Source organism: Myzus persicae, unplaced genomic scaffold, assembly GCF_001856785.1.
Source record: "Myzus persicae strain clone G006 unplaced genomic scaffold, MPER_G0061.0, whole genome shotgun sequence".
NCBI lineage: Eukaryota > Metazoa > Arthropoda > Insecta > Hemiptera > Aphididae > Myzus > Myzus persicae.
In genome coordinates, this window is record NW_019100969.1 from 179,106 (window position 1) to 467,463 (window position 288,358).

The 288,358-nt window shown below is 29.1% G+C and overlaps 1 protein-coding gene across 1 annotated transcript; it reads right to left on the reverse strand.

Moving 5' to 3' along the window:
• Window positions 1–42,340: 42,340 nt before the first annotated feature.
• Window positions 42,341–219,451, reverse strand: LOC111027081 (octopamine receptor beta-2R-like). Its single transcript, XM_022305298.1, has 7 exons — window positions 218,921–219,451; window positions 207,692–207,716; window positions 138,061–138,128; window positions 73,053–73,480; window positions 64,893–65,414; window positions 58,434–58,795; window positions 42,341–46,146 (listed from the first exon to the last, which is right to left on the reverse strand). The coding sequence occupies exons 4-7, from the start codon at window positions 73,173–73,175 to the stop codon at window positions 45,825–45,827; spliced, it is 1,329 nt and encodes a 442-aa protein (XP_022160990.1). The 5' UTR covers window positions 73,176–73,480; window positions 138,061–138,128; window positions 207,692–207,716; window positions 218,921–219,451; the 3' UTR covers window positions 42,341–45,824.
• Window positions 219,452–288,358: the final 68,907 nt, after the last annotated feature.

The following is a 288,358-nucleotide window of genomic DNA, read 5'->3' on the forward strand; positions in this document are numbered from 1 at the left end:
CAAAAATGAAACCCTGATATCACAATATTTCATTATACGTAAGTTATATAACCATAATACCAACTTAATTTTAAGCTGACGACTACTCGTTGTTCGAAACGAGGCACTCTCTCCTGAACCAAACTTTATTACTAAAAAAAAATTATCTACTCTATCTATGCCTAAATCTAATCTACAAGAGCATGACCATTTCGAATTTTTAACTTACAAAAAAATTCATTGGAATCCACCCTTTCAAGGGGATGTGCTTTTATTTTATAACTTTGAGATTGGTTAAATGTCCACGGTCCACCTACATGTGTATTAAACATAGTTTGACTGACTCAAATTATTGTAGGATGTTAATAGTTGTTTTACTTATTGTTTAGCTGTATTTCAGAGTAGAATATCATAATATCATTATATTATATAACCAATCGAATAAAAGATTAAAATTTTGGTTCAATCTATTTGAGTGTACGACGAATTATGATATTGAGTAATTTTAGTTTAATTTTAATATCTCAAGTCAATTAATATTTTTTTTATCAGATGGTTACTTTTATGTTTATAAAAATTATCTTGGTTAAGGATTACACACTATTTACTGATTTTGATATAATGACAAATGTAAAATGTCTCTTTGTTAGTTTTTATTTTTCAGAGTTAGGAATATGTTTGGTTTTCTGTTGGACCGATGTTGAGAATACTTGAGGTATGGTTAACGACTGGATAGGAGGAAACTATAACAGTAAGGAGTAACGTCTGAAAATTTATCAAGGTAAGTGTCATTCGAGTGCAGTATGTCAGGGAGAAAAATTGTGTAGACAGTTGGGACAAGGGGATGATAAAATGTATCCTTGAGGTAGTAATAGAATGAGCTATCGATAGATCATCCACACAGTGTACCTAAAAAGAACATTATTTTTTACCTGCACTTGAAAATAAAATCAACAAGGCGAGTATCATTTAATTCTAACAAAGTAACCAGAGTAGGTACCCAATACATTTGTAGCGAATTGAAGAAGCAAAAAAAAAAAAAATAGAAAATATAATAAAAACAATTTGTGCTCTTAATGTATAATTATGACAAATTAAATTATTTCCGGAAAATATTTATCGTACGTTGTAAAGAATCCAATAGAAATATTGAAATATATTTTCAGCATTAATAGGTCTAAAGCGTGTTATTTACTTCCGAAGTCATAACGTTTTGTTTTCCGATCTCTATGTGTTATGAACATATTATAAAGGAACTAAAATACGCATAATCACATCCAGAGAAAATCTCGTTATAACTTTTAACGTTTAAAGTTTTGTTTAGTTAACATGTGACCGTCGGTTCGTATCAAAAAGTTTAATTGTAGTTTGCTTGAGTTAATATAACTGTACAAAGGTATAATATATACACCATGGATGAAATAATAAAGTATATTATACCGCAATATTATTATAACGCGCGGGGAAGAATAATAGTATACAATCATTTTAACTTGAAGTGAAATATCATTGTGAAAATAGTGTTTGATAAACACTGCCAAAATATACCAGCATATTATACTTAGCATATCAAAAACCAGACCGTGTGTTTTGGTTAAATATCGCATATCATCTCATAAATCCAGTGTAAAATTTAAAAAATCTTAATGACAAGAAATGAATAAAAATATGATTTATGATAAATTTGAATTCATTTAATTCCAAAAGTATCGTCAAAATATTTATTATTTAAACAAGAGGTATGACAACAAAAAAAAAACTAATGATTCGTTTACGATATTTCAATAAATATTACTATTTTTCAATTATACTCACACGAGTCAATGAAGTAATATTAAGAAAGAAAATGTTTGAACCTTTCAATGAAGAGGTATTTACAGTTGTATATAACTTACAATTTGTACTAATGGGTAAAAGTAAAATCTATAGATTACAATTTACAAATTGTCGTACAGGCAGCAATGGGTATACACATACAGCAGATATACTGAGACAAAACCAAAATAATTTCAATCTATAAAAAATTAGATTTCTGTAAGATTAAGTACCATAAATTACTTGTTTCGTAATAACTTCCAACTACGATAAAGAAAAATAAACAAGCTAATATTATATACATTATACCATTCCCGCGTGCACAGTTTGCATGAATTCTAAACAAGCTTATGATTGTTATTTTTAACGCCAAAGGGTAATAACAACACTATTTTTATGGACTTAAATTTTGTATTATTACGTAATATGTATTTTATATATTATGTAATATAAATAATACATACAGCAAATACTATTATAATATATTATTACGTGAAATGTGTCTCTTACCAAATAAGACGAGTGGAAAACTTTGAAAATAAAATTACAATCTAACTAGAACATCAAAAAAGGATAATATTTTCATTTTTTATCAGAAACAGGAATATTTAAAATTATGAAAATTATTTACTATCCACCAAGGCATTGCAGAATTTTGGATCGAGGATTGTAACAAAACTTAAAACTGGAAACTCGTAAATAAAATCCCTGCGTCAATTAAATCCGTCACCATACTATACTATATACAACTATATACCATTGTATATACTTTCACAAAGACTTAAATAAAGGAAATACCTACCCTCAATCAACTATAGGTATGACACAATATTCTTCATCGCCCAGTAAATTAATCTCTAGTAGCAGGTAACCATTTGATAAAACAATTTATTATACTCTAACTAACCTCCTGGAAAAGTCGTCTGCAGAAGACTCAAAATTAATTAGCCCAGAGATCTAAACAAATAATAAATAGTAATTCCCTAGTCGGGGGATGCTAATGAGTAGTGACATCCCGTCGACGTGAATATAAAATAACTCATACACTCAGTTATTTATTGATAATTCAATAAAATATGTATTACTTATCAATTTCCCATATACATTTGTATAAATTGTATATAAAAAAAAACTGTATTCAGAAAAAAAATCTAGATTTGTGAACAATTTGTTAAAATACTTAAATTTTCTCTATTACAAGAAACAGGTAATTTTCCGAAAACTAAAAAGTTTTGTTTTAAAGTGAAACCTGAAACACATAAGCCTATGGATTTCCTAAGTAACAAATCACTAGGGATAGATAATTCATTAAATTGACGACTAAAAAAAATATTCAATGTGGTATGACTAAACAAAAAATAATATATTTTTATTACATAATATTTATAAATATAAACTTAAAGTTCTATCATTATTGTGATTCAATGCAAATAAGTTTAATACAATTCTACAGGAATAATCGAAATTATGAGGACATTTTAGTAAAAAAACAAAGTTGATAATTTTCATAAAGTTCTGATTATAAAATAAACTATGCACTGACGCACATGTAACGTGAATTTTAATAATACTTTACAGTCTCCATAGAAAAAGAACTCAACGAAAGTATCGAAAATAAAAAACCAACAAAAAGTATCTAATTTTTCAGTATTGGACAAAAATAAAAAGAAAAGGAAAAAATTTTGCTGTGAATAGATTTTTGTTCAATATTAAAATATTTTGTTAAAGAACGGTTATTATTTCAGAAACTATTAATGCTTTTGAAAATAATTTTCTTACTTTACTTTGGGTCATTACCATACAACAGTTTTGAAAAAACTGATTTTAAGCATATTATAATTTTCTTTTATTAAATTTTAATGTAATATCATTTTATATTTTATTCTTGGAAGTAGGATATGTTGTGCAGTATGCTGATATTAAAAATCAAAATTTAGACTAGTGCAAGTAATAACTATTCAAAGTTTTTATAAGTGGTGAGGCAGGGATACATTGTAAAATGTTGGTCCGCTTCTTTGCTAATCTAAACCTTCAAAGCTTATAAGTTATAACTAATTAATTGTAGCTCGCTAAAAATTCGATTTGAATTTATAAATTGTTATATATGTATATAGACTATTTATGACTAAGTAATATATATATATTTATTTTACATAATATTCTAACTAAAAAAAATTAATTTTTTTTTCTCAAAACCATCGAAAAAATATATTAGTATATTATTATAGCGTGGGTCCAAAAACTGCATATTTATTTATAAATTCTATTTTTTATAAATTATGTTACAAATTAAATGTTTACAAGCGCACTGCAATTTGACAAGTTTTTTTAATCAGCAATAGGTCAATCAATTTAATAACATACTCTATAACATACACTTAAGGCATGCGATAGTATGTTAATTTCAAAATATAATTTATTAGTATATTATTATGTTTTTTGGCCCCGAAAATAAGGTTAGTATTTTAATTTATATTGTAGTATTCTACTCTGCACTTTGTAACATTATTGTCAGCGTTACTTAAATATTATATTTAAAAGTTACCCAGTCATCATCCAACCTAAATATTATGTTTAAGAATCCAACAAACGATTCATTTTACAGATGATCATCTCTACAAATAGTTTACTGTTAAAGCTCTGATGGACTTCATACACACACAGATTTTGCCAAGGGCAAGGCTAAAGTAAATAACACCACTTTAATCAAAATACTTTATTATTCAAGACTCTGTGATCCCCTGGTTACCTTCTGGTAGTCTCCTAAAATTTCATGTCGATTTAAACGGAATCTTCTCCGAGATTAGTTTCGGAATTCCCACCCGTTCAACTAGTAGATTTGCCTAATTTTTACTCCTAATTGTCTTCACGCACGTATGGTTGTAGCACGTTTTAAAACCAATAATAATTACTTCGAAGTTTGCAAAATACGCTATTAATTACAAGTAACTCAGAACGATTTCAAAAATAATTATGTATAGAAAAATCAGATTTAAGGATATTGGTACAAAATATGGTACGATATAACATATTATTTTAAGCTAACAGTTTAACTAATAAAGTAAGTTATAATAGAATATAATTATACAATAAAATGCATTATTCTGCTAGGTTAAAAACTATGAAAAATATGAAAAGTATTTTTATTAATATATATTTATTTTGAATCTTATTTTAACTTATTTAGGCATTTTAAATGTTAGAATCTTTTTTAGATTCTGAGCGTAGCGATGAATGTATTATTTTTACGATGATGTGTGTCTTGTTTTTCTGTACTCTGTCATCAACGTTTATTGTAGTTAAAATGTTTTGGTTTTCGACATCAGCATATTTTCTGATATCAAAATTAATCTAGTTGGTCAGAGTTGGCTAGAATGACAAAACGTCTCTGCTTAGAATTGTTTTTCGTACGCGATGATTTATCATTGAATTAAACTTTAACACATTCATTATAATGGCATACTCTACAAATACTGTACATCAGAGCAGTATTCACTTGCAAACATTTTTTTTATTAATATTATGTTGATTAACATTTTTTTTTTTTTGGTAAAAATATTGAACATTTAGAGGTTCCTCACGAATGTTTTTAGACTTTTAGAGCAGTGAAAAATCTTATTTAAAATACATTGTCAGAACTTGTTTTTATACTCGTTCAACAGAAGTTTAAATGTTGACAAAATTATTCAAACGTAAAATAACGAAATTTTATTTAAAGTTTTAGTTATTTTGATTTAGTTCAAAAAATACTTCAAACTATTTTTTACTGTATAGATGTTATCCAAATGGAATCGTTAACGAGCACGATGACATAACATTGAATTATATTTTAAACTTTGGCAACCAGCTCAATAGTGAGGTAATAAGTATCAGGTACACTCAAAATCTACTATACAGTAATGGACAATTTCTGGTTTGATTTTTTTTTCATAATCGTTACTTTAGTTATTGTTAAACATTTTTATAAGGATATTTTTTTTTTGTTTACGACAAATAACTTTATCATAAACTCAATGTATGTTAAAAAATTCTCAACAATAATATGTCAGGATTATTTTCAGTTCAGTGGTTGTTTGAATTATTACAAAATTCAATGTAATTTTACTAAGCTCGACAACTTTATTTTTATAATATTATTATAAGTTATTACCTTTTAATACAAAACCTCTCGATTTCAATGATTCAACTAAACTAATTAAAAATATTTTTTTATGTTTCAACTAAATTGTTGATCAAAATAGTTATTTACATAGCATTACTTGTAACGGGTTTACAATTACAACTCTTTTTATTAGTTTATTGTAAAATCGTACTTTTTATTTTTTATATTCACATATATTTACATAATTTAGTTAATACAATATTTTCTTTTATTGGTTCTGGTTGCTCTTCGAGCTATAATAAAATTATTCAATGGTTTACAGAAATGCACAGGCGTTAATACTGGTTAATACAGTATTCCAAATGCAACACAAACATACATAGATCCAACAAAGTAGTAGTGTATCGGCGTTAATACTGGTTAATACAGTATTCCAAATACACTAACTAACTAAGTATAGTTTTGTTAACTCACGGCTCGGTGGCTGGATTGTAGGTGATAGGGACAGTGACTCCTCTGCACGGCGGCTCCTCGGCTCGGCGGCTGGACTGTAGATGATGGGCTGCTGGTGTTGTCGACGACTTCAGTGGTACGGCGACTGTGGCAACCGTAGCGGCGCGGCGGCTCGATTGACTGTTGAGGTTACTCGCCCAGCGTCAGTAATACTTGTCTATGGCGTTAACACTGATCACAGTGTTCCAAGACAGCGGTATTACTGTACGTTGAAGATTTCGACTCAACAGTCGATCGGAAGGTGTCTGGTCTGGCTGCGGCCGGTGGTATTTCTGTAGTTTGCCACTAGCGGCGGCAGCGTGGTTTTCGTGATTCTTGATAGAAGTTTCAACGGTTTTGATTATAATAGATTACTATATTCTTGTAATATAATACGTAATGGTTGTTTTATTGTAAATTTAAGTTATTGTATTATATTTATGATTTATTGTTAACTTTAAATAGTAAAGTTGATGAAATACGTGACACGTATAAACAGTGCTCGGATGCAGCGCACTCTATGATCATTTTATTGAAGCTCGAGAGAGCTGTTCACGATTTTGTTATGGATGACTCCGCCAGGAGCGGCGTATGTTATTAGCGTCGAACTAGTATTTCTCGTTACATAGTCCCCTTTTTTATTTTATTTATTTTGCCCTGCGGGAACTAAAGGGAAAAATAATAAAATGAAACAATTTTAGTGATGTAGTGTTGATGATTATGCCGAAAATGACTTGATATTATGGTTGAGATGAATTTTGCTTAGAGAGCGCACGTTGACGTTTCCGCGCTAGATTCCGATTGTATGCCCATAGTTGTCTTTTGCGTTTCTTGTTACTTACAGATAAATTTGAAATAGCATGTGTAACTTCTAAACCTGTCTCGATCTCTTCCTTTTCTACTGCATTTATTTTCACTTGTAAGATGTCTTCTGTGGTTTCTTTATTGATGTTGGTTACGACAAATGAAGGCTCCAATTGATCTGTATTTCCATAGTTGGTCCTCATTCCCTTTTCTTGGCACTTTACAGTTGATGGGATTAATATTTCTTTCTCCAAACTGTACTTCGTGACTTCGGCTTCTTTGCTACGTTTATATTCGGCCATAGCTTTACGGTATATTAAATCGGATTGTATAATATCTGACTGTAATAGGTTGATTTTTTCTTCTTGTATTTGTTGTCTTAAGGTGAGGGTATCCTCTTGCAAATACTCTTCTCCAAATAACTCTACATATTTTTTGTTGATGACTGCTTCTAATGCTATCGGGTTTGGGTTGTTGGTTGGTGGTATGTTGTGTGGTGTGTTGGGGTTTGTCATAATGATCTAAAATTCATATTGTTTAAGTATTAATTGTGAATTAATTTTATTTACCCCTCACCAAAACACAAACACATAAAATTGTTAGTTAAGTTTTGTTTGTCCTCCTAGTTTCCCGGGGTCAGGAGGGACATACAGTTTTATGTTTTTGTAATTGACGGTGGTAGTTTTATTTTTTTCTTCTTCGATCACCACGGTATTATTCTCGTTTACTTTTAATATGGTATATGGGCCTCGGTACAATAAAAAGAATTTATGTATTTCTCCTTCGGCAGCGGAAGATAATCTATGTTCTTTTATCAAGACTTGTTGTCCTTCGGTATATGATGGAAATCGTCTTCCCTGATCCTTGACTTTATTTCTTTTGATTGCAGATGTGTGTAATTTCTTATGTGCAAGTTGTATTATTACTTCTGTTCCTAAGTGGTTTTCTTTTTCTGGTGTCTTAATTAATAGATCAATTGGCAAGTGAGATTTTTTTCCCGTTATTATATGGTTTGGTGTGAAACCTGTGGAATGATGAGTGGTGTTATTCAACCAGTATTCTACAGTATCCAACCATTGTGTCCATCTTGAATGCTTCTCATGACAATACGCTCGGAGTAGTCGGCCAATCTCTCGGTTGGTTCTCTCGACAGGATTGCTCTCCGGGTGATAGGTTGTCGTAAAGGATGCTTTTATTCCCATCTGTTGTAGTCGTTCAACCCACTTCTTGCTGTTGAACTGTGTTCCGTTGTCTGTTAATATCTGTTTTATCGGTCCGTGTTTTGGTAAATAATCATTGATTATTTTCTTTAAAATGATATCCGTGGTGGCCCTTCGAATGGCGTATAGTCTGACGTGTTTCGAGAATATATCTATGAGTGCAAGCAAATACTTTACTCCTAATGGTCCCTTTGGTAGTGGTCCCATTAAATCCAATGATATGATTTGTTGGGGGGCGTTCGGTACTATTGATATGGTTGGTCCCCTTGACGCCTGCGTGTTTATTTTACTTTTTTGACATAGGTATTTTTTGATTTTCCCTGGATTATTTGAAAATATATTTTGATATTGATCCAACAACTGCGCGAGTTCCTGAGCTTGTTGATTGTCGATATGTTGATCGTTCCTTTCATCACTGTCAATCATTTGTATTTTCTGTAAGTGTTGATCTTCAGTGAGTACCTTAGGTTCTATATTCGCAAATGACGTTGTGTGTGTTTTTTTTTTAATGTCCCATATGACCGTTTGATTCTTGAAATTTATTCGTGCACTGTACTGTTGTAGAATATCAGCTCCGATAATTCCTTTCTCATTTAAATTCTCAACCTGTACGAAGTTGGCGAATATGACTGCTGAACCAATTTTGCATTCACAGAATATCTGTTTAGATATTTTGCAAATCTTTTTTCCCACAGCGTTACTAATTTGTATCCCATTGATTGGTAGGACTGGTATTTTGCTGTTGTTTTGTATAATTTTGTCGACAATTTCTTTAGTTAGTACACTAATAGTTGCACCTGTGTCTATCAATAATTGTGCGGATACACCTTCTATCTCACACTGTATATATGGACTAATGGTTCGATGATTCGTGGGCATACTGTTGACTGCATGTGTTATTTGATTACTATCGTTGTTTCCATTTGCTTCTTTTTCTTCAACTAGTTCCACACTTACTTGGTTGATTTGCTGTCTGTTTCCTCCCTCGTTGAATGATTGACTTTGATTGTTAGGTGGTTGGTAATTCTCTCGATTACTTGACCATCTATTGTTTTGTGATTGCTGGTTATTCCTCCAATTTGTTGTTGGCTGATGCTGTTGGTTATTGTTTTCTCGTTGCGGTCCCCTTAGGTTCCACTTGTTTTCTTTTGATGGAGGACGTTGGTCATTTGTGTTTGTATGTTTTTCCACGTCCTTGGGTTGCTTGCGACTATCTTCTTTACTTAAAAGCCTTAGTGCTGTTACAATGTTACTATTTGGTAGTGATATTAATATAGCTCGTAAATAGCCTGGATAATGATTTGCTATACTTTCCACTATTTCGCTTTCCGTGAGTCTTGGGGTTTCTAAATGCCTGAGTTTGGTAGCCCAATGTGAAAAATGCTCCCTGTAATTCGTATTTGCTGGTATTTCATTTACACCGAGACATTGTGCCCATACTTGCATTTGAATTGATCTGGACCAAAATTCTTCGATGAATAATGTCCTGAAATCTTCGTAGTCCCTTAATTGGAATCTGATTGTTGCAAACCATTGACTCGCTGTTGCTTTTAAGCAGTCTCCTATAACTATTAGTTTTTCTGTTCCAAATATTTGCTTTATTGTAAAATATTCTTCTAACCTAGTAAGAAATTCTTTGGGGTGTTGGTCACGATTGTTCCCAAAAAATGTTGGTTTGGACATTTCCGTTATTTGATTCCGATATAAATTTTCTTTTTGTTGGTAGTTTATGTCCTCTGTGCTTCGTAAGCTTTTTTTGATTTCCTCTATTTCTTTCTTGTATTTTTCTTCAACTTCGTCCATTTTTCGTCGGTGTTTTTCTTCGATTTCGTTAATTTTCTCTCTGTGTTTTTCTTCGATGTCGTTAATCTTCTCTCTGTGTCTTTCTTCAATGTCGTTAATTTTCTTATTTTGTTGATTTTCATTTTCCTGAATTTTATTTAATAGTTGGTTGTATAAATATTGACTATTTAGTTCAACTTCCCTTCTAAATTCATTCATTTCGTCTTCGCTGATAGCTTTTTTCTTTGGTGGCATTTTTGTTTTTAAAGATGTAGTATTTTTCTTTTTAATCACGATGTATCATAATATTTCTGGGTTCGAAGTAGAATTCTTCCTTTCGAGCTCCTTATGTTGGGCGCCAATTGTAACGGGTTTACAATTACAACTCTTTTTATTAGTTTATTGTAAAATCGTACTTTTTATTTTTTATATTCACATATATTTACATAATTTTGTTAATACAATATTTTCTTTTATTGGTTCTGGTTGCTCTTCGAGCTATAATAAAATTATTCAATGGTTTACAGAAATGCACAGGCGTTAATACTGGTTAATACAGTATTCCAAATGCAACACAAACATACATAGATCCAACAAAGTAGTAGTGTATCGGCGTTAATACTGGTTAATACAGTATTCCAAATACACTAACTAACTAAGTATAGTTTTGTTAACTCACGGCTCGGTGGCTGGATTGTAGGTGATAGGGACAGTGACTCCTCTGCACGGCGGCTCCTCGGCTCGGCGGCTGGACTGTAGATGATGGGCTGCTGGTGTTGTCGACGACTTCAGTGGTACGGCGACTGTGGCAACCGTATCGGCGCGGGGGCTCGATTGACTGTTGAGGTTACTCGCCCAGCGTCAGTAATACTTGTCTATGGCGTTAACACTGATCACAGTGTTCCAAGACAGCGGTATTACTGTACGTTGAAGATTTCGACTCAACAGTCGATCGGAAGGTGTCTGGTCTGGCTGCGGCCGGTGGTATTTCTGTAGTTTGCCACTAGCGGCGGCAGCGTGGTTTTCGTGATTCTTGATAGAAGTTTCAACGGTTTTGATTATAATAGATTACTATATTCTTGTAATATAATACGTAATGGTTGTTTTATTGTAAATTTAAGTTATTGTATTATATTTATGATTTATTGTTAACTTTAAATAGTAAAGTTGATGAAATACGTGACACGTATAAACAGTGCTCGGATGCAGCGCACTCTATGATCATTTTATTGAAGCTCGAGAGAGCTGTTCACGATTTTGTTATGGATGACTCCGCCAGGAGCGGCGTATGTTATTAGCGTCGAACTAGTATTTCTCGTTACATACTTTAAAAAATGACCATTACAGAAGCTGTCAGGGAAATCTGAAACATATACCTATTGAGTAAACTCTATTATAGAGTTGATCAGTAGTGTATAGTATTCAATTTCCCTTAGATACAAATTATTTAAAGTATTAAGGAACAGAAGAAAAAAACTAATTTCATTTTTCAAATATTTTTTTGAAACGTTTCAACATTGTGGGCCATTAGTAGTATATTATATTTAAATTATTCACTGGTGCATACAAAATATATACTTTTTATGATAATGTTTATATTTTCCCATTTCCAATGGCTTCGAGGAAGATTATATCATGTCACTTATTGAATTTTCCGTACTGAAACTAATTTGTATTAAATATTCAAGCTTAACATTTTAGTTTTAATATCGTGTGTTTAATTTTTGAGATTCTATCAATTCTTTATAATATCTAAGATAGCCTTTTTTTTCAAATTAAGTTTTATTTTTATGCCGTTCCAACGTATATTCTATTTTACTGTGTATATTATTTTAATTCTTTAAATGGTTGTACCAATGTACTTAAATATATTTTATAAATATTACGATTTTGTCATTTTTTCAAAAAAAAAGGCTCTATAAAAGATAATATGTTGTTATTTGTAGAGATGTATCTGTAAAATGGTAGGTAAGTACAATATAACAATATTGTGCAGAGTACGGTTTTATATAATATTATTGCACTATGCACATTATGTCGTAGATATAGTACAACGACAAACTCAAATGCAAATGTTTCGAGTGGAAAAAAACAACAATAAAAATAATCGAGTAATAACGTGACGATACTAGGGGTTAGTTCGGGACACAAATACGTTTATGTTGAATTTTTCTTTTTAGTTGAATTATATTTAGTTTGAATTCGTGATATTTATGTTATATCTTTAAAGAACACCATTGTTTTATTTTGTAAAAAAAAAACTATGTAAGTGGCTAAACTAAACTTATAGTGAACCTAAAACTTTTGGTTGTTATTACTTTGTTTTCCATCATGAAGACTTTCCTAAATAATATTACATCACATATTATGATTTTATTGAAAAAGGGCCTCATGGTTTAAGATATCAACTGTAAATCTAACTAAAATGTATCGTTTTGCCCAACGAATGAACCATGTAATTAAATACATCCGTCCAATTCTACTATTTTTTTTTTTTGCTCTAATTGGGTTCTACATAAATTGTATAGGTAAAAATAAATAAATAAATTGAACAAGCCATATTTTCTTTCACTAGTAAAGAAGACATTTTATTAAACTACCAATTTGAAATTTATTTTTAGTACGAAGTTTATTCCATTGGGGTATATAATCTTATATACATTATACTTTAGAAGAGTACTTGCAATGGATATAAATATACATTTTTGTCATCAACCAACCAATGAAATACGAATAAAATTCATAAGTTTATGGCCTCTTGGGTAATTTTAATAATTAAGCACTAATTATAATAAGTAATATTTTTTTAGGACTCTTTTCAAAAGTCAGATGTAACCTACTTGAAACGTTGCAACGTTTATTATAAAAGTTACTTATAGAGTATGAATTAATTAGGGCCTAGTATTGAATATTTTTATAGTCGACAGTCATATTTATAATATCCTATACTTTCTTATTGAATAAATAAAATAACCATCATGGCTAATGACTTGGGAAGTCTCTTGCACCATAATACACAATGTTTGAGATGAACAACATTTGTAAAATAGTAATTTATATTGATATATTTTGTAATACATAAGAGTATTCGTGCAAATTCCGGTAATTTAAACAGTATAATATTATTCCTTATTTGAGCTAACTATAGGAAAACAGTTACTACCTAGACCAATGTTACCTATGGAGTATACCGCAGCATTGGTTCACCGTGCTCATGATGAAAACATGTGTAGTGAACATATTTTGAACATAACAATAACAATAACAATAATATGTAAAAAAAAAAAATACGATTTTGCATTTCAATATTTTTTTTTTTTCGTCATTAGGTATTTCCTAGACCAAAAGTACTTCTTATGCCATTAAGGGTACATACACAGTTTGAATTTTAGTCACTAGTACAATATAATAACTTAAACTGTGAAGAAAATTTGGTTAATATCATTTGGTGGTCGTCTCCGCTTAATGAGATGAACTGATAAGTAATATTTAAGACATGAAATCAGTGGAAACAATAAGATATTGAATATTTGTATTACATGTGCATAACTATTAAAACTTCCAAGCAAAATTACTTAGGGTCAGTTGTACCGTCAACGGTTACACTTCGATTACGCTTAATTCGCTGATAACAGATTTTATAACCGACCAAATTCGGCGGATCAAACTTCGGTTAACCTTAATCGGAGATGGCACAATTGGCCCTTATAGAGCTTATTTGACCACTTGATTTTTTTTTCGTATATTAGTCAGTGTCATATTTATACCGATGGTATATTATAATGAACCCATATAAAATATCATTTGACTTAATATCGTTCAATTGTATAGTGGTTGGGAAGTTACATAAATAACAACGTAGAAACTTGTCACATTTAAAGTAATACCCAACTACCAATAACGCTAACCACAGGCTACTGAAAATACCAAACAGACGACAGCCAATATGTATAAACATGTTTTCACCTACAAGTATACAACTGATATAGGTAGATTGGTTTTGTCGGTTTGATTAAATAAAAATATTGTGAAATACTGCGTAAATGGCAGTAAATTGAAACGCTTGATTTATCACAGTACCAATAAATAGGGTGATTCACGAACCAAGCCTCCATTTTCCCTTTAATGAATTTATCAATTTTTTCAATTTTTTCAAATTCTTAAATTTGTTTTGTGTCTTGTTACAATGACAACCACCAATCTGAACAACGGGCTCAACACTATGCCAGTAGTGGATATTACTAGAGCGCAACTGGCCTCCTTTTTTAGTGTAAATATTTTATTGGATGATTTTTTTTCAAAATTTTGATAATTCATTTTAATATTCAACAATTTGTTGTGAAGTGTTTGGTTACCAATTTGAATTTGAATATTTTAAATGAGCTGTTATAAATTGATTAAAAATTAATAATATTAAAATATTAAATTGGCAGTGTTATACTATTATTATAATGTCTAGTTTAAAATTTTGTTTCTTTCAGTTATATTGGTTATATAAAATCAATAATATTTAGATTTGAAAGGTTAACATACAAACACGTGTGGTTTTTTTTATTGTTGTACAAAGTTTTAAGTTATTCAAGTTCAAAATCAAGTCAAAATATAGGTAATACATAATTTCTGTAGTTTATGATTGATCGGCGTGAATTTGATTTTGATATAGGTACCATTCACTATTATAAGTGTAAAATAAAAGTTTAACAATAAGACTTCATAATCTGATATCCTTCAATCCTTAAAGTGTAAAAACTTTGTTTCAAAACGAAAAAACAAAAGTTGGCTTTCTTACTTTCTGTAATACGTGCTGTTCCATTAAATGTATTGATACTTCCGAAGTGTTTCGTATATAATATATTTTTAGACTGATTTTTAGACATATAGAAATTGTAATACAGTATCTTATCTACGTCATAATAATATTATCATTTGTCAATATTAGGCTTTAGCATTTATTCCGATACCGAAGATGAGTCGTAGAAAAATTTGACTTTAGTTAATATCCCAAACATTTTTTTTTCAGAAAATGAAAAACTGTTGCTCTCATTTATTACAATGAAGAAACATGGATCGGTGGACCAAATAGACATAAAACTCGACGCCTACCTACTTTTAGTTTAGCACTATGAAATCAATACGACGCTACTCACGCAGATCTGCCAAAAACAAACAACACTGAAGGTTGGCACAGAGCATTTTCGTCATTGTTATGTGCATCTCATCGAACTGTATGGCGATTAATGAACATCATTAATAAAGGACGAGTTTTAACGAAAGTAACAATTAATCAGTTGATAACCGGTAAAGAACAGCCACCTAAAATGGAAATATATATGAAAACAACTACACTAATTTAAAAAAAATATTAAGTTCTTGCCATGATCATAATCTTGAAGAATATTTAATTGGTATTGTTCATAATTAACAAAAGTGTAAAGTATGTATTTTTTATAAATATTATTATTGAACAACATTATGCAAACATTTTTAATATTAAGACATTTACTTTTTTTATTTTAAATATTTTTTTTATCCAAAAAATAAGTACCTGTGAATTTATAAAATAATTGTTTTATGTTATAACTTTTATTTAATTTGTTTGAAAAATTTGAAAATTTGAAATTAAATTTCACTAATTTTGAAATGTTTTCTAAAATGCATACGGCAATGTGTCCTGTAACTAATATTATAGTTTAAGTATTAACATCATTTTAAATATAATTTAAGTTAGACTGATGAAAGTAATTATTTGAATTGAATCATTAAATGGTTTCATTGGAATCGTTTTTACAAATTGTTATAAAATAGTATTGGTATTATAATACATTCACTAGCATATGCTAAGACGATAAATATTATAATGTAAAGTGTCAATTTAGGTACAATGAATCAATTAAACTCACACCAAGTAACAGTACCTATAATTATTACGAAAATTAAACATAATAATAATTTGTTGAAACAGAGTAAAATAATTTCGATACAAGAATGCTGACATGCGGCCAGTAACAGTACTAGTAGTATAGCGTAGTCTTACATAGATGCCACTGCATGAATAACGCACGAATATCAACATTTGTATAAATATAAGTGTTGATGTTTAATTTAATATTTGATCGGCTAATGATTATTATTAACGTAAATCAAATTATAATTAATTTAATCATTTTTTTATTATATTTAGGGTAGTATTTGATGATCATTGTAGTATGCGGTTTTCCATCCGATTGAAATCATTTTCCAAAAGTTAAGATCAAATTTTCAAAAGAATAATTTTAAATCTAGGGTACCTTCAGAATAACAAAATTGTTGTCTGCAAACAACTAATTAATTCTATATGTAGGAAATATAACTAAAATAAAAATACCTATTTTTCAAACTAAAAATTAGTACCAATTTCAGCTGTGTAATTTTATAAGACAAAACACAATCAAATATAAAATTATGATACAATCCTTTGAGAACTTTTATAGTTTTTAACTGTAAAATGAATATGTATTTATCACGCATAACATAACCAACTAACTACGTTTTGGGCCCCGTTTCATCATGCGAATATTAGCCATTCGCTCATTCCACGCAACGATTTTTGTAATTTAAAAAGTAATTTGGACATGGTTCCAAATTATACTAAAATATTTTAATATTTTAGATTAATTCATCGTCACCCCAACATCACCTCAAGGAGGAGAAACTCGTAGTTCTCTAAAAGTATTTCTTGTTACAATTTGTACTTGTAGCCAAAATAAAAAAAATAATTTAACAGTTGTTGTATAATTCAAAACTTATGAATATGACATTGAACTCAATTCAAATTTATATTTTACTACAATAATAACAGGATTATGATTCATATTGTTTATTTTTTATCATTAAAATTTAAAATTTGTTTAAAAAGTCATGATACAATCATTTTAATTCTACGTTGCTACATAACAAAGTTATCATAGTTATATAATTGTTTTTTTTTTGAAATTACCGAGCATATTTTTATTCTTGCGTCTCATTGTATGCTCTATGCTCATATATAGTTTATTTCAATTCTATATTGAATTATACGTTTTTCATTGTCCTGCTGTAGTTTCTTAACTTTTTTGTAAAGTTTGTAAGTTTCAGTTTGAAAGCCATTTCATACAATATTTAAGTAATTCAATATTTATTGAGAATCCGAATAAAAGTTTTAATTTATCGATTGTATGCGTTATGTGATTACAAATATGATCTTTAAAAAAAAATTACATTTGGAAATATTTTAACTATAATATTATTATTATGTTGAAAATAAGTTTTTCATCGGAAATGACAAGCGAAAACGATATTTTATAGTTTTATTACGTACATGTGGTCCGTACGAATTTTTCAAAATAAAAAATTTCTTCCTTCCTAAATATATTGATATTTCCTCTGACCAAAAATATTATTTTGTTTTAAACAATAGTATACACGTTGAAAAGATTATATAATGAACCAGATTTGGAATAAATCTACATCAAGCAAACAGATCAACTTGCTCAAACGCGTTAAAGCTGTTGGGTAAATTAGGTGTTTTATATCAATATTAGGAGAAGTTGCAGCCGTTAACCAAATATGCTCTTATTTTATTCAACTAGAAAAGGTTGATATAATTATGGTAACGTAAAATTAAAAATATATATTTTCCATTATTTTATTTCTTTAGTAACCTGTGAATTATTAGCGATTAGGAATCCCGTCGCAGTCGTATAATTAATTAGGTTAACGCATTCGTAAAACGTATATTTAATTAATTATTTACATTATTACGATTATAGCATTGACTTTGAATCGTTGAACTAACGAAATCTCACGATGATAGTGGAGGGTACAAAACACTAATTTCATTAAAATCATATTCTAATTATTAATGAAAGTTATGACAATCTGTCCAACATTTGTTACCGATTACTTATTAATAGTTAAAGTATTAAATAAATAAATATTTAAGTTAATTTAATTATGGCGAATAATGTCATGTTGAAATAATTAAGCAAATACAATGTAATACCACAAGTCTCACTAGTGGTTGTCTTATTCTTTAAAAAATTAAATGAAAACACTAAACTAAAAAAAATGCATGGTCTATTTTCCTCCGCTGCACTATATTATGTAAATCATGTGCATTAAGAATAAAAAAAAATGGATGAATGTAACACCATAACAAAAAGTGTAAAATTTCGAGTCCAACTAGTTAAAATGTGGGTACACAATAAATTCAATTTACCCAAAAAAGTGAATAAATTTCAACTACAAAGTCTGTGGAAATTTACACACAAAGCACACGTGAACTTAATTTACAAACACAAAGATAGGTGAATATAATTTTCTTGTAAAAGTATATAAATTGTAATTCAGCCCGTAGGATAAAAGTGTATTGCCAAACATTTTGCGTAGGTTTCAGCTGTTTGTTTTTGAGAATATAGAACTATTTGCAATATACTGGACCTTTTGATCTTTATATTTAACGAGTATCCCTCCATAATAAATAATAATTACTGTCAACATAATTTTTTTTTTAATTCAAATAACTTATAAATGTATAATATTATGTGTTATGGACAACGTTGCAACATAATAATAATATTTCATGGATTTTCACCGGGAATTTTCTAAGGAATTGACTTTGCTGATTATTTTTTAATCATATTTTATGAGCAAAACAATAAAGACTGTGATATTGTTAAATGTGGTTAGACTTTAGACAGTGAATGACAAGTGATTATACCGAAAACGAGATTGTACTAAAACACAATGCTTAAAACAATTTTGAATATTTAATTCCATATAAGTAAATAATATTTATAAACATAATAATATAGATTTGTCAATCAAATCCTTACGTTTATTTTTATGATCGATTATTTTAAATTTATAATTACATGTTGTTTTTTATATTATTAAGATGAGCCTCAGTATCACGGCCATTGATGTAAAATTAATTATCAGCACATATGAATATTTGTTGTTTTATAGTGTATTAATTATTTTTATTTCGAACAATACAAATAAAGTTATTGTATGCATTTAGGCTAAAATAATAATATAATATGTACTATAATATTACAATAGGTTATCTGTACTAATTCATTGTATGAACTTTAGAGACTGTTTTTCGGCCGTCTCATCTTGTCCAAGTGACTGATGGAGGAACTCAGGAATATATTTTTTTCATTCCTGGAAGTTTCTGTTGGTCGATATTTGACGTGGAAAATACTACCCACCACTTGATGGTTAATTAATAATTATGACTACTTAGCATACACAGGATATTGGATTGAGTCTCCTTTGTCCAAGGGGTTGTAGTTCGGGTATATCATAATTGCATTAGTTCTATTGCATGTCGTATTTCAAGCCGAGCAATTTCCCAAGTATCAATCCAATATCGCAATGATTTTAATAAAATAGTACATACTAATTGTGTACATATTTTTTTGTCCCTATCAAAATATAGCGTATATTTATAAGCCAACGACAGATAGATTTAATAATAGTATAATATTTTATTCGCGTAAATGAACACCGTCACACCGATAAGACAAAACATAATAATATGATATAAAATGTATAGAATATGGTATAGTATGGTAAGATGTGTGTAACTATTATAATAAAATTGTACACGGCTATAATAGTTATTGGTAGTTTTTACGTCCGATATTTGCTTGATACTAATATAGGTGATGCTTTGAAACATTTTAGTTAAGACTATCTTTGGACGAATATTATATGTATTCTATACGCCCACTACAGATTGTAAAATGTTGATGATTTTAACCCTGATTTTCATTTTCATTCAGAGCAGAGATTAATATTATTAATAATAATTACCGTCATCGTAATGAGGATAATATGTGTCAATACATCGTGTATAATTTATGGTTGATAACCTTATCGCATCACGCACCAAAATATCTCAAGTAAAAATATCTGTCACAATATCTCCAGTAAAAAATATCTCCGGTGAAAAAATCTTAGTAAAAAAAATATCCCCGTAAAATGTCATGATAAAAATGTTAGAAATAGATGGTGATTGACAGAGACAATGTTAGAGACGGATGATAGTGATTGTACTTTGTACTTCCGTCCGTCACGGCCCGCTTGCCAATCGCAAGCAATGTACCAATATGTTTTTAGAACAGGAAAAAGCTCTACAAAAGGCATACTTAAATATTCATAAATATTAAAAATATTGAATGAACAAAATTAGGTAGGCACAATAAAAAATATGTATATTTAAAGGTGACGTTAGAAAAATTAATTTCTGAGGAGCCTAGTCACAATAAGAAAAAAAAAAATTATAAAATTAGATTTATTTTTTAACTTCCTAACTTCCTGAAATTACGTAGTTTCCATTTAATCTTATGTTGTACTCTGTGCATTTTTCCTGCTGAATCTTTTATCATGTCAACTGTTTTCGTTTTATCCGAGTCAGACAAATGATTGTCGTCTTTCAATCGTAATGTTATTATTGTATTGGGTTACCTCTGTGGCTCTGCATTACATCGTTTTGTAAAACCTTTTATTTTTTTTTCTATAATTTTTTAATAAATTATGGACTAGGTTAACAATAGAGTTATTTGCTCTAAGAGTTGGCATTTATGCTATATTATAATATGTAAATGTCCGGGTTACTTACGTAACAATGTGATGTTTGTATTTTGTAACATCGATGATTTTTTATGATAATATTATGATAGAACAGTTGAATTATGTTAACCACATCACAAAATGTGCATTATACTTTTGTAATTCGATAATTAATTAGGTATTATGAAATGACATTTTCGATGTACCACATCCAAGATAAATTGACGTCATTATGAATTGACGACGATAAAATTGATACGATTAATTGACAAAACACCACATAATATAACCATCGTATTTTAGTATAGAAAATGTAATGAGCGGCTGTCGCAAAAGTACTGAAATGTTTATCGAGTACCTATACATTATTCATTGCAATCTATAACGATTGAATTCAATCGATCTCGTTTAGAGTAAATACTTTCTTTTCAACGTTTTCATGCAATCAAGACATAACCAGCTAACCCCCATCATGATTTGCGTTCAAAACAACTTTATTAATATACCTATTATGTAATAATATCACGATTTTCGAAAATTGTATTTAATTAAATTTCACATTACCCACCGGGTTATCAATATTGTAACTATTAAATTAATATAATATATATCCATGTCTATATCTGTAAGCTAAATCATAATAATATGACCAATGTGATAATTTAGTATCGAACACTGGTCATTTGAGTATTTGACCCATTTGTCCGACGTTCAGTAGGTATCTACACTCTGTTTTTATTTAATGGATTACCATTCCTGGTACAATAATATATTATTGTACGTATTACACGCATGACTGATGTACTCTTTATGTAGTCAAAAATCCACGTTCGACCAAAATTAAAACTAATTTCTTTGTTTGGACAATATATTAGTATAATAATACGATATACGCCCATCTCTAATCGTCAACAATATAATCAACGATAAACAATGTCGAATCTAGGCGGCTATAACAATGGTATGTAGTTTGCTTACTGGAGAACATTTACGATTTTTATACTTTTATGATTTTGATTTCAGCTATCTTTGTATGTTAATCAAACACGTTACATTATGAGAAAATATAGTTTTGTCCTGTGCGCTTATTTTGATTGTATATTATGTTCACATTTCTTTGAAGTATTGACCATAACAATTAAGTTACATGTTGCCAATTACCAGTCTTAAGTGTTTTAATCAATGGATTCATGAACGGTTATTGGAATTAAATAATGAACAGTTGATTACAATTTTTTCAACAACTGCTCAAATCAATTTTTTATAGAATAAAGCTTTTCTTAATTTTTCCTAGCTCGTATACCATAACGGAAACTCACTTGTTACCCTGATCGTTTCCTAAATTGGTGAATCAAAAGCTGCTAGTTTTTCCATCGAGTGTATTTCGTCACGTGTGATACTAATTGACTACCACTTTGGTCTCAAACTAGATGCACATATATTATCAATATTTCCAACACAAAAAAGTCGACACTTATCGATGGGTACTAATTTTATCATGTATCGACTTTTATCTAAATTTGGATAATCTCGGATTGGTATACGTTCAGAGCGTATCGATACACTCCAATTTTTTCCTTGAGAATCTTGTACGTGTATAGTGTTATTGACTTATATTATAATTTACAATCGAATGTATGTTTCTAGTAGCTGGGTAATAGAGGGTCCACATTTCTTGCTGTAATCAATGATAACAATCAATTTTTAACGAATTGATGGTTTATGAGATTTTCAAATATACGTTTATATTCTTCTCAAATGTCGTAGTTTTTAACGGCTCTCATTGAAAACTCATTTTTCCCTGTCCCGAACCCCCGTGTATAATTACATAAATTGAGTTCATAATGAATGACAATAACCTTGATTTATACTGAATAGTAAATAACCCTTTCGGCGGTTATTGGTTTTAATGCAATTCGACTACCTAGTAGTTATATCCTTAACCGAAAACGGCGGTAGTCTCAACGTTGTCACAAATGGCAATGCAGTTAATAAAAGTAAATCGGTATCAACATTTATTTCAGTGTATCACCTAAGTACTATTTATAATTAAAGGTTCACTCCCAGAATTCGCCACAGTTGTGAGCTGGTAGAGTGACGAGTTGGGAAAAAGGTTGAAAACGATGACATATTATATAATTAATTAAATTTGTATTTATATTTGTTTTTAGTGAAATAGTTATAACAAATCAATGGACAAGAGACTGAAATCCTGTGAAGTTACAATAATTATTTTATCAGCAGCGTTTTAGATACATATGTGTTATTTTTGGTTTCGCACCGTTCGTTTATTTATTTATTTTGAACTATTGCACTATCACTGCCAATATTATAACTTCGCGTTTTAATTATCGTGCACATGACGTATATTGGTACAATATTTATATACATTACGAATCCCACTGCCACTTGTATCCAAAAACGTCTGATATTTACACTACATACAGTTGTTATTAAACAAACACGTGGCTGCAGGATATGTTTGGTCAGTGGTAAATTCTACATTGCGACCCAATTACGTAGTATTTCTTTTAGACTGTATATGGTCATTTATCTTCACATACTATGCTGGATAAAAGTATATAATTATAGAAGTTTATAATTTATCAAAAATTCTAGGTGAAAAATATTAAATATGGATATTTTTTCTGAAATTATATTTTCTCTGCATCTGATTGAGTGTTGAAACTAAAATTTAGGACAAATTGCATCCGTGATAAGGTGTTATGTGAGATCAGAGCCAAAAGTTATTAGGTATATAAGAATATATAAAATTGTTCGAGTGAGCAATTGTAAACCCTAAATTTAAATATCTTATTTCATAAAAAAAATGGTTTTCAAATTTTAATGATTTTTAAATCTACGAATTATCAAAGTTCTACCATTAAGTATTAAAATTTGTTTTGGTTCTAAGCCTTATTAACGAGAAGAAACAACAACATAATGTAAACAATGTAAACAATGTCCGACAAGAACAAAAAAGTTTTATGATAGAACCTTTTGGTTGTTAATATTTTTATTTTCACTAATTTAAAACTTTTTCGCTCCGAATGTATGTTTTTTCTATGATTTTATCAACTTCCAAATAACACATAATGTGAAACAGATACTTAGCTTATTATAATATTTATAAACTGTAAGCCAAGTAAAGCGTTGTTGCCTGTGTGGGTAGCAAACCAGTTGAGGGTGGTGGGTATGTAGAAACGCGGCGATCTCCCCTCAAGCCTTGGTCTTTATTTTAAATTGTTACTGAATCGGAATATGATGGCATCATAATTATACCAATGTTGATTTATTAAATGATTTTAATTATTTATCTACATAGACTAGTACTACATTTCGTAACTGGGAACTTGACATGTTCAACACTAATTGCACACCGGACAATTGTTACTATCTGCCATTAGAAAATACACTTTGGTATTCATAATAATTATATCAACGTTATATAACTCATGCAAATATCCATATAATCTATTATAAAACGGACCATGTCTGGCAAATATCCAACTCGTCGCATCGTCAATTTGCACTAATTGAGGTTTGTAATAATGTGCATCCAATAAAGCAAACAAAGATATAGTTTTAGTTTTCTGAAAATCCAAACAAATTGAAAATTAAATTTCGACTGCGATACAATTCAATTAAGTAAATTAAAATCGTTACGGCCTAATCCCATAACAACATGCCACAAGGAAAAGCGCAAAGTTAATGTGGTACCCGCTGCTTAAAATTTTATGACCCACATTATTTTTTATTGCACATTAACGGGTGAATTATTACGAAGTTAAAGACGACGTGAGCACGATATTATCTTAATTATCTCGTTATAATTATTTCTCGGATTATAATATTATTGCGCAAAACCACATGTGGCATTATACGAAGTTTCTCGCGGGGCATAGGGTTTTGTATCCATTGACTAAACTACAGTCAAAATTATACTGATCAGCCATATTGTGGATTACCACCGCCCTTATGGGCACCTATTACTTATAAAGACACATTTTTTAACTAAAAAAAAAAAAATTTTATTAAGCGTTAGAAGTACAAATTTTATCAATATATCTAAAATTTGAAAATTTGTTTTGCCTTGACAATTTAATGTAGAGTTTCTCGCAAGTGTTCTTATAGAAGTTTAAAAATAACAACAATACACAAACAACATTTTTTTCCCAAGACATTTGAAGTTGAATTATGACGAAATTGGATTTTTAAACGAAATTTACGAATTTTCCTCAAGAGATTTTTGTTATTTTGCCATACTTTATTCTAAAAATGGTTTTAAAATACAATTAACAATATATTAAGACGAATTTCAACTATAATTCTTATATATTACACTGTTTTATTGTGTTATAGAATTGACAATTAAATTATGATACAATATAATATATTAAATAAAACAAACATACTAATTTGATATATGACCATATTTCCTTACTGTTATACCTTAGAGTTTGTATTATTCTAGTAAGTAGTTGTATTAAATATTGTAAATAACCAAATTGTAACTGATGGCCATAGACGCCGGGTTTATTTTAAGATCAATAAAAAAAAAAAAACATACTAATTAAAAATGAGTAATTATTATATTTTAATATAACATAAAATGTTTTAATCAAAGAAGCAAAGAATATAAGTAATACCTACAATCTTCTTCAAGGGCTTCTAAGAAAAATAGTAAAGGGATAAAGGCGATGTCCTTCCTTTTTTATCTTAGCAAATACATTGAAACTAGTAACTACCCATCACCACTAACCACTAGCGACCACTATCTACCTAGCTTATTATACCTTTTTTCATTTTTCCATTTTTTTGTGTTAGTATAATACCAAGTGTTACTACAAATATTTCTTTTTAGTTTCCTTTCATTTGATTTGTGTAAGTGTTGTTAATTTTCTTTACGTGTTACTAAATACGATGTAAGGTATTTTCATCGGTAATTAATAACTATTTTATCCTCTAAAATTATTTATGTTACTATTGATATTATTTGTTATGTGCTTACTTAATTTGTATTCACTACATAGTGTGTCTATGTAGATGCACGTCTATTAATGTAATATTTTATAATATTAGTTTATGTGAATATGACTGATTGGTGACAAAATATGTACAAATAAATTATGATTTTATTAAATTCAATAGTTTTATGCAACACGCCTCTATATATTATTTAAAAATAAATTCTCTATTTTTATAAATTGCTTATTAAAATTAATTATTCTATTTCTCAGTATTTTACTGTGTTTTTTACTTTAGTTCGAGAAGTAAGACAGAGACGTTCTTTTAGAAATTAAAAACCTTACAAACATATTATAATTGCGTCAAAACATTTATAACAATTCTTAACATATTTTTCTATTTTAATCCTTATAAAGTTATAACTATCTCAACAATCGCAAGATAGATTGGTTTTTGTATGAAACATTATTTACATATAGATCAAATAACGGGAAGTATGAAGCTAATACTAATACATAGATATTATTTTTTAATATTATTTTCGGTCATTATTAGTTAGTTTTTTCTTTCTAATAATTAGTTGACTGGCCGTCAACATTTTCAAGTTTCAATTGTATTGTGATATATATTCATTAGGAGAAAATATATTATGTTGAACATCTGAACAATTATCAACAAAATATAATAATCAATTTTAAGAACAAAATCTTTTTAAAAACAAATAATAAATAATACACCAATACATAAGAAAACTGAACTGTTTAACATTAATAATATAATATGATATTATATATTTTTAAATATTCATCATTAAATGGCTAAATCATTCACGGAAACACTAAAGATAAAATGTAGTTATAATTGTATCGAATTTCGAATGTTTTACACTAGAACCACTTATTTGAGTCACAAAATATATTGAGTGAATTGTGTTATCAAATGGTAGATGAGTGAAAATTTGCAAAGAAAATTTAATTTATTTAATTTAATTTTACCACTGTAAATAATCAGTATGAAAGAGGAATAATCATGTATCACTGGTAGCCTAAAAACGTTTTTTTCTTGATTTCTCCTTGAATTACCTTTTATTGACATACTTCAAATAGGTTCACTTAATTTTGAAAGAGAACGGACGTGATATTTTTAATCAACTAAAATGTTTTGAACGAACTCGATTTTATGGACAAACCAATTCAATATTATCTAAATTATAAAGTATGGAAAATAATATTTCAATATTTGTGTTATCGTTTCGAAATGTATGAAACAATTATAAATGCATTTATGATTGGAAAATTTACTTATCATCATAATACATGGGTTGAGTAATAATTATTCAAAATTGAAATAGTATGGTTTTCAAAAGTGTTTAACCTTTTAGCCGATTAAAAATTACCATTGCGCCCACTAGTTAGGAAGATACTGTTAATACAATACGTTATGAATAAATCATAATTGTTCCTGGATTTTTATTTTTGTAAGGCTTCATCAAATATTATCAAATGAAACAACATTCATCACAATACGCGTTACATGCAACGACATATTAGTCAAACCGAATCTTACTTATAAAATATGGCGCAAATCACTGAAGAAATGTAAGAGTTATTTATTTTTTTTAAGAATCCTGACTTGGAACTACGTTATTGAATTAGTGATTAAAATTACAATTGTATAAAAACAAAATATAAGGATTAAGTGGCACAGTGCCTTCAAAACTCTACAACACATCAGTCATTGGTCTTGACGACGTTTGAAAAACGAGGATAGAATCAATCGTAAGCCCACAGTTCTAACAATGTATAGTTTTTGTACACAATATACAGCGTTTGACAAATAACAATAATGTGTTGAGCAAATAAGACGCACTATAAACAAGATGTTAAGATGTGTAAAACAAAATTTTAGACCATTTCATAACAAATTGTTCTGTTAAAAGTAATAGAAACACAAGCTGCACTGTTTCATTCTGATCATTATCTCTTTTTCTTTTTCTCTCTCCCCCCATATTCTTCTCTCTTTCTTTCTCTCTCTTTTAGTAAAATTAATTTCCACACTATTTCTGTATGATATATTATAGGCACAAGGTGAATAATACAGTGTCCAACCTTTAAACCCGTGTAATCACCATTCAGCTCAACCCGAATTCCTGACAACTATATGTATGCACCAAATTCGACCTTAAGTCAAACAATTTTGTAACACAAACCCCAAAATTAAATCCATTCGTGTATACTAAAAAATGTGAGAAATGTTTGTTTATTGCCTAGGATACTGACACAGGGAGTATAATATATAGTAAATTAGAGATACATTTAGTGTGTTTGTTATCAATCTATATTATATAAGTACTTTTTTCATAATTATAATTGTATATGTTAAAGTATAACGAGTTATCACAATAATCAGGAATTTATATAATAACTCTGGACTTGGTGATTAAAATGATTTTGATGTACTTTTAGTTTTTAAACATTTGTTCCGTTGTTCCGTGATTGATATATTTTAAGTAAAATAATATTCATTAATATTAATATCACTTAATGTATATATAACAGGGTATTTATATTTGTCTATATTATACCTATAATTGTTGTATGGGTCGAAATCACTCAATAAACGACTCATCCAATTTGTTAAAAATTTTGCAGATTCAGAAAAACTATTTGAGTGAACTATTGGAATACAGAAACTATGTCCAGTGAAGAACAGACGTATTTAATTTTTTTATAATATAGAATTAAAAGTTGTGCATCAAATTGTATCAAAGTTATATTACTATAAAAGTTTTTGTAGTAAAATATGAAAGTTCTTCGGGGAAACTGTTTCATAGATTTTATTAATTTATAGGAAAATTATTATTAATTATAGTGGAAGTAAATAAACGGTATTTTTTAATTTGCTTAAAACTGGTATCAAAGTTATTATTGCCTTTAAAAGTTTTTTGATCGATAAAAATGGTGTCATTCATTTGCTCAACAAAATCAATGTTATGCCAGTATTCTTCCTTGCACTCAATGTAAGCAATTAAATGAAATAAAATAAAATAAAATATAAACCTAGGTACATTATGTACCTAACAGTACCTACCTACAATTTATTGTTTTTGAAAATAACTTTAGAATTGAAAATAATTGAAGTTGACATATTTTACATCAACAAAAAGTATGACAAGGTTTTACTTTAAAAATGTAATAATAATTTAGGTTTTATTTTGTTGAAGCATGTTTTTCAGTGTCGATACAGTAGTGTTTCACAATTTAGAAAAAATCACACTTGCAAATTATTATTGTTATTGTCATTTATATTATTATTAATATTGTTTATTTATTAACTCTTAAATAAACAATGTTTGCATGTTATGAATGTGTATAATATACAAAAGGCTTACAGATAACTTAAACATGATAATATAATATACAATACAATAAAATAAAATATACAAAACAGCGGTAAATTATGTAATCAACAAGTATGTAAACCAATTATTATGCCATATTAAATTGGATGGGTATCCTGAGGACAAAACTAAACTTAAATACCTAGCTATAGTGCACATCTTTTTAAAACTTCCTTGGTTTCGTTTGTTTTATAAAATGTATTTTCTAGAGTCGATAATTAATATTTGGCAGGACCGTTAAATTCCTATTAGAGGAACTTCTCATCAGAAATCTACAGGTTCAAAACTAGTTGAAGTTAATTCACTTTTTCAATTGATTGTAATCAAATTACTCGGGAATTCGAACATATTAACCACCAAAATGCACACGAACACTACAGTGGCCATATTCTGGGAAAATGTTATTCGCGACTTATGTACCTAAGTGGGAGCCGAATTTACTCACTCGCTTACGTGCAAATCAAACTCGGTCGTATAGAGCACATCGCACATGTGTAAATTTCCACCAACTCTCAAACGTTTTTCAAGTTAATTCCAACATAAAATGATGCCGTTCGAAAATAAAGACATAGGTATAATTATAAAACGGAAACTTCACCGATTATAAAACTGCTTGACATTTGGATCAAACACGTTCCATTGTATAACTATTTTAAATAACTTTCTCAAAATGTTCTACTGTGTACTGATGGAATATTTTGTTCACATTTTATTTTTTAAAAACGAAACATTTAAATTACGTTTATCAATAGAACACATTGATTCCATATTAATTAATTGCACCTAAAAATATTTTCAGTGTAGCTAACCTTAATAATAAAAATAAATCATACTTAGGTATCCATCTAGAATATTGTAAATATACCTAAATGGATATATATTTACTAATATTACAACCATTGATTTATTAACTATTTCTCTAGCTCGCTGTAAAGGACGGCGTACCACAAGTGAAGTGCACTAAAAATAACAACTATACAAGACTATAATTATGATCACTTTTTGTTTCAACTATAAATTTAAAAAAAAACAAGACTTACTCAACACAGTGTTTTTTTATGGGTCATGTGGAACCTTTTGTTTCGGCTATCATCTTAAATATGTGATAGAATAAAATATGAATTGATTACAAGATAAAAAATTCAAGCAAATACTCTTCAACCAAACCGGTAAAAAAATACCTTTTTTTAATTCTTCATTAGAACTCATTGATTCAAAGCCCACGGTGGGCCAAATATTTTTAATTGTGATGTGGTGCTTTAAAGTCAATAATCAATGACGATAAATATATTGTATTTGTATTGTATATTATTTGCTCGCAATTTTCTAGTAAAAATAATACATTTTTTATAATTTAACTAGACTGTAATATTAATTTTAAAAGTGTTATCATTTAAACCAATCAGGTTTTCGGTGAAGATAAAATAAAATATTTGAAAATGTTAAAAAAATAATACGAATAAAACACAATAATCTTAACATCTTACATTTAACAATTTTTTTAATTTTTCGTTTGACACTATTATCAGTTTTCAGACTTATACTTATTTAATAAGTATTCAACATAATAATCTTAAAATGTTTCAGCTATTTAAAATTATGACTATCATTTTTCATTATTTTAATATCCATTTTACCCTTAGGATCATATTTACAATCGCTTTTAAGTTATTATAATACAATTTAAATTGCCTTTTAAATTATCATGGTAGGTTTAGATTACAAGTTAACCTAATTATGTAATTGATATAAATTTTAAGTTTAAAGTTTATAAAATGCATAATAAATGTACAATTCATTGTATAATTTGTAACCTTGTATGTCGCTAACGCGACATTATGTTTTTATTTGTATGTTTATTACAAAATTATATGTTGCAATTTGATACATTCAAATGTATTAAGCAATAATATTTGTATTATTATATTAATCATTATTAAAGAATAAAGCTCAAACAATAAATTCTATTAATTATTTTATCTGCATTTTTTGGTTTAGAAAATTAATTTATACGCGTTGTATGATATCAAGTTTCACCTACATTGTTTTCTCAGAGTTTTAGCTTCGAAAACGTAACCGAAGACCGTAATTTTCTTGCCGAGAACCACGTTTGAAGTTAAACAGAAAAACATAGCGGCGATGGTCTTTTGAAATGTCATTTAATAGGACTCGAGAATCAAAAAAAGAACTCACAGCAGCTGACACGAAATCAGACTTCTGTTGCCATCGTATCTGATGCGTATAAAGTTTTGCCAGATGCATGCGACGTTATTGACATCTCTGTCATCAGTATTTGTTAGAAATGCACAACTTTCACGTTATACTGGCTTACAATATTTAGTAAATATTTTGATAAGATTATAACTTATTGTAAACATTTGCATATTATTACCTTGATCTTTAAGCGTCTAACCTTTGTATTTAATATTCATAGAATATGTATTTTGTTTTATCTATTTTTATTAATTAAGTTTTTATTTAGACTGCAAAAAGAATTTGAAAATTTTTTAAACCATTTTCATTAAGTAAAATGTGTACCATAATATTGTAGTTTTATCCTCCCACGATTTTATCTGTTATTTATGTACAGAGGCTATAAGATCAGTTTCTTCGATGAAATAATAATATAAATAAAGTGGTTACTGAGCTAGCCGATGCAGTAAACAATCACATATAAATCTCATTTTTTTACATATTATATATAATTAAATATTATTTCGACAACTAAGGAGGTGTGTCCTGTTTTTGCAAATGACTGCACAAAATATAACACAATATACTATACTATGGTATCAAGAGAAATTTCCAAAAATTACAATAGGTATATTTGAATCCAGTAATGAATCACCGCACACAAAAAAATAGTTATAATCGGAAAAAGTGTGTTTGCCTATAATTGTAAGAATATTTTATTATTTATTTATAGTTATATTGTTCTTAGTAATACTTTTAACAAACTGTATATTATGTTTGGAGTACGTAAAATTAAACTTTGTTATACGATTTTGATTGGCATACCTTAATTTTAGTTATTTATTTTATTATTTAAATATCCTAACCATACAATATTTGCTTTCAATTAAAATCATAAAAATAAAATTAGCTATAATTTTTAATTCCTATAATATGGAAGGCACATGGCGTAGTAATGATAAACATTTTAGAATATAATTAATTTTGACTGTGTTTTGTTTAGCATATAAATAATACATTTTTTATCATGACATTTGTCTTATCATGTAATGTCAATGATTAGTTTAAACTCGTTTAATACGAGACATTAGTGCATGGTAATCATAATCATAACCCTCCCCCACTATAATGTATTATTGTAATTAATTATCTAAAGCTTCTGCAAATGCGTACTATTTCTGATTCATCTGATAGCAATAACTCGATATATCATCATTAATATCATGTCCGTGTATGGTCCATTTATAATCCGTGAATTTTACAAATTATACTATCTACTAAAAAAAAAAAAAAATTTGAAATATTTAATAACTATAAGCATGTACGATATAATATCAACCATTCGGAATGTTTGTGATAATATTATGGCAAGGTATATAAAATAAAGTGATTCAAAGTTCAAACCTACTATGATTAACTTTACATGATATAGATAAGTTTGAAAAACTCAAATATAATGCATTTTTAAACAATAAGAACTTTTACTAAGGTATTTGAGATATCGAAAACTAAAAACAACGTTGCACAGTCAATGTTCTCTAGACCGTGACAATTTGGTTGCTTGGACACTTTGGACTACTTCTTATCCGTGAAAAACAGTTTTTGCAATGTCTTGCATTTGTAGGACGGAGCAACACATGCGAATGTAGCATCCTCTTAACAAATCCACAATCCTTGTAATCAAAATTTAAAAATGTATTACGATATAATATTATTATCTTATTGTATACTATATTATAGTAATGACCGTAATGAGACATTGGAAAAAATACTATTATTACTCACTTACTGTGGTGTAGCTAAATTGCCTACTCAAGGCGCCGTGTTACTCAGTATTATGAAGCATATTATTTTAGTATTATTATTAAAAATACTACTACTTATATGTGTCTCACTTAAGTGATTTTCGTATATTCAAATATGATCAAAGTTAAAATGGGCGAGCGCGATGTTTGTACTATCGAATTAGATGATTTGAAATCAGACGTATAGCGACTATAATTATATATAATAATGTAACTGCAATAAAACTTAATATTAATACATCGATTGTCTAGTTATTATATCTATACAATACGTCATAATATATAATTATATAAAAAAAGGTATTTTTTTCAATTCGATATTCCTGTAATCGTCTTACCCACAGTATTTTCATATTTATTCAGTGCTTTTTCCGTGATTTGTGACTTGCGGTATTGTGCCCGTAGTTGTTACTAATAATTGTGACATATGATGGCAGTTTTAGGCGAATCGAACACAAGTGGTCGATACGTTCATTATAGTTAAACTAAGCAGATACAAACACACCCACGTAACATTCATCATGTAAAAACACTGATATTGCTGGAAAAAACGATGTGTGTGATGATATAAAAATGTGTACACAAAGATAAACAACTTTAATAACTGTAATTCGTGAAAATGTTTTAAGTTGAGATCAAACAAACTCACGATTGCCGATGTTTCTTCGAGACTCAACTTATATGCATGAGTATTTAAAAAAAAAAGAACTATGTGACACAAGTGCACAAGACTACCAAGACTACCAGGGGAAAAAAATCAATACGTTCAATACGTAGTTATTTAATCATGGTATCTTATTTTTTTACTATTATTTTTTTTCTTGAAAACAGCTAGTTAAAAAAAAGGAAAATGAAACTATATTTTAAATCTTTGAATATAATACTATTCTGTAGACTTCTGTCAAATGTGTAATGCATTGACAATAGTATTTCCAATTTATATTATTATCACTGAGAACTTGATTTTTAATTTAATTTTAAGAAGAGGAAAACATAATGATATAAGTATGTGTATACAACTGTACTATTAGGTATGATTCCGCAGGTGTCTGTAATCATTTGTCAAAATACACAATCGCTTTAAAATGTATTATATAATTTTGTACTCCAAGTTAAAATATTCAAAATAAATTCATCGAGCCCGGATGCCGTCAGTATCAAGTACACAGCAATACGTTAACACATAGGTACTTATGTTTACTTATTTTGGAATATTATTATGGACGATAGGAAAACATAAGTATAAATGTTTAAAATAGATTTTCACCCACTACAGATCGAATACACTTTCCGCTGTGAGACTAAACGTTTTTGTATATAATAATATGCTTAAACCTATCTTATTCGTTCTGTATACGCGCTGGATGTACCTTTTAAACTTTTAAACAAATTGGCAGTTCCGGCGGTTGACTATGTGTAACAGATAAGTAGGAATCCATTTATCTTGTCAGTTTCAGAGTTTTTTTTTTTATTTTTATTTTTCCCGCGCCACCGAATACTTTTGTGTTTCATTTTAACCGAACAATTTCGATTCCACGTGAAAATCAACGGATTAAAGGGTAAAGTTGGTGTAGCACAACTTACTGTGACGTAGATGCCTATTTAACTTAACATATCGGTGGTGAAATATGCGAATCTTAGACTTACACTGTCCGGTGGTCAGAAACATTTTAAATACTGTGTCTTATAATAAATTTGATTTTTGTAACATAATAATATATAAGTTACGTGATAATATTAAATAATATCATATTTGTATCAATACTTCGATGATCAACCGTAAAACGATAAATTGAACCATATTGCTCTAAAAGTTACGTGATATCACTTATTTTATGAATAATTTTTTAATATTCTTTGAATTAAAAATTTAATGAAACGAAAAAAAATGTCTTAATAGTCTTGATTTATATCGTGTTACGATACAACTTTGATTATAGTTTCCCCGAAATGTCTTAGTGGGAGTGTTAAATTGAAATGAACCCAAACGGTTTGTATCGGTTTGTTGTTTTGGTTGTATGCGCGAACAACAACTTTTTTTAATTTATGGAAATTTTGATGAAATAGGCAACAGCGGCTCGTGCTAATAGCGTTTTGAATTTCGTTATAGCAACACAGTAACGTAAACTTTATAATTTGTTTATTTTTTATTTCTGTAATTTTCAAATTTCATCGACCTATTATACAGCTGTGCATCATTAAAAAAAAAATCAACTTTGCATACTCCCCGACATGACAAAAATATGTAGTCATAGTACATACCCGTAATATAGTTATCAGGTTAGATTAATTAATAAATAATACAACTCAACTGTAGCTGAACCTGTAAACTGACTTCAACCGGGAAAAATATGAGAAAATATATAAAAGACGGTGCTATGTAGCCATTGTACCTATCTATCTCGATGTTCATATATATATATACCTACCTCAGTTCATGGGAAAATCGGAACTGGTGTACCTTGCTTTGCTAACTAATTAGAACCGAGAAGGGCAATCCGCCTGTGGCAGATTGGATATGTACTCGGTATAATTTTGAACGTGATTCAAATTACTCTGGAAACTTTCTGGATATCTCTAAAAACAATCTCGAAAACTTTTGTCAAAATTGGTGTAGAGCTTAGTTTTTGAGCACACAAACATACGCTAATATTTTATATACCTCTATATGATGTATAATATAAATAGATTATATAAAAGCATTTTTTTATGCGTGTAATCAATGACAACCAATGTATCAAAACCAAAATATTATTCGATTTTCTTTTTAACGAAAACGAAAGTCATTTGTAAGCTGCTCTACAACAGCAGTCATCAAACTACACGAGTCGAAAAACGAAGCCCCGAGTCTAGTGCAATTGGAGTTCAAAGTTTGGTGCTAATTGGTTCAATAGTTTCTAAGCCTGTAAGCCCCATCGAAACGTACGCTCATTTTTATATTTATATAGATTAAGTTGTAATCCAACCACGTTCAATCCATTGTTGGCGATCTCGCGTTATAATAGTAACAAAAACGTGTGTGCTTATTTCGTTCAAAATTATATGCAATTTTATTCGATTTCCAATCACGAAGGATGTGTTTGTATCTGTTTTCCACTGGCGAACGGCATGTGTGGGTGTGTGTGTGTGTGTGTGTGTGTGCGTGTTTATTATTTGTAATGTTTCATGTGCACAATAAACATAACTAATTAGTCTGCGCTCAGGTTTACACAAAATTGTATATGTATATTACACAATACGTGAGTTTGTATTTGTTTGTGTATGCAATAAAATCCTTTACACACATGAACGTTTGACAATACGGTTTTGTCGAGTAAATATTTAATTTTAATTACAATACATGTAGTTCGATCGACTAACAAAAAATCATGGTCAGTATATTCATAATGCGAAACAATAACGAAAATAACGAACCAAATCAATTCTCCGTCTTTGCCGCACCTTTGATAAATAAATATATAACGAATTCGGAAGAATGGAGGATTAGCCCATTTAATAATTATCAGCATCTAGGACCTAATTCAATGTATATTAGGAAATTGAAATATTAGTATGTTAGTATTGTATTGATTTTTAAGTGACTACAATCGTTTGGAGAATAAAAGATAAAGCAATTATTTTAATTTTTTGTTGATTCTGATTGTGTGTATACATTTCTAAGTAACATCGTTTCAGCTGTGTGATTTAGAATATTTTAATACGTTTGACACTATTAAATAATAATTTAGCCATAAAAACATGGTTGGTTCCTACATGGTGATTGAAAATTAATTGAATTTTGTATTTTAAAAATTTTAATAAGATGTTTAGAATGGATAAATTTCTAATAAATTAACATTTATACGAGAATCATGTTGTTATTTTTTGGAAACCACTATCATTTACAATCTGTTTCTTAGCCTCACTAAAATGTTCTATCATGTTGAGCGAAGTAAAAAAATAAGTTAACTTGTGAGCACATTCATGGACGCACCTATAATATTATGAAAATGTTATTAAATAATTATATATTAATATATACCATTTCATTGCATTGAGGGAGAAAAATGTCAGATTAAAATAAAGAACTGGGCTGTTAGCTTTACACCCTCATATCAAATTTTATAACTTATAGGTATGTACTTGTATAATATTGTATTTAAAAAGGGATTGTTTATATATATATATTTGTTTTGAAATTTTTGAATAAGTTGTCGAGATATGCATTATAAATGGAAAATAAAACCATTCAAAAGAGTATAAAATATGTACAAAATGTCAAAACTATGTTTGTGTGGAGTACTACTTGAACAATTTAGATAACTAGTTTTATGAATACTATAATAGGTAGGTCTCTCACATCCACAAAATAATATAAGCATTTGACGTTATGAAACCAATTTATTTAACCCACGTCTCGCACAAATCCAAAGCGTTCTTTTATTTGTTCAGACATATTTTTCTATAGAATATAATGTGCACCGTATCAAATTCAAAATATTACACAATATAGACAATATAGTATACGCGTGTGGTATGGATAACAATTTATATTTAAAAACATAAATAAATCTTTTTGTGTAGGTTTTTGAAAATTCACTTGGAACACATCATTTGAGATTACTGCTACAAACCCATATAATGGCTCGTTACTCACAAAGGAAAAACAATATATTTAAATTCGAACATTTGAATATCAAAGAGCGTCGAAGTGCATATACATTATTATTATCACTTTGAAAAAAAGTGAAGTTTAGGAGTCGCAAAACAAACTGTATCAGTATCATATAAATGACCTGTATTTTCATTGGTAGTATTTCCGACAAATATTCAACAATTTTCTAATATCCAACGAATAAAAAATGTAAACATTTTCATTGTATTATTGAGATTAGACTTGATATTTAGCCTGCATATGACATAATTGTACTGTTGTGGTTGTTATGATTCGTGCGATAATTTATGGATAGAAACAATTAGGATATTCAACGATAATCTTATTCTATTATGCTTGAGGTACCAGTGCACCTGTATGAGTTTTTTTTTATATTGCATGATAATTATTAAGTTAAAATACAAAAATAGAAAAGTACAGACAATATTGCACAATATCTATGAATTTTTTTTTTTTAATTTGTTGATTTACAATAACAGTTTACATTAGGTATTTACATTTCAAAATAATGTCAACTTGTCGCTAAATCAAAACGAAACAAAAAACATTTTCAAAGTAGTGAAAATATTTTCTGCAATTATTATAGTTGTTGTTTTTACATATGAGTATATAACTATTGGTATGTGCATTATGCGGGTTTGACGTTAATCTTCTAGACTGATAATAAAAATAAAAAAACACTTCTTATTGTTGTCTAAATTGAATAATGCAAATATGTATTCATGTGATTTTATTTTTTGATTACTATAATCGCGCATATTATTATGTTTTTTTAAATATATAGTTACGATAATGTTATATTCATTTGCATGATTTGAGTATCAAACAATCAAGTTATAACAATGAAAAGTATTGGATTTGAAAGGTTTGGTTTATTGTTATATGCGATTTACACTGTATGAGATGACATCATATATTTTCATTCTTATTACTTGACATAGGTAATTAATTCAACTTTAAGAGTATTAGTGATTGCTTTAAAAGAGTAAACGTAGAAAATAAGAAAATTTATGAATTAAAGGAAACCAAAGTGTCGTTATACATCAGTACATGTGTGAACATTGGTTTTCTCAATGATTTAACACATTGACATTTTTTTTTTGTTGAAATATAGATAAATCAAATGATAAAAGTAGGTCCTAGTTCTTAACAAGCCGCATCCTTTATTAGCTATGTGTTTATATAAAGTAGCGTTCCGACGCAGGACTAGTATTGTTCACGAATATAAAATCAATTGATAAATAGAAGGGCTTATTAAAAACGAGACCAAAGTTATTACGGTATTTTACTAAACTGCCAGATGGCAGATGGAAAAATCGATTTTACTTTTGGGATGTGAATTAACTGTTTATCAGAGCACATATGCTACCACCATGCTGTCATACACATCGATAGAGAAATTTGACGTCTAAATTGGACAGTCATTAATCCTTAATGCATATTATATTACAAGATCACATCAGCGGCTTTTAACTATTTCTTAGTCTTGTTCCTCTTTAACATCAGAAGCATCGCATGTCCTTGGACGTGGGATCCATCTTCAGAAAATATCGATTTTGATTATTATTTAATATTTAAATTAAATTTAGTTTTATTGCAACCAATGACCAATATACACGCAGAGTGTAGAGTGGAATCACAAATTGAACAGCCTAGTAAACAACTATTGTGACTGTCAGAGTACTTACACCAAAAGTCAAATAAATTGAATTTGATCAAAATACCCGGTATACATGGCATGATACTGTTTTGATCTTAAATGAATGATCTGTATCACCTTTTAAACAGGTATAAATCATTAGTTGTGGTTGAGTTCACAAGAGAAGGATGACATGTGAAATGCCTGTCCATGTTTCTACTCGTATAACTAATGTACTAAATATTTAAATGGGTTAAATTTTAATCAAAACAATTTATACATTAACCAGTAACTTGAGTCATCTAATATCTATTGATTGTTTCAAAAATTCAAGTTTGGGTTGTTTGATAAAAAAAAAAAACGGAGCTTATTGTAGACAGTTTGAGTGTTAATATTCTAACATACAACGTTTCGTGGTTGAAAAGGTTTTTAACGTTGACAGTAATCGGATAATTTAACAGATTACGTTGAATATAAATATTATAATTTCTACCGGATTCACCTAGAGACTTTTATAAAATATTATTATTGAGATACAATCATGGATGTTTGTGATTTCAGGTAGTTGCAAATACCGATGACAGATACAGCATTACCGTCGTAGTTGTCAATAATAATTACGACCAACTTTGAATACGTTTTATTCACCGTTATTATTACGCGTGCATATAATCTTAATGAATAATAAAACATCATAAATAATTTTATTAATCTTAATGCTTCTTCCACAAAAATAAAATTATTTTTAATTTCTATTTGACATTATTACAAATCAGTAATTGTCGAAAATATTGTTGTATACATTTTGTTCGGATTTAAATTAATTTGTTATAATTACTTATTTTATAGCTTATCTTAATCATCATATGCTTACCTTTTGTATTATTTAGATAAATAAAGGTCCCAATATATATTTGAATTTTATTTTTCAATATTTATTTTCAGACTAAAAGTTGAATTATTATTATTTAATTAAAATGTAATACCTACTGGAATTTTCGATTCTAAATATTGAAACTAAATATACTTATTACATCATATACAATATAACATAATTAAAAAATGGATTTGTTTGTTTTTTAATAGAACAAAGTATTTGTATGTGCTTGAAAATTGGTATAAGTATGTTTATGTACATTTTTGAATCACAACAATTAGATAAGTTTGCACTGTAAGTCATATTGTGATATTGATATATTTCCATACTGTAGATAAAAGACAATGTATGTCTCTACAATTGACTGGTACGTGTTGAACTTTGAGGTTTTTTTTGTTACCTTATTTCTAATACATTTGATGAGTTTACAAAATTAATTGCTGTTCATAACTCACGATTTTGTTTTCCTTGAAAATTGACGAAACTAAACGAATAACACATAATAAGGAAGCTGAAAAAATTGGTAATAAAACTATGTATACGTACAGTGTACACATATAAATAATTTGCACGCGCGTGTGTATGTGTGTGTTTGCAATGTGCATAAACAATATTTAAGAAAAGTTTTTCTCTCAAAAGAAAATATGAAAAACTGTCTTTTTGATGACAAAAAGTTGTTAAAACATTTCTTTTTAAATCTTGTGGAATATTCTTTCAGGGATTTACAAAAAAAAAAAAAGAACTATGTGACACAAGTGCACAAGACTACCAAGACTACCGGGGAAAAAAAATCAATACGTTCAATACGTAGTTATTTAATCATTATATTATATTATACAATAGTTCAAAATTTCAAGCAAGACTTAACACATAACAAATCTGTTAGAATCACTCTAGTTCATTTTTGTCATAAATGGGCTATAATTAATAATAAATAATATAGTAGTTAAAGTATACACATAATACATTATAATATAATATACTTATTGTTATTAATTTTTTTTTTTTTTAAGATATAATGTATAGGCTTTTTGATATAATTTTGTACATGTATGTAACTATATATTTATTGTATATATAGGTAGTAAAAATGTATATATAAATAAATAATTAATAATCAATGCTACTTTTACAATTTTGTTTAGGACTTTCAGGTACAAAATGTGTCTGCATCTAATATTAAATATATTATATAATATAATAATTATTACTATATCGTAGTACATAAACAATATACATATATTAAATTATATAGCATAATAATAGTATTACATGATCGTTTCGCTAGTAATTATTATTAATATAATGGTAATGACAAAACAATACATAAATTATCAAAATAAACATAAACATTGTGTACATGTACATATTAGTATTATAACGTACTGCATACCTATTTGTATGTTATAATATTATATCATTATTATTATGTTACAAGAAGGAACAGTAATTTCACTAGGTATATAAACGGTCCTTGAAAACGATTAATATATGAATGTAAAATCTGTTTAAAAGCGTCGTCCATGAATAATAATTAATTTTGCCGATTGAAATACATTAAAATATATTCTATTTCGTGATTTCGATAAATACTTAAGCTTTTGGGATTTTTTTGTTTTGTGGGAGGCATGAAGGTTGCGTTAACACAAGGTTGGCATATATAGATTAAATTATAATAGACAATTGATCGTGTATACAATATATAATATTTTGGTCCAAGTTCGCGTACAGCATAATATAGAAACGATAATAACGACCGTTATAATTTAGCAACAACATTGCTGCAATGTTGGGAACGAGACGGAAAAAAAATGTTTGACTGTTTTGGATTCGTGAGTACGGGTAAAACGTTAAAAGTTTATATATATTACAAACGTCATAATAATAGGTACCCACCCGCTATATTGCCATAATGGTGTTAACGTGTACCTTTGTATATTATATGATCTCTATATATTGTAAATTGTGTTATATTTTCTTCGTGCAGAGAAACGAATCGATTTCATTGAAGTGGTTACAAAATATTACATAAAAGTAAAATTATTTTTTTTTTTTGGTTTTTATTTTAGCTTTACAAGCGAGTGTCTCGAAGAAAGGACAGGTCAAATACAAACGAATCAGTGTCATACAGTACCTATATTTTTACTCAGAAAAAAGAGCTCAGCTCCAAATATTTCATACTGTCCATTTTTTTTCTCTTCGTCATCGCGATATTATTATTGACGTAGGTATCTCCTGCAGTGAGGATTTCTTCGTAATTTGTGTCCACTAAGTGATTTATTTTTGCCGCCTCAATGTTATATACTTTATATTTAGTAAGCTGTAACACCGAAATATTGCTACTTGTAATGTTATGTAGGTAGGTATTTATAATATTTATTTATACATAATTGTTATATCATTTATTTAAAAAAAAATTGATTATCAAAAACAAACTCAATTATTTACAACAGGTACAGTTCATAGAACGAATCCAAAAGTAAAAAAAAAAAATAATAACAATAACAAATTACAATATTTAATATATTTGACAAACAGTCGAACGACGAACGGCCTAACCTACAATACGCTGGAAAGAAATTGATGATTTTAATTTCCACTACTGCATAATAACATAAATATATTTTAATAGAAAATCAGCAACAACAAATAACCAATTAATTATGTTATTAAATTGCACCGCCGAGACCTCGCATTCTACCTATACTCGTTTGTTGTAATTTTTTATTATTATTATAATTTTTTGTGCACATTGATTTACCAAAACATACTGTAAATTGACCACTCAAAACAATATTATACACCGTGGAAACGATACTAAATTAAAATTAATTAAACTAGGCCTTGGCGTGCAGTGGACAACAGTGAAACAATATACTGCTAATCGTCGAGTTAATTGTTAACATAGTATTGTATAATACACGTATGCAGTTAGAACAATAATAATTGGTATGTTGTACACATTACAATAGGTACACTGTGTATAGTTCGGCGTAGTCATCTAAAGTGTAGTTCATCAGCTAATCATGAAGTGCCATGAAAGTGTATCACAGACCACAGTGATTGTATTGATAAATTATAATATTATAATCGTCATTATGACAAAATGGATTGGTATAATAATTACGGTCTGACCATGACTCTAGGAGAACTTATCAGATGAATATTGCTGGATTTACACGTTATCCGATACGAGATGTTAATATATTTGAACTAAGAAGATTTTCACATTTTCATCAATTTTTCGGAGTCTGTTCCATATAAATTATTCATAAACGTTTCATTACATTAACTGGATTTATTTACTATTATTATTGTTATTATTATTATTATTATTATTTATTTTTTTATTTATTTTTTCATTCGAAGAGACTCAAAAAACGTCGAAACTTGAAAAATTAAACTGCAGTACAATTCTTACCATGCAACTGAGTACTGACTCATTGGCAACCACTGTTCCAAAATAGGTAATATTATAATGTCAACGACAGTATACCAGTTTTGGCGAATCTATGTTTTAATAATAGTTATCGATCTCGAAATAAAATAAAACAAGCGGTAAAAAGTTAGCGATCTTTACATTATTACTAATTTGTTTTAATATTGTACATCTTACTGTTAAATTATAATATAATGATAACAATATAATTATATTGTTTTTATCACTAAGGCTATTTGGTAACAAAGACGAAATAGAAATTATACAGTCTTGTTGGTTATTGTTCTTAACCGGGTTCGGTAGTATATTATTATATGGATTCAATGTTAAGAAATTATTTATTTTGAATTGACAAAATTCCAGGAGGAAGGTAAAATTCATTTTAAAAACACATTATCCTAGTACATTATTCGTAATTTTCTACGGTTCGCTGTACGGTACACTGTGGAATTTATTTTGTTAAGAATAACTGTCATTAAATGTTTTCGTTTAAAACTCTGTATCCCGAGGTATCCGTCCCATGATATTACAGGTGTTTATAATGTGAGTGTACACCCTGGCGATTACTGTTGCTTTCGTCGTATAGAAAATTATATCGCTGTATATTAATACTATCATCTTTGAGATAAAAGCGAATATAAATTTATAACACTAAACTCTGCAGGTCGTATTGACATCGACGAGTACTCTATTTTAATCAAATTATTATTATTTTCTAATTCAATTAAAATGTAGAAAAACTTATAAAATCAGAATATGAGATTATGTTGTACTTTATATTATTATTAGGTAGTTAAAATGCGCACGGTCGACACGTGACTTGCAGTCGTTGCCGTGATGCGCGTCCACAATATATTATTCATAATATTATTGCATTATTATAGCGAACCGGCAGCTGAAACGCTTGTCGGTGACTATATTAATATTGGTTAATATTATAATCGTAATAAAATGCAAAACGCCTAGTCCGAAAACGAAAACGATCACGATAATTATAATTTTAGTCCACGTCAGAACAAGTCTCTCGAACAATATATTAGTTGTATTGTTGTATTTTAATAATAATACGATATCCTTCATTCGTTTGAGTGGTTGTGGCAAGCCAACGCGGAGGTCCATGATGGGGCTCAGTAATTACAGATCAACGCCAAACCACCTGCAGGTTCGACGAGCACACGGCACTGTGATAATGATATTATCACGACGACCGTCGGACGAGCGTTTCTCCTCAACTACAGTTTACGATCGGATTGTAGTGATTATTATTATTATATTATAGCACTCTGTCGTGAGGTAGTTGCAACGGAGGAGGACGATTATGATGAGGAAGAGGGGATCGTCTATGTATAATCGTACTCGAATCATGATAAGTCTGCATCTATATTATTATTATTATTATTATTATTATTATCGTCGTACGAGTGCCGATGACGAGCAAATTTTGAACGCTTCTCACTCGAGTCGCATTATAATATATTATAATATTATAGACGATGATTATTAATTTATCGCTCTGAACTGGGCGTAATATTACGTCTCGGAATATGCAAGGAATTTAATTTTAAGAACGAATACTGCTGATAGTCACATAGAAAAATGTAAAATACTTAATATGTTTTTAGGCATTATAAAAAACAAAAAACAAATTCCTCGTATCTTCTGAAAAGTTGCCAAGTCGACGATAGACAAAATAACATGGCATATTATAATATTATTATTACCTATTATTATTATTACTGTCGCGCTGTTATTATCGTCAGGTCTAATAGGTATCAATACCATTATAATACCATCATCAATAAAACAACAACGACGTTCTAGGTATTATCATACGATGATGGCGCCGAAGCGGGTGCGATAAAACTAATAATAATCGTGGCGGCCGATTTTTGATCTCTTCTTTTTCGTTTCCCTCGGGGATGGCGGGTTTTTTTTCAGCGATTACGGGGGGGGGGGGGCGTGGGCGTCGGTGCAGGTTGCGGCGGCGGCGGCGGCGCCGAGGGATGTGCGGAAAAAAGCTCTAAATTCGGGGCCGGGGTGTTGGCGGCGCGGTGGATCATAAGCTGCTGCCGAATTGGCTGGACCGGCGCCTGTCGCAGTGGTTCAGGTACGTTTCGGAGTACACGCTGCGCGTGCGGTCATCGTACCGTAGCGACGGCCTCCGTGCGTCCAGCGCCTCCAAGTCTGACGGCGGGCTCCGGCACAGGTTGCAGAAAGCGCACTGCAGCGTGTTCTTGAAAGCTTCCCGGAAGTCCCGGTTGAAGTACGCGTAGATAAGAGGGTTCAGCGTCGAGTTGAAGTAACCGATCCAGAAGAGCACGGCCACCACCGACGACGAAATGTTGCACGCCTCGCCGCACAGCGTCGTGATGACGTACCTGCAAAACACGTGCGTTTTAAAAAAATTTTTTAAAGATATAACGTAGAAATGTAAAAAAAACAATTTTAAAGATATAACGTATTCGACCTGTGTAGAAATAGATACTTGAAATAATCGCGAGATACACATTCAGTAACAATATTATTAGTTATTGGTTATTCGTTTTACGACGATTGACTACATTTTGCAGAAAATTGTTTTTGAAATTCGATAGTACAGCTATTTCGGTACTGACATTATTTCATGTCGATGATACTCGTCATCACGCATAACTTGTATGTGATGACTCACTACAACATAAAAAACAGTTATCACCTACGTGACTCAATCCCACACTAATAAGACAAATATTTGTCTTTTGAAAATTGTTCATTGCTTTCTGCAGTTGTTACTCGCTCTGTATAGTCAATGAATTTAAGTCATACTATATAATAATACAGATAACATTAAGAATCAGTCAAAATCATATGGTCAGAAAAAAATAATTTTTTTTTTGTCCATACTTTTTAAATTTCGAGCGGAAAATGTAGCAATATCTTAATGTTAGTTTCATACAGAAATTCTTCGACATTTTCGTGAGAGAAATCATGATATTAATACACGCATGTCATTAAAACGTAAGCGATAGGAAAGTTTTTTAATAATAATAGACACACTTGTAGACAACAGGGCAGAACGAAAAAAATAGAGTCATCATCAGAAAAAGATTTGAGTCTTGCCGGGATCTGTTAAATCGACCGTTTACATTTTCCATTCGCACAAAATAAACTTTTATAGGTACTCGAAAATCACATTATCCCTCGCCGACACTTGAAATTTCAAGAGCGACGTTAGGTGCCTAAATAAAGAAGCGGAACGCAACGGTAAATATTTATTATTATTGTTGTGCGCAGCACAATAATGTACATAGATGTGAACGAGCAGGTAACATTTACGACCGTGCAGAGCATAGATGCGATTCGTTTTAAAAAATAAATTAGAATAGGCACCTCAAACGTGGCCATTCCACGCAACATATATGGTACCGGCTAGCCGTGTGTTGAGTTAAACCTGTAATTTTGAGCGAAGAAAAAGAAACCCAATTAGAGGCTAGCAGACGTACGGGACGGCAGACGGAAATAAAAACCCGTGTCTTTGATAGAATCATTTAGTTTCCGCTATCACGATGCATGTGTAACACACGAATAAAATATGTTCAGGAGATTCGATTAATATATATTAAATTCTGTACGTTGGTCGTTAGGTTTATGTTCGCTTACAGTTATTATTATTGTCGTTTGTTTACGGTTTACTACCGAAAACATTTTATTACATTTAAATTGTACCATTTACTCTACAGGGGTCTTCAGTGATGATGAGGTTGGTTTTTGAATTGTATAAGCATCATATTCTGTTCAGACCGTTTTATTTTGACTAATATGACCTACAGAATTATCATAGCTCGGTTTAATTTTAACAATATTTAAATTAATTAATTTACGAGTAATTATATAAATCATTGCACGATTTTATCCAAACAAAACACAAACTATAAAGTGTTTCAATAAATTACAACTCCACATCGATAATATTTAAAAAAAACACTCATTGTAAAGTCCATTTCAATTTGTATAAATACCGGTTTGTTTTTATTAATATCGACTATCATTTTATACGACACGAGAGTCGAAGTATTATTGAAAATAAACAATACACACGTATTTATTAATATATGTCCGAATACGAGATACGAATTACAAAATCTAAAACAGAACTGTAAAATAAACTAATTCGATAACATTCCCAATAAAATTCTCGTCACCGAGATTCGTAATTTTGAGTATTAACATTTTTAGTATTATTATTATATGTAGTTTGCTATCGACAGTGCATACTATTTTAAGAGTGTGACATTTTAATCGGCATATTTTAGTTTATAAGTTATGATATAACTTTACGTGACTTTCTACGAGCACGATGTGCAGGCCGTACTGCACTCTTAAAAAAGAAAAGGCCTGCTTGTAACCCGACTAATTATTAAGATGCGATGGTGTTAAAATGTCCTCGGGAATCTTTGAAACGTTCAATTAGTCCTAAGCGTAGGTATACGTTCATATGAAAAAAAAAAAACAATAGGTACCTATCTTTATGATTAAAACCATCTACGATGTACGGCGAAAATGTCTAATACGAAAAGAAAAATTAAAGACAACTGCAGCGAGTCTATAATAATAATAGTAATAATAATATAGTTTAACCGTATAATAGTCGTCGTTTTAGTTTTGAAATTATTTCGAGCAAGTGCCTGGCGCAAAGTGTTACACAGTACAACAACATTATGTTCTTTCACCCACCCCTGCAAAATAATAATAATACGATGTACTTAATTTGTACTAGTTAGGCGGCAGCGTGCTACAATAATGTTGTTAATTTTCATTGTTACGGTTATGCACACACACACACACACACACACACACACACACACACAAGTCGGCGCGTGCGCAGAAAGCTGACGAGCAAGTACGTTTGGGTTAATTTCAACTAAATCAGCGACCCCGTCGTCGGAATGACTACGTTATATTATAATGGGTACCAATATAATACAAGTTTAACCACGTAAATGACTATCTTATTAATTATAACGCGAGTGGTGACTACACTGTGCACACGATCAAATCGCCCTACCTCAGTCATCTAATATAACGTAATAATAAGTGTGCACCTAGGTGGCGAAATAAATAGTAATCATAATCCCCTGACTGTTTGGTATATATAAATATTATGAAATCACGACAAGCACACGATACACCGCGTCGCTACTGCAAAATAAACGAGAATACTGTAAAGGTAATATAAAGTAATAGATTTTTTTTTTTTTTATTGATATCATTGAGGTGGAAAATCAAAAATACACAGTAGTCGACGCGAAACGTCAGTCTCGCAAAAAAAAAAAAGGTTACAGTATTTTTTTATACTTGTGTTTAACGTCGTAGAGGATATTATACTACTTAAAGCTTTTCAATCGAAACTCGCCCACTGGTATTATGACATTTTTTTTTCAAAAGTCTTTCAATCATACGTTACCTAACCGATCACACTCGCTGAGGTACTCGATACCAATAATTATTCTTATTATTTATGAATAATTAATAGGTTACATCAACCGTTGTTGGTCTATGTCATATCTGGCTATACTGGACGAATGCGTTGATGATGTTTTTGACAATTGGTTTTTATTAACTGGCAATTAAAGGTAGTTATATAGCTATCTCATTTTGTGACTAAATGCGTTTGATTTTATCATGATATGATATCATTTGAACGTAAAGCGCAGCGGCCAATTCCAGAGAAATCACCCACACGTTTCCTATTGATGTTGGCCAACGATTTATTATCGAATTACATTAATCACGTGCTGCACTGACCGTGCGTTAAAATATAATAATTACAATCACAATTAAATACCACACGTGCACGGTATAACGGTCCCTACTCCAAAACTTCGAAATCGTTTCTCTTTTTGGAACAGAATACTATACTGTTTGAACTCAAATCCAGCACAACCACCTATCGAGAAACGTTATTGAATGTAATACCCGTCCATAGTTTAGGTACGATTTAAATATCTCTGCTGTGTAGGTTATATAGGTACCAGCTATATAACAGCAGTGGGTCATTTCAGATAAACAGATCAGATTTTTATGCGGCAAGAGCTGCGCTCAATGTTGATCTATGATCATTTTGAAAATGTTGACGGGTAGTTTTTAAAAACAAACTATTTTGATTTACAGTACTAAATAGATAATTTATAAATCATTATAATATTATGTCATCGGTCAGTGGCACTTAATGATATCGTCACAATCATGTCATAACGATGGCGTTATAGTTTAGAATACGATATAAAACGACGACGACCGCATGCCCAATGACGATAATATTTTGTGCGAATAGCCATATAAAATTATGATAAACCTCTCGTACACAAGGGGCGTGTGGGTCGTCGCCAACAATTAAAACGGGAAAGCCGATTATTTCTTAGCATGCGTGTCGGAGTATTTTTTTTTTATTCCCGTAACTATATCGATCTCTCGATCCTCCCGCCGCCGATCCCGCCTACGTAATTGAAATGGAAGCGGGCCAACGAACGCGCATGTTATAATATTATAGGGCCACCTACCCACCCGCCCATCCACCCTCCACCGGCTGAGGGCTCAAGGCCAGTCGTGGTCCACACGCTTCAAGCACATTGAAATAATAAACAAAAAACCGTACAAATGTACATCTAACGATCTAAAAAGGGGTCGAGAAAAAAATAGATTATAGGTACGTTTATATAATATTAATATAAAATATTAATCTCAAAGAATATTAAAATAGGTTAGGTTGTTGCTTTTCCAATTTACATACTATATTAAATTGTTCGCACTTTTGTACCAATGTATCTACTATTTAATTTTAATACATTTTTTTTACAATGTATCAATGATTAAAAATTATATTACAATCTAACAAATTACATTATTTGCATCTTTTGCATCTTTTTCTTACATATTTTGACTTTTTTAGTGCATGTTTGCATTGCATATTTTAAAATTTTAAATGCATACAAATCCGGTGTTTACTTATCAATGTCCATTCTGATTCTGTGGCCGTACGATGCCCATCGACATGGTCGGAAAACGGCTGTATACAGTTGTCGCTATAAACGTATAATGGCGCGTCTGAGGAGGAGGAGGCTGTGATATGAAAAAATAACCCTTGTACTTAACAATATTATCATCATGCTATTGATTATTTGAACGACTTAAATTATTATCGACAGTATAATAACGACCAATGAAACTCGAGAAATGGACGCGCAAAGTTCGCCAATAGAAAACCGTTCAGAAATGTCACCTATTGTCCGTCACGCGTGTGTGTTAGAGTGATCTAAGACCGTGGAGTAAACCATGGTATAATATACAGTAATAATTAATATATTATATTTTATTTGTTCAAGCGGCGCTGGTAGACAACCGTGGAGTGTATCTATCTCGGTCTGTGGCAGTATGGCGTCAACATAAATAATACGGATAAAAGAAAATGGCCGCTATTCGCAGCAGTGGTTTCTATATATAGGCCAAGATAAGAGAAAAATCGCGGGTCAGCTATTACCGAATTGAAAGCAGCGAGAACTCTCGACCCTCGCAAGTTTTTCATTTTTATTCAATGATTAACTTTTGACGCTATTTTCAAGAATTCATAAAATATGACTTCTTTTTACGAAAGTGGAGTAGCTATTATCCGCGTTGATGTTTAAAAATTTACGCTGGACTTAAATATTGAATACGAAATATCATTGTTCGTGTTTTTCTCGTTAGACAATTCATTATTTAATTAAAACTCTATCCTGAGACCTACGCAATGAAAAATTATATAACTATAAATACTATTTTTTCTATAATACACGACTTAGAGACTGAAATACACCTAAACATCAAGTGTAAAGTACTCCTTTAACGGCCAATTTAACTATAACATCATCGAACGGCCAATTCTTATAGTCAATTAAAGTGACTTATTAACGTGTTAATTTTTTTTTCAATTTTGTCGCTTACTATGTGATTAATTGAGTTTTATCTTTCAATTATTTATGGTTTTGTATCTTGTAGTAAAAGTTAATAAAGTAAAATACACTCACTATAATCGTATGTGATAGTTTTATAAACAAACATAATATAGTTAAATATCACCTCACGATATTAATTACGTTTTCTAAAAAAATAAAATTTAAATAAATTTAAAACCTACGATTTTATTCATCTTGCTCGTCTTTACAATATTCTTTTTTTGTAATTGGCACTTATTTTTTTTTCTTCACTTTTAAGTTTGAATTATGCACTGGCCACATATTTTGGGCCCTGTTCTAAATATTTTTATTTCAGGATTTTTATAGAATTCACTTTAGTTTATCTGTAGATTGTATTGTTTGTAATTAAGTTAAATGATTTGAGTTGATGATAACTATTCTTAATATAGTTCAATTCATAGTCATTATATTCAATATTTCCTTTTAAAAGTCTTCTGTATATTAAATTTTCAATTCTATTAGGTTTACGGTAAATTATCACCTCCAAAATAATTTACATATTAATGCGAGTAAAAATTAAGCACTTATAAAAAATAATAGTCACAGCATTTTCAATAATTTTTAATTACGATAAGGAATATTTTTGAGAAATAAAATTTTTAAATAGGAACAACATTCGAAGTTGAATATTAAAGCAATTTTTCTACTTTATAGTAGAAAAATTGCTTTAAACGTGTAAACAAAAAAAAAATCATTGTACAACATGTATACAATGATTATAATCTAAAAAATAAAAAAAAATTTAACAAAAATGCAATTTAAATATCTTGGGAACAGTTATATTATTTATATATTTCGCTTCAGTATAAAAATTGGCTACGGTTCACTTTTAAGTTGTAATGCGTTGGTGAGCCACATGTGTCAGCTTGACACGGGTCAGACGTCACTGCAGTAACCAATGAGCAAACTTATACTTAAACTTATTGTACAATCTAACAGTCGTTTGAAAATTAAGTTCAATATTGAATCAAGTATTGAGTAACTATGCCATTTATTGTAATGATTTTTTTATACTTACATAGTATTATTATTATTTATGTTGTTGTGTAAAATACATTTTACTAAATTAAAAGTTATTTTAAGTAAATAAAATAATTAAAATAATAAATAATAATTTACATAGATAGTATATTATAATATGAGTGATAGTTATGACAAATTACAGTTAAGCAAAGTGGAAAAAATTTACCAAAAAAAAGAGATAAACATTAAAAAAAACTTTAAAGAAAGATAAAAAAGTTGTGTAAAATACTCATGATATTAATTATTTTGTTTAATCGTATTTTTAGTGTATTTAAAAAAGAAACAATTTCAGTTTAATCCTAAGAAACATCTAGAGTTCTATATTTAAATATTAGCTAGTTGATTAATTCCACAAAAAAAAAAAAGAAAGATAAAACACGAAAGTATAATATTATTCAAAGCTTAGTTTAAATTGTATAGGCTTACAGTCAATATGAAAATCAAATGTTTTCACAAATGCTTAACTACCTACCCACCTAAAAAGATTAATAACATACTTTATTTATGAGAATTTATGAACTTATGATATATTTTCATACGTTTTTTTCAGCGATCGTTTAAATATTATGTTAATAATGCACGTAGTATTAAAAAAAAAGATTTTTTTGTTAATTATCATCAATATTAAATACATATTTATTATTATTTGAACATTTCTTACGGTTGTAAGAGATATACGAATCAATTAAATATTGTGATGCGATGGTCAAATTCACAGTACATTTAATTGTGTTTAATGATTAAATATTTACGATTATATTTCAATTATTTGTGATAAGTTGGTCCAATAGTTGTGTGTAAGATAATATTTTATTTATATATATTGTACTTCAACTATCTAAATGCGCTAATAATATACTATGATAAAATAAATTGAAAAACTTAAATAAAGCATACTTAAAAAAAATATAAATAATGTACTATTTAATATATATTGAAATTTGAATTTTGAACATTGAGGTAGGTAAACAACTTCAAATTAACAAATGATGCTCACTAATATTAATATTTATTCTTCATATAAATAAAAGACCTAATTAAATCGACGAAATTTCGGTTTCCTATTGCTGCATTAAAAGTAATAGTTATCATTGGAAGCTTTAAATAATTATGTTTACCTGTAGATCGAGTCTCGGGATCCGTGGATAAATTTAAATATTTTAAAAATAACGTTTGAGAATTTCCCGAACTGTTGTATAATAATGAGAGGAAAAGGTCTCGCTTTTGTTACATTTGACAGACCAATTCAAGCGAAAGCCTTGACATTTCTTTTGTACAACAACTGTTTAGATGTTCCAATAACAATAATAATAAAAAACACTAATAATAATAATAAGGAGAAGAATAATTAAAATCATTTAGACATTTAGAGGACATGTCGTAATTGTTTCTTGCGCAATGTAGTGTACCTATGTACATTAAAACAAACAAATACTTCCTTATTATTCTTAGTTTTATGTCTTAATTTTATTTTTATATACTACGATAGTGGTGATTTTAAAAACACATGCTCAGGATAAAAAACGTATTTTCTTCTCATTTTGTTTTAATCATTGTTAAATGTCATCATAATTTTACTAATATAAAATAAATAAACGTTGATTATAAAATCTGTAAATACTATCAAATAATAAATAATATAATACTCATTTTATAACTTCTCGTTCATATTTACTTCTATGTGATAGTCTATAGCTATTGAAACATTGAAGTCAATGATAGTATTTACTGATAAACTTAATTTAGTCGCTCACCCATATTAAGATAATGCCGTATTTATGTGTATCCCATGCCATTTGTATATATTACATATATTTGAGAATCGTTAGATGATTATAATAATTTAGGTTATTTGAATTTTGTCGAAGATCGATTTTTACCAAAGACCCGAATGCATTTGTCCAAATTGGTTTGAACAGGTGTTTGTAAATATCTGAGTGTTAGTTCAGATGTTAAGTGGGTAATTCCCCTAAGCCAGTATAATTGGTAATTTAATTTAACTCATCTTCAGATGTTCGTCTATATTACTAATAACTATATTATGTTAGTTTTTTGTCAATATATAGAAATATATATATTTTTTTTTTTGAGGTAGGAATTCATGTTTGAGATTGAACTTGATTTAGAATGATTTATTTTCATTAGATTTTGCTTTCCACTTTCAGTAATACGATTCTAGATCGGTCATTGTATTTTAAGATGAAAGGAATTATTCAGTGAATTTCATGGATGGAGAGAATGGTTTTGTCGTTGGCATATTCAGAGACTGTTGTGTTGGGAGATATAGACTGATTCGATAACAATACATATACATAATTGATATTAAAAATGAGCTGAGAAACTTAGTATGGCATTACATAATATGTAAATAAGAAGTATTAAAGTTTTTCTCGTTGTGAGCTAGGTATTAGATTATTTTATTGATGACAGGGAATTTTTTTTAGGGGGGGGGGGTGGTGTATATATGCAATTTTCAAATTCAGCTGGGAAAAATGCTTTTATAGATTATGTAGTTTTGAAATTAAGACATAAGGAAGTCTACTTCGTCTGATAATGCTACTAAATCATCTATGTCATTATGTAGTTTGAAAACGATGATGAATTATTTTGAAAAAGTCTCAAATTGTATCTGAAAGAACGATTATGGAATAAAGTAGTTAATGGTTAACCGAGGAAGATGATATTTTATGCAGCAATTAATTAAATTTAAATCTAGTTTACAATCATAAAAAAAAAAATGTCTTTGAAAGCATTAAAGTGCATATTGAATTATTTTGTAAATACATTATTTATTTTAGTGAATATGTAATTCACTTGTATATGAAAAATAAATACAACAAACTCGTCTGCTTTAATTATTAATAGATTCAAATGTATACTCCGGACTATTGGATGAACATAATAAAATATACGATTGAAAAATAACTATTGAATGTTAAACATAAAAAATAAGTTAGATCCTCACTAGCTTAAGTCGATTTGACTAATAATTAAATTTATAAAAAAAATCATAAAAATAAAAATACGGAATAAAACTTTTAGTTCTATGATGTAAATCTTGATTATAAAAATAATCTGGACACTCAAATTCATAAATTATTATCCAAATTCGAATCTGAACAGAACATAATAGTAGGCAATGGTACCTATATTGTGGTGTGTATCATTATTTTTAAAATTGATTTTTTCTGATAAAATTAAAATGTATGCATACGTTTGAAGCATACCTATAAACAAATTATAGAACAATGTACAAATAATGAACACCGTATTTTAAAAATAATCAAAAAATAAGTATAGATAATATTATATTTTATTTACAATATTAAACATATTTACGATATTATTATCTTATTCAATTTTAAACCATTGATGTAAAATAAATAAATACTAAAACCTAAATGTTTACAATAAATTACATTATACCTACTTTAGTGTTATAATAACCCATCAAATATACAATTTCAAACTAATAGAAAAAACAAAAACGGAAATAACTACTACCCGTTAGACCTAGGTTATGCTAATAGCTATGTTAAACGGGAAGAAATGAACATTAGAAAACGTATATGTTAGCATAAAACAATAATAAAACAAATTTAATATGAGACGGTAGTGTTACACTAGACAGGTGTGGACTATGAGATACTATTATGATATTTTTTAGTATTTAATTCACTATTTTTCTTTAAATATTTGGTCGCTTACTATCAGAACAGATAAATAAAAAAATAAACAAAGAAAATAAATGTATATTTTAAAGCGAGTATTTTATAGATTATAAACATTTTTTTATGAAGATTGCATCTTTGCAAAAATACCGGATAAATGAAAAAAAATTCGTTTTAGAATATTCATAGTTTAATTTTAGTTATAAACAAACAAAAAATGTACACTCAAGAAATGGACTAACCTTTGAACAAAAAATTTATTTGCATATAAACAGAAATAATTACGTTTAATCAAAATATTAATTAATGAATAAAAAAAAATCAAGTAGGTATCTAGTTTTCTTTTTTGTTGTTATATTCAATAAAAGAAAACTGTTCCTTCTGAGTTCACAGCGTGGTTAATTTTTAATTGAGTTTCGTTTATATATTTCGTCATTACAATCGGACGAAATTCTTTAAAATAAATGAAGATAAATGAAGAAATGCTTTTGCTCGTCAATTAAAAATCTTCATTTAATCGAGTAGTGTGATAAAATAGGAGGAAAATGTATATTCTCGGAAAATAATTATGCACTAAATCATTAATATAAATATTAACATTTTATAAGAAATGACAATGCCTGTGAAAAATGTCTACGCTCTCTAGAAATACGAAATTACTAGATAGTATGACCCACAGTTGAATACAAACTACATATTAATGACTACTACAAATACTTGAAGTTAAAAATCGAATTCCTTTGATAAAATTACTAATTTAAATGCAATTTCGGTATCATATTTTAATCTCATTGGTATAATAATATAATAGTATCATATTGTTGTGAATTCCCATAAATTGCTTTTATAGTAGCTGCAATAGCTTTGAAACATATACTTGGGGGAGGGGGGAAAGGTCAACATAGTAGACATTTTAGTACGAGATTTAATATTGTAGTTTTCGTAGACGTCATAGAAAACTTAGTGAACAATAACAACAAACTGTTAAATTGAGAATTTAAGCTGACATTATAATTTTGATACACGAATAAAGTAATCTGCGGTGTAAACAATACTAATTTTATTGTTAAAAGATTAAAAGTTTCAGAGACGTTATTTTTAGCGATAAGAAAGGATGTCAATCTTTCAAGGATATTAATATTTCCAGAGGATACGTCTAAGGGTGGTGACTTCAAATGTATAAGTCGGTGCCATAAAACCCCACGAATGAACACACTACGATAACAAAATTGGAAAACTAATCAGTATAGTAGCTACACGATGTATTCTAATGCATTCTAATGCAAAGTCGCAAAGCTGGCTTAAATGATAAAATCGAAATGAAAAATATACTTTCAAAGTAATGGAATTCTAAATTGTATCCATAATCTTTGATCGTTAGACAATATTATCATATCTTTATGAATGATCGTAGTTCTCATATTTAGTAACAATATTAACATCATTACATATTAAAACAAAAAATGTATCAAAAGCGAACAAAAGTATAAATAGTATGTAGGTAGAAAAGTACCATAAATACATATTGACGAATACTTAAACAAAATAAGTTGAGTAATGGTGACGTGTTATGGGTTGTGAGAAATTATAAGGTAAAAATGTAATACGTTGTAAATGGTGATATTAAAGAAAGATGAGGTAAGTAGTTCAAAATATGAGGTCAAATCCTATAAAAATAGTTATTTTAAAATTTAAGTCAATAATTTAAAGTTCTGATTTGGTAGGTAGGTACAATCATTTTTGATATTTGTTTTTGATTATATGCATATTACAAGTTTATTTAACTTGATAATATTAATTACCTATAATCTTATTTGGAGTTTGCATCTTATTGTAAATCATAATATGTACTCAGAGCACAAGGGGTGAGTCTTTAAAATCGAACCCTTCTTTTCCACGACAATAAACGTCATTTACAGATGGACAACACTATCATTATACCTATATAAGTACTTCACCTACACAAAGCGGAACACTCACCACAAGAAGAAGGGCAGCCAGCAGACGATAAACGTGCCCATGATGATGCCCAGCGTCCTGGCCGCCTTGTGCTCCCGCTTCATCTTGATGATGTTCCTGTTGTCCCGGGAAGGGGTCGAGTGGTGATCGTTGGGTGCCAGTGTGGTCCTGGACGACGACCCGTTGGCAGCACCGTTCGATCGCAGCTGGTTCTCCGCAAGCTCCCGGTTGTAGTTTATCTGCTGGCCGCAACTGATCCTCGCGTGTATCTGCTTCTCCTGCCGGTTTGCCTCTTTGAATATCGCGTGGTACGTGAACAGCATGATCGTGCAGGGTATCCAAAATGATATCGAAGACGACACGATCACGTAGACTTTGTTCACCTGAAAAACGAAACACGAACGAATGGTTTTAAAACGAACACACCCAAAACTTCGGTGCCAATCGATTATCATGATATTATGATACAGGTAGCCGAAATCCAAGTTATGGAGCAAATGGATTAAACGATGACTGTGCTTGCTGTTGTGCACGTCTTCGATAAAAGAAAATGTGTTCAGTAACGTCGTCTGGAGTAGTGCGTAAAAGTTAATACCTGCAGCGAGTCGTTAGCGTTTAAAATATTCTAGACGACCTGCAGGGACAGGACCAGACTCGACAATTTTCCAAATGTCTGTGACGATATTGTTTTTTTTTTCTGTCAACGTTCTAAAGAAAAACAAAAATTGCACTATACTCGCAAAATATCATCATCATTGATCAATGAACGACTGGAATGGACTGTTCGATAATAACGAGTTCTGCAGTGTACGAAAATATCAGTAAATAACAAGTACTGAAAGTACTACTGGAATAATTCAAGTAATATTTACGAGTATTTTGTGAACCCGAAAAAGTCGTTATTCTTATATACCCTTTAGCACAGTTCAATTATTTTACATTTTGTGTAAGACATAAATAATACTATATTTCTTAGAAACGGTACAGCAATCGCAGATGAAATAAGAACATTTCGTAACATTATTGTGTGACACGAGTACAATAAGTCTGGATGTAACAAAAGAACCAATCGCTGATTCAATGTGGGTAAACGTGATGCGATCGATCAGACCCACGAATAGTTAACAGCGATTTTTTTTTTTTTTTGAACATTTTAATTCATAAACAAACTTACTGGACTGATTTATGTACTGCGGCGATTGCTTGTAGTAAAAACTGTACTTGCAAAAATTTAAAAAATACTTATTCAACGATGAAAAAAATTCTATATACTGAATAAAATAATGAAGAATGTATTTATTTTACAATATCTTTATTTCATTTTACATGTTTCGGACAGAAGTATTCAAAAAAGTTCCTGTTATTTATATTTACCGAATGGAAACTCTAGTGTGGGTGGTCCCTTGGATAAAGACGTATTTATTAATATTCTCAGTTATTGTCCATACAGTAAATTGATTATTTTGCATAAACTATGAAGTAATAATTATAGTGGTAAGTTAGTAAAAGTCCATTGTTTAACATAAAATATTAATTAATAAGCACATGATTAACTAAATTAACTATTTATTAATATTACTTATTAGTTATTAGCAACAAATAGATAAATTATTATAATATTTTCAATGCATAGTATTATGTATAATATGACTACATTGTGTTCTTGTATTGAATTAAATATTATGAAAATGTAGAATATATATATATAGTGATTTACCCAACTTACTCACTCATTTTATTTTTTAATAATGCAGTTGTTCAAAGTCTAATTTATTAATTTTTAAAAAATACTTAAAAAAAATACATTTTCAAAATCTTGATATTATTATTTGTATTATTAAATGATAAGTCACCTGTTGAGATTTATACTTGTTTTTCAGATGAGTTTCATTCTATTCTACATTTTTTAATGGATAATTTTTAACAATAGTTTGATGTATCAAAATTCAAACGAGTAGATTTTTAGTTTTTAAATTTGTGTACCAAGGATATTAGGTTTATCAGATTTGAAAGGTGTTGTTATTTGAAAATTGTAGTAATTAATATTAATCTATCAACGTTTGTTAATTATTGTAAAAATAATGAGTAAAAAAAAATTTAATCTAATATTACATAATATTTAAATGTTTTACATTCCTGTAAAATCTTTTTTGAATACTATTAATATACTTTTAAAAGCAGAGAAACTAATTATTTGAATTATTAACTAGTTAATATTTACTTAATAGTACTATGTAAGGAGGAGGTTCTAATTTGAAAAACATTGTTTTGTATCGTTACAGTCACGACTTAAAAAGGTGGTTCAAAAAAATATCGATTATTTGAAAATATGGTCTTGAAGTATATTTAAAAATTCCAAAAATTATAATTTAAATACATTTATTATTTTAAAAAAAAATGGTGGTGAGCATACTTGGTGAATAACCCTGAATATATATTATATATTATATCATACTATTATAGAAACTTAAAAATAATCAGAAATGCATATTGTGATGAGATGTGAAATATAAATCAATCATACCTCAAGTTTTATCAAAATTTAATATTATTCAAACTCTCTTGACAAACTTTGTCATCAGCGTCGACATCCCAATTAAATCACTTTATTTAAAACAAATTAATTGTTATGAATTCTGAGACACTTAAAATAAAATAAATACATTTTTCTTCTGAAATATAAAAAAAAATCGAAGCAAATATAGTGTTTATACGTTAAAAGAAAAATTATTTTTTTATCCGACCCATCGCTAAAATATGTCAGTTTATAATTTATATTATAATATAATCTACAAATAATTTATTAATTTATTTTAACGGTAAATACTATACTCAATAAAATGTGAACGTCTACGAGTAACTATTGAAACATAGTTGTAAGATTTTTAATTTTTCAGTTTCACTTAAACAATTAATATATTTTTTTCATTTTTACGTAAAACCACGTGATTAAAATACACAATAGAACAAAACAAACTGAAATTGCATGGAATTCAAAACGTCACAAAGCTATTTCACGAGACATTGTTTCCTATGCATTTATTTTAGCACAGTTCTATAGTGACACGAGTCTTTTGTCTGTTTTGTTTTCAGTTTTACTAATAACACTGTCTACGCGTAGATATCAGTTTTGAACATTGCGGTGTGTTTATTTTGTTCTCCGCTATATACGGAACTTTGAATTTATCAAATATGTTATTATACAAGCACTATCCCCGCGTTATTCATTGGCATCGAAGGGGTTGACACGTGTGCCATTAATTTATTTAAGCTCCCTCTAATTTCGAAGAGTTTCAAAGAATGTCATGCATTGTTTGTGTATTGATTATCGAATCAGATTGTTTTAATCTCAAAACTGTGTTACAAGTATTAAGAAGTATTTACAGTAATTAATTTTAATAAGCAATAACGCATGAAGTACATATTTGTGCTTATAATATTAATGTAGTTTGTTTTTTATTTGTTACAATCTTTGAAAATATTAAAGCGACAGAAATATGGATATTTAAGGATTATTTTAGTAATTAATTGTTCGTACGGTATAACTTATTACAAGAGTTAATAAGTTGCTGAAGGCACTACCTACGTGTAAAAAAAAAAAAAAAAACGTATGTATTTATTTTTTGGTAAATTGCATAAAAATGATTGTTATTTAAATAGATGGTATTAATATGGAACTATCTGGAAATTTTACGTTTAGTGTGAATTTAATGCGAGTTTGCAAAGGCAATGTAGAACAATAAATGTCTGTCTGAGATATTGAGAGCAAAATTATGTATTTTAAGTTATAACGGACTGACGACTTTGAATAGGATTCTGCGGTGACGAAGACAAAACATCTTATATTGATTGTTCAATAGATTGTCTTCTTAAAATATACACACCGACAAACAACTCATATATTATAAGTTAGTCAGTGGCTAAATTCACAAGAAACCAAAATCCATTAGACTTTTGGTGCATTATATATTTATTGTTACTTTATACTAATAGTAAACTATAAAAAATGAATTTCTTTCTCATTTTTAGGTAGAACCAAAAAAATAATGAAAAGTTACAAATTTTATTTTTACGTTATATCTAAGTATTTTTATAATATTATCAGTATAGGTACCTAGTTGGACTTTGTGCCGTTTTTTATTAAAATGTTTAAGTCTTGGGAATTGGTAGAAGTCTTGCAAAACTAATGACAGTCACACACGTATGGTAAAATTGTTTCCACCCAAAAAATATCGTTTTAGATGTGAAATTGATGACGATAGAGTATATAATACCTACAGTGTTACCTACGAAATTGTTATTGTATTACTAAACACTTTACCGTGGCTGACGAAACATATCGATCAAAATTAATAAATTTGGTTTTTCAGAAAATTCAACCATATGTAGAATATGTATAATAATTTATTTTTTTAATTCCACGAGTTGTATAAGTGAAAAAAAAATATTTATTTGTCGATAACACAAATTCAATAAAACGTTTATTTATAAATAATATTTTTAAAATTGACTTAAATAAATAATTAATAGCTTGGATTTTTAAAAGCACTGTTGTTCAAATGATTGCCATTAATACATTAAATTAATCACCTACCGTCAGGTATTTGGTATGTGAAATAATTTCCCATTATTATTTTAGATAATAACCAATTTATAAATTAATAATTATGTTTTATCATATTAATTATACTATAACAGCAATAAAGTTAAAGTGTGTGAATGTGAAGTGTTAAATCGTCAGTTAAAGTCATGAAATGTATTTATCATACAAACGACCCCGCCACAAAAAAATTGCAAGGGACACAATGAGTAGTTTAGTAGTATATAGCGTACTAATAATATATAACAATATAATGTAAAATGTCATATGCAGTGGAAAACACTTATAATAGAAACAATTTGGCTATAATTATTTTCAACTGCTGTAGGTCTCAGAAAATAAATAATTATCTTATAAATATTTTTCTACAGTTAGGCATGGTTGAAACTGACATGGAGGACAAAATATTAAATTATGGTTATAATATTAATCAATAATCACGTTTAAAACATTTTCTATAAGCCATATGATGCATAATACCAGTGAGGTTAGGAAAATGTACTAATAGACACACTTTGTATACACTTTAGTTAGTAACTAATTGTCAGTTACATAGCTCAGACAGGACCAAAACATTTTATTGTATCTTGATATTATATTCTAACACCACTGTTCAACTGCAGAAACGGTTTAAAACCAGTCGTTCAAACTCCTAAATCACACTACACCAAAAGTGTTTTTACATTTTATCAAATAGTAATTTTTTTTTTTATTTAATTGATTCTTGTAGTATCTATCGTTAGCTCAACTGAAAAAAACAATATACGTATATTGGGCTCTATTCAATTGGTCGTATGGAATTGGGGTTCAAATAAAATAAAATAAAAACAAAATTAATACAATTTACACTTCTATATGAATGTTTTAAAATGAGCGAAAATGAAACATACAAACTATTATGATAAAATACATTTTGTTTGTAAGAAAATAATAAATATATATTTATAATTATAGATAGTTATAATTATAATTATTGTACATGTTTTAAAATTATTATAAATAATGTAAAAAAAAGAGAAAAATGATATAACTTGGTAAATTTGTATTCATTTTTCATGAAAATTTGCTGTCCCGAACAAATATTCAAATGTTTTATAATTATTTCACAATATTAGATATCGCGTTGTTTATTGCACATTTGTATATACTGTTCTCAAACTAGTTATCGCGTCGAAAAAGGCTGCAACTTATATCGAAATAAATTGTATTCGACAAATTTTAGCTAATACCAACTAATCAAACAACCAGTTGACGATTCGACCAAAAAAATACGATTTTAATTATTAATTTGTACGACATGAACATTTCATACGACCACTCGACTAATGCACGCCGTACATTGTGTAATACACAAAGTATGGGACAAGTTAATGAAAATAATCAACTTAAGTTAAGTTGAGATTAGTAAACACAAGATTGTCAAGTTGGAAGTTACCAGTCAACAAATAATACATTTAACACACTAAGTTTAAAGTTTGTATGGAAATAAAATATTTGCTAAACTCAGTTTGGAGAAATTAACCTACTTTTTAAATTAGTTTGTAGATCACATAACGAGTGGCTCGTAGTTAGTTATTTATCCAAAATTATTTTATCGAGAAACATCACAACAGGCACACTATTACTATTATTATAGTATTAGACTATATTTTTATCTAAAACCGTGTATGCATATTAGACATTGTGCAGTGAATGTATAAAATATAAACGAAAACTTTCAAAAGCATCATGGTTTTATTAATTTGATGGATTCATTTTGAATCAGCCGACTAAGTCGACAACGCATCGCGTCTCCGGCGAATGATGAAATCGACCGGTCGACGCCCTCGCCCTCCCCACGTTGGATTACGAACGAAAAGCGAACAGACAACAATACTCACAACCCAATCGCAGTCGTCCGGGTGCGCCATCCGGTAGGCCAGATACTCGTCGGTGGTGTACCAGCCGTAGAAGATGGGCACGAACGCGATGATGCCCGGCGCCACCCACGTGACGAGCAGCAGGAACGCCACCAGACGCTTGGTGACCAGCACCGGGTACTTGAGCGGCTTGACGATGGCGTAGTACCTGTCCACGCTGATGCAGCACAGGTGCAGAATGGACGCGGTGGAGAAGTACACGTCGCTCGAGTTCCACACGTCGCACATGAAGTACCCGAAGATCCACTTGCCGCTGATCAGCTTGCTGGCGTTGAACGTCATCGCCACGATGGCCACCAACATGTCGGCGAACGCCAGCGACACGACGAAGTAGTTGGTGATCACCCGCAGCCGGGGGTGCCGGGCGACGGACACGATCACCAGCAGGTTGCCGCCGATCGACGTCAGTATGATGATGGCCATGATCGACGTTTTCAGGGCCACCGACACGTAATCGGACCAGTCCATCATGTCGCCGGTCACCTGCGCACGGTCAATTGGTCATCGTTATGAAAATAATAATTATTAAATAAACATTATGGTGGGTACACTGACGCCAGAGTGGATGTGGTCAAGTGACCGGGGGAGGGGGGGGGGTTGTAAATGATAAGTCTTTTCAATCGTCACACGTAAAAAAGGTAACACGTTCTCAGTCGTTCGATAAACCAAAAAATAACCTAATCGAGCCTATAACAACATTTGTAATTATTTTTTTCTAAAATTTTTACCGACTCAGAACTTTTAAAGTACATTACAATATGTTCAAATGTTATGATTTGAGTATTAAATGCTAAAAATGAATATACATTTAATTAAATATATACACGTCACGTTGTTTTTTATTGCAATTTAATATGACTTATTCATTATATCCATTAATGTTAAAATCCGGTCCCGAGCTCGAACGACGACCAATATCCCACTGATTTCTTTTTTTATGAAAATAACTATCTCATTCTACGCTGAACTTATTTTATATTGTTAGTATAATAGATGCTACAGATAAGAATGTAACAACAGGGAAATGCAATATCAAATAGCTGTTTTATCGGACTCATTTAGTCGTATTATCGGACAACATTCATCCATTTATATAATTACTAGTTGCTTGTGAAACTCGCTGTCCTGAAACTCGGGAGCTTGTGAGAGTCGGCGATGCAGACCGCAGACGTCAATGTCGTTGAAATTACTTTTAGAAGTCACTCCTGTTGACGTCATGGGTAGTTAAAAAACAAAAATTTAGGAGGTGATAACGATTTTTGATAAGTCTTAGAGATCTCGTTTCGAGCGCGGGAATGTTTGAAATTTCACTTCACCCACGAAAATCGGCAATTGAATAACACGGTTCCCCGTCGCATGTCCTTTGCTTTTTCGTATGTAATAAAAATGTAAATTTGAAAGCTGAGTTGGAATGTCTAGCAAGTCCGTCACCTCAAGTGAAAATCGTTTAACATTCAAGTTAGCCAGCTACGTAGGCAATCCGACTTCGTCGGATCGCAGACCCTCCGTTCAGAGTCTATCCAGAGCTTTTTCGTATGTAAAGAAATGAAAATTCAAAATCCGCGCTTGAGTGTATATGAAGTGGTCACCTCAATTGAAAATCGTTTACCAATCAAGCTTATGAAACTCGGGGGCTTGTGAGAATCGGCGATGCAGACGTCAATGTCGTTGAAATTACTTTTAGAAGTCACTCCTGTTGACGTCATGGGTAGTTAAAAAACAAAAATTTAGGAGGTGATAACGATTTTTGATAAGTCTTAGAGATCTCGTTTCGAGCGCGGGAATGTTTGAAATTTCACTTTACCCACGAAAATCGGCAATTGAATAACACGGTTCCCCGTCGCATGTCCTTTGCTTTTTCGTATGTAATAAAAATGTAAATTCGAAAACTGAGTTGGAATGTCTAGCAAGTCCGTCACCTCAAGTGAAAATCGTTTAACATTCAAGTTAGCCAGCTACGTAGGCAATCCGACTTCGTCGGATCGCAGACCCTCCGTTCAGCGTCTATGAGTGAAACTCAACTAATTGGTTGTATTTACCTACATTATACACACATAATGTATAGAAAATGAAGATCGCAAGTAGGTAATGATATTCGGCATGATAAACCAAAGATATTCTAATCATACGGATAGACGGTAGTAGGTATAAGTATTTTTGAAATTATTTCATAATGTAAGCACCACGAAGATTATGTTTACAATAATAATGGAGATAACAATGAAATAATCATTGGAACTTGGAAAAATCATGTAAAAAAAACCGGAAAAAAAATGCAAAAAATCCGGGCGGCCATGCTACAGCATAGGGCTGCCGTAGTAACGACGGCGTCGATATATCCGCCGCCGGGGTTCGAACTCGCCTACCCTACGACTTTAACCTAACGCCTAAACCTACGGGACACCTACTCAGATGCTGACAGACGGAAAAATTTGAGCATTTAAGCCGTTTGTATTCATAAGCGAATACTGCAATAAGCAATGTTTAACCGATGAAATCCGTAGGATATGGCCATTATTTTTATTGCATATAGTTAACAAAATAGATGTAAATACATAGCAATTTCTGTTGTTGTAAAAAAACTAAAATATTTGTATTGCTATTATTATGCGTAATAGTACACATGTATACGGTTCTGCATCAAATAAATAGTTAATTTATTTAATATATAAGCAATATACAATTGAACGTACTCATTCAACTCAGAGTGTATTAATTGTGAAATCCGATATTATATCACAGCATCGAGCACTAAAATATTGTCTTTTATTTATTACATATTACATATTTTGGGTTTTCGAGTAGATTTCTTGAAATCCAACCACAGGATTGTGTGTTGATCTCATCGAAATCGCCCAATAATTTTTAATTTAATATATCGCAACCGGACGTTCCACAGTCACAGAATTATACGATCGATATGGACCTGACCGTCGAAGAACAGTCCTGTTTCATTCGATATATTTAACCGAGAGAAGGACAAAACAGTAAGTGTAAGGCTCCGTTCGACGACTTTGGTTCTGTCTGTAAAAGCGATTTCGAAGTGTGAGAATGGGGCACGAAGAAAGGCGAACGGAGCTCGAAAAGCAAAAGTTTTGAAACAATCCCGGCGATGAGGCGAAGACGATAATATCTCAAAATGACGAAGCCGCGATATTTTTTCGCGCTCCCATTGGCCCGGAAGCGAACGCTCGTAGAAGAAAAGAAATAGTGGTCTTTCGTTCCGGGAGGAAAAGACTCCGGGACCTTACCATTTTATATATTAAGATAAATCTGGGACTGAACTGTATGTGACTCTCCGTGGAAGTATGGCGTGATGAAGGACGGAAGTACTCAGCAAGTGCAACAAAAATACCGAAAATATTGGTGGTATCAATACGTTTAATCAAAATTGTTTCGTGTTTACAAGTCTATACGTTTTTAATTAACCCCCAAACCCAAACGTTTAAAGCCGATTAGCCACTGTAATGGATTAACATTTAAAAAAAAAATTCGATCAAAAAATTTAAAATTAAAACATTACACATAACTATTATACGGTTCATATTTTTATGATAGTATTATAATGCACACGACAACAATATTATACTGTAGAATGCGAAATACAATAAAATAAAACATAATATCGTTTACGAATATATGCCATAATAACGTACATAAAAATACATTTTTGGAACCGATTTTTTAATATTATATCTCCTATCTACTTGTGATTTACGAGATGATAAATCTAAAAAAATCTCATAATCGTTTCATAGAAATTCAGTGCCGAAAGACTTACCGAGGGATCATAGGGTGTGGGTGGCTCAAATGCTTATGGTATAACGTGAACGGCACTAGCTCGAGCTCATGTTATTCAATTTGTCAAGCTTTATGAAAATATACTATACTGAATTAATATAAGATGATGTATTATTACATGTGTAATTTTTGTAAGTCCTAAGAAAAGCAATTTCATACAAATGATATAACGTATGTAATATGCATACTATTGTCTTTTGAATAATAATACAATGATATGATTATTATCATTATCACGAGTAGTCTAGTATCCCCGAATTTTTCGCAAAGTCCCTGACAATTCAAAAGTTAGCACTTAGTATTAAGCATGTATAGTTTTTATAAAAATAAAAGGAGGGATGGCTTGGTCTATTTCCATTTAGCAACTATGAAATATTATGTTTAACTTTATGTTAAGTGCGATTAAATAAATCGAGTTAAATATATTTAAAATATTTGTGTTTAACAATAGTGATCACGATTTAATATTGTTTTCACTTGCATACATTCAAGCCGGGGCATTGCAATCAAAACAACTCCCAATCATTCAAATTCCCTAGACGTTCAATATTCAAACTTCAAACAAGACACTGCATACACCACATATACGGAGTAATTCATTCAACTCAAGATACTCATTATTTCGGAAAACACTAACGGTTTTGGAGATATTTCTTTTACATAATCTATTAAATCGTTATACAAAATAACATTTTTGAAGACAAATTATTGTTTTTATTTCTCTTTTATCGTTGCAATTTTTTTTTTTTTGAAGTTTTTTAATTAACTTTTGAATCACTGCATACATTTTTATTTTCATATTTCAAAGTAGAATATTATTTGGAATATTTCGATTTAAAAAATATGTTTTCGGGTCAAGTAGTTAATATATTTAGTTACCCATAATACGTATTAATGTAATGTTTTTATGAGCAAAGTAATGGATCAACTTATTGCGGGCACCCCTGTTGTAATACTCCACTCCGCTCAACTTAATTTTAAATACTTTAATCACTTCATCGGTAATGTAATGAATTACATTATATAAACAGGTTATTGTTATATAATGTTATAAATAAGTTCAATTTTATTCAATACAAATATGTAAGTGTTTTGTCAAATTGAACACCGAAATCCTTTCAAGTTCCCCCTTTTGGTATTTATCTATCACTGATACACCACATTCGAGATAATATATTCAACGTTATATAGTCGCGACCCGGTAATATGAAATTTAAACACAACCACGGTTAACCGTATATACTTTTCCCACGCATAAAACACAAGATTTCAATAATAATATTGTAAAAATACCTTTTAACAATGATAGAGATTCCTCGAAGCCGCTCTCATATGTATACTTTGATATAAACTGTCCTCCCCCTCAGGTAAAATAGGTTTGGTTTAGTCAGAAATATTATTATATTACGTTATTCTTCACACAAATACCTATTTTTATTTTTTAGATTACGCATGGTGGAGATAAAAATATCAGAAACGTTTAAATATGTTCCGTTTGTAATACCATGTGTATATCCGTATAAATAAAAATATATTACAATTCTAAACACTACACAGAAAACATGTTAAGTATACCAATGTACAAAAAATATTTAATTGATAATTGAATAAATTAAATTATTAAATTCGTTGTACGTAATAATACAAGACGACATCGGACAATTTTCACGAGTGGCAATTGCGAAAAGTTAAAAACGTTTGGAAGCTAATTAATAATATATTTTAATGCAAATACAGGTAGTTATGACATTTTACTATTGGTTTTTGGCATTCAAACGCTGTCTTTGATGAAGGTTAAAGAGAGAGTATACAATTTATCAAAATGTATTCGTTGCACTGTAAATTAAAATACAATTTCAAAAGCTTAAATATATATTTTATAATAATTACAAATAGCCAATTGGTAACAGAAGGATATTATACGTACACATCATTATTTTAGGCAGTTTGGATAACAGTAAATTAAAATATATATTATATTTTATTTCCTTCTATTTGGACAAAATCGGAACGTTTTTTTATTTTTAGTTTTCAAGTCGATCTAAATAAGGGAAGTTAAGTTATGTACACATTGAAAATTCGTGTACACGCAAATAATATTATTCTCTCTCTCAAAGCGATATTACGTTTTTGGATAAACTCAAAATGTCATTATATTCAGATGGAACGTTCAAAACGTACTCAGCAGCTATATACTGCAGGGTTTTCTCTGTGTAGGTTAATCGAAAATCTTTCGTACTAATCGCAAACGCCACTCGAGCCAATTAAGTTTTCGAGCGTGATCCATTTGAAAAGTCACAATAAAATACAATATAAATATAGGTAGTGTATAATAATATTTTATCAATTAAGTTTAATGTGTTATAACGGTTTATTATACATTAAATCATAATATAATAGTATACGACTTATACCTAACATGGTAGGGGGGGGGGTCGTCAATAATTCTATACCGAACTGTTAAAAACCATATATACCAGCAACGCGTGACACGTTATCTAACCCTGCTGTAGTTACCTTCGAGACATTACCCGGTATCGTGTCGAACAGGGAATCGGAGAGCCAATGGCTGACGTTTATATAACACACACGCGTGCCTTATCGCTTAACTTCCGGACAAGTGAGCTCACACGTCGCATAGAAGAGATAATCACGATCGCTGTAACATTATAATATGCGGCGCAGTAATGGGTTTCATTTATTCATTTTTTTAGGCGCAACGCGAACTCCGTAGGTTTCGATTTTTTTCGCCTAACAATGTCAGCGAATTTTCCCTCGATAATTCGTAGCGGTCGCTTAAGATAGATGAATCAACCGCGGATACGATAATTATTATATCGTAACAGTCTACCTATATGTATACACGAGAGGGTTTTATGTTTAAATCGCTGCGTGGCCGACGGCGCTAAGTTATTATGTAATACCCGTGGGAGGTTTATTACGGTCGGGCTGGGCAACCACCACCGTGGAAAGGATAAAATGACCGGAAAATATGGTTATTACGCGGACGACGACGACGACGACGCGATATTAAATTATAAGCCCTTGAAACCACCCGGCGTTGCCGTTACAGCATTTTCACCCGATCCAAGTATTCTTTTTTACTTCGGAAAAAGGTTAAGTAGTTGCAGTGAATGGCGTCCAGAAATATGTTTAGCGGTTCAACCTCCTAATGGTATGTTATTATCGTAAAATTGAGTAAAGTCAACATATGTATTTTCAGTACCTCGTGTCTTGCAATATATAAAATAACCTAATGTTTAACAATAATATCGACATCTGCCAAAGAGTCACTACAAAGGACCACCATTCATGTAACCACCAACTAATATTTACCTACAACATCAGATATGCTTTACAGTTCACACATTAGGTGATTATATTATAATACATGTGAGTGCCACTAACTGTATAACTATATTTGGTACATAGATGATGACATATATATTTTACTGTGTAAATTTATCCAACTTTTATCATTCCAAAAATATTTATATACTGTTATGTGCATTTGAGACAAGAAAAACGTAGTAGTGGCCCATGTAATCATGAAGAAAAGTTGTTATTTCTGTTATCGAACTAAACTCAATGTAGACATGACTTAATTTGGGGATATTTATTTAATATTATTATTATGATTGAATTACTAAGAAATTATTATATAGTTACATTATGTTCATCAATACACTTATAGTTTCACTCAGCTTCATACATAAATATATATTTAATACGCATATCCACAATACATATTCACACACACACACACACACACACCATTTGTTCACTTTTACAACTCTACTGCTATAATAATACACACCATATACATTATATAAAATTATTACCCTGATAAATATAATTACGGCTTTTCAACCAACGGACAATATAAAATGAAACTATCAGACTCATCCCAATCAAATAACGAAAGTCATGTCAGACGCGACGTCTAAAATGTTCCTCACATACCTCCCCATATTCTACACATATAATCATTAAAATTAAGAAAAATATTATTTATATTCCAGCTATACTATCAATGTTTTGAATTTTCACCATCATATTTATCTTACTTTATTTTTATCTTACTTTATTTTTATTCCATTTTGACATAATAATATACTGCACAAACTAAAATATTTGGACATCTATGTCGTATAAAATAGGGATATAAATTCAAAAGCTATTTTGCTATCAACCCTCCTCAATCCTCAAATATCAGGTACCAAGACCTACAAATATATACTATAATTAAGATTGTTTGGTGTTGAATATTATGAATTTGAAATGCACCCACAATAATTTTATATCATCTGATGTAAATACCTGTTGGACCGTAGGGTCGGTGCCGTTGTCCATGACACTTAACCGGTAGAGTGAGTCCCGGGGATCGAGTGACGGGACGACGGACGTGGGGGTGTGGTTGAACATGTTGTCACCATGTTCCATGACCGCTGTTGCGGTATAGAAGGCGCCTGTGAAGTAACCGGAGTATTGTACTCGGTCACCGGTTGTTTAACCATACCGACGAACAGTCGCAGATATCACGTACGGTACAGGACGTCACCGTGGCCGTCCGCTGGCATACCGGACGCCACCGTTAAGTTACACAGCGGTATATGATTATACTGTACCGTGGTTATAAGCGTTGAAGTTATACACCAGCCGTGAGGTTTTTGTTATAATTTATTCGGTAAGGTGTTACCACTGATTTCAGCGTCACAAATTAATCAGACTAGGTACAATGCCAAATTCTGAAACAAAAGAAAACAATACATTTAAAATATATTTTACTGTACTTATTCATATGTTTATGGGGACTGCAGTATTTTGAAAGACCTGTTAATAATATTAATAGTTAAACGATTCATCATTGACTAAAAATCTTTACCTATACTACTTTTTCCGGGTTCGTATCTTCATCGACAATTTTTGATAAAACCGTTTCATGAGAAAATAAAATATGAAACATACCCAGCTATTTTTAACACATCGTGCATACTGATTTTCTAGACTATTTTAAAACGTTTAAAATATGCAGAATATCAGCTAACGAATTGTTATTGCACAGTGAAGTTGTTAGTGTTATCAGTCCATAATAATTAGGAAACAAAAAACAAAATATTATGCATTTATGTATTATTTATTATAAGAGTTTTGAACGGGTTTAAATAAGATAAATGTGAGTTCAACGTGGGTTTAGATTAGATAATATATGCGAAGTCTTACGAGGGTTTAGATGAGAAGTATATTTAGGTTTCATGTTGAGTATAAAAGTGAGATGCATAAGTTTCTACATGTAATGTATATGGATATACGCGTCCCGTCACTAACTCGCTGCGATTCTTCATAACAAGTCTAGAGATATTTCTGGTTTGTAAAGCCCTCCGTCCATATTATGTATAGTACTAGAAAGTTGAATAATTTTCTCCTGTTTTATACGGGCGCAATAGCAATTTTACATCGCACTGAAGTACATGCACGTGCTTCGTTTTTGCTCAAAATTATTTCCTTTATATTTCGTATTATTTAATTTAACAGAACTGTTGTCGTTCAATCCTTTATTGCTTATATATGTTATTAAAAATAAAAATGTTTATACGACCTACCGTAATTGTATACAGCTAGACAATCGCAGTTGGTGATCAATTTTTATTCTGTGTATTACATAATGCAGGCATTTTTTGTTTGCAACAGAATAATATTTTATGAAAAACATTTAAATAAAGTTATTTTTAAGCGTCACTAAAAAACACGCAGTTGTTGAGGTTTAGAATTGTGTATTTTGATTCAATTGTGTGACGGCCGAATTACTCAATGATTTAAGACATGCGTTATTGAGATACATATATGGACCACACAGTCGTGGAACCAATGCGTGTATATTGAAAGTTGGCTGAGTCGTTTTAAATTTACAATGAAATGTTCGAAAAAATTACAATTTACCACCTTAGGTTTGTGCAAGCAATTCAACAAAGTAACCGGTTAGAAACAAAAAGCCACTTAAAGAAAATAGTTGAAAATTAATTCTATGACGAATCTTACTGCAAAATATTCCCAAAGTTGCAATCGATAAAATAATGAGGAAATTCAATATCGGGCACTAATTGTAGAAAATATTAACATTATTTTTGTAAGTCAGTGGCACATTGTGGTAACTGATAACTTAAACTAAACAATGTTGAATATAATATCATGTGACAAAAAATATATCCAATATAATATAATATAATACATGAAAACAAAAAAAACTAATGACTGGACCAATATATTATTTGCTCATTGCGTTATTTTTTCTCCATGATCATGGACCAATTCACTACACAATTAACAAGTGTTATGTAATCGTTAATTTATATATTACAATGTTTTTTTTCTTATAATCCCTAGTAATAGCAGATTACTTTTGCTGTCAGTTGACTTTTACAGTTATAGTCAGATTTGGCGAAGCTTGTAATTAAGTTTCTTGAGAATTTAAATTATTTTTACATTTTCAATTAGACCATGTCGATAAGATTTCTGCCCTACACAAGAAAATTGTAACCCCAATCCACTAAAGACTATTAGAATGTTTAATTAAACGAGAATCGTATATTTTGTTAAAAAATTACCCTCCGACGTTAAATATCTGCGTGGAATTCCGACAGTCGCCGTGGTCGTTTTTTTTTTTTGCTATTGATATTGGAAATAACATTTTGAACAAAAAATCATTGAGTATTTTTAGAATTTTATCAGGAACGACGACAGAAATATTGGTTTTACTGTAGTATGTGTTATTGTTTGGTTTTTTTCCGCTGAAAACGCTTTTGACACACGTAAACCGATTGAACATTTCTTGTACATACCTACTTAAGTATAAATGTACAAATATTTTCCCAACAGAGTTTCACGAAATAAAAAAATGTCCATTATTTTTCAACAAAGACTTGGGCAAAAAACAAACATTTTAAACAGTAAAAAAAATATGAGATTATTAAAATATTTAAAGACATTTGTAGATTTGAATTTTTACTTTGTATACGTATGTTTTATGAATACTGTGTATATGTGAATTTTAGTCGTGTAAAAGATATGAAGCACAAAGCCGAAAATTGTTGTCTTTTAAATTTTCATATTTTATACATATGGTAAAATTTACTGATGTGTACTTACCTACTATACATTATGACGCGAGGTAAAGCTAAGAATTAAGAAATAAGATATATTTAAGTATACTTAGATATAAAAAATTTAATATTAATCATTGCGTATGATTAAAAAAGTAAAATTTTACATTTACATATCAAATCATTCCCTCCACAATAAGGGTCTTAAAATTAAAAGAACCTTAGAGTTACACATATACCTACAATTTTTTTTAATTCCGCTTTGCGAAGATTCCCACGAAATCTACCAAGAAGACCAAAGTTCAGGTTTATACACTCACTTCAGGGGTAGTGGTAGGTGGCAGTAGTTAGCGATTATTGCAAAATGAAGCCGGACATAATTTGAACGCCACCGTGGAGGCACCGTCAAGACAAAATAATTCGATCACCACCACTGCAGTGTGGGGCGAAATAAAGAGGAATAGGTGTAGAACTAATGGCATGATTAAATAAAAAAATAGTACAAATAATAAAATTAACGGATAAACAAAACATAGAATAAATAAATATACTTATATATTTTAATATCATGTCTAACGTGTTATATACGGCTGATTGCTGCGTTATTCTTTCAATAATAGTATAATCATTCATATGTCTAAGTACCTATATCAAATATAATACGGTTATTGCAAAACAATTGTTATGCATTGTATATTTCAAATAAACGTTAAGAAAATGTATATTATTTTATATCGCCACTGTGATAAATTTGCAGTCGACATATTGAAAAAAAAAATTGGGTTACTGAGTGGTCGAGTTGACTAATACATCGGTTGCAACTTGCACCGTCGCTGGTTCGAACCTCGATCACGGGCGGCACTTTTCTCCGGACAGACACCTGTGTGGAGAGAGAGGTTGCAATCCCCCAACATGGCAGAAACCTACGGGTGCCCAATCAAAATTCTGCCAAACAAAAACACATGCACACTTGTTAAAACCTACTGTTCCACCGCCCTACAAACAGCTAAACAAACTGACCATAGTAGCCGGGCTCATATGATCAATTAAAAAAAAAATTTATTTATTTATCTTACACAATCTCGTTCATACAGCAAACAATCGGAGCATTATACTTTGCTATGATATTTAATGTTAAATATAATCTGTTTGAACGACACGCCATCGCTGGATCACGTCGGATACAGTATATGATAATTAATTCGATTGCATTTCACGATAAATTACAATGACAAGTGGTCATATTGTCACGCGATCAAACATCCTTTTCGGTCACCGCGGAAAAACGCGACCCCTCCCCCGACTCTTGTCGTTTTGCCGTCCTATTACCGTTGACAGCGATGTGCAATGAACCGGAGAGATCAATTTCGACAATTCCGAACAGTGACAGTACAAAACGCGATGTTGTTATAAAAATATATATAAATCATACTTTTCGGAAACACTTTTTTCCCCCTCTGATTTACACATGACAACGTCGTATCAGTGTGTAGTGAACTACACTCGAACGGCGATTAATTGCGTGTTTGTGCGATGCGATTGAAACGTTAAATGGTTATATAATTAATAATAATCACATGACCAGTATTATGGGTTTTACCTTAAAAAATATTTAAACATCAGCCTAACATTTTTTTTTTTTAGTCTTTATCCAATTACTTTAAATATTGATCATTTTCAACGCTGGTTTTCTGGAACATTTTCGGGGCCAGAGCTTTCATTCGTTGTAGTTTGTAAAGTTTAACAAAACAAACAAGACAAATATTTTTGCTGTATTAACGTCTTACACAATTATGTGAAATTTTATTCGTGTGATAGTAAATAATAATATTGTATATTATTTCATCCAACCATGACGTAACAAATAACGAATATAATTTATGGATTTTCATACTTTTATAAGTAGGTACATGCTATGGTGTGAATGAATTTTATTAAAGTTCACTAACCGTCACAGTACCAACAAAAATGACCAAATGAAAACTTATGAAAACAATGTCTACATCAGAGTAGAGAAAAACATTTTGTAAAAAGTTGTATTTTCGGACTAAGACTATGATGTCAAATAAATACCACAAATATTACTTTCATTTTTAAAATAAAATTACCATCATGAAAAAAAACAGTTCTGGTGTAATACGTACCTACCAGATATTCGTGTTTGTGCAGTATAGTTTTTAATGTTTTAATTCATGCAAACAAATCCTATTCAGTTGTATAATGTTAAAAACGATCGTGGTCGCATGGCTCCCGATTTAAAGAAGGAAACGGTCGGGAATTATAGTACCAGTCAAAGTTAGATCAATATGAAATACCGAGATAGAAATTTAAACATCGTCCATCAGTTGGATCAGCTTATTTGCACGTATTTTGAGGTCACCGATAACTATAGAACACAATATTATTATAATAATTACAATAATATTGTTATAAATGTAAGACGGCGTGTCGAATAGGCAATTTAAGGACATATTTTTAGCCAATAAAATATAATAATAATATAGTATTCTTCTCTCATTCTCTAATAAAAATAACAATATGATCTGTTGCCGTATATTTCTATAAGTATATTTCAAAGAACAATCTACTTTGTATTTTTTTTTTTTTTTTAAGGAAATCTAGGTTGAATATACTATTCCATTTGTCTACACAATATACCTACTCTCTAACCTAGAGTACGGAACATCGCGTCTGATCAATAAGCAACGCCACACCGTTTCGCGTGTGTTATGCATGACTATTAAATGTTGCACGACGTCTTATCTAAGAAGATCAGAAAGATCAACCACACACCCAATTAACTTTGTTTCATAAAACTCGGAAAACTCGGTCTGCGCAGGACACGAGTTCGTTTGCGGAATAAATAAACCAATCGATTCGGCGGGGTACGACAAGTACGTAATGTCGTTAAGTCGAACTGCATCGCGGAGTTACTCAAAAAATAATATTCCAGTGTCGCGACCTACATTACTTTTTTTTAATACAAGTTTATGACATCGCGATATGTATTGCAATAAAACAAACGGCTCGTCTTGTACTCTTCGTGATGACGTGATCGCATGGGCTACGATTTCTCCCCGGATCCGTGCACACTCAACCACCTGCAATCGACACGGATGTCTGATGTCGCCGAATGTGCCCGGCGTCCCTGGCTCCCGGATGGGTTGATGAACTGGCGATGAGTCATGTTTTCCCACGCAAATACACGTGCAGTTCCTCGACTAACCGTAATCCCTCGCGAAAATATATAATAACGAGCAAACGGCCATACTTGTCTGACCTCAGAAAAAAAAAAATATATATAACAAACTCCGATTCTCGCGCTTATGCAATAATATTTTCGTGTTGTAAATCATAACAAAAAAATTTCTTTATGGCGAAATCTCTATAATATACGCAATATGGTTATGTTTGTCTTAATTTACATGCGTTTTATTCGCGCGCGCATAATATTATATACTCTGTGCGTCAGTTCCCCGCTGCGCCTCAAATCGTTTTAACCAAAAACACAATGTTTTAACACAACTTTACAACACGGTCTGTCGATTATCCTCACACTGATGATGTGTTGCGAGGCCCGGCCACGTCGATATTGCGTACATTTATTATATTATTGTATATTACGCGTAGCATTATTGTTTCACAGCGAATTGCAATTTGACGCATTGCGTAGCCGACGATAATATTATAAAACCGTCTGCGACGGGGTAAACGCTGCAGATACGACGATATTAATTCGTTTCACCGTATAATAATGACGGAGATAATAATAATAATAATACGATGGCATTATACGCGGCGTGTTTGACCCCGACAACGGAGCAATGAATGAGATCCCGCTGCGGTGACTAAAATACTACCCCGCGTTGTACAGTTACATGTTATTATTATATTATTATAATATGTGTACCGTTGGCGCATATATGACGTTATTTAGGTATAATGTATATATTATGTAAAGGTTCCTGTTATATAGCCGGATTACGTGACGTGATAATATTCACAAGCGTGTCGTGCGGGTGCGATAATCGTGTGACATAGAACGGATATCATTTTTTTTTTTTTTTTCGTTTTTATATCATAATATATAAAAAGGAGTTTTGTGAAATAAAAAATGTGTGATACACATATTATTCTTTTTTTTTTTTTTTTTGCTGCTCGCGGTATTGGACCGCGACGGTGGTGGAGTGGATTTCTCGGGTATTCGTAAAACGATCGTTAGCCCCTAAGTCCTATACGTTATGCAGCTTATAATTATATATGTATACGCGTAGTTTCATCCGAAATCGGTCGAGGTTGCAGTTTCAGTATTTACGGCAGGCGAACGTTTGCCAATAATTAACATTTTTAAACCTTTTTTTTTTGTATCCAAAAACGCTAGGGAATTTGTTAAAACATAATAAGTAGATATTACTGGCTCTAATACAATCCGTTTTCGGTCGGCACATTTTTCTTGAACTTAACTTAACCGGAAAAAAATGATGTCACAGTAAAACGTAATTTTATGAACTTTGAGTCTTAAATTATTATACTTTTCAATAATTTAGATAATTTAAATATATTACATTATGATTTTACGTTTGCTGTGCATTACAGCCTACCGATAAGCACACGAAACGAGTAATCGATTGTCAAACTCACAAGGAGCTAAGATAAATTAAAAACTTCTTTTACAATGAATGGGGATCAAGGCCTCCTTAAAGGCGTGTTATAGTTTTAATTGAACACGCATACATTGAACAAATCTGGTATTCCCGGGCGATTTGCTCGACTGGAAGTTATCCACCGTATAGTTGGTTTGTTTTAAATTATTCGTATTGCATCTCAGGAGTTACATCCACCAATAACATTTATATAAACAAGCAACAAAAATACTGACCAATTTTTACGCTTTTAATGTTGGTTGAATTTTAGAAAAGATATTATAAATATATATTGCATTGTTTGTGAAATGGTTAGTCTTTACAATAATTATAAATATAAAATTATATATAATATGTATAGTTGAATATAAATATAGTACCGCAAACAACTTTTAATAATGTGTTTTCAACCATAGAATTTAAAAACAAATGATTAAATAAAAGTTATTATCTATGAAAAAAATGTTATATTATTATTTGATGATACAGCTATTGCTTGCGTAATAAATGATTACTTAAAGTTTAGCAAAAAAAATTCTTCAATTTATACTACAAGCCGTTATACGTCAATATCTATGGTATTTTTTTTTTTATCGAATACAGCTTGTAATTCAAATCCGCAATAACGACGAGAAACCATAACTTACAATATGATGGTTCTATTGAAAGTATATTTATTTTGCATTTTTCTCACACTGACACATAATATCATAAAAGTTTAAAGTGAAGTTTTTAATTTTATTACAGCAGAACATATATATATATAACAGAAATAATACTAATAAAATAAACTTTTATGTTTTTTAATGCCATTAGACACTTCGTTGCGTTTAGAAACCATAATAACAATGAAAACATTTAAAATATCAAGAACACACGTATATACGAGTTAAACGTTTCGTGAAAGGTTTCCTTCCCTTAAGTTTTATATTTACGACTTTTAACAGGGAATTTGAGTTTTAATAAAAACATGTGATTGATGCATTAAATGAATTTCCCTTCGAAATCGTAATATTACAATATTATTGTATTTAACGTTGCATCGACAGCGGCATCAGCAAAACGCAAAACAATTTACCAATAGCTAACTACAATCAGAGCCGCATTCGCTGAGAATATAATATACTCTGTTTAGAGAGAGGACTCGACAAGACCTGACAAAAATTAGTTCTTCCGCGACACCCAACCTCACCTTAGAGGGAACCGGTATGGCTGTCAGGTAGTCATGTGAGGATGTGCAGAATTAAAGTGTTCTCTCGCCGAACAGGTACTCTGAGATGTTAAAAATCATTATTAAACTTTAGAATATTTAAATAATTTTTACTTTTTTTTCATTAATGCGGACGGAAACGAATAGGTACATGCATAATGCGAGACGCTAATTAATATTTTTTCAATTGAAAATGATTAATTAAAAGGAAATGATGTAGATGAGTCAAGATAATTAATATTAAAGTACTTATAATGTTCAACGAATATGTTGTCTAGCTAAGGAGGACGTTCAATAAAGAAATGATCAATTTTATCACAACAAATTTTAATCTATTCAAATTGTATAATTAACATTAAAACACTCAGTTTAATATTTCAATAACAAATCTGTAAACTATGAAAAACATCTATGGTATTCAAATACGTATATCCATGCTTTGAATAATTTTATTTGGATATTGTCAAATAATCTGAGTATTATTTCTAAGATACAATAGCTAATATATAATAAATATGTAATCATCTTATTGTTCTGTTTAAAAAACCTCATTTTGGTAAAGCATAATATTATAATTTCCATTGCGAGAAAAGTTTTTTTTTAATTTGAGAAAATGAAAAACTTAACATTAAAGTAGAGTAAATATAAAAGCAATGTGTTTTTATTTTAGAGGCGCAAAATATTTTACGCTTTAGAATAATGCATGTAATATATTATATATATATATATAGTATATACCTACTGATAAAATGAAAAATTGTTAAAATATGATTTCTTAGACAATATATTATGTATATCGTATTGGTCTGTTGGGTACGGTGACTAAGTTGAATTTTATCGGTTTGAAATATTAATTGTTTATTTTATTTCCAAATATTCTTTTCCTCCGTTTCCATTTATTATATTTCTTTTGGTTGAGCTCCAAAACTTCGAACGTGTATCGTGTTATGTATCTGCTTTTAGTTTCTGTCAGTTACGAAAATTGTGTAGCAAAAAACTTATATTGGATCACGAACATTTTGAGCCATAATTTCTATACAACTTTTCTGAAACGTCACCAATAAAAATTGTATATACGATACAAAAAAAAAACCTATTAAATATATAAATTATATATTATATTGTTATACGGAAACTTCTATGACAAATTGAAATTAATGCGCACCAACATAGTACATATATAATATTATATTTTTAGGTCAAGCGTTAGAATGTATACGGAGTAAACCATTAGTTTTTTGGTTTCCATCAGCCGCAGTGTTAGTAACGGTGACAATGACTCATGGGGCACTATAATATATTATTATTATATATATATAATATGATGCATTAATTGAGATGACCTCAGCTGCTAGACTTTAAAATTACTAGCAAGATGAGAAATGTAATGAATATGTGTGTGCGTGCGTGGTACAATATACACCCATAACAAATTACTTGTCACTTGGGTGGAAAAAAAACCGTCTTGGAATATTCCTCTCGGTTGTTTGCTCGTTAGCTTAACTTTGGCGTTTGTCTAGTTAAAAGGAGCCAGTAGTTATTTAATTTGATAAAATTAGACGTCAGAAGAGAACACCGGGAGATTAACGATACGACACATCTTTTAATGTATACGGACCGGTGGATGCCCGCATGTTCGAAAGTTCATGTTAAATTTCGAAGACACGGTTGACTTAACATATTATTACATATTTGAAATTATAAAATATAAGTATAAAGTTTGATACGAAATTTAATGACTCGCGTTCCCAGTATTTAAACAGGAATATTTCTCATCGGCGACTTCGTAAATTTTAATTAATTGTAATAATTTACAAAACAAATATTATTACTAATACGATTTTGATATTCAAAACTGTTCAACATAATATTATGATGGATGATATGGCACAAAATTAATGTACCGATCTTACTAAAAACAAATCCATTTGTTGTATTCAAATCCTCGAAAAATGTATTTCAACGTTCGCCTTATTTCATGAATAACATAGGTATCGCAATAAATGGTAGTAGTGTACAAAACATGTTACATTTTGCAATAAAAGTGCGAAATACAACTCTTACAATTTTCTAAAATAAAACAACCGAATATAATACAAATGGTAAGATAAATGCGACCTGACTGTTTTTTTTTTTGTTTTACTAAATTAAATTAGCTACTTAGAATAAAAGTTTTTAAATTTATTTCAAAAATAAAAATAACGAGGAACTAATGAAAAAAAAAAAACAATCGAGAGAATTAAAACATAATAAAACGACAGTCTCATTGAAATGTATGACGCTATTTAAATTATTTTCGTACTTTTAAATTGGTTTAGGATTTAATTTACGACTTGAGACTTTTAAATATATTTCGTCCAACGAGTGTTTTCCGTTTTCTAAGACGTGTAAAGAAATATTCGTAAGCTACTTTTACAATAAATTCAACAATTGTGCGGAAAATGAATACGATATTGTGCATTAGTTGCATACACAGTTATTATATATGTTTATGTCGAATATTATTATTCGCCGGCTGGTGCAGCATCATATAATAACCGTCAGCGTGCATTCAGTGTTAATAAATTATTATAAAACATACACCGCGGTGGGTACCCGCTGGGTTACCAAATGATATTACGATTTGTGATTCGAGTCACGCGAAATTGTGAGCGTAATTACCAAGAAACGGTTAAACACAAATTCAACTAGTCGAATATTACCCAGTCGATGGTTGCAATTACAGAGAATAAAACTCTCCATTTTAAACTCGTTGTTGTCGGCTGTTAGTCGTGCTTTTGCCGATCATCACAGTGTGAGTTATCAGCCACGGCGTGATAAGTGGCTTAGCCTGCACAGGAGGGTGTTTTGATCACTGGACGGAATATGTCTAGGGTGGCGGACTAAATTCGAATCCGAAAAAGGCGATTCGTCTCAACAGTCTTTCGTTGACCTAAACAATCGTAAAAATGGGGCTAAGGCTAGGATATGTTATTGTACCGTTCGAATTCATATAATGTTTGATATGATTAACTAGGGGTGCATAGCTGATGACTACTGCAATGGAGTGTGTATAACGCCCTCCACAAGGTATATATTAAAATATAAAATCATCCTTCCCCCCAAAAAAAAGTTCTACCCACGCGTCTGAGCGTGCTCGTCGTTATCAGAGAATAGGTTACACCATTTTTTTCGAAATAAACGCAGGGCCGCCTACACGCAGTTATGGCATGACGTGTGAATCGTTTTATTTTTCTTCAAAGTTTTGAATGCGTTTTTGAGTTTTGTTAAATGATGTGGCCCGTTAAATCTAACAACGCAAAATAGTGGAAAAGCGTCATGTTCAATGGACCAGTAGCGCAGTGCGTTATATCATCATGTATTCCTACAATTGCATACGATATTAATATACATTTACGTGTGCGATACTCACGCCGCCGTGCAGAAGCCATTTTACGGGGAGGGGGGTGTTAGGTTTTTGTAAAAAAGGTAAAAGTGAAAGCAGAATGCAGTACAGTTGCAAAACGTAAAAGTACCAGCCAATAAGAGCATAATCACTGAGCACTTTATTATAATCGTTGCGCTGCAATAGTTTTATACTCGAAGCTAATAAATAAAAAAAAGGCACATGACCATACGCTACCGAATACGGAACGGTCATAAATCCAGCAAAAATTGTTGTGATTTTTTTTTTTTTTCTTTGTGTGTACTGACGTATTGGAAACAATAACACCTAGGGTTATATTATTATATTATAACTGCTTATCCTCGTATATTGTTTAAATCAATTTAAGCATAAAATGTGTGTGTGTGTGTGTGTTTGTGTGTGTGTGTGAGAGAGAGAGAAAGCTCACCAGGGGAGAGGATTGTAAAAACTATAAGAATCATGTAAATATTTTTTATTTATACATACTCATAAAATCCAAACACATTTTAGAGCATGACGTGTATAATATAATATAATGTTAAATAGCCGAGTCGCGGATAATTTTGCCAATAATATATATTTGTTTTGCGTTTCGGTAATATGTCATCGATGATAATAATTCATATCTTCATAATACGCACTGAACGCTAGCACACCGCAAAAGTGAAACGCACATCCATTGAACGAAATATCGAAGAAAATATAGAACCAGTAAACCTATAAAATAACTCTAATTTATCAAACGTCAATGGACCATAAATCATTGAACTATAATATATTATACGAGAGTAACTTTAACCGTCGCCAATTTTAGATATGTATAAGAGCTACCGTACATATTATTATACACCATACACATGTAATATCTTATTGGCACACCCCTGCGAGTTACCCAACTCGGTTTCATCGTCCGAAATACCGTCAATATGCATCGTATTCGAGATATTATTAGTATTATTATTATTATTATTATTATTATTATTATTATTATTATGCTATTATGCGGCATGGCAATAATAACTTTAATCAATAGAGGTCAAGTGTGCTGTAGAAAAAACGCACGCAGGAAAAACAATTCAAATGTCTTTACGAAAATTACTAAAAAAAAAAACCCCCCCCAAGCACAGACTTAATGATTCGATTTTTCGGTATAAATTATAAACAATAACTGTAGGCGATACCAATGATTATAAATACTAGTATTTTATATTTACGATTACACATTATATTTAAGTATAATATTATACGTATTTTTATTATTGTTTGACACTGCAAATTAATCGAGTGGTTATTATGTACGTACAATGAACATCATATAATAATGTCTCATTATAGTGTTAATATATTGTATGCATTGTAATTTATCGGAAAACGATTTTCATAGTAAATATTATTATTACCATTATAATCTTACCAGCTCAAAAACATCGAATAAAGGGATGATAATATTATTAACTCTGTAAACGGCGCGAAACGCTACGCATATTCCGTAGGATTATTAAATACGATAAATATCACACGCCACTCACACGTTTATCATTTCACGTGTTCAATTTAAGTGGGTACACGTAGTTTTTTTTCCATACCGTGCATTTATAGTTTTTGCAAATGTACATTCGCATACCTAAGGTGTCTCTCGAGGATTTACTAATTCACGCACATGGATACTGCGTCTATATAATTAGTAAATCCTCCGGGGACGTCTGTACGTACCATTCGTTCGTACATTTAAATATACATGAACTGCAGTGGTGTTTACGCAGACATATATATTAATGTATACCACGAGAAAACCCGTTCAGCCCGGTACATGCAGACGCGGTCTAGTGTACCGGGAACACGGTATTTTATTTTCAAATTTATCGATTTTAATCTATGGGTAAGAATTCTCCATTGATAACCTTAGAATCGATGATTCTAGACAATTTCAAATCTTAAAAAATACATATATATATATTTATTTAGTTAAAACTAAATTGGAGATCTATACAAAAAAATGTTCGGCCATAACAGTGTATTTTTGTATATTTGTTTTGATTGGAGTGAGTAGGGAAACCGAGTACTCTTAGGGTATTTAAGGGGGTCAGCAAAATTTTACACATGTGTTGTAAGTTTTTTTTTAAAACTGTTGGGAGACGAGAAGAAGACATTAAAAAAAAAAAAAACGAGTACTCGGGGCAGCAAAACCCTGACTACGCCACTCTGGGGAAACCATTCATCGACAGCATTTCTTTACACGTGCTTACCTGTTCTTAGTGAATTCTCTTCTTTTTTTATGTATATATTTGTATATTAATGAAATAGCTATTTTCGCACGAGTCTTTTCGGTAGATTGAAGGGTATGGTAATAGATTATATGCAGTATATTTGTATTTAAAACTATAATTGGGTATTAATTAAAGTTATAATATAATTAAAATACATTAGCAGATGAAACTACAGTATTTTATTCGTAATATCATAATTGGGCTTAACTAATTAATGATTATTATTTAAACCGAACGAAAAAGACGACGTATTCTCATAAAAAATTGTACTCACAATTACTTTTTATGTTTAGTGTTTTCACAATCATTAATATAACCACAATAATATTTAACGCTGATAACTATATTATTATCGAATGGATTAGACTTTTAGAGGTAATGAAATTGGGTTTGTACATCTTATAACGGATCGTTTCTGTACAAATTTACGTTACAGCTTACTCTAAAATGCATTTTTAAGCACAGCTGGATTAATATAAGGTTTAGAGTTTTATTGAGTTGTTGCAATTTATTTATTAACTCGATAAAAACAAAGAACGAGACACACAAAATGGGAGGGACCGAAAGTAAAAAAGAAGCTTTTTAACTACCTATATAAACGATATAACAGTGATACTATTACATAATAATAGGTACGGAACTAAACCGACACTACAATACACAGCGAGTAAACAAAAGTAAAAACTACAAAAATATTATACTTAAACGTTAGTACAACAATCTTGACAAGATTGCTTTATTTTAATTCACGGTATTTGTATTGTACTCTACGATACCGTATTAATAAAACCCGATAATTGTGTAAAAAAAACAATAAAAATACATGGGATTTAATACAATAATACAAAGTTGTTTTTTTTTTCATCAATATTAATAATTATAAATATATATAAATATATTAAAATGTTAAATTGGATTTATTTTAAATATTGAAAACAGTTAAATGTATATGTACATTTCAATGTAATTAAAAATTTACCGAGTAAGAATAGTGATTAAATTTACATAAACTTGTTGTTATTGGCGAGCTCTGTTTGAATGTATTCAATGCCCATGTTTTACCAGTCACTAGTCTGGCATAGAAATCTTTTTAATTTATGTTATATAATATTTAATCGACCATTAAAACTTAAAATTTTTATATGATATAACAAATCGTATACAATCATACTAAACAGTGCATAAAAATTCAAATTGTATTGATATTCTGATGAGTATTTTCTTTTAAAATTTTTTTTTTTTTTTAAACACTTAATCATTCAAGAATACATTTTTAGTGTTAGAGGGTTTCTAGTGGAACATTGGTTATGGACTGTATTTCGGTAGAAAAAAATAAAAAAAATAGAAAAGTAAAGTAATCGAGAATAACAAAATAATATTATAATATAGTGCCTACATGAAAACATGGACAAAATAGGGTATTTACGAAAAACTCATTTTTGATAAAATCTTTCTTTTGTTGTAATAATAAAAATAATAAAAATCGGAAACTATTATAAATAAGTTGATTCTAAGAAAGTTATAATTTTAAAACTATTTTGAATATTTTTAAGTTATTCTTATCATCATAAATATTTGATTTTTTATTACAGTTGCTACTTTTGTTTTGTACATTTCAAAAACTTCAACAATTTGATACAAAGTACCTCAAATTTGTACCTACAAAATTAAAAATATCGTACAATTTATGTTTCTACAATTTTTTTATTAAAACCTTTTGAAGTAAAATTAATTGTAGTCTGTAGTCTATACTAATATCGTCTAGAATTATTTGCAAATTATTTTGTAGTTCAAATTCATAACATGTTTAATATGAATACCTAAGACTTGAAAATGTAATATGTACAAGATTTATGAGTTATTTTTACTGTTATCGAAACACAGTTTAGTGTAACGCTATTTAATGAGAATTTGAAGTTTAAATTTTCACAAAATTGGATATTCAGACGTATTACGCTGATTTCTTCTAAAGCAATAGAAATTTGTTGTAATTCAAAAAATACTACAAGTATTGTAGAATTTTTATTGCTACACTATGAATTGGAACTATTTAAATTATTTTAAAAACAATTGAATTGTTCATATTTTATTCTGACTAATTTTAAGTTATTCACAAGCGGTTAAGATTTTGATATTTTTTTTTTCTTTTTTCTTTTTATAAATGTTGATGAAAAAAGGTTTTTTGGACAAAAAATATGAAAAGATTAATCAGAAGTTTTTCTAACAGAAAATGAAAAAAATCAAAAATAGACAAGCACAGTTTATTTTATGAGCATTTTAATTTCATATATAAATTTGAATATTTAAACAAAAACATTCGACTAACTGAAATTTATTATTTTAATTAAGCTAATTTTAACATATTTTTATTACTATCTTATTCACGCTATTTTAGGTATTGACTTGGTATCGATTTATATTTATACTATTTAATAAATATATAATAATATAATACGATTTTTAAACATTTTAATATACCTGTGCAATGTTTTTATTAAAAATGAATTCAACATACCGTATAACTATCATACAAATACATTATTATATCCTTAGAAATATAAGCTCAGTGTTGACACACATTTTCCACTCAGAATCGTTTTTCGAATGCAATTATTTATCATTAAATTCAAATGTAACACATCCATTATAGGCACCAGTCCCTGAATGGCCATATGGGTATACTCGAAACTTATTGAAGATCAGATGATTGACTTGAAATTAATTCAACAATAATATGGGAGATGATTATTTTTATTAAAAAAAAATTGAATATGTATAGCATTGAATCCTATGATATTATCATAAACGGGGATTTGGATAATCACATACCGATGAAATTTTAACGATTCAATTATTATAATATTACTTTACCATATTTACCGGGATTTGAAATGTACAAGAACTATTGTAGTGGGGAGTGGACACTTGACCAAGATTTGGCTCAGTGGATGATGTGTTGGTTGAAGACGAACAACGCGTAAATATAGTATAGTATTTATTTAATATTATCTGCTGGGCAGTATACCATGTATGACAAGATTAGTAATGGATAAGCTTTTGTCTATTTATATGGTCTATCTGCCTGTGAACTGACTATAGAACATTTTTTTTTTTTTTGAGGTCAGCTTATCTTATAGATTACAAAGTATTTTCTAAAAACGTGCAGTCATTTTCAAAGCTGATTGAAAAAATTGATTGTAACTTTGTGTTTTGTATTATGTTTACGAATTAATAACACAAAATAATAATTACTCTAGGGAAACCCATACACAAGCTTAAAACATATTTATTTTTAATATTAAAGAGCGAATTCTCATATTATACGGATTTACACATATCTTAAGCAACATTTAAGCACACTTTCAAACACGAAAATTGAGTAAGAACAAGTAAATAACTGGTTTTTCGCTAAAATAATTATTTCTTTATCATTACATTTTCATTTTTTTCGTCCAATTGATGATATTTAATAAGATGTAAAATAATCATAAAATATATAATTTACATTTGAACCCTCTACAAAATAAAATAAATTCTTCTGTTATTTTTGTGAAATTCCGTTAAGACTTCATCAATCGTTAAATTATTTCAATACCTGTGGCTAAAAAATATTTCTAAACTATTAATTCCATTCTAAAATTGGTTAAAAATATTTTTACAACATAAAAAATGTCTTATACACTTATAGTTTATTTTGTAGGTGATATTCATTGATTTTAAACATCATTGTGATGACTGGTTCACAATATAAAACTGTTTTCACTTTCTCTGGAAACGAGAACAACGAAATAAAATGAAATTCGGTTTTTTTAATATCTTTTTTTGAAATTCATTTTATAAATACGAAAATTCATGAATCCATGTATTAATAACTGGTACTTCTGGTCTGCAGCAGTTTTCTTAGTTTATTTCGCTTCTATATTAAATCCACAGTCGTACAGGTCTAGACATTAATTATGTTTCAGCTTTGAACTTTCTATCACATAAAAAGTTCAACTGCTACAAAGATATTTGATAGTTTCATCTAAAAGAGATTCTATTTGTTAACAATTTCTATGGGTAACGTAATGGAAATATAATAACAATTATATATCATCGTGTTTTAAAAATAATATTTTATAAAAATTAAAAATATTCATTTTATATCAGGTTATATTGTATGGAACCAGACCAAAAGTTAGAAAATACTTTATTTGAAATTAATTTAGTAAAATATTTATTAATAAAATCGCAGTGTGCATTATATTTAGAGTCAGAAATTCCAATTTAAAAAAAAAAAATGATAATTTTCAAAAGTTATTAGATCTAGCCGCCTAAGTTGCATAGGTACTTATTAAAATGGACATATTGTTCTAACTCGTGTTTATTTCTTTTATTAGTGGGTCGTGGAGTTGGAACTCAAAAAAAAACTTATCAAAAAGCAATTTCAATAAATTTTAAATTATTCATTTATTCCTCTTTTTTACCTTGACATTTGATAATTAATATTTTTAACGAACTTGGTAAATATCGCAAATTTCTTTGTCTTCGTATAAAATTAATTAGTTTTTAATAATAATGATTAATTATAATTAAAACTTAGAATGCTCTTGATGAACTGTATGTTGAAAAAAAATTATGCAAAACTTTTTATCTTAATCACTCGAAATGTTAATCCGCATGATCTCTGCACACTACATTCTTACTCAAGTTATTCACATGTATATATAAATATAATATTAAAAATATATATTATAATAATTTAATATATTAATATGCATATGTTTATTAATGCAAGCACGTTGTGCTGAAAAAATGTGTATCTACTCGAGTACGACCAAGTAGTTTGAATATTTAATATATAAAATATATGAATGTTATAGTAGGTATGCAAAAAATTATGAAACTCGAGTAAAATAGCAACAACTATGGCAGTAGGTTAATGGCATTCTTTTTTTGTTTGAGTTGTTGTTTTAAATATAATATTATAACGTTTGACTAATTACTCGAATTTTATGTCGGCATACATAATGATATGAATATGTTGGCTATACAGTATACATATTATTATACTGTACGACGATTGTTTTGTATATAATTTGAACGGTTCAACAAAAAAGTAAGAACTTTATATTGGATATTATTCAATGTTAAAATATCAAATAAATTATTTACAAAACGGGGAAGCTACATAATATTGTCCCTTATTTATCTATATCTGTAACTTGTTAGTAATTTATACGTTGATTTATTATTAAGACCCCATAATCGTGTAGGAGTTTACAACTGTTCGCATACTATAAAGCTAAAAAAAAAAAAAACAACAACAACAGCAACAAAATAGCAACTTTGTGAAATTCTAAGCACACAGATGAACAAAAACTATTTAGTTTATGGTAAATAGGGGTAAACACTATATTTTAAAATATATGGTGAAACCATTTTTAACGTGCACTTTTTTTTTTATGCTCGTCGCAAAGTTAGACACATTATTACGGAACAGTTACCACAACTACTATATACAACGACTCGTGTGATTGGAATACGTGCGAAGATGGATGGGAAAGACTGAACGACATGCATATTGCGTACAAGGGACAATAAATCCCACTCACACACGCGTGTCATTCTTTGTCAGCATACTGTGGCCAATCACAGCCGAAACCAGGAATAATGTACCGCAGACGAACAAATAACTTTTCTAACATTATGTGGACTTAAACTTGTGAATAGAATCAAACCTAACCTAACCGGATCAAGCACTCCGGGTCAATCGTTTCCAACAAGAGACCGTTCTGGTGCAGACGATTCTTCAACCACCGTCCAAGTGATTCCGTCCTTTGGTGAAGCCGCTCCCGTCCGAAACAACCGCCAACTCGGTTTATACCTAACCGTTAACTACTGATGAGTATGCCTATATTTATTTTGTAGTAGGGTTGACAAAGTACGATATAACACCGATTGACCTATATATAGTTTTCACTTATTACACATTGTACACGAAATTCACGTCGAATTTCAATACCTAGTTAAAAAGTTTACTGTGAATTATAAGTGTAACATCTAAGTAATTCGAAAGTCATTGCACGCGGTCTCAATATTGCGATCATTTCTAGAGAAAATTGGGTATTTTTTAGTGCGTTAAGAAATTTGGACGTCTGGCGTTATTATTTTTTACAATCCTATGAGAGAAATCAAAAAAAAAAAAAAATATAAATAATGCCAACCGCATCGTATGCATTCGAGTCTTGCGGTAGATCAGTATCGCATGATTTAATTGGCATTAATACTACATCGGTATTAATATAATATATTAACCGCCTATTATAGTAGTAGGACACCTGGTACACGAATATGCCAAAACGCTATGGATTTATCTAGCTGGCAAAAATAAAAAATAATGCACTGCAGCAGTGCGTGTTATCACACTGTGTATAGAGGTAAGTGAAGTATAAGTATTTCTCGGCTGTGGTGGCTGTGCACCTTAAGGTATACGTGGCGGCGGCGGCGGCGGCGGCGGCGGCGGCGGCGGAGGGATAGGCGGTCATATATGTAGTCCATATTAATGGCGTGTCGTTTATCCAGTCGGTGCGACGAGCAAAGCCTCCATTTTTCCCGGCCGGCATAAATTATCCCTCTATACGTTGCCCCGCGTACATCTGTTACATTGGTGTGTGTGTGTGTGTGTGTGTGTGAGTGTATGAATATATATCACGAGGCGAGGGATCTATACATAAAGAACGCTGTGGAAAATTTCCCTAGAAGCTTTTCTACATTAACAATTCTAATCCACGGCGATGATTTCTCATTTTGAACGCGCGGGTTGCACACACCGCGTAATGAGGAGTGGGGGCATGTGTGTGTGTGTGTGCGTGTGTGAGGGAGAGGGGATTCAGAAACGAATCGCGTTCTTACGGTACAGATTTTATTTATTTTTTAGTAATTCGTTTACTTCCGGTCACCGCTCGTGGTGGTCTGACAAGTACTACAGTGAACGGATGTATCTATTCTGTGTAATTATAAGATACAGCATTTGATATATTGTTTAAACTCTTATCGTCTCCAACTCGGTGTTTTGTGAATTAGGTAGGTATTAAAATCATACTTATATAATATGGACAATATCTAGAAGGCTTTTGCAGTACTGCACCGAATAATATTTGCGTCCCAAACAATATTCGGACAGTGAAAACGAGTATCTATATTATAAATAGGTGCACAAAAGAATTTTTTTAAATGTTCCCTCAGTTATTCATTCAATTCACAAGACCAGAGTATTTCACAGAACAATTTAACGCACTCCGTCAATAATTGCGTAAAGTTACAATTATTCATAAGCATTGAATGTTTATACAAGCTTTAGCCTGTAAGGAAGTCAAAAGCATATCTACGCCCGGAATTTGTACTTAACTGTGAATGTTTATAATAATATATTATTATTTCTACAATATGTATCTGTATTTGTTATACGCGTTGTAGGAGGTGAGTTTAATTATTACTTACATAAAATAAAATTACAAATATTTATTTTAATCGACATCATGGTAACACAATACACTATAGGTATATATACATTAATTATTGATATTGGTAATTGAATTAATACTCTTTTGGTTTCTCATAACTCGTAAATTGTCTCATGAATTCGAGAAGAGGAGACAGCAAGGGAGTAAGTGTAAATCGAGTTTGTCTTTTAATTTATAATTCGTTTATCGTCGCCGTGTTGTACGCGTAGTGCGTTGTCAGAATTCTATACCAATGTCATCCAATAAAATACAAAAAAAGCTGATACGATTGCGTTTGAAGTTAATTGGGTTATAGTATAGCACGTGTATTATTGCACATATTACAATGCGTATTGAATTGTGATAAAACGACGTTAAAATCTTAAAATCAATGGGACGTCGTCATAGTAAGCGACACCCATCAATACGTCCCTCGTAATATTTTCCCGGTTGTGATTTTTTTTTCTCGGTCCCCTCCCATACCCGCCGTCGGCTGTCGCTACTTTCAAAGACATGTTTTGCCCGTCGAAAAGTGTATATTCCCATGATTTATGATGCAAACCATCAATATACCGTCTAAGATATTTCCTTTCACGTTCACTTTGGCCACCCTTTGAAAATTGTTCGCTAAATTTAATGTATTATATATTTTAGCTTGAATATAACCGAGTATTATCAATTAAAACGACATTCGAAAATGTGGTCAAACTGTCAAAGTTCACAGTATTGTATCTAATACTAGAGCACAAAAACGTTTATCCAGAATTATATAGGTAGTGTAGAGTATTAATATACTATTGTATAATACCGGTTATGTTGCAGTGGTTAATAACCTGAAACTATAAACAATATAAACAATATTTTTAGTTTTTTGATATCCTAATATGATATTGGCACATTACATGTTTGAATATTATACAATACAATATAAAATTATAATACGGTATGACGGTAAACAAATAACAGTAAATAGGTGTTTATGGATATTTATTTATTCTTTTCGTATGGAAAATGATATACGCATTTGGTTTTGGATAAAAATCGTAGTAAAAAAAAAGTACCATTACTTTTATTTACTCTCGAGTATTGTGTGTGTAGCTTCTAAAACACTATTAACAACAACATATTATATTCGATTGGAATTGGATTATATTGAATAATTTAAATTGCGCAGTAAATAAAAAAAAAAAAAAAAAAAACTGAAATTGGCACATTTAAATATTTAACACCCATATAATAATATGTGAACTGTACAAAATCCAGATTTACGCATCGCAGGACTCCCGAGGAAAACGTATTATTGCGCCTGCTGTGTCAGGAGGTCTGTCTAGATTTTCGTGATGACGTTTCATCGTCGATAAAATAGGATTGAAATACTTAGGGATCCCGAGAACAACGGATGTATATACATACATATATATACTTAGGTGTATAAATGTACATTCGTTCCATCACGTTGCGTTCTAACGCGCAGTAAAATACACCATAGGCATATTATGTGAATCGGAAAATAACACGTGGGTAGTTTTATGTTATAACACATATACCGTTAAATTGCAGGTACCTATACAAACCGGAATCGATCGCGTTACCATAGTCGTGATGGACAAGATGGATAGTTATTATATATAGGCACACCAACCCATATTGTGTGTGGTTACCTACGCGAATTTGTATTAACGAAAATAATAAGTTGCATGGTATATACGCGAGCGAAAACTGTCCGAATGATTTGGTATCGAACTTGATGTTCGATTTTATAATAACGACAGCTTATTGTTTGTCTGAGGTCTATTTAGATGTTCGTGATAACATTTTATCGTCGATGAAATGTAATTTAAATAGTCACATGCCCCAAGACAAGCGATGAAATACATACATTTTGTTCTAATCAATATTTAAACTTTTTTTTCTCATAATTTGCAGACGATCGCGCTACACTTGTAGCAAGACATTTTTATTTTCATTTTTTCAATACTGATATATGTATATATTTTTTTAAATGTTGATTGTAAAAATAATTTGTTTAAGTCGTGTAATTTATGTTTTTATAATCATGAATTTTGTTAAGTTAAGGTTTGATTTGACTTGATTTTTGATTTTACGATAACAATAGATTATTGTTTCGTCACTAATGAAACATAAACATCTATACATTATTTTATTCTTTCGTACGCTATAAAAACGAATCGATATTAATATGCTTCGGAGCATTATAATTATACGCAATACATTTATCCTTCGACGAGAACCACGTCGGAACTTACTATACATCGGTGCCTTCATCACTTCCTACACAATTTGTCATCGTTTAATAATTATTTAGGTATGCCGCGAAAAGATGGAAAAATTAATTAAATTATGAATGATTTATATCCATCCCGATAAGTAGATAGTTTTTTTACTCACAGCGATGAAAAAAAAACATTTTTCGAAGAAATTGTATGATTTATGACTACTGCTTTTAAGTGGCATCTTTCATATCATAATATTATTTTCGTCTATAATAATTAATGATTTGTTGTGATCATAAAAGTAGTAGAGTACCTATAATTATTCACTAACAACAATTGTATACTACGGCCGGGGGTACTATTCTTATAATTATTTGAAATTAATTTTTACTATAAACCTTTATTGAAAACGTAATTATTTCTAAACTTTCTAAACTACATAATATTCATTGCTACTCCTTACTTAAATTTAGTAAACAACAGTAAAATCTATTCCATTACATTTACTTTCCAAATTTAGTTACATGTGTATACAATTTGTATAATAGATTCAACTGCGGTTACTGATGCAGGTATGTGTTTTTATATTTTTAAGTACGGACCTTATCGAGCGTACGGTATCATGCTCATTTTGAGGTGAAGATTGCGTGAGTTTTTAACCCGAGATTCGTGTGCCATTATATCGCCAGATTTTCATAACATTACAAATTAAAATGTTTGAATTTATTTTTTAATTTTTTAACTTATAGGATTTTCCGCTGTATAATGAAATATCTGTTAGTACTACTGAAACTTGTGTCATATGTTTATTGGCACTGACGAATTATTTCCATAATAGTGCTGGCTCGTGTAAAGGGGCTCTGTTTTGAAAAGAGAGTGACTTGAACCAGGTCAATGCAACTTTGTCCGACTAGACAAGATGCAGATGGACGATGGCAAATATATAATATCGATTATTGGTCCAACGAATCGCGTGGCCTACATTTGCAGTTACGCTAGGGTTGCAAATCAAGGGCGGTGCATCAAAACGAGACCCATCAGTATATTATCCTATATTGAACGTTATTCACTAGTTTCTCATACCTACTGGAAAGCAACTATTTGGGCGACCTCTGTTTACAATCGTCAGTAGTCGCACGTATTTATGATTTACGAATAATATGTAAGCCTTAGTAGTTTAGGTATTAAGCGATGACTTAGATAGTCATTCGATTTGATTTTAAATATATATTTAAAACGATTATGAGAGGTCGACATAGAATACATATGCGCTCTGTCCACGTAGCGCATTTAATTAATGAACTGTGACTATACGTGTCATATGAATTAAAACGTTTGATCACAACGGTTTTTGGAGTATCAATAATTAATAGGCACACGCACAAACTCATATTTCACAATTAGAAACTGCACTCCGAGCATCAACGTATTTAAGAGTGTGCGCATTACAACCAACTCCGTACGTAATTATTAATTTATTCTGTCGACCAGACAAGGGTTTACAACATGGGTACAACAGTAGGTATATGCAGTGTAAATACATTATAATATTATGCGTTTAACGGACACTTAAAATATTGTTATCCTCCGTAAGATTGCATAATATCGGTATTAGCTCGTAATAATATTATATCGTTATACGTAGTTTTAATGAAAGTGGGTAGCATGAAAAAATAAATATGTACCATTTTTGTTTTATTATTTCAACTGTTGATATCTATATTTATTTGTTTTGTATTTGTTGAGCTTATAATGTATTTAAGCAGTAGACAATGTTAACATCAAAAATAAAAATAAACCCTCAGGCAAAAGGGGGTAGTGGCTGAAAAAAACATCGTAAATGCAGGATAAAAACCAAACAAAAAACCAACACAGTAAATCGATTAAAAAATATCACTGCGTAGAAGCATATTTCTATACTCCTGCGTGTGTGTGTGTGTGTGTGTGTGTGTGGGAGTTAAGAGATTATTTAGCAGACGTATTTACAGAGACGGTAATTTATAGTAAATATTTGAATGATAAAAAAATGTAATTAAACTAATAAAACAAATACGTATTATATGACCCGTGTTATTCGGTTACATTCATGTATAATGTACATACATCATAATATACGAGTTAATTTTTTTCCCCCAAAGACCTTAAAATCCCTTCGGTTAGTTTTTTACGGTTCGCACTGAGCACGGCCACAACCTATGCGCAACTGCGTAATTCAATGTTTGACGTGCGCGTGCAAGTGTACATGTTATAGGTACGTACATATATACATATATACCGACTCCACGCCTCCTTTGGTACAATACGTACGCAGTGGGTGGTACACGTACGGTACTACAACTACAGCAGCAGTCGAGGCTTAATTGAGTTTGTACGAAAAACACGTCTCCTGTTCTCGCCCGCTTGACCGCCGCCGCCACCACCACCACCACCACCGCGTTGATGTTGAGAGCCGGTGCGGGGAGGTTGAAGGGGTTGGAAAACGGTCGGACGTAACGGGATTGAAACCCGCCGGACTTGCGAGGAAAACCATTTTTCTGTTTTATATGCCACCGCGCACGCAGGTCAGCCGGAGAAAATAGCACTCGGGGGGCTTTCCACGGACAGTGAAAAGGTCACATCTCGAGGCCGTACTGAACAGTTGTGATTGTATACAACTGATTGCCGTTTTGGTACTTTTGAGCTCAAGAATTATAGATCCTTGGTGCCGCGTACAGATCAGAACCTGGGTACCAGTAACCGGCTAAAAACTAGCCGACCGACGAAGTGCATCGCTCCAAGTCCCGGCATAAATTCCCTGGATTTGGAATACCAAGTGCGTGCAATAGCGAGACATAATGAATAACAATGTGAATCGAGCGAGGTTTCTACGGTTCTCGTAGGAGATTAAAGTCCCAAGTCAATTCATCGCGTAATATGTCATCGGGTCAAGCGACCCGACGGTAGAGTGATCAGCGGTGATACGACGTCACCCCGTGACATTTACGTAGGTACCTATTAATATTCAATAAGACGTAAGACGTAACAATTATTAGAGTCTTGTAAATAAATTATAAATCTCTGGACTACCTCGTGGTACCGACACTTTGAAAAGCAGCTGTTCAACACCTGCAGCTGTAGGTAAACACGTATTATTGTCCACAGGTCCATGAAATTTGGCCAATCCTCGGCGACGTCGATAAGTCGGATAAATAGGTGACTATGTCGTCGCGGTGCCTTTTTCGATTATACCGACTTTGATGTGGAGCTGTATATCGGAAATTTGGCGTGCTACCCACTATCCCTGGCAAGTAAGGCACTCATCTGCACCGACGGTTACCGTCGGATGACAAGTTTATCCAAAGGGCCGAGTGCCCGGTAATTTAGAAAATTGAGATGATCAAGTAAAAGATGGATGTATAAATACATTTTTTTCTACACTCTAAAACTCAACAATATTTAAAACGTAGGTACCAAGTCTTTGTCTGGACACATCACCCAGCGATGAATTCGATTATAACATTTATATTAATTCAAAATAAAAAATATATTGTTTACCTACCCATTTTCTTTTTTTTAAGTCGAAACAACAGTGTATCCAAAGGTTTATGGGGAATCTTAATTATTATTTATTTTTATGTTCGATTAACGACGGTGCAATAACTGATACGTAACGTTAATTATTGTTTACTGTCTTGAATCTGTTTTACCTCCACCGAGAGTAATTATAACTAACCACGGTTTTCGAAACGATGAGGATTTTATGGCAGATTTTCTGATGACAGTAAACAACTAAAAAATATACCTATAATCTATATATTATATAGTAATCACTGATTTAACTCAGCAAACTCAGGTCTTCCGTTATTTTCCCTTTATTAATACTCTAAATGAAAATCTGATTTTTTAATTTTTTAGGATGCTTAAGGACCATAATATTTTCAAATGCTCAAGACTATTATTTTTATTTTATTTTAAAATATAATAGATTATACCGGACTGAGCCCTTTTGTCAAACGCCACTTACTTAAGTGAGTTAAAGTTAAGTTAAGCGGACCTGTGGATGACAGACTCCTACAGTCTACACCCCATCGTTGTAAATAGGGAGGTAGGACATTAATTATATATATATATATTTAATATAAATTGTATCCTACCTTCATGGCGTCGACTAACCTGAAAAGCCGACCAATCTGTGTAGCCACAGCCAGATAGATTAGGTCCCTTTCTCCTGAAGTGAATTATGTATAGTTTAAACATATGTATATCCAAAGTTCAAGATAAAAAAATAAAAAATTTCGAACTCAGGTGATTTGAGAGTAGGTGACGGACTTGAAAAGTAGATACGCACGGTTTCAATATTAATTAATTAATATTGCATAGTCTTGGAAAAATTGTCCAAGTATAATAATCACTATTACATAATATATTTTATAATTTTGAAAACAATTTTTAAGGACTATTATCCTTAGTATGTACATCATAATAATGTACTATAATATGTATAAACTTAGAAATTACTCGCTCGAATTTCGATTTAGATAACAACGTCATTTTCAAAAAAATCACCTGCTTAACTATACAAAATGGAAAAGGTTGGTTCTCATTTGAAAACAAAGAAGTTTCTATCGCCACGGGACACAATAAATGTCATACAATTTAAATAATTTAAAATATAGCCTTTATAAGTTATACTTAAAAATGCCAATTATAATCAGAATTTGAATAAATTTGTTATTATTGTAAAAAAAAAAATATGAGTGAGCATGCTCAGTGAATCGCTGTGTATTATATATATAATAGTTTTATGCGAAGGTATCCTCTCAATTATTGGAGTTGATCAATTCGATTGGATTATTCAAATACGGGGAGTCGAAGGTATAGATAGGTACACGGCCGAACTGTAAACCAATGAAACACACGATCGCCCGACAAACGATCGGTACTTAAAGCTCATACCTTCGATTATATACCTTCATTCGATATTTGTCACAGTAATAATTATCTATATTTTATTGCGCATAGTAAATACAGATGTTATAATGATATGATAATCTAATACCTAATGCACCGTTGTAATGCAGGTGGTTCTTATAATTCTGAAGAAATCCAACGTCAGCAATAATATATATTTCCAGAGTCTATATTTTGCACCGTAATTCCGCGGGAAGTTGAATAAATTTTAATTTCCTCCCGCTGAAGTCGTATATTATTTCACGCAACAAACAAACCCACGAGTTTTCCAAATACCCTCAACGTTCCGGATGTAACTACACCACAATAATTGCCGTGGGTTTTATTGTTATTGTTGTTATTATTGTTTTTTTTTAAATTATTATTCTTATTTTCCTCTTGCGAAGACAAATTGTAAATAGACCGGGTTGGTGGGGAGAGGGCGAGTGTGCTAGGTTACGTTTCGATTTGAAAGGTGTATTTTATGTGTTGCGCATTATAATTAATATTAAAGGAAAAACGGAAATAGAACCGTTGTTGTATTGAATAATAAATTCATGTTTTATTAAAAATGTATACTTTATCGTTTATTATTTTTATTTATCTTTAGACGCATTATTAACACAAAAGCGAGACGTTTGCCTACGTCGGATTAACGGGTTATATGACTAAGAGTTGATACTCCTTTTAAACACACGTCTTGTGTTCGTAAACTAAAACAGAAATTCGAATATACAAATTCTTGAGGATACAGTAGACGCAAATAATATTGTTTAAGACTTTTGAAGTAACACTTTTAAAAAAGATAAAGTATAATGTTCCTTATATACTATTTAAGCTATTTTTTTCCATGGGTCCGAACTCCAGTAGAGAACTCGTGAACAGTTTAAATCTAAACGTATACCACACACCTACCTCATTCTTATATAATTATAAATAGTTATTAATTGTATTATACATTTGTAAAGTAAACCAATCAGGTACGTTTTACTGTGGTAATTAATTTATTTACAATGGGATTTTTCATAAATATTAAAAAACAGTCTAATCACATTTATCGATTACAAGACGTATACCTTTAGTGGTACATATTATTTAATATACATAATTTCCGATAGTTTTTGACTGTACAAACATTTAGCTGTTCTACCTACACGTTAACGTAAAAAGCGTTAATAAATTGAATACTTAATACACTTTGATTCGTCATTGTTTTATCGACCAAACAATGATAGCTACCAGCACAAAAGTTCAGCAATCAAAATACTGCATATTATAAATCAGACACGTCTTATAAAAATACAAATATGAAAAAGATTCGGTTTTTTTTTATTTTTACCGAAAAAATAATATCGATTGAAATTGTTTTAGTGATATGTATCTCTTAGATTAAACTCTGACTGTCGACTAATTATTTGGTGTACCTGCAGACTACTTACAGTGGATGACGACAGACGACGACACGATATTACCAACAGTTAACATTGTATATCTGCTCAGACGACTTTTAATCTCGAATTCATCGTGTATGATGCAAAAAAATGTACGATCAACACACTGAAATATATAGATGATGCGGTTTAATGCGATTTTCAACTGGCAGGCGTATCAAGGCGAGCTGCCACGATTTCAGACTTTGAGGCGACGTCGCATATTTACCTACTTGCGATTCTCGTAAATATTTACAGCCGGGGGACGGACAGTGGTTTCGACTTTCGACTGATGGCAGTGTCACGTATGACGAGCAACAACAAACAAACGATTTCATCTCGTTTTGCGTCGACGTCGACCGCACGAAAGCGATAATTGTATTATCTTCTCTGTTCTGCCGACGGGTGTAATTAGATTTCATTTTTTTTAACGGATCAACTAAGTCATGTAATATGCATATAATACGTGTAACATTCGTGGGCAAAGTTCGTAAATTTGCATAGCTTTGGGAGAAAAAATATGATAGGTACTCACATTTTTTTTTTTATGTGTCGACCTTTTATTTCACTGATCTTAACACGAAAAAATACTCTGACGCGATGTCTGTCATCCGTACAGCACGACCCCACAACATTTGCTTGGTGATTCGATTGCCAAAGAAAATACCAATCGTATCCAATCAAGTTTCGTCGAAGTGCGAGCGAACTTTTTTATTATTATTACACACGCCTCGTTAAAATAATATAAATGTTTACCTCACATGTCCTAATGGATGATTTCGTTTGTTCTACAAAATATAATTTTTTAAATACTTTAGATTTAGTCAAGACGTTTGTGTTTCAACCATAATATCAATAAATATGCATTAACAGTAATATCATCATTTATTTGAACACCTAACCTCTTACATAGTTTAAAAATTCAAATTTAACTAAACACTGGGAAAATCAAACATCCAATAAAAAAATATAAACTTGAAATAGGTATAGTAGTATGTTGATTTATGATGTACAATTTTTGTACAATAATTTATGGGCAATTAATTAAAAAAATATTGAAAATATTATTTCAATCTATTTTAATAAATGTTCGCAATGCATGCTTAATGTATTATGTTGGTGTATATGAAAAAAAAACATTGATATAATTTAAACTTTATAAAAAAACCCAATTGAAGGTTCTCTTATACATTAATGCAATTCCATTTTTCTGGAATAAATTCATAATTAATATGCGTATAAGTAATAAGTAGTAGACATTACAAAATATTAGGAATCAATACGAAATTTAAGACATTAAAAAATTAATATGACGAATTAATAGGATCATCAAATCATAATTTATTAAGATATGTATTGAATACCGAGAAAATATTAATGTCTTATGTTTTAACTTTAAAGCGTTTCAGTCAATGCCAATTACTCATTTTCAAAATGTTGAGTAATCATTTAATTTATTTATTAGACTTTGTAGTTAATTAACTATTAGGTATCGAATACCAAATCAATAGGTCTTATTTAGTCATTTAATTAATCAATTCTATGTAAATATTTTATAAATACGTACATCAAAGATGTATATTAAGTATATTCCATTTGTAAATATTGTCCTAATTTTAAATAAACTTTTATATTTTATACACACTGCAGTACACGAGTTATATTGATCGACATAAATAATTTCTTAGGTATTAGAAGATACAGTATTTAATCAAAAACAAAGATTGCTAATACTATGCAATAATAATAATAATTAGAAATTAGAACATACTTATAGTGAATAATTATTGAATTGTGTATTTAATGTTTTATCTCTGCAATTGCGTTATAATGTATTTAATATCTATTATATAGTAAAATAATAGATGAGCTTATGTGCCAGCAAAAAATGATATCAATCAATACTGTTTATTGCAGAACTGTTTTTTTCAAAACCAAAAGTTGTGGGTACACATAGGTTATAATTTATTTCTAATTTGTGTATTATCGTGTATATTCCGTTTGAAGCTAATGAGGATTTAGCATGTTTTCTTTTTAACTACCCACCGGGTTTTAGTTGACAAAAGCTACGCAGTGTTTGTCCCACATGTATATCTGAAATTCTCGAATAATATGTTTATAATATTAAATGAGTACTTATGTATTTATGTAGCTATATAGACAATACAAATAAACAAACGATTGATACAGTGCCAAACTGACTCCATGCCACAGCCGTCAGCTGTGTGTCCATTCCGATTTATAACAGTACCGTATTATTGACTATGAAGGTGATGGTATGTAAAATTGTAAATGGATATAATATATAGTTTTTTTAATACAGTTCTATTATTTCTGATTTTTAGTTTTTCGAAGACAAGTCTCGTTCCGGTGGACTTTTTGTCACTATAGCAATCTCGACTTAGCGCTTTATTTTTTTGCTTATTTTTTCTTTAGTCCTCGGCTGGACGTTGTGCATATACATTCCACTGTATCGTTAAATATGTGCCGCCTGAATGCTCGACTGTGTCTAACGAATTTCGAACATATTATTATCGATGCACCTACAGCGAAATACTGTATCTGAGTCTACATAATATTAAGCCCAGAGAGAGAAGAAATGGCTTAAAATTCTATCAAACGCTTTACAAGATTATTCAAATATTCAAACTTCCCCATCAACCGTAACAATTGTCTAGTGTGTTTAAAGTATTGTTTTATTTTACAATAATACTTCAATGTTCAATGTAGAAATAATATACTACGGATTCTGGTAGAAAATCGTATCTAGTTTTGATTTGTTTAAATTAACTTGTCCAATACTTTTTAAAACAATCAGGAAAGAAAATTTTACAAATATTTACAAAACAACAGTTGTATGTATTTGAAAAATTGATTTTCTGAATAAAAAAGAAGAATAATCACAAACTCGAAATTTTAATTAAACATTTATAATAATATTTTTTAGGCTTGATATAATTTTAAAATGTTTGACTATTTCCGAGGTATTTATAAATAATAATTGATAATGTTGACCATTTTTTTTCCCCATTCAATGCGTTTTAAGTACTTATCAATGGATTAAAATTTATCACATCCATTTTATTGATCGTCTCAATGACAAAGTACACAAAAAAAAACTTTTATACATCAGAGAGGTAGTACATTAATAGTTTTTTATCATTCTCTGTAATACGTCTACTTCATGGGTTGAGGTCAAACATTAACTAAATGATTCAATTATTTAATTTAAAAATGTTTCCCATATGACCTAGATATTTTTACCTCCTGCTTAATTTATATTAGGTTAAGTTTACCTACGCCATAAAATAGCGTAGATTATTGATAAGATTCATAAAAACTAGATTAATTTCACCACCCCGTGGGTAAAAACATTTGAGAGGAATAGATTTTCGTTTCATTTGCATGCTGCAGTCCATCGTGCGAGTATTATAGCATGTATGTTACATACAGTATGTATATATATTTCACTTACACGTTTTATTCAATAAGGTATTACTGATCCTTTTCAGCTCAGAATAGTTTTCTGGAACAAGATTATGATCATATGTATACATTACATGATAATACCGAACATGCAGACAACTCGAATACGAAATATAAAATGGCGTTGTCAAGCAGACTAGTGTATGTATATCATCATATAATATTTACTAGGATTTTGAGTATACTTTTTATTCGGGTTAATCTTGTAAATTTGAATAAAATAGATTTATCGATAAGACAGGTGAGACTCGAGGTGCATTAATTTTTTTGGGGGAGTAAAAAGCCAATTATAAATCAGTTTCAGCTGGGTGGAGCTTACATGTCGTAACTAACATTGTAATGTTATTATTTAGTGATAAGAGTGATGGGATATTTTACAACATGTTTTTTTGTCAGCACTTCTGCTCCATCTCTGTTTCATTTTGCATACAAGTTTGTTACTGACGGTTCTCGTGTAAGACGTTTTAGCCATAAATTGCATACCCGTACACAGTACACACATATATATATAGATATTGTACCTTAATACTCGTCAACTAAAGGTACACATTTTCCAAGTTATATTAAACATATATCATTACAATTATTACACTGCAGCTTCTTTACGTTACTTGTTTAATAAAACGTACAATTATTTAAACGTTTGTCTCAAAGCAAATATTTTTTTCGCTTTTTAATAATATTCACGAACTTGTGTTGTTTTATTTCACTACATCACGGACATTTTTTTAGGGCACAATTTTCGACCGTGTTTAAAAATAGAATATTCTCGTACGTTGGCATTAGCACAAATTGTAGACAAATCCATGAGAAAATTTAGTCTATAGAAATTATCGGAGCGATTCATCAAGTCGCTTAAGTGTTTTCGGCAAGTTTCAGCTACCTACATTTTTAACATCCATCCATCCATCTATCTGTCATCCCGTGGTAAATACTTTTTGTGAAATATTATTATAATACATTATTTTAAGTTTGAAACTATTTTTTATGAAATTAAAATTATGTGTACAAACGATTCGGGAGTTGATAATATAGTACTTTGCATGTAAATTAAGGTCACTGTTTAAGTAGGCCAATGCCTTAAGTGGGCGTGTTATTATATTTAACTTAGTAGCGATAGTATGACAAAGCTTGGTGTACCATAATAAAATAGAATAATGTGTTTAACAATTTAAAATTTCAGAAAATATGGAGAGAAAATGATATGAAAATTAACTGGATTGAGTTGAAATTTGTATGAGACATTCATGTAATACAACATGTTGTAATGTTATGAAAGAACGAAGAAGTATGTTAAGATAAACAAAAATTAAATGGTTTCAAAAAAAAAAAAACGTAAGCCAAATAATTTGTAAAGAAAAACAAAAACTGTTAGGCACTATTGATGAACTTAATGCGGAGCGCGTGTTTAAATGTTTATTTATCTTTGCCATACAATTACAATTAAATAACAATGATAAATTAAAATAATAACTGATGCGTACACCAACTGAGCTCGTATCTGGTATAATGAATGTTTGATATGGGAATTTTCAAAATGTACAGACGTTGACGTAGAGTTGTCGAGACTTTGCGATAATATGTGCACCAATACAAAATATTATATGTATATACTATATACACTATTATGCTGCGGAACAGCGAAGGACGATTTCTATTGGAAACGGAGTTTTTCAAAAGAAATAAAAGTTTTTATTTTTTACAAGGCTGCAAAACAAGTTTTTCCCGAGCTGAAAATTAAAACCACTACCTCATCATATTATTATATTCTGTCTGTTACCGTGAAAACTTTACCCGTTCACTGACGTTTTCGGGAAATTACACCCTGATCGATGCCCATTATATCATAACTGTTGAAATATTGTACAACATCGTGTTTTCGTATATTATAACACTCCGTCGCATTTTAATAATGATACTGTGTAGCGTTTATACATAGCGTGGGTATCGTACAATGCGAAAGAGCAGAGATCTCCGGGTTTTGTTGAGTCTTCGGCAGTTTCTCGAGATCGTATGGATTTTTATATCTACAATATTCGGTTACAACTACGGACTATCGTAGATAGCACGGACTTGGTGTATTGTGACGAACGAGTTATGTGCGCACATAGATCACAGAACAATGTGCGAAAGGTAATTTACACAGAAATCGGATATCGTTAGGTTTCAGTTGAAATATTATAACAGTATATCAAAACATTAAAAGTTAATTTTTTTACGGCGACTCTGATATTTCTCGCGTTGAAATATGTATAAAAAAAAAAATACAATCTAGAAAAACGGAAGGTAACGCTAAAAATAACAGATACTCTCCATTTGAATATGTGAACTCTGTTGTGTCAATTGCAGGAGGGAATACGGTTGGAAGAATCAATATCCTTTATTATCGATGTAAAAAAGTACTTTTGTTTCCAGCAAAAAAAAAAAAATCAAATATACTAACAAACCTACAATCACTGGACAAAATATTGTATCGACAATAAGGGGCGATTTGCTTTAGCATGCTCACACACATTTTTTTTTCTATAATAACGTTATTATCATTTAAAATCTTATTTTTGGAATTTTTCGTTTTACTTCTCGAACACTTTGAAATTTCTTTTGTAATGTTTAAAGGAGTGTCCTGTGGTAGAAAAAAGTCTGCTTTTTCAAATACGAAGAACCCTTGTAAATTTATTCAGTAGATGATTTTTTTGAAAAATGTTAATGTATCTAAATCAAAATATTAACAAGTTGTTTCTGAAAATTATATGCGTACTCAGTATTATTTATATAAATGCTTATACACATAACATACAATATACTATTGTGACTTATTTTGTATTTATTTGTTTAATTGTATGAACAACTTGGATAAGAAATTCAAAAAAAAAAGAGGGAAAATGTCAATAATTTGCTATTTTATTAATTGAAAAATCATAGTAGGTTAACTACATTAATCTTGTTAGCACTATACCTACTATTTTCAACGATTGTTTGAATAATAACTAATAAGAGCATGACAAAATAAAAATTGAATTTATATACTACATTTTAATTGTTTGTGCAACCATCATAGCCCGGGCTAGAATCATATACTACTATTCTTAGTGCTCATAAAGTTTAATAAATCCGAAACTACTCGCTCGGTTTTTATTTATATATATCAGCTTAAAAAAACATATATATTTGCTGAATATAAGTTTGTCTGAGCACAGGATACGTCTCCTTGAATGGTTCAAAAAAATCTCAAGTATTTGAAATAATATGGTCTTTGAGTTTACATATATTTAAAAATTAAAAAAAATCATTCTATTTGAATAACTGAATTATTAAATTTAAAAAAGGGGTAAGTATGCTTGGAAATCTCCCTCTATACAAAAATTAATTTGAATGTAGATTTGCATTCCTGCAGAAGAAGCCAGTCGGGTAAAGTGTCTCCGAATGAGAAACTGAAAGAGCGATGCTTAAAACGATAACTTTACACTAAAATACTATACATCTGGCTTCCATCAGATTGTTGACAAGAAACTTTCTCGTAAATCACTTGTGTTGTATTACAGTGTCCGTTCGATAGGAGATAGTGTTATAGAGATAGACACTTGAAAGTTACATCAAATCGGCACGCACTTGCGTTCGTCAGATGTCCTCGTCCCGATTCGTTTACTCCTGGAAACGACGGTGACGTAGGGCAGAATAATAAAATTACAATAATAATTAATATTATTATTATTGATCTAAAATCCAGCAGACATGACCGTTCGTTTCCTATTATTACCGTGATTATATTGTGAGCGCGGTAAAACGACATTTATTATTACTATAATTTCATAATAAATCAATATAATATATTCAAATCCGGGATTGAATCGTATCTAACCGAATGCAGGTACCTAAAATATAATAATATTGGTTTATTATAATATTTTCATACTGCCACATACTCGACGTATTGAGCAGGATATTTTTTCCCCACAACGGAGTTAGGTTACGAGAAATTTCATTACCTTTAAATAACATAATAATATTGTACCATAATTCTGAATATTTGTCATCCTGTCCAGCAACAGTAGCTCCAGGCTGCTCTAGGTACATCTCGAAAGTCATACCGCATATTACAGAAATCTATGCATTTTATTATTGTTGCATTAAAACTATCACCGTTTAGGAGAATATTTGATGCTGTTGTTAGAAAGGAATGATCTGATATTCTGATGTAATTTTAATTTTTCTCAAAACCAATGTGGTCGAATGGTCTTCTCGATTCTAGCCAAACATAATACCGTAAATATATTATAAATACATTGTTAATAATATAATAGATAGTATACCATCAATATACCATGACATTATTATTTTACGACGTCCGTAATAATTATGAGCCTTAGAGATCGCTCGTCCAATTATATCTGTTTTTTTAAATGGAATTTGCTCAAACGATACGTTTACACTAATTCTGTACTTTCAAAGGTCCAGCAGATGAAAGTTATTTATTTACTGATCGGTAGTAGCCAGTGGGATGCATTATCACATTATCTAATTATATTACGATGTGATATTCCGCATAATAAGTATCTGGTATGTACCAATAATTATGCATTTTATTATTATTTGCTTCTTCGACATATTATATTCTCTTATTTTGTGTACAAAGTAATTAATTGATTTTTCGTTATACAATTAAATAAATGCCAATTTTTACTCCTCAAAAAAGTGCCTACAGCTTTTAACTTTAAACTACAATTTTAAGCATAAATTTGGCTTGATTTAAACAATAATTTATTTTATATTCTTTTAAACTGAATTAAGTACTCCAAAAGCATTATTTTTCACAAACATTTTTCAAGTTCATAGATAATCTCATCTCTCTAAAACAAGATAATTTTGTTTCACTCAACGTTAAAGAAATTTTGTTTGAAACAAAATATTTAATGTAAGCATTCGTTTTAAACAATGTAAAGCATTAAAAAAAAAAAATTAAATTATCAGTTCATTTTTAAACTTCTTTTAGGTCGTAAGAATTTATTTTGGCGTATTTTTCGGTTGTCTGGAACTGTAAAACTTCAAAGATTGTGAGTGTTGACAAACGACAGCAGCTGTATTTTTTTTAAACTGTTAATCGAATCTTTGAATAACTTTAATAATTATAAAAAAAATCTAAAAAGAGATACGATTCAAGATAACACAAATGTTGTGTGGATCTGTACTTTCTTAGTGTTATACAATGTGTTACAGGTAAAAAAAAAATGACTTCATTTATACCAGAATTAAATGAAACAGAAATTAACAATGTTGCTTGTCTATACTGTAAAAAAAATTAAATTCCCATACTTGGTGCTATCAAATGGTATTTATAGATGCCTAAATATGAACATAGTATTGTATTTAAACAAAATTTTAAAATCGTTTTCATATAACCGTATAAACAAAAATATATGACTGCTTTCCTATGTCATCTGCAAGAGGCGTGCTAAGGCAGTTAAAAAAATAATGTTTTAAAAATTGTTTCGTCTTTGGAGGTTGTATAGCGTTTTCAAAAATAGCTTCTACAAATAAATACATTTATTTTTTTATTATCTATATATAAAATGAGGTATTTTTCAAATGTTTAATGCAAAATCGATAAAATAATCATGAAATGAATAACGTTAACGAAGTAATAATATGTTTTAGGTGAAAACGAAAATGGTAACGTGATGTCTGCTTGAAAACTCTAAAGTATTTGACGTCAAGCACACATAATATTGTTATATTATTATTGCTAACGACTAACAAGGCATCGTCAACAGAAAGCGATAAAATATAATATAATATCTAATATCTAAAAAAAATGATATACGTGACACGTGACGATGATAATTTTATTTTGACACGCCATTTAGATCCCGCCGTCACAATATGATTATTACAAATTATATATTTATGTTATATTAATAATATTATTATTGACACCAACAAAAAAAAGAAAAAAGTTCCTATTATTCATTATTGTGTGGTGTCGATACGTTCGTATACTCTAGTCTCTAATAACCATACACGATAACGATCATGTTATGTCCACGAAGTATTATAACGGTTTATTACGCTTGTATTTTAGTGCGCCATTATTATTACGATTATATATTTTATAACGGTCGACGTGTCATTCGCATATTTTGCACATAATATCGTAGTCCGTCTCGGGACGTTTCGCGCCGATATCGAGCGGAGGCGTCGCTGCTCCGAATATAATATCGGACCAATATAATAATGCCTTTGTTATCTGTTGGCGCCTTCGTATTATACCGATTAATAGTACGGTAATAATTGTACATTTTAATAGCTACGGAATTCACTGCTGTACTATGCCAGAATCACATAGTATGGTGGGTGGGGCGAGTGTTTTTGAGTTAATATTATGTTGACTATTGTACATGATGTCTCTTAAATGGCTAAATTTTAATACAAACGTATTATCTATTTGATTTTTTTATAAATGAAAATCAATTTTGCAGTAGTGCAAAAACTAACTCGTTTAATATTATTTCTATTAAAATTGAATATTATGATATTAAAATAATTTATTAAACTATAATTATATATGATCACAGTAGCAAGAATTCATTAGGTGACTTTTGGTCAGTGGGACTACGTTTGCACACAATCGTATGCTATCAGTGGATTGTGCTCAGACTAGCAGACTACGAGAGAAAGAAAGTGGAAAAACTTCCGACCAGTGATAACACTACCTATATCATTTCGGCCGAATTCTTTTCACCTTGTGCTCAGTAGAATCTCTTTCTTTATCTCTTTCTTTATTTTTCTCTCTTCGCGTCACCTATTCCGGACGATATGCGTCCCCAAGAGAGTACCTTAATATATAGTACATTTGTATGCATATATAATATTATGATATACCTATTTCTGGACAGGCATGCATTTCCAATCGAGGTGCTCATTCCTTATATATAATTTACTTTGTGATTACCACCAATTTGGGGCGTCACAATTTCTGCGCCGCGGCACCTCAGTTTCGCTGATAATATTCCGTTTTGTCCAGACCGTATTTAATATCGCAGCCACCGAATGGTATTTCTTCGTGGCATGCCGGAATTCCCATTACTATTGCATCGTCAACGGGTATCGTATGCGTGCATCCCTCCACTATCCATCATCCAGACCAGGCCACAAGTCGCACCACCACTCCCCATCCTTTACCAGGACTTGGTGAACACACACACACACACACACACACACACACACACACAACCATAATATATAATATAATAGGTATATATTGGATATCACGTAGACATATATTATGCAAGAGCCACCCAAACGTTGACTGTGTGATTACAACGATACAGCATTATAGTATTTGTGTATTTTTTTTCATAGATTTGAGACGGTAATAATATTATTATAACAAACAAAATAATAATGATTAAAATCATGCTGTATTAGATTCTGAAAAAAATGGGACAAGCACAAAACAAGTGTAGCTAGATTGCCTATTCAAGACGCCGTGTGAAAGTGTATAATAATATTTTAATATGTTATTCAAGTAATTTAATAATAATTTTTAAATATTTTAATAAAGACATGACGGACAAGATTCCAGAATATGATACACCGATACGAAAAAAAGTTCACATCAAAAGCCTACAGTGAGTATACCAGCTATGACAGAAATAATATTATGACCATTATGAAATTAAATTAGTTAGTGTAAGATTATTAGACTATTTAAATCATAGAATTAAATAATAATGCTAGTTGATTTAAAACAATATGATGTTATAAACGCGTTATTATTTTTTATTATATTCAACTCAATTTAAAAAGCAAATAAAATAAAATTCCAGTTCCATATTGTATAATATTATTATACATGTGTATGCGAGAGAATGTGTGATGAAGTTCGTGTACATCGGAGAGATAAATATAATATTATTATATTGGAGACTGTCTTTGAATATAAGTATGTTTTAATATTGTACTAATATAATTTTAAATTTAGTATATAAAAGTAAGTATTCAATTATTCTGAATTTTTTTTCGAAATTTTTATTCATGTGGAATATAAATTATTTCCCAACATTAATAGTTGTTAAAATAAATATCAAACACTGTTAAAACCATTTATTTTGAATAATATAAGAAACAAATAATATTTACAAAATACACAAGAGTAGAACGGAGCTAATATGGTGCAATAGTGGCTAGCTCCAGTACAGCTCCTTCATTAACCTCCCTTTACCCACTTTAATATAATAACTGATTTTACTATGTTTAAAAATACATTAAATTTCTAAGTACGTGCACATAACTCAATGGTTCCGAAACTTGTTGTCAGATTACCCTATTTTAACTAAGGTTTAAATATGACACACTTCTCTAAATCATAGCAGCCACAGTCATATTTTGAGGTTTGAATAATTATTTATATATGCATTTATGAACAACTAGACTAGTATTTAAATCACATGACAAATACAAATACTTGGGTTCGAAAATAAATGATAATTGCCAGTAAATTATTATAATTTATAATTTTTTATTTTAACAAAAATATTTTATTTAGGTATTATTTATATGATTAGATTAGGTATTTAGTTTTAAAAAAAATATCATTTAATTTCCGCTTTGCGTGAATGAATATACCGATAAAATACATTCAAAAAGAAATATTTTATTTCATGACCGCCTTAATGCTCTATTCAAACAATATAATTGGACAAAAGTCATGATAAAATACGAATAAAATAAATAAATAAAGGTTTTGATGTAGATATCATAAATTTAAAAAGTACCTGCTGCTTCTTATATTTGTTTATAGTAAAGAACAGTCGTAAAACATATAATTCCAAAAATATAAGACCAAGCTTTATATTTTATACTTACAATTTTTTTTTTTTTTATCACGATAAAATAGCGAATAATATAATATGTAAATGTCACAAAGGTTTAATATTTGTTATGGTTATGAAGTAATATAATTTTTATTATTTCACCGCAGAAGTTGTCCATACGTATACCTCCTAATATATTATATATTTAATAAAACAAGAACATGTGTGTTTTATACGTTTTACTTTAATATAGAATAAAAGAAATATACGGCCAGCACTATATTATTATACTGTAGAGTCTTGGTAATCTGGTTTCGCGATATAAATCCCACACGTCCGGTAAACCGTCAATATTCAGTAAAAAAAAAAAAAAATATACTGATTAAGTCATCCGACATTTTTTAATTACCAAACATATCATGGTTTTCTAATAAGAGGTAGGTACGAGGGTTAACATCAGGTAATAATTACTTAATGTTCACAAATAAAATTAGTAGCTTAAAGTTCTTATAATTTATCAATAACTAATTAAAATAATAAAAATAACTGACAAGTAGTTGCAAACAATACAAACGGGACATTTCAAAAGATGTTTAAATTTTGATTTTATGAGGAGTTACGTGTAACTTGTTCAACTTTTTTCTGTCCCGGCAAAATAATTCCGAAAGAAAAAAACCATTATATACAATAATTGTATTTTGGTAGATATACCCATTTTATTATGATAAACTATGAGATTCGTTTTATTTTTGACCATTATATCAACTACAATGACCAATATTATATAGAAATGAAGGAAGAGAATTTAAATATTTTTATAAAGATTTTGAAAATGTGTATAATGAGTATACTAGGGAATTTAATATTGATATTATAAAAATATTATGATGTTACATATTGGTGACACTTGCAGTAATGGTATTTTTTCGTATCGCAACCATTTACTTTATCTTGTGAATACAATTAATTCACATTTTAAGAAATTGCAAAAAAAAATATTAACTACATGTGTTTGATTTGAAGTCGAAATGAATGATGTTGTTTCTAACCAATATGTATTGACCCAATATTAATAGTCGGTGGGCAATTATTTATTTCTAAAAACGATTTAATTTCTTAAAAACAACCTTACCATACGATGAAACATTCAAAGTAAATATAAAGGCTAAAACTGTAAAGTTTCTATTTAAATTCGTCCCATCGACTAATGTTTGGATCAAACTTAAATTATACATGGTTAAAAAAAAGTGCTTAATTCTTTTTTTTTTTATAAATGTACCTATCAGCAAAGATACTTGTATACCAAGCGTGTATAATTTTTATATTACGATGATAGTAACAATGTAGCACAAGAATAGTTCCATTATTTTGATAAATCAATTTTAATATTATGAAGACCTACTTCCACATTATAATAATACAGTAAAACAAATGAATACCCAGTGAAAATGATTTTCATGTTAGAACATGATAACTGGTTTTGAAGAAACGTATAAATATTGCATAATATAATTAAGAATACAATGTTAAAATTAATTAATTTCAGTTGAACTCATTTATAATCTATAAGCCTAGCTAAACTTAAATAAGTGGATTTTCTTTTCTTTTCATTGTCATACAGTTGGAAACAAATGCTATATGATAATGCTAATTGGAACCATATATTGCTAGTTTCAACTCATATTATAATTTTAAGTTATAGTTGCTCATATAGTTCATATAGTTTCCACTGCTGGTACTTATAGAGTTGTACAAACTATGCGAATGTCATTAGGTTTTTAGAATAGAATAAAACATCGTCAGAATTATTGTGCTATTACTTAAGATAAAAATATGAGTAGAAAAAGTTTGGAATAACTGAAGGACCACAAATTATTAATAATAATACTATTTTAATTCTACACTTAAAAAATTTTTTTCAATATATTAATGCAGTAAAATATAAGTACATCCTATGAAAATAATTTAAGGAAGTGTGTTACAAAATTAGATAAATTTATAACAGCAATATTTGGATTTAATGGCAAAATTATTGATATATAATCAGAAATAGTTCAAATATAGAGCAATATAGTAAATTACAAATTATTTAAACGTAACTCAATTTTTAGACTTCGGAAAACATAAAATATAAAAATAATATTTTAGATCTGTAAGAAGTGAATTTGTTATATATTCTAGAATTTAACTGTAGATTACACAAGTTAGAAATTTAATTTTGAAACAATTTTTTGGCACGATAATTAAAATGGATTGAACAATAGATATGATATTTAATTTCGATATTAACATGATGAAAATTAAAAAAACGTAAATAAAACGTAAATTCCAAATGAAAAAAAAAAATATAAAATTATGTCTGCTCAAATACATTTGCGTGTACCTACCTATCTTAATAATATAATGTAGGTATAACACTATAAATATCCAATATTAATACAAACATTATTAATAATTATTTCTAATAACGTTGGTAAGCCGTTTTCAGCACGCTGACTACTAAACACCTAAAACATAATATAGTATATGTATTAGAAATATATTATTATTAAACTGTTATATTAGGTATGTTATGCATGTTTCGTACACGGCTGTGACGTACAGCTTGTGTACAAATTCGTGAATGAATTCGTCGTGCTATACCGGCAGCCTTGATTGTTATACGTGAAGTTACTTCCGATCGCGAACGAGTGTGATCGAAATATATCGTTATAATATTGTTTGTATAATTTATTGTTGCAATAAAATATACGTTTTAGATACCGGGGAGTCGTTGTTTTTTGATGAATATTCATGTGCCACGGACAACGAACACCTGTTCATTTTCGATAAACATAATGATTTAATAATATGGCTTGTATGGTTTTTTAAATGGTATATTCTTATTGATCCACCGATCGTCGTACACAACAACGATAGTTATATCGAACAAGTATTATTATATTTTGTTAAAAAAGGAGAAGATTTATAGAGCTGAACACTTCAAACCCCGTTTAAGTTCAAGGACTTTATCGTTTATTATATTGTAGGTACCTACCGGTTGTTCAGACATCCTTCACCACGCAATAAAATATCTTTTCATAGACAACAACTATTAAAAGGATAAAAAAATATTTGCAATTTGTAATGGTTAAATTCATAATAGTAATAATGATTTGACATAGAAATAAAACCATAAACTACGAACTCCTAAGTTGAGTACATTACGAAATATGAAATGTACATGATATTATATTATTCCACGTGCGAGCGTGTACGGAATCTTACAGTTCCATCAATTTTATATTATGTTATAAAAATAATATAATATTTTTATGAGTAAAAAAATAACCCTGCCATTCAACGATTGTACCTACGTCTTCACAAAATACGGGAATGCTGAGAATTTGACATTTTTCGTGAAAATATTTGTCAGTTGTATATACAATACGAAGTGAATAATATGAAAATACTATTTTTAAACTTTAAAGACTTGAATATAACTTAAAATACGGCATGACTGATATTGGTTTCAATATTTCAAGTAGCATGTAACTACTTATCCAATTTGAATGCATACTTTTCTTATCGAATCGGTGACCAGAAACCATTCTTTTGAAAATAATTTTCGAAATGTATGCTTCATCTACCAAAAATATCATTATTGAGTATGACGTATTGCCTCTCTCTGGTACCTATATTCACCAATACATCTATTTTGAATACTATGAGGGCCCAAACTACGCAGTACGTCATGATAAAATGTAAATAATACAATAATTTAATAATACAAAAATAAACCTTTACGGTTACAAATATTATAACGTGTTTGTGATTGCCAAATATTAACACCTCATAGAATATAATATGATATTATTGTTTATTATTTTTTAAATATAGGTATTGAAATATGATTTTTTAGAGTTCTTCCATTTAGTTTTTGATTTCAATCAGAAAAAGCACCAGGTTTAAACGTTTATTTGTTTGATTTTTGTACAAAAAAGTGTGGAAAATTTTTTTGAACAATATATTTGTCGCAATAGTTCATTTTAATTTGTTTTTAGCGCATAGCAATATTCGGTACATTAATAACAGCTACAAAGGTATAATAATATTATATCTAATAATGTGAGAAGCCAAGGTAATTGTTCGAAACTGAATAGGTATACGTAAACTGAGTCATATTTTAAGGTTGATTCTTTTGAAATAATGCGTCGGTAAGGTATCTGTGTTAATTATTTATTTTACCATTTTGGTACCTGACACTAATAAAGTCTTTTATTTCAGGAAAAGCATTTGACAAGTCCTAACGGGGGACGATTGTTAATGTCTTTTGTCACTGCCACGATTCCACTACCTACGTCATCTGCACGTACAATTTATCAATACATCCGACTATACGACACAGTCGTCTCCCGGGTTTAACCAATACGTTCAAAAATCGACCCAAATAGCTTATGACAGATATTTTTAAATTCAAATGGCAACTACAGCGTCATATTGTATTTACTTCGAGTAATTCGAAGATTTGTTTTCTTCAAACTTTAAGGCACTCTAATCGACTTGAATTTGGGTAAGTCAAATTGCGTTCCACTGTTGTCATTTATCTACTTAAACAAGGCAAAACTTGCTGATGACTTATCCCGGAAAATACATTTAAAGTTTGTATATTGAACAATTTATTCGGTTGTCAAGTCGAGTTCAAGTTCCTTCGGCGGTTAATTGACGGTAAATTTATCTTTTCTCCACTGATTGTTGGATAATTATACAATCTTATATCATTTGATAAAATAAATATGCTAAAGCACAAATACAGAACTCAAAAACAATAAAAAAAATCCGAAACTCCTATGATTTATAAGTTAACAAAATTAACTATAATTGTCACTTTTGCATGAGGTACATTATTACTAAATAGTATTGATTTAAAATCTTAGTAGTTATTGATTTAAAAGTAAACACAATAGTCATGATTATCTTGAAAAGCTGTAACACGGCGTCCAATTATATTTTGCATTCACAAAATAAAATCACAAATCGGACACTGAACAAAAACGGAAACCTGTCTATTACGGAAATATCTTATATAGCCTTGCTGAATGGATAAAAAAAATAGAAATATGTTTGATTATAAAAAAAAGACGGAAATCAGAATATGAAACGGATTCTTTTTTGTCCCCTGACATTCCGTTTTTGACAGATTTTTTTGAATAACTTCCAAAATCTGTTTTCTAACCAATTGAGTTCTTTTTTATATAATTGCCTATTAGTTGAATAGGTACACAGGAGTTCCAACAGTATTTCCACCTCAATATAACCAAAATGTATAACACTTTACTTCAGACACACTCTGTCGCTAAAATATGTATACATACACTTTGTATTATACGTTATATGTGCGTATGTATATAGTTTCTGAAATTCTGACGTATTTGATTACGTGCATTTTATCATTCAAATGTTCCGTAGGTATTCATTATTTACACTCTAAAACATTACTCTATTATGCGCACAATTTTAGCCCATAGATCATATGACCTGTTAAGAAGCTACGAAATTTTCAAGACTTACAAAGTTACTTACGAATAAGTCACCAACAATGAATACATCGTTATTGCATAGGTGCTCACCACATAGTTCATTTGACAAATTAAGAAAACACACATTTTGTACACTTTCAGTTAGATAAATAATTTAGGAATGATATTTTTAGTTTTAAAAATGATTTCAGTGGTTAGGTTTCAGTGGTTTTCATTGTGCATCTTTCATATATTTATATCAATTAATTATAATATTAACAGTAATTTTTTTTTTATGACAACTAATCAAATTAACACTTATCATAACATCGAAATATTATAACTTAAACATAGTGAGATATCGTATAATAATTAATCAAGTTCAGACTTGTCCTTAAATGTTTATTGTTGTACAGTAGGTTAATAATGTCTACATCAGTGCCAATATCATAGAATGTTAAATTAGAGAAAAACAGAAAAGCTAAACAACAATTTACACGGTACAGTAACGGGAAAGCTACTTATTGAGGATTGCGGAATGCTACAGCAGGTTTTTCCCGCTAACGACATGTGAGAACATCCTGGATGATGCCAACAACAAGGTAATGGCGCATGTGGTTTAATCATTGTTATGATTACCATCAAGAACCGGGTACCATTTAGCCTTTAAATGCATATTATTTATCAAGAGGTGGGATTTCGAATGAATACTCATTCCATTCACGACCATAAATTAATGATCAACATAATTTTGGAGGAGTAGGAGAAACGAGATCCACCAAGTATTACAGACAGACCGTGACCAGCAGACGCTCTGAAAGAAAAATCGACTTACAGACCGTTAGCGCGTGACGATAATTTATATCATAAAAAATATTTCCATCTTCGCGGCCACAGTTCTCTGATCCTGCTTTCATCGTCAAAACTCATTCCAGCTACCAGTGACCAACCAATCCCGAGAACCTGCAGCTCCCACTATACCCTATTTAAGAGGACCGATAGCTTCCACCTACATTTCCTAGGACTGAAGGCTAAGGATTTATACATTGATGCGCCAACGACATCGATGATGTCCACCTCATCAATAGCTCGAAGTTCCAACCTCAACAAAACGACACCATGTTTCTCCAATATTTGAGACGTTCACGTGTGTGCCTAACACCCTTTACCTAACATTCGTTCACCGCATAGTCTTGCGCTGTTTGTTACTCTGGCTCTGCCACACGTAGTTATGCATGCATTCTGCTTGGGAAACCCACTTAGTTGTTCGATCTCTATCTTATACTCATTCGGTTTTTGCAAATAATTATATATAATTATAAGTTGTAAAACACATAATATTATGCACACTTTGTCATTATGATAAAACAAATAATGATTTTTTTTTTCCAAGGTCTGTCATTTCACGAAATGGTAAGCGAAAACTCCCCGCTTTGACTGGTCGCTTCGTTTAGCGGCGTAACTATATTTAATAAACAGACTACTGACTAGGTACCAAAATAACCAAAATATGAGTTATTGAACGCGAATACATGATCATTGATCAATTTACATAATAATACAGTTTACGCTTAATGAATATAAATAAGTTGGTGTTTTTCATAAGAAAGTGAATAAAATACTATTTTTTTTTCGCCTCTATTTTTACATTATGCTGCACCATGATGGTATTTATTCGCACACTACACGTGATATTGTACAATATTTTAAATATTAAGAGAACACTTTTATATTATGATCTGGATTCATTATTATATTCGTTTATTATGTACAAGCTATATGTGCAGCATTGAACTTCATTAATCATCATTGTGGCGGGTGAATGAAAACAACTTGGTATTTTTACTAAAATAAGCCAATAGAAAAAATGTTACCCCTTATACATTTTACAATATAATACATTATATGCCTTACCGTTACAGTAAAATGAACTGAATCAAACCAAAAAACCATTACGGAAATGCAAACCTGAATAATAAAATAGCCCAGCGACAGGTAAACGTAATACGAGTATGCGTACGTATTCAGGTCTGCAGACTATCTATACTCCCATTTCGGTATGGGACTGGGATGTGGGGAAGTTTTAGCAGTTGCTTGAAATCGACGTCAAGGCTACATCATCTTACATGGATGAAAAATTAGAGCAACAGCTTAAGCTGACAAAATCAGTTTCATAGTTTTTTGATTAAACAAAAAAAGATATCACAATATGAATATATTTTTTTATTTCACCCAGCTTCAAGAAAAAGTTTTGCTTTTAGGTAATTGTTTGTATTTATTTTATTTTTAAAAACGATCCAAAAAACACTAAAATTGGCAGAACAACTTCGTACTGTAAAATTGGTCAGATTTGATGGCATTTTTTTATATTTCTCGATTATCAATTTTAGCTGGAGCGTATATTGTCCAGTAAAATGCATTGCCGCTATCAAGCATTCGTGTGGGCAACGATGACAGGTCAGGTATGTCTCGCGATAAATTCCCCAACAAACACAAACACACACACACACACACACACACACACACACACACACACACAAATATATTATTGTTCAACCAATCGATAAAGAAGCAAGCACTGACTATAGCCGACGAGTTACGAATCGGAAAGACTTGCCGTTGAATGTAATATTGAATTATTTACAGTAATATGTACTACGGAGTCAGGTGTAATAGTAATAATTATTATGGCTGACTTCAACTGTTCAAAGCTTGTTCTCGTTCGGGTGAAGAAAAAATAAATATCGACTGTTTATTATCTTCAAAAAAGTCCCGAAAAGTCGACAAAATCATAAAAATCTTTTTTTTTTTACAGATATTCAATCTATTATTTATAAATGTTTTGGCACAATTTTAACATCTCGAAAAGTGTTTTCCGAAACATAAAAACACGAAGTATTGAAAACCAATTGATTTATATGGCTGACATCTCTGGCACACGGAAACTAAGATAATATTGTGTTTATTATAATATTATATATTTTATGATTCCACGGGTAATAAAAAAATGTTGATCATTATTTTATAAGCAATTTTATTGTTTTTATGTTGGTGTTATTTTTTTTATATATACTTTTAACAGTGATTCGACAGCAATCACCTGCTAAACGAATCACGCTTTTTATACACTCGTAAAATAACTGGCAATATTTTTCACGAAATTGGTAACTTATTGTCGGTAAGCTTATGCGAGTTATTCAATAATTACCAACCCTTGATAAATAGACCCGATTAACGGGTTTCGGATAGAAACAAGAAAAAATGAAAACGTAGCGAATTTTATTTTTTTTTTTATTTTTTTTTCATACATCCCCATACATATTGACGAGCAAAAAAAACACTATCTACACGTCAAGAAAAAGGGGTTAAGGGGTAAAAACAGAGTGAAAAAATTCTTTAGAACAAAAGCTGGGGCCATGGCGATGAAACAGCTACTACGAGACCTCAACTGTGGTTGAAAGGGTTGTATGCTATGTATAATTTTTTTTACATCTCCCTCTCTCTCTACCCCCCTCTCTCTCACTACCATTTTTCGAGTGCGTCAAAGCTCTTCAACGTGTTCTGGATCGATATATTGTAAGACAAAGTGGTTTTTGTAATCCTTGATTTTCAAAATGCAGTTCCTCAAATATATTATAATGAATGAGCCAAAGAGTGAAATAATTGAAAAAAAAGAATAATAACAATAATTATAATAATAAAAACATTACAATTACAATGATGATTATTATTACTACTATGCAATGATATTATTACAAATTTAAATTGGCCTTGCTTGCGTGAAACAAAAAGTAGTTCAGACTTATAACAAAATGTGACTCGAACATTATTATTTAAATTTAAATTTGAAATTAGCTTTGGTAGAAGTGGCGATTGGTAGTGATTTATAGATATTTGTTTGGATATGGATTACATGCGATACACCGTCAACAAATACACATATCACATCACATAAATGACATAATGATCAGAGATAAATATTAAAGTTTGTTGTGTGAATTGGCAGTGACATCGAATTTGATGGTTTCGTAGATAGAGTCGGGGTCCTGATTGAGCGATTCGAGACTACAAAACGGTTTTAATATATTCTATATGTGCATAGGTAGTTAGAGATAATATAATATTGATCATATGTTGCTACATTATTTATTTTAAAACTAACACGTTTGATATAAAATCTCATAGATACAATAGGTATTATAAGCAGCGAATAAATAGCCACAGTTTAGATTTTAAATAATTAAAGTTTTATCTTTAGACATAATATTGCATACTAATACGGTGTAGGTCAATTGAAAATAAACCTATACATTTTTGAAATTTTCTAGAGATAAGGAAAAAATAGGTAATATAAAATAGCAGCCAATAAAATGTACTGTCCGTTTACTAAACACATAATAGTTAATTTAAAAAACAACTTGTGGCAAATTTCTTATTTTCATGGTAGGTTAGTAGTTTTCGACATGACGTGAATGTTATCTTTTATAGTTTTTCCATTTGAGAATATTACGGTTAAAAGTTGTCTAGCGGGACCGATTAATGGTTCTCGGGATTTATCCACATACTATACTTTTAGTTTATATCGATAACTCACCGGGTCACTACTTTTTTTTCTTACCCGGGCTGTGCACCTTACATATTATTTTTTTTAAACATGTTCAACTGGCCATGATTTTAATCACTGGCAAAGTTAATTTTGATTACTGTTACAATCATATTAGTATATTTAACAAGACAACCCACATATAGCATTATAATATGAACAAATAACTTTTCATATTAATTATGAACAAGTCATTATTTGCTTAAAACAGTTTATGAATATAAACCTTTTCTCTTCTCTCTCAAGTTTATTAATTAACTCAACTGTACATTTCTGTATTTGCTACTACAAGATATTTTTATATGAAATTGTAATCAACTTTGAATATTTTGACATCACCAAAAATTATTTTCGAGCACACTCTTGCAAAATATGTGATAACTTTGTCTTGAATAATTAAAAAATAATTAAAATACATTTTAAAAATGATTGCTTCTTAATAATAATTAGGTTTAGTTCAAACGTATATTATATTAACACATTTAATTGGATCCAAAAACGGCCATCAAAGCAAAGGCGAAATTGTTATTATTTTTTTTTATTTATGCAAAATACTGCTGGTATTTTATTAACTCCGAATCGTCATACTGGTATTTTGGACAAAATAAAATAAAATATACATTGTCTATAATGGGCAACTGCCACAGTTTTGAATCAATATTTACCATTTAAAACAAATTACCACTATTCACCGGGGGACGAGAAGAGCAGCTATCCAAATTGGAGTTTTGTTGTGTACCCCTGCAGTTTATTCGTTTAAATAATTTATTGATATAAAATGAAATAGAACTGGTGCACCTATACCTTTATTATACAGTAGGTATATAGACACTAAAGTACAAACCTACTCGAAATGGCCGATAAATTATTATTATTATATACATCCACGGTGGCGAGGGTGAAATATTGAAAAAAAAATAAGTCTGGTTTCACATGTTATGTATTATTGGACGGTAGTTACTACACGAATGGCGTCACATGCATGGATAGATTTTTATTTCACTGTATTTTATCGTCAGCTGTTTTCGAGTATTTGGAAAATTAAGTACCCTCGAAAAAACCAATATGGTATTTTAATCGCTTAGGCGATCTCTATGACGTGTGCTTTAACAGCTCTTGACATCAGCTAGGATCTAAGTCTTTAAAATCGTTCACTATTTTCAAACTAACGAAGTGTTGAACATTTTGTTTTCGTCTTATTCATCCCGAGGAAATTTAATTATTTGTATGTACTTAAAAAAAAATACAAATATTTTGATCAGTACTGGTTTAATATTATGATGTCTAGTTAACAATATTTACGTTTTCGTTGAGTATTTTTCAATTCGAACGCAAAAGATGATCATTAAATTGATTTTACTACACTGTAGTAGACCTTTTCGTTGATAACCCAATTAATAATATTATGTTGGTTGCAAAGATGAATTTAGTAGCTCCAATGCCCATTATTCATATCGCATACGTATGGCATTGTGCCTATATAGAATATTGCATTCATAATATAGTCTACAACAATAATTTAATGAACATAATATATATTGCATGACGTATTGTTCAGCGTGTGTACTGTGTACTATATAATATATATAAGCAAAGTGTAGGTAATTTTTTTAATTTTAACAAACAATAGTCGTCATCAATACACTATTTAGTGTTATACATCGAAAAATATATTTTAGATAAAAATAACTAAGATTTGATTACAACAAGCGTCTGCGTCTATTGTTTTACTCAGATTCACAATACGCGATAGCCAAGGAAGTCGCATAATACCATCGTATATTTTACTACTGTGATTATACAAATACAATTCATTATACAGTGACAACAACGATATTATACTATATTATAATACGGTTATCCGATTGGATTTTCAGTTGAGGCTACAGAATTGCCTTTAGGGACATGAATCTGTTATTTTTATACATTTATAGGACAATACAAAATATATTCGTTTATTGATCAGCGAGATGGTAATTGTTTCATGTTGGTACGATTTCGTATTAAAAATGTTTGTCATTGAAATTACTTGCAAATTTGCGTGAGTACCTCTTATAATATTATAGTATATTTTATTAATGCTTATTTTACGCGTTATTTGGCTATTATGAATTTTCCAGATTATTATAATAACACATTTTAAAATTTCTACTTAGCCATATTAAGGTTTTCTAGGGAAATAAGTAAGGTGACATTAATATATCATTTTAACCATTATATAATTTCTACAGTTAATAATTTTGTAGGTTAAGTAGTTAAAAAGTTCAGGCAATTTCGTGGGGCATTGATTTAAAGTTTAGATTATAAATTATAATCTAGGCATGGTACTTTTACGAGTATCATATTATATGATTCGATTTTCTCTGTGATATTTTGAAGTGAATAATGTTTTAACTAATTTTCAAACTCGTGACGGTTTTTAAAATACTATTATAGTTTTGCAATAATTTTAATAAAAATATTAATTAAGACATTATCTCCATTCTCCCTCCGCAGTATATCTTGTTCGAGTGTTTTTGTTTAAAAAAAAATATTTTTAAAAATATTTATTTTTATCTACTATCAAATGAAAATTATAACAAGAGGGTGGTATAGGGTTAGACGTGATACTACACTTTTTAGAAACGAGAACTAGCTGGCAATATTTTAGTGGAACATACAGCTATATCAATAATTTGTTATCCCACACCACACACACACAATCCGTCTGTAATAATAATTATCAGATAATTGTATGCTTATATTTACGTGTTGGTAGTGTCAATGGTACACAGTCGGCCGATGACATTCACAGTGTGTGTAATATATTATGAGAGCTTTGCTCGACCAGATTTAAAGGTCAAAACGGCGACGAATGTGGGAGAAAAATCAATAATTGAGACTCCTTCAAAATAACGCGTGAGAATTACTATATAATACCGTGGTTACGTTGGAGTGAACTTTATAATATCACGACCAATTTCCATATAAATATATATGTGTGTGTATATGTGTATATACCTATATATATATATATTGAGTTTTATAATAAAATGAGGGTATATTTATTATAATAACTAATAAAAGGAAGGTAGATATAAAGTCCGACTGAGCGACCGGGGACGTTATTTATCGCATCGAATATTATAGGTGCCGCAGGTATTATTATTATTATTATTATTATTATTATTATTACTATGCACAATAGTATTAATATATCGAGGGCTGGTCGTTCATTAACGCGATTCGCTATCAAAGATGATCAGACACAGTGCCCGATAATAATAATAATAATAGCCGACACCACCGCAGCATCCACCGGCTTCGGGTTCACGAATGTCACGTCCACGCGTACGATGACGATAATAATAATAATAATAATAATAATAATAATAATAATAATAATAATAATAGTAATAACAATATTCGCGATTCACCCTCGGTGTCCGAAAACGCGCGTGGCATTCGGTGTGGCTCGAGGCATATCGTCGACTACACGACGTCGTCGCAGGATATTATTATAATTCGTACCTACAGTTTTCCCCACCCCCCAAACCGGTCGCGAATAATAGATACATTCCCGTATAATATAATAACGACGTTCGAGGGAGACAATAATACTGCACATTAGGTACCGGCTGATATAACTGTATACAATGCACATTATAATATTGTTGTTATTATTATTACGTTTTCAAATTTTCCATTTTCTCTCCGAGAGCATATTTATATATATATATATATTTCGCCGACGTTCTCGTCTGTGCGTGCGTTACAGAATTACACTGCGTAATATATTATTATACATATATATATATATATTATATAGGTACCTACGTGATGTCGGTAGCTGGTATATAGGTACCTACAAGCCGTACGACGGTATCAAGAAAAAACCAGGTCAAATTGTGTGTTTTGATATTATACGGTTCCTTAGTTACACACCCGTGATGTGCGCATCGAGGTGTTTGAGCATAAAATGCGGTTTGTTCCAATGCAACTATCACATATCGTGTTACACAATAATAATATATTAAAAGAAATATAGTCGAGGTGCAGGTGGGTGTAATGGGTACACCGCGACGAGGCAGAGATATAGGATACCCACATCCATATAGAGTACCCATGCGGACTTGCGTTACTGCAATTATTATTGTAATTACACTGTGAAACTTCCGTGCAATGCGAACTTTCATCTATCGACATTATTTCTATTTAGCGAAATATTTTTGAGAAGTGAATTAATCAAAGTAGAGCCAAATTTGTCAAATTGTGTTAAACGAATTTCTCTATAGTAAAAGTTTTTTTTTTTTTTGTAGCTCGTTGAGACTGATGTAATATAATAATAAAGAATTTTCTCTGTTTTATTATTGTTATTGTTACTGTTGTGGTTGTTATTGTTGTGTCATTGAATGTGTAGAAGGTGATTAGCTAAAACGGTTGTTGATTTCCCCTTTTGGACATTGGCCGTGATGTTAATAGAAATTACAATCGTTATTAATTAAACAGTTATTAATATTGTAGCCGAAATGTTTGAAAATTAATATTTAACGATCGAGGGAAGCATAAACACACCACTGTAATGATTAAGTATTGTATCGACTAGGTATAGGGTCTTTCTATATCACAAAAAAAAAATACATTTCCATTAAAATTAGGTCCCTACGTCATATTGTATTGTTTGTTAAATTGTATCCGAGAACGTACGTAGTACGTAAATAATCATAAAAGTTGATTTATTGTTGAAAACGTCTATCCATATGAGCAGGTAAATGTTTTTTTTAAAAACAGTTTTTACTTAATTTAGATTTTTGTACCTATTGAATAAAAATACATCATAATTTACGGATATCAAACAGCAAATGTACAAAAATAAAAAATAAATCACGGAAGCTAAGTTTCATTTTAATATTATGCTATAATATAAAGTTTAATGCGTTTCATTGCGAATAGTATATTATTCTACATTGTACCATATTCACTGTCGATATTCTTTCCCTGAATACTTCTCATTTGAAATATAGTACAATAATACGACTCTAAACCCCACCACCCTTGATATTTTCAATCTATACATTATATTTATCACATGTTATTTATAGAAATACCGTTTTTTAATATTTCATCATTATTTTGTTTATTTACTTCTCAAAGAGCTGTATATTGGATTCAATAGTATTATAAAAAAAATATTATTTATTCACTATGAAGAAATAAAAATGTATCCTCTAATGTATGTCTAAGTGTATTAATAAAATACAAGTTGACATAAAATAATATATTATATTTCAATACTAAAATATAGTAATTTAATGGATCTAGAATGTTTTCAGATTTAAAAACGAAGCTTATTTATAAAGAAATTATTCTATGTACATACATTTCCTAGTCAAATATTAGAATATTGTACAAATTTTCAATCTTGTAAATAAAGTTAATTCTATAAATAAAAATAACTAAAATGTAACTTGTTTTGAACTGTTTAGATGAAAAAAAAAACTGTTAAGTAATTTCGGTCTACTTTAAAATTTAAATTTAAATTGTAATCAGACAATAAAATCTAAATAACAATTAATTACTATTGCCAAGAACTAATTTGAAATAAATTAATAGAGACAAATCATTTTTCATCACCATCCATAAGAAATATTTTTCGTTTGATTAAAAATATGAAATATAATTCTTGTAACGCGCCTCAGTATCATTAGTTTTATAATATACAATATACGAAGTTTGCCTGAATCAGTCACTAATCAATACTACTAAATTGTAGTACCTAATGACCCGTTTAACTTTTATAAGGCTGCACGGTGTTGTAGACAATATAAATTCCATTAAAAGTACAATAAAGTATTACGAGCATTTTCGTATTTATTATACAAATAATGAGCGTTTAAAAATATGTTTCCAAAAGTTACAAAGAAAGCTCAATGATAAATGGTTTTCAAACAATTAAACGTAGGTATAATATTTTGGTAATTTATCAAATTTACGTATTTGGATTTAAGAATGGGTTGGCCAATATTGTATACAAAATTAATACGCATATCATGCATTTAATAATAATATGTCTCTGCAGTATAGGAATATAACTCATGCATTATAACGAGCTCGAAAGCGTAATTTTCACGTTAGTTGTGATCCTTATATTACATAAAGGAAAATGGTATGACGTATGCACTAATGTGTGAAAAACCACAATAATTTTGAAACCTAGAAATGTCTAGTATACGCGCATTGAACACAGACAATATTGTGGACGACAACGTAGACATATTTGACGCTTTCACGAAGAATATATTGTTTTGATTCGAATATCGTCAAAAAAGAGTGTAGGTACAATAATAAGTGTTAGGTAGTTGTATAGTAATAGGTGATTCGAGATCGACGACAGAGTTCCGACGAGGGTAAAACTCGCTCCTGCGGAAAGCAGTGAAATACTGATGCTACACACGTCGTTAACATTTATATCGTAATAAATCACATAAAATAATAACAATAATAACAATATGACAGTATGTATGAGTGTATGTGTTTGTGTAAGTTTATGTAGAATCCATCAGGTAGACAGATGGACAAGTTTGACACCGGATGACTGAGTCGGTGGGAGGGGTGTAGTAAACATATTTTAAGCTCCACCACCACAGGCCGCAGCCCAGTGCGCGTGTTTGTTCGCCCGCCGTCGCCATCGTCACTACCACAAAATACGAGATCCGATGGCGGAAACATTACAATACTGTGTTTCGGAACGCAAGAAGTTTGTGTTTGTGTGAGTGTTTATATGCAAAGGATAGATGAGAGAACGCCAGTGGGCCACAAATGTTTGGAATCAGACGGTGATGGGGCATGAGGGAAATACGTAATACCCGACAATAAAAACATTTTAAGGGCAACGGTGGAGGTCGGTCACTATATAATTCGTCTGAGGCGTATTTAGGTATTGCACTGGAGGTAAAACGCGGAGGACAATGCACGCACTACACTCACAAACACAACGAAAAGAGTACTATAACGCATGTCAGCTACAGCAGCTTGAAGGATGTATACATATATATATATATATTATATATTTATATGCGTGTGTGTGTGACAGTGGTAGATTCCCCGCCTTTAGGGCACCTGTGTAAGAAATTACACATTTTTTCCACGTTTCCCTTCGCACCCGTACTCGAATTCGCCCAGCCCCATTGCTAAATAAGAACGTTTCTCACCGATGACAAGCGGATGCGGTTTGCGGGAAGCAGGTAGAGGTTTTCTCGTGTTGGCTACGTCGAGTAGTTACCGAAAACGTACACGTAGTATAGTACTTTTATTGAAGAAAAAATAGCCTCACATAAGAAACAAAACGTAACGTGTAAACGATTGTTGACTGCTGCAGCTGAGTACGAGTACCCGTATATACCTGCAATTGAACGGCTGTATGGTAGTAGTAGCACAACTGCGGGAGCGAATGGTGAAATTGGTGTTCGAGGCGATAACTGTGATATGCAGTGATTGAGAGAGTGGCGAGGGGGTAAGATCGAAGAATATAGATAGACAGTTGGGTAAAAGGATCCAGGGATAAATACATATAGAGAAAAAAAACCGTGAGCTGCGACGGGTAGAGAAGTGTAGACGTGCAGTAGTCGCGAGGACTGTTGTTGAAAGAAAGTGAGCAATATAGCACGAAGCGAAAAAAGGGAAACGAAAGAAACAAAACAAAACAAAAAAAAAGGTTCTAGATTTCAGGTGTGTCCCAATGTGACTGTGAGCAGTATATGAACACATTTCCAACGTCTATTTCGAGATTACACATTTAAGTATTAATAAACCACATATGTCCACTATATGACTTGAAAAATACCTATAAACGACGTCAAAATGGAAACAATAAGCATCGAATTAAAATATAAACTATTGAACTTGAAAACGATTTGATACATTAACTGCGTCAAACTGAAAGTAATAATATATTATATTCTTTTCCATCTTATTATTTTCGGCGTAACATTTATAGCAATAAAACGGTTTACGTAAGTGCACTCCGAGGACTTAATGTAATGGGATCGATAACAGACAGAGTAATCGTTGAGAGACTTGAAATCACTCATTCTTATATTATACGAGTATTTCCATTTTATTAAACTCAATTCTGATCCGATTTACAGCTTTTGAAAACATATTTTACAACGTAAGCAGGAATCAACTATATATTCATAATACCTATGCGATTTTATTTAAATTTTAAGTACTTAATGACGTAGCCATTCGTTTCAATTTATTTCAATCATTCCTTGACGGAGTTCTTTAATTAATTTTAATTTTAATTATTTACATAATATTTTGGTTATTTTAGTTGCTCAAATTAGAATAAAAAATGTTTCTTTCTTTATTCATGCCATAGACAAAAGTTTTATTTTAACAATGTATGCATAAAATCATCATTTTGAATAGTTAGGTACTAGGCACCTAGGGAACATTATTTGTACTTATATTATTATCAGAACCATTTTAAGGTACCAATACAATCAATTAAAGTATAAAATGTAAATAGTAACTCTCTTGTTTATCATAATATAATATTAAAGGTGAAATTATTTAACTATCGAGTATATATTGAGTATTATGTTCAATGTTCATGGTAGCATGATGTATTTAACGAAAATAACGATATTTAGCGAAAAAAGCTGTATAGGTATATGGAGTAGTGCGCCCATTAAGTGTTATGCATGAAATCAGTTTTAAAAGTAAATAATTCACAATTATTGCAAATAAATTGTAAATCCCAACATTTAATTTTGTCTTATACCTGTAGGTATTATAAAATAAATGAATAAGCCAACAAAACGTTTATAATCCAATTATTACGGTTCGTACAGTATTTAAGACAGATTTGACTTGAGCCTTAAATCTTTATAATATTATGTATAATATAATAATGCGTGTTCTAATGATTGTAAGACGATAATAAATATTAGGGCCTAAGTATTTTAAAGGTAAGCATTAAAATGTTGGATGTATATTATTAATACAAAATATCCTGTACGTGACGTATGCAATGATGGATACTACGGAACGATATAGTTGTACAATGTACAATTCAAACACAGTGGTATAATCAAACACAAATATTAGAGTGGATAAAAAAAAAAAATATATAATTTATTGTATATGAAATTCTTAAATAAAGGGCATATGAAATTATTATTTCGATCAAAACCTGAACGTCATAAACATTTTAATAAAAACGTATAAAATGTTACTGCACTTACATTAATTAAAAACCTTTTTTAATTAAATAACGATATTATGCTCCCAATCATTATATTTTATACAAGAATATTTTATTTAAAATAATTGATAAACGTAGGTAGGTAGACGGTAGTAAGCTATTCATGAATAAAAGTGAAATTGTTTATTTTTTGTCAATACTAATACCCATAGTAAATTTTAATGAATTATCAAAACAATTTTTTTTTTAATTTTACAATAGGTACCTTTAATCTAGTGCCTTTTGAGCATTCGTATTGGATATATTGTTATGTAACTTACACATATTCGTTAACTAAAGTGTTACATATAATGCTACATAATATTATAAAATTATCATCCATGGTTTAATAACAAAACACGATTTTTGTATTTTTTTACAATTTTAATAATAATCATATTTTAGTATATTATTATGTTTCAGTTACTTAGTATAGTTTTAATGCACAAAATATATTCCAAATTTAGGTGTAAGAAGTTTAAAAAAAAGATACTTACACTTGTATTCATATGTCGTTAAGTTATTCGTAGAATTAATTTTTATAAAAGTATTATAAATGTATTTTGAAAACTTTTTTGTGCAAATTCAAGTATAAGTATTTAAATACTTTTTTAAAAGTATTTTATACGAGACTGCTTTTGAATCTCTTTTGTACATACACAAATTAAAATCAAGCCTTGAATTATTTTAATTGCTGAAGTTTTATTACTTTGCATTTCCTTATCGAGTTAATCAACACAAGAGAAAAAAAACAAAAGATTTATTTTTAATTATTAGCGCTTCACGCTTTACTCGAGAGTTAACACACAAGTAAAGGTATAGATGATAAAATATATATAAATATATATAACTATGCAGTGTGAATATGCATATTATATTATACAGTCGTAACTTCGTGAATAATGCAAGATGAATATTAACAGTAGGTAGGCTTGCATTTGTATATTAAAAAGCGTACAATTTAATAAACCATCAACCAACCGAACAATTCATTAAACATTTTTGTCATCATTTTGGTATTGAAAACATTCACATCGGGGTGTTACACCATTGTAAACAAAATCTATGGTTAGGTCATAAAATGGTTTTTACTAGTAAAACATTATTTAGTTTATTTATCATACTCTATTGATTTGAATTTTGATGAATTTTCATCATTATATAGAAGTCAATTCCTATTAAATTTTAAATCCCATCTAAATTGTGAATTATAATTTATTCCATTTTAATCGATATTTCTATTGATACTGTTTTTATGTTTTCTACAAATAATATACATTTGCATTATGTAAACGGAGTTCATTGAAGTATTGAGATCAATGATTAAAACTATAAATAACTATAGCTGTTCCAGTAACAATATTAGGTAATAATATTATTTTCATACATTTCAAATAAATGACATTTAGATGAAAATAAAAGCAATTATAGAATATTATTTTTTATCCACAAAAATTAAATATTTCTAATTTCAAAATATTTGAGTTTATTTTATTTTGTTATTTACTCATACCCTTAATATAAAATCATAGCTTTTGTGTATTTTTGATTCAAATAGTTTGAAGATTTTAAAATCCAGTGCTACACTTAATTATAATATAGTCTACCCGAAAAAGATAAATTTTAGGGAAAAATTTTCGAAATACTGAAACTATTATTTTCGTTTACATCAAAATAACAGAATTTTTTTTTTTGCCCAGGAATAAATACAGTACAATTTCATAACATTGTAATCACATAGGTACTTTTTCTCTCCCACAGATATGAGATAAATTATAAAGGCTTTATACCCATCTGTATTTAATTGATTTTACAATAATTTAAATTACAACTACGCAATTGGTTTATTATCATTTCGTTACTTATTATTTGTGTCACTGCTAAAGAGGAAACTGTTTGTATCTAGAGGTATATTAGAAACGATGAAGCCGTATGAGAAATTTTCAATTCGGCTATTCTCTATTCTGGATAAGAATGACAAAATTAGAGGATGAATACTGAGTCACTGGCAGTTCTCTTAAGTGATGTTCGTAAATACTATAATATAATACATTATGCTATCTAGTATTTGTTCATGACATTACCAAAAAATACAATGAAAACTGCGGGTGGCTGAGTAATCAGTATTCGTCCACGAACTTGGGCTATCTTATTCTGAATAATGTATAGTTCATATTAAAATAATTTACGAATTAAATAGCTAGCTTAATTATTTGGCTGGTAAATAAAAAACTAGCACCTATATATACAAATGATTTTCAAGTGAAAACAATACTACAGTTAAGAAATGGATAAGCCCAAGAAATTAAATTAAATAAATAAAATAATAACTGAAAACAGTTCATTATCATTTTCGGTAGGTACCTACTAATTTTCGTGTCACTGCTAAAGAGGAAACTGTTTGTATCTAGAGGTATGTAAATTATGAAACCGTGTGAGAAATTGTCAATTCGACTAGTTTTTATGAAATACATTTTCTTATTAAATATCTAATAATAGCATTATGATTAGATGAGCTGGCAGTAATCAAAAAAATTAGTACCTACCATACGCTTTATACTAAGGTTACAGTATAAGGTGTATGGCATCTACAGTATAAAAATTATTTCTACAAGTAAACAACAAAACGTTATGGAATATATAAGTCAAAAGAATTATTTTTGCTTTTAAAAAGTAACAAAGGTTTTTTTTTCCATTAGTAACCTCACCTCAACTATGCATCTTTTTCCGGATGACGTTTTATCATCAACTCCTCTCAGCTAAACAGTTTTTTTTCTTTATATGATTTTCATCCACTACCATTTGTTTAAATGAAATTAAATGTCTCACTTAACTTTAAACTTTCTTTTTTCGACACAACTTAAGGCCCTGTGCCATCCACAACTTAATTTTTTTAGTCAAACCAACATCTCGACAATTGTTGGATTAAATTTTTGTTTTTAAATATATTACAAAATATGTAAACAATAATATTTTGAATGAAATTATATTTTAATTACCTGATGTACATCGTAAGTGTATCGATAAAGTATTCCCCTCCAAACTTTATGAAACCCGTACTATTAATCTGAAAAAAATAAAACATAACATTATATCGATTATAATAATCAGTGATGATAACTTATTACCTTAATGTATAGGATTATTATAATACAACACAAATAGTGATATCGTACGAACCTATAATGCTGTTGTGCATAAATCATCCATTGATTTTGTCATTAACCCTAAATTATATCCACGTACTTTGTAATTTATTGATTTAATTCAATGAAAGTGAATGAGAAAAATTATCAATTATACTTTAACATTATTTAAACTCGTATATTGAGTATACATATTGCCATTTAATTAAATCATCCCTCTACTTAGACTACAAATCCTTAACATAATAATAGAAATGAAATAAAAAAATTGTTTTTTTCGTTGTGCACTGGTTGTCCGTTACATTATTCTCTGTATCCATGCTAACATCCAAGTAAAATTTTAAGAGAAAAAATACTTGAAAATCTATCTCATTAGAAACATAATATTTTATATAAGACAAATAAAAATATTTGATCTTGGCCATGGGAAAAAAATGGTGTAAAAGACGAATATTTTGGTTTATTTAGATACTTGTATATGATTGTTTTATCAAATAAATCTAGGTTTTTGTGACTAGTGGCATCATACGCGTTGTTCTTAAAGTAACAAAAGGCTTCATGTGTGGAAAAAGGAAGTAAAAAAAAAAACAAAATCAAAATATATTTTAATCAAACAAATTTACTTTTAAGAGTAGGGGAGGCATTGTTAATCGTAATCAAAATGTATTTATTTAAATATAACGAAGAAAAACTTTGATAAATACAATTTCATTTTCGTAACATTTCTATAATTATTCTCTCTCCGGTGTAACAAATATATTCCAGTACATTTGGCAGTTAAAGCCAGTTAATGTATACTTCAAAAATTCAAACAAATCTACTTATAATGCTTTTAATATAAGTTGTGTGGAAGAAGTATTTGATAGCCACTTAAAACAAAATTTGCACGCTAATTATTTGACTTAATTAACAAGTAGAGTATTACAAGTTATATATTTACATTAAATTAGATTTAGGTCCTAAGTGTTAGTGAAGAAGCTTTTGTATTAAAAATGATATATATATAATGTTATATTTTTCTTTTTGGAGGGGAAAAGTTAAGTGCTTCAAAAGTTTCATATTATAGCACTAATGTTTGTAATTAATACCAAAAATAAAATAAAAATACACTTGGCTTATGATTATTTGTTATAGTAATTTTTAACCATGCAACCGTGAGTGTAAAAAAAAAAAGTGAATATAAAAATGTAATTAGGAATCTAAGACTAAATATGTTTTTCTTAGTACTGTGTTAGCGTGGAAATCAGTCATAAAACACGAAATTAAAATGAATATAATATTGCCCATTTGTGCATAATGCAAACATTGTGAACACTAAAACAATTACTTAAATATAATTTAAGTGAAAACAAAAATAATACCTTAAAATGAAGTAGAACAATTTAAATAATAAATAAATTAAGAACATAATATGTACAGTAGAAAAGCTAAGCTATCATAATATTATGTAGCACGGTAGTATACGGTCTATCTTGAATTGTACGAATACTATAATATAGTGTATGCGATCTACAGTAAATCAATTGATTAACAGTTGATGATAATAATATATTTATTGTTCTGTACCACTTATGAAAAAAATAAGAAATACAAATTACATAGAAAAATATCATAATGATATTATGTAGTGTGTGGTATAACGTAAATTGGACGAATGCTGTGTATGGTGTATGCGATGCACCGTAAATATAATGATCCATCTGCACTATATACCCTACGTAATTATTACCAATAATTATCAAATGATCGTAACGTGATTGATATTGCACAGTCGAAACTGAAAACAACCAAACTACATAACACGATTTCGTAAAAAATGAAGTACGTAATTAAACGCGCCGATGGGTGAGCAGGATACAACGGACTTTTAGCATGTGGATACCCAAGTAACCGTCAATTACACCAAAAACTTCGTCAAATATGAAATAATAGGGAATGTACACACACACACACACACACACACACGCGCGCGCGCGCGCGCGCACGAGAATGAATGTCTGTGAAGGCCCTATAGGTTTAAAATCGTGCATAAACTGTGTGTGGAACAAGTGAAAAACTCCAGAGTTCCTGGGTAATATCACATTAAATTAGTTAAATTGGATTTGTTGGGTTCTATAAAATTACTAATGAATGTTTCAGATGTATGTCACGGAAGTGTGGCCGAGAAGTTTGAACCAACGTGATTCAATTTTAAGTCATTTTTTTAGACCTATATGGCCATCGTTATACAATTTTTTTCAGCATAATAATGCGATGGTAATTTTTTTAAATTTAAATGCCTTTAATTAAGTTTCAAAAAATATATATATTTGAGATACCTAATGCATCATTGCCTTGTAAAAGGTAGGGTGAAATTGAAAATCGCATACAGCGTGGCGTGTAAGGTAGTAATAATTAATTGTAAGGTAGAAACATGTCCATGCCGTGACGTCGACACGTTGATATGTATATATTGATATATTGTACACCTATCTCACAAATTTGAATTATTAAAATATTAATAATTAATGATATATTTTTTTTTCTAGGTAGGTAGGGAAATGTTTGGTTGTGTGCAGCACCTGTTCTTTTACTTAGCCTACAGTCTAATTTATTATATAAATAAATCAATAAATATTTAAATCTTCAGATATGCCCATTTTTTGCTTGCGTTCCCCTTCTATTTTTTCAACTCAAGTATTGAATACATTTGAATTGATTTTATTTATTATTCTTATGAATGGTTGTGTTTGTACTCAAATTATTTATAATTATATCTACTTATTTTTTTTTCTTATAATATGTAAAATATTCTATATAGTATATAGTAAACAGATCAAAATAAAAGCATATGAAAAATATTAACAATACTTATTTAATGTTTAATTGCATAAAAATAAATATGCTTAAAAATAATATAATGAACAATAAGCTTAACTGTGAAATAAAAATCTGACCATCTCTTTGATACAATTATAGCGAAGATTAATTGAATTCCGTCAAAATTGTAATTTATATACTCGTATATGATACATGTGTTTATAAATTACCAAAAATACGACTTTTTCGTGTATAATTTCAAAAATAGATAAACGAATATGTTGAAAATAAAAAATATTCTAAGTGAAAACAGTTAAAATTATTGTTCATTATACCTATTATTTTTAGCACATGTAAATTATATTTTTTATATATTTCACTCATATAATTAATTATATATATGTTTTTTATTTAAATTTTTATACTACACCTATACTAAATTGTATACGAATGAAATAAAAATAACTCAATAGAAGAAACTAATAGTACGACGTATTTCAATATCACATTATATGCAGAAATTTAATTCTCAACGGTTAATTTATGTTATTTTTACCTTGCAATCAAATATAATACAATTATGGCTCTTTATTATCATAAGTATAAAAAAAAAACGTTAAAAGTATTTTCATTTAAAATAATCAGGCACAGTTGACACAGTAAGTTTAGTACGTTGTCTTAAATAAGGATGTCATGCTTAAGGTATACCAATATTATTACAATATATTTGTAACAAAGCAATACATGCATCTTCGTAGTTCTATAATACTCGTGTAAGGATAAGTTATGCTGTGGGGAAAAATTAAACCTTCCTACAAAGGTTTTAATCATAGCGTCTCATTCAGTAAAACTTTTAATTATTTTTAGTGGCAGTATTCCATTATTATTTTCGAAATTCATTAACCAGTAATGAATGCTTTTTTATAAATTTTTTTTATAAGAAAACAAATTATAAAACCTTTTCAATCCAAATAATGAAAAAAAACGTCTATTAAAACTCTAATTAACTAAAAATATTATAATACATTCAATAGGTCTCTAGCATTTACAACTAACAACTGACATAGACTCACTTGCTTAAATTAACAATTAGCAAAGTCTCACACGTGTGTTACTATAAATAATTTTTACACTTAACAATAATCTAAAAAAATTACTGACCTATTTTCTAAATGGTACTAATTTATTTAAACACAAAAATAGACATTAATGAACTACTATGATGGTGTGAAAATTATAATTATAATATATTTTTGTTCGTAGTTGCCTTCCTGGTATTACATTGCAGCTAGGCGCTAGAAAGTATTTATCTATCTATGCTAATTTTATAAAAGATAATTGTTTTAATAAAATAACAAGTGCATACATTGATTATTTATTAAGCAAGAAGAACATGTCCCTTTTTATTTACTTATTTGTAGGTACCGCATAATAATTAATAGTATTTACAATACTTTCATAAACTTTACTGAATTGATTTTAACTAAACATAATATAATATTACGACGATACACAATACTTTAATGTATTTTTTAATGCGATCAAATAAACTCATACATTTAATAAATAATACTGTGTACATTTTCATGGAAGTTGAAAACCAAAATTGACAATATGATAACATAATAATTGTAGTATAATTAGCAGTATTGAATTATTTCTTGTAACTCTTCCAATTGACATAGTAGATAAAATATAACATAGTAAACAAAATATGAAAAACAAAACAAAAAAATAATACATTATGGTTTGTCAAATTCATAAACAACCAATTACAACTAACGGGACATAAACAGAACATAATATTATTTTATCCGTAGAAAAAATTACAATAGTGCACAACGTTATAAATTACAAAACAAAATAATAAAATAATCTCAATGATTATTAATTTTGTTGATTATTTCTATTCGACTGAATGACCAATTTATACTGCAAATTAAAATCTGGTTTTTATTTTATTTTAAGCCTCTTTAAGTTTGAAACACAATGTTAATCCCCGTAATAAATTAAGCTTCAATTTTGTGCAAGGTTAATCGTATTATTTTTTTCTAACTATAATACAGTATACACATATATATAAATAAATTTTAGAATGAACGATCTTTATGACCGTTTAAAGTTCAAAAAACGTAATATAAACACCACAGCAAACCGAGCGCCACTTTCGAAGGAGATGATTTATGATTTCCATGATAAATGTAAAACAATAATAATAATAATAATAATCATATAAAATTGTTTTTTACTGTGGTGGTATTATTGTATTCAAATATTTTGATGTCAAGAAAACTACGTAAGTACCTATGTAATTGGTATAATATGACGACTTTATGTTTCTACAATAACGAATTTATGTGAGGTATAAACGAATTTTCTACCTACATGACGTCTATTATACAGATATAATTATTAATAAAAACAATGTCTATAAATACATTCACATAATATTTGTTGTAAAATTGAGTGATGTAAGAAAATTCACTAAATTAATTATTATCGTTTTAAACACTCGTCTATGTATAGATCGTAATAACATTATCGTGTGCGAATTATGGTAATAATTAATGACGAATTTAATGACCTTTGCCTTGAGCTTATATACCATATTATATTTTCATATACACACTTCTATTATACAACGTAAAATGTGTACCTATGTATAAACTTGAATATGTATATGAATGATGTTTCACGAAACTTCACACACTATGTGAACATATAAAATGCTATTTTGTATTCTCACAGTTGTATCAGTGCACTCTTTTACTGTTCATGTTTCCACATCACAGTATAGTACTCGAAAATCTTAAATGTTGAGGTCACGATGTGTTTTTAAATTAGATAATATGTAATATTAGGTTCGTATCGGTAATTAATCATACCAATGAACAACGTAAAATTATTCTGGTATCTAGCATTGTATAATGTAATATCCGATTTTTAAGTAAGAAATGCGTAACGGTACGGTTAATACTTATTTCGTTTTGATCATTATTCTCTCTGTCCGTGTCCCGACATTATTCTCCGTAGCGCTACAATAGGAAATGTCAAAAATTAAATTACAAAGGACAAAAATAAAAATGTATATTACATGTTGTCCAATATACAATCCAATGAACAATGAATCATCTCATTTTTACATCCTGCGAGCCGGGTTAGTTGAGTGCCATAATGTAGCCATCATAATATATATTAATATCAAAAGTATATAATATTGTATACATCATTTATAAATTACCTATTGTAAACAATTCGAGAATTCCAACGAAAAAAAATATATTTCGTAAAATATTGTAGGTACAATATCAATATTATAGTAGGTACATTTTAAAAGAGTGAAATTTTTTATTTATTCGAAGAATTTTGTATGAAATTTAAGAGAGAAAATATTTTTAGAAATTCTCTTCGTTACATACTATTTCAGGTACTTTTAACTAAACGTAACACATAAAATACATGCAATCATATTTTATTATACTGCCTAAAATATACATTATACATTATATACGATGTTAACAGCAGTACACATTATACTCGATCAGGGTTTTTAATTCAAATAGTATTCAATTAGTAAATTAAATAGACTCTTTTATCATCCACAACATAAATTAATTTGTTTTATCTTCAACTGTGATTCCATTTCATATTAATGATTATAGGCAATAGGCATCTGCAGTTATCACCCTGCAGTTTAACGAAACTGAGTCTACGCATAGTAAACTACATATGGTAAATAATTTGTTTAATCTACAGAAGGTATATCTTGAAATGTTTCTTATGATATTTCATCAGGCATCAACATTTTAAGATATACCTTCTGTAGATTAATAATTTTTCATAATTTCTATTCCATTTTTTTTTTTACAAATTTAAATTACAAGAAAAAAACGTCTTAGAAAATATGATAAATAATCTTATAATATCACTCAATCGTGAATGATGTAAGTGTGATGCTGATAGTCAAAGTGATAATAAACAATTTGACTGAAGCGGACCTGACTGAACAGTTATTGATTACAATTATATGTAGGTATATTGTGTACCTACTCAAATGTTACCTAAGAATAGTATCTTCAACTCTTACAAAATTACAATATTTTTATACAAAATACGTTACCCAAAATTCGAAAATATATAAACTCGTATCATAGTATATTATTATTCTATTTGATGTGGTACCTAACCTAATCCAGTCTATGACACCAACGCAACAACATGGAAAATATATAAAATGAATAAATTAAACTGGATATAGAGAAGGTTAAAATAATATCTGGACAGAAAGCTGTAGTAATAAAGGATAGCGTATCAGTACTGTAGATACCGATTCAAGATACGACTCTTGCAAGTATTAGATAAGTAATAAGTTATAAGTTATAAAATATAATATTATAATGTTACATTAGAATATAGAACAATGCGTCCATATAACATAAGCCAATCCTTCAAAAAATATGCCTAACTAAAATACCTTTATCATCTAAATTAATTTTGTAAACTGTATATGGTTAGGTGTTTATATGGTTATTGGAAAAACACATTTATGTCGATGTTAATGAACTATATTATAAAATATTATCGTTAGGTATAAAAAAATAATCAATTGAAAACCGATAGAACTGAAATTGTATGATTGGGTGAAATATTACGTCAAAGCCCGCACTTATATATAATTTCATAAAACGGTTTAAGTAATACAACGCCAAAGGATGGTAGGTACACCATATTTTATTATTACTGTTTATTATAAGGAGTTCAAACATTTCACAATTAATTCATATGTAGAACTCGACCTTTATTACATTTGTAATTTATTTTTGTAGCGTTGCAATTTATAGCTAGATGTATGTATAAGATACGTTTTCTAATTGTATTTTTAAAATATAATATTTTTGCAATTTTGGAATTATTTACAAATAGGATATTTACTTAACAATTATACGACACACATGTAAATAAAATCATTAGATTAGTATCTAATTCTTATAAGAATACTGACTTCACCTCACTATACAACCCAAAAATTAATTATCACCAACAATATATGACAACAGCTATGGATTCAAGGAACCTGTATTGTATTAATAAACTATTCGAACGTAGGTGTGCACCAATGCCAATTGATTTGTACAAAACATTTATATTTCTTCATAACAGACAATACTTGTACCTATATTTTGTTTAACTGGAATACGAAACTTGTAGCTTGAAGTATTTAAATGTGTTCTTAAACAGTAGCTTGTAACTATTGTATCTCGTTACAATATATTGAGTATTAAATTGCATGGATTAGCTCCTGATCGTAATTTCCATCAAAGAATTTTACACGCACTCGATGGAAAGCTGTCACAACTCAAGTGTTTAATATTGAGAAAAGATTGTGTGCACCGAATATACCGCGTTTTGCAAGTTATTTATTATTTACACATACGTACTGAGTAATACATTTATGAATATTTATACTTAGAACGCAGTATTCAAATACTTAAAATTACATACAACACTCAACGTAGAAAATAATAAAGTAATTAACTAGGTAATGTTGTTTATGTAGGATTTATAAAATTATTGACACGTTTTGTTCATCACATTAAATCTAATCTACAAAAAAGAACAAAATACACATGAAAAAAAGTAATATATTATATGAAACAATTTTTGTTTTAACCTCCTCTATGAATATTCAAAATCAAAAATAATTGGTTACAATACTACAATACTTCTGCATAATAGTATGAAACCGTTCCGGATTGCATAATACGTATACGATATCCCGTTGCATCCTCTGATACCGATTCGGCACCCCACGTGCTATCGTTTAGAGGGAGCAAGGAGAAGTCGAGCCTTCGAGGCACCGGACGAGTCTGAGTGGGTTGTTTTTTTACTCTTCGTTCGACTAACCGAATAAAACAAGTCGCTTGTGACTTATCATTCTGGTTATGACAAAAGTATTCACATAATAATATTATGTGTGATGTATAAAAATATTATTGGTTTATTGATTTCACTCTTTCCTGTTGGACGGATAATATTAGCCAATTAGCATGCCCAAGTGTATCGCCTGTGTCACTACAATAATATGATATATGTCTAACAATTAACCACAGAGACATAATATTTCACATTTTATTAATTTATCGATACTGTGCCCAACCTCGACTGCCGAGACCAGAATGATCCTCTTGCCTATCATGATATCGGCTATTGAAGAGTCTTTGTTGGTATAGTGTAATGTTTTATTTATTATACACTCAGATTATATGTCTTGGAGTTGTATGTGACAATTCGCTTTACTATTATTTAATCAGACTTTTTATTAACGGCTTATTCATTTGTCTATTCAATAACGACTGTAAAAGCTATTTGAATTTTAAGTAATCGTTGTTATATTAAACATAATATACATCACGAATTCACTCTCATATACAAAGTATTAAAATCAAGAAAATTGAATAAGTACAGAAAGAAAAAAAATTAACAAATGCACATAAAATACTAGAAATGTTTTACTGGCATTTGATAAAAAAAAAAAACTTAAAACTAATTTACAATCTCGGGAAAATTTAAGAAATAATGTAATGTAATTTTTCTTTTGCGCACAATATTCAAGGTATAATATGATACCAATTCTTCATAAATTTAATAATACAATCTATGAATTATTTTATTTCAAAACTGTTTTTCATCGTTTATAAAAAAAAATCAATATTTGTTTCGCAATGTAAATTATAATATTTCTTGACAAATGATTATTACTTTTTTATGAAATTTAATCATAACTACAATGTAACATTCATTGTCATAAAATTATAATAGTAATATTTAAGTTTCTTGGTTTTACAATATGTGTGTGTGTGTGTGTTTTTTTTTTGTGTATGTCACCAGCTTTTGAAGCAGTAAAAATTTTTAAATTTCAATTGGACATTGTTTGTACATTAAGATCATTATTTAGTTTGAAAAATTATACAATATTCGTAAGTATTTTACAAGAAATTTAAAAAAAAAAGTTTAGCATGAAACCACATACTTCATTTGTAAACAATTGAAAGTTATAATTTTATCGATAATAGATATTAGAAGTATAATACTTATCCTTGAAACAAAAAAAATATTACTTAAACTAGCGATTTGTGTATAAACAATTAAATGTTTGAAATATTTAAATGAACAAGATTAAGTATATAATTATATTTATAGATATTTTAAAGATAAAGTTTTATTTTCTTAAATTGTTGATAAAAATGATTAAATTTGTCAAAAAACAGTACTGCCGGATTTAAAGTACCTAGCCAGTCTCCTTTATACCAACAAATTAAATAATTATTTTTTTACAAAAATAGTATTAATATTAAATACAATAATAATAATGAATATAATAATATAATTTGTAAGATATTTTCGATACCATTTTCTCTTGTCGATTTAAGTACATACTATTATTCTATTAAATATTGTCAACTGCCAATTTTAGTCAATTTACGTATATTACGTAATATTGGTATAATGTCTATTCAATGTCAACATTATCTAACCAAATCAGCTATTGTCAATAATAACTAGTCATTACTGAAAATTACTGATTGCTGACATTGGTGGTTAGATATATGTATACATAGAACATATGTTACACATATACATTACAATTGCCTTCTCTTGGAACACAAAGTAATAACTTTTTTATTTACTTTGACATTACTAAAACTTCATTCCTGATTATCTGTATAGTGTCTTCGTGTAACATAATCCGACTTTTTAGTCTAAATAAAGTACCATAAAGTTTTCACAAAAAAAAATATGCGAAACATACATTTCAAAAGTTACAATTCTCATCCCGTAAAGGTCACAATACAATAACAAAATTACTACAATATAAAATAAATAATAACAATAAAAGTGATATACTATGGTCTATGATTATAACAATATACACTACGGGGTAGTTCCTTTATCAATAAACACTCATATAATTTCATGAAGTACCTATTAATGTTATAATTTTATTAAAAATAAAATTTATTTTAAATATTTCTATAATTATCAATGATTTTGAAAAAAAAAATATATTTATATATTTTAATTACTACTTGTTATCGTTATCATTTCTTAAGATTTGATTATGTTTCAAATAAAAACATAAATATTATGATCCAAAGTAGAATATTTTTGCCAAGATTTTGATGTATAATTACCGATTTCCATACTAGCAACAGAATAGGTATTAGTTATAAGTATTTAAAATATAGACAAGCGGAGAAGTGGTCAAACACATATTGTAGGGTGGTCCTGTGCAACACCACTCCGCTCATCTAAACTTTATAGCCACTTCCTAATGAAAACACAATTTTGTTGTTATTTTTTTTTTAATTAAACAATTAAAAATGTACACTATTCAAGAGAATACAAATTTTGATTACCAGCTTTTGAAATATTAATCTCAACTTGGTTTCTCAGTAATGAAATTAATGGGTCATAGAGAAATTTTAAGTTAAAAATAAATTCGATCGATCGTCATGTTTATTATTATTACAATACACGATTTTTACCTGGAAAATATTTATTCATAATTTTTATGTCTTATACATAACTACCTACATATCTTACATAATATGAATACCATTAATTTTTATGTTTTTTGTTCGTTATCGTTGTTTGTTATTTTCCCCACCTCGTCTTATTATCATGGCGATAAGGCACGGTGATTTATCACTCACGTGTTAAAACTACTTCAGTCAGAGTGACAAGAGGAGTCGTATATAGTCGGTATATATATGGGGCTGCATAATAATATAAATACACTGACAGAGTTGCACACGCAATATTGACCTCGGAATATTGTAAATGTAATCGTTTCAATACGAACACACAGACGTGCAGGAATCATAACCATCGGAGGGTATAAACGATACGAACCGACAATTTATCAAAACCCCTACCCGAGGGGTTGTCATCCGGGAAAACCGCCCAAAAGTTAATTTTCTCTTTTCAGCTGAAAGACGTTTTATCAGTTTTTGTGTGGTCGTTTTACGCCACGGCCGACCCGGTACTGCGGGGGTATAGACTATATAATTACTAAACAGTTTGATTAATCGAAGGATTGCTGCAGCTCATTCCAATTTTATTTCGTTAGTATCAAATTTAATATTTTTATATGTACATAATGCGTGTGTGTGTGTGTGTGTGTGTGTGTGTGTGTATATATACACCTCGTTTTATGCCAGCATGTTTTTGCCATACGAAGCATGATTGACATTCACTTTAATTATATAACAATAATAACTTATACAAGAAAATATAAATTATCCTCTTATAAAAAGTAATTTAATTAAACGTTTTCAAATTCATAATGTGTTTTTAATTAATTATAATTGATTGGAAAAACAAGTTTTTGAACAACATAAAAGGATAAAAATGTAGTATTTGTATACTACAGCAGTCATTATAATACTTGTATGTTATGTGATTAATAGCTGTCAACCTGCAATATGGTTTAATATTTTCCTTCGTGGTGTTATTCTAGTATTATGTTTAATTTTATTTAAAGTGTACAAGGTAAAAAAGTTCAGACAGGGATAGGTTTTAGTATAGATTTTAATAATTTACTCTGAATCAATTTTCTTCTATCACCTGAATTGATTTCAAAAATCACAGTGTATTTTAAAATGAATACCAAAGTATAATCTCTATTAGAACATAGTCCGTAAAATTAATTTCCTCAATAATTTATTTTTGTGCACTTTAAAATGTAAAATTACAATAAAAGTGAATGGGACACAAAAATCACAGACATAATACCTACTATGCTTAACTTTTACGATTTCAAAAATACAATGAAAAAATGTTGTTCTGTTAAGATTCAAACTTAAATAAAGCTGATCATAATATTCAGTACATCTTGTTGTCGCTGTCCTGAACAGTTTTGCGTTTGGGAAGTTCACAAACATCAACTGGAAGAGGTGTTCAGGAAATGGGTGGCAATCTACTAATAGGCTCACAAAACACAATATAATAATGATATTAAAATATCATACTCAGCGTATAGTAAATCATTTGACTGTTGCATAGGTACGTCGCACATGTGAGAAAAAATGTTTAACCAATCGCCAATGGGAAATATTATTTCGAATAATTTAAAAGTCCGAAGACTATCTGTTTTATACAGTACATATTCTATTGAAATCTCAACTGAAATGACCACTAGGCGCGTGTCGGTCAACGTTCACTTTTCATGGCCACTGTAGCTTTATTATACACCAAGCGAGTTTCGGTCTCATATATCATACAATGCTGTCCATGTGTGCAACCATATCGCGCATCGATTAGTGTTACGAACAACATTGCAGTCTCTCTCATTCAGTGTTTGTGACGATAAAATATTATAGCACATAGGTACGCACACGCATAACAGTGTTACATTTTTAATTTATACACAATTTATTATAGTCGTAAAGAAAATACATCAACATGTTGCCCCGCACCCATTCTCTCGTTTCAGAATTAGCGCGATATTCCCCTCCCATATTTTTAAAATATTTCATTGGACATTTTGAGTCACGATTCAGATATTATATATTTTTTCTAAAATAATTTATTATTTTCCCGTGTAATATTATACGAACAATATTAAAACGATGTACTATTATATTCACTACCTATAATAATTAGCCATTAGGACCTATATCATACTCGTTTCGAACAGGGTCGTCGACCGCATATACGTCTTGGTACACCTCTGTTTGAGTCCGTAAAATAAACAGTAGAACATATTACGTATTTACAACTATTATACACACTCCGACGACTCCTGTAGTAGGATTGTCAGCGCAAGGGTTGAAATCCGGGTGCCTAAACTTCATTCATAATATTATTTCGTTTGGAAAACGGAGCTTGAAGGACTCTCCGAATTATCGATAACCACTCCTGCTCCAGCTTGCATTTCTGCAGACTAAGCAAATGAGAAATATTATTACAGAGACCGAATGGGCGACCTCAAGGCGCATTACAATTGCTTATATAGTAGTTACTAGTTTTCAAAGGGACGATTTGTCGCCGGTGAACGTATATAAAGTCGGGCACACGTATTGCATAACAAACTTTGCGGACAAAGTTGCCCGCGTATCATAAAACAATTTGATCAAGTTATTCCGCATATATTGTGTATACGGTTTTAGACGAGTGGCTGGTTAGTTTAAATTTATGATAACCAAAACAGAACCCATTGCTCAGTTCCCCGGAAAACCGTTCAGTATTGTTGGGAGTCATCATTTTGCATCAGTCTGTTACTCAAGAAATATTGTCTTCTACATATATATTATCCAAAGACGTTACTGTATATTATAATTGCCTGAGATGTACTGTGAATATATAATTATTATGAATATAGATTTCACATTTACTGTACACATAGCACATATTATAATATACACTAACGTATCATGTTGTTTTGACATTCGTGAATTCTAACACAAGCAGATTTGAGTGCAACTGAGGACTCGTGGTACTGACAGGTTTGATTACCATTATTCGCAGATACCACCCTTCTGCCCCATCCTATGTCGAACTATATCTTCAATAGTAATAGGGAAAAAACACATTTATTTCAAAAGAATGTCGTCATTCTAGGAGATGATTTGATGTTTACTCAGCAGACGAGCTTTTAATTGGATAGAATATAATACCGTTTAATGATCATATAACATGTTAAAACAATCTGTTGAAGAAATATAAATTTAAATAATTATATCTATAATACTTAAAATGTGGATATACCTACTAATTCCTACTCAAAAAAATATTTTTTTAATTTAAAAAGTTTATACATAAATGCATAGTAGCACTCAAATTTAAACTAATAATATAATAATTCTTCTGTAGAATAAAATAAAATATAAAAACTAAAGTATAAAATATGTCTATGCACTAAATTATTGTGTAAATCTCCATGTAAATTTAAGTCGATAATAAGTAATAACATACCTAGAAAAACACGCGAGGAGGATCAAACTGCAATGTTGATCTAATTAAAATAAGTTAATAAAGTGTATTTGAATTAAGTTTTATCCCGGATGTTGGGCACCTACAATTTATATTCATTTTGTAGGTGTCATCGGAACTGATGTTTAAAAATTCTTATTATATTTAATAATTATGTAATTATATTATTTAATTATTTTCTTACAAAAAACTATTGTTATTTATTTGATAAACATAACATAATATACGTTTAAATAGGTATTCAATCTAAACATCATCGATGAAAGTGAATTATTCAACCTTCGGGTGTACATTACATTTGTAAAATGGAATTACGCACAATTTTCCAAGAGGCCGAGATAACGGGGATGCCATGGAATACACTCGTTGAGAACAACGAAATATATTATTTTATAGTTAAACTTGTAAAAAACGAAATAAAAAAGAAACACGATGACGAAACCACACGGTTACCTTGTAGGCATTTTACAAACATACCGTATAGACAATATCACGAAGACCTTACAACACATGACCACCCATAATAAGTCTAAAAATAATGACAGTGGAGTGAACGCACAATGGACACGTACACGGAAACATAATGTGTGCACTGTGCATGTATGGGATTACCGTCGATGTATCGTATCAAAAAATATCTTGCCGGTTAAATAAACAACAATATTATAATATCTTAGCGAGTTCATCGCGTGACGTCATAATATCACGACTGAATGTCGTTGGAAACGCGTATTCATTTTTCAAAAATTTTTACAAACCACAATATTGTCAACAAAACAAAAACAATAACTTTAATATTCAACTCTTAATTATATAATACGATCAAATGATATTAAATTAATCGACGCAATATTTAAAAAGTTTTGACGGCAACTTTCTTTTCTATATTCAATTAATTAGGTATTGTAACAGAAAACGTTAAAAATAACTTTATAAGCAATACGCACACCATGTGCATATTCGAACTTCGGAAAATTGTATTAATTCCGTTGAAACGAACGTATTTTAGCTGAAGCGACACGCTGGTATTATATTAAATTAATATATAAATATTTTAATATATTATTATGTTTTTTATGTTTTCCATAGTTTGTTCAATTCTTATAATTTATCTTTATACATCATTACGGTTGTAATTAGGCCCTTTTTAAAAATATATTTAAGTTGAACATTTCGTATTTCCTATAAATAAAGAAGAAAGAAATGGTCAATATAGCTGCTAAATTATTAAAATATCTAAGCTATTCTAAAACCACCGGGGAATATGATTACCTCGGAATTTAGCACCGAAATCGGGCGAAAAATTTTGGAAAAATTCTTTTTAGGCGCGAGTTCAATATTTTAATAGATATCGATTGTAATTTTAAGTGTTTAAATACAGTTTTTATTATTAATATTAACATTATTATGGTAGGTATGTAACTCGAACGTACTCGTTCAACATAGTTTCTATGCAAATGTATACGGTTACGGTTATCAGATGTTCAGTGTTTCGAAAGCATTGTTATAGGATATTATGTAAATTTCGTGCAATAAAGAAATTATTGGTGCGAGCAACTTCAACCGCATTCTTTGCGAAAAGCTCTTTCCAGGGATATGCAAAGTTAACGCACCTTACCCTGGGTAAACACGCACGACCAATATATGTATATGTATAAGTGTGTATATCATACACAAATATATATATTTGATTATTATTATTATTATTATTATTGTTTATTACGCTCTATAGTTGTTGTTATCGTTAACAAACGGCCAATGTTCGATTATAATATTCAAAGAACGGTTTCAATTGTCTTTGTGAAACGAACGTTATTGTAGTGCGATAATATTACACACTGTACAATACTCATTATTCATAATATGACTATACATTATACGTCTATATTATAGCGAAAGAGAATGTTCATCGAACAAAATGGTTGTAGAGCTAGTTGTACACTGCGGATGACCCAATAATTTCGTAGGGACATGCGACCGAGGAGATAGGATTTTTCAAATGCATATACCTACAAAATATTATATTCTATATACATATAGACACTCGTATATATTATAACTGTGAAATGTATCACTTATGCAAAGTACCGTGCAAGCCAGACAGATATTATCGCAGGAGTAGTAAAAATATGCTATTGGTTTTATTTTTCTAAGACATAAAAACGTGGGTAGAATTCAATATTTTAATGTGAATATTTTTATAAGAGTGAAGCAGAAATACATTAAACTATACAATAATTTATTTTTAGTTGATATATTGGTCTAAAATTATAATTTTTAGTTTTGTTTTATAACTACATTTAATAAAAATAGAGTATAACATCATACACGTAAGTTTACAATACACTCGCATTGAATGTAACTATTATTATTGTTTTGTATTTATAAGATGCGGGTAGATTAGGCTAGTCGTGGTAACAGTAGGTAGTAGGTATAGTTATGGATTTCATCACACACTAAATTTAATTCGAACGGCCATTTAGTATAATTTATTAGTGTTAGTCATGATAATACCTACATAGTACATGGTTAGTATAACACAATCATTACTAATAATTATAAGCAAATTGTAACTAAATTTGATTTCAGTGATGATCTTAAATCATTTTTTAATCACACAACAACGAAAAACATCATTAAAATGCAAAATTTTAGTTTCGGTTCAATCTTGATATTATTTGTCCAAGTGAGCAGATCTAATTTTTGTTATACGTGATAAGCAAAGAAGAAAATATATAGGACAAATTCGATTATTTTGTACAAAACCGGGAATGACATCCGAGTATATAAATGTACATATATATTTATTATATATAACAATATGCACAATCAATCTCTAAGAGTTTTCTTTGCAAAATTGTAAAGTTTTCAAATATATTGACCACGGACTGTGACATTTGAGCTACATTATCCGGGTTATATTTTTACTGGCGTTCTGTTAATATTGTTTATTTTAAAAAGTTACAAAAAACTTAATGACACTCGCTCCATTGATGGTTATTTCAACTCAAATATGCATTTTTATAAGAACCACTGACGATTCAAAAAGGCGAAATTTTCCATGCTAATAAAACTACTGACATTGTGCATAAATATATTTAGATTTACACTTGCATCAATCCTAGATGTAGGTAGATGTATTTGTTTTACAACTATATTACGACTATCGTAAAATACGAACCCAGATAAGAATAACGAACGTTATTCGTTGTATTTAAGTTGGAGAACATATATTTGTTTTTCTTTTGTATTGTTTTTACATAAATTAAACATTTTTTCATTGTTTATCAATCGATATAGTCGTACAGTGTGTAAACAATAACGATTTTATAGGTTAGCGACGACGAGTTTCCCTAACAAATTCCTGTCCATTAGGAGATAAATAATAATAAAAAAAAACGTCAAATATCATGTCTGCTAAAATAAAATACGTTTATACATATGACATATACCGAGTACACAATAATAAATATTGGGTTGTAGTCATGTTACCTAGCTCACTCACATATTTTATTATGCAACACATCGCATGTTATTCAGATATCTCTTCCCCATGCATGTTTCCTAGAATCACACACTAAGATCCTTATTCAGAGATACTTGAGTGACGCTATCAATGGTGGCGCTATATTAGTCTCTACTGTACAAAAATTATATGTCCATCACAAGACACGAATGACGAACTTATTATTAGTTATTTAAGTCGGAGAACACACATTTTTTTCTGTTATTATTATTTGTGCATAAATTAAATATTTTTTTATTGTTTATCAATCAATATAGATTACAGAGAGTTAACAATAAAGATTTAATAGATGATAGCAACAACGAGTTTCCGTAATAAATGGCGGCCTATCCATTAAGAGATAATTTAAAAAAAAAAAAACGTAAGATATTATCTGCTAAAATAAAATACATTTGTACACATAATAATATATTATATACATACGTACTACACTATATAATATAATACATTGGGTTATATTCAAGTTACCTCACTCACATTTTTTATTGTGCACACATGTTTCAGATACCTCTGTGGCACTTCCCTATACATAATTGCAGTAATCACAAGTAAGATACATTATTGAGATATTGAGAGATACTTGAGTGACGCCATCAATGGCTATTTCGTTTATTATAGTGATGTTTTTCACTACTATATCAACATGTCTACCACAAATAATAACGTCTAGGCTAATAATGAGCGTTATTCGTTATTTAAGTCAAAGAACATTTTTTTCTTTTGTATTGTTTCTGCATAAATCAAACATTTTTTTTTTTTATCAATCAATATAGTGTACAGACAATGGGCGAGCTGGCCAGGCGAGATGGCAGAAGATTTCTCGATGGCTTGTCTTGATATTTGTGTTCATGGCCTGAAATATTGTCTCAGTGCATCCCCGAGTAGAGGTGGTAAACATTAATGATTTTCTAGGTTAGCGATGACGATTTTTTTTACCACGAATTCATATCCATTTTAAATAAAAAGAAAACCTTCGAAATTATCTGCTAAAATACAACACATTTGTACACATAATTAATACATACCTACTACACTATAATATACATTTGGTTGTAATTGTCATGTTACCTCACTCACATTTATTATGCGCACACATGTTATTTAGATGGATACATCTTCCCCATACATATTTGCTGGAATCACTCGTAAGATCCATATTAAGAGGCGTACTTGAGTGTGTATCAATGGTAGTGCTATATTATTCGGCTCTTACGTATAGTGTTTAAGACAAATAATACGTAAATTTACAACACCTCGCTACCGGGATATCATTGGCCCATTATGTTGAGCTACTGTATTAAGCTTCTTAATCACTCTACTGCCATATTATTATTCTATGCTGCCACGAATGCGATATATATATTATTATCAAACACAGACAGATGTCTAATCGTCTTAAATCGATGGGATTTAACCCTGGTTTTTAATGAACAATAATACATAATAATATGCATTAAATTGAAACACACACCAGAAACAATAAAAATCAATTACTTGAATTCCTCACAATTCTCCAGTGAAAACCAGATGTACTTCATCTTAATGGGAAATCGTTGAAATAGATACCTAGGATGGTATATCTGTTTTTAAACATTTTATTTTGAATTCATACAAAATAATTGTATAGCGACAAACTATAATGAGGATTTTTCTAATTTGATCCGATTAATAATTATTATTTGTTATCAGTCCCTATAGTGTTCCTTAATAATTATTTATAGAATAGGTTTTCTGGTTAATTTCGTCTGTGTAATGTATAATTTGATCTATATTCTTAAACGAATTAATATAGTCGACCCTTTAGAATGTCAGTAAACATACTTAAAAAGCCATAATATTTTGAAAACTTTATCATTGTTTTAATTATTTTTGAATTATAACAAAATTTTACTTTGAAAAAATCTAGTGTTGCTTAAATATTTCAGTTTTTGACATTCATTTTATTCTGATAACTTTTACTCACTGAAGTTTAAACTAGACCGTATTTCGCTTACCAGAAACCCGCCTTAATGTCAAAAAGAACATATCATCCTAATACCAATAAATATATACGTACATATGTATTATTAGTGTTAACTTATAATGATAGTACTAAAAGTCTGTTTTATATACTATATTATAATCTATGTATATTATGTATACAGTATACACAGAAACAATTATACACTATTTAGGTACTTAAGTTGGAAAGTAATTAAAAACTTTCAATGGCAGATTAGGATTATGTAGTTTTGAAGGTATTTTCCACTCTTAACGGGTTTCTTCAATCTGCAGTATTTTTATGTTTTGCACACACGTAGTTAAACGGGGGCAGTATAATAATGATACTACAATAATTACTATTGTTCTGGGAACTACCAACAAACAGGAAACCACTTCTCCTCTCGCTCTTAAAATATTAGTCTGAGTATTGGTAAAATCCGCTTTAAGAAGAGCCGAGGATGAGTGGAGGTAAAGATCGATACAAAAAAAAAACCTTTTTGTCTAAGATGGAAACTCGACGAACGTCGAACTTTACTTTTTTCCTGTTACATGTCAAGATATTTGGTAAGCCAGGTTTGAAAAATAGAACAATGGACCTTTTAAGAAAATATATGAGTGGTGATTTTGTGATCACAGGCCTGCTACAGGACAATCGACTCAATCTGACGAACACGAATATATTAAACAAAGGTTACTTTATTTATTCTTGGTAGGCCTATTGCACTACCGAAACTCAATGTAGATTTTACTTCAATATAATATGTTTATTGAAAGTGAATAAACCCGTAAAAACAGAGCAATACTTGGTATAATGTGTTTAAATTCATTGGAAGTCGTATAAATTGATAATAATATTGTGTATTAAAAATTAATTTTTTTTAAATAAAGTGGGGTACAATTTAAAAAGAAGAGTAATAAATGGTTGAACTGTAAATTGTTTACTTTGTTCTATATTTCCATGTGTTTTATTTAAATGTATAACAACATAGTAATCATTGCGGTTTAATATAGAAAATCCCCCCCCCCCCCAAAAAAAAAAAATATATGAAAACGATGGAATTCTTGAAGGCATCAAGTATATTAGGTATTTCAAACTAAAAAACCAAAAATAACATTCTTACATAATATAATATTTACAATACATAATTAAAGAATATCTCTGAGAGTTAAAACTATTCTTGCTTTATGTTATAGTGATACCAGTATCAAAATGTAGATACCGAATACACTATACATAATAATATAGTTTCTTTAATTACTTCCTCAACTAAATATTATTATAATTATTTAAAAATAGTGTTGTTTTTTTTATTCTTTAAAAATAGGCACGCTTATAATTTTACCAAACCCATATTATAGACATGTAACATCATATTATTATAATATTCATTAAACTTTATACATAATAATATATACCTATTAACTTTTCATATCATTTCCATCACGGTAGGAAAACTCTTGTGAATCAAATGGATATTGATCCATCTATATAACGGTTTTGCGAGTAAAGTAACTAATATTATATTATTATGTACAATACATATCATATACAATGTACATTGTTGAAAAATGATGATGGTTGGAAACGTCAGTTTTTGTTTCATGGTGTTGACACACGCTACCCATTCCACCAGCATTACCGTTATTCGAGGACAAACCGATTTTGAACTAAGTGCATAGTGAAATTGTCAACGGACGAACCTTTTGAATGATTCTGTCGACGTACAACCAATAATATGTCAATTACACATTCATCATGTAGGTATATCATATTAATTGTTATGTTAATAAATCATAATTCATAATATTATAGAATACATTTTATTACAAAATTGACGGATTTGATTTAGCAGAGAACGAATACGTTCGATATATTATAGCAACAAAGTATAATTTTTCGACACGTGTAAAACTATACCTTTATATGGACGTTATATCATTTTCAATACTTCTTATTACTGTATTATGTATTGTATTATACGTTAAGATGATTACACATTTAGTGACATTTATAATTACGAAAAAAACAACGACTAGATAGCAAAATAATACATCTTCTGTAACTACGGTTCTCGACTTATTTTCAATTAAATATGCAATTTTAAAATTATAATTATTTAAGAATAGTGTTTCGGATACAAACAATTGTCTAAAAACTCGATTATAAATATCCTAAATCTATAATATAAATATTTGACATCATTTTATAATAATATGACCCGAGTGACTTTTGTTGTAATATTTCTATCACGGTAGGAAAACTCTTGTGCATCATTGATATTGAACTATCCAACAGATTTGCGAGTAAAGTAAATTATATCATATAAACCGGTTGTACCATTATTCAAAGGTAAACGGATTTTGAAAAAAGTACACGGTGAAATATTTAACGGTCATACCTTTCGAACGATTATGTCACCATTCAACCAACGTGTCGACTACACGTTTATCGTGTATATTATATTAATTTTTAAGTTAATGTATAACATATTACTATAAAATCCGACCAAACTGATTTGGCCAAGATATTGTTGTCACCTAAGTATAATTGTTCGTCATGTGTCTAACACGATACAGTTTTATGGATGTTGTATCGTTTTCAATATTTCGTATTACTATATTATGAGTAGGTAGCATACGTTTTGATGATTACATATATAGTAACCTTATAAGTTAAAACCATAAGAAAACATCGAATAATTTAATGATACAGTGACGATGAACAGACACACTGAAGCCTAAAATAAACGTGTGTCAAAAATAAACTTTTACGATTCAATTGAAACTATGATACAGTTTTTTGTTTTATTACCTAATAGTATATTCTTTAATTTAAATTATGCGTTAATGAGGCAGGTGCTCGTATATTAAGAGGGTTTCGTTTAAGTTCTTCGCGAAGAAAAGTTCTCATTGTTTAAAAATTCATTATTTCAAACTTGAATACCTGACTTTTTTTGTTTTTGTGACATCGAAAAAATGAAAACGATGTTACGCGGCTCTCTTCTAAATAGTAAAAAATTTGGTTGCTTAGCTTGGACTACAGCTTGAGTGGTTCTATTTCACACAAAGCAATTTTTACTATGTTGTACGTTTGTATGACGAAGACAACACATGCAGGTGTTGCATCCTCTTGACTGTTTTATTCGTAATTTCTACATAAATATAAGCTTCATCATAAATAACAAACTAATTCATTTTGCATAATTATTTGTATAAAAACTATTCAAAACTATTCTGAAAAACATAAAATATAATGCATTTGTTCGTTTTTATAATTTTATAATTTTTATAATAATATTACTATCAAAAGTATGGATTAATACATTAATTTGTTTTTATATATATTTTATACAATATACATTGTATTTATTATCCCAGATACTGTGTCCCATATACATTATACATATGTAATATTATGTATACAGGGCGATTCACCAAACAAAATTTGACTTTTTTTCTTCTTCAACAATGAAGTTATTCTAAATCTGATTTTGGAATATTTAAAGATTATACTAGACCAATTGTTTAAGCTGTTGAGATTTTTTATACAATTTACTTAAGAAATGCTCTGTCGAGATACAAACTTCCGTTTTTCAAATGACAACTCCCTTTATCGAATGTTAATTTATTTAGTGCATAAGTTTTCTACAAATGTTAACAAATAAAAATAAAAATTTGGAAGAACAGATTTTGAGTTAATTAACTTAGTTCACTAATGATAATAGATCCATGATAATGAATGGTTTAGAATATATGGTTATGGTAATTAAAAAAATTGTATTAATTTATATTTTAATAAACCATTTTTATACCATTATTATACCCACTTATAGTTATATCTTTATTATAGAATATATTATATTTTTATACTTCGCGAGATGATAAGACAATTATAAATGTATTAACCTGTACCCGTAATACTTGCACTTTTAGTAAAATTATTATATAGGTAAGTTTAAATGATACTTTTTGGTTTAGTAAGGATTTAAACAAAATGTTCTTATTTTATCTTTTGTTATTTATACTAAAAGAGTTAGAAACATTCCTATTACAATAGTATACATTTTTTAAAGTTATATAGATTTGATAGGATATTTTCAATTTTGTAGTATTTTTAATTTATTTTAAATGTTTATCATTTGTGGACAATATAGTGGTATAATATTATAGATAATATTGATATTTGAACACTTATTTTAAATTGTTTCTCTACATTTCAATAGAATGTATTTACAAGTACTCATTCGATGTATGAATTAATACTTCTTTTGAATGAACTACCGTATTATGACTGTAACAACGTGATTTCTATGGGTGAAAATAAGAAATAATAATGTGCATACCAATAATATAATTATTGTACACCTACTTTGGTTTCAAAACTATTAATGATGAACTATTACTTTATAGAAATCTATAATATTATATATTATAAACTATATACTGTCATTTTTACACATTAAATCAACATGTTGTGGTTAGTATAATAATTATAATAGTAAAACAAAATGTATTATGTTCAATTTTGTTAAAATTTATATTGTATTATACGATTATTTACATGATACATTATGTTTGTTCATAATATTTTCGTTACTAAATCGATCAAATAATCGAAATTAATGTAGTTCTCTAAATAATATGCAAGAGCTTCCGTACAATAAACACTGAAAATATTATATTCGTTATAACTTATAACAGTTTATGATCCATGAAGTTTTTCAAACTCCAATTTAGATTAAAATAGCGGAGCGAAAGGAATAAATAAATACTCAAGTAAAATATTTGAATTCATATTTGAGAACTTTTGGTGGGTCAAATTTGACTTTGAAGAATAATATTCAAATATTGACAGAGATAAAAATAAGACTTGAAGGTTTGATAACTTTAAATTCTACCCATTTTAAGCATTCTTCAGAATTTATTTAAATTACAAATAATAAAAACAATCATATACTTCATAAAAATAATATACAAACACTTTGACACTATGTTGGATATAGTTTCTCATGACTTGAGGTAGTTGTGTTATGAGGAAAGATTATAATATTCGTTATCGTTTTTAGTAAAAACTATTTGGCTCATTTAACATTATTACATGTATTCGAAAAACATAAAATCCGAATAAGAAATTAGGGATGTTCGTAAAATTACAATTCATTAATCACACAGAATATACTGGCTCGCAGTTGTTACGAATTTGTCTTAATTTATCGACAAAGCACTAGATAAAGCAATAATAAATCATTGCATTCCAACACAGACTCCGAGCTGTGTAGCTCCACAGTTAACAAAGAACTTGCCAAAATATCTGCAAAATGTTCCTTCAGTTGACCATGGTTATCATTCCTCACTGTTAAAGAAGTGATTGTGAAATTAAAAAAATTCTTTCTATTTTAAAAGCACCATAAATGTGGATTTCAAACTAGATCGTGGTCTCAATTATTAAGGATGTTTTACATAACACCTTTCAAGCTATTATGTTCTACACAAAAAAGTTTTCTCGAGAAATTTAAGAACCTAAACATAATCAACTCTATCATTGTAAAAGTAACCGATTCTTGTTGTAAGACCTATTACATTTCTATATAACAATTATCCATTGTGTTTCAGTTTCGTTTACAGACATTTAGGCAATTACTCAACACGTGTTCTTTTAAAATGTAGGTAGATAATGTTTAATGGACAATCTCATTTGAGTAATGTCACAACGTTCTTGCTAAATATCGATAGTAACTATAAAAGTGTACCAAAGCATTGTCTAGTAAAAACTGGAATCGTAATTAAAGATTACTACCTACTGACTATTCAAATTCAAATATTTAGTAAAAAGATACTTGAAAAATCTCCAAAAACAATATTATATGATTTTTCAGGAATAAGTTCATTGTATTTTTACTATATTTAATTTTTTTATTCGTACAGGTATAGTTTTTTTTTTCATTATGGCACCGATCGTTTTAATGGATTAAAATAATAATAACAATCAGACCATTTTCTTACTCTCAACATCCCATTATGATACATATTTACTGCTATAATGTTTTTAATTTTATAATTGAGATCAATATAGTGGTCATAATATAATGCATCGGTATTATAGTTGTTAAATTAATATTAAAATATATTTAAAAGAACTACATAAATGGTTAACTAATAATTGTACCAATATAAGATGATACGTTTCGAGTGCATTACCTAAGATGAATCTCCTACATATCTGACCTGTGTAACGTAACTATTAAACATATATAGGTATATACTAACAGAATGTTATCAATATCAAGTACAAAGAAAAGTAAAGAAAACACATTACACCTAAATGAGTATAAAAAAATCTTGAAACTATAACTTTAAGCAAGAGACAAAATAGGAAATGGTTTGTTTAAAACAGTTTAAATTTCTATTCCATAATTGTAATAAAATTAATTTACTTCAATCGCTATAAAACAATTAACGAGAAACGTTGTATTTGATTTTCAAACTTTTTACTTACAACCAACATTTCTATCATCATAAACGTACTAAAAAAGATTTATTTTTGAATAACTTTCAAATATCTGTGAATTGCTCTAATAAAGGCAAAATATTTTAAATATAACATGCCTGGAAAACTCTAATACACATATTTGTTGAAAACTACAAGTGTCTATGGTTATTTTATAAGTGGATACATACCTAAATTCATCTCAGATTTGTGGGGTTGTCGTACTAATATTATTCATTAAAAATCATTATTATTCGTATAAATATCCAATTAGGTATGTATTTCAATATTACAAAATAATTCGTGATTTTTTTTCAAAATTTAAAGTCTAAATGCTTAGAAATGAACATTGTGTTCATCGAAAATCATACATCTCAATAGCTTTAAAAAATGAAATAATATAATGTGTACAAAATGTCAGGTGAAATTTCAAATCGCTGTGTAGTGCACTTTCAATTTCAACAAAAATAATTTCGATTTAGTCGAAGCTGGTGTTACGTAATATTTCTGTTCTTATTATTTTTTGATTGTTTTTCCAGATTATTTTAAAAAGTACTGTGCATTTTCAACTTTTGATACCCCAAATTTACATCTGCTTTTCTAGTTTCTACCAGAAACCACACCCTTAAAGAAGAAAATGAGTGCATTATTTTTTTTGTGAAACTTGAAAACAAAATATTTTTTTTTAATTTAAATTTAACAAATACTTAAGACATTATTTTAAAACCAATATATTGTTTAACATCGCTTGGAATTTAAAACTAGAACACGTTGTTCATTTTATTTACATGAGGAACATTCTATAATAACAGCGTTATTTTCCTCCTCCTAATTCAACAGATAGGTATGTTAAATAATTGTAGTTAACATGTTAGATTGAACTGAATGTTTAAATTGTTATTAAAAGGAATTTAAAAACTAGACTTTCTATGTCCTAAGTAATTAATTTATAGTCGTACAATGTAATACATATTTATGAATTATGTATAATCTAGCAGTAATGTGGACGGAGACTTAATGCATTAGTATATTTTATTTTATTTATATTATGAGTCAAATAAAAATATAATTAATTACATTTTTTTCCAATTTAAGTACAACTAACAAGCCGTGAAAAACATTTTAACGAAATAATTTTGTTTCAGTCATTTAATACTTGGATAAGTGTTTAGTTTTTAACAAGGAAATTTTGACTTAAGCATTCACTAAGTGTTTAAAAGCATAGAACAACTATGGATAGAACACAAACTCTGAATTTTGGTATTCATCTTAAGAAAGACAGTGATGTATTATTGTTAAGTAATTTGAAAGTAGTGATGAATAATAACAATTAATCATCACAGTCGAAAACGATTCTGAGCGGTCCTCAATTTACAAAGTTGTTTCGTCGGTTTTTAAAAGTATTGTAACATCAGGTTATACAAAAAAGATGAAACGATAATACGTCCGAAAATCAGTTAAATAAATTTTCAGTTTTTATACAACTTTATACTCTGAACAAATTCCAAAATATGTTTCGAATGATTGTGAATAATTTAAATAATAATCGTACTTACGTATAATTATTTTAAACACATTACACTATGGCAATGTTTATTATTTCTTAAAATGAAAAATACTTATAAATCTAATCACACCTTAAAAGTAGGTTTATATACACGTTTAATGTTATACATCATATCCATAAAATTAATCAACAATTACAATTTTTATTTTTAACTTTTTTAATGTTTACGCAATGTCCTTTAAAAAAAAAGTGATAAAAATTAGTAGACAAAAAATTCAATAGGCTTAAAAAATGTATGTATGTTTGATTGTTTTAATAAATACTTAACACGATAAATTAAATTTTTTTTTACAGTTTTATTTTTACTCGTATATTATGGTAATAAACCAATATACTATATTCATACTGAACACCCATATTTTGGTACCGAGAATTTTAAATAATATTATGACATTTTGCAGTGCACATTTTAATACTGAACTACATGAAATAAGGCATCACAAAAACCAGTCTTATACTATATTATATAGGTTTTGGGTCTAATCATAAATTCTATAGAGATAAAATACGAACTACCTACTATAGTCTTAAGACTGTTAATAAATTTACAATGAAACAATAGAACAAGGAAGAAAAACTCGTAAATATCAAGAAGAAGTTTGTTTTTTCTTTATCCTTTTTTTTAAGGTAGTTACTAAATGTATCTATGTAGTACGTGGGTGTAATCGTTTTCTAACAAAAATATCTACTTCGACATAAATTCTTGTTATCGTCTTTGACAAAAAAGAAAAAAATATATAAACAATATGAGTTACCACATTTTTAATATTTGCAACTTACTCAAATAAAAACATTTTACTTGACTTTATATTACGTGTTTGTTTATAAAACAAAGACATTTTCGTCATAAAGACTTTTATATTTTTAATCCAAATTAATTGTTCTCATTCGGTAATAATAATTGCAATACACATTTTTTATTTTAATAATATTTTATTTTGTTCTGTTTTAAAAATATAAAAGGGCACGGCACTTTAAAAAAAAACTTATCCTTTTTCTTCTTTAAATTTAAAAATATACATAAAAATATTATGTACTTACAGACTAATAATATAACATCATAATTAATAACTAACAATAATACATTTTAATAATAATAACATTAAAATATTAAAAATAATATAAGATATAGTAACACTATGCCAAACAGACGTAAACCTAATAGCAATATATATTATATTTAGCAGTACTTATATAATATTATTTTTAAGGTTTAACACAATCAGAAGCACTAAAAATTTATTTCAAAGCTACGAGTATTTTTTGAGTTCGTCTCGTATGATCATTCGTGTATGGTTTAAGAGAAAGGAAATAGAATCGTAAGCGTATTCCATTAATATCCGTAACATTTGAGAGTTGTCAGCTAAATGGAGTTCAAATAAATTGTATCTAATGGAGACGATTTAAATGTAATAAAAATTCACGAAAAACCACTTGTGAGAAAAATGTATTAACTGAACAAATGACTAAAACGCAGTACCTACTATTAATTATAATAACATTTTTTTTTTATACATTCTTTTTAGTGTTGTTTATTTTTACGTTGTTGTTAAAACGAACTGATAATAATAATATGGACATGACACCTATTCAACGCGGCATTTAACGTCTGAAGCGTTGTGGAAAATAAATACAAATTAAGCTTCGATCGTTAAACCAGCAATTTAGATCGTGGTTACAAATTATACGATCTCAGGTATATCGTTGAAGTTCAACAGACGAAATTCGATGGTCCAATAAATATCCGCACTTCTTTCCATTGCTGTGAGCTTCCAAGGGTTATCTAATTAAGAGGTCTAATTACAGGTTTCATGTGAAATGCTCTCAACTGTTTCGAATTTCCTTTTATCTTTGTCCTGTACAGTTCATTGTTCTAAAGACCGAACAAACATTACACATCCGTCAATGTGCATTATGTAAATTTATTTTAACACTATATGTACCCACAGACTGACATTTTCGTTAGTCATTAATAAAATTAAGTGCAAAAGTAAATGCAAAAAGTAATAATAAATATCAGGCGGACCGTTATAGTATATATTAGTGTATTACTTAAAGATAAACCTCCAACTAGTAAGAATTAAAACAAAATAAAACATTTATTGAATTATTAATAAACATCGTAGGTAAGTACATATTATTATTATTTAGTTACCATCAATAAACATAAAAATATATTGACAGAATATTATACATTTTACAAAATATTATTATATTCTTTTAGCTAATACAACTATTATTCGAGTGATAGGTATTTGAAAATTCTAAAGGAAGCATATAGATTCTTGATTTATAAAAAATTGAATTTAAACTTTTTAAAATATTTGTAAAAATTGTGAAAATTTAAAAATGCATTAAATTTTTAATTAAATGTTATACTAATTGGATATTAATACGAAACATTACAGTTTTAATTATACGGCACTATAAAGTTAAAATTTATAGGGATTTAGAGAGTTTTTTTTACCCTGCATAACTTAGATGAAACCGTTTACCCGCCTATGTGTCTGTCTAAACACTTCTCTTCTATTAGAGTTACGCACTTTCCTCCCTCCCTTAATATAGTCATTGAAATCCATGTTTCTTCGACTTAAATCCTTACCTCTCTGTCTAGATGTAAATGCGTGTACCTATTTAATATAATATCTAATACCATTCCACATGTCATGTATAGTTAAAGTTTATGAAAGGTTTTTATAATACAGAATAATAATAATAATTGTAATTTAACAATGTTTGTACTCTTTGTTTCCATTGTTTTTTATAATATTATATTAATATATTGCAGTGTGTTTGAAAATTGAATTAACTAGTTGATATTTCGTAAAAAAAAAAAATAATTCAAGTATGTTTTGATGTTCACGTTTAATATCAAGTACCCCCTGGTATATAACCAATGAATCACTTCATAAAGACATCTGCATTTCAACCTTAAATAATCTTGCAATGATCACCTACAAAAAAGGTCCAAGACATTCAGTACTCACTCAAATTCTATAACCACTCAACTATCATCCAAACAAATCTCAGGTAATCCACCTAGGAGCCTGAAAAGGAACTGGTGTGGGGACTTACTTTATCCTTAAAGCGATTTCCACGGGGAGCCACCATTGGGTGACTTCCCCCTCCCGCCAATCAACCCACATCCCATTTACTTATTGAACTAAAAATTATTTATTGAAAAAAAAAAATGTGTGTTATATATTTTAAATTTTACAACTCAAATATTTCTCATCGAGTAGAAAATTAGAAAACAGTAAATAATAATAACCAACAAAAGAAGACGTCTTCGACTCACGATTACTCGAACATAGACTTCGTGCGACTTATATTTGTTAAACGGATCCCCTGCGTGTGAGGGTTTTAGGACAGTCCGCATTATACGACGTAAAAGCCAAACATAACGAAACAGCTCACGTGCGTGACTTTAATTGGCGGTACAGTTTTATTAAATGTACAAAACGCTGCCGAGAGAGGGTGGTGAGTCGTTCGTACAAATATACGTATATACACACACACATACATTGTTGTGTAACTCAATATTGTATTAGGGCGTCGAGTTATTAAATGTAAAACAGAACTCGGCCAAACCGCAGAGACGCGGTGCCGACGTTTGCGGTGCAATTTGTCCGTAATACGCGACAACGACGACGACGCGCGACGCCTCCGCTCGAAATAATATCCGCGTCGATTATTATTTCTTAGAATGACACCCGTCATGACGTCATGTATGTTCCACATTTGTCAAAGTATTTGTGTTTTAAATGCAACGTGCCTGCTACATGTTTGGTAGGTTGAAACGACGAAAATTAGGATAGGTAACTTATGTCCACAATATAGGCACAGATAGCATTTGAATAGGCTGAAGCCCTAGATACTTAATAAATCATTTGTGAAATAATAAAAGCCTAAACAATTTGCAAGACTAAACACATGGAATTCCATATACTTAATTACAATGTTGATAAGCAATAAAGCTGAAAAACGAATTTAGAAAATGTTTGGGTGGCTATTGAAGTTGTTGATGCTGCTCAGTCCATAACCCCCTATTTGCGTCAATGCAGTATGCTTATATTGTAACTTATAAGCAATGTTGTGTTTAATTAAATAGTTAATGTATATAGACACAAAATATATGTGTCTTTTTATCCATTTACTAAAATAAAATAAATTGTAACTGTGATCAATTATCTAGACAATTTTGCTTTATATTTACTATGTTTATCTATAATATTATTGGTATTATTGTTCTTTTTTTAAGGATGTTTTAAGTTTTTCTAAGGTATACTATACATACTGCTTCTATTTATTCGACAATATTTTCAAATTCTTTATTAGTTCTTTAACATGGATTTAGTAGGGGTGTAGTCTTACTGTATAATTATTTTGTAGTATATTGTACATTCAATATATAAACCAATCCCGGACAATCGTGTTTCATACACACAAGTACAATTTACAATTGTAAAAATTGAAAGTTATACTATAATTTAGGTAAGTGTAGGTATTATCATGTCTATGGCAAATTTTAAAATATGTAAAATTATCTATTTTTATCTAGGTAAGTATTAAATGTATTATTTATTATTATTTTATCTAGATAAGACTGCAATGTTCTTTTTTCATCAAGGTGGTTTTTGGGTTATCTTTGGAAAACACTGCTTATAAGCATTACAGTTATGACCCTCATGTGCTCAAAAGCGGATGATAGTCTTCGGTCGATAGTAAGTCTCGTCAAAAAACTCGATTTTCAGGATCCATCATTATATAATTTTAACAGCCACCGTTTTTGTGCGATACGTGTGTTTTGATGTACACACATTGTTAAAATGACATGACGTCGTATCGTACACACATGCGTCGTGCATACTGATATACAATAATATTATACTGAGTTACTGCGCTTCAATACGCCAGCAACCACTCTTGTAACCACCATTTTATAATATATTGTACTAAAATATGAGTTCTTAAAATTCTTTTATAACTTTTGGAATATTCAAGCGCGATAAACGATAGTAATTAAGTCCATATTTTAAATAACAATTATAATATTTAAATGCCGTTTAAGCGGATAGTGTCCCGTGGCGATGAGGGGGGCTTTCATTAAAAATCAAAACGTCTTTCGTTAAATTTTTACTGGACATTTTTCTCTCTAAAACGTCATCGACGTGTCACTCAATTACACGATCTATAGGTACAAATTAACAACAACAATTGGGGATGGAGTGATCTGCGAATCGTCGCGTCCTGCTGTATATAGGTGGTTTTCGGGTACATGAATTTCGTTTCGTTGGCCCGAGTGTGACCTGTACTCACAGTGGTCTAGCGTGTGTTTCTCTCGGCTGTCGCGGAAGGGTTGCAGCAGCAATCGTTTGAGGTATGCATGGGATCGAGGGTCGGGTCGGGGCGACGACGTTATGATTATGACAACGATCGCATGCACACCGTCATTCTCGGCGTGATTAAAACCACCGTTTCTGTTGCGAAACGGTCCGAAAACACGGAACGACGTTGCGATTTGCGTCATGTGTACATAAATATCGCGTGTGTGTATTAAACCCATAGCCATGGCTCCAGCAGATACACCGTCCAAAAAGTATTTACGACATGACCGTGACCGGGTGTGCGGAGAGGGGAGAGTGGTAAGGGATGATAAGGGGGTACGACTGGGGTGGTGTCGGGGCTGAAATTTCAATTCTTGCGATATTATTGTATTTTCTGCAGTATATAGCAGCGGGAACAATCGGATTTAATTATTCTTATCGATCCAGTTCAGTTTTTCTGTGAGATTGCATAGCGATTATTATCATCGCCCGTGGTACGCTGTCCCGCTGCAGCGACGTTAAATAAAATAAAAATCCATTTTACGGAACGTTACAAATTAATATCATCAGCAATTATAATTGTTTGATTATTATAATATTACTCTGGGTTAAATTATTCAAAATTATTAATCATCTCTCTATTTGCATAAAATAAAATTTTTAGTCATTTCAACTAATTAGACTTTAAAGAATAAGCTTGCACCAGACCCTAAAATATAATAATTTCGCCTGTGCACATTATATGTGAATAATTATAATTACCTACTACATATATTATAATATAATATACATATTAATATACCAATGTTTCATAAAGGTCCGTAAAGCTTTTTTTAATCTTATTAATATTTAAATTAGTATAATATTTAAAAAAACAAATAGTTATGTATATGTATATTATATATGGCATAAACGTTTTATAGACCCACAACATTATATACAATATACAATCGTATTAAACAAAGAGTACTTTAATTTTTAACGTTAGACTATAGGTCCAAAATATGGCATGAAAAAATTTTAAGTTTCATGAACATGTTGGTAAGTCGTCGGTGTACATAAATTTCTTTTGTCCTTTTCCTCAGTCTCCAATTATCCTCATAACTTTTGATGCAAATAAATAGGAAAAAGTCAACCTTTTACACAAAAACCTTGTTTCATTACTCTCACGTGGGACAATAGCTAGTACTCAAAATATATGACTAGTAGGTATAAAATCAAAAATGTTTGTTTGTAACCACAAAAAAAACTGAAGATTGGGGTTTAATTTACGCGAAATTTGAACTTATTACTTTCATTACACAGCAGTTTGGTTGTATATCAACTAATTTAACGATATTGAATTTATATGACCGTCCGAAAATAATAGGTATAGGTACTATTATCCAACTGGTAAGCTCAAAAGTAAAACTAATAAATAAATGTAACAACCAACAGGTATACACAAACAAAAAATAAAACAAGTAATGGAACCTCCTGCAGGACTCGATTGAATAATTTTGAAAATGTAATATATTTGTACATTTTATTAATGTATTTGAATGTTTGAGTTTTTTTAATGTACATAAATGTCCATGGATTTTGTAATTTTCAAATTTTCAATAATTTCATATAACTGTAATACGTGTCAAGGTTAATTTGATAATCAATTGAACTCCGACAATTGCAGAAATCAGTTTTAAAAAATAAAAGTTATAAGTTAAGTTGTCAACAAATACGATGGGAAGAGAAGTGTACTCCATACAATATTCGAATGTATCGACATAAAATTTAATTTTGAATTCAAATTCAAAAGTCACAGAAGTTAACCTTTGTATAGTTCGTGGATAGACAACACTGTATTGTGCTGACTAGAACGCTCTGAAAAAGTACCTTTTTTTATCTCAGAATGTTTGGAAACGGTACTACTTTCTGTGCCCATTATAATATTCGTTGACTGGTACCATAAATAATAAAAAGATGGACAAGCCTATAATATCAACTACTACGTTAGGCGTCGCGGACTTTTATGGGGAAGAAAGATGGAGGTTTTGTTTTGAAAAAAAAGATACAATAAGGGGCTTTTCAAGGTTATACAAATAATAGATTTCATATTAAATATATATATATATAAGCATATCACTAAGTAATCATGTGATAAGAATTACTGTCCTACCCATTATTTTATTATCCATGACCGGCACCCGTCCTAGGCCACCCGTAGTCAGCGACCAGTATCCACCGATGATGATAATTACCTGATTCCAGCGCTCTCGGTTTTTTCCTGGCCTTTAATTTATCTTTTCTTTCTTTTATCCCATTTTTCTCGTTTTCTTTTTTTTATATAAATACCATGTGTTATTATAAATATTAACTTTTAGTTTTATTTTGTAGTTACACGATAAAATCATTTTCTAACCTTACCAAATGTGATATATATTTACGCATTAATTAAAATATGTTACTTTATCGTATTTACTATGTAGGTGTATTTATAATATTGTCTATTACCACCTATTATTTTATTATATAGAGTTTTTTAATTTTATTTTTAGAACTATTAGTAATAATTATATAATATTATTAGTGTTTTGATACTTCATGTACCTACATTATACTTAAGTATATGAATCAATTTGTGATACATATATATATTAATATTATCTTAAATGACCAATTATTCATCCTCGGATATAACGGTTGCCCACAAACCATAATACAGTTAAACCAATTTTTACCTAATATACAGAATATATATTATATACAATATGTAGAACTAGATAACTAAGACATTTATTTAACCTAACCTACAGATTTCCACTTTTAGTTTTTTTTTGTCTGCAAAAAACCTATAAATGAATAACGACACCATATCGACAGGTGGAATGCCCAGCTAAGACCGATATACATCAGAAACAACTGAACAAGATAGACAGTCAAACTTAGATTTAAAATATCAATATTTTTAATTTCAAAAAACATGAGTCGTGTACTGAAAACTCTATATCCAATCCACCAAATGTATGGTTTACCTAACAAGGTCCAAATTTCTCCCAAACCGACATTTACTCATCAACCATTAAAATCTGTAACCACATAAAAACATTATTTACCTACAATTCCTCAATCATTACTCACGAGTTATGCTTCTTACAATCATCATATGATTCGATTACCAAAGAAAAAAATTTTAATTTACCTATTTTGTAAAACTTATTATTACTCGTCGTCTTAAGCGTAATTGGCAAAGAGACATTTATAAAACATTTGTAAAAAAAATTATAAAAAAACAGCCTAGAAATATGAAGTAGGACTATTGGACCCCCTCCCGTCACGCCTTCCAGTCTTTTATACTTGTACCCCCCCCCCCCCCNTTCTTGTCTATCCTAATAAAAATAAAAAAATAAAAAACTTATCATCGGTCAATCATATTGCATGCATATTTTATATTATCTATCGACGTACCTACCTAAATTATTATTATTACAATATTTAATATACATTACAGATTAATAATTATATAAATTCTACATGTTGTTGTAGGTATTCTAAAACACAAAATAAAGTACTTACCTACATAAAAAATATTCTTATGAAAATCTGAGCAAAGGCTTTTGAAATTAAATTAAGTTCTATATTTTTAATAGAAAATCATATTATATCAAATTACAGTTTAATATATCTAAGCATATTTCTGTGATGCAATTAAAAAATTAATTTAATTTCAAAGTTTTGAAGCCAGAAGAAATATTTAACAGAAGATAATTAAACAAGTGTATTAATAATGAACGAATGTCATCGAAAACTTAATACGACGTAATTAAAAAGCAAATTGAATTCCTAAGTTATTTAATACAGAAAATAATATGCTAAAAATCAAATTATAAGGTCCTATACTAAGAAATACACACATGGATATGTATCATTTTTAAAAATAATTATCGTATTAACATAAACAGTAGTTCCTATTGTTACTCATTTTGAATTAAGTAACCATGATTAACTAAAAAAAAATATGATTAGGTATCAATACTAACATCTTATATTATATGGGCACTATGAATAATATCATACTATTATAACTTATAAGTTATAACACAATATAAATAATATTATACGCCCATCGATATAACAAAAACAAATTAGTTTATCGATTAAAATATACTTATTTAAACGTATGAGTAAACAGTACTCGTATATTTTTTTCGCCACACTATGCCACTACGTCTATGCCTAGGAAAATAGACGATTTTTCAAGTTCACGTAACCTAACCTAACCTGACCCTATTCATTAGATACAATACATTTAGCTTTGATAATCACAATATGTAAGTATTAAAAAAACTAATTATAAATATTTATATTTATAAAAAGCTTTAATCAACCATAAAGTCGTGTGTCAAGAGCTGCTGTATCTTTATACAACTTTTATTTAAACGTAGAAATTGTTTTTCTCTTAAATGGGTCGCTCAGATACTAGACTTTTCTAGGCATATTCTTTAATCATATTTGTGTGTGTCTGAAACATAAGTGTCTGAGTTTGTGTTTATTTTACTCGTCACAAATCGTTATAAAAAAATGAACAGCATTGGTGAAAATAAATACTTTTTATTATTATTTTTATTCATAATAATATTTTAGCCGTGTATAATGTAAATATGACAATGATTATGCAATATTAAGTTGTAAAAATAAAAATATATCTACGATGGTACTATAAGTTTACGTTTACCGATTAGTGTTAAACAATTATATTCAACTTAAATTATTTACATAGTCGTCGCACATAACAATTTAATTCAAGTTTGTTATTAAATCATTTAATTATGACTGGGTGGCAATAAACTGTAAAAATATAAAAAAACATTGTGTAATAGTATTAAAAACTAACATAAATTTGATATGTTTAAAATAAATTATGAATCAAGTATAATATAGGTGTTTATTAAATTTATCACGGATATTTTTCTGACAACATTTTTTCAAGTAGTGCTGAAACATTATAATGTATCGCACAATAAAATAGTTTTGTAGATAAAATATCATGATGTTATTGAGAAATTGTAGAAATTATGACATTTTAAAGAGAGTTTTTTTGTTTTTTAATACAAATCACTCATCATATGTTTACACATTAAATTAATTTTAGTAATTTTAATATTACAACATGCCACTATACTCTGTACTAAAAGTGTTCACACAAGCAAGTTATCGAAGCAAGCTCAACTGTTGATTGTAACTCTTTTTAATAAAAACTTATAGAAAAAAATACAAATATAAGATACATAAAGTATTTTTGACGATGACATAATATTATCATCAACAGAAATACATAAAAATTGCACACAAATAGTATTAAATTATGAATTGTGTATAATATAATATAGTAATGCACTAAAATTTCACCCTCGTAAATTTTAAAATTTAAATATTATTCGTTTATTCAATTTTGTTAAATTACACGTGTAAACGAGATTTTATACTTTAGAGACACTTCAAGAGTGTTCGAGGAACACTACATGGTCATTTATATATATATGCAAACATAATTTATATACGAGACTTATTGCAACAATTTGCATTAACATGGCTAAGTATTCGAATTTAAGTTTTAAATAATTAATAATACTTTTTAGGTAATCAAACTAATTTAAATGCAAACTATAATTAAATTTAACTTGGTGCAATAATAAATAAATCAAAATTCAAATATAACTTATTACATATTATTTTTTTTAATTCAGAAATAATACTCGATAGAAAATAGTTTTATTTCTATCATAATTGAAACAAATACACATTAAAATTAGTTTACATTTTATTTAGAAAAAATGCATTACTTATACTTACTATATTTTAATGATAAATTCCAGAAAAATAATAAAATTAGTTTTATTTATTTTTTAGTCTTTGCGTATTTATACGACTGAGTTTTTTTCCATTTTCTATATAATATATAGTAGGTATAACTTAATATATTTATACTAGTTATGGAATAATAATTAGTACCTATGATAGTATCACAGTATTAATTTTAAAATAATTATACAATTTATATTCATTATTTTAATATACGTTACGTTCACTTCATATATTCACTGTTAAATATGTATCTACTGGTGACATGGTTTAAAGTATAAATCTGTACCCAATTTTAAAAACGAAAGATTTTAGTACCTTCTTTAGTTTCCGGGGAAAGAGAGGAAGCTATTTGATTTTATTACTTTTATTATTATTTTTTTTTTTAACAAACTAAAAAGCTCAAAACGATAAGCTATAAATTTTACAGGATGTACCTATATCAATCACAGATATTATGTAATTACTATAAATAATTAATTTTTTAACTTTCCAATATTTTATGGATAGCATTACAAAATAAATTTTTGTTTCGATTCATGGAACTATAATATTATTGTTTTTAAGTTAAAACAATATCTAAAATATTTTAGAACAAACCGACCTCACATCAGAATAGCTGATAAATTTAATATATTACATGTTGTAAAATTGAAAACAATAATAATTACACCATCATAATACAAATCTGTTCACTCTTTTAAAATATTGAATATAGAAAATAGTCATATCTATTTCAATTTGTCTAGATATCTGTTATCAAAAATACAATATCAATAAATTCTACCATAATATTGAATCTAATTGCATTACTTATATTTAAACAACACCCTATGCATTAATTTATTTTATTAGCACCCCTAATAATTTGTAGTGTATATTATATAAGTAATTCACGTTTTCTATCACATTTTATGGTGCTAATCTCCTAACCTAATAATGTGATAATTGAGAGGTGTCATACTATGGTTATCGTATTTAAATCAATTTTTTTAATGTCCAAATGACAGCATGTACAAATGATATTATTTAATTTTTTAATAATCGTATCCAACTTTGTCATGGTTTTTATTAAAATACTATCTTTAGTTAAAAACCTGCATTGTTTTTAATATTGTTATTGCATGTCTTCTAAATCTAAAATATTACTTAACTGTGTCAAATTGGAGAACTCAGAGAAAAAGGACGTCTCGAAGAAGCAACACAAAAATTTGAAAACCAGTCAAAAATGTTCTTATTGATCGATCAATAAATCATTTTCTATTTAGAAAACCTTGTGTAGCTACAAAATTACGTTATATTTATGTCACGATTCACAATTTACAGGTATATTATTGCACGTCCCCGTACGTGATATAAACTCCACAGAGAAACCGTATAACTTGATTTTAAGGAAACCATACAACGTGTGCCGAGTATCATAGGTTATAGTATGTTGTGATTAAAATATAATATTATATTAGGCACACATTTTATAATTTAGATTGTAATTCGAAAACCAAATTTTTAAATACATAAATAAAATAAAAAATATACAAAATACTTAAAGGAACGATTATTATTTTTAAATACAAGAATTTACATACAATAATAATTGTTGTTGGAAGGAAATGAATGTATCTTATAAAATCAAAAAAGGGAAAACCAAACATATTCGTATGTACTATTATTATAATATAATACTATGTGGAGGTATACCGGCATACTGCTATAGGTACCTCATATTATATGGGAATGGTATAATCAAAAATGTGGATCGTACAGAAAAATGGGAAACAAGCCAAGAAGAAAATAAATATATTCACGTATCGGTTATTTAGGAAATAAGTCACGTTATCACGTCTCCGTATTATGCCTTGTATACGACTGGAGATTTTTTTTTTCATTCATTCATTCATTCTTTTCACGCCCACTAAATTCCTGTCGATAACAATTCACTAGGTATTAAAACGGCGGAAAACCTCTTGCCCGCCTTTTGCCCTATATCACCCATTTGTAAATACTCAAACGTGATATTATTTTTTTTCGCATACAGTTTGAAGGACAGGGTGCCAATGGGTTACGTGCGGGGCATTATCAAAACAGGGCGTGTACACGAAAACCATCATCAAACCGACGCTAACGATAATGTACCCAATTTGCACGGGCAAAAACATATCCGCGGGTTGAAACATAACAACAAAAAAATACAAATTCGTTTTAATGGATGGGGTTCAGGACGTTGATGTAGCTTTTTATTTATAAATATATTTTTTTTCCCTCGATTTTTTTCCCGCCTTTAACTGGTGGCACCAAAATGATTGGCGTATTGCATCGTTTCTCTTGTCCACCACAAAGCTTGGCGTCTGAGAGCCGATACCGAGAAAAAAGAGTATTTAAATAATACAAACAAGATATCACAGCAAAAGCTTCTTCAAGACATACTAATATTGACATACTTATAAGGATCAAAATATATACAGAAATAACAAAATATAGGTATATATATTTTTTTTTTTTAACTCGTACCTAGTCTTATAATAATAATAACTGTCTTCAAAATCAATTAATAATATATAATAATGCTAGGAAATGTGTATGAAGAGAATATGAAACAACGAATTGCAATTATTTAAATCCTGCTTGTATCTATCGAACAATATTAGTTAACAAATTATTTTAATCTAGTTGTATACAAATTTGGAATAAATGGAATATTTCAAAGTGCACATAATGATCATTTTAATAATCATAATAGTATTTAACATAAAAAAATAACCCGACAAAAGGTATAACATGCAATTTTATAATATTGTAAATTATTTAATAAACATCAATTTAGTTTTATTTAAACGAATTTATTTAATTATAGTTTTAAAACTATAAGCTAACTTTTATTAAATTCAATAAAAATTCTTGCCTTCCTTTTTTTTAATTTTAAATAATAATTTCGGTGAAATGTGCCCAGAAAAAAAATTCCAATGAAGGCCTTGAAGTTATACTTACCTATTTGTATTAATGATATTCACAAAAAATACGTTTTATTGAATTTTACTAAACGAGATATTTATTCTATCTTTAGTTATAATATATTATTTGAACATACATTATTTAGATATTCGAATTTAAGTCAGCGTAATTATTAAATTCGTTCAAATTTGATATCTCTGCTCATAAATTATTGCTGTGAATATTTAATGTTTTTATAACCTCACTATATTAAGACGAGCTGAACTCAGAACCATTTTTCAAATGCGATGATTTATTATTGCTTTCAAATGTTTAATGTAATAAATAATAACACAACATTGTCCTACGCTGAAGTGAACTATTATACGAGATGAGTGTTCAACATAATAAATATCACTGATCGTGTCTGTACTTTTGTTGAGTTAAATGTTAAGTAAAACTTTAAGCTTTTTCATTAATCTAATTATCAGTACACAAGAATTTACTTCCTGTAAAATTACAAAAATGTTTTATTTTACCACCAATTATTTGGAAAACGACTTTTCAGTTTTCTAAATAATTACAGATATCGTAATTTTATTTACACATTAGTTAGTGCCTAATAAGGTGTGATACACAACATATTGTTACTAGTTTTAAATTAAAATTTATAATATAAAACTAAAAATTTAAAAAATGTAGTTAATGTATTGTTTATGTGGTCCATAATTCAAACATGAGTTATATACAGGCATACAGCGACATACGAACAAGCAATTATGTATATTAGACCATACTCGTAGTTCGTGTACCGGGTTCGACATAATAATTATATAAAAGACCTTTTAACTTTTTAACTGTTTTAAAAGTGAAACGAATCCAATGAAAAAATATTTTTGATTCAAAAGAATATTTAGGATATAATATATGACATTGGGCAATGTTTTTATTTCATCTACATGGGCACACCATAATAGATATTCTATATTATGACTCCAAACAATATATACCATAGAAAATACTTTAATCGCACATTCCCGAATGGTATACTCGTTTTCCCAGCATACTATATACTGTTTTTTGAATTTAAAAATCGAATGTATTAAGAAAAACAGAGTTATTTCAAATTTGAAAATCATTATTATTACCATAGGTAGCCCGTTGTCGTTAAATATATTCTGCTTAGTAATTTGATGCGACAGTAAAGATATGGTAATTTACAATATTATACATGCACATAACAAGCCATTGTGCACGCAGGATACAGGTATATATAAGTTCTCGGAACCGTGAAATTGGCGTGCTATTAAAATATGTCCTATAATATTATATTATGTAAACGGAAATCTGAATTTTAGTCCTTAAGGATCGATGGTGATTGTTGGGAATTGGTGTGATATTTTATCACCATTGTAACAATAATTTATAATAAAAAAAAAATATTTTAATTTTAATTTTGAGCTAAATCATTATTAAAGTGATGGATCCAATTATTTAATATTATGCAATATAAGCATCTATGAACATATTGTTTTATAATTTCGTAAAATATATATTTAAATTTTATCTTCATTTCATGATGATATTACAAATTAATTACAATAATATAATAATGAAAAATGAATTCCCTCAAATAATAAAGATTTAAATAAATATAAGAAATGATTTGTCTCTGCTCTCAGAAATCTAAGGATTTTGGAGATAACAAGAGTTCGTATTTTGAATTTTAAAGTGTCCTAGTTCACATAGCGTAAATTAAATACCTAAAAATATGTAATCATTTAATTTAAATAACTAAAAGATACTACAGAATATTTAATAAGCTACAGACGAGTGCCGAATCAAACAGTCTCTACAACCAACGTATTACTGTCCACAATAAGGTTTCAAAAACAAAAACTTAACCCCTAAACTATTCTTTGTGGTCGTTATAAAGCACCAATCGATACAAATATTGTGCACACGTTTTTTTTTATAAATACAACAATGAGATAATGTCATTCGGTTGAAAACATTTTATGACATAGTTATTAAGTTATTATGACGGTTAATGAAATTTAATACTTCAGAATTCAACCATATTTTATGTAACACTCGTGTTTGATATTACTTTGTTTTATAGTCGAACAAGTGAGTTGTTTTATTTTTAATTGAATTTCACACCAGGTTTAACATCTTAACATTAAATAACATTGCAGGAATACATTATTAGTTTTCATGGTTCATTAATAAACGAGTTTGAAACCTAACACACAGTTGCAATTCGTATAGAAGAAAAATAGAGAACAAATGATTCTCATTATTTTTTTTCATAAACTTAAGTCATACACTTTAGTTGTATTAATAATATTTACAAAATTAGAATTTTATTTGCTGTTCAATTGTGAAAAAAGCATCAATCACAATATTCTGATAAAAAAATTTTCATTCTACGACCCAATCACATTCCATTTTATTCTTCTGGGGCCCTCGAAAACCTGTACGTCCAAAAAATTACTCAGTCCCTGGTCTATATTTATGGACTGGTGGCATTTACTCGAACGTCGCCGTCCATAGCGTTTCAGAAGTTCCGACCTTTTCCTAGTTTAATATATGTATATACATGAAATAAAAAAACCTTTTTGCAAGACCTTTAAACGATTGAATTGTTGCCAAAGAAAAAATAGAGAATATGCGTAAACATTCGGCACGTATTCTCGAAATGAGCAAAAATGTGCCTGAATAAAATATCATACACTTTGTATTATTAAATGCGGCCAATAAATATTTTTTAAGTAAGACTTTGGTATTTGTTCACTGAAGTTTATCAACAATTCTATACATTTAAACTGTATATTTACATAAATAATAAATATATTATTATATCCATATGTATTATTTACGACAATATTATGATTGATATGTTTTCAAAACAATGCTAGTAAAAATTCGAGCACACCTCAATTTTCATACTTTTTTCCAAGATAAAATAATTGGTGCTAAAACTTTTCATCTGGTAAGAAAATCTGCTTATTTTTTATGACCGATGAATACTAACAAGCCAAAGACTAAAATGTAACCACTAACAGCAATAATAATTTAAATGTAGGGCAATCAATCATAATTGTATAGAATACCTATTCGTAGGTAGAATGAAATAGTGACTTCGATTATAAGAAAATGTATAAATTATAAACGTGAAATACTGAAAAATGATTATATATTTATATTACACGTATTGATTTAATTTGATTTTAATTAGTTTAAACAGCATTATGTAAATAACATAATATGAACAACTATAGTATACACACACCAATAACTCAGATTTAATTAAGTACTTAATTAAATAGTATGACATATTTTATTCCTATGCAACAATGTCGCAGTTGTATGCAACATGTCATGGTACATTAAAAAGTAAGTCGTATGGTTGTAAATTTGTAAATATAGAAAAAAAATTAAATTTTCTTAATAAATCTAAGCATATATTTTAATCAACTATCACTTCATAATTTTGGATAGAGACTGATATCAAACACAATTAAAAAATGTAAATGATCACTTAATATAGTATCTTAATTAATTTTAGATACTCAAAAAACTATTTTTCCCCATTAAAAAAACATACTTACGTACATTTTAGAGATAGCGATTATCACAGAATATTATATTATCAAGGGATATGAGTTTGTTAGACTTATATTTTTTTAATAACTTAATAATATGCATACGTTTGGACAATTTTAAGAAAGATTTTTTAATACAATTTAAAAAACCACTCGAAAATATGACGATAATGGTTAATGTACAAACCTATAGGCTATAACAATTCAATATTATATTATTATATTGATGTTCAGTCAAAGTTGAATTAATAATATGACTCAAATATTAATTATAGCATTAAAAAAAAAATACAGAAGCATTATGTATTCAATGTTTAGCATTTACGTGGCTCGAAATTTTCACCCATATAGCGCAAATACTTCTAAGTAGGTAATATACAAGTCAAAAGTACTGATGACATAGCCAGGGCGATGCTCTGAGTGTTCGAATAATTTCTCTCAACTGATTTTATATATATACCAAAAACATAGGTTATTTTTCGCATGTATTTGGTTAACATGCATAAAATAAAGAAAACATCTACCTTTATATTATAGTTAGCAACATTTTTGACGCGACTGACGTGCATCAAATACCTATCGCAGTAACCTGAAGTAAAAATGTTCACTTTACTAACCCAAAATTTATGACAAAGACGTTAAAAATTTAAAATGTATACTACTGTTTAATAATCGTCGCAGAAAGTTGTGTGTTGCTTGCTTATCATAATAATATTTAAATGAACAATTGTATTAAAAACAGATTAAAAAAATTAATTTAACCATGACACTATCTATCAGAGATTAGCAAAAATATATTTTGATTTTCTGCTAAACACCAGTACAGATTTAATTTTGATAATTCAAAACTAATTATGTACTGTAAAACGTGTCGGTACAATCTATATCCATGTTATTTTAACATACTATACAAAAACCAAAGAGGACTTAGGCAAATATGAGTCTCAGATTCACGATAGATGGGCTCCTTGCGTTCGTACGGATAAAGAACTTGAATTTATTTCATATTATATTTTACCTCTGGTTTTACCAGTTCTTGAACAATGCACGTTACTATCTTATAGGTGATTTCAAATATATATTTGTTTTCAATTCTTATTTCTCTGTAATGTCACTATTGATTACCCTATCCGGAAATAACAAATAGACGTACATCCCGGACACTATCCACGTTACTCGATAAGAAATAAGAGTAATGAATATGTACATGTAAATCGTTTTTATTTTTTTTTTATTATTATAGTTTACTGCCAGACTACAAAGTTTTCCTACAGTATAAAATAAATCTGGGTCAGTAACGGTCAAGGCTTTTGCTCATGCCCTGCCTGAATTTAGCTTGAGCAAAAACTTTGAAGTCTTAAACTTCTACCGATACAATGCTAAATAACTACATCGCGTACACTTAAGCATAACTTACACAAAATCTGATATTTTAGCTTAAACATTGTTTCGTGAAAAATAGGTACCTACTTAACCGATAAAAAAGTTTTATGAAAAATAATTTTACATTATTGAAAAATTACTCAAATTATGTGATATTTAAAAGCCTTTTGAACTATTATTGTATATTTGCTCTAAATTAAAATTAACTTACGTAAAAAAAACCATAATATTTGGCATTTGCTATACATAATGTCGATGTATATTGTATATAATATGACTTTAAAATATTATAGTTTTATTTACAACACAAAATCGTGTGTGAACCTGTAAACTCCTCATTTTATAATAGTACAAGTAATTACGTTTTATGTGTCTACTTAAAATATCATGAATAACACATTAAATTTATATTTTTATGATTTTATAAAAATCAACAAATATGATGTAAAATAATCAGACATTCTCATAAATTCTTAATTTGATATTAGTTTCAATTATTAGTCACAATATAGACCGACACATAACATTCATATAAATATCAAACTAATGTTATAAATTGAAAAAATGTTCTGTAATAGGTTCATTTTCAATTATAATATTCACATTAAGAATATGTGTTTAAACAATAAATATAAAACTATTGCACAACTAATTGATATCGTAGGAGTTTGCTTATGCGGTTAGATTTATTTGCATTTTAGACCAGCTTATAGGTAATATTATTATCATTGTCGGTGTTCGTTTTGCAAAGGGATTTACCACTATGCGAATACTGATTTTGGAAGGTGCTTGCAATTTATTATAAAGTTTCACTAGGATATTGAATTCAAGTCGAACTATCGCTTTTACTAATAGATAAATGATAGCAGTTTATAATAGTTGAATTCAAACTTCATAACAGTTGTAACTGTGGAATTAAACGAAAACTTAAATGTTTAATCCAAATTATTTGTTGTATTATTGCCTGGTTATGTGGAGTTAATGGTCCAACAAACTAATATTCTATAGCTATTTTTTTACACTTTTGTTTATAAATTATCATTGAAATTTACCAAATAATATCGTGATTATTTAAATTTTATTAGAACATTTTAAACTGCGGATTATTAAAAATAATAAATTCAAATATTATTGTAATGAATAGGCACTAGTCACGTAATATGTGGTTGGTAAAAAAGTAATGACTTGAGTATAATATAAATGTTTATAATTTAAAAATGTATTTCTGTATACTATAGAATCTATAATATGAATAATTTGTATTATAAATCCAAGAAAAAAATTTGTGTCATTCATGTACTTTTTCCTATAATACCCTTTCCTAACAATATATATATATAATTTTATATTTTTAATAATTATCATTAAAAATGTATGCGGCCCGCAAATAATTTTCGAAAATTACATTTGGCCAATTCTACAATCCTAGTGAGGACCGCTTCTATAGATTATCTCCGAAAGGCTCTGATTGGAGTTTTAAAAATAAATGCACTAAAGCAGCAATTCAAGAGTTGAAAATAAATTCCGATAAAATCTTTATGACGTATAAACAAATTACTTTCATAATGTAGGAGATGCATGTATATTAAAATATACAAATTTAGTAACACAGACCAAAATAATAATTTTAAAGTGGCTTGGCGTGGCGTGTTGGCTGCTATTAGTTGCGGAATACGGCTGGGAGTAAGTAACGGCCACAGCTACTAGCTCCCGGATGGGTGACCGCCCGGGTTCATAGTGGTTAAGAACCTTGCCACACATACACGTGTTTGCTACCTACCACAACAACCGTAAAGATCGTAAAAACAACTTATCGTACCAACCTTACCCCTACTACAGTTCATAACCCCTACAATCTCATGGCCTTTGTCGCCGGGCTTAAGTTCATTAAAAATGAAAAAAAAAAAATCTTTTGGTACCTGCAACGATGACAATAATTAACGTTACTACTTCTCGTCGTAGTCTTCGAGTCGGTGTCAATATTTCCATTCAAACAGATTATGTAAAAGCAAAAATAAAATGTATATTTGATTAACTGAAGAGGTAGGAACAGCCTTTTTAAGTATTTTATTACCCTCGATATCGTGGTGTATCATACTACATAATATAAGTTGGGATTTATGATTCATAAGAATAATACAGTTTTTACATCATTTACGTATATAATACACATATAATTGCATTATTTGTTTAAAAAACGACTAGCTATAGTACCTAACTGATTGAAAACCAGTCAACAAGTATGTACATTCCGTACGTTGAAATTCACAAAAAAATACTAGCTTGTTCGAAATTTAAAAATATTTTTTTTATTTTAGGAACGTAAAAGACTTGAAATAACGATAAAAATGTGTTTTAATGTCTTCAAATTACAAGATCAAAAACACCTGAATTCACCGGATACAATACGTGACTGTGCGTGGCGATAAAATAATCACCTAATGTAAGGTATACACTAATAACTGCGTGTCTGCTACCTACCGATTTTTGTTTTCAAGAGGAGCACACGCGGCACCTCGTATATTCGTATACATTCGTATATGCATAATTTCGTACGCTGAACTGACACGCGAGTGCATAGCACCTACCACCTTATCCACACACAGCCGCGTGTCTTCATTATTTATTGTGAAAACAAATAGTGACGAATGCGATGACAGTTTTTTCCCCTCGTCACCGCAAACCGTGTGTGTTCATGTCTGTGTGTATTTGCACCTACCTGGACGGTTACTGCAGCCAACGCACGAGAACCGGAAAAATCTGCGAACCAACACCGCTGCCGCCGGACACGCGACATCTGGTCGATGTCAAGCTCTGTACACGGTTGCACTCGCCGCACACGTGCAACTGCTAACATTTATGTTATATTATAATATTTATGTCGGGCTCGTGTATAATTGTGAATATCGCCAACTTTTCACGCCTAAACGTCTAAACGTCGATAACATAATATATTATTTGAAACGTTCTTTTCAGCTAAGAGGTACGATATACTAACTACTTCATTAAGTTCAATATTTTTATGGTATGGGTAATACCCATAATATTGGTATCAATATATAGGGCTATCCATAATATTATACTGTTTTAAATACTATTTATATAGCCTATAGGTTATGTAATTCCAACTCAAACTGTTTGATTGGGTAACTGTTTTCTACTTTAAAGTAAGCGACTTTTTTGAAATAATTCATATACTTTGGTTTCAGTTTCTCATCATATATAATATTTTTATACGGAATCAAAAATACAAAAAAATATAATTTATGCAGAATCTCACATTTTTTTTTTTATTAAATTTGGTTTGAGTATTTTTTTAACATTCGAATATTTATGTAAAATAGTGTGTAAATAAATTAAAATGTAGGTACATTTTGTCCTATAACATAATTACGTAAAAAAAAATCCTTATGATATCATGCAGGTATGGTAGTACCATTAATAATATCTAATTCAATTCTATAATTTAAACAATGATATACTTATTAACCCAAAACTCAACTTTAAGTCATAATCATTATAGAAAATTACAACAATGTCTTACGTATAAGCATATTAAACTACTATTAAATTTTGATTCAATTTATTAAAATTAAATGGGCATTGTATACCTAAGAGTAAAATAGACTAAACCTACGTACTATATTATATCAGCATCATAATATGATACCTTTACGATGAATCCAAAGAAAACCTAATTTTATTAATTGGATAATAAAAACTTCTGTAAATAAAAGATAATGTTATTTATTAAGTAAATTACTAATACCTAATTCTACATTTCGATTATATGCACACACTTTAAATACATATAATGTTTGTTTATATCAATAATTTAGAACTGGCCAAAAATGAACACTAAATTAAATGAAATAAAAAGAACAGCAGAAAAATGGAATAACCCAATGTCTCTCAAAAGAAGAGACGAAGTTGGATTAAATAGCCCCAGAATAAGTTATACACACTACACACATGTCCACCTAATGAATAAAGAGCCACCAAAAACATGACTTACATGCGGATATACAACTTCTATCAAACATATCCTTACCGAATGTAGAGACACAAAAGAGGCCCGACAAAAACACAACATACCGTAACACCTTCACGACGTACTAGGCCACGACGAAGAATCCATCAAAAATATAATTTTATTTATAAAAGACACTGAATTGTACAATTTAATTTAAATGATTTAAGAACATATTATCATAAAAAAAAACAAGCCAATGGTCACGCTATCAAGACTTTTTCCTTAATAAAAATAATAATAATAATATTAATAGTTTAGAACAAATTAAAACCTTAAATTAATACAAATTTTAAAACATGTTAAAGTAATCAGTAATTTATAAACTTTGTAATATTGGTTTCATTCGAATTTTGTAAACAAAAAAGGATTTTCTGTTTTCAGTATGCCCTAAAACTACGGGAAAGTTTTAGTTTTTAATCTTTTATTGTCGAAAAATAGCCATTAGTTAAGAGTTTTTATACTTAAATAAGTTAAAAGTACAGTGATAAAAAAAAACATTTTATATACCTACCTTTGCCAAAGTAGAAAATTACAAAAAATGTATTATTATATTCAACCATTTATTCATTATACAATAAACTGTAAGCTAAAAATTGAAAGTAACACAACAAAAGTATCAATTACTTTAAAGCCTGCCTTGGTTAATTAAATATTAAATTTGACATTTTAAATTTCAGTTATCAACACTAACAGAGGTACCTATATCACATCAATCAACGAAATTTGATCAAAATATTTTCGTCCAAAATTAACTTATCAGTTATTATCACATATATAGCATTTATAGACGAGTATTAAAAATTACATATTATGTCTGGATGCATGAGTTATATATATAGTAAGTTCTGGCGTACAATATATTGTACTTATAAATTAATTGTATGCTTAACTATAGTTTTTAATTCTTATAACATTCGAGATAAAAGATAAAGATGACAATTGTTTAAGTATTAATATTATATTTTATTAAGATACAAATATCAACAAATTAAAAACTATCAAGGTAACAACTTAAATACCATAAATTCATAACTTCTTACTCATTATTCATTTCAGTTTAACATAAAATTCTACATAAAGCTTAAAAAAAACTTTTTTACAATTAATTTCTGAAAATGTATTGAGTTAATAAAAATAAAACAATAATTAAAAAATGTGCTTTTCATTTACATTTTGACGTATGTCATGTTGAATGATTTGTTTGTAGATATATGATGGTGGATTAACGTTAAACCAAGTTCAATACAATGCTGTTACAGTACAATACGTAGGTACACAAAACCTATCTCAACGTTTATCTCATATGATTATTTTTATATCTTAAGATTAATAGCCGTTTGTTTTTAATGAGGTTATACTGAAGGGTTTACTATTATTATTATTAATATTATTATTACCTATTTATTTTGTTTTAGTTTTTTCAACGAAACTAATTAAACAAGTTGTATTATTTTAACGTGTATTTGTGTTATAATTTCTCACTGAAATCCTGTACTCACAATTTCAGTGTCATATCATACAATATAGGCGAACATAAAATAATATTAAACTGCCGTTTTTTTGTTAACATACATAAAATACCATGTTAATAAAACATTTTTACACTGAAAAATACAATTTTGAATAGAACAAAAATAGAACAATCCAGAACAAATGGAAATAAACAACATAGGACTATAATAGCTATCAACATTTTTGTCAGTTTATTTATTGAAGCACTACTGATAAGAGTATAATATTTAGGCACACACATAAGGCCACACATAAGGCACATCCATAAGCATGATGACCGTTATCAGAGATAAAACAAAAAGATTGTACATTATATTAGGACAGCTCGTCTTAAAATAAAAATCCGTTCCAAATAGATAACAATTTTTATTACACTTGCCTGCCATCGGACTTAATTTATGAGTTTTTTGACAAATATATATCAGCAGTACACACCCATTTCACAGTGACTGATATTTGAGTCATGCGATGAGGAAAATAGTGTTATTTTGTTCCAATTTTGGTAACTACCTAAACGGTCTGAGATTGATAAGAGCACAGATAAAACGTACGAGTATACGATTTACAGCTAAGCAACTCACAGTATGTATACTTTAATATTAAGTTGTTCTTTCTGAATTTGTCTTGTTTAATAGAACATTAATATAGGTTTGGTCAATTGATGATCGGACGAGTATATTGTTGAAAACAAAATGTGATTCTATTTTTTCTAATTATATCAGAAGAAAATGTAAATACAACACAATGAATCAATTTTTTTGTCAAATAAACATAATTATTCCTACAATTACTGTATATAATATCGAACTATTGGGCTACTATAGAAAGATGTGATCTGAACTGGACGAGATAGTAAATGTATAATATATTATGTGCATTATGATTGCAACAGCCAAATCCAACGAATTGTAATTTATCCATTAATATTATTGAAATATTATTTAAATTATAGAATTATAATGATGTGACTTAAAATGACAAAACTAGTAGGTACAAAGATAGTTCATATTGATTTATTGAATGTAATTATAATAAACTTTTATTTAAGGTTTTCTACAGTTATTTGTTATTGCAATATTTTAGTTATTAATCTGGGAATAACATAACTAAAATAAAAATGAAGCTAAAAGTATATTAAATATAATAAAAACACTCAGTAACGTCGAATGGGAAACAGAAAGCAAGACACTACATCAAATACACAACTCAATAATCCTCTCAACACTAGAATAAGACTCTATCCTATATTCTGGAGCAATATCAGCTACAATTAAGAATACACAATACAGCCCTAAGATCGTCAATTGGCGCTTTCAAAAGCAGCCTAGTGCTTAGAATTATAAATATCACAGTATCCATGTCACTCGAAAAACAAGAATAAAATACACATTAGAATACTCTGCAAGAACAGTAATAGCAACCAAAAACCCGATCAGTGCAATACTAAGAAATTCAATCAACCAATACCAAATAACGATCTAAACAATTTTGGCACTCGTACAGCATTTTATGCCTTGGGCCTCAATATTATTTTTACAAATCTACTCAACCGCCAAAATTTTGAATAGCCCCCATATTAGCCCTAACCAACTCATTTATTTCGACCTATCTTCATTCAAAAAAATGAAATTGACTCCAATATTTACAAATCAAACTTTTTAATCTAAAAAACAGCATAAAAACACTGTGAAATATATATAGACACATCAGAAAATACAGAAGGAACTGCAATCGCAATAAACCAGCTGAACTTCCTAAAAGCACATGGGATACCAATACATAACTCAATTTATGCAGCTGAATATCTAGCTCTATTGAAACAGAGTTAGCTTAATCCAAACATAACCAATACACAACCATACTGAGTCACTCGGTGCTCTCAAAAACATAGACAAACCCCAAAAAAACCACCACATACGCACTCAAGTAATAATATACTATTTAAAACCAAAAAAGAAATTACATTCATCTGAGTATCTGAACACAATAATATTACTGAAAACGAAATAGCAGACAGTATAGCAAAAAATGGCAACCAAAGAATCTACAGCTGATTTTTGGAACTCACTTTGACAAAAAACACCTAATAAATATAAAGCAACGAAGATGTCAACAAGAGTGGAGACTAATAAAAAACAAATATCTGAGAGAAATTAAATCAACCGCCCTCCCATGGGTTAGGGTACTTAACCTAACCCTCTCCCGCGCAAACATCAAACCATAATCAACAGATTAAGAATTGGCCCCTAAATTTCATTCACGAACATCTAATGAACAAAAAGGAACAACGTAAATGGCACCTCGTGTAACACCACTTAACTACTGTTAAACACCTATAACAGATTGCCTCCTGACAGAAAACTCCAGAGACAAACTAATGCTCTCCTACAATCTATGTGAAGTACCGACACAGAAAGAACATCGACTCTTCTGGAACTCCTCAAAGAAACGAACCTATTTCAGAAAATATAATAAGAAAAGATAGATTATATCACATGCATTTTCAATTACTTAATCCTTAATGTATGATTTTAAGATAATTTGTATACAATTTGAGTAAAAATATGTATTTTAGAAGTTATAAAAAGTGATGTGTTTCTTCAAAAAATGGCAAAAACTCTGGTAATTGAGGTGAATTTTTAAATTAAAAAAAAAAAATCCAGAGATATAAAATTTAATAACTACTTAAACAATACCTATTTTGAAAATATTGAAAGCATATAAAATACTGAAATATAATATAAACGATATTACCAAAAAAAAATACTAAATACTTTCTAAAATAATTGTTACAAAAATAGTCAAATGTAAACGGTGGAATTGAACTATAAATATTACTCGAACAACTATATTATAGGTATTATTACAGATTTTTAATAATCATTCAAGTTCAGTAAAATTATTAAATTTTTAGTCAGGAAACCGATAATGTACAATCCTTGCATTCATAATTAATATTTAATTGTATCCAATGACTTCGAAATACATTCATTTTCCAATTTTTATTTAAAACACTACTTATGTAATGTCCATTTATGTATACTGCAGCTGAACCATAGCTTTAGCATGTGATTCATTATAATAAAGTTTTTCGATACATTTTAAGTACACAAAAAGAATTGCAAATGCTACAGTCACGATAAATTGACTGTGAAACACTTGACCAAACACGCTACAAATAAGGATAGTTTTTAAGAGTGCCAATTTCCATTTTTTTCTTATAGATGAGTAGATAACCCAGTGTGATATGTTGATATGAATGTGTACCATTATAATATTGCTCAAAAACTATAAAAGACCAAATGCTGGGACCTAAAATGAGAGACATTCAGATTTCAGACAAGTTGCAACAGTCTTTCAAATTACAGAACTTATCATTTTTTAACTACTAAAAACATTTTTAGATATAAATTAAAAATATAGAGTTAAGAATAATTTGATTCGTAATAGCGCGTGAGCCATATATTGAAAAAATGTTATGACAATCTGGTTAAATAAATTTTAGACTTTTCATGACTTCTATATTATAATTATTTTATTGGGTGCTAAACGATTAAATGTAGTATGTTTGATCTAAGATTGAACAAATCATTTCCGACTTTCGTGACGAGTTGCATACAAATATATAAATTGTATTAGTTAAGACATAATATGTTAAAATATGATAATATTCTGTAAAATAATAAAATATTCATTAAATGTGTACTTAAAATGATTAAAGTTAGTAATTTTAGTCAGTTAATTGTTAAGTGCATTACTATTATATTTTTTTTTTAATGTCTTTCTGTAGTAAAGTTGTAAATATAGCCATATAGGTACTTACAATAAATCAATATTGATCCAGTAACGTAACCCACAGTACGTATAAATTGTCACGATTAAAATTAAATAATTTGTTCATGAATATGTAGTAGGTTACTAAATACTAACCTAACCTACCAAAAGTAGTGCGTACTTAAAAATTATTGAAATACATTTTTTACTGCACGGTTTGAAGTTTTATATAGTATTGAAATAATACACCTATCTAAAAACCGATTATTGAAAAAATTGTTTTTAATCTCATTAAAAAAAAAAAACCATTAATGTAATTAAGATTATTTTGATATCCAAATATTTTCAGCTACCTATCACAAACTTCAATTTAAAAACAAAATAATATCTAAAATAAGTTTATTTATTTTTATTTTATAAAACTACTGAATACCATAAAGGTTATGCGTAATAACATAATAACGTACATTCATACAATTATATTTGTTAATTTAACTGTATGATTTTAATTTTACCGTCACAATATTATATTATTCAATTTTTTATGAATATGGTTTTCAATAATTTTACTTTTAAATTTTTTTAGTAATATTTTATACAATATTCCATACGTTATGTCACATTATACACTAACATAATATATAAAAATAAATAAAAATAAATAAACTATACCATAAAAAAAAAAAAAAAATCTATTCACGGAAATAAATACCGTATATCCGAGTTAGAGGTAAAGTTAATAATATGTCTTGTTATTAGAATGTATAGTGCATTTTTCAGTGGAAGAAATATTATTTCAGCACATATAATCCATGGTAAATCAATAAAAAATCAGTTAGTCCTTCAATATACAAATTAATTAGGAATATAAATATCAACATATAGTTAGAGACATGTAAGTTGTACAGATGGGTATAAGTACTCAAAAATATGAAAGACAAAAACACAGCTATAATTGACCTAAACTATAATTTAAGCTGCCTATATTAGCATTCTATTAAATACATACAAACAAATATTTCGAAGTGTTATTAACTATTATTGTTCTTCGATTTTAAATGAATAAAGGTATATACATAAAGTATATATAATATATAGTATACACTTAGTTTTACTGTGAAGTTTTTATTTTTGGTAGACATTACTTTTAGGTGGAATAATTCACCAACTATTTTAAATCTTTCGATTAGAAATTACATTTAATAGATGTTCACATTTAAAGCACGATTTCGTATTTTCTAAGCATTTTTTTAACTGTAATAAAAATAATCAGCAACTATCAAATGTCAAAAGAATTTTCAGTTCAACACAGAATTGTTTTTCTTATAAATTCTATGATTTATAATAATTGCTTTAATATTTCTAATCAACCGGAATAAATTATGTGCTACTCATCTACACATCTACTAATTGTTGATTTTCAGGCTAAATATTATAACTTTTGAGTCAGTTAATCTGCTCAACAGCGAGTAATTAATTTCCGAAAACAATTTACTATTTTCACATTCTGCCTTGACAAAAAAACTGTTACTACAGTATCAGTATTATAATTACAGTAATTAAATTAACTTTTTGTCACAACGGAACTGTTATAAAAATTGTATATTTTTTACAGATAATGATGCCTGTTAACCTGTAACAAATGGCACAATTTTGATATTAAAAATTTAATATTTTTAAACCGTGTAAAATTATTTAAACAAACGATTGGTGTAGGAACATTAAACAATACCATGTGCGTGTAATTGTACCTATACAAAAAAGATATAATATTTTATTTATATAAACATAGAATTAATAATATATCATATATTTGAATGTGTTTATTTATTTAGAACTATACACCCACTAAGCTAGTTATGTCACGTATACTCAATTCTGGTTTTTGAATTTTAACCACATTCGTCTTGATTTAAATTTAACAAAAGGCGTCTAATTAAAAAACATGTCACAACAACCGTTAAGTAATAATTGTACTATTAAGTAAATGTACTATTTTTTAAATTGAAAAGCTATAATACTGTCGTTTTTTGAAAAGTGATTTCAAGTAAAACGCCCTTTGCTTGTAAAACCACAACATTTGTCAGGCAATTTTTTTTCATATTATTCTAGTTTATTTCTCTGTACATCGGACAACTACTAAGAACATCAAAACTGTTTGACATAAACTCGGTTTTAAAAAAAAAATTCCGATGATTTTTACATATTTTTAAAGATCGTATTTGTAATATATTGAGTGTTACTAACTGTCTCTTTGTATACTGCCATCATAAGTGTTCAAAGCAAAATAAGATAATAATGAAAAATCCTGAATTCACCAACAATAACTGAGAATCTGAAATATAGTAAATGGTGAACTAATAAAGTATTGGACAAAGTCCATACCTAGTTACTTTATGATAACAATATCGAGTAAAGTTATTTGGATTCGTAGTCGTTTTGGCTCAGCGTTACATATATAACTATATTATATCAGCTACTAGCCAGACGAAACTATTCTAGTTTTGTAAGCACATGTTTGCTAGTTACCTAACTGATAATAGTCTGAAATTTAGATATATAGTATATATTTATACATTAGTTGATTTGATTTTCAAAATATATTTTATGTTTTTTATACTAATATGATAATATGAGTTAGCATTGATATAAACGTTCACCGAGGTAAAATATTTGTCTTAAACGAATTTAGTCGACTTATATTTACCCGGAGTTGTTGTTTTAAAGGTGTTCGTTTTATAGACAATGTAGATACGAGGGATTTGAAGTTTACTAAGAGATTAAAGCAGATATCTTTAGGTAGTTCAAAACTTTAGGCTGACATATCATTAAAGCTATTAACACTATATAATACACTTCTTTCCTCCTATTTTATCTGTATAACACCTTTGGATGTTATTACTTATTACTTATTAGTTTCCACTAAAACCTGATATTTTTCTTATCTTATCCCTTTTGTGGCTATATATTCAATTTTATCTTATAACTTTCTGTAACTGTGATTATAATATTATGCATTTTATTTGCACGCTAAAATATTATAGTTATAATTAATCCTTGACAATAAAAAAATAATTTTCCTAAATTAAAATAGTAGAAATCATAAACCAAAATTGATGATTTTTTTATTGATTTAAAATAATCAAAGCACTGGAAATATAGTCTTATTTTAAAGTGCAAATACTACCGTTGAACTAATTTTCCTATAAATCAATTATAAAATAAAATAAATTAAAAAGCTTAAGTCATGTATATGGCATTATATTTTAGATAAATGCCTTATTTTTTGATTCTTATAATACATATTATAATTATTGAATGATGGTATTAAAATGCTAATCAATATTGGTTTTTTTGTTTTATAGATTAATGTCAAGTAAACATAACAATAAATGTAAGCAATGTGGCACAAAAAAAGGTAATATATTTTCATATAGATAAATAACCTAAAAAAATGTGTCAGAAATATTTCCTTTGTTGTCTTTTTTTATTATTGTTATTTTTTTATTTAATTTTTTTGTTAACATACACTGGAAAATAAAAATCGTAAATTCCGTGTTAAAAAAAGTACCTATACTATATTTCTTGAAAAAATAAAAATTACGTTCGAGGTTTTTGAAAAATTGTTGGCGCAGGTTCAAAATGTCAAATACGTTCTGTAGACAAAATCGATATGGCTCTGCCCAGCCAAAGAAAAAAATAAAAGTAAAAAACGTATACTTCATCTGACAACCCTATTGTTAAGATTTTCTAAAAAAAATGTAACTCTTGATTTTTATTTCATTTTTATTATTTCTTTAATAATTCCTATAAATACTGTTTCTGTAAAGTTTAGACAATAATCGCTTTTGAAGTTGCCGTGTCAGTCCCCAGACAGTAACTCATCATTCCAACAACGGTTTCACTGATATTCCCATTAGACACTAACAATATAGATATATTTTGCTAATTACTTTTTAGTTTATTGCACTACCTTTACTCATACCTAATTCACAAAAAATAAAAAAAATGTATATCATAATAAAGTTCACATTTAACTAAAAATTATTACAAATATTTAGTACAAAAATATATATAAAATAATATTTAATGATTCTATGTTTTAACTATTCTAATGATAAGCTAGGCGTACGAAGTAACACGTGCGAGGTCGTCTGAATATAATTTTTACTTCACGTGTAATTCACAATCAACTGCCTAATTATTAAGTGTTTAATAAGTTTAAAATTAAAATGTGTTTTAATAAGAACGTTTAAAAATCGATACAATATCCTTCACATGTCCGTGAAATAATAAATTATATGAAATAGTTTTAAATAAATTCAAAGCCGTAAAAATAACTAATCAAATACATTTGAGTCACAATAACTATTTATGAATAATAGTTAGATTGTTATTCAATTAGTTGACATTAAAAAAAATCATATTGATTAGAAATGTAACGAAAGTCATAATAGAATTTAATCAAAGTTATTGGTGTTCATTTACATACTGAAACATTAATAATGTATATCATAAATACATTTTGAATTTAAATGCTGAAGTATTATCATGCTATTTCCTTTCAACCACAACCACAGTTAAAATATAACATATTATACAAAATAAATATTTAGAAATCTGCAACCTTACATAAAATACGTACTCACATCTATTTGTAAAAATTTGTATACGTAAACCACTTAGGTATCGTATTTTTACTCGTCTTTTACATGCTTTTATGGTACATCATTGCAACACACAGCTCTTTCTCTCTTTCTCGTGACTCAGTATTCCAATGTATTACATAGGTATAGATTTACTTCAAATTTTATTTTGTTCTTCTTGTAGGCCCCAAAGCAAACATTATCAAAGATTATAATACGTTCAATAGAATATAACCGCCTTATGTAGTTTTTACTACAACCATGTCTATAAAACCGTAAGATAATATTTAAAAATTCAAAACTAAATAAAACTAAAAATTATAAAAAAAATTTAATTACTTATATGATATAGTGGTGCCTGAGTGTAGGGCACTTGAATCGTTTTGACAACATATAATATACAAGTAAGTGTAGTAGAATAACTAATCATATTTTTGAAGTTATATATTATTCAAATCATTCACTTATCGCAAATGTATTATACGAAATATTTAATACGCATCTCATATTAAAGTGTAACTATGCAGTATGCATGATGGCTAGTTTTAATCGAAACAATTTAAATGTGTTATCAACTATATTAATTTTTTCTATTTAAAAAAAACAGTCTTACATACATCTATATTTTGCCAAATATTCTGATGTTTTAAAGAGAAAATAGATATTTATAGATGTTTGATGTGAAATTCTGTTTAATATTCATACCATATTTTTAATAAGACAATAGTATATGAATTAAATTCCAATTCTCACGAGGGACGAAAGAATTGACAATCGTCTTTCGAAAGGCACTTTCCTCACTAAAATGAAATGCACTATTTTTTTTTTTTACTGTATCTACATTCTAATTTCAAGAGCAACATTATTATTTTTGATTTGAAATAAATAATAAATAAGCGATTAAGTCCGTAATATTATATTATTAAATATAGGTTGTATTTTTTCAGCTTATTATTAATTACATACAGTAATATAAATAACAATTTATGATTATTACTCAAAGTGTAAATAATAAATTGTCGATTGTATATTTAAATCAATTGAATAACTGAATAATTGTATGTTGATGTAATAAACCCAAGTTATACATCTTCCATAATACTATAAACTACTTCAACAGTTATTTCGGTTCTAATATAAATTAAATCACACAACAAAATAAAATTTAAGTACGTTTGTTGTAAGTAAATAGTAATTGAATTTGGAAAATATACTCAATATACACTTTTTTGTATATTGAGTCTACTGAACAGTTACCTAAATAGTTCTTCTCATAATATCAATAGTCCATATGAGATCAAAATATTGTCATTAATCTTTATTATTTATTTTTTTAAGTTGATTATTACTATATCGGGATCATTATATTTCTTGCTGATAAAAACTTATTTCAAATACCCATATTTTAGGAGCAATTAATTATAGACTTGAATTTCTAAAGAACATTCAAATAAGCCATAATCAATGAAAACTTTATAGTATCTTATATTAAAATAATCAATCTAAACTAAAGAGAATTAATTTTTTCCAGTATCTGCTGAATAGTAATAATTGTTATACATGCCATTGTAATGTTATGTTATATTGAATTCATGATAAATAATTGCCTACGAAAAATAGTTCTGAACGAAGATGTTCTGTCATCCTAGCATACTTCTTTAAATAATCAAAATATTTAATAATCAAAAAAAAATTGAAAATATCATATGGCTATAAATAGAGTAACTTTCAGGTGACCTTTTTTTTTGTTAGAGGTAGAAAAACTTGTTGAGAATATTGAGAATATTCTATTAAAATTTCTTACGTTAATTATGAAAAGAAAAACTTTTTGATGAATTTCGCACTGAAAATTAATTTACAAAATTAGAAAAATTTCTCACGACTATAAATATATAATATTACGAAAAGAATGAAAATATTTTGGAAATTTCATCATACATATATGGAAAATGAAAATAAAAATATTAATGACATTTTCAAGTATCTAATTTTATTATTTTTTGAATTACAACAAAATATCAATATCGATTAGTTGGGATTCGTTAATTTAGGAACCACTAAATATTAAATATCTTAAATATTTTAAATTCAAACGCTCATAAAAAATTAATTTTACTTTAAGGTAAACATTTTCTTGTTGTTAAAGGTGAATTTGCTATGGAGGATTGTCTATTAAAAGGTCAAAATCTTTTAAAAATGTAACCATAATAAAATATAAAATATAAATAGTTGCTGAAAATTTCAAATTTCTATGGTTATTGGTTTTTGAGTTACATCAAAAAACTAAAATATTGTATAATTGTTTTCAATTTTGTTTTGTTATAACTTATAAAAATGATAGGTATTAGGAGTATTTTTAGAACCCCAAATTTTGATGACACACAAAAAAATACAAATCATTGTAAATACAATACATTCATTCACTACGTTCGCTCGAAATTTTAAAAAAAATACTTATATTTAGTATTTTTAGTAACTTTATTTGATTGGAAATTAGAATACAAATTAGTTTTTAGATCAAATCTCTACTTTTTAATTATTTATATTAAATTATTAACACCATACAATCCGATACCCATTCATAGGTCGATATACTAGTTGTATAGTATTATAAAAGTATTTAGTAGTTTTGTTAATTTTTACTAAAACATGGTAATTGCTATTTTTAGTAAACAGTTATAAAAAATAACTTATATTTATTTTGTTATTTGAATTGTTTAAGGTCATTAATAACGCATATTACATTTTTACAAATCGCATACAATAAGTTACCAAATATTTTTATTTATCTTAGCTGATGATACATAAATAAAGTTTATTTGTGATTAAAATCTCAAAAGTTTATGTTAATTATTTATTATTCTTTGAATCGAATTTTTGTGTTTCATGTTATACCAATTTCTTGTTATTAAAAACAAAATAAAAACTGACAAACATTTATAAATAGGTCGTTATCACAAATGTTTAGCATCTATACATTTTGTTGATGGAATAAAATATTTAATCTATTCTTTTATTCCTGAGATAGAAGATAAAATATTTTAAAACGTCTTGATATAAAAAAAATTATTTGAATGTATTAGTTTAACTATAATATTATTCGAAACACGAATTTAAAAATATACGAAAAAATAAGTAATAATAACAACCTTATTTGAAATGTTCAAGAAGGTTCTTATTTTAATATATTATATGCATTCATATAATAATATTTATTTTTTATTTTTAACTTTTTTTCAATAGATATTTTGATTCCGATATGAATTGAATACATTTTAAGCTTTAGTTAAAATATTAGTTTGTTATGTAAAAAATTATACTTTGGCAATACTAATCAGTTGTTCGCCCTGTTTACCTCAGCTGTATAACATATTTCAGTTATGAAAAAATTGACTGTATTATATTATACAAATTACTTATACATATTACTCATAAAACAATAAATTCAAATAATTATCAACATTTGTTTATTTTGTTTTCCGATAACACGAGAATAATATAAGCCTACTGTAAGTGAAAAAAATGATATAGGATTTTTTCCCGATTAAAGTAAGTGTTTTACAACTCAATTGGTAAAAAATAACCACATTTTAAAATAAATGCTCCTATATAATATATTATATATATGATTTTCGTTCCCACAAACGCCCTCAAGCCATTATTTTTGGTTTTTGAAAGTTAAACACATATATCTATTTTTGAAGTATTATTTGTACAATCAATTTTCGGCTCAAGTTCACATTAAAACCAACTAGAAATGTTCTGGAGTATAGCTGTATGGTTCATCGCCATCCATTGTCCGAACGGAGTGAGTAGTACTTCCGATTAAGTGTCTCGTTATATTACGAAGAAAAACGGTGCTCGAACGTGTATGACCGCCAAACAACGCGAAATGGAATCACACACTACAATTACAATTCTCGAGGCACATGCATCAGACAATTCGTCGTCGCATCGTTGTCTCTTATTGTTCAATACTAAACTCCCACTTTTCTTTTGGACAAATATCGAATATCACAATTGGAAGTTTCGTATGATATATAATACGTTCAAACTATATCAATTGGCTCACTCAGTGTATAGTGAGACCAGTACGAGTCAGCGTCGTTGAAAAAAAGTAGTTTTTCAAAGTTTTCGATGAAGTTCTATGCACACAAATGGCTTTATGGCGAACAAGTTTAATGTTGAATGGTTTTTCCAAACGTATTTTCGCGAATTGTTAGGTTTCTATCATATAAACATATTATCATGGGCCTGTTATATTTTTCTCGGCTATTAATGTAAAAGTAGACATGAGAAAATGTATTATAATGGGGAAAACTAAATTGGTGAATCCATTTAATTTAGATTTTTGTTTATATGTGAAGCCGTGTTCAGCTGGATCGTTTTTTGTCCTCAGAATTAATCGTCACACCTGAGGTTTTTTATGCATATTATACATAGGTTGGTATACCCGATTGATCAATATTATTATTATACGGTCCATGCGAGATTTTAATTATATTTAGAAGTAATAATTAAAGTATAAAATAAGGATTTTAAGAATTACTTAGGTACTGTCAGTAATTATGATAGGTATTCGAAAACATTATCATCGAAAATTTCACAAAATTGTCCACTATAATTTTGTGGTGCTTTGTTACTGCTAAACTTGTTATAATGATGACTATGCAAGTAGAAAGTCACGTCCTTAGATTATTATCTGGTGATACGTTTTAATATCTCAAAGTCATACCTCGAACAATGCAAATCTCCTTGAAGAACTGTTTAAACTTGAAACCCATATAACAAAATAATTAAACTTTATGCGAAAGGTGTACGTAAATCGATGTAAATATACTTTATTGAATAATGCATTTCCATTTTGATAATTGAGTATTAATTCGGGTCGTGTTCAGGTGAAATGTGTTTCTAAGTCAACGGCTTTAATAGGTTTGCGGCCACTAAGGCATAATTCAACACTAGCTGGTTATTACAACTGAAGACTCTTCGCTGTGGAATGGTGACAGTCCGTTTAATCTCACCATTATTATGGTCTGTCAAATGACTCCATAAAATATTAGGTTCTATGTATTATCTTGTTTTAAAAATTATGTTATATTTATTTCATTTATGACTTATTTCTGCTCAACAAATTTTCTATAAAATAGAAACACATGTTCATTTTTCATTTCTCAAATGGATACTCACGATATGCAGTACCTACATATATTACATAATATCTTGAAACTTCATAAAGATTAATACGCATATCTAATGAAGTTAAGTAAAGATTTTAACAATAATGTACAAGTTTGTGAAATTATTGGAAGATTTCCCTATCATGTATGTGCAAGAAGTTATTTTATTATAAGTTTAAATGATTGGTTAAAAATGTCCTTAGTGTCCTGAAGTCATCCTATATTTTCTCTATGTGTATGTATTCCAGACGATGACTGAATGACTCTTGCATAGAAAGTATTTTGAGCTCAGTTTTTCTTTGTAATATAACGTACTACGAAGAAAAGCGGCACTCGAAAGTATTTTGAAATGATATTATTATCACTAAATAACCCTGACTATTTCCATTTTTAACATTTATTGTTGCCAGTGACCCAATTATTTCTTAACTTTGTTACATTATAAGTTACCGTAGATTACACCTCAACACTTGAAGTCCAATATTAAATATGTTTGGTTACAGACATCTTACATCTTACTTCATTTGCGAATTTTTTTTTATTTCAAAACATTCAAAAAACAGTAGGTATTCATTTTCATATTATTATATTGTTTAAATCACTCGACAAAGGTTTCACTTAAATAAGCGCATTTATATTCAAATACCTATAGCATATGACTAAAGTGAATCAGGAAAACTACGAAATGAGTTCATGCTAAAAATAGTTGGTAACGAAATCATCATTTTCAATTCCATATATAATTTGAGGTTTTCAAGTAACAAAAATCCATTCCGGGGGTATTTTATTTCTATATAATTTATCGTATCAAATACTTAATAATAATATTTAAAAAAATGATTTAATAATTTCAAACTTTTTTTTTAAGTACCTACCACTGTTATACGAAGCACTTCGCCTAGAGCCTAGGGCATTGGTTCTCAACCAATGTGCCGTGGCACACTACTGGGCCGTGAGATCGACTAGATGTTCCGCCTAAAATATCATACATGTATAGGCTCGTTGCTATATTTATTGCCTTCGGTGAAGTTTCCAAAGTTGTTGTGGTTGTCAAGTGTGTGCCGTGAACCAAAATGGTTGAGAACCACTGGCCTAGGGCCTTCTCCTCAAATTAATTTCGAACTTGAAGTAAGCCGGGCACTTAATTTTAAATTAAAGAATAAATACACATATTTATCTATTGTTCATACTTAAGTTTCATTTTATATTTTCAATTTTATGTTTAATGGTAGCGGTAAATTATATTGTAAAACATAATCAAATTACGGTAGGCGGATCGAAAGTGATTTATGTCAACTATGTAGAATAAAATATACATGCATAATAAGTATACTGTGTTATGTTTGTATGATATTAATATAATGCTTTTATTATTATCGATCACTATAAATTAAAATAAACTATAAAATAAATATATTCCAATAGTAACATATAAATAATGTTTGATGACTGAAAAAAATAAAATAAAAATAATCATTTTTTTTATTTTATACGTCTACTTAAGATAAATATGTATATTTTTTAATTGATTCAATTATTTTGGTAGTAAATAAAATAAGACTATTTAAATACACAATCATTTGTTTTTTTGGTAACCTTCATCATTATATGGATAGATAAAGGCATAGAAGGAAGGTGCATTACCATCAAAAAGGGATAGGTGGAAAGCGGTTCCCAAGTACGTGGCCCTTTTAATAGCATTTGTGAAAGGGGTGGCACTACCTGCCTTATTCCGTGTTAACCCTACGATGGATGAACAGAGAGAGGAGGTAATAAAGATGAATTGTGCGTTACAAAACGTTGCATGGTGATGGCAGGGAAAGTGGACAATGATAGAAAGAGACTCGTTGGTATACCACACCCGGTAACGTGTCCCAGGCGGGCCGTTGTACTCGTACACGAATGCCAAGAATGTTAAATACCCCTCCAACCGGCTACCACACCAAATCCTTCTAACAAAATGGGCTGTCAAGGGAATATAAAATTTAAAACAATTCCCATTATGACAATCGAAATGCAATTGATTATAGGTAGATCATTAATTTTAAACATTTAAAATTTAGTACGACGAATACAAAAATAATATGAAATGATGAAATCATCTTAATTATAATTTCTTTACTACTCTAGTCTCAAATTATATTATATTGAATATTTTTGAAATATTTTAATATGTTTGATGATAAATATACATAATATATTGCCATGTTCAACGTAAACCTTCATTATTTCTATTTTTAAACGTTCAAATTTTTAAACATTAACGATTGGTACAATTTAAAATGTAAATTGTATTGGTTTTACAAATATGCATACAGTTAATAGATCATAAAATAAATACATAAATATTTTTATATTAAAGTAGCTACAGTTATATAATCTGGTATAAATTAAGAAAATTAGTATTCTGGGAAAGCTTAGAAGAAATAATAATAATACACTTAAATACTTAATTATGTTCATAATACCCAAGAAAAATGTATTATCTTTTCGTTTTAAGTATTACAGTTCTCAAAGAAATGTTATACCTTTGTGTCTGCACCTCAAAGTGTTTCTATAATAGAAGGTTGAGAATTGCATGTTTTGTGAAATCTTGTACAAAGGAAACGTGTTAAATTAATTCGTTAATTATATTCATAGTTACAATATGAACTATTCTTACATCAACTATTTACGTTTCTTTATTGCCAACATATTGATATCAAACTTTCAACACAATATCAACCCTAACTTATAATTTATATTCACAATTATTGTTTTCGTTATTTTGATTTTTATACAACACCTATAATTTGTAAGTACTTATATCATATATATGTTTCAGTTCCTATATAAGCATATTGCTAGTCAACTATAATATCTAATAAAACTACATGCATAGTATACAACAAAGTATTACCTGTATTTCTCAATTGACTGTATATCTGAAATATAAATAAATTAACAATAAATTAATAAAATAATACAAATATAATTAACTATGATTTAAAGCTTGAATATATAATATAAAAAAAAGATTAAACTATATTATTTGTAGCGATCATGATTAATTAACTTTATTTCACAAACTTGATATCACAGGTTAATTAGAATTATATAACAATATTATTGAAACTTTCCAAATTCAACCTCGTCGATATAATATACATACATACTACGAATCTCTGAAGGTATTCGAATATTTGTTTTAATAATACTTTATTACACTTAGAAATTTAAAATTTAACTAATATTAGAAGAAACGTAAACTTCAATATTTAACATTTGTATTTGCATCACACCATTAAGAATAAAAATTTGTTTATTTTTTTCAAATCATTGTTTTATGATCAAATCTCAAAATATTATATAATTGTTGCATAACAAAATATATTTATTCAAATTTTAGATATTATCTCATTTTTATTCACGGATTAGGACACGCAAGAAATACATTATTATAATATTATCTAGGTACTGAGTATAATTGATTTAACCAGTAATCCCAATTCTCATCTTTATATGGCAAAATAGTTCAATAATACATATATTACGTACCTATATTACAAAATTATGTATATTGTATTAATATTGATTTTATGTATATGACATAAATAAACATTTTTGAGTAAAATTAAACACACAATATTTAATTAATCTTAAGTGTGACACAAAGAAAACATTTAAATTATACTTGACATTATATTTACCTAAGCTAATGAAGTAATTAAAACTACTTATTATAGTTATTGTAGTTGGACGGTGAGTCTTAAACTTTCGTCGCTTTGGTCATTTCATTGTACATTTATAATTCAAAGCGGAGTAAAAGGATAATGTAAATGTATAGTTGTAAGTCGTATTTTCAATTATGAGTTTTTGGGTAATAAAAATTTCGAATTATTTTATGCATCAACTTTTCTATATTGAAATTGAACGTCATGTATTGTACTTTAGTATCGACTTTTATAATATGATCAAATCAAAAAACCGAAACAACTGCAATGCCCCGTTCATTGCATAACAGATAGTAAAAAAAAGTAGGTGTATAGTATAGTATGTTTTGTTAATGCAATAATAAATCATGGCATAGTCTTAACCTCTCTGGCCGGAGTTTGATCGGTTAAAACCACGATGCTGAATTTTATCTTAAATAACTCTGTAATTACCGATCAATATTTTTCTTACACTTCAAAACTGCACTACTTTTTGATAACATTAAAATCTATCTTTAAAAAAATAAATAGGTTTGATATTTTAAGGTTGTTATATGTGACATTATTGATCAGTTATTCAAATCAACTCTCAAAAGTGTTTATTGAAAAATATGAAAATCAATTAATAAGACCTAAGCAAAATAAACTCCAATGTACCACGATTACAACAATTACAATGCATATTATATTATGTACATTTTTACATTAATAAATTTGAAATTAATGTAAATATTATTGAGAACAAAATGGAGCTCATATCCAATGTATATTTTACAATATTAGAACCAAACCTAACCTAAACAACTTTATTCAAATTTTCAAAAATTTTAGTTAAGATATTAAAACGTTCACTGCTACACGCATATTTCTAATCTGATGCCACACGCTGCGTATCTACGGATAACATACGCGGGACAATAATAGTATAAGAAAAAAGCGGTAAATAAAAAACCAACTGAAAAGAATTTTCTTTGAATACCTATGTTAGATTCAGAAATAATAAAGCAGTACCTCTATGGCCGAATTATTATAGGAGAGTATTTTTAATATGCATTGTGACGATCACGGATCGGCGGTGACCAGAAACCAACGCCGATCCGTGATCGGCAGTGGAGGCGAATGTGTTAATAAAACTTTCAGTTAAGACCGTAAAAAAAAATACTTAGTGTATGTTGTAAGTATACTACAGTTTTTTTTTTTAGTAGAGAAAGGGGGTAATAATGTTTGAAACATATATAATTATTAAAACACAAATTTTGAATAGGTCAAAATAAAAAAAATACTATAAATTATCAGTTATTTTTTTATTTATTGAGTATGCAATATGATACATTCACAATAACAAAAAGAGACAACTTGTACGTAAAAATGTAGAACCTAGCTACATCTGTACACCTGTCGTACAGATAAAATATTTTCACTTAATTATGAAACCGGATGGAGTAAGTACATCAATCTCCACATAAAAGTTAGTAAAAAAAATGTCCCATTCAGAAATTAGAAACCTAGGAAATATTTAACATCAATATCACTCCATCCTAACTTGCCATACGTGGAAAACCTTATTACACATGTCCAATCTAAAACCGTTCCCATTTTCAAAGTTATTACATTGAAGAGTTTTTTTAATTCAGTTGCATTCTGTACTTTTAGCAAATTTTGACCTTTGAAACCCTTAGGGGGTCTGTTATCCCATGGTTTTCAAACTTTTTGATTATGGTAAAGAAAAATAATCAGTGATCATTACTCGGAAAAACGCACAATAAAGCAACCGTAAACTCATTGAGATAGGTAATACATAACAAAATATATCTTTTCTAACAATAAAAATGTTTAAATATAACATATCCTTTAAATCTCATTGAAAATATTCAATATCTACATAATTGTATTGTAAACAATAAAAACATATGTATAATAAATTATACATTTTATTTTTAAAATTAAAATTTTAACTTAATAGGTACTGTTATTATATGAATAAAAATTATAAATTACAATATTAATTTAAGATATCATGCGTTTTATAACCACATGTTTTTTATTTTAAAGGGTTAAATACCCTCGGCAACATGGGTTAATAAATAATTTAATTAATTACATATATTATTGTCTACTTTGTCTAATTTCTCTTAATTGGTTTTAAATAATGGTTTGAAGTTGCAACATAACATTAATAGCCAGGGCCGTATTTAGGGGGGAGCAATAGGGACATTTGCCCCGGGCGGTAAAATATTGATCTATTTAGGGGGCGGCCGGGCCCCCAGCGGTAACTCGGTGCAGTATTGTATCAATAAATTTTTTTTTTTTTTGAAAAAATTTGTATTATGACTCGCCCCTTGTGAACTTTAAAGTACAACGATAACGGAAAAGTGCTAGCGCCTAGCATAAAATATAATTAATATTATTTTAACATAACCACAATCATGACTTAACCATAAAGAATTATAACTAAAAATGTGTTAAGAAAAATCAAAAAAGTAGATATATTTTTTGGTTGGGGAGGCATAAAATTGTGGTTGATTCAAGGCGTGAAAAAATGTAAGTACGGCCCTGTTAATAGCTCCCTATTAATATTGGTTATTTCTATTAATTATTATAGTTCCCGCCTCATTTGCGATAGTATATGGAAAAAAGGTATCTATATAGACTTGAAATGATACACACTTTAAGATGACAAATAAATCATAATTATCCAAACAATTTACTTCAACACTATGTAACACAAAAGAATTCATCTTTAAAATAATTGTATAAAAATAATTTTAATTGACAAGCATGATTCGATATCTATTCGATAAAGTAGTCTGACTATATTTCCTTTACATACACGTCATATACACATCAATTTAAATTGAAAACAACTTTGTTTTTCTTCTACATATATAATAAGTGTTCATCTTTTTTGTATATTATATATAATATAATATTCCTTTATAATATATTAATAAATGTGATAATGTATTAATGTAAAAAAATAATTGTATAAAACCCATAATATTGGAATCAAATTGGTATTCAGAGATATTTATTATTTTTTCTTCCTTAAAATGGTAAGATCAAAAGATCAAAACCATAGTGATTTTAATGCTTTAGTGAACCCAATCATAGCATAAAATAAAGCATCCACACAGAACATGATATAAATTACTTTTTGTAGTTTATTTAAACCTTTATATCAATAAATTGGTATATTTTTTATTCATATTAAAGAACCATTATGTCAGCAAACCTAATCCAATTTTTCTCAACATCATAAGATTATATTTATATGTATACCATACCTACAAATATTAAGATATGACTGAAAGATGAACAAAAAATATATACCAGCAATAATTAAAGCAAAAAGTGATTATGAGTTATATGCTGAAGGTGTAATGATAACTAAGAGCCGGTAATGTTTAATTGATTTTTTTATACTATATATTTTTAAATGTTGTTATATTTGATTGGACACAGTTGATATCATTGGTATACATTATAAAGTACCTAATATTGTTTCCAATTTTTCTCTTCAGAGATCCTAATCTTTTGTTCGTGTTAAAATAAATCAGAAACTGGATTATTTTTGGTCAAAATACTGGATTTGAACTACAAATCGTCTTAGATAAATAACAAGTAGAAATTATGCACATAAAATTAGATAATACTTTTTTATCTATTCTTAATATAATTTTATATAATTTTTACCTTCTTGCTGAAGTATAATTTATATTAAAATGTAAAAAGCCAAAAAGCCAAAAAGCCTAAAATTATTGTCAAATATGACATAACAAAATAAATAACTCGTAACTAATAAACTATAAATAACTCTATAAAGTATCAATCAGTTAGTAATTTTAGAGGTTTAATATCAAAATAATATCATTCTCACTCGTCTCATTCACTAATCAATATAATGTAAATTAAACATAACAAACTATGTTGAACAGAAACTGCATAGACTTGTCAAATAATACCATGACGTATTATAATATACTGCTTATCCTTTGGCTTCTGATAAGGTGATATGAAACGACTATCAAAAAATAATTTGCAGTGCCTCAAAAGGTAATATCACAATGAACAGTAAACCTACGAATATAGAATATTCATACATACTCCGATACTCGTGTGTTAATTGATAAAAAATTAGTTCTAAATATTTACAAATGGGAGATCAAGCGCTACTATTTTGTAGGTCTGTTTTTTATAATCACTTCGTAAATAAATTTGAAAGCCTTTTATCAGAGCGCTGGTTAACCAGTATTATATATTGAAACGTGCATATAACTAATGCAAACCTCAGTATTTTAAATGCCAAACAATAAACATTGTTTTGTTTATGCATTAAGAGGGAATTTTAATTGATATCAATAAACTTAAATACTTAACATTATTTTTTTATAGTTTTATATTTTATATTGTAAGAATAATTTGATAGAGTTGTGAACTTGTGAACTAACAAAGGCGCATGATGTAGGCAAAACACCAACAACATAAAACTAAACAGGGAACTCACATAACTGTATAATAGATTTTGAAAATACTTTTAAATTAAATAGGTAACAGTGGTCTGTAATAAATGTGTTTAATTTTAATTCAACGAAAAGTTATTGTATACGAAAAATGATTCTCTGCGGTTACAGTGGGAACATTATATTATTTTGTATTTGTTGATATCCAAGACCATTTTAAAATTTAATATATTTTTACTACTAAAAGTGATTTGTATTTTTTTTTAAGGTTAACAATATAGATTTTTAGCCTACATTTAATTCAATATTTAGGCAAATATACCAATAAAATTATTATGTTACTAAAGTAAAGTACAAATTATTCTTTAGTACTTTACCTACCTTTTGTATCGTTTACATAAGAAGACTTTTCTATGTTTATTACAATAATGTATAAATTCTACCGAATACAAAATAATACAATAATATAAGTGTGCTAGCCTGTAATAATTGAATACCTACTCGTATGTTTTTTAACTGCAAGTAAACTAGCTATTATTGAATCCTAAAATAGTATACCACCGATATATTGCCTATTTCTTAGTCATAATTAGCACATTATCAATAGAAGATATCCGATTGTCGTTATGACACTCGTCCATAAAAACCGAGGCTAGTGGTCATTGTCTAATAATAACAATATTAAGCTATAGGTTAGGTTAGGTAATGTCAATTAAATATAAAATAGTAAGTGACTCATTTGTATTCACACAAATGCATGTACATAACTATTTAACAGTGAGTGAATAAATGTATTTAATCGTAAAAAGGAGTATATAATAGTGCTTTAATGATTGAAATTTAACAAATTATTAGGGAATATAGAATTATATGTTTAGACTTTTAGAACAATATTATACATTTTAAATAATTTCACTATTCCCTAAAAGTAAATATTTATTATAATATTATTCTAATGAAAAGTTGGTTAAAAATTATTGACACTCTAAGATTCTATTGTGCTAGATATTATTTTTAAAAAATTTAGACATACATATAATAAGCATATTGTTTTTAGAAGCGGGACTAGTGCTCATTATCAAGTTTCTGTATACTGTCCGCTTTTTTTATATATTACATAATACAATTATGCATTTATAATAATATAAAACAAGATTTAATTTAACTCCCTGAATATCTTATATAATATAATATATATAGTTAGTTATGAATTTATCCTAATATTTTAATCATTAAAAATGGAGAAATTAAAAGCGAACCCGTTTTGAATTATTAGGATTAATTATAAAAAATAAGGTTATACCTATAGTTTTCCAAAATAAATGATTATAATAGAAAATTTTTACAAATTATGGACTTAAAAATATTATGGCTGTAGAAAAACATTTATAAAATATATAGTCATAACCTATAATATTTTTTCTTAATATACGAGGAAAGGATAACGATTTACAAATAAATTAATTTTCAAATATTTTATCATAATATATACCCTGCATAAAAGCGCTTGAAAAAAAACTAAAAGAGATATCCGTATAAATAATAAACATTTAAAAAAAAAAATTAACTCTCAAAAAACCCGGTAAAATGATTAAACTTTTTGTCACACGAATTAATTGCTTTGACCACTCATACTGCGCCAAATATATACATTTAACAGAAGCTAAAAATAATATGTATAAATAACAAGGTCAACTTGATTAGTGATTTCGTGCGTAAAAAGTTATCATTTGCTTGATAAATAAAATTACAATTGACCAAGATAAAAAATCACGACTTACAAATTTAAGTTCTACAATCGTACAAAATTTTTCTAATAATAATCGTATACTGATAATAGTGATAATGATTAGGAAGATACCTAACCTTCGGTATTAAAGCACTTCTAAAAAAGTATGAATACTAGCTATGGTATGATTTTGAATTTTGAAAAAAAATTACCTAAAATGATGATTTAGAATTTACAAAATTACTGAGTAAAAAGATAATTTTATACATTTCTAAAGTTAGGTTAGGTTTTCTAACATTCTACATGATATAAAATATTTATTCGGAATATGTAGTTACAGATAAAGACAAAGTATGATGAAAATATATTAGGCATAATAAGTATTTAAAAATAGATTACAACAAATACACAAATGACTGACTGTCAATAAAAATGAAACAATGAAATATTCTTGTACCATGAAAAAAAACAAATTTTAACTGATGATAATAATAATCTAATATAAGTAGGTACATTTATTATAATTTATATGCAATGCAACTCTATACACAATACACAATATACATATTATTGAATTTCACAATAATTATAGTATTAAGGTTAAAAATATAAACAATAGGCATTTAATGAACATTGAATATCTATATCAATGGAAATTCGTTTTATAAAATATTTTTTTAAAACTAAAGAATAACATACTTTGTTAATTTAATTAGATAAATACGAGGATAAATATTATAATTGTTAAAAGTTCAAATCAGAAATAATAATAAATGATAAACATGAATATAATACTCTATGACGTATAGGTAACCTAGCTATATGTATATTATAAATTAATCACTAATGTAAATAAGTACATAATAAAGTATAATTTAAAATAACTTCTTTAGAAAACTTCTAAAAAAAAAACATGTTTCTGTATAATTCAGAGTTTTGATAACAACTATAAAACCTGGTTCAAAAGTATCATTGATTTATGTAGTATGTTAAGAACTTCTTGTCATCAGTATTCAGGTTAACTTTGACATTGGCTGATATAGCCGGGGATACCTATAACTAGAATATTTATGGTAAATTTTTTTTTTTCAAAGTATTATTTAGAACATAAACATGTGTACACATTCATTGGTATCAAAAGCTTAATTTAATTTATTTAAGTTTTAAACGGACCAGGCCCAATTACACACATAATAATAACAACAATCGTTAGAATAGTATACAAAAACATACACATTTTAAAATAAGTATACATTTGTTCACGTGTTATAACTTCAAAGTATTATTTATTTTATGGTTATATATGTTTTATTTTATTCAATTTATACAAAAATAACTTATCCTTAAAATGAAAAAAATATATGTTTATAATTTAGAAAACAATATAATATTATAGAAAAAGTTAAAAAAAAAACCATATACATGGATCATCGGCGGCATGGTTGATTCTCTATGTGAAAATATAACTGCTTATTTTAAACTGTTTGTAACATTATAATACATAATAATTACTTGCACTTAAAAAAACTTACATCACAAGAAAAAATACAAATTGTATAGGCTTTTTTACTGTAATTTTTATGACAAATGTATGCCACGTGAAGACATAAAATTTGTTTTAGGTACGTATTAATAGTTGAATTGTTAATAATTTCTTGACACTCAATTATTTTTAGTTAACGATGTTGACATATTTCATTTAAAACAGTTAAATTATCTACTAATTTTAAAATGTTACGACTTTTATTTTTAATAGTGTACTAGAAAAGAACTGACAAACCTTAAAATGTTGGAAACTCAAAATCAGAGAGTATTAGATTAGACACGAACTCGTTGAATTATCTATATTTAGAATAATATACGGACTTGAACATAGTAAATAAAACAGTGAACTATTTGATATAGGTATCTAAGTATAAATGACAACGGTCAAAACTGTATCATAAAATTCTGTAGTTGGAAGATTATAGTTAAACAATAAACTACACTAAATTCAACCTTCATTTGAGTGTAAATTATAATTTGGTTTTTGAAATCAACAATATTATAGACAATCAAACTGAAAAATATTTTAAAATATTGTTGTGATTTTGTTGCATCGAAACTCTGACTAAAACTTATAAGGTTAAAGATTATTTTTTTTTCATATTAATTATGCATATTACACTATGCGTTATTCGTTACTTTATTACTAAACACTGCTTATTAATTGAGTAATTATAATTAATTATAACTCTTCATTTATTATTTATGTCCCGATTACAAATAGGTAGGTACTATTAATTAATTAAATGCTATTATAGTTTAAAATTAATAGCATAATCGTAACATAAGAACATTTAAATAATTAATCAAAAGCTTATTAGGTATTTAATTATATAATTTGTATCACTTATATATTGTCAATTAATGCAATACATATTTTTGTATAGGTAGGTACTTACCAACCTAATGCAATTTCATTACGCTTATTGTTACTTTTGTAGTTTTATGGTTTTGTAGTAAGACATTATAAATTATGCTACAATATAATATACTGTCATATCACGTACCTAAGTAGTTTCTATAATTTATAAGCATAATTGATATATTACTATAATAATTAGATTATATACCTACTTTTTAAGAATATTAAAAGATCTCGTCAATAAATTACTTGGTGATATTAATATTTCATAAATACTAATTATTTAGAAATAAACATATTATCATGTAAAGAATAATGTTATACACGTATAATTTAAACGAATTCATCTTTTAAATACTGAATTATTGTCAACCTTAACTCCGAGAAAAAAAAGAGTGTATTCAATCTTCATTTTATAGCTGTATGACACAATATCGAAAAATGTGTTTGTGGTTTGCACAAAAATTATTGAGAATTTACAATGGTTGATCGACTGCATAATTGCATAAGTGTCTACTTCCCGATCAATAAACATACTATACAGAGCTCTGTACAAATGGCTGTCCACTTTTGATGCCCGAAAGAAGAGTGGTTTTCTGGAATGAGAAAAACGAATAAAATACTAACCGCCCTTTAGCCAATATCCCAATACCAATCAGAATTAAAAATAACAGACACATATTGCGAGTATCATCTGTATCAAATAAATTAAAAGCATTTTAAAGATCCGAACTTTAAATAAAATATGGTAAAAATAATGATCACTCTACGAGTGGTGTCTGCAACTACAGTAGGTATTTATAACGACGTCTAAACTACAAAAACCAGCGAATCGCGTGGCACGTAGATATAACTTTAGACGCGCGGCGTATATAGTTAACTTAATATTATGTTCCATTAAACGAGATACCTACACACCGACAACTATTATATTATATACACATGCGATCATTGCGATCTGTAGAGCTACACCAACCGAATACGTTGTCACGGACAATGGACGAAAAATAAAAATAAAAACACACACACACACGAGCGCGCACATGGGAATCCAGCACGGAAGTAACCCATCACCTAACGTCAATTACCATCGAGTGAACTCCACCAGTGTTTCTCATTTTTTTATTTAATTTTTTATCGGTCGACACTCGTCTAGCGAGTAAGTGTTTTAACGTTTTTTTTTTAAAGTGATTACTACAATAATATTTTTATTGGGACTTGGCGAATTACTTATTTTTCAATTATTATTATGATTGTCCTTCCCCATTGTGCTCGTCGTGCATGGAAATCGTGTGTGATCATCACGCGAGTTCCGCCTAACGTGATCCCCGCAACATGTTATACGGAAATTCTTCGAAAATGATTATAACGTACTACCTATTTGGCTCATGGAGCGCGATATATGTAAGTCTTCGTACGTTATCGGTCGAATTTGAAGAATACCTATTAACCTTGTTTACTAGATTTTATTAAAATTTAAAATAATAGTTAGGTAGAATTTAGATACTTTTTTTTCATAATAATATATTAATATCTTATTATAAACCACTCGGAGTTGTATTCTACAAGCAATTATTTAATTCGGCCCAAGCGCATGATGCATTTTAATAACTATTTATATATTTCTTAAAATACCTAGTTGCATAGATAAGTATATAATACTCCTAGTCATGTCTATTAATATATTATATAATATTTTATAATAATATACACGGTGAAAAAACAAGTAATTTGGTACCTGTAAATTTTAGATTTTATTCGAATACCTAGTATTACCACCTGCCTACAATATTATGCAATTGGGTATAACCTAATAACCAGGTAAGTAGTAAGTACCTACCTATTAACTTCGACCGGGTTTCTGCCAGACGTGTTGCTACCGGCGGCGGCGGTGGCGGCTTCGGCAGTTTGGTCCTATGGAAGAACCGTTGGCTATAATATTATAAAACCGTTTACGGAAAACTCTTTTGGAAAAAACAACCAAACTCGACGCGGCTATGATATCGAAATAAAAAACACGCACAGACACAACCGACTTCGGCAATCGCGTAACGCCAAAAAAAAAAAAAAAACCGAATAGCACTCGGACACCGCGCGAAATCGCACACGGTGTATTATATTCACGACGGCGCTTAAACCGACGACACTGCCCCGACCGAACTCGAAGAAAATATTAAATCAAAAATATTAACAAATAATAATAATAGTAACAAAAACAGAATTCACAATCGGGGGAGGAATTTTTTATTCGAACGGCGAACGGAAGTCGAAATCGCGCGAAATATATCTCGTCGTCGTCGTCCGTCGGCGAGAACGGTTGACGCGGTCGCAGGACTACGCGGGTCGGCGGCGCGCTTGGAGGGTAATCCGGAACTACTGCGCTACCGTGCGCGGCGGCGGCCGCCGCTCCGGTGCTTGGGCAACTTTGGCGCGGCCGTCGTACAGTGATCGCGAGCACCGCAATAAAATATTACCGTAGGCCAACGCGCGCGCGATTTTACGACTAGTATAATATTATTGTTTTTATCATATTGTTGTAGTTATTATTATTACCATTATGTGACACGCTCGTCGCCTGCCCGTAACTGCAATTTAATTTGTAATTTTATATTAATTATTTGTTCATATTAATATTATATTACATATTTTTATCCGAATGGACCGCATTCAAATAGAACCTAGGTAACTAAACTGACATACCACTACCACATACCTAACGCGTGTGCCGCACAGACGCGGTAAGATGTTATATTTGTATATAACATTATTATATTGTCATTCTTCTTCGCGTGTTTTCTCGATCCTTCTTACCGCAATATGTTATAGGTATTCACTCAATATTAATACTCATAACAATAATAATTTTAATATATTTTTGTTGTTGTAAAACAAATTTTTGCATACTGTGGTTGAAACCGATACGTATTCGTTCGCTTGGAAACGTTCTGCTCACACGCGAACAAACTTACTTATCTATAAAGAAACGATCCACCATGGCAGCCGTATAATACCTGTACCCGTATTTCGAACATTTTTACTCAATATCGACACTGAAAATGTTTTATTTAAGCGAATCCAACGACGGGTGGATCTCTGATAATCGTTTTCTAAATCCGTAGGTAAGTACAATAATGTTTATTATAGGTTGAACATAAAGCAAAAAAAAAAAATTTTAATTTCAATTTAATTTAATTTAGTTTTTTTTTTTGTAATATAATGCAATTTGTCTTAAGACCCGTCATAATTATTATGGTTGTAACGTTTAACACGCATTCATACGCTGATAATCATCAGATTATAACCACCGACGTTTTGTTGTAAGTTAATTGTATTTTTGAATAATTTACTAATATTACACACATATACAACAGTCCTGTGATTAACCCTGGTCATCTGTCTGCAATGGCAGCCACCACGGATTGATTGTTTACAAAATATACATTTATGGTTACAGCCTGTATGTATTATTCATATAAGTCATAATCGTTCTACGAACTCGAAAAACGTTCAAATATTGAAAATGTATTATTGACAACGGCATAAAATGTTTAAGAATATATCATTGCCGTCATCGCTGTGGCTTGTGAAATAATAATATCAATATTCATCAATGACATATTATTTTAATAAATATACCTCACCTTTTGTTTATTTTTTATTATTATTAAATACATATTATAAGGTACCCGTACAGCAATGAAACTCAAAACTGTGCACGATTACAGGTGACAATCGTTTACATTTCAGCCAATTTACAAGACAGGTATCGGAGACATGGTCTGCATACATTATAATAAGTGATATCAATATTTTGTATCATTATATTTTCTTATTAAGTGATTTATTATTTTTTAATTAAACATTTTTGCAGTCGATAAGTTGATAATGCTTAGTAATCATAAACTGCAGTATAATAATAACCACAGTTATTAAAATATTATTACGTCATATTATTTTATATGCATGACGCGTCGTATGTCGTATCAATGGAATTTTAATATTATTATTATTAATATGGCATTAGTTTACTAGATTCTAATGACTCAGGGACACCATTTAGAGGGTGGAAGGTGGACATTTGCGCCTGTCTGATTATGGAAACAGTCCAATGAGTCGGTGCCCTGTTATTTCCGATTAACCTTTTTTACATTTTATTAGCGCAAAGACATGCCTATCTGTAAAATATTTAGAAAAAATATTAGGTTTACCTATTGTTTAATATATGATTGATAGTTGGAATTTATTTATTCTATATTTTTTTAAGTTAGCCATTTGTACTGGTCAAAACCTTTTCCCCCCTCTATTGGAAACTGAAATTACACCACTATAATGTTTGATGTTTTTATTACAATAAGATAGCTCAAAATTACCAAAAGTTTTAAATCAACTTCATAAAGTGCATACATTAAACAAAAAATACAATTAATTCGTTGAATAGAAAAATATTCTCCGCACATGTCAGTATTTTCAAGAGACGTTGTTTTATGTTTATTATTTTTCTCTTGAAAATTCGTTTTAGAATTTTATTACTTAAATTATTTTCCGTAATAGTTCTAGAACAGTTTATTGAACAAAATTCATTTTGTCTAACCGCAATACAATAAAATAAAATGAAAAAAAGCAGCTGGTGAGTTACTCTATACTTCAGTGGTATTTCAATACTAGAAATGGCTACTAAAGACGCCATCAATTACACGGGTGACAAAACAATTGGGCGAACATTTGAGAAAACACACAAAAACACAAACAAACTGAAAACATTGAAAGCATCTGTGGGCAAACGGCATTTGGCCCTACACGTCCGTGGACCCCCTACACAGCTCATATTCATTATCTTTGTAACCACTGACAATTTTTCATATATCAATAACGTCTAACTTGATGACAAGCAATCACAAAAATAAAAATAAAACATTCGTAAACGGCTATTTTATTAACACATCACATAAACATTAAATAAAACTTGGGTATTTACAGAGTGAATTCTTACTGACAATATTATTATCTGTCATTTGACTTACATTTTACTGTAATAATTTTGTCGTTATAAAACATACATTTAATATTTCAAAAGAAAAATAAACAAGGTCTTTTCAATAGTTTAATCAAGTTCTTAACAAGAATATATACATTTGACAAGCAATACAATTAATACACAATAAATTATTTATAATACTTTATTATAATATATTATACTAATGTATATACATTATAATACTATAATACATTTAATTAATTTCTTGATTTTACTTTCATAAATATTTGATTGTCATGTTTATAACGAATAATTCTATATTTGTATAATACATTATACACGAGTAGCGCAAGTACAATGCACAATACGAACGAGTTATAACTATTCCTGAAATTATTTTTCCTTTATTTTGTAGTGTTTGTAACTTGTAATTATTATTTTTAATTATAAAAATCATTTTTTTTTATATACATTTTAGACTTCAAATACAAATTTTTCCAATCTTTTTTTAGTTTTTTGAAGTTTTAAGTAAAATATATACAAGTTATAATGACATGAAATTAATAAAATTATAATATTAAAACATTTTTTTTTGTTGTGGTTGAATCTTTAAAACTGAATATTGTCTGGATGATTTTGATTTCTTTACTGTAAGGTTAGGTTAAGAATATGATCACTATTAAGTATATTATTATTTCACCGAATATCTGTATCCCAATCCCAATATCCCATTTTAAATATGTTCGATAGATAAATTCGAGTTTTAAGAGGTAAATAAATTACACAGGTCTTAACGGTGTTATTGTTGATATACATATAGGCTCAATATTATTCAGTACTTATTTTAATTATTGTTGTAATTCTTAAATCGTAACGTTTGTTAGGTATAAAAAATGTAAAATATATCGAAAGAAAAAATTGTTTTTAGTAATGATGTAAACAGGCCTAACTAATTGATTATCTTTAATGGCCCCCAAAGTTTTTTTACCCGCTATTAAATAATATACTAATCTGAAGCTGAATATTTACTATTGTTGGATACAATTTAATGTGAATAGTATAGTATTATACATTATAGGCGTGTATGAAATTCGTAAAAACTGACGTCTCAGTAAAACGCGCAAATAAACCTAATTTGTCTGAGCTTAAAAATGTAAATATTAAATCTTAAAAGTCCTTTACGTCCCGTTAGTGAACAAAACATAATTATTTTATTTATTTTTGAAATCAATAATTTTAAAAAAAAAAAGAGAAAAATAATTAAACCTGAAAATCCATATCTGAACATAAAATAAGAGTTTATACCAAACAAATTGTCCATTTGTCAAAAAAATTCATAATATAGTAGAAATCAACAACAACTACCTCTAACATTTTTAAAAAGTGGCAAAACCATGAATACCTCCATTTAAAGTATTTATAAATATCGATGAGTTTCTAAGCATCTGACATATTTTACATTACCTACATGATATTATATTGATTTATGACAAAATGTTTATCATTAAAATAGTTCAAAATATTATATTATTAACATTACATATTATGTATTATGTGTATACCTACTATTATACATATTACATATATAATACGAGTACATACTATATATCTAATGTGTATAACATACTCTACAATATTATCATATTTCATATAGAAACCATAATAACAAGCACAGGAACTTAACTTAACTATAAATATTTTGATGAATAAAACAATAATTTATGTTTAAAGTTTTTCATAATATTTCTCACAATAGAAGTGTTAAACATTTTGCATCCACCTATGTACATATGTGTATTATGGTGTACAATATTATGCAGTTTTTCATATTTTATAATAACGAAAATTGGTTCGTCATGACATGTGTGAGTGTTATTATTTTTCAAATTAATAATGTTATTAAATATCAAACACTTAGGCCGAAGTGTTCCTTGTTCAGTTAAAATATTATAAAATAAATGCATCTAAGGTTTATGATTTATTAGCTCATGGTACTAGAATTATTATTACAAAGTCATAAAAGATAATATATAATATATTTAAAATGTATTTTTTGTTTAATCGTTCAACATAAAATATGTGGTAGTTGACATGGCCTTCATCCGAGCACAACGGGGACTACTGTTGGCATTTGTATTTTACAAGTTATAATATTATATGACTTATAATATTATTATTGTCTGCTCGTCGCCGAATAACATGTTTGTAAGCGTCCGTTAACTGGTTGTAAACGCAGTACTTACTATAGGTACCTATATGAATTTACTGTACGAAATTCATATATTATTTTTTTATGCGGAAGATAGAATATTTATTTATTTAGTTTCCTTTGCACAAATAATGCGAAAAACTCCAAATTATACCACGTGGTTGAACCCATCAAGATCGATCGACGCGTACCACAACAAGAAACGGCTATTATAAGTAGGTACGCATTCAACATAAGCTATCGCAGAGCGCAATCATAATAATTATTGCTGAAGCGTGCTAAGGTACCATTAAGTTCCACGCATTTCCGACCTATTTTAACAGTCGATGTTCGACGACGTGCCTCAACCAAAGGGCACTGGTGTCAGTCGGTCCGTGCACTCCACCGGATTTATACTATATGGGTACCTAAAAACTACACAGCGCATCACACTCCACCGGATTTATACTATATGGGTACCTAAAAACTACACAGCGCATCACCTCACGAAATTGACAAAAGTTTTTACGTAAGCTGCTGTTATAGGTACACGGATTGGTCGGCGGACGTTCTTGATAATATTGGAATTGGAATAACATTCAAGGAACGATGATTTATACTCGCCTATTGATTACTATAAGAATATCAAGTTATAAAGAAGATCTGTAAGTTAGGCGTTTCAAAAATCATTCCAGAATATATAGCAATTAAATTATACGGAAACTATGTACTTATGTCACACACGTATAAAAGAAAAATGTAAAATACATCCACGGAAATCGACGACTATGTCCTTGGTCGTATCATAACCTATATTATAAACTCGTTAATTTTCACTCTGGATTTGTACTCCCGATGATTTAAATCCACGTCTGGGATATCATTTCGGTCTGTACACAAAAATCCGACCACGTAATATTATAATATTATTATCTTGAAGCCACGTCGAGTTGAGTTTACAGCGTGCTCATGAATAAACAAAACATATACTGTAGATATACCATGGCGTGATACGAATTAGCGATGCGCAAATTGTTCGATGGTAATTTGATATTAATTTTGACAACCTAACACTATGATCATAATATTGATTGATACATGGAATTTCAACATTTTCAATAAACTTGTAACTGCCAAAGAGCTCCGATTCATTCGGCTTTGGATCTCCCGAGAAAGGCTTTTGATCACACAAGGAAGAGAATGCAAGAGGCATCCTAGGAAACTGCTAATAATTTGGCACGTTAAAGTCAATAGCACATAACAGATAATATTAGTACGGTACTCCGGTATAGTTCGGCGCATTTGTCCGGAACCGGAACCGCCACGCCGGGACGGTGTTGCTACGAAGTGGTCCTCCTACGAAAGGAAGTAGTGCACTCCTACCTGAGGGCTGGACAGCAGAAAGGTGGTTGGTTGAATATTTATTATAATTATCTTGGTGAATTTACTTCCTATAACAGTTGTAAGTTTGTGTGAAAATGTCTCAAACAAGGTATCCGGAACCACATATTAGTATGGCATCAACCACCAGGTCTGTTAATGATATTGTGGTTGCGTAACATAAGAACTATTACCTATTAAATATTAATGTATTAACTACTAACTTACACACTATCATAGTTTATTCAGTGTTCATAATACAAAATAAAACAAAAATATAAAATAAATACGAACTCCATACTTCATTACATTAAGTAATTATATTAACTTTATTGTTTTACAGCTAACTCGTGTTAATTTACACAAATTTAAGTATATGAAATATACTTAAACCTAAAAATAATACTATAAAAACTATAAAAACTATAAAACTATAAAACTACTTATAAAAAATATAACTAACCACCTATTATTATTATGCTATAATATAATTTTCACACTGAAACCCCAACACAAAGCGTTACAAATCGTAACATCCACACTTAATTTAGGATATTATATGAATTAATAAATTTAATAAATTTAATAAATAGAAAGTGTATTATTATAACTCAAATATCAGAATTTATTCAAATCATGGTATTTATGTTTACAAAATTAGAATTAATGTTATGTACCTGCAAGTATGTGATTAAAATTACCTTTAAATTATTTTTTCTTAGAGTTAATGTCTTATATTTTTGAATAAATGTGGTTCCTGATTGGTCACCCAGGGTGTGTGTTAAACGATTGACAAAGTTGTTTCATGTTATTATATTATTCAGGATGTTTTTCTGTGTTGTCAATGGGTTTTAACGCCTTTCATTGTGTTATATCATCTTCAATAGATTTATTGATACAGTTTTAGTTTGAGAAACCTATTAATAATATACATGGATCATGGATGATGAGTGTATAAGGTAAGACATACATCATCAAATAGTTATCCAATACGACCAATAAACTTATATTCAATTGATTCCCAAACATAATATCATTTTTTACTATTTAAATATTGCAGGAGAAAGTATTAAATACTATTTAAATAAAACTTATTGGCTTGAATCCTATAATCAATATGATACCTTGATATTTACAGGCAACAAAACGTACGTAGGTAACTACAATTTTTGACGGCTATGAAACGGCATATAGATTCAAGCATATATAATGTCAGCTACCTAGTTTACTATTATTCAAGCGTTCTAAATAAAAATAAACATTATTATTCAAAAGCTTTGTCCGTTATTCAGTTATTGGCATAATGTCGTGATTGAACAAATTATTTATTATTACATTTATTTGTATTTCTTTGTTATCTGTAGAATATAGCAGGGTTAATGCGTGTGGTTTTCTGAAATGTGACACGGTATTAAAATATTGTTTCCTTTTCATTCAACCGTGAGCTGTCATATTTTACAACAGCATAATAATATTGTGTTCAGTTTGGTTTCGATTAATCGTCGTCGTTGGTTCATTTTTTCGGTCGGTTTGATATAACACCCATGCGGCAATGGTATGGCGTAAATTACATAGGTAGGTACCTAGCGGCTAACTTCATTACCTTGTCGTACCTATATAATCTATCTTTATAAATAAATGTGAAATGAGTTTTTTTACTGACAGCTAATCACAGAAACTACTGGGACCGATTTCAATAAAAGTTATATCAATAGATTCCTTGAGACTCGGATGGTGTTTTAAGCTTCTTTTTCGATCCCTATACAATTTATATCAAACCCCTATAGGTTACTATGGAGAAGCCACACACACGAATTTCGTTTGACTCATGAAAATCGAGTAATTTGTTTATTTACGTATTAGGTTGCCATTGGTTACAGAAAAAAAATTTTAAAAGATATTTAGACTAGGCGTTTCTATAGATTTTTTTTTAAAATAAAACAAAAGAATATTTGAATCATTGTTTGTTATTCAAATAGTATACTTTTATACTTGTAGCTTATATAGATTCAAAAAATACTCGACCGATTTTAATGAAAGTTTCAAAGATTATTTTTATAGAGAAATAGGGAAAGTTTAGAGAGTTTGAATGCGTTAGAAGAAATACCAAGTGCTATATCAAGTCTACCACGGGTGGATTGCATATATCCGTCAAATCAGATTACAGTTCATTTCAGGTCGAACCAATGTCGAATTTTCCTTGAACTGAGATAAGTACCTAAACCAAAACCGAAATTAGGTAACTGATATAGCGCTGTATTTTACTTTCATTTTTTTCCGGGCAAAGTCAAGTCGTACAGCTTGTATTTTGTAATATTATACTAACAAACCTTCCTCACTCCGGCGAGGTGGATGATTTTTTTATAGTTTATAATTTCATACGATATGGGTGGTCGGTCGTCAAAATAATTCACTACTAAAATGTGTATAATATTGTGGAGTACAATACGTGATTCAGTGGTTGCTTCGGTTTCTTACGATACTCTGCAACCAATAACGAGCTGTAGCAGAAATCTGTTACACTCTTCGCTTACTGCAGTCCTCAGACGACGTGCAATTTATTAGTATTCTCTGCTGCTAATTTCCCGTGACTGAAATGGATACACTAAAACCAAAATACACGGACGTAGGGCTGCATTTTACCTTAATTTTTCCCTGGCGAAGTCGAGTAGTACAACAGCTAGTAATATTATACTAACACATATGGCGACGGGGGCAAAGTGTGGTTCGAGTATGATTTTTTTTATAGTATTGAAAATTTCGTACGATATGGGTGGTCGCTCGTCAAAATAATTTACAATCAAAATCCGCATACAATGGAGTACAGAACGCAATCGATGCAAAGCTTCGATTTCATACGATTTTGGCCGAAAACAGCTGTCAGAAATTTGTTATAAGATAAACATGAAATAAACATCTTCATCACAGTGATGCAATTGTTTGCGTAATCACGCTTTCTTGTATTTTTTTTTTTTTTTGATTTTGTACAGCAGTTGCAGTCACCATTGTTTTAAACGTATTTCACAATTTCGGAAACGCGCCTATTTATTGATTGTGCCGAACTACTATCATCGATATCCAAATAACGAACATAACAAAATGTGAACATTAATTATTATTATTTACTAAGATTCAATAAGCAATAATTATAGAAATGTATAACTTAGAAAGTATATAAATAATTAAATTAAACCTTCAATATACAGCGGAACCTCGATGACTCGAACCTCTGTAAGTCGAATTCTCGATAATTCGAAGCAATGGCTTGACCCCAGCCTTACAATATATGATATGTGTGATAAACTTTCTCGATAATTCGAATTTCTCTATAAGTCGAAATATTTTTAGTCAAATTTTGGCTTATAACTCGAATTTATATAATAATATATGTATATATTAATTTGAGACGAGATTTTTCCGCGTTAAACGTAATTGAAACCATTACAAATAGGTTAAACAATAAAAAACAATCCAAAATATCTGATTTCTTTAAAAAATAGTTCTACTTTATTTATTACATTGTATTTTCTTTTTTACATTCAATTTATACATACTATATACATATTTATTACTTTATACTTTTTTTTAAATTGTAATACAATATACATACCTACATACATTATACATTTATTAGTAAATATGTACATGAATAAATAAAATTATAAAATTAAGTACCTACATAATAATTGTGTTTTCAAATGAAAAATATTTTTTATGACTCAAATTTTTTTTTTCGCTCCCTACCGATTTGAGTTATCGAGGTTCTACTGAATATCATGTATAGTAAAAATAATAAGTGTCATGTTAAATAATAATAATAATTTATATTATAGGTACTATATTTATCAATGGTTATAATATAATAATTTATAATACTAAAAAGTGCCGAATAGAGACGTCCAGTTAAGTGGCATCATAGTATACGTTTCGTGCACCCACTTATTCACCTGCTGTAAAAACTTAAAAGTTTAAACGCATTTCACTGTTATTCCAATATTGTAGAAAGTACGTATACGCATTTTGTTCAGTACGGTAAAACTTCATTTCATTATTATTAATGTTGCACTTGTGAATTTTTATTATAACGATTTGTTTTTAGTTTTCGTAAATTTCGCAGTGGAGAGATGTGATAAAAATAAAATAAAAATGCTTTTAAATTGGTACCTAACAATAAAGAACCTCTATACTTATGAATGTCATTTGATCGCATAAATGATATATTAATTAAATGGGTCACGCGTTCTACATACTGTTTAATATTATCTCCCACACAAAAATATTCAAGCAGAGTGATTGGTTCGTCTGAAAAGAGTGCCATAATAGAAAATATGTAATCTGTAGTTCCATAATGTTGACTTGGAAGTACTTTGTTTACATAACTAAAAGTATTTTAGTACTTAATAGGTCTAGGATTTATATTTTTTATGATGATGATTAACGGTATCAAATATTTTAAAGAATAACCGTAATTTGTTCTTGTAAAGTATTTTACATAACCTTATCATTCTCTACTCAGTCTTACAAATGTTACATAAAAGCGAAGTCAATTTAGCTAATATATAGGTGTATAGTAAGGTACACAATACATATTACTTAGTTTTTCTCTGAATCGTTAAGACAGTGCTTTAATGTTGCAAGGGCTCTTTCAAGGATTTAATTCATCATAATATAGGCTCGTCAGCCTTGGCTAGAGCGTTTTTTTACTAATTCAAGGCTTAAAATATTTACAAAATATTATTATTGGTTGTTGTTTTACTAATTTTATCATTTAAAGTGTATGTATCATAGCTCTCGATATTTCTTAACGACCCCTCCTTCTAAAAATAAATAAATAATGTTAATAAGTGGACTACCACGTACCACCTACCAGAACATTGTATAAATGTTCCGAATAACCGTTTCTTTTAACTGTATAAGAGATCAATATTTTTCATTTTTATTGTGTCGTATTCCTTATGAAAACGATGTGTTCAATATTATACGCATGTAATACCAAAAGAAAAATGATGATACAATTATTAGTGTATTATACCCTATAGGATACCGCATTTTTAAATTCTTAATAAAGAGAATAATAATATATTTACTTGTTTTTTCCTGGAAATAAATTGTTTCATGCACGTCATATTTTTATAACATAGAAAATGTCATATTTTTTAAAACTAATTCAGTCTCTGCCCTCCGGTCATTACAATATAGGTAAATCGTACCCAAAATAACATTTGATGAACACAAAAAAAAAACAAAAATATTATTTCAATTCACACTAAGTCTTAGTCCACATAGAAACAGTTCACAATTGCAGTCTTATATGATGTATTCCCTTGTGAAATAAAAATATTTAACTACACCATTAATTTATTGTATAATATTATGTTTTCGTTCGTTTCATAAGGTTTAAAGTTCTTTTCGCGCTTTTAAATTTAAAATAAAATCGTGTTTTTTCTATAAAAATGAACGCAATTATTATAATGTTATCTTTACAGTCATTACACCATTATAATAACTGTTACACGCGTTTATAATCGATCATGTTGAATACAGACCATAATACTGTTGAGTATATTATATGTTTATATGCACTATACAATATAAGCACACGAATAGGTTCCTGAAATCCTGTAATAATAATAAATACAATAATATAATATGTATAGTACCTGTACTGTTTTTTTTCTGAAACGCGTTTACATTAAAACTTGAATACTAATATGCTTATGCCACACATTTATTATACAAATAGTAATTTATTAATGAATATTACGATGTTACACTTGACGTCATCGAATAAATAAAATAAAAAGTAGGTTCATACACACGCTCACTCACATCACTGCAATATTTTATATAGATATATGAAAAGCATTACTCTAAAAATCATCTCTGAAAGCCTTACTCTTTGTTTATCATTGGCAATTTACTAATGTATACATAATATAATATATATATAAATAGTTGCTGACTTGCTAAAATATGGTTTGTACCTATCTGCAAAATCTATTCTATTTTCGTGGTTAGTAAAGGATATTATAAATTAAATCAATAACAATAATAAATCTTAGGTACTTATTATTATTTATCATGCAAATATTAAATTGTAATTAATTTATGTTCTTTTCTGATAACTACTGTTATCGCGGTGCACTGCACTATTGTATAATATAATAATTGGCCGTATGTATCAATCGTTGATAATTTGTTCGTTTAGATCCGATACTACCATAAATGTAAAAAATAAACTCAAACTAATTTAATTTGTTCATTTTTTCAAATAATATTTTAAATATATTATATGTTAACATTGTGGTATTATGGTAGGTATTGTTTTTTCATCTTGTAAACTAATATATGTAACTAGTGTAGACCATTGTCGAAGAAATAGAAATGTAGTGACATAGTAGTATGTTATACTTAAATTAAAAAAATAATATTTTCTATTTTTAAGTTGGAATGGATCATATTAAAAATAGATAGGTAAGTAGCCGGCAGGTATAATGTTATTTACGAGAAAATGAAATCCTTCAATTATACCTACTTATTACATATTAATTCAAGTAATAATAATATGTTTGGTCGTTACACAGAACGCGTACACTATACGACCATACCTACTGGTCAATCGAACAATTTTAAATTTTACAAAGAACTACGAAGGTTATAACGAATTGACCATAATACCCATACGACGTGAGACCGTACCAATTCGTCCGTTCTATGAATTTATAATAATATTATTATTGGTTATATTTTTAGAATTATTTCGGATAGTAAGTTATGTATAATTCGGAAATATTATAATTACTATTTTGTTTTTTTTATCATTGTTAATCCCCGGTAGCTGGAACATTAGCTTGTGGTTTTTTTAAATTATTACATGTTGTTTTTAAAAAAAATATTTCTTAAATTAAACTAAAACTAATTTTTAAATGTCAATATATTTGGTCAGATACCAATAATAAATATATTATTTTAATCATTAATTTTATTTTATATGGTAAATCACTATAGAGGATTGGATTTAAATAATAATAACAATAATAATAATAGTTATCACAAATGTACGTAGTGTTAATATACAGTCTTCACTACTGGAGGAATGGGAAATGTTTGGCATTGGAAATGTAGCTGGTTATGACTTTAAATACTATGCCGTCCGATAATATTTGTTTTTGGTTCCTATATTATTGTTGTCATTGTCATTATACTTATTATTACAATTTTACAAATTACATTAAATTTAACGGACATAAATCGCACTCGGTAGTACAATCCACGGGGCTGCGTGTAATAATTAGCAAAGTTTCCGAGGTGGAATGTCTGATAACCGCAGCGGGTGGGCGTGGGTGGGATGTAATAATATTTTATTATCATCGACGGGGTTATGTACGATAATGTAATATAATACTTATTAGTTATTACATATTCGCGGGGACGAACGCTTCCGATGCGTGAAAATCGGTTCGCATTATCAAAGCTCAAATAATATAATATTTTAAATAACGCCTAAGTACACTAAGTATAGTTTCGTTCGATGACAACTACAACGTATGTACCTTCTATACATAACACAACTTAACAGTTAATGGCCTGGAATAATTTGAATCACAACTGACAAAAAACTCTTCGCTTCTACCTCAGATTGTATTGAATATCGGGCGTTAAGTAGGTAGGAACTACATAATATATACCAGTGATTTCAGGAACTATACCGCACAATATGTGATGACTGTGTACGAGATCTTTTTTATTTTATAGAGTCAATAATAATAACAGTTTAATATTCACGTGACTATACCGACGACAGTTATCAAATGTTTGTCGGTTGGCTTCCGCAGTCATCAAAACTAAAACGTAGTCCGTCTACTTCCAGCTGCCGACGAATTGCTGATTGCAACCTTCGTAAAAATAAAACGGTCTAATTTTTTTTATAGGTCTTTTTGATGACGGAGTTAACGGATTATATTATTTTATCGTGTGGTGGTGAGTTTGTATTTTAATCTGTATTCAAAAGCAAAATATAACATGCTTTTACGACCTGTAGTCTTTAAAATATATCACATGAAAACGTTTTGAATTTTACAGGATGATTCATTAACGTTAGACACGCTAATTATTTCAAAAACTATATTGATGTTGTTAAAGTTAAACCATATTGTTATATTATTACCTAAGTTATTATAAAACCGAAATTGTGTCTTTGCTATTTGTATATCGTTATAATTCTTTGAGTTATATTACTTATTCGAAATGTTGAGTTTCTGCAGATGCTAAAATAATCACTCTGTATAATATACATACCTTTAATAATAATATGGTTTCACGAGACGTATTCAAACAAATGGTTTTTTTTTATTATTGAAAGGTCACCAGTGGGAAATGCCGAAGCAATAAAACATTGATGCTTCAATTTTTTCCAGGCGATAAAAAATTATGTATGCAATATACTTTTACGCTATTCTCTGGTATGCATTATTCAGTAAATTTCTAATTTTAAATACTAATTAAATTGGTAATTCATTGCTTAAATTATATAGATAATACAAACCGATTTTATCTATATTTAAAATAGTTGAGAAGTGTTGACCTCTACGCTTTTAGTATACAATATGCCGTACCTACTCCTCAATCTTAATTTACTTACTATTTGCTTTTATCACAATATCTATTTGAAATTCCTCATCAAAACCGTCTGCAGTATAGTTGTATATAAATAAATTACACATAAGATGAACATTTTAAAACTTATCTCGAAATCACAACACGATGAAAATTGACTTCATACAAAACTTTTGACGAGTATTATATAATAATTATACTTGATTATCATTACACTTATATATTTAAAATCTACATACAAATGGTTTTATAGTCATGAGCGACAGTCAATAAATAGAACATAATTTTGTTTTTTTTAATTAATGATATAAAAATATATTTCTTAACGATGATCAGTTCTAAGCTGACCGAGTGTTTCACAAAAATAAGGAAAAACTGTTAGTACACATGAATGTAGTTTTACGTCGTTTTTATTCTTATTCCAAAGCAAGACCAGCACGATTGTATATTTAGAATATTCACATGTAATAAATCGGATATTTATTTTTACGCCCTTTGTTGTTTATAAATAAATATGAGTTATGATATAGGTAGTACCTATAGTAATACTTACGTTGAAAAAAAATTAACTCCAGTGAAGTATCCATTACACACAGGTATTGAATTTGTGTGGTATGTATAATATGTTATCACTTTGAGTATATGTGATGACCTCGGCTTGACATAGCTAGGATTTTCTGGACGACTTCCGGTCTTAGCTAGCTGTCTTAGTGAGCGATGTACGGCCGACGCCAAAAAGTTCCAGCTATGCGAATAACTCTACGTTATAAATCCTTCTTTTCTTGACTAATGCGTCCTTGAAAATGTTTAAAAAAACTTTAAGCACCCTTAGGTTGATTATATAATACATGCGTTAGTACACCTATATGTGTGTACAGTTTTAAACTCGTAGATTCACTCAAAACTCCAGAATTTCGACCTCGACGTGCGTATTTCTTAATAATGTTGTTATTGTTTAACAAAAAAACAATAAACCATAACTAACAAGTTACAATATACTTCCTATAATATGAATTTCGGAACTAATTTCATTCACAGTGCGTCCACCATACAGTGGATGTCCGATGTAAAGACTTAACACTAAAAGGTACCTCGCTATACTATAAATGTTAAACGTTGATCATGACGCACTACACAACATGAGATATATTATATGTGATAGATTTTCCTTTTCGTACCTATTCCATGATCGACTTTTATTATTTTTATAATATTTACATACTATTATATATACGGAAAACGCAAGTACACGGAGTAATAGTGAATTTTAATTCTACATCCTTCATAAAATGTAATATATTACACTAACCTAAGTAGATGAAAAATAAATTGCAGTTAAATTTTGTAAATGGCTAAAAAAACGTCATCCTAACCATGCATTTATATTTTGAATTTAAGTAGTTAGTTATTGTTTCCTGCGTAATTTGATCATAAAACATATAAAATATTATAATAAAAAAAATTTACAGTTCACGAGACTAACTAGCTTGCAGGTTCTATCACATAAATAATGTTACCTACCATTATATGTTTATAATAAACGTTACACAGGATTTTATTAAATAGAACAGACAGACGACTGTATAAGAATGCATGACATACTGAGGCGAAGCAGTAAATGTTCAGTTATAAATCATTCACAAATATTTAGCACGTCAGACGATAATAGTTTGATATTTAATTTTTTTTTCTACTCATAATTATAAAAATTGAACTTTTATTTTAATATCTATATCTTATTAATATTATTGTTTATCCAACTTATTTAGTATATAAATTACAAATATAATACAAAGTGGGATGTGTGGGTGTTACTGCTTAAATTTTCTGTTTTGTATTAATGCGAGTCTTATAAAGTTATAAATGAGCATTAACTCTGAAGTCAACTCTTTTTTTGTGATTTGACTTACGTAATATAATATACAAGAGCATTTTTTTTCGCCAACCGTACAATATCTTATTCAGGCATTATATGATTGTATTTTTCTTTTATTGTTTTTTTTCCTTTTAACTCATTTTAAGGATAATATACTGTGCTATAGTTTTTCAGAATTCAACTACTTTTACCATTAGAAGTTTTTTTTTTTTAAAAAAGGATGGTAAGATCCTATAATACTTGGATAATATATAGCCTAGCTAAAGAAAAAAAAATCAACTTGTACATAATATATTATTATACTCGTTAGGTGTTAGATGAAAATGAAAGAGAAAATCTCTGTCAGTTTGTCAAGCTTTAACGCAAGCTGCTTATTTAACCCTTTGGTATAATATATTTTTTAATCGGCTTAGACTCTAGTTGTTCAGTTTGATGGATTTCAGATCTATGTGAATAAATTAACACTATTCAATTACGTACTTCCAAAATTATTTTTAGTTTTTATATTTAATATTTAATATTTATATTATTTTAATTGAATTTGATGTATTATGCAATCATACATTTGATTGACTAGGTATTTATAAAAAAAACTAGAAAAAATATCTAATTTTTTTTTTGAGAAAATTGTTTCCTCAATGTTCCTCAATATATCATGGGTATAACTATCATAAATATATAAACATGGTTTAATTGGTACACGTTTCAGATTCATTAAAATTAAATGATATCGTCAATTAATTATGTTATTTAATGGAAAAATTACATAATTAAAACCACATAAATATATAAATTAATTAATTGTTTCGATAACATAATGATATATATAAAATGTGTATGCAGTATTATGTTGTAAGTAAACGATGTGAACTACAGTTTAGTGTTTGTGAGACATTATTATTATATTCTGTTCATATTATGTAATTATTATCTATTTATTTTATAATACATTACATAAATAGTTAAAACATAATATATTAAACAATATTGCTAAGTGTATTTTAAAACCAACGTTTAACGTACCAGTGAGTCAACAAATGACTTATGAGTATAGTTACACAAACTACATAAGGCATTTTTAGAGTTACGCCTTACATAATATATAGACTCATAGTTATACATTGCCTAAGCATATAATATGACGTGTGTGATAAGTATAAAATAATGTTGGGTCAAACAATATTATTCAGTATTTATTATTTTTGAAACATACTATAGTATTAGGTTGCCTATACATTGATGTAAAATCAACTTAATTTATATATGTATTGGCGATACCATAGTGTAACACATAATACTATTGTATACTGTATTTATATTCACAACATAAGAAATAATTATTTTATATGAGTTTTTTAGTAATTTCATAATATGCTTATTATTTTCATCAAATTATCATAATTTTGTTCACAGCATATTAATATAATACCTAAAAATTATTTAATATATTATGGTTATGAAAAAAAAAATATTTACAATAACATAGAGAAAATGTCCAAATGATTATTACTGTATAACGCAGAGGATTTTATCTATTTTATGATACTAAATTTGTTTTAAAATTAAAATTGCCGAATTGGCGAAAATTGTCAACCACTTATCGTTAGGCAAATTAAAAAATGTTTTCATCATATGCCATTATTTCTGTCATAGTTTATAGAATTTTAGCTAAGATATTTAGTGAAAATGTATTTTACTCGAAAAATATTATTTGATAGTTACCTAGAACCAAGATCATGAGTTTGGAACAAAAATACAGCCATGTATCATATCATAAGTTCCACGCAATTAAAATTAATTGAGCATTGTCTTGACATAAAATATACTTGATGTTTACCGGGTTATTATATCTAAGTTTATTTTTCCTGTGGAACAATGCAATTATTTAGTAGTGTTATTAATTTTACATTTCATACATTTGTTAAACAATTTAAGAATTAATTTCTTTTTCAATTGTACAAGGTTAATTTTAAATTATATTGCGCATGGCCAGATGTCTAATAGCAACACATTCAAAGAAGTCTAGCATTGCTCTTTAATATTTTAAAGCAAGTAGTTCTATGTACAGTATGTACAGGAGAAAACTAGTGAAAACATAATACGATTACTGTTTGTATTATTTTTTTTCGTATAAAAGACAACTTTGAAATGTTCACGTTAATAACAACTAACGCACATTGTATTTTGTTTTTCTTAACGAGTTGTTTGTACCAGCAATTTAACAGAAAATTGAAAAAACTTAGTAGTTTAATTGAAAAATCTTAAATCGTATTCTAAGTTATATGTTACCAAATTCGAGTAAGAGAAAATGTTTAGGCAAAGAGGTAAATAAAAAATGTAACAGTTAAAAAACGTTTAGGAATTGTATTTATTTTATATTATTTCAATCTAATCTAACCAGTAACCACTAAAAGAGGAAAATTAAAGTAGTATTTTTATTTAAATGTTGCGAATGTTTAGATAAAATTGAAGAATATGGGGAATACTTTAAATGCGCAAATATACTAAATATAGGTAGTTGAATTGGATGACACCATCTTTGATAAAAAATATTTTAATTCTTTATATCTCCAGAAAAAGTAAACTGAAACAAAATAGTATTTATCAAAGATAATATAACACATAATACATAACACATAACACACTATTCCCTTACCTTAATGCATAGGAAATTACTCCTCATATTGATCAATTGTATCTATAACATGTTGCTAGTAATTCAAAATTATCTGCAACAAAGTTATTAGAATTTTAAATATCTTATTTTAGTTTTTAAATTTTTTTTTTTAGTTCGGAGAGCCAACTTCACGCAGCCCCCACGTTGTCTGATTTTCTTCAAACCTTTGCAAATTCTTTCCGAACTTTTATTAGACTTAGTTTAGCCCCGGTATCTCGGTTACGGTTGGTCTTACAGGCTTAGTATAAATAGGTTAAGTGATTGGAAGACTTATACGCATATATTATAGCTCTCATAAACAATACCAGGCACCGTTCAAAATAAATACTTTATAACACTGATGAAATTTAGCCAAGTTCAGACTTAGTTTGAAATGCTGAACCTTCTAAAATTAATTAATTAACTTATGACTTGATATATACCACAATATACATTAAGTTATAGAACAACAGATATTGTCAATATTGAAGTAAGCCATAATAAATAATTAACGACGGTAGTTTCTTTTAAGATTTATACCTAATGAAAAAAGTATTTGTAGATCTCCAATTAATTCTACGATATTTAGTTTATCTGAGTGTGGTTTTTCTGCAATTATCGTTCCTGGAAAATATATAAGGAGCATTAAACACTTTGTAGGCATATTTAAGTGCACTAAGATACCAGAGAGATGCTATCGTGTTGTTTGTGACTTATAGAATAGTTTTATCATAGATTAACTAGAAAGTATTAAACAATTGCCGGGTGTTACCTTGATTCTTGGAGGTGTGTGGAGAGGAAAAGGATTTGCTATAACAAACGACAAACCAGTGATACCAGTAAAAGTTTTCAGGTATGCTCATATTATTACATCGATTTAATAAATATGCAGGTAAAATGAAGTACAATGCAATTTATGGTGCCGACAATAAAGTACGTATCATTTTTAGTACCCAAATATTACGTACACGTCATATTACGATTAGTGCTGAATCAAAATCATATTTTTACTCGTTTAAGTAATACTATTATGTTGTTTTCAAATGTGTTTTCAGTGAATCATCATCAAAAGTCACAATATTATTTTATTCTCCACCAGACACATAATAATAATACTAATAATATGTTATTATGTATACTATGTCCGTATAATATCATCGTATGGTATAGGTACTTAGACATAATATTATGTTTAATAACAACCTAGGTAGTCTCGTCATCGTTGGCAACGGTAATTATAACGTGCGCGGGACGCAGCGCTTTCGTTTTTGTTGTAGATTTTTTTTCTCGTACCTAATAATAATAATCATAATAATCATTATTTTCCGACACCATCACGAGTTTTCATCAAATCGACCGTTGCTGAGTCACTGAAATAATATTAATTATACAATGTCTTATACATAGTGGCGTACCTATTTAGCTTCTTGGAGTCCTTATAGATTAAACTTTATTGCCACATCCCTAGGTTCTTGACGTGATGGAGCATAAAACTAATTTCCATTTTTTTTTACATACCTACATTTTCTATGAAAAAAGTAAGTGTAAGGACTTAACCCCCCAACCAAAAAAAAATTAAATAAATAAATAAAATAAAATAAAATTCCTAACTTTTTTAAATATATAATATATATCACTCATCGAAAATACAAGTGTAGTACACCATGTAAATACATAAAACAATAAATATTGTTATCAATTATCATTATATAATATATTCGATATAAATAATGAACTTGCAAAAATGAATAACAACAATAATATTATGAGCAATCGTGAACAGTATTAACAATGAAATATGATTATACATTGAAATATTACAATCAGATATAACTCAAATAATGTATAATACAACGTTGAACGTATAATTATAAAGTTTGTATCATAGTATTTGACAATGCTCAATATGTTTTTCATTAGATACTATTAATAATAACGATATCAAATACGTTTGCCATTAATTTGCATTTTTTTTTTTACATTTTATATCACGACATCAGTAAAGTTTTTGTATAATATTTGGCCACTTAAATAATATCATAAGAATCTCATATAAACTGTAATATTTATTTTAATTTCACAAAATGCACAGTTTTTAAATATTTACAACATGTGAAATCTTGCAATTTGTATAAACACTATTATATTATGGCATAAGTACAACTATAATGTGGTTTATTGCGTATAATATGCATTTATTACTTTTATGTAATTTATGGAATGTAGGTTTAATATTATTAATTATTAGTAAATTACATACGTTTAAATATTGTAATATATCAATAAAAACATAATACTAAAATCAATAGGTAATGTACAAGACGTGTATAACACAGTTAAATCATGTAGAATTAATGGAAAACGAGAATACATTAAACATATTTTATCATAATCCAAAATTAACAATAGAAATGTTTAAACGTTGTTAAATGTACCATTTACCATTTGTAAATTGTGACTTATTTGGGTGTTCTTAAATCAAAAAATAAAAATAAAAATAAAGAAAATATTATTATGACGTATAAAATATCATTCATAACTTTATAACTACTAAATAGTAAGTCAGTAAGAAAATGTAATGGAAACATGATTAGCATTCAATGATATACAATCTTGTATGATCAATAAATTTAAATTATTGCCTTACTCCGAACTTAAAAAATATATTGATACTTAATAGGTACTTAAAAATCATATTAAAACAAATTAAATATTATTAAAAAAAAAAAATGAATGGGTATAATGTGGATGATATTCACTTTGACAAAAAAATACTGATCATTCCCGCTAAAAATTAAGAATGCTCGTTTCTTAGGCAAAAAGTTTGGAAACCAATATAATTTTTAGCATTTTTTTATGTGTCACGTGTCACGTGTAAATAGTAGTGGTTTGAAATTAGCGAATAATCGCTGACTCTTCACAAATATACAACGATAACCGTCCATAATGTTATAAGGAAATGTACCTTATGTACTAATCTGTACTTGATGATTTTTCCATAGACTATAGTTTAATAAATTGTACATTTTATTCGGTTTATTTATTCTTTATTGTTTTATTCTAAAACATTTTAATTTGAATGATATGTGAATGTAATCTTTAAAAACAATAATTTTCCAGTATTATTTATATTTTTATGAAATGCAATCACTTATCTATAATCTAGATGTATATAAGTAAAATGAAAAACAATAACAATTAAATATTTTGCCGTTAACTACCTAATACTTGACTGTGACATTATGATTTATATATTTACAAGCCACTTATAATTTGTAAACAAATATATTTCCATTGATTATATGAAATTATATAATATTAAAACATTTTTTTTTGTATTATACTGAACACATGTAATTGTTTCATTGGGAGTTTCCGTTTTCCACCAAAGTGACCCTCGCCCGTTATCGTCTGCATGTCCGTATTCCGCCAATGATTAAATTTCGATTTCCGCCAAAAACAAATCATACATTAATTTACATATTTTTTTAGAAATACTCAAGTCCCGTATAATAATAATAATTTTTTTTTTAATTTCATTGCTTTTTGAACTGGTTATCGATGGTATTACCACAGCCGCTGACGAAAGCTTCAATCATCCGATATCACAACACCATGACAACATTGGTAAACGATTAACTATTGATAAGTTAATTAATTATTTAACTGTGTTAATAGCGGTTTTTTTATATTACAATAAATGATAAAATTGTACTAGTAACCTTAGACATATTATTCTAATTTACAAACATTTTAAATGTATTCATGCTTTACATCTCGAAATAACATTACACGGTCGTGGTACTACGAAAAATCTGTTTTTCCATTTTCGTATAGGTAGTAAAACTTGTTCGAATTTTTTTCCTTCATTATTTAATCGAAACAGCCCATGCGTAAATGTGGGAACTTGTATTTCGTTGAACAGGGGCGATGTTCCATATCACTTATAGGTACATGCATGTTCTAATATGTCTACTTATTACACTGAATATTATTATAACTACCGTTATCTCATAACATTATTATTGTAAATGGTTTTATATTAATTATTATGAATGTATAAAACAGAATGAACCAATAAAGTATCATGACCAGATCAAGAGGCGGTTTGTTTGCCATCAATACAGTTGATGAAATAATCATAATAAATCCAATATCCGCCTTTAAAATGTTGTGAAATAGTCTGTTATTATTTCAAACTTCAAGCCCTTGATATATCATGGGCACCACCAAAACAATTAAAATGTCGTTTTTTGAATTAGTTCACCACCGCGGTCTTTTCATAATATTTTGCTTACGCATCGGTGACGGGCCGACGACTGCGGTGTATATCATTGTGTTATTGTTGCCATACGACCGATACACGACGAGCGAGCGAGCGCACGCCAAAGCTGCTGCAACAGCGCCGCCGACACGTCCGTCACGTGTCGGACCTGTCACTCGTATCGCACTTAATTATTAGCCCCAATTGTCGTCGGCGTACCGCGGGCCGACCTGTTGTCTCGCACCCACATTTGTCACCATACACGACTGAAATATAAATATTATAATATATGATGTCAGATGTTGACGACACGTCGACGGTTCGCGTGTTTCGCCCAAGCGTGGTTGTTGCGCGCCTATGGAATCTGGAAAAAACTTTAAACGCTTATCCTACGATCACTGTGTGGACAAATGACCGAGCGCGATGTTTTAAAATATATTTACGCTTTTTAATTAACGGACAAATTATCGACGGTTAAAAACATTAATGGATTGAAAGAAAAGCGGTTAAAAGGTTTAAAATTTGGTATGCCCGTTGATAGTAAAATATAAGAAGAGCCAAAATATTTTGATTATTAATTATTCACATGTCTAGACAATGTTAATGTTTACATCAATATTTGAACAAATTGTCAAATCTCTGAAGTAATTAATTTTAGGATTATTACTGCAAACAATTGGTTGTTGTCTTCAACCCGTTATATCAGATTCCGAAAGGACCTGCAAATGTATTGGTTTTGCAATGTTGTTTATCCACTAGCTTTTTTTTTATAAAATACCTCAAGTTATCATAATTACAATTATATAATTATTTTATATCACAAATCACATACAGAGGAAGTTACATAAAAACATACACATTTATAAATATTTTTATTAGACAAAATTGTTCATGACAATTTAATATTTTATTTTTAGATATTGCCGCAGACCACAGTTTAAGAACCGCTGCATTACATGATACACTACGGCAACTTTACACAAACGGTGCATGAGATAGAAACAAACAAAGTGATACCTACCATGATTACTTCCTGTTATTAGTATTATACTCAAAATAGGATATATATAAATAAGTACATAAATAAATATTGCGGTTTACGAACAATTCATATCAGTGACTTTAATTGAACCGACCACAGATTAAACAAAATAATCTGTGATAATACTTACTAGTTAGGTACTACTTATTTTGGTAATAGGTAATGTCCTTGCACATCAACATCTAAATCAAATACCAATACAGTGAAACTTCCATTCTCCGAAGAAATAAGATTTTGTTGTTGTTGCCTGTAGATAAATTCGTTAAATCAAATTATATACATTTAGTTATAATTTGGTTTGATTCTCGAAGATGTAACGTTAAACGGAAAATTCTGTTAAATGGTAGTTTTACTGTAATTATTCCATAGCTTCTAATAATTACAAACCAATACAGCTGTAGGTTTATTTTGTAATTTAATTTCCCATCATTTGTAATCTAGTTAATAACAATTCGTCGAAAACCAATCAAAAGTAATAATAACTTCTTATTATAATATTCGTTATAAATAAATACTAAATGAATTGTAGGCATATAATTTATAAATACGTTTAACTCACACTAAATTTGTTTTTCTTGGGAAAAAATTAAAAATGATATAGCAAATATAGCAACACTGTAAGAGACTTGCATATTGTTGGTATTGTTTTGAACTTGGCTTTCTAGTATCAATACCGGGCAATACCGTCTTGGTCTTGGTCTTGCTACAAAATACAAATTCTACTGTTCGTCAGTATTGCTTTATAACTTTATCATAAAAATATTATTATAATTTCTAATACGCATTAATAATATAACAAATTCGATGATTTTTTACAAAAACTAGGTCAAATTTTCTAACCACAATACTTAAAAAAAATTAATTACTTATTTACTAATTTATGTTTGTTCTATTTTCTTTATTACCATAATCATTGTGTGCTATAATGTTTTTTTTCTTAAAACAAAAGCACTTTTAAAAATAATAATATACATAATTAAATTATAGAATACCTTCGGGAATAGAGGCTGACAAACAGTCTCCACTCAGAATCGATTTTCGTGTACAATAATATTATTTATCATTGAACTCCAATTCAACACAACCGAGGTGCAATACTTGTTCTACTCATCGACAAGGTACGAAACATACTTTACAGCAAAACATTTTCTCTAGTTTTTTTGTTTTAAGAACTGCTCCCGTAGACTGTGTCCACCCACACAACCGCGTCCGATTACACAGCTCAGAACACGTAGTGACATTTTTATGTTTCATATTTTATTCGTTCGTTCGACTGCAGATGTTTGCTCGTTTTTATTCTAATAATTTTTATTATTTCATTCCGGACCGCTGCTACACTCACGCTCAAATGCGCATTTAGCTTTTTTCCGCGTCTACATTATAATAATTTGTATATACGGGTATTCGGGGTGAGTAAACGTTATTTTCCCCGCCGTGCTCCCGCAATTACCATTTGTTTACCGAATGACAACTTATTTTATTTATAATATAAAATTATACTATTATGCGAGCAAAATCATAATAATTTTCACATTTTTCTACTGCCATTTTATACGAAAAATATATAATACACCGGTTTCTATAGTAATTTGACCGCACTGTTCAAATATTTTGATTGATTCAAAGAATCCGTTTAGTTATATTATACAGTAGGTAGTCAGTTAATCTCATCTAAAACTATAACATATATCAAACTATGTACTATAGATAATATAGATACTATAATTCATATTATATTGCCAAGTTGTTAAAAATATTGGTTTTAAGTCATAACTCATACCCATTTGTATTATTTAAAATGTGTTTGTGTACATTACTTCTTGCCGTCCCCATTTCGAACTTCACCCTGATATAGTATACAACCGAACGATTACGCTCTGTGCAGGTACGTAAGCGACAGGACTGCAGTCGGGTTGTAGATGGATAAAATTAATCTCCATAGATTGTTGGTTAATGCAATCCTTGTAATTACGAGCTTGTAGCTGATTGGCGATTGCCTCCGCATTTAATTTAGCCTGGGACATTCATAACATCAACATTTAACATAATATAATTTACCTATTGCACTATTGTTTTACAATTTATTTCTAAAAATTAGCATAACGATCATGTTCTTCCATTCGAAAAGGCTTTGCACACTAATTAATTGAATTTGTTTATACGTCCTCGAAACGGCTGTGCGCATAATAAATGACAACAATTACGGTTACGTCGATCCAGTAGAATTTCGTGGAGGCTGCGTCTTTCGTCATATTGAAAATGTTATTACGATATATTTTTATAATTATATCCGGTTAGTGTTTTATATGATGGGTAAAAGGTATATTATAATACCCTATAATATTATGATTCGGGCATTGTCCACTGCTTAATGACAACTGTAGTAGTGAACACACCGTGATATGAGACATTTTAACGATACTAACATATATTGCTATTCGATACTTACAGTGATATCAATTTTTATACTTATCTCAGTAAATTAATTGAATTTACATCAACTGGACGTACAACTTAAATTTTATGTCGTTGGTAAATAATCGCCTCTAAAATATACCGCTATGAATGTTTAGAACTTTTTCAACAAAATCATAATAATCAATATTATACATAATATAAACTATAATTATATATTATATTATATTTTTAAGTTAAAAAAATTTAAAAATTTCACTTGATCATGACTCCATGACTTCATGAGTGTATTTTGGCATGTAACGCATTGTAGAGGCAATTATTTAACAGATATAATTTTTTTTACAAATTTACAAATTTATTTCGTTATGCTGCTTACGACTCTCATTCTATATAATTATATAATATTATATACTATTATATTTTGTAACCTTTAAAAATGGTGAACATAAAAGATTAAACATTTAGTTAAGGTTCACAATTTGATAGCGTGTACACTGTACAAACAGTGTACAAAGTGCGTGTATAAACGTTTTATTAAAACATTTTTTTTTTAACAATCACACTTATTTTTAATATGATCAGCAGGTACGTTTACGACATTCTGCTAAAATGTGCAATTATAGAAAACATCATAAGTAATATTACTTAATTAGCAATTTTCTAAATGGGTTTTTGGGATTGAAAATTATTTTCTTAGGATTGCGTAGGTATCAATGTGCGAGTTTTACGCATTGTACTGACTCGCATGCATGTCAAGGTTGACTTCCGTCATTGTTATCCGACATTTCCCAAATCCCAACGTTTAACTATAGGTAGTATAACTACACTTTTTGATATTTCTGGAATATTTCGAGCGTAATTTCGTCCGTTGTTCACGTAGTATTGTATACCAAATAATAATAATTATGGTCATTATTTACACACACATAGTACACACATACACACACTTACACCACACACACAAACAGATTAGGCTACTTATTATTGTGTATTATGTACCTTCAGCTCATTGCTGACTAAACCACTCCTCTCCACGAGCGCAATAATAATTGTAATAGTTATTTCCAACGCTAACCAATTTCTTTGTATTTTTCGATCGAAATCTTTTGACGGAAAATCAGCAGAACAATCCCCAGTTCCCACAACTTTCAGCTTTTAATCCTTTATATTATTATTATATTACATTCATATAATTATATTTAAACGATATTATTTATTCCGTGAATAGCTATTAAATGCGACAACACAGTGCACAAATTGTTTGATTAATTTAAGTGAAGTTTGTTAGACATTTTAATATAAAATAATGTAAACAACTAAAAACATTTTTTTGTACACAAATATTCTGGTTTTAAAGTTCTTGTTGGTAAAAACGTGATTTGATGGCTTGTAATTTTTTTTTATTTAGTCCTTGACTGAACAAAAAACTAAAGATAAAAGTTATACTCAAGGGTATATAATATTTTTTTTGTCGATATTCTCCAAACCTCATCCGTCAATCAGTCATGTTTTTAAATATTGTTTCCGAAATTATGGTACACTTTGTTCACACAGGTAGGTAGTTCGCAACTTTGACGGAACTTAAATCAAAGTTAATAACTGATGGAACACTTAAAATTTAAATAAATATCGTTGTAAAAATATACTTATTGAAAATTATCACTAATAAATTATATGTACTATAATTATTGTTTATTGAACATTATTATGGATACGTCATGACTCATGATATATACTTTGTAATATTATGTCATATTTTTGTAATTATATGTAGGTAGTAGGTATCTATAATAATATCTATTGGTATTAATGACTATGTTGATTTATTTAAATTGAATATTATTATTTTAATCCAACAGAAATAATTATCACATACCTATCCATGCAATTATAAAATGGTTTTTTTTTTATTTGATATAAAACGTTTCAGCATATTTCTCCTAATAAAGTTATGATATTTTCTATTTACATTTTAAAATGGTCGTATATTACTATAATTCAGTGTAAAATAATATATAATACAGTAAGCAATATGACACAATATAATATTATACATATTATTATAAGTATATGTATATTACAATTTTGTTATTTTATATATTTTTCATTTTGTAATCATCTTCATTTGAGAGGGTTTCGCTGTCATCCGCGAGAGGAATAGGTCTCGTGCCAGTCAAGGTCGTAGACGTCTATTTATGGTTTTAGTGTATAGGTTATAGTACTAAACTAAAATGTAGTAGGGTTATTCTCGAAAATACTATTTCAATTTCAATAAAAGTAAGAAAAAATATTCGCATGAATGCACGATTGCATGATTTACCTATATATTTATGGAAGGAAATTACAAATTTTAAATCTGGTTATAATCGATTAAAATATTTACAAGTCTTGCTGAAAAGTGAAAAGTAAGACACCAATGACAATTGTATACATATATACATATGTTTATATTATTTATTCGTGGTTATAATCAACCACACATACTTATTATTTCTAATCTCTTCTTATTCACATTCTCTAATAACCCTCCTCGTTGCATGTCACCTGAATTCTAAAACGCACCACGCTATTGATCCTGTTACTATTATAAAATATTATATTATTATATTTATATTTTATTAAAACCTAAGTAAATATGAACAAAAATATTACATTATCTGTCAAAATATATAACATATTTTCAATTTTTCGTCTAAATTATTTTACTCTAATACTTTGTTGAAATTTGTCAATAACGTTTTAAAATTCAATATTATTTAGGTGCTACCATAAGAATTTTCACATTTATTTTTTACGAGGCCTTGTCGTATCGGATTTGCAGTGTGCATTCATAATGATGTATTTAGAAATGGCTAATAGTATATAATACTTAATGAGAGCCTGTTATTCTAAAACTGTACACCAGACACCGGTTTTACTAAAAATGCGCATATTATGTAAACATAAGTTTGTGTGTCGTTGGCCGAAAGATTAACTATCCAATATTGAAGTATAATAGTTATATTGTTAAAAAAAATCATGGGGCTTTGAGCTATTATAATATGGAAAAAACATGTTAAATTTTCATAACACATTTTTTTTTCTAGAAAAGATTTTTACAATTTGCACTGATAATACTTAATAAGTAAGTACACATTATGAGAACAAGATAGTATATAAAAAGGAATTGCGAAAGAAAACAAAACTTCACATGGTCAAATACCGACCGGATTTCATTGTGTCCATGCCCAATTTTACAATGGATGAGGATAATTTGGATTTATAATCATAAAATATTGTTGAAAAACGGTTCTACTGTTATATAATTTACGGAACATACTATTGCTGTAGAATTCGTCAAGATAAAAGTCACCAATAGACCCAGACAAGTGGCATTTTTCAGGGAGGGGGGCGAGAAGGCACTTGCAATAATCAGCACAAAAATATTTATTTTTACTTCTTTAGTGAGTTGTTGAATAGTTTCGAAGCAAAACCTATTATGTTATATAATATATTTCGTCCATTATGTGCGCACTTGTTGTGTGTACATTGTTTAAGATTTTCAACAATAATTATTGTACTCAACATGATTTGACTACTGTGGTTTAGTATGTAGTGTGTACAATAAGAACACAATTAGCATCTACCTAACCGTTATACGGTCATACAACAGATGAAGTAATTACAAGTCAGAAAAACCCATTTAATTTGGTTACATATTTTGAGTAAACTCGTCTTACAATAAAGTTTGTTAGTTTTATGCAAACTAGTGTGCATAATTTAATAATAACACTATTACCTTTGGCGTAGTGTGGCAAATTGGGGAAATTCAAACAGTCGAACCGAATGCGGAGAAAATTTCGATTTAGGACAAACGGAATGATGTGACGGCTGCAGCGTCATCTAATATTTTCTGCATTCTGTGCCGGATTCCCCAGATTAAAATACATAACAGCAACTATAAAGTATGCGATCAATATTTATTATTTAGTGAACATAGTTTTGTTTAGTATAATATACATTTCGACATGGATCACAGTGGCTATGTGAAGTGTAAGTGTAGCACACTGCTTAGCTATAATTTACAAACTAAAGGTACTATTGCGACATTCGTAAGTGGTTGTCTTACACTATTTTAATTTAAAAATCTTCTGGCTAATATTAGAAGAAATAATATGTTAAGAAACATTTAAACTACAAATCGAGAGCAACTTGAGCTAGCACAGTTTTGAAAATTGGGTTTCACTGGTGGGAATAGGTGACTTGTGAATATCTCGGGAAAATTCTTGATCACTGGCGCATTAATTCGGTCTAAATATTTATTTTATGAATGGTATCAATATAACAATAAAAACGGACTTAGCAAAGTTGGACTACCGATTATAATATACTATAATATGGTTATTATCATTTATTTTTTGTGAAAATTATTAAAATAAAAAACTTATCATGAGTCATGATATAGTCAATTCGCAAATAATTCATATACGGCGTTTTACTGTTATCATCTTGAACTGATTGAAAAAATTATATTCCTAGACGCCGTAGTATTATATAACATTATAGTATTATACATATCAGAATAAAAACTGTATCGAACAGTAAACGGGTCCCACGGTGATGTATAGAACTCGGTGGTTATAATGACACAGTGACGATGTGACGGTGTCGACTGTGTGTTTTTTTTATGTCGGACCTATTCATTTTGACGATTACGAAACGCGTATCAAGAAAAAATAATAATATACGAGGGATCCGTGCCAATACAGACGACGCGTGTTTAACGCTCTACAATGCCAAAAATCTAAATTAAATATATATATGTGTGTGTGTGTGTGTGTGTGTGTGTGTGTGTGTGTGTGTGTGTACACGTGTGTGTAATATATATTATAATACACTTAATTGAATGATAATAACCATAGTGAAGTCCAATATATCGATATCAGAAAACGCATACGGTATCGATATTTCTCGGGAGTGTTGAGTCATATTTATTTCTTTGGCAAACGTTGACTGAAAATCATATTATTGCGCCAAACAGGTAAGGACTTAAAATATATTTTTTCCGTCATCCCTTAATGACGTACGCAAGTATTCAACTCTATATTATACTGGACGACGAATATTGTATTATAAACTATAACAATTATTAATTGAGAATATTGACGCCGTCCGTGGTCGATTTACCGGTGCCCATATTATATTGCAATAAATCGCTATCGATTCCACCCAGGCCAACTCTGCGCAAATACTTTTCCAATGGTGCTTTTCGGTGTCTATAAAATTTGGTTATGTTTTGAGCGTTTTGGCGTTATAGTTACCAATGTGGAAAATACGACTTCGAAATGTATAATATATGTTTTGATTTGGATGGTTAGATTGTTATGTTTTTACTTTACTCGATATATTAATCAGTAGATGAAAACTGAAAAATATACAAAAATTACCTGCAGGAGAAACAGTCGGTGTAAGATAAACGTAAGAATTCTAAGACGAACAATAACAACTTAACGTATACATTTTTTGAAAACAATGATTAAAAATATATTAAATTACACGAAAAACGTCATGTGGACCTATGTTGTATTATTTCATATTTGGCTTTCGAACTTACGATCCGGAAATATGGATCGTGACGTTTTCGCAATCCTCGATTTAATTATAGTGTAGTAGTCCCTTCTCGTGTAGGAACGACTGCGCAGCACTCCCCTTTGCAGGATACCGAATAATATCAGATGCACAATTTAACACTGCCGGCAAAAGAGCCAGCCCGGGAGCGCGTATCAAAGGCCCCTCGGGACTGCTTTAGTAGACCGATTTAGTCTTCTCCGATAAAACGCATTTCCAAATATTATTCCCACCCTACGTTTCTACCTCGCCGCTCGCCGCGTCCGTCGGCTCAGTCAAAATCATATGGTACGACTTATATAATATTGTATAAACGCTTATACATATATGTATAGACATTATAATCTGCAGCAGTCGGAATGACAGATATCTCTGCCGTAAATCGGTCACAGTATACATCATTCGTATACCTATTTGTATGACGTTTTCGAGTTTACTTTTTATTTGTTTATTTATTGTTATTATTATTATTATCATTATTATTTCTTTTCTTTTCTTTTCGGATCTTGCGCACGCGAATCGTAACGAAACCGTGCCAACACCGTAGTAGCGTAGCATTCAAAAATAGCTCCACGACGCGACCCAAAAGACAAATGACCGGCGGCGGCGGCGGTCGGAAGACCGTTTGAAAAGCGTAAATATCGCAGAAAATATATATCATGATGTATATACCTACTTAAAATATCCGTTGGCCCTAAGTCTTGACCGACTTGAACAAGATCATCGCAGACTGACATGTAACGTCAATACGCTCTCAAATATAATATGAAATTATTCTAAAATATTATTATAATTTCGCTGTTTGGAAATTTTAATAGGTCTTGGAAACAGAGTAAACGGTTACCGAGAGTGGTTGAGTTCAATTGCCGTGGATGACTGGGAGCAGGTGGATAGTTGGCATTTACTCGTATCTCCCTATATTTTGACAATTTTAGAATCGTGACCGCGACCGTTAAGAAACGGCAACCACTGCATAATAATATGTCGTGTATTTGAAATGAGAACAAACTCAACAAACACTACAGAAACTAGTCCAACATACATTTTAACTGCGAACATTTTGTTGTAAGTATCGTAACACTGTCCAAACGATTAACTCCTGCATTCATTAACAACGCAACTAAAATTTTCCTTTTTTAATTTTGGAAAAAAATGCAAATAATGATTTAATTTTTAGTAGATTGTCCCTGTACAAGCTATCGTATATTGTTCTACGTTTTCTCAAAAAGTTGTTTTGAGTAAAAAAAAAAATACATGTAAAATACTTTACTAATGTTGTCAGTAAATTACCTACGCCAAGAGATGGCCAGAAATGATGAAGGAACTCCGAATCACACCTCCTATTTCAAAATTGTGATACGTGTCACAACAGACTCGATCAGTTCGCATAACGCATGCAAACGTGTAAGACATTTTTGTTGCCTTACAATAATTACCAATAATATACATGATTAGATGTAATTACTCTATTTTTCGCCGATATAATTATAATGTGCCGTACGTTAACAGGCGCATTATCGGACACCAGCGTTTGGACATTTTAAAGAGCGGAACATTATTATGATTAAACAGAATATTATTAAATTATTTTCATTACTACTATTATTATTATTATTATTACGGGGTATCAAGCTCGTGCAAACGGTTTTTCGCCACTTGAAACGTCGGTCATATTCGGCGCACTCGTCGCACACTCGTCCACCGCGCAACTTTATTCGAGGGGTACCAATAACGGCGTTTTCTGCGTAATTGGTGGCCTACACATTAACCCGTCGCACGTGCACCGTAGTTTAATTACGACCGTGTTGTGTTTTAGTTTTACCCCCTGGTCGAACTGCCATATTATTGTTATTACTATACATTAATATATTGTACACAGTTGTAGTCGTGTATCACTTTATCGCGTCCCCGCAGTATCAAAATGATGTCAATCGATGTTATTATTAACGCTCTCACTGCTGCAGCTAAATTATTATTATATAATCGCCTCGAGCTTTTAGACGTGGCTCGTAGACACGCAACTATATAGACCTCAAATTTTTGGGGCTGTTAAAACTAATGTATACGGATTACTTAATATTCCTCTATTCGCAAATATTTTCGATTATAATTATAATACTAGTATCGGTTATTTAGACAAAATATTAATAATATAAATAACTAGATATTTATAATCAGACAATATTCTCCTGTCTTCAGTCGTGGATTAATTAATAATGTATTGTTTTTGTTTTAATCGATTTGTTAAACCTTTTTCAATGTATAACAATGATGAGTTTGAAAATCTATCTCGTGACACGATATTTGGTAGCCATTTTTGTATTCATCGCATTATAGAAATGAACACAAAAGTACACAATTTATAAAATTATTTGTTGCGTATTTTTGTATATTTTTAGTGTATTAAAGCTAATCAACGAGCATCCACTAGCAATTGTTTAGTTGCCTATAATCTATATGGTGTACCTTATTTGTATTCGTTTAGCTAAACATCGTTGTTATTAAATATTATTAAAACAGTTCTATTTAAAAAAACAACATATGAAGTACTCATCCAAAAAAAAAACATTTTTTTTTTATATGTATCTCCAAATATATTTAAATATAATCTGGTTGGTATTGAACTGTTTAATAGTAAGACAACTCACGTTTATGTCGAAAATTATTTAGTTTGGTACCTATAGTAAATAAAAACTTTTAAATATGACTCTTATATTTAGTGTAGCTTAGACATTTAGCCCACGGTAAATTTTACAAACATTGTGGTTTTGGCTTACAATATTTAAATGCGGTTAAGACCTAGTTTTTAATTATTTTTTGATTTTACACCTACGTATGTTGTCTCCATCTTACAAACGTATACAGCATAGGCATTTTTATATTCACAACGATAAATTTTACTCTGTACATTTTAAAATTGGGGTGAATACATGTTAACAACATTTTGAGGTAAAATACTTATTTGTTGTCCAGGGGATCATTTATTTCTATTTTTATTAAGGAGTAAGTTATGACCTTTTTGAAACTTTAAATTTCTTGTAAATTTTGAAATTATCATAACTTATACAACACGGTCAGTACAGTGATTCTGTATTTTATCTAACTATTAGATTCGACATTCTATGTTACAAGTAAATTATGTTTTATTGTTTTTTGAGTGCGAAGCGAATAAAATGTATTTACGATAAGTATAGCACAAGTGCACAAGTATAATTGGTGTGCATTTATAATAGTGACCAGAAAATACTCATTTAATCTAAGGCTAAAGGCGTTTGTCGTGTAATATACATGTACCTACATAAGCGTACAATACTACTAACTACGTCATACTATACAACAGCAGCTGCAGTAAGAATTTCGAACGGTTTTATGGCATACCTATATAAACGGATACACGAGTGAGGGATATAAATTGATATATTTTAAGCTCGTAAATGGATTAATACATATTATATTGTTCGATATGGAAAAAAAACCGTGTATTTGTTTGTTGCGTTATTTTATTTTCTCGATTTTACGAGACAAAAATATAAATAATGGAGCGTATTTCTATTGTTGTATTCGTAATATTAAATTGAAAATTATCTGTAATGAACGATATAAAACCCATAAAATTAGAACATTTCACAAAACCAAACCCAAACCATTTAAAACATTAAGCACAGAACAGTTTAATATTTATTTAACAAGTCGTTTTAATGTTACATCAAATTAATTATTAGTATTTATTACCCAATTGTTTTCTACAGTATTACAATAATAAGTAGGTATTTAAAAAGTGGTTTCATTTTATTGTTTTGTAATAATAGTGTCCCCTGTTTTATTTTTTAAATAATATATTAAAAATTTAAACAATTATGTACAACAACTTTATTATATTTTGACCAATATTAATTTGAGCACTGTATTAATTATTTACGATATTATTATTACTATATCACGTACTGAGGCGATAAGACATTTGGTTATAATATTTTTTAATGGTTTATTTTTATATATTATTAGTTCATTGGTTCATTACGAAGATTAAAGGACAGGTTAATCTCTCGAGGCGATAATTCCCTCTTTGAAGGTAAAAGATGAAAATTAACTTTTTTTTGTTAATAACAAAATCTAAAGAACTCCTTGCTGCATATACGTTTCGATTATATTCACATTTACCTCTCAAAAGAGATTACTCAATTTGAACCCTTTCATTAGGATCTGCCATTGTTTGCACAATACTACTCACACCCGAGCACAAAATTACACTAATGGTACTATATATATTATATATATTCAGCAGATTACACGAGTAGATAAAACTATGCAGATACCTGTAGATCACAGTACCTACGTAATCAATTAAAGTTGTTTGTCGTACTTTGGCAGAATTGTTTGATAAAGATAACAATAATACTATGTACAATGGTGTTCGATAATATTATTGAATAGTGATGTAAATACTGTGATGTTTTCTCTTTGTATCCGAATACTTTGCAGAAATGTGAATAAATAGATTTTGAGCAAATAGAGAAGAAGCTATTCTTGATTTTAACTATTGTAGGCTAAACATATTGTAGTTGAAAGTTTGAAACCATTATTGAACATAAATATATGAAAGAAGCTATGGTTTTATAATAGTGAAGTGTTAAATTCTTCAGGAAACGACGTCTGTGTGTAATGAGTGTACTTTTAATTGTTTTTAAATTTGTCCATGTTATATTATTATGTAAGTATCTCGATATTAGTTGAAATTGAAATTTTAAACAAAATAATTTAAAAAGCCAATTTATTTGTGGTTTATCAACAACAATTTCTTAGTAAACAATAATTAATTCGAGTTAATCTAAAATAAAAAAATAATTATAATAATAAAATAAAAAACCAAGCAATTTTACTCAATTATGTTAATAATAAGATAGAATAAAAATAATCCGGGACGGAGTGGCCGAGTGGATAACGCGTCGGTCGCAACGCGCACCGTCGCCGGTTCGAATCTCGGTCACGGGTGGCACTTCTCTCCGGGCAGTCACGGTGTCTGGAGAGAGAGGCCGCCATCCCCCAACCGGGTATGGCAGAAACCTACGGGTGCCCACTAGAAATTCTGCCAAACAAACACACACGTGTTCCATAACCCTACAGTAACCCAACAGTCCCAAAAACCCTACAGTACCACAACCTACAGCTAATGGCCTCAGTTGCCGAAGCTTAAGATCAATAAAAAAAAAAAAAAAAAAAATAATAATAATCCATGTTTAACATGATATAATCAATCCTTTTATAATAAAAACAATGATTTGTAGTTGAATTTACATGTTATTTATTTTAACATGCTAAATGTAATGGATTATTAATTTTATTAAATAATCATTACAAAAAAATGCCATTTTTTATATTGTACTAACCAATACGTACCTAAACATAAAATATATTCATAAGAATGAATAATTTTGAAGCTTTTTAAATTAAAATATTTTTCAGGCTCTTTGTAACCATCATGCTAACTTTGAATACGATTTAAAATTCAGTAATACGTAAATAGATAATAATATTATTATATTATTTTATATTATTAACGTCTACGGAAAAATAGTTTTAAAAAAACCATTATATTAAATACTTAGCATAAGACGTTTAGTATTTGCCACCGCACCGAGTAAAAAATTCTTATAAGAATTCCAGACATATCTACGTAAAATTCCATATAAAGTGATCAGAGAACGGACATTTAAAATACATATTTTATTTGTTCGCATATCGGAAGTTACCGAAAAAATAAACGAAATTCTCGCAGACTCTATGATGAGTAATTTCAGTAACTACAGAATTTTTCCGAGAATGATGATAAAATGGTTTTTTTTCGAATTCGATATTTTTCCATTAGTCAAACTCATAATATGGAATAAAGTTATTTTATGTCAACAATAATATTCTCTTGGAGTAACGATTTGAGATAAAACAATACATGCATCATACGTGATGTGAATAGTTTTATTCAGTTTAATAATATTCATAAATAATAAACTATACCTACTGCTGTATAAGTGTCACGCGTGTGTCGTTCAGGTTACGTTCCAAGATTCCAAGTCGAGGTGATTTTATTATTTTACTCCAATAGGTATCTCAGTGCCATTATACTTATAGAAGTTCAGTTGAATTTTTTTCTCATTGATCATAATAATATTTCTGAGTTCATTTTTGGGATCATACAATCTTTGGGATCCAAAGTATGGCTATATTATTATACTTCAGGTATTAACACATTGTTGCCTTGGTATTCTGTATTATTTTTCATAGAATCGATATAGATCATAGATGAAAATCATATTGGATATTTATATTTTATATGTATTGTAAAACCTGCACAAGTAGGATGCATAACATCTATCTGAATAATATTTTAATGATATGGCTTAAATATGAGATAGAGTTTTTGACGGACAAATTTGTAATATTACTGATTTGCGTTTAAAGTTTTTTTTTTACACTCTGATGGGATGTTTTCATCCCATTTTTGTCATAATATGAGTACGACGTGAACAAAAACTCAACAAAAAAAATACGGCATCATAAAAATAATTACAAGTAGCATGAAGTTGTAAATTTATGATAAAATAAATAAATTCATATTTTGGAGGCGAAGCGTAAAAAACGCCATCCCTTCAACAACAAATTATAACGGAAATGTATGTGTCAAATACATCCTCTTGTAACATGATTTATAACTTAAAATATTATTACATTTAATCTAATATCAAGTCATAGGTACTCAGTATTATGTAGGTACATTGAATTTTTATTTTTTTATTTTAGGTATTAGCTTTGTTCACGGGCAATTAAAATATGATGTACAATATATAATTAGTACAACATGTAATTTATTTACAATGAATTATTTATACGGTGAAAAAAACCCAATGGGCGGAAGTCTCACAGTTGAAAAACCTGAGATGATTTTATGTTATTCAAATGTTGGCGGTCACGGAAACAGTTTCGTTTGAATCGGACTGGGAAGGCGCCCATGAAGACAGTGTATTAGTAGTTAGATGACTGATTAGAATTTGAATCGAGTTTTGTATGAAATCGCTTGTAAAAAAGAATAACAGTCTCATTAATTGGACGGATTTTGAGGCCCTATGCCTTTGTGTAGATTTGTTTGAGACAAACCGGGGTGCTCTGCAGTTAATCAAAACGATGCCAGATGTTCTGGTTGGCTTGAATAATTTTCCCACGAAAGTACTAAAAAAAGGACCTCAGATGACAATATTCCTTACGCCCATAATGGTTGTATGAGAGTCTTATATATATAATACGAGTATAAGGGATAATGGTATAAGTTTGCACGTGGGAGTTGACCTAATAAGATGTGAAGTTCAACTTCTTGGGCTTATCCCTAGAAGACGAGAGGACCCGGTATAAGCATAATATTATTTAAATCTAGATAAATCGTTTATTTACGATAAAACTGAGTGATGGACATAGTATTCATTTACTGTTATTATTTTTAGAAAGAATTTTTACATCAATTTGTTGTCACTGTTGTAGATTTCGTGTTAAATTGTAGTTAGTATATTTTTATTCCGTAAATAAATGTGTAGGAGGTAACAGTGTGGTAAACGTCCATATTGTTAACCATGAACTATCTGAGAATCGGTCACACGCGTTTAACATTATAATTTTATCTTGATTATGTTTGCTGCAGCACATAATTGATTATTGAAACGGATATAGCCTACAGTTTCGCAAGGTCTAATAGAATACCTACGGAATCTTATTGGATTAACAGATATAATAGTAGCAATAAAAATGATCAATCAAAAATATTATTAAACTTTTTATTAATTAAAAATAATGACTGTTAAAAAACATTTTTTTTTTGTTTTTAATTACAGCAAAAAAAAGTTATGATTCTCCTGTAATGCGATTGGTTCGGTGTTGGAAATCCCACGTGGTTACCCAAAACATTAGCTTATTTTAACTTATTGATCGGCATTCGTAACTATTACTAAGATACCTACAGTTATTTTTGATCATGATAATATAATCGCTCAGTGAGAATTGTTTAACCATTGATCGATATTCTGTGTGTCTTATCTTTTTATTTTAACTCGTTGGACCCATTGAATTCAATGCGTGGGGTATAAATCATAGGTAAATTGAATGATGAGCGGTGAATTGTCTGGTACGAACACAATATCTGTCTGTTCGTCAAATCAAATTTTGAAAATGCGTAAGCTCAAATAAAAATCCAGGTACTTAGTATAGTATGCAGTATAACTTTAACGTCTGTGACGGTTTATAAACACATTAGCTACCAATCTAGTAAAACAATTTTAAACGATTTACGATTTTTTTTTATAGCACCGATATATGAATAATATGTGTACCTACACTGAAATACGACGATCCGCGTTTAATTTAATTGGTTTTACATCCAACCGGGGTATACTTACACAGTAAATGAAATATTGTTGTGTGCATAGCATTATATAAATGTATGTATGATAATCATATTATAAATATAGGTACTTATATTATTTTTTTTCTCCACTCGTTACATTGTGCTCCGCCGTAGTAAAACGAACCGTGAGGACCTATCTTTGTCAATATAATACGAATACGTCGCGCATCCAGATACTCGGCTGCACGATTGGAGGGAAAACGGCCGAGGGTTGTGATGACAACAATGGATCGGATGAGATGGAATAACGAGTAAATAATAATCATTCTGGCATTCTGCACATTACCTATAACCGCTGCACGGTCACACGTGGGCACTCAACTAGTTACGTATAACTTATGAGTACCGGGCTCGCATAATATAATAATATATCATATAATATTTTGTGTGTGTGTGTGTGTGTGTGTGTGTGCACGCGAGTTCTTTTTATTCATTTTCCCTCCGTCTGCACCATCAGCGGCAGTCGTCGGCGGAAACTCCGTCGTCGGTTCCGCCATTCCGGTTTTTGCCAATATCTCACGTATCGTCTCCGCGCGTACCCGCGGAATTCACTTAAATCCCGAGTTGGCTTTTACTCAGATCCGCCATTATTACGCGACTCGGGACGTCAGTTGATGTGCCTGCAGCTCGAGGCGAGGGACGAGAGCCGCGGGGGGGGGGGGAGAAATGACATTTCGAATAATATGTAAATTCCCCATTGTTCGGCTAGAGTACGCGGGGACCAATAAAACATATGGTAATGAAAATATCACGTGCGGGACTTGGAAAACGGACGGAAAGAGGCGGCGGCGCAGAATCAGCAACAGCAGGAGTGCCGCACAAAGTGTTGTATTTATATGTACCTACATTATGGTTACCTTGCGACGGGATTTGTTCAGCTGCATAGGTAAATCCGCCGTTATTCACGTATATGTTTTCGGATTGTGCGACCAATCTCCCGTCGAAAGCCTCGCGAGACTTGTCCGAGTCATCGTATCCGAGTGTGTCGCACGCATAACAATTATTATGACTTAAACCCAGAGTTTTTGGGATCAATGCGTTTCGTTTTTCCCGCACGCAAACCCTCGAAAGTACGACCTGTATAATATTTTTATTAAAACCATTTTTGATAAAAACAAAAAAAAAAAATAATGATTTTCACATTTTTTTTTTCTCGCATACCATGTGATATACATTACCTAACTCTATGTATTATGATTTACCGATATAACACTACATTTTTTTACCTCTTTTTCACTAGATTGGTTTGCTTTAGCCTTTAAGACATTAATTATAATACTCTTGTTGTTGATAAGGACCGACTACCGATGGATCGAGCAGTCCAGCTGGCCATGTGAGGTGTTCAGGGTCATTCGATACGAATATTACGAGGATTCGAAGTCAATTTAGTTATTATTATTATACTGTGATTTAAATTTCACAACGTCTGACAAATTACAAATATGTGTAATATTAACATAGTGTATGCAGGTTAAACAACCTTATTTTAGTACATCAAATTAAATTAAAGCAAATTGCTAACTTTATGAGTTGCCTTACGACACAGTTTTTTTATCAATCCTTAAATATTTATTTAAAAATGTTACAGTTTTATTAGGGTCTATACATAAATTAAGAGTAAAACGTAATTTTTAAGATAATATGTGAAATTGTATAATATATTTATACATTTTTGTAAATAAAATATGGAAATATCAATTTTGAGTCATACGAAAAGAGAATATCAAAATATTGATTTCAGATATAAATTAATGTTCGTATGTTCATATTAAACTGTGTACCCACTGAAAAAACATATTAAACATATTATTTACAACACAATATGTATGACTCAATGCGGCGTATGTTTCGTGCCCATTAAAAATAATAATTAATACAACACACATAATTTGCACGCGTTAATAGGAAATCGAATTCACGTTTTAAGATTAATAATACCCACACGTCGTTTGCGTACATTTACGGTGAACAATTTCAAAACATATTAATATATTATATTTCTGCAGTACTTCACGGGTACCATACTTCAAACTCTTAACGGCAATTTATTATAACTAATTATACCTATCCGGTAACAGTGCGTGCAATATTATTGAGTATAATGTGATAAAAAAAAAAATGAGAATACTTCATTCCTAAAATATTATTATTAAAATAGATATATGTACCATAATATAATAATGTCTGCACTCTGCAGGTACAAGTAGACAGCGAATGAGTAGTACCTATTTCATTATAATATTTATTCAAACCGAAAACCTTAAATGCGCAACACAGTGCAGTTTCGATCAAATCGGGGTATAAACTATAAACTTTGTTTTCCCTGAATCAACATTTATAGTATACACAAAAGGTATACAATACCCATATATTTTAAATTATGTTGTTTCAATAAATTGCTTGTTTTGAGACAATTAAATGGCCAATAAGCGTATAGTTCCAAGTATGTATATTGTATGCACTATAATATTGCAGGTATGCACATGCAGAAAAATATTTTTTCGTGTGCACGTACGCAAATTATGTTAAATAATTTTTTTAAGAAACTTTTTAGTGTTTCATCAAATTCATCCAATAAATAACCTTCGATATACGTAAATGTCACAATAACTTAAATGAATCAAAAAACGCTATCTATCGAAATTATTTAAAATCTGACATCATCTATTTTTAATAATATTACAAACCAATGTGGAACAATTAAAATAAATCCAGAGATTTATTGCTAATTGTCCATATTGAATATTAAATTGGATAATACAAACGTTACCCACGCATACAATTATCATCGAACTAATCATAAATTACGTTTTTGTCATCTCGTGCAGTATTTTAGTAGGTACATTATGTACTTATTTCTCGATGAAACGAATAAATTACTATAGATGTTGCCATTAGATCAATCATATTTTTTAACCAACATAAATTATAAAACCAGCATGATATATTATTAGGTTATTATAACATCATGAAATCATAAATTATAATACATACATGGCAGTTTAAATTATTAATTTTATTTATTAAAGTTCCTTAAAGTTTTTTTCACATCTAATAATAACTATTTTTTTCTTAATTTATGTATATTTATATTAAACAAGATAATTTTAATGATCAGTTAAGTAAAAAGTTAAACAATATAACATGAATATATAGTATGTAGCTAATTTAGATTTTAAAAACGTAGTTCTAAAATATTAAAATATTATGTTGACGTAAAATTGTTTAGTATTTTAAATATAGGTATTGAACAATACAAATATTGTTATACTACAAAATATAATAGATACGTACAGCAGGACTTATATTTTAAATAATATATCATTTTGCTGAAAAATAACAATACAGTTTTTGGAAAAATATTTATCAAATCAAAAATTAAATTAAAATTCTAATAAAAAAACTTTACAGACAAAAATCTAAAAAATGTCTTCTCATAATATAAAAAGATTTTAAAATATTTTCTAGTGTCTAACGATCACTACGTTAACCAAAAAAAATTTACAATTAGTAGTTTAGGCAAACAAATAGTTAGTTAGTTACAAAAAGTATTGGAGTATTACAGAAACCATTTTAGAAAAAAACTTTCCAAGGATTAACGAGCAAGAACAAAGTACCTAATCCAAAAAAAAATATATTCCATAACCAAACTCGATATTTTTAGAATTAGTGTTTGAAATATTTTGGCACTTTATAAATTTTGATGGACAATAGCTATCAACAAAATAAATGATATCGAATTTCGTAAAAAAAAATTGAGTTTATTATTCCTCGATAATTGGGAGGTTCGGCCTATCACTTGAGACACAATATGCCCGATATGTATTCTTACTGTTGGATAGCAGAAGTTTAAATTATTATAATACTTCAATTTCAGTTTTTATACTTTAATTAATAATTTGATTTATTGGATATTTCAGGAAAAGACGACCAATGGTCTATGTTTTTTTCTCAGCGCGTGTTCATAGTCGTCATACTATTATTGAAAAATGAATACATTCTTTTTTAAATTTTAGTGTTGACTTGTAATGGTTAATAAATTTAATGTAAGACAATTTTAAGTATATTAACCCTCAAGAGTTACAAACAGGTTCATGTTTTTGTCATAATATAATACTATATACGTATTATATCCTATCGGCTACAACAAATTTATAACAATAAATTATTCGTATCACAGCAGGTCTTATAATAAGATAATTACCATCACAGACATAATTTAGTTTTGTACATTGCCCATCGGCAGGTCTTTTAGGGTTTTTTAGCCTGGATTTGACAATAAGGAATTATGATGGGTTACAGTTTTATCACCATAAGCTAATAATACAGACGATAAATAGTAGGCGTGTATATATATATATATTTTATGGTATCATGCAAAAGGAGAAAAAGTTTTTTGTGCTCGTAAATTATATAAATTTTATTTGATTATGAAACTTTTGAAACACACACACACACACTGTAAGTTTATACACACCAGAGGTAACCAGCGTGTCCAGGTGTACGCAGAAGCCGATTTTACCACAAATATGAAATAAGAGCGAGACCGCGTGTAAGTTATTATGATAATATTTTTCAGTCCGTTTTGGTTACTCCCATTCATTTTTTAACCATTATATTGTCCTGGAAAAGTGAATTTCCACTTATTTAATATTATACCTGATATTACTATACGAAATTGTGCATAGCCGTTTACAGTATTTTTAATTTTTGCATTAAATAATCATTTATTAAAATAATATAATTACAACAGGCATTATGAAAACATTTTGGTTTATCTACCTTCTATAGGCAAACATTGAGTTAAAGGTAGAGAGTTGTTTTCTTAGATATCTATACATCAAATATACATTTACAAAAATACATGCAATACAAATATAATGTATACATCGTATTTAGTGATAAACCATTGAAATAATATAAAATTCAATTCAATTTCAATTTCTTCATTATGTCTCCTACGTAACAAAATAATATTTGGTGTATATATTTGGGGTTGGAAAATGTAAAAATAAAATTCAATAACAAAAAACCTCTTGAATGGAGAATAATAATTTTTCATCGTGAAGACGTGTTAACTACCGCTTAAGTTACTTTTTTTTTTAATAATCTGCTGAAATAATGGTGAACAGTTGATTAATATATTTTATGTTCTTGCCTAAGAATGAGAAGGAAAAGAGCTTTACGATGATGATAATAATTTGCGTTGTTTTATAGGAACTACTACAGAGAGAAGTTTCCTAAATAATACGTTATAGGTAGGTACCTATACAACCATAATATGACAATGTTGATTGATTATATAGTGGTTAAAAAAAAAAAAATGATAAAGTTTTAGAATGAAAATAAAATGATGTATTCAAAAACGATCTCATTATAATATACGTAGCAAAAAAAAATCCAATTTATGTATACTATATCTAAGCGTTCTTTAAGCCTTAGTGTAAACCAAAGTGCTTGAAGTGATTTCACCCCGTTTTTGTGTAAAAATATTCTATACTGTTTTGGGAGTTTTTAATGTTTAACACTCTTAAATAATATAACGTTTATAATTTTGTTTTTATAGATATAATTTAAATACTATTAGACAGATTTCATCATAAGCACATAAAAAAAAACTTAAACTCCATTTTGTAAAATAATTTTGTTCCAATCACAGTTGTAATAAAAGTTATAATAATTAAAATAAAAAAGTTAACTCAACACTTAATAACCATGGATAATCACTTGGATATCATATATAGTGTCTATATAGACTACAGGTGCATTATAATCATTATATTAATTTAATTTCCTAAAATGAATATTACTCAATATTGCAGTGTGATGAATAATGCTGTAATTATTTTGCAGCACTAAATAGGTACTGCGGGTATCGGGTATAATTATTTAGAGAAATATACTATTCGCAGTTATATTAATTACATTAAAGACTTCTTTGGAAAATGAGTATTCAACCCGTTCAAACTCCTTGAAAGCTTTCTGGTTGAATACTGCAGCGGCATACATAATTTAACCGTCCATATTTACACTAATCATCAAGAAGCGAGCAAAGATATAGCCTCAATCAAAGAAATCATGACTTTTGGCGTAGACGGTACACCTACCTACAAAGTACGACAACCACGATACGACTATACTTTGTTTACATCGCGATCAACTTATTAAATATATTAAAATCACTGCGTGGATCTGTAATTTTAAAATGGAATACGAAAACGATTCGGCGGTAAACGGTGAAAAAAAATGTCAATTTATTGTATTTAGGACAGCTGCAGCGTTCGGATTATAAATAGGAAACACGCGGAAACGAATGTAAATAATATGAATTTATGACACGCGTTGGACGAAACGTCACGTCTCATAACTCGGGTGCGTCGTAGACATGTTTACCAAATTATTATTTTATGCGGGGCGTTATATTGAGCAGTTTGATTTTAATTATCATAAATCGTATGTTTGAAGATTAAACATATTTTTAAGGCATAATTTAACATAATATCTTCTTAAAATAAAATACGCGTAGGCAGTAGGTAGAAGGTACATTATATTATAAGAACGATATATATAATTGTAGTTGTAGTACCTACCTATACATTAGTTGTGTGACGGGTAAAAGTGTAAGACGCACTAAACGGTTAAAAAAAACGATCACATTATTTGCTTGATATTTGACCACTTGAATGACCCTCCATGACGACATGAAGTGTTTAAAAATTAAACAAATGAAAATATTTGTACACACGTCTGACTGTCTAAGTATAGAAAATATACAAAATCGAAAAAAGTGGAGTGCATCACCTATAAACTGAATGAACATATTATTCTCAATAGGCCGGCCTCCCCTATCTTGGAAGAGCTTTAGACTTTACGACATTTATTGGCAGTACAATACTAACAGTTTGGACACTGACATTAGATAAATAATGTTCATGAGTTTTAAATAACATAATACTATAATGATCATAAAATGGAAATAATCATAATCCAACCTATTATTATTGTTTCTTGAAAGGTAACGGAACACTATATTATATTTACATACATGAATAATTAGAAATAATAAATTAAAGCTTGAAAAAGCGCATAGGTGAACATAATTTTAAATGTTGATTATTATATTATGCATTTCGTTATTAATTAAAACACGTAATAAATAACAAACCGTGGATTGTTCGAGTTTCGTAAACGAATGTATAAAATGTATATTTGCTACTAAAATATGCGACACGATAAAAATAAATCATTTAAATGAATTATAATGGTTCGTTTTATGAAACTACTACTCCCTACCGAACCCACTGCAAAACATTGGCTAATAGGTATGAAAATAATTTTAAAATAAGATCTTCTGATGATATAAACTACTTAATTAATAATTTAGATAATGTGCGACATGTCTTAAAGTTCTAGACCACACACTGCGCCAAAAGGCATACTGAATAAAAACGTGGAAGTTAAAATAGACAGTAGTATTTTTTTTTTACGTCTGTTGGCAACTAGAGCAAAGATCGTAGAATAAATATTTAAAATTTAAATTTAAGCGAAACTGAAGTTTAAAATTTAAAAGGTCGATACATTATTATATTTAATGTCAGTGTCAGAGAACAAACTGATGAATGGGTCATCTCAAATGTCACATTTGTACAGAATATAATAAACAGCTAAGGAACAATGAGAAAAGTCTGAACTTGAGTACTTACATCAATGTAGGATCACGTGACTTTTCCACTACAACAAACAAGTTATCGAAAAAAACATAGAGTAAGTATATTATTATGACGGAAGAAGTTATAAAATGTATAATATTCTTTCTAAAAGTATTAGATATTATGTTATTTTAGATAAACTTTTAAAAAAAATGGCATCGTAGTTCCCATAAGATGATATATTATATTATGTTGCAGTAATACGAGTGTAATCAACAATATCAAATGATGGTCATGGTAGTTATTAGAAAATATGTTTGATGGGAGGGGACGAGGTATTAAGATTAACCAATTACAGAGTGTATAAAAAACTCGCTTGTGGAGGATGGGGTACTCTTATCTATGAATATTATATACTTTATTATAAAAAGACCTAAAAGGCATTTGCGTATCTATACAACGATTGAAAATAAATAAAAATAAACACTTGATAAAGCACCAGTTTTAGTCATAACAATATCCATTTATGAAGTATGTACTATGGATTTTTTTTTTGTCCAGAGATAAGCTTTAAATATTTGATTATCCAACTGCAGCATTAAACAGTAACATGGAATTACACTTAATTTACATACGCGTGTAATTTATTATGATTCCCAATATTATATGCATAGCATTATAATAGAATCGACAGTTGGTCGATGATTAGAACACAGGCGGATATGCAATGTGCCACAACTCACACATAAGGTAAAAGAAATAACATATCCAATCAGTCGAATGAGAAAAAAATTAACATTGAAACCTATTACAACTATTAAGTATTATTCAATTATTATCATTATTATCCGTACGATACCAAACACAGAGCGTCTGCGTCTCTCTATTTCGACATTATCTACTCATTCGGCTGACAGTCGTCGACCACAAATCATGTCCATATAATATACGTTAATAATAATATCATACTACACATTCCCGACGAAAACATAACAACATTACATTAGCAGTTAGTAAATTATTATTAATATACACACAATAATACATATATACACAATATATACCTATTAGGTACCTTTAGGCAATGTTTCATCACCTCACTCGAACGCGAGATGAACCGTCCGGCCGACGGGATATTATCTAAACTTCAACAGACATAGGAAATACACTTAAGTACGCTACATATATTTTAATTTATTTTGTAATTTGCCTTTCCATATTTTGTTCTTTGAATATATTATTTCATTATTTATTCTAATATTATTTGTTTTTTTTGTTCAAACGCCAGCAATTCATTTGGTTGGGTATTTTGAAATTTACCTATTACACTGTTGTATTATTATTATTATTCTATGAAATAAGTGACCAAAGAGGAAACGACTTTAATGCGAAGATGATAAAGAATGAATAGGCTATTTGTGCGTATCATAGATTATAGAATATAATAAAGATTTTTTATTATCTATGGGAATGAATAAGAAAATATTTTGAGGTTATAACGGTCTTAACAATTTATTAATATACAATTTTAAGATTGTACCTTGATACAATATACATTTATAATAATATTTAATATTAATATGTATCTAATTTGCCATGATATTATATATTTATTGTATTTATGTTTTTAATATAATTTATAATTTCCAATGTCTATTATCTATGCGTCCAGTAATGATAATAATTACAAAATATAATTTATGATAAGACCGCTGTTAGAATGAGAGGCATTGATAAAATATGTCTTTCTCTCCTCCCCATTCCGGCACACGTCCCTGGTCCCTCTATTTGGTTAATACTTAATATAGCGATGGCCTATCCATTCTTTATTAACTTTGCTTCAATGTAGAGAGCACAAATACAGTTGAACGCATAACCGATGTCTCGAAATTACACAATATGTACTACTGCAGTACTGTTTATTTACAAGAAATATGCGGCACCGCCTATTCCTTGGATTTGATAAAATGAGTGTTTATTATAGAATCAAAATTGAATTTCTAGAACTTTGTTTTGGATATTGAATTTTGTAAGTACACAATATTATTACTATCAAAAAAGTAAAAAAAGAAAAATATCGAAAATTCGAAGTTAGGTACATTATTATTTAAAGGATTTTATATACATTAATCGCCAGATTTTAAACGAGTTAAAACTAAACTAAAATTTGCTATATTCAATGAAATTGCGAATAATTAAAATATTAATTAATTTTAAATTTCTTCTTTTTGGTTCTTTATGAGTTGTTTTTGTATAATTTAAAAATACCGAAAATATGTATTCGCAATTTCTTGTAAAGGCCTATTCTGAAGTACAAATGATGATGTAATTAGTTTGGTATTCGAAACATAAAATATAACGACTTTTGTCATTTCGTGGTAGTTCTAATAATATTTTTCGTACATATACTATTCGATGTTTTTGAAAATAACTATTATAGCTTCGCCTACTATAATAGCATTAGGTACTATAAATAATAAAAAAAAATTATAAAATTAGTATCCTAATTAGAAATTGATGCTGGCGATACTGCCCTCCGTCTTTCCTTAAAATCGTTTTCCGAGGTTAATGATTTCTCAATGAATTCAAATTTTAATACGCCCGTGAACCAATACATTGACCTACCCAAGTACGAGATACACTCAAAACATTTACTCTGCAGAGCGACTTCTGTGGTTTTTATTAGTCATTAGAACAAACAATATTACTAATAGTCAGTAGACACTGTCTAGTATAGTATTATATTACAATGATGTCTAAATAATTGTTTAGTTATTATTGGAAAAATTACGAACGGTAAGATTGTTGATAAACGGATAAGCAATAGCGACGGCGACGTCTGATAAGTCACGATTGGAAAAACGAAGACCTTTTTCTAAATAGCTCCAAACGAATAGATTGATTCGTTCGTGTAAAAACTATAAGTGTATAATGTTCATATTGATAAGCTGATTACCGGCGTCCAGCACACAGACGCACAGTTAAAAATTTGTCCATTTGACATTTCAAGTTTCAACATTAGTACCAATACACATTTTGTCATGGTAAATACTTTATACACCGTATCCATATTTCTATAAAGTTGATCTTTTATAATTTAAATTATAATATATTATAGCTTATACAGTAGTATTATTGACATATTAGTATATTAATTTAACTTCGTTAGTATTAAAAAGAAATAATGTTTACTATTTTTAATATTAAAAAAAATCTTGTGATCGACTAATTAATATGCCGGAACATACGCCTTCGACTTCATCTGCAATAAGTACAGAAAGTATTATTGCACATGAAAAATATGAAAAAAATAAGAGGAAAGTTTGTCGATAGCTGATGACTTGATCTGGGTAATTTAAATTTAGGACAGCATCAACCAATATTAAAAGTAGGTAGATTTTAATTACAATTTATATGTATATTAATATTATATAATTATAATTATATTTTAATAAATGTTTAAAAGGGATTATTCTAAGAAAAAATTTGGGAGTGAAAACCGAGGATTTACACCTACTTATTTTAGTGAGTTCAATTGGCTTCAGTATAGTATAAAAAAAGATAGCGTATTTTGTTTTCCATGCCGTAATTTTGCAACTGGTCGTCAAACAGAAGATACATTTACAGTTGCAGAATTTAATAGCTGGAAAAAAGTAGGTTGTACAATTATTCTAATTAAGATGCTGCAAAGATTTTGGTTTTAAGTATATGTTTGAAAATTTTATTTTCTTATTAGATTTTTGTTTAATATAATAATAGGTAAATAAGGTATCTTATCTTCTACAGCTTAGTGGATCAAGAGAATCTAAGACCAAAAATTCAAAACTAAGTTTGCACGCTTCAACTATTAACCACATTAATTGTATGACAAAGTTGTTAGAATATAAACATTCTTTAAACCAAGGTAGTATCATCTCCAAAATATCAACAGCCAAGAAGGTGCCCATTGAAAAAAACCGGCAGTATATTAAATTTTTAATTTACATTGTTTTATTTCTTGGATGGCAGAGTCATTTAGGGGTCATCTCGAAAATGAAGATATTCTAAATAAAGGTCTTTTAAATATTTGTAATCTATCTGATGTTCCAATTGTTGGCCAGTCTTTTGACGAAGTAAATTTTATGTCTGGTAAGAAAGGAGGTGTCCGAACTAAACTTAAGCAAATATATCCTTACGCTATGTACATTCGTTGCATGGTACATAAATTAAATTTAGTGATTATGGACGCATGCAATTATATAAAGGTAATTTTATTAGTTTTAATGGCTTTATTATAAATTGTATAATATAAATGTAATAATCAAAACCTTTTTTTGTTTATTTAGGATCTTAGGAAATTATTTAATGGACTAGAAGCCATCTACTTACATTTCTCATATCCTTCAACAAATAAAAAATTCAATGAAATTCAAAATCAACTTGGTTTGAAAAAACATCTTTAGTTTAGTTAAAGAGGAAATTGATGCTCAAAAAAATAAAGATGTTGCTGAAGCAATCAGTAATGATTTGTGTAGATTTATACAATTAAATGGCAACTATATTTATTTTATTATTCAGTGAAAATATTGAACTAACTTAATTTTTGTTTAAGATATTATTTCAACAATTAAATCTGACTTTTTTGTAGTATATCTACTCATATTAGAGAAAGTCTTAAAAATTTTCATAAACTATTAAACCATTTACAATTAAAATCAGAAACCTTGGGTAATTCTAAATATTTAATAGCTGGAGTAATTACAACTTTACAAGAATATTGTGATATTGAACAACATTATGATAAACTTTGGAATGAAATGCTTAAATTTAGCGCTAAACATGAAATTTCTCTTGAAATTCCTTTCCAATGTAAGAAATATAAATACTGAATTAATTTATACTAATATTACTTGAAATTCAATTGTTTTATTTATTTGGTTATAGCTGTGTCAAGGAAGAGATTACGAGAGGAGCCATCTCAACTCGAAGGTTTCGTTTGTTTGTCAACAACTAGTGCTAGTGATGATCATGCAAATATTGTAGAAACCAATAAAGACTATTGAAAAAGATTTATTGTATATTAGATACAATTATCAATATTTTAAAAACAAGATTTTCTGAAGAAAGTCTTCAAGTAGCCACATCAGTAAATAATTTACTAAAATTGAATTTTGAAGGTTCTTCATTTTAAAGAGAATACTACACCCGCATGTGTTGTCTCCGTCTTACAAGAGCGTAACATATCAAATTTTACGTTCAGTAGATCACGTTTAGCTCAGCTAGCTTAAAAATTAGAGTGAATTGACCTCTCATTAAAACTAAAGGTAAGATTATTGTGGAGGGCTTCTCATAGGATTTTTATCATATTTTTATTTTAAAGAGAGTTATGAGCATTTAAAAATTGTAAATTGTTTGTATAACTTAAAATACTCATAACTATCTTTAAAATAAAAATGTAATAAAAAGCCTAAGAGAAGCCCTCCACAATAATCTTACCTTTAATTTTAATAAGAGCTCAATTCACTCTAATTTTTAAGCTAACTGAGCTTAACGTGATCTGCTGAACGTAAAATTTGATATGTTACGCTCTTGTAAGACGGAAACAACACATACGGGTATAGCGTCCTCTTAATTGATCATTACACGGTACTTGTAAAAGGATTTAAGTAATGTTTAATATTTGTTAAGGATTTATTTGGAATTTGCGATCAGTCACTGAAGTCTGAAATGTCTGTTTTAAAAAACATTTTGAGTGAAAACACTGAAAACCCTAGTTTAGAAAAAAATTAAACAGCCTTTGGTATTATATGATGGTAAAGTATTTCCACATTTTTATAAGATGTTTCAAGTAGCTGTTACTCTTCCGGTAAGTACAGTAACCTGCGAGAGGTCATTTTCTGCTATGCGACATATTAAAACATAGTTGCGTACTTGTATAAATCAAGACAGATTCAGCAATTTAAGTATTTTACTTATAGAAAATGATATTTATATCAATAATGAAGACATATTAAATATTTTTGAAAAATTGAAAGACGCATACAATTACATTAAGCATCCCTATTTATTTACATGAATGAATAATTTTAAATTATCGTTGATGACATGGTAATACACCGTATCTCGATTTTTACTATTGTTCGGGAGAGACTGAAAACTGATTTATTCCAACACCAACCATGATTACCAACATATTTTAGTATTATAATTTAGTATTATCCGACACACATCTTATAATCATTGTATTTTACAACAAAAAGTAATTACAGAATTGATAGGTTAGATAATTGTTATTGCAGTGCATTATTTTAGATACGTTTTGTTGATACAGCGTATTAGAATTTCAATATATACAGATACGTGTTATTATGTGAAAACCTTTAAATGAATAAAAACATTAATTAATAACAGTATCATATGTTGTAAATACAATGTTCAAAATACTCTAAATTATACATTAGGTAGCTTTCGTTCTCAGATTTATTTAAAAACTTCACTAGGTATTAATAACAAAATTAATATTAAAAATAACAACTTTTTGTGTAAATAATTAAAAATTATGATTACAAATACACAAAAATTATACTTTGGTTTACTTTCTTAAATGTAATGTAGTCTCATGTTTCAGCCCATCGTAAAAAGTATGTGTATCACTTGGCAAATATGGTTTTAAACATTGAAGATTTGAAGATCATTCCATTTTGAGAGTGTCAACAATATTGAACTAGAATATAGTTTTGGATACTCAACGTTTTGGTCATTTTGAACTCTCAGTACTTTTGAGGAATTTCCATATTTTCTATATGAAATGAAAGGTTGTAAAATATTAAGTACATGTGTTTTCTTTTAAAATAGACAAACAATGTAAAGATTTCAACCAGTTATGGACCATAGACTCTTTGAGCCCCAATGTATTTTTTTTACACACTTGTTGTTGTTCTAATTGCTCATATCTCAAGTGATGTCTGTATGAAATATATCTCCTAGAAATTTCTTCAGTTGTTGAAAGTTAAGTTGATGTTGTAACAACTGAATTAATAACAAATGTCTTTTTTTCATCCCAACTACATTTCCAAAATTGATCAAAAAGTTCACTTCTTCGAACCTCATCAAACACACCACAAAATTGTTTACTTGATTTTTTGCATACAGTTGACTTACAAGTTTTTAACATCTGTCGTTCTTGTCTTGGTATACCATATGAAATTTGCATCATGTTATTTCTTTGGTAGCCTAAGTAGGTTTTGCCGGACATTTGTTGATTTTTGTCTGATCTCTTTTCCACTCGTTTTATTTTTGTGTATTTTCAATCTGCATTTTTTCTGTGTAACTTTGTTGGGGATACTTGCAAGGTTCGCAATATTTTTAGCTCGATTATGAGATGCCATTATTTAAGAATATTGTATATTAAGTCGAGATTATTAAAATTAAACGACAATTATTATAAACCAACATAAGGAGAAGGTACTCATTAAAAATGAACAAACAAATAATATTAATAATAATGCTGAGTCTGCAGGACTTAGGACGTTATAATAATGCTATAGCCAATAATCCAAAACCAATAATAATATTATCATAAAATGCTATAAATAAAAAATGAATTATGAGATACGAGATATTACTGTTAAATTTCAGATACGATGTATTACAATAATGATGATAACATGTGAATTAACCTCCTCTAAATTATTCGTGTTATGTACGTAAAATGACCGCAGAGGTTACAAAACTTTTGATATCAAACAATTATTTTCGTCAAAAATCGAGATACAGTGTATTACCGTGTCATCAATGTTACTAATTTTAATGACAAATTTTTTTTATTATATTTTTTTTTATTAGTGAAATAAATATGAATTTATAAAGAAATTATTTGTGAGTTCTTAACATTTTAATATTAATACTTATGTTATATATATTATATTGTGTACTATTTTATATGATACTAAACTGCTTAAATCAAAAGTGAAAAATATTACAATTTTAATAAAAATCTTGGGGCTTGAGCACCCCTAAAATATTTTCCTATTTGCGCCACTGTTATTACTTATTATAATAATGGAAAATAGCCCATAAACATTTAAGAGAAACATAAACGAACAATTAAAAGCCCTATATTATTGCAATCGAATCGTTACCAAAAATTAATAAAATATAATATATTAAATTAATGGCATTTGTCACAGAAACTTAAGTGCAAAAAAAAATCCAAAATATTTTCTATTTTAGACAAGTACAGTGTTAAGACTGTTACTTCTATTGAAAACTGAAGTTATCCATTTGAGGTTCCTGTAGGGAGATAAATTATCATAATCTAACATTAAATTTTCTTTTTTAATTTGAAGTCATGTATAGTTTTAACTACCTTTATTAATTGTTTGAGTTAAGAGGATGTGATACCTGAATTTGAGTGATCTCCGTCTTCCAACTGTTTACAACATACCGAATTTTCGTCCTGCAGAATTAATTTTGTGTAGATAGTTTTAGATTTACAGTAGTATTAAAACTAACAACACCAAATGGATTCGGGTGAATGAACATTTACTATGATACAATGACTTATATACCGAGATGGTATGCGTTTGCAAGACGGATACAAGAAATGCGGGGATCACGTCCTTTGAAGCATTTAATTCGACAAGTTGTCTAATGTGTACGTTACAAATGAGATCGTTGACTTAGAGTTTGGTCGGAATCAAATTATTTTCAAAAGTGACTTGAATCAGGTATTATACTTTTATTAGGTACAGTGAAAAAGTGGATGAAGGTGGAATGTAACGATTTATTACATTTTTGTTTACCTTTAAAAATAATTCATACCTTCCTACCATTTTTAAATTGTCGAGTTTGGGTGTTTTTTATGGTTATCGAAGAACATCACAATATATATGTATTGATAAGAACACATATTGCCATTAGCGGTGTTTGATACTCTTTTTCGGTATTATAGTGCATGGGAAAAGGACACATAGGATTTATTAGTATTTGAGTGGAAGCTGTAGAAAAAGATAACTACTAGTACATAGGCGAATATTAGTAAAATACCAAAATCTATAATGGTACCATTAAAGTTCCAACTATTTCTCGAAATAGTCGATAACATTTTTTAAATGCTATAACAATTCTTACGTCTCAAATAAAACATGTTAGAAATGTATAAACCGTACATAATATACCTATGTAATTATATTGATGGCATTAAAATTGTGAGTCACAAAATATAAAAAACGTTTTGTATTTTATTTTATTATTATTAATTTAACGTTCATAACAATCAACTTATATTTGAATAATCATTAAAACCAATTTGAATTTGTTTGTATAAAAAACTAGAAAATTGGCATCCAGAAAACTTACATGGTATTGCACTATTCCATTCTAAGTTCACTAAGTGTGAACTCCCGGTTAATTAAAATAACATTTCAAGTAGATTATTAAAGAGCAAAATTATTATAACTTAATTATAAAAATAATGAATACTTTTAAGATGAATTCTAGACTCTGAGTGGAGTTTAAATTCTAAATTTAAATACAGTTTCTCAATTATTATTAAAGCGTACTGCAAAATAGGTGTTATGCTGTTAAACTAATTATATAATTTGGTTTGGCTATAATATATCAACTTCCAAGAATAGTATTTTAACAAGAATGAAATAATTAGGAAATATGACATCTGGTAAAATATTTTGCTCATATTTTAATTCGAATACAAATTAAACAATTACATATTTATGAATTTTGAGTATTTGACTTATGTTGGTAAGTATGTGTTACGTACATAATAAAATTTAAAATATGGTATAGTATCGTATGTCAATAGTTATCCAAGTTATACAGAATAATTATGGTTATCGTTGTTACGTCATATTTAAGATAAAACAAATTTAGAAAAATAACGTATATTCGAATAAAATTTATTGAAGTAGATAATAATACGATCAATTTCAAATAAAGTTTCGAAAGGAACAATGCTGTGTTGTCAACACACATATAAATTGAATTGTTTTCAAGACCTGAAGAGTTTGATACAAAAATCCATAGTCGGAATCGTACTAATTGACCTTATTAAAATCGTCCTCTTCGTTTAAATAATATAGGTAGGTACACTAATGCATTGTGCTTTAACGATGGATAGAATGGGTTCAAAGTATTTTTTGCGACTCGATTTTTCAAGCAAATTATACATACACATGAATAATCCATTATTATTGAATTTAATGTAAATCTAATGATTTTTCACATTTGATGAAATTATTTTTTATTTTTATCACTTCATATTATGTAGTATTTAAATAGAATATTGTTATGTCATAATTATTCAATTTACCTTTCCCATGATTAAAACGTTAGAACAACGTCTAAAGTTGCATTCGATTACTTTAGATTACAATAAGGTTCGTGATGAATTCGCTCAAACTAAGAATCAAAGCGGCTGCAATTTGTGGTTCACATTAACAATGTCACTTTAAGCCTAACGGAGGTAATACTATTGTTCTTTCTACACGTTAAATAGGAATTCCATAAGATACTCACTACATACATTTGGGAAGCAAGACTGAAAGAATAATAAAAGTTAAGTCTATAATACGAGAGCCAAGATCATTTTACGGTAGAACGTAACGAAGAAAAAGATAATGTTTTTTTTAAGTATTTTTTAATTGTCAATTTATTATTTTAATTGTACACTCCATTATAATCCATTTCAATAGAAAAATTGTTTCAAGACAAATATCAAATTAATTTCAAGTAGGTAATAACGATAAAAATGTATGATATTATGTAAAAAAAAAATATTCTATCGAAGTCAACTTTACATCGAAAATCTCAATATTACTGTCAAACAATTGAACTTAACATATTATTATTCAATATTTAATGGGCACAACATAATATTATACATTTTATACACATCACTAGATATATTACAAAGTGTTGTTATAGTGAATACTTTTTTAAAACATGAAAAGTATGAAGATAAACAATTAATTATCTGAAGACCGGAATAATAATTTAACAAGTCCATCAAAATAGAAACGGCATATCTACTAAAATCATTATATTCTTAGATTTTTTTTTCAATAATTATTGATTAAAATTGTATCATAATTCATAAGACTATTTGGAATAGTAAAATTAATGAATAATTTAATAAAATTAATCCTTTTAAATATTTTTACCCGGTCGTTCGAGTTGCATATCATCGATAGCAGTCGTTCGTCTCTCTCTTACCAGTGAATCACATTGAAGTTACCAAGTGCTGTTAATTAATTAAAAGTTATTTAATGTCATATAGAGGTGATATAGTGGCTGCCTTTTTAGAAATAAAAAACCGGGACAGATAAATTAAAATCTACGATCACTTCAACCCACCACATTGACTCAAACTTTAAGAAACTGAAGGTAGGAAAAAATAACGTGAGTCTTCAACCACAAATGCCTTAATAAGCTTGAAATGCCAATTTCTTTGAATCTTCCACATATTATAATATATTTGCTACAGATTAAAAATTTAAAATATCTGATGATGAGAAAAAAACAACGGTCTTCAACCTCGAATACGTTTACACAAGCTTAATGTTTCTATTTCTGCAAATTTACAACATAATATAATCGATAATCATCCCATACGATCGATAACGCTTATCAGAAATACCTTACTCATGCTTCGTCCCTTCCCCATATAACTTAGCATCCAAACACAAACGCTTTGTCTCAAACATGGACGTCTCGTCTCGCCGGTATTTATTATTTAGCTTACTGATATTATAGTTATATTTCAACCGGTTTCTGCCACCCACTCAAGTTTAAGTAATAAAATATTTTTTTTTCTCACTTTTTCAGTATTTTATGCGCTGAATGTAAATAGTGTATAGTTCATGTTATTAACATTAATGTAATTTAAAAATTAGGTATTTTATTTAAAGTTAAATTATCTATAAAAACATAAAAACTTACTGAATAAAAACAACTATATAGATAGCTACAAATATTTTTTCTCATTAATTTGCCACAAAATTAAACATGCTGCGTTCAAATATAAACATATTATATAAAAATGCATTTTGCCAAAATAATTAAGTATAAAAATAAAACTGAATGTCGTCCAATAATATATTATTCACACATTTTACAATAACTTGAAACGAATAAAATGTTATTATTTTATTTTTGTTTATAAAATATATTTATTCCGTGCAATGAACTATTCGATACTTTACAGAAATAATCTCGCAATATTCTTTGTAGACACGAAATTAATTGATAAATGTTTTGCTAATAACATAGGTAAATTACGATTAAAAATACTGCACAATGTATATTTATTTTGTAGTACCTATTGAAACCATCAAATTTTACCTAAACTATGAAATAATAATACAAATAGCCTGGTGTGGTGTGGTTATTGGTTTCAGTAACAACAGATGGGTAACCACCATTATTCTAGTGATAACACTAGCAACATATACACATGTATTTTTACCAATCGTACCCTCCCGCACAGTTAAAAACCTACTAAAAATAAACACCCAGTGGTCAATGTTTCCGCAGTTTTATTAAAAAATAATATTCATTATAATTAACAGGGCTATCCATCGCTATTTATGCTTAGCTGAGCTACACATAGGAAGTAATGTATTAACAATTAAAATCGTATACTCTTTAAATGCATATACATTTTAAGCAAACAGTTACAAGTATGATATAATATATAATTAACATGAGCAAATGAAACAATTACATTAATCGCGAAAACAACAAATTAAACTATTAAAAATAGGTATATTACGAATAACTTACCGACAAAATGAGTGTATGCAGATTCCACCTTATATTTGTTGTATGTTCTTGCTACTTATTTCATAATTATACGTTTGTTTCAGTAGATACTACTATTACGATCTACACATCATATTTTTATTGTTATTTAATTGAAATTACAAAGGTTTTATTTATAGAAAAAGTTATAAACGTTGTTTTATCTTAATATTTATTGTCTAATGTCTGTGATGTAGGCGTTAATATAAATTACGTTCACACCAACCGTGGCTTTAAAATGAGCTCTTTGCATGATTTATCAGTGAAAAGCAAGCAGGTGTTATCATCATATGAAACTGCTAATCCATCATCAACATTTAAAACACTGACCAAATTAATATTTAATAAAAACAAAATAGGGCAAAGAACACTTTCTCGACGGACACTCATATTCAATGATACTTCCTTGACATGTTGTATAATAAATTCTTACCATTTTTGTATATTATGTTCAACGCTTCAGTACGGGTGGAACTAATTTTAATAAACATCACCTAATGTTCCAATTAATTATAAATAACAAACGCACGTTTGATAAATATTAGGCCTCTATGAAACATTTGAATGAACATATTTTAATGTTGTTCTTGTTATTAGAGAAAGACATTAATATAAATTATTACAACAATTAAATCCACAAACATATTGGCTGGGTTAATACTCATTGCGTATTAAGTGTGCTGCAATATCTAATTAGTTACTTAACATGTATGTTTTAAAATCATTCGGAGGACATCTTCGATTCCAAAATTATTCTTCGAGAATTATAGGCATATCACGACGTCTAACTTCATATTATATATTATTATAAAGTACATGGGCGGAAGCGTTTGAAAAAGCTTGGCAAGCTGCATTTGATAGTATGATCAATGTGACAGAGAACGTAGAAAGCGATATGCATGAGGAGGAGTGGCAATAAAGGTTTAGATATAGTGTGAAAAAGTCCTTGGATCTCAAAACTTGTTTATGCAGTAGCAACAATAAAAATACAAACATTTTGAGCAAAGTTACCGAAAAAATGCGGTTCAATATCAAAAACAAAGTATGGAACTTACTTGTATATTATTATTTTGTCACCAAAGTGTGTTGTTTTTCTGATTTCGTAGAATTGCATTAATATTAGAAAACTCAAGAAATTACTTTAGAAAAATGTTTTCCACAATTAGAAAGAAATACACGTCATTATAAAAGTTAAATTGCTCTCAACACTCCGTGCAATCTGGTGTCTCTTAAAAAGAAAAAAATGGAAGTAATCATGTAGATATGTAATCAAATAATGCAATCATTGGGCTTTGTTCACAGTTATGCCTTTTAAAGTCTTTAATCCACCGTTTTAATTTATGGAGTCTGCCAAAAAACCTATTATCAGTTATTACAAATTTCTGGAAATCAATTGGTATATAAGTGTAGATTAGGTGATAATCGGTTAATTGTGTGTCTTTCACATTTGCAGCTGGTAATCGAAACGTCGTCGTGACTTTGCCAAATAAACGGTCGATGACTCACTGATAGCAAAACGATGCAAAAAACAAAGCGATAATAATTTTAATTAGCAACTTGAAAAAATTGTCTTGAAGTAACATCATGATTCGGTCTTAGAAGGTTCAATTGAGCTCTAGACATAAGTTCTTTCATAATGTAATATACGATAGTAATAATAATAATAATAATAATACAACTATTATAGCTTACATCTTTGGAAAATCAGATTCAGTAGCAAAAACGATTTAACAATCGAACGGAGTAGAAATCAAATCGTTATATGTATATCGGAGGGCGGTGTGGAAATATAGACTATACCTACTATGATTTACTTTTGGGTATCGTCCTACTCGCTTTAAAAGAACGAAAACAAATCTATTTATTTTGGACCCCGAGAAAAGGTATTCACTCGGCTAAAAAAATCGCCTCGAGAATGATATTCTCCGCGAGCATCGGTGCAGTATAACACAATAGTTTATTGCGCACGTTCGCCGGACAACTATATACGATTCGTTCGCGGATTTATCGACGGTCCGAGTATAATAATTATACGAAATAATCGGGAAAAAGGAGGAGCGATAACGATTATTTACGCCGTCTGTGCGGTTGTAAGACGGATAATATATCTAAGACCGGCGGCGCTATACTGCCGAATAAAGATATTATACCTATATGATATGCGTGTGCTCCTTAAATTATTATCGAACGATTGCGAGACGTGTGCTCGAGTGAGTAATATGAACGGTCGTACGGCATAGTACATTAGAAGCGGCCGTTTTCGAAAAAGTTTCGATCTCGGCGATTTGTGGGTTCGGCGGAGGTTGCCGTATATTATGTTCTTTTCTTTTTTTTTTTTTTTGTTGGCACCGTCAGTGGCGGGACTGTCCGTTTAACAAAAACAAAAACAACAACAACAACAACAACAATGACGACGAAGAACGCTGAGCTAACACGCAAACTACACACGGCGGCCGTTCGTTTTACCGGACCGTGCAGTAACGGACAACGAACACTGTAATTTTTTTTTCTTTTCGCTATTTTTTTTTTTTCGTTTTTTGGCTCTAATCCTGCTTGAAACCTATATCGATTGGTCTTAAGTCCAGCACAGGTGAGTTGATTTCCCAGTAGTGCGTATATTTTTCAACCGGAGATCCGACCAAGGTCGGAGATATAGGTACTCGACAGAAAAACGCGTATAATCGACGACAGTAATATTGTTGTAGGCGACGGCAGTATAGATTTGATGCGAATGTACATTATGCGATAACATAAAAGTATAAAACTATAGAAACTTTTAATAATGTATGAGGCATGTGGTGTGTATTGAATTTTAACTTTCATAGGTTTAATTGAATAAAAGTGGATAATGTTATTATGTTACACTACGTATAATTTAGGTATAGGTACTAGGTTTTTAATTTTTAATAGTATTATAAGCACGAATACAGTTATTAGTTTATATCAGTTCAACTATTTCATAATGTCTTAAAACTAAACATTTAACCTAAATGGCTAAATGCAATGAAATTCAAAAAATAACGATTGATTTGAATTTATTTGATTTTAAAATGATTAAACTGCTTTTAATAAAACAATATTTGAAAAATAAAATAAAAACATTAGGTGATATTTTATTGACTACATTTTGCTACAAGTTGAAAAATATAAATGTTGGCAAACTTTAGGTGTCTAAAAAATATGTGTTTCAGACACAATAATATTTCAGTAAAAAGTAAAGACAGTATGTAAGAGATATTGGATTACATTTTTAGGTTAGGTTAAAATAATAAAATTGAAAATTGTATGCATTTTTAACTTTTGCTAATATTCGCTGTTTTGACAAATGTTGACCAAACAATCAAAGTTTGAACTTCAAACACCATTCAAAAATAATTATGACTATGTATTAATGTACTGTTATAATTGTGTTATTAGCATCTCAGTATTTTTTCAATGTTATTAGAAAACTTTATGAGAAATCTATAGCATTGAGTTATAAAGATTTTTGACAGAGCATTCACATTTCAACCAATATTTATTTTAAAAACAACAAAATTCAAATTTCAAAAAACAAAAATGTCAATAATTTATAAATAGTGTAAGACTATTCAAAAGTTAGTGAATTACTTTAGAGGTCTTTTGATTTATATTTTTTTGAATTAAAACAAAATTATTTAACCGAGAAATCGTTATTTTACTTTTGAATATCTTAAACATTTGAACTTCAAATGCTTATAAAAAAATTGTGAGTACGTATTTTTGATATTTTTTTAATTGCCGTAACGGCGTCTTATAAGGAATGTATTAAATTTTAAATCTTTTCGACTAACAAGCAAAAAATGTAATCAAAGCAATTAAAAATAAAAGTATCCAAAGTCTTAAATTGCGAATGTCTTTAAATACCTTAATAACACAGAAAACTTCAAAATATTTTCCAAATCATATCTTGAATGTAGAAAATGTTTATATAAATATTTACTGAAAATCAACTGATTTTTATATTACAATTTGTGTTGGAAATTAAATATTTTCCGCTCTCTGTTTATGTTCTGTTTTTCAAAAATGTAATGTTATAATATTAATACATACAATATACATATTTTAAATATATCATGAACATGATTAACCAATACGAAGCATTTTTTTTGCAATATTATACTACATGAGTGCCTAATAAACACGCATACGTACTGATTTAAAAAAAATATATTAATAGTTTTAGGTTCGTAGGTCTGCAATTATAGTTATACTTACTTCGTACTTGACAAACGATATTATACGTGCTAACCCACTGCAGCAGTAATATATCTTTCTTTTTTGCACCGCGAATAAAGTCCAAGTCTCTCTACTATCTCTCTTCTTATAAATGGTGATGATGATGATTGTAATAATAATATCTTAGATATTTTACATCAGTTATCTGCGGACTTATTATAACGCGACATTTTTTTTTTTTGTTTTATTGTTTTGTTCCAGCGTAATGCGAGTAGCTGAATAATTCTCTCTCGGAATTGCTAATGCTCCCAAAAGCCCCGGCGAGATCGAAATTCATTGCGCGCACCGAATGTCCGCGTTGCTCGTGATTTATATCGCGCATTATTTTTAGGCCACGATTAGTGGAAATATGTACAAGACGTAGGTGTGTGCACGGTTTCTCAACGCTGACGTTTTCATCGTCGTAAATAACAATTAAACATCAAGACTGCATTGAATCCGGTGTACGGTTAAGAAAAAAAAAAATGAACGTTATAATATATTTTACTTAAAAAATACGTACAGGGTGGATGATTCACCTCGAGCGTGCCCATCACTTCTTTTTTCCTTTAGTAACGCAGCTATTCAAAATCTTGGAATAGTTTTAAATATACAATTAAAAACTAACCATGTTTTTTAAATACATGATGTTTTCCATATACCACCACTTTTTGAGCTGGTACTTCTTGTGGATATCCAGTGGTAATAAACACGATTTTTTTAATTATCATTTTTTTAAAATTTTTATATATCTAAATACAAAGTTCAAACAGGTAGTTTCAGAATTATTCTAATATATATACCAATATAAGACAATGACTAAATAAAAATATAAAAAGGATTTGATATTGAATCAAATATTTATCGTACTCTCTTAGTTTTTACAAATTATAAATCGTTTATAAGTTTATACTAATAACCACCATTTTAAAATCATCTTATCCCTTAATATACGTCTTACATTGCTTACATTGCTTTCATAGAAAAAATCTCAAATATTCAAAAATATGATAATTAAGTATATTTGATAACTATTCCAAAAGTAACTGCTTTATTGAAAAGGTAAAAGCTATTGGGCATAGGGCGTGCTTGGTGAACCGCTCTGTTTATAAAATTACAAATGTTTAGTTAATATAGTTGGGATTATAAATCATATAAAGTATAAATAACGAGAACTCAGCTAAAACGCATTTCCTTAAATGACAGGATAGAATAATGCTTCATTTTAGGTAGCTTGATGTGTTATATTGGTAAGTTTAAAACCAGAATATACAACCATAATTATTATGGTATCTAAATTGTAAATTTCGGTGCTTGTTTACTTCATAGCTTTCATAGCGTAACGACTAACTATAGTGATATTCAGTGTAATATATTATTTTTTTTGTTATTTGGACGAATATAAAATCATAAATTATTAATGCACTAATAATTCCTATTTTTGAACATGATGTTGAATTTTCATGGATTTTATTTTCAACATTTCGAGGCCATTGTTTAGTTTTTGTTTACATTGTTTTGTCAACCAGTAACCTGCAATGTATCATTTTTTATTTTATATGATTATTTTTCAACAATTATCTATACATATAAAATTCAAATACCACTTAGTCACTGATCGCTGTAACTCAAAAAATACGCAACGTACTAACTTGAATTTTGGAATAGAGGTTCTTCTCATATTTTCGCCGCGCATCGAGAAAGGATTTTCAAAAATGTTGCGTTTTAGTGGAGTAATTAACAATTATAATTATTCATCACCAATACGTACTGTGCTGCACGGCACGGGTTCATGGCGCGGGCGGCCCACGGGTTTCCAACTACCTGCAACCTATCCTTTTTGTCGGAAGGTCAACAATAAGAATTGTTCCGAGAAGTTCATCGATAAAAATAATCGCATGCATCGTGCGTACACCAATATAATATACTTAATACACCAATATAATATTATACTCCTATTATATAATAATCGTCGAACGATAAAATGCACACCGATAACATAGACCAATGCATATACAAATTCTATTTAGAGTTATCTCCCTATTGCCTTGCTAACAAATATTCATTTCATTTGCTCGCCGTACTACCAGCAGTTCGGACACGTGTGACATATTCCAATACGGCACACGACTTCGGGTTAAGACCTTACGTAAAAATCTAATCGAAGCAACCATCTTTACAGGCTGCGGTATGGGAGAAACAGTTTTTCTATCGAGAATACCTTTGATTCCATCTGACTACCATTTTCAATTCAAACGGCTACAGTCTCCTGTTAAGGTATGTTTTGTCATGACAATTAACAAAGCGCAAAAACAGTCTGAAAGTGCCAGGAATGGATTTAAGGAATGACTGTTTCTCCCATGGCCGCCGCCTGTTCAAGTGTAAGCTCTTCTGATTGTCTGGTATTACTGCTGCCCGAAAGAAAGAACCAAAAATATTGTATACAAGGAGGAGAGGTATTATAAAAAATGCAAAACGGCTTTGCACAAAAAGACTATTTTGCACACAACAATGTTACCCATAATATATTCTAAAATAATAATATTGTAACTATGAAAAAAAAAACACACTGACGAAGCCGCGGATAATTATAAAAAAAATAGCAAAAACGATTTACTAGGCATAAAAAATATATTGCACTCAACAATATTACCCATAATATTCTAAAATAATATTGTAAATATGAAAAAAAAACAAAAATACACATGTGGCTACACATTAAAAAATGATATAAGACTTTGCTTCCACAGTGTTTTACACCTAAAAGGATTTTTCCGGGCATCGCAAGGTAATTCAGTTTTTTATATGTTAGCACAATAATATTGAACTAAATTATATATTATTATGTTAACCATTACAGAATAACAAAAATCATCTTTTATTCTACCAATAACATTTATTTGCATGAAATATCGTTGCGGATAATAAAATAAAATTAAAGTACAACTTTATGCCGAATTTATTATTAGTATATCAATGATGAGATTGTGTGCTAATATCACAAGGATATTTTGAGACTATCTTAACAACATTACGTATTGAAGTAAAGTTTGACAAAATAATATGTGAGTGGTATATTAATATTAAGCGGGCGTGAAAATATATTTATCTGATTTCACTTCAATTTTGT

What these genes read in the sequence shown, in the direction of transcription:
- LOC111027081 (XM_022305298.1), bottom strand. Translation starts at nt 73,175, where the DNA reads ATGGAACATGGTGACAACATGTTCAACCACACCCCCACGTCCGTCGTC. An exon ending in CCGACCCTACGGTCCAACAG is followed by an intron (nt 65,415 to 73,052) that starts GTATTTACATCA and finishes GACCGTGCGCAG; the next exon opens with GTGACCGGCGACATGATGGA. An exon ending in TGGCTGCCCTTCTTCTTGTG is followed by an intron (nt 46,147 to 58,433) that starts GTGAGTGTTCCG and finishes CGTGTTTTGCAG; the next exon opens with GTACGTCATCACGACGCTGT.